General features: G+C 36.5%; 10 protein-coding genes and 3 long non-coding RNA genes across 18 annotated transcripts; 8 read left to right on the forward strand and 5 right to left on the reverse strand.

Moving 5' to 3' along the window:
- Positions 1-2280: 2280 nt before the first annotated feature.
- LOC121418185 (cell surface glycoprotein 1-like) lies at positions 2281-37880 on the forward strand. Of its 2 annotated transcripts, none has more exons than XM_041611912.1 (10): positions 2281-2483; positions 12014-12184; positions 22151-22228; positions 24204-24686; positions 24953-25147; positions 26998-27393; positions 27587-27800; positions 28236-28368; positions 32103-32199; positions 35031-37880. In XM_041611912.1, the coding sequence occupies exons 1-10, from the start codon at positions 2358-2360 to the stop codon at positions 35079-35081; spliced, it is 1944 nt and encodes a 647-aa protein (XP_041467846.1). In that variant the 5' UTR covers positions 2281-2357; the 3' UTR covers positions 35082-37880. The 2 variants fall into 2 exon arrangements, with proteins under 2 accessions (XP_041467846.1, XP_041467847.1); XM_041611913.1 differs by lacking the exon at positions 32103-32199 and adding an exon at positions 32870-32963 and having other exon boundaries at positions 2285-2483.
- A 9085-nt stretch (positions 37881-46965) lies between these two features.
- LOC121418187 (5'-AMP-activated protein kinase subunit beta-2-like) lies at positions 46966-86438 on the forward strand. 2 transcript variants are annotated; one of them, XM_041611914.1, is made up of 11 exons: positions 46966-47380; positions 49190-49271; positions 52096-52231; positions 57871-58047; positions 60199-60374; positions 75599-75692; positions 76688-76714; positions 78112-78217; positions 79065-79204; positions 81737-81805; positions 82960-86438. In XM_041611914.1, the coding sequence occupies exons 4-11, from the start codon at positions 57892-57894 to the stop codon at positions 83038-83040; spliced, it is 849 nt and encodes a 282-aa protein (XP_041467848.1). In that variant the 5' UTR covers positions 46966-47380; positions 49190-49271; positions 52096-52231; positions 57871-57891; the 3' UTR covers positions 83041-86438. The 2 variants fall into 2 exon arrangements, with proteins under 2 accessions (XP_041467848.1, XP_041467849.1); XM_041611915.1 differs by lacking the exon at positions 76688-76714 and having other exon boundaries at positions 46968-47380.
- LOC121418188 lies at positions 83840-88944 on the reverse strand. The gene is made up of 2 exons (XR_005970430.1): positions 87388-88944; positions 83840-87087 (listed from the first exon to the last, which is right to left on the reverse strand). It is a non-coding gene; the product is annotated as an uncharacterized LOC121418188 (long non-coding RNA).
- Positions 88945-90755: 1811 nt separating this feature from the next.
- LOC121418189 (peroxiredoxin-5, mitochondrial-like) lies at positions 90756-102087 on the reverse strand. 2 transcript variants are annotated; one of them, XM_041611916.1, is made up of 6 exons: positions 101959-102085; positions 100591-100725; positions 94570-94701; positions 93816-93854; positions 93172-93227; positions 90756-91995 (listed from the first exon to the last, which is right to left on the reverse strand). In XM_041611916.1, exons 1-6 carry the CDS (start codon positions 102037-102039, stop codon positions 91890-91892), a joined length of 549 nt encoding a protein of 182 aa, XP_041467850.1. In that variant the 5' UTR covers positions 102040-102085; the 3' UTR covers positions 90756-91889. The 2 variants fall into 2 exon arrangements, with proteins under 2 accessions (XP_041467850.1, XP_041467852.1); XM_041611918.1 differs by having other exon boundaries at positions 91952-91995; positions 93172-93297; positions 101959-102087.
- Positions 102088-104619: 2532 nt separating this feature from the next.
- On the forward strand, positions 104620-116906 carry LOC121418190. The gene is made up of 3 exons (XR_005970431.1): positions 104620-104721; positions 114639-114853; positions 116868-116906. It is a non-coding gene; the product is annotated as an uncharacterized LOC121418190 (long non-coding RNA).
- Positions 116907-116944: 38 nt separating this feature from the next.
- Positions 116945-125106, forward strand: LOC121418191. 2 transcript variants are annotated; one of them, XR_005970432.1, is made up of 4 exons: positions 116945-117771; positions 118362-118517; positions 119066-119239; positions 125031-125106. It is a non-coding gene; the product is annotated as an uncharacterized LOC121418191 (long non-coding RNA). The 2 variants fall into 2 exon arrangements; XR_005970433.1 differs by lacking the exon at positions 125031-125106 and adding an exon at positions 124298-124431.
- A 24476-nt stretch (positions 125107-149582) lies between these two features.
- LOC121418192 (gephyrin-like) lies at positions 149583-192740 on the reverse strand. Of its 2 annotated transcripts, XM_041611920.1 has the most exons (18): positions 192608-192740; positions 182416-182494; positions 181420-181477; positions 180718-180810; positions 178393-178487; positions 177849-177915; positions 176670-176798; positions 159359-159407; positions 158745-158876; positions 157735-157827; positions 157052-157227; positions 155970-156028; positions 154884-155037; positions 153272-153393; positions 151876-152037; positions 150861-150925; positions 150061-150164; positions 149583-149860 (listed from the first exon to the last, which is right to left on the reverse strand). In XM_041611920.1, the coding sequence occupies exons 1-18, from the start codon at positions 192651-192653 to the stop codon at positions 149630-149632; spliced, it is 1914 nt and encodes a 637-aa protein (XP_041467854.1). In that variant the 5' UTR covers positions 192654-192740; the 3' UTR covers positions 149583-149629. The 2 variants fall into 2 exon arrangements, with proteins under 2 accessions (XP_041467854.1, XP_041467853.1); XM_041611919.1 differs by lacking the exons at positions 149583-149860; positions 150061-150164; positions 150861-150925; ... (6 more) ...; positions 158745-158876; positions 159359-159407 and adding exons at positions 171610-172916; positions 173315-174635.
- A 1528-nt stretch (positions 192741-194268) lies between these two features.
- LOC121418042 lies at positions 194269-196212 on the reverse strand. The gene is made up of 2 exons (XM_041611743.1): positions 196153-196212; positions 194269-194992 (listed from the first exon to the last, which is right to left on the reverse strand). Exons 1-2 carry the CDS (start codon positions 196210-196212, stop codon positions 194576-194578), a joined length of 477 nt encoding a protein of 158 aa, XP_041467677.1. The 3' UTR covers positions 194269-194575.
- A 2314-nt stretch (positions 196213-198526) lies between these two features.
- Positions 198527-204034, forward strand: LOC121418193 (nucleic acid dioxygenase ALKBH1-like). The gene is made up of 5 exons (XM_041611921.1): positions 198527-198722; positions 200501-200618; positions 201544-201706; positions 202109-202390; positions 202858-204034. Exons 1-5 carry the CDS (start codon positions 198606-198608, stop codon positions 203711-203713), a joined length of 1536 nt encoding a protein of 511 aa, XP_041467855.1. The 5' UTR covers positions 198527-198605; the 3' UTR covers positions 203714-204034.
- Positions 204035-209866: 5832 nt separating this feature from the next.
- On the reverse strand, positions 209867-212554 carry LOC121418194 (fatty acid-binding protein, adipocyte-like). The gene has a single exon (XM_041611922.1). The coding sequence runs from the start codon at positions 211653-211655 to the stop codon at positions 211221-211223; it is 435 nt and encodes a 144-aa protein (XP_041467856.1). The 5' UTR covers positions 211656-212554; the 3' UTR covers positions 209867-211220.
- Positions 212555-222838: 10284 nt separating this feature from the next.
- LOC121418197 (carbohydrate sulfotransferase 3-like) lies at positions 222839-227689 on the forward strand. Its single transcript, XM_041611924.1, has one exon. The coding sequence runs from the start codon at positions 223467-223469 to the stop codon at positions 224895-224897; it is 1431 nt and encodes a 476-aa protein (XP_041467858.1). The 5' UTR covers positions 222839-223466; the 3' UTR covers positions 224898-227689.
- Positions 227690-228723: 1034 nt separating this feature from the next.
- LOC121418195 (carbohydrate sulfotransferase 1-like) lies at positions 228724-231219 on the forward strand. Its single transcript, XM_041611923.1, has one exon. The coding sequence runs from the start codon at positions 229564-229566 to the stop codon at positions 231001-231003; it is 1440 nt and encodes a 479-aa protein (XP_041467857.1). The 5' UTR covers positions 228724-229563; the 3' UTR covers positions 231004-231219.
- A 20079-nt stretch (positions 231220-251298) lies between these two features.
- On the forward strand, positions 251299-254276 carry LOC121418198 (fatty acid-binding protein 5-like). Its single transcript, XM_041611925.1, has one exon. The coding sequence runs from the start codon at positions 251838-251840 to the stop codon at positions 252255-252257; it is 420 nt and encodes a 139-aa protein (XP_041467859.1). The 5' UTR covers positions 251299-251837; the 3' UTR covers positions 252258-254276.
- Positions 254277-269127: the final 14851 nt, after the last annotated feature.

The following is a 269127-nucleotide window of genomic DNA, read 5'->3' on the forward strand; positions in this document are numbered from 1 at the left end:
GAGTATCAAGATCAATTGCTTTCAGCGTATACCCAACACTGTCATTTCTCCTTGACCAAGACACCAATCATCACTTCAATTGGGTATACATCCATTGAAATACTATCTATTATCTCATGTATGTAATAGATCTATCATTGTCTGGAAGTGTTTATCTTGGTTTTACCAGCTATGCGGTGCCTCTGCCCAATGCCCAGTAGACAGCCTGCTCCTCCATAAACACATCTACACTTCAATATAGGGCTGCCTGTAAAGGTCATTTCTAATTCTATGGACGTCTTCTCTTCATGCTTTGAAGGCAGAATGAGTGTTTAAAAACACACGTTGAATATGTAATTTGTAAAATACAGTTTGACACAGGACACCATGCATGCTATATTTTCTTGCTTTTCACTTTCTGTGTTTTTACGTGACTTTATGTGAAAAGCCAGATTTCTGGCCACATGCATGAATTGCCACTTGTCCAGCACTCACTTTCTACTTACCAGTTTGGTCTCTTCCCGCATGGTCTAATCCTAGTTAGAAAAGGGAGTATTAAAGGAAAATTGCCACTTGGTCTATTCATGCTTCGTCCACTTTCTGCATGGTCTCCTCCCACATGGTCTATTCTTGGTTTGTCTATGACCAGTTTGTCTACTATAAACATTTTGTTTGAATCCATTTGGACCATTCTCCATTTTGTTTGTCTTCCATTCTTGGCTATACCCACTTTGTCTATGAAATACCTTTTTAATCTAACACTATTTGTCATTTGACAAATTGAAAAATGATCATCAGATGAAGTGGAGATTAGACAATGTGGCCATTTAGACTAAATGAGAATTAGACGAGTGTGTATTAGACCAAGTGTAGTGTAGGACAAACAGTAATTAGACCAAAGTGATAGTAGACCAAATGGGTTTAGCCCATGTGGCATTAGACCATCTGAGAAGTATCCGAACAGCTTGTTTACCAAATGAATATAAACCCTGACCATTTGCTAAGGTCAGACTTTATTTGACCTGCTATCTACTGAAGATGGTAAAGTATTACAAAGTGACTGAAATACATCATCACCTATGGCAGATTGACCTTCATTGTGGTGTGTGTTGTAATTTTATTAATTTAATTCTTCATTTATATTTGAAGCAAAGTTGGAATTAGGCTATATTTTTTATGAAACACATCAGCAGATACATGTATGTTTCAGTGACTATGCCAAGTTTACAAATCTTCTATAGAGACAGTTTTGTTAAAGCTGTATATTATACTTATAGTCATATAGGATTAATGTGTTTCTTTCATGGAATAGGGACAGCTTGATAAGAGATTACGATTTCAAGCCAAATGAAAGTAAAATGGTTTAAAGAATTATTTGTGCACCAGTTTAAGCCCAGTTATGGTATTTGTAAGTTATTTCTTGGGTCAAAAATCATTTCACCTTAATGACCTTTATTATAGGAAGGTACTTGAAGGTTACTTGGGCTGCTAGTGTTAAGGGAGTACTATATTTGTCACTGATGTAGGTTGTAGATGATCTTAATAGTGTGCAATCATTTGAGATCATGTGCCAAGTATTTGACATTTAGAATGGGGACAGAAGAAAGACTCATGCCTAAGGTCATGGAGGAAGTTCTGAAGATCATGCATTATTTTTAAGCTTCAAATTTTCAAGAGAGTAGATTTTTAAGGAGCTTTATCCCTGTTTCTTTTAGTGATATCCACTGGAGATCTTGCTGTTGATCCGAACAAAGTGTTGGAGGATCATTCTCTGTCAAGAAAAGTTGTGGAATGTTGGAGTTACTTTTAGAAATTGAATTAAGAGTATGGATTGTATCCCCTTGAAGCGTAATCATACCTCAAGGAATCGAACCACACATTCTCATATTCACATGCTCCCCAAAGCCATGCTGCTTCCCACTGTTAGCTTCACAGTTTGGGCGAGAGTTTGAGCAATGACATCATCGTCACATGACCCCAATGGGACCCTCAACCTCGACTTGTAGCCATACGGCACTGCACCTCTCTCGGGATGTATAAGCACCCCCCCCCCCTTACAGAACTCATTTGTCAACTTCATGAAGAGAACAAGACAAGCCAATGAGAGAGTGAGTGAGAGTGGAGTTGAGAGAAAGAAAAATATTGTATGAAAAATAATTGGAGCTTCACCCGCTGCCTGCCGCTGCCTGTTAGTCTATCAAAGATAACCAGACCCTGGCACTCAGAGCGATTCACTTGGGCCTATCTTTACCGTTTGCCAATCACGAGCTGGTATCCTCTGCATTCTTTGCTCACTCAACCTGTGTACCTTGTTGAAAGCCGCCATCTCTCTGTTTTAAACTTGAGGCTTTTGTGGTGTTACATAAAAGGCAACAACCATGGCTGCCAATAGCCAGTATTCTTTACAAGATGCCCTGAATGCTATCTGGGCGGCCATCGCAGCGCTCAACAGGAGGCTCGATACGGTGGATACAAACTTGCAGGAAAAGATCAAAATCCTAGCAGTAAGTTTTGGTTTTGTTTGTTTTGGAAGAATGTTTTGAGACTTCACTGTGGAACCTTAATACCAAAACAAAAAAGAATTTGTATAGAGTGCCGGTGTTCATTAATGAGTTTGTAGATTGTTTCATTAGTAAGTTTAGACTTAAGGGTTAAAACATGAGAGTTCATATCTTTCTTGACATTCTAAAAATTTTAGCGTTCCTTTATGATGTTTTGTTTTGAAGCAAGAGAGAAAGAACAGTGTCTTGTTTGAATTTTTGTCTGTGTGTTGCATCCAATCCTTTACTGATTGACAGAGGGATTTAACTGCTCTCTATATGTGACAACATTCGTTTTAATCCTTGATGTACATGTATGATTTGTGTCAAGGTCATTTCTGCCATATTATTCCATAAGTTGGTATTAACTTTTAGATTGGTGGATCAATGATTATTAGGATTAGTTTTAATCTTAGTTCTTCTCAACTTACTGTTTTTGTACTTATTCAGTGTATAATTATTTTTGCATTTCATCATTTGTTAAAAGTTTTCAGTTTTGTTTTATGCACTGCATCTACATCTGCATCCATGGAGGTAGTTTTATGGTCACACCTTGTACTGTGAATGAACCTTCTATAGGAATTTTTTAACCTTGATTCAGATTCCTATTGCCCTTACCTAGACTTAACCCAAGCCCTAAACCTTTCTTTTATACTGCAGCTGAATGAAGTTTGAAGGGGGGTATCATAATTACTGTTAGTTTATACCCCTTTCATAAACCCAATTAAAATGAATTAGGCGGCTAATAGCAGCATAATTTGGTCGTAAAATTGGAGGAGGACAAGAGTTATCCGCATTACTCTGATGCTGCTATTATCCGCATAATAGCGGCATCGGGATAAGATTTTGAGTTTATGAACGCATTTCCAAATAATGCGGATAATTGCCATGGTGCGGTCACAAGGTCACCCTTTTCCAACACAACCGCATCGGAGGGGGCGTGTCCAGTTGTCATGGCAATTATCCGCCTTTTTCAGGACGGGCGCTCGTAAAAATAATGCGGCTTATTTTCGGAGTTTATGAACGCAATTTTTATTGAATTATCCGCATTACTCTTAGTCTTAGGCGGCTAATTGGAGGATAGGTTTATGAAAAGCGTATTAGTGGGTCTTGCAGTGATAGTCTTTTGCAAATCTTGCAAATCAAACTACTTCCTCAGTTTATAGCCCAGTGCTCATGATACAAGTTGGCAATCACATTGATCCTGGAGTAAAGGCAAGCTAGACACAGTTATGATTGTCTTGGGTACTTTGTTACAAATGGTTATGCCACTTTCACTTTTGTATGTTCTACACATAAGGCCATTTTTATCATAAAGGGCAGGTGGTATTACTCAACTTTAGTATTGATTTTTTTTCTCGTTTTCTATTAAACTTTAATACTAATACTAATACTATAAGCTCAATACATATTATGAATAGAACCATTATACATATAGTCTTCAATTCATAAAAATGCTCCACAAGCAGAGAAAACGGTGTATAATGGCGGTGTTGTTTCACTCCTTTGATAAATTGGCAGTCAGAGCAGATGGATGATCTTCAGTTGGCAGTGGCTCATTCGTCACTCTTGAGTGTGAAGAGGTTGTTTATCTGACTGACATCCATGAGAGTACCTTTGATAGAATACATGGACCCAGTCTTACAGTGGGGTTGCAATAGATCCAATCAATTACAACTATGCAAAGCCAACAACGCCATAAATGCATACATGTACATTCATTCAAAGTTCTTTTTAAGCATGTATGGTCTTAGATGCTTCATTACCTTAAATTAAAGTGTTTTTCTCTTTGCTTCTACAGTGACGTGTACATTTCCTGTATATCAAGAATTATGACATTGTTGGTTTTCCATATTTTAGATCGATGAAATCGATCCCAGCTCTTTGTGAGAGGGGACCCTGGTTCTTCGTCAGTCACCAATGTAGACCAATTACTAATGTGAGAAACAAATGTGTTACATGATGGTATGCCTCGTATGCTGTAGGTCTATCTATCGAGCATACAGAGCTCATTGTTTCGTCCACTCCACATGATTGCATCTGATTGCATCGCTAATACTTTGAAGATGGAATCTTCTTGGGATTTTTTTTTTAGATTAGTTGCTACTTTACCAGTTGAATTCTCACATACCTTGGAGAGAGGGAGAGAGAAGGGGGGGGGGGGGTGGTGGAGGTGGCAGAGCTGCTGGGTTCATTATTTTCTAGCATCCTGAATTTCAGAATTCAGGATGAAAGATAAAGATGTACCTGTTTATTATTTGAATTTATTGCTTAAAAAATAGGGAATTGGTTTACTGACCATCGTTTCATCCAAAATTAAGATTTTCCAGAATTTACTGGCATTTATTGAATATTTAGTATAAAATCACTTTTTTGAATTAATTTCTGAAAGAATTCCATTTTAACTTTGTATTCAAATTTTTCTATGAATTTAAATTTTGCACAAGGTTTCCAGCCAAGTTAGAAAAAATGATATAAATCATACTTAAAATTAAAAAAAAATATCACTAGTTTGCATGTTACCAATCAATAGTTTATTTGTTGTTTTCATTTTTTAGGGGGGGTAGGGGGCTAGGCCTGGGGGGGGGGCTTGATGAATGAATAAGTTCTTGCACCAGGAGGCTGGAATAAACAATAAACAATAATTAATGAAACATTAATGATGGTTACATAATACACAGTGGGGATGCATACCGGTAATTGGATTATGAGGGATTATAGAATTGTCTGGTCGATTGTAGAACGTATTTAACCTCTTATCAGGATTCATTTGCTACATGTTTGGGTCATGACCAGTTATGAATAAAATGTATTTGAATTTATAAGATGGGTTTGGGTGAAAAAGCGGGTTCTGAGTGGATGAAAAATTAATGAAAAACCTGTTAGGGGCTACTTTGTGTTTAATGTGTGTAGTGTACAATGGGTGATTTCAAGTATGGTGTTGACCTTTTGGTGTTGGTGTTAGGTAAATTTTTACATGATTATAATGCCAAACATAAAATGAAGATGGTCCTGAAATAAAGTAAGTCACTAGTTGTTGAGGTGTTAATAATGTGATCTGGATCAGTTTTTCAAACTATAAATAAGTTTTGGAGCCAGGGGAAGCAATCCAAATTTAAACACCAACACCAAGGCCAACACAGGACTTGAAATCACCCATTTAGTCCAAGAGTTCTGCTTTGACTTGTCAACATTAATAAGGTGTAACATGACTTTATTCCCAATAGCTGCCCTTTACATTTAATTTTTCCTCCAAAGGTTGATATTACAATTGTCAGAACCGCTGTATTAGGGATCCTTATTGCCCTCATGTGAGATGAAATTCTGAATCGTACATTTATGTCCACGCACTGACATGATGTTTGACAGTAATGGAAGATATTATGTGACTTCTGCTCATCGAGCGTAGACCCCTTACCGGTTAATGACAGCTACCTACGGTGTCAATGAACTCTGATCTTTAATGGATGAAGTTGATGAGAGGGATGGATGTCGGCTCAAGATTATGAATCCATCTAATCAAGCTATTCTTCGCTTCTATAGTGCTGTATTGTCATAGAAAGATGTTTTTTAATTGATTTTTTACGTCCTTGGAGCATAGAGCTATCCAAAATATAGTGACAGCAGGGAAATATGGGAATGTTTTTTAATTCGCAATATTTTGATTAGGCTTTCTTGATGTACGAGAAAAGATTTCAAATACTATAGATCTATAATAAAACTGCTAAACAAAAATTTGTGTAGCAGTCTGCCATAATAATATGTAGAGCAATATTTACAATGCAATACCTGGAAAATTATTCCCTGTTGCCTCTTTAACGATTTTGTGAGAACAAAAATCTTTTCTTATTCATGTGGATGTTGAATCAGTGCATTGATGCTTACTCCCTAATGTGTGTTACAACCAATAAGTGCATATATATATTTTACAAGCCTATACAGTACAGCTTGTAGTAGCAGTGGGCCACGGGTGGGGTTCACTGCCCCCTCCCCCCTCCCCCCATGGAGCAATTGGGATGTAAAAAGGAAAAAAAGAAGGGTGTGAATTTTGGGGGCCAATTATCTCTACAAATGACCCTATTATTCACCAGAGGTAAGAAAAGAAAATTGATATCACTTTGAGGTCAATGTGCCCCCCCCCCCCCACTTCCCTGGTACTGCTTCTGTTCACATATAACTTTTTTTAACTATACATACTAGTTACCACATGGAGTCAATCTTTCTTTATTCCATGGTTATTTTGATCTTATTTGGATTGTATATAAGTTACAAAACATTCAAATTTGATGTATTATATTCATGACTTTTTGCGAGTTGCAACAAACAGTTTACCCCACTTTCATTATGATTATCATCTCATTTTCATCTGTGCTATTACCCAGGTAGTGGAATTTATGAATGGCATAATCAAGTCTTGTCAGAACAAACAGATGAGACAGTTCATTACCTTGAGATCAATTCATGATCCATTGCATTTTGGTCTATATAGATCTATCCCCTTTCAATAATAAAGAATTTAACCATACTCCCTTCTATTCATGGGGCCAATTTATAAAGTCATGCCCAATTTTGCAAATGGCAGGTGATCCCTTCATGTACTAAATTAGATATTCTAACAGAATTTAAGTACATCATCTTTCACATGTACCTTCTATATCAAACTTGAAAATATTAGATATGTCCATTCAGATGATTTTTGAAATGGAGCATGATGAATCTGCAAAGCTTTTTTTTTTAAATATTTGATATGGGTTTTTCTGTTACCTTATGCTTCAACTTTTTCCCCCTTCTTTTTTTCGTATCAAACTTGAAAAGGGTTTTGCTGAAGGTATTACAATGACCTATATTCAGTTTGATAATCACCTTAGCATCACTTGTAATGAAGGTTATGTACTGTACCTTTTTGGAACAGGAAAAGGAAACAGGATTTTCCGATAATCAACAAAGAACCACCATCTTGTACCCTTGATAGAGGCATGAATCCTGCTCATGAAATTCAAGATCATACAGAAAGTATGGTCATATTTCCAACCTGCCAATTCTGCCATCAAGGTTACAGTGTAATAAGCTTGCTATTTAATCTAGAGCGAAGAACAATTTTTGAGAAAAGAAAAATATTCTTTTTCATCAGGGGAAGTTCACCCTGAAGAAAAGTTTGTTGTAAAAATAGCACAAAAAAAAATAATAAAAAATATTGGTGAAGGTTTGAGGAAAATCCGTCAATGATTAAGAAAGTTATTAGAATTCAAAGTTTTGAATTTGTGACGTCATATGCGAGCAGCATTCTTACAAAGCGAATGATAAAAAATCTATGAAATGTCATTTTCTCAGAAAATTGAAAATTGTTTTACTGTGCCTTATGTATATCAATAGACAAATCATTTCACACCCGATCATAAATAGAAAACAAAATAAAGTTATCAGGAACCATACAAAATTTGAAATTCATTGATTTTTTACCATTCCTTATGTAGGAATGCTGCTCGTACATGACGTCACAAATCCAAAACTTTGAATTCTGATAACTTTCTTAATCTTTAACGGATTTTCCTCAAACCTTCACCAATATATTTTATTATTTTTTCTGCTATTTTTACAACAAACTTTTCATTAGGGTGAACTTCCCCTTTAAATCTTGTTGTTGTAGGTATCTGAGTGTAGTACAGTGTGTGGAAATGTAAAGATAAAGTTTCATTTTGATATATGTATTTAGTATTTACACCTAATGTTGCTAACTGTGATTTTTTTTCTACAAGAAAGTATTTCCCTGGGAACTTCATTATCATGAAATTAGTTGTTTGAACATGTACATGTATATAGCAGATGGGGGCATTTGGTTTGCTGATAAAAGATGGCTTGACATTATTCCCACCTCTATTGAATTTGGTATTATTTGATTACTTCATTAAAATAAAAGATGGCTTGAAACTATTCTCACATTTGTTAACTTTTTTTTTATCCATGCTTACAGAGGCTTACAGTGTCAACGATTTTACATATTCAGGACCCTCAATAATAGTAAAAACACAAAATGAATACACCATTATGATAATGATAATTGAAAGATGTGTGAGAAAGATATTGAAAGAAATTGAAAGATAAAGTGTGAGATTTTAATACGTTGCACACAATGCACACAGACCCACTTAGGATTAAAAACCAGTAGGAAAAAAAAAAGATTATCAGTTGTAAGTTTATGTGAGTTTCCATGTGTCTAGAACCGGGACAAGCCAAATTGGACATGACTGCATCATATCTTTACCTTTTAATTAGTGTGTCAGGTTGATTATAACACATGACACTACTAATCATTAATGTGTTACCCATCGTTAACTGCAACTCATAAAGCCTTCATGAGTATTCATTGATGGGACTAGAGTGAAAGGCCGTGGTTTAGTGAAACCTTACACTCACAGCATGCTAATCAGTGGCAGCGGTGGGATTGGTTATTGGCTGAAATGCTGGTATGAATGGGTATCAAGTAACATCAGACCCTTTTCTCCTTTTACATTATTACATTCAGTATCGATAACATGACACTACAGTGGACTCTTTATTAAACCTATGATACAACAACATTTCCAATTTATTCAAGTGATCCATGGCTTAATAGCCTTTGTGCTATTTCTACTTATGCACAAAGTCAAATCAGATCAAGAACTCGTAACCCTGTTTGATTTCACCGTACGATCATTCGATTTGAGGCATTAGAATTCATATGCATGAAATACACTGTAAAAGCACCATTAAGAATTGTTAGCTTGTTGTTTATGCCTGTCAATCTAACAAGTGTTGTTGTCTACGTGGGGGTTCACAAACTTGTTAGCACCACGGATATATGCCTACATGTACAAATATGAACTTTAAAGGGTTTACCTTCTGACAGTGGTTAGAACATGGAGGTAGAAAAGGGAAGGACAGGGACAAATTTAACAAGAGATAACATATTCCTTGTCCATGTTAAAAGGTTTCCAGTGCTTGATACAAAGTTCAAGTGTTAGATGTTGAACTTGTTGTTTCATATCAGGTTTTTTTTCATAATCAATCCTATTAATGCAGTGATGTATAGATCAAATAGGATAAATGCAAATGAGGAAGCTGATTCAGGATAAAAATAAAAACCTGAAAGAGATAGTTCCCTGTCGGCTTAAATTAAATGATGACCAGGGCTGCGTAACACAAAGCATAACGATTGATCATACGTTTGATTTCAATGCAATCAATCGTGAAAATTTGGTTTATCTAGATTAGTGTGAACCTGTACATGATGTCTGGAATGGATGCTATAGTCACACCAAGGAAAGTGTTTTCACACCGACCGCCGGTGTATGTTATTTGAAATAATGTAATAAGCTTTTGTCTGTCTGAAGTCTGTTTGCTATGTGTCTGTGTTGTGAGGATGCCTTTACCATTTATTGAGATTGGTCTGATGAGAGATATGTCACCTTGTGCATTGTTGAGTAAAGATGGTTTACAGATTGGTACAAATGTTAACTTGTTGTCACTTGTCACAAATCTACTTAAGACCGTAATGATGATAATTCGATAGCAGATATAAGGGCTTTTTAAAACTTAAATAAAGCCTAGCATTGATTTTTAAGTGATTTTCTGATGCATGGTCTGGTAGCTGCAGCATTTATATTGCGTAAGATGTAGAAATGATGGTAATAGTAGTTCTATATCTACTCTAGACTATAGTGGTTTAAGTGCTCATATTATGTAGGTCAAATACACAACAAGGAAATTGGTATACATGTGTGTGAGTGTGTGTGTGTGTGTGAATGAATCATGTGTGACTGTTCTCAATTGCTACTCTGGATTCTCCCACCAACAATTTTTGTGAAGAATATACAATCAAATAATTCAAGATGTGGATTATAAAGCAAATAATCACCTAATCGTCTTGTCATTGGCATTTTGAATGTTCATGCTATTTTTAGCTCCACTTTAGCTTCTTGGAAAGATAAATAGATTATATCCACGTTGCTTTGGATTCCAGGACTCCGTCTTACAAAGGGTTATGATCAATCCAATCAATCGTATCTGGTATCTCTATGATTTATTCTACAGGAAATTTGAACAATGTCCTTTCTAAACAAAGAGAAGCTCAGTGAATTTTCAAGAAAATTGCAATGAATGCATGAATATACATCATAGTTAATAAATATTTTGAAAAAACCTGCACAATAGATGTTGACCTTACTGGCCGTCCATAGTTGTGAATGATCGGATCAATCACAACTCTTTGTAAGACAGGTCCCAGTTTATCCCATCAACTTAACACCAGTAATAATTATTACATACTTATTATTTGTTTTCTGCATACTTATATCTGATATATGGATCCGTCCGTATACATGGATCACCTTGATGCTTGGCTCTGTTCTGTAAAATCTTGGGGGGGGGGCAATGCATTTTTTCCCTCAAGAGGTTGCCAGTGAGCTGTGGACATTAATTCATAGTCTATTTGGTTTCTTGTTGAGCAGGGTGATGTAGCAAATTCACTGGGTTGTCTCCAGCAATCACTTGGGTCCATGTTCATCTCGGAGCTTGTTTATTAAAATTCTTTATAGTCATCATATTTAGCCCTAATCATTTTAAAAGATTTATACTTATCATGTCAATTAATTTTTGTAAATCTATAATTCCATGATGATTTATAATAACAGCATGCAGTGTAAATATGTAAGAATTTTTAATGATAGTATGCAACATTGATATAGAGGTTAATGAAATGTTTCTATGTGAAGCATACCATTATCCAAATGTAAGCATAGCTACTCTTAATTGGTATACCCATTTACTACACACCTGGGTGGAGAGTGGCAAATGTAGATAGACTTATTGCCAAAGGACGCGAGTTGCTATGGTGGGATACAAACCCTGGACCTTGTGGTTCTAAGGTTGTGTTTATGCTTCCACTTTTCAGGCCAGAATCAGCGTTTCCAAACGTGATTAGTCCAAAACACGGTTGCGTCCATGCTTACTTTCATTTAAACACTGTTTCAAAACGCCGATCGTAAACTCACAAAAAGGTGCGTTGTCAACATCGTTTGACCAGAATCAGGCTTTCTGGGGAAGTATAAACAGAACCACGATCGTAAACGTGTTTAAATGACGTCATTTGGTACATGCTTCCGGTGAGATGAAAATCCGCGGGCAAATACAGTCGTATTGCTCCATGTTATCTTCACGTAATAACAACAATTGGAAAAAAAAACTTTTTGAAAAAAGGTGCGCCCAATTTGACCTCGCTTTACGATGCGAAGCCAGCTGGAGATCATGATTTGCTCTGAAAAGTTAAGCATAAACAGCACTCTCAGAACCACGTTTACGATCGCGTTTTGAATTGATGTTTGAAATCGCTGATTCTGTCCTCGCAAAGGAAGCATAAACACACCCTAAGGCAGGGGATTTATCCTGTTAGTCAAAACGCCTCTCAGGTGATTATATATTTGATATAATTTTCATCCTTTTCATTGACATCTTTGCAGGGTGGAAAGGCAGAAGAAGGGCAAACCACGGCTGGAGAAGAAAGTAAACCGACAGAGAGCCCAGCTGAACCAGCAGCAGCAGCGGCGGCAAGCCCCGCTCCACAAGAAGCTGGGGGTGAGTCTAACACAGCAGCCCCTGAAGCAGCCAGCCAAGACACCAAACCTGCCCAGGTAAGTTCAAAGACCACGGGAGCAGCATTTCATGAAATGAATCTGTTCTTTACTGATAACTGTTACAAGCTACTGGAAATCCTTGAATCCGATTGGCTGAAGGAAAATTGGTTATTGAAAATCACTGTCAAAAACTTTTTTCATGAAACCCACCCCTGAAGTTTGCTGAATTTCTCTGTGAAGCAGATAGCCTGTGGTTTTCACAGAAAAACTGTTATAAGCTATTGCAAATCCTTGCATCTGATTGGCTGAAGGTAAATTCATAATTGAAAATCCCTGACATTAAAAAAAAGGCACAAAAATGTTCCACAGACATTTGCCTAATTCTTCCAAGTTCCTAGCAAAAAAATGATTTCTCTACAAAAAGTAGTCACAATGATTTGAGAGGATTTTGTTTCTTACGCTGAAAATTATATTTGAAGAGATAGAGTAAAATCAAACTTACAAAATTAATAATTATTATTATCAAATCACTGAATATTACATCAAAAACTGATCATGTATAAAAAAACATTTCATAGTTTTGCATTATTTTGGTTAAACGGTTTTCTGCATGTCTTCATGAATATGCAATTAGTAAGCTCACGATGTCATTATCCCAACTTATTTTTTTGTATTACCAAGGGGTGATAACTCCTTGATAAACATTAGAATTTTATTTGTCTTAAAGAATAGAAAAATGAAAAGTGGGGAGATGCCATTATAAAATCACTCAATGCTTTAATATTCCTGGGGCCCGTTGCAGAAAGAGTTGCAATCAATTGCAACTAAAAATCATGCACAACTTGATTTTCAACCAATCAACAGCGCACATTTGGGACTTGCGATTGATTTTTTTGGCTTGTGTTTAAACGCAACTCTTTATGCAACGGGCCCCTGATGACATTGAATAGAACTCCTAGCATGAAATAATGAAATATAAGTGAAAATGGTGTTGCTTTATAATCAATCATCTTTATTTAATACTGTACATTCAACCTGTTGTACCTTGGATACTTTTTTTAGTCCCGTCACTTGTCTCGAAATAGAGAAGAAGCTCCACCCCTCTCAGAAATATCAGGGAATTTTAGATAGCTGTTAGTATTTATCTTTCTAATTCCAATGACTGGAATATGAAATGCTTTGTGATCCCAGTTTGTTTTCCGACATATTATCACTGTGTTTCAAATGATTAGATTGGTATTTTGTTCAAACCATATATTTGCCAGGCTGCAAACAAGTGCCCCTAGACCTCTATTCAGATTATTTGCAATATCAGTTGTAGAGAGTCGCAAAGGTAGAATGTGGGTTTTGTGATGTACTTGTTCTCATTTAATGAATAAATTAGGATGTAGGAGGTGATGATGTTTGACAAATTTCTAATCGGCCCATGCAGAAATACAGGATGTAATTTGCGGCGGGACACAAGATCCAACATTTGATTCCTCTTAACTCTATCCACACAAGATGGCATGCTGAATCGCACGTAGATTCCATTTTGAGCAAACTTTGTAACAGCCTTCATGGGGAGTAGTAATCTGTAATTACATAGGCATGAAGTCCATGTGGCGAATATGGCTATACAGCTAATACCTTGTTGCGTCACGGCCTATGTAAGGATTACAAAGGTGATGTTGAACTTTGAGGTCTTAACATTGATATCGTCTGGGACGGGGTTGGGTTGACTCACGGAGCAATCACTCATTTCCGCTCGACTCCCTGCAAATTTGTGGCAGCATTGAATGTCATTAAAGCAACATTGTATTCTCCAAAATGTAAGATCATGGAGGTATGTTAATGTAAATTGATGTTGAAATTGGTGAGACATGGGAGAGACATTCTTGGTAATCTGACCATTCAGCAGCAGTCATCCTGGCAGAGAGGATGTTTTCCACATGATGACTGTCATTAAAGAAACATTGTATTCTTTAAAAATTTCAAAAAGTATGATCCTGGAGGTATGATAATTTGAATCGATGCAGATGTGGTTTTTTTTTATCTTTCAATAATTTGAATATATTGAATATATAAATCAACAGTTACAAAATAATAACAGATACAAAATTACAAATCATGGGAAAAAGAAAAAAAAGACAATATATACACAAGCAACCAAGAGTGAAACATTAATAAGATTAGCTTCTCAATTCAAATCTTGACTTCTTGAAATGGATAGTGAGATTATCTTTTTTCTTGGCAAGCTAATATTCTAAGTCCATGTTACATTTCAACAGAGCCTTGAAACCATCGACACTCAAGGGTTTATTTTGAAATTTACAGATGTAATATTTTAACAGGAGAAACATAAGTTAAAAATTTATCATTTAGTATACCAAACATTTTGTGGAAAGTGGTAGGTGCAATATTGGTGTTTTCTTTTCGATTAATAAGAGAAATGATTTCATCCCAAATTGGTTTCACTTAAGGGCATCTATGTCCATGTTGGTGAGACATGCGGGAGGTATTCTGGGTAATCTGACCATTCACTCAGCCGATGTCATCCGACCGAGATGATGTTTTTCCACACAATGGCCGTGATGACATTCATGATACACTTTACCAAGAAAAGAGAAATGACTCATGATGACAGTGCTGGAGGAGAATTTCTGGGTCCTGCTTACACAAAGTGTGGTGATTGATCATATCGTTGGTTTGTGCCATTGATTGCACACAATAATCAATGTAATTGATCATAAAAACAGAACCTCAATGAAACACTAAGCTATGTGTTACAGGGTTCTGAACAGCCTTGCTCCATCATGATGTTGTCATTCCCATACATTGTAATGAGGTTAACAGATTACATATTTAGGAGGCACATAGAAAATGATTAAGGAAATGTAAATGTATGGTATAGTCCATATTTCTGGAAGTATTAGATTTCTACATATCCATTCATTTGATCATATTTTTTTATAAGGAAATGAAAAGCGAAAGATGAGTGAGAAAAAAAACAAAACAAATGAACAGTTTCTTTACTAAGAAAACCATAATTCATATACACAAAACAGAGTCTATGATAGTGTGAAAGTATTTACAATTTTGAGGTCAAATCTATTCAACAGTCTCTATTTTGTACAATGGTGAGAAAAATCAATGATTAACCATTGCAATGGTCCCCGATTTAACAGAAATATTTTCTATACATGTTTTATGCCAGCCATGTATCAGATTGATTATTTACAATCATTATTATTGTGTAAGTCTTGTCAGAGTGCAATGCAAACTTACAGGTAAATGCTAGTTTTGGTAACGATATCAAAATGAGTTCGTACAGAATCCAATGAAATGACCACCAAAGTGTCTGTTTGTATAGATAAAACGCATGTGCCAAAGGATTCTGGAAGAGATTGTGTAATTGCTGAGAAATCAGCAAATAAGCACAGGATTCGAGTAGAGCGTCGGGCCGGACGCTTATCTGTGTGGGGATCTTCGGTGTGAACATTTTTCAGCATAGATTTCAAGATTTCACAAAGTTCAGTTAATGTAACTGCACCAGATCTAGATCCTCGATGATATACTGACAATTAAGCGTTGTTTTAGAGACTTTCTCATGAAATCAGTGTTTACTGCAACTACTGGAATTTCTCTTTAAGTATAGCATCTGTAGTTTGTAATGAGATAGATTATGAATATATTCAACAATATAAATGTTTTTAGCCTACTTGTAAAAAAAAATATGAATGTAGGTCTATATACCATAGGCATTGTTACAATTTCATTGGTCCATAAAGGAGACATGAAGACCATGTCCTATACCCTTTTTACACAGGCTAAAATTTCCTTAACCCGGTACTATAGGTGGGGCTAAATTGCTATTTAGCCCCACCTATAGTACGGGGTTAAGCTTAGCCCACTTTCTTTTTACACAGCACTTTTGCAAAGTAGGCTAACCCCACCTTTAGTACGGGATTATTTGGCCCTGCAAAAAAGCAGGGTTATCCCAGCAATTGCGGTGCTAAGAGCGATAGTACGGGGTTAAGATCGCTAGTGTAAAACAAAAGTGGGCAAAGCTTAACCCTGTACTATAGGTGGGGCTAAATGGCAATTTAGCCCCACCTATAGTACGGGGTTAAGGAAATTTCAGCGTGTGTAAAAAGTGTACGAGTGAAGTACTTGTACTACGAATGATCGACAAAAACCACTAGTTCGGGGTTAGCGAGTTTCGTGTGTGAAAAGCAAGCATTCCTTATCCGGGGTTAGCAATAACAATTTTGCATGTGTGAAAAGGAAAAAAAATAGTACGGGGTTAAGGATAGTACGGGGTTAGCGATAGTCCGGGGTTAAGAAAATCCTGTGTAAAAAGGGTACTAGTCACATTTTTATGGGGGGCATAAAAAACATAATTAGAAAAAAAATATGTAGAGGCCTTTATGATAAATAGCTTGAGATGCAATATTGAAGGTTTTATTTGGATAATAACGCAAGCAAGCTTTTGTATTGGATCAAATAATGTGAGGCAAATGAAGGCCTGATTTGTCCTGCCACTGAAATGCATAGTAGCGTATTGCATATACATGTATATGTCAACATTGTGAGTACCACAAGTACTTGTCACATAATATAGTGGGATTATGTTTGATAGCGAAAATGAAAGGAAATATTGACTGTTATTGGTACAAATTGACTCATTCACCCCAGCAGTAAGAAAGCATTCAAACCCTGTCTGTTTTCTAGCCTCCAGTCAAGATGCATAGGGAGCTCACAGCGGGAACTCATAACCATTTCCACAACAGGGGTCTGGCAGTTGTATTCTCTGACAAACCAAGTCATTTGGTAGGAATAACTGTAGTATGTGCTGTTAGGGTAGGGTCATGTTCACACATAGCCTCTTACACTCAGTGCTCCTTCCTCTTCCATTAATGAATGAATGAATGAATAAATAAATTAAGAAAGTTACAGATAAATGAATGAATAATGATGATATTAATTAGAGCATTTACATTGCACAGCTTCGATAATAATAGGCCTGTATTGTACTGTGCGTAACAAAATAAATTGTACATTTCAAAGAGTATTACTGAGAGAATCTATAGTTCGATAGATAGACTGATTGATAGATAGATAGAAATTGAAAATGTAAATGTTAAAAGATAAATGATTGTATGATGTGTGAATGAATGAAATAAGAAATAAATAAATGAATGAACAAACGAAAACATAAATAAATAACAAATAAATGGATGGATGAATGATAGAAAGAATAAACAAATTAATAAAATATAGGCATAAAGTTGAATGAATAGATGAATGATAAAAGTAATAACTAGATGAATTAATGCATTATATTAATTACTCAGGGTGTCTGATACAAGCCATGGTGACACAGCTCTTAGAACTTTCACTGGCACTGCAGATATGTTTTCAAAGATGTCATTATTGGAACAAATGTGAACAAGGCTCAGCAATTGGTCTTGTGACTACGTGGAAGTGACACAACAGAGAGATATTATACATTGGAATGTTTGGCATTCAGGAGTACTTATTTCTGTTCATATGAAATCTATTCAAAGCTTCATCGGGTCCTTCTAGACTCCTTGGTTGCCTAGCAACTGACTGATGTAGAGATATGCAGGTGAAAGTTGTTTTATTGCCATGACCATTCTCATACTTCTGTGGTATTATTTAATTAGCAACAACCAATTTTTTTCATAGTGTGTTTAATATCCATTTTAACTTGTCTTGGTATTAAGGAGGAGACAGGCAAATCACTTTTGTAGAGTTATTGGATTGGGACCAGGGTGGGGGGGGGGGGGCACTCAGTATATGATGCATGGTGGGTATGTGCCGCGGAGGGGACCCCACTTTTACACTCAAATTTCCATTCTGAGGCATAGCAATTTCATCTTATTGAGAAAAAGAACAAAGAAAGCCACTCCAAACCAGAGCATTTCTTGATCCACTAAAATCAGCTGCAAATTTGGTGAAAAGCGGCCGTAGAGCGCTGTCTGACCATCGCCTCTGCATGAGCCCGTGCTGCCGGGCGAGCTGTATGCACGTATGCCCATTCCATAGGGATGCCTACGCACTCGCATGCAGGCGACCCGTTCAAGGACCCCCGTTTTCACAAACATTTGTAGTTCCGAAGCCCGTTCCGAGGACCCTTCTTTTTACAATAAGCACACTCCACATTTTTTGGTCGAGTATCCCCCCCCCCCCCCCCCCGGATAGGGAAAGACCATAGGGTCTGTGTAAGTCATTTATCAAATTATGAAGATTGTAAACATGAAAGCATGTTTATGTTCATTTAAACTACTTTTTAGGTTTATGTTCAGGGATAAATCAAACATTTGAGGAAACATATGTCACATAATATCCTGTCATAACTCTATTAATTTCACACCCGATTGTAAATGAAATTTTCAGGTTTATGTCTCTTTGATTCTCTTTAGATCTATTTCAAATCAACATGTTGGGGATGGAGTTGGCCTTTAAGCAACATCCTTTGACCTACGGGGTGATGTAGTTGCCAAAATAAATGTGCACTTTCTGTGTCACACTGGATTTGTTTCTTGCGACAAACATGAACAACCAAGTCATTGCTCAATGTGCTTGGAGATATGTCATCATGCCTAGTTGTTTTTCTCTGACATTACTCGGCATGTCAAATCCTCTCAAACATGAAAGGCTGCATTTCATCTCGGCTGCCAGTTTGGAGAGGAAAGTTTCACTTTAACACAGCAGCTGGTAGAATGATCTGTCCTGGCCGTTTGCCACATCCTCGTTCTAATCAGATGAACTTTTACTACACCCGATATCAATCCAATCCAACGCTCGAGACAAACCCAGCTTTTGTCTGACGCACATGCGTGAGGTTTGTGTTGTTGCCGCTGCCGCCATGCCCTTGCCCGCGTCTGGCAACCCATTTCTCCTGCACAGAAGGTGTAGAGATAACATCTCGCATTGTAACCAGGGAAAAACAGGCTATCAGTCTTGAGTACCAACTCCCTTATGGTTTCCTTATATGGAGAAAGGAGCTTGGGAGTTGTAAACCTATAATTTGCTTTCTTCTGCTCTAGACAAGGCCACTATCATTGATAGATGGACTTTGTGAATAGCAATGACAGGGCAACTGCAGAGCCCATTGGATGTCTGATTATGCATGAATGTTACAAATTAGATAAAACAGTTAATGTGGTCAGAGCACAGTTTCCAACCTTAATACAACACAATGAGCCCATTCACTTTCAAAATTGATTTTCCAGATTTCTTTGTTCTGCATAAAGTTGAATACAAATTAAATCAAGCTGTCTGCATTTATTTTATTATTAGGCTTTTTAATGTGTAGTAGTATGCAAAACATCTGTTTAGGTGGCTCTATTGATTATATTGAATTTTGTGACTGTAGTTGACTGCCAGAGGAATGGAAATATGTTTCATGAAGATCATGATTTTTTTTCTTTTAGACCTCTACATAAATTCAACCAAATAGAAAAGTTTTCGATATGCTTAAAAAAAAAATCAGCTTCGTATATTTTTTTAAGGCCTATTGATCTCAAATAATGAAATATCTTTTAAATAGGAATTATAAATTATCAATGATGCTACAAGAACATAAACACATTAAAAACACAACAAAATAACAAATTGATATTACCAGATGTTCTACAGGGCCTACAATATGCAGGTCTCCTTTAATTCTAGAGCAATATTGCTTCATATTTGAATGTATGAAGTGCCAGTTGATAATGTATGCCATTTGCAGCACTTTTTTGTGGAATGTTATCGAGATTCAAAGGTTTAGTTTTCATCTGTGGTAATTCAAAGTTTTTATGGTTAACCTCTGGAATTTTGATATCAGTTTTTGTGGCAACATTCAATTCAACCCTATCACTTAAAACATAAATTTGTGTGAAGAATTGACATGAATCACCCCCCCCCCTTCCTCCACAAAGATCTTTGATAGTCATATGACGAGATCAGGTGTTACATTTCATAAAACACTAAAAAATTTGAAAAAGTTGGCAAAGTTAAAAAGTAAAAAGTCTAGTCCACCCCAGAAAATGTAGATTTGAATAATTTGAGAAAAATCAAACAAGTATAACTCTGGAAATTTCATCAAAATCCGATGTGAAATAGAATGTTATGACATTTTTAAAGTTTCACTTATTTTTCACAAAATGGTGATATGCACAACTCAGTGACATGCAAAGTGACATGCAAATGAGACAGATTGGTATCCCTCACTATTTCTTCTGTTTTTTATTGTTTGAATTTATATACAATACTTAATTCTTCTACAGATATGACATTAAAAACCAACTTGACTGAACGATGTACATGTAGTATAAAACAATGCTAATTCCACATTTTCAGGGGGGAATTAATCATTGTTTCACTTGACGATGAGAAAATATTTCAGACAATAAAATACAACAGAAATAGTGAGTGAATGACATTATCAGTCTCCTCATTTGCATACTGACCAGGATGTGCATAGAACTGTTTTGTGAAATTAAGCGAAACTTTAAAATGTCTTAACTTTCTTTTTTTACGTGCGATTTTGATGAAATTTTCAGTGTTATGCTTGTTGGATTTTTCTTTTTTTATTCAAATCAACTTTTTGTTGGGGTGGACTTGTCCTTTAATAAGACAACATACCTAGAAATTGTCAAAATCAGCTATCATGCAGCATTTAAGGAGAAGAAGGAGGAGGAGAAAGAGGAGAAGAAGAAGGAGGAGGAAATATCTCTTTGCGATTAAGACTAAGGAAAGAATCTTCTTCAGTCCATAATTATTATGTAATATGCACCACTGGTTTTTAAGTCCGCAAATCAAGCAATGACTTCATCATTTTGTCTGTTCTGGTTAGCTGCACTGTGCATACGTGACACAGGCTTCAGGTTTTCACCTTACTAGTAGAGATTTTTTGTTTCATTTTAGGCTGTGTTTATGCTTCCTCTTTTAAGGCCAGAATCAGCGTTTCCAAACGTGATTAGTCTAAAACACGGTTGCGTCCATGCTTGCTTTCATTTAAACGCTGTTTGAAAACGCTTATCGTAAACTCACAAAAAGGTACGTTTGTAAACGTCGTTTGACCAGAATCAGGCTTTCTGGGGAAGTATAAACAGAACCACGATCGTAAACGTGTTTAAATGAGGTAATTTGGTACATGCTTCCGGTGAGATGAAAATCCGCGGGCAAATACAGTCGCATAGCTCCATGTTATCTCCACGTAATAACAACACTCGAGGAAAAAAACTTTCGAAAAAAGGCACGCTTAATTTGACCTCGCTTTCCTGCTCAATGAAAATTACGATGTGAAGCCAGCTGGAGATGGTGATTTCGCCTCTGAAAAGTATAAGCATAAACAACACTCCCAGAACCACGTTTACGATCGGCGTTTTGAATTGACGTTTGAAAACGCTGATTCTGTCCTCGCAATGGAAGCATAAACACACCCTTACATGACTCTTAGATCAGTGTGGTTTTAGTGGTCTAAACCAATGTGATCTTTGTATAGATCTCTATCATTACTTGGAATGTATAAGACTATCCTGTTTTCTGTAAGCATCTGGTGTATTTCATAATTTGTCTTTGATGGCATAAGTGTCGACCCTTCTTTCCTTGGAAATAAAGTTAAAGTAATGGAGAGGGAGAATATTCTGCAAAGTTCTTATGAAATAACTGGCAACGTTTTCACTGTACATTGTACAAGCAGTTGCAGGTGTAAAAACTTCATGCCAATATGTTAATTAATTTGATTACAGAATTTCAGATATTGACCAATGTATCAAATTCAAGTCGTAAATTCAGGCAGCCAACATGTCTTCCATAGATAAAAACAATAAAAGTTCCATACGTAAGATAATGGATAAAAATTGACTCTTTGATCTGATCTGTACTATGCAGGGAAAATTAATCAGATTTATGAGTGCAATGGTGAATGATACCATGCACATATGTCACAATTACTTTTGATTGTATTGTCCATATGCAAGCTGTTTAATGACTTATCAAGGGTTGTTTGTCTATTTAATTGTCAAGGAACCAACTGAAGTGAAGCCAGCAGAAGAATCAACTACCAAAGAGGAAACCCCGGCTGCAGAGCCTCAGGCAGCAGCTGTAAGTATTCAGGAATAAAAAATAATTGCACCAAAAGAATAATTGCTCGAAAAATTAATGATGAACTGGAGGCATTACACAAGAAACAATTTAACCATTTAGAATTTGTGTTTGCATCAACCCTTTCCTCCCACCCCCCCCTCCCACAATAAGCAATTCTTCGAATTGGTTCCATATTATTTCTGATTAGAATTTCGGTGATATTTATGATAATACATCTCAGATAACAGTTACTATTCTATGAAGCAAAAATATTTGAAACTTCCGAATTGAAATCAATTCATATTGCATCATTATTTACTGAAGGACGTTCATTGTAAGCAGAATAAAAGAAATCTTGGTAATATGACAGCCCTCCGAAGGACTTAGCAGCTTTAAAGAGCATTCTTGTGGTGAAAAAAAACCCCACTATAATAAAGCCACTTCACATGAAATTCAAACTGTTAGTAGTCAACATATGAAAGGTATTGATCTTCTTACAGTAGCTACCTGTTTGGTTATAGCACAATCAAATAAATGTAAAAAAAAAGTCACCATGGAAACTTCCAGCAGAAGTATGAAATTCGTGACGTGAGGGAAATATATAATGGATGAGAAAACATAATGTATACAGTGAGGAATATCTGCACTACCGACTGGTCCATGCTTCATTTATGAAATTGAGAGGTGAAGAAATTTTATGATATTCTGGACTTTTAACAACTATTTGATGATTTCCAATTAGTGAATCGATTCCTGCGTCAAACTGTACCCAATGGAATGTGAGGCAGTTATTGACAAGTTTTTAGTATCTTTGATACTTACAGCTAAGAAATATTTTTGTGCCAGTGGAAGGACGGCCATAACACCACACTTTCGTGCACGCAAAAATGCCCTATGCAGCACGCATGTTAAAGGGCATTGTGTAAGGGCATTTCTGCATTGATGTGGTGCATGATATTTAGCTAACCGCATTCTTGCACCAACATGATATGTGATAGGTCTTTTTAAAATTATAATTTGAATTGATATGATTTTAACAAGATTGAGAATGAGGCAAAGGTATGATGGTGGTCCCCAAGTCTGCGCGCCTAAGGATTTGAGTTAAGATTTAACATGAATTTATTTTTATTTCACAAATCTTTCAGTGGATAATGTTCCTTACATCATTATGAGTTAGTGTGCTAAATATCTCATAAAAATTTGAAAGACATATATGATTTTCTTGGAAAAAAACCTCGCGCAGTCATTTTCAGATTGAACAAAAAAATGGTGCCCCATGTCTGTGCACCCATTCACTTTGCACGCAATTCAGGGATTTCGATGAGAAAGGCTGCAACTTGAGGCCGTCACAAGAAATGCTCAAATTTCATTATTTTTCCACCATTGTGAGTTGGATTTTGTAATTTTTATCTGTCTATGCATTAGATGTGTAAAATTTGTGTTTGTTGCGTATCTTCTTTTACTAGAATCGCGCAGATACGCATATGCGCAGACTTAGGGGAACTTGCCATAGCAGTTAAAATGGTGATGGTTATAAAAGTAGGTAACATTTACATGTATAGTAGTCCTTCATACAAAACACTGTGTTTTTATCAGCACACAATCATTCAAGGAATTGATCCTGCCTGGCATCAATCAACTCACCTGGGTGGAGGATAGCACAATATTGATAAATTATTTGCTGAAGGAAATTAATGCCCTGGCTGGGATTTGAACCTACAATCCTGTTTTGGAAGTGAGAGTCAGAGCTACCAGTCCATGGTACTTCCACTTTGTGTAGGGTAGGTCAGGGAGGGGGTTAGTATTAATCGATCTATGTTGGGATATATATATATATATATATATATTTATATATATATATATATGAATTATTTTTTAATAAAGTACTAGTAGGTAGCACCCTGATATGTCGGATAGGGTGAAAATGCAAGATTGAATGAGTTTTGGGCCATTTTCTCATTAACATTTTTTTGTTACCTGTATTTTTTTAAAGGTTGAAGAAAAATCATCAGAACCTGCATCAGAGGAGCCTAAAGCAGAATCAGCAGCATCACCAGAACCAGTATCAACGGAACCAGCAGCTGCTGAAGCTGTACCAACCGAACCATCGGAACCATCATCAGTACCATCAACTCAACCAGATGAGCCTGCTCCTGTATCAGCAGAACCCGAACCCGCCAAAGAACAAGCGCCTTCAGAACCATCCCAACCAGAGCAGGTACCGTCAGAACCTGAACCAACACCGGCTGCACCTGTTGTAGCTGCTGCTATTGCAGAACCTTCACCTGCACCCCCTGCACCAGTTGAAAGTGCACCCGAGGAACCGTCCCAACCAGAACCTGAACCAGCAGCATCAGAAGCCACTCCAGAGCCTGCACCAGAAACAACACCAGAACCAGTATCACCAGTAGTAGAACCTTCCCAAGAACCCACTCCAGAACCCACACCTGCACCTGCACAAACAGATTCAGTGGAGGTATACTGATGATGCAAAGATATCCACATGTTTTTCTCTTTTTTATCAAGTCAAAGTTAACTCACTCCTTTAGATGTATTTTTGTGCATGGTCTTTTTCTTTTGTCACACAAAATTTGCAATGCACTGCACAGAATTCTCTCAGTCATTTTTGTTTAGTATTCAAATTGCTCACCTCAACTGATATTTATAATATAAACTATTTTAAACATAGCTACAGCTGCTTCATTTGTATCCCAACTATTTTTTCTTCTTTTCTAATTTTAGGAACCAAAAGCAGAAGAGCCTTCAGAACCAACAGAAGTTACAACTCCTTCAGAGACACCGGTTGAAACACCATCGGAAGCACCGGTGGAAGCGCCATCAGAAGCACCTGTAGTAACACCATCAGAAGCACCAGTAGAAACACCTTCAGCTCCAGTGGAAACACCTGCTGAGGCACCAGTAGAGACACCTACAGAGGTAGGGAAGATGCAATATCCTCTGAAAATGTAATTTGTGAACAGATATCTCTTGGACAAATTCCCAGTTTCCACCCACACAGCTATAAAACATTGTTATTTTCCAAGAATAATCTTAAGCTGCTAGGAAGATAATCAGCTTAAAGGGCATCCATCAATTGATAGTTGTTATGAGGGTTACTTTTCCAAGCAGTGTTTTTCAGTGGTGAGCAGTTGCCTAAGAAGTGTTTGATTCAGTATTACTACAGTAAGATAGGGGTCAACCAGCTCCTGGGGTTCTTGGTCTCCAATCCCTTGGGGTGGGTTGTTTGGGGGATAGCCCTGTTACGGTAGATTTCTGAATATTTTTTTGTTGGGGGGGATGGGTGAGGGCAGGAGGTAATTAAGGTTTATCTTTTTTTTCATATAATAGAATTATGTTGCAATGTTTTTTTAGTATAATCCCTTTATATTCCTTCCGTCAAAGCTACATTGATCACTATTTGCACCCCCATACCTAAATGTAAAGTGAACATTAGACAAGGAGTAAAGACTCCCCTAATATGTCTTTCCTCCCTGTCTTATGCCTTCTATCTAGAATACTTGCACCTAGCATAGCTAGATAGCCTTTATTTCTCTGACACAATGCAGATAGCAGCTAGAAACCATTGAAATCATTCACAAAACATATATTGCTACTTTTATGAAGAGTGGCAATATTTGCGGTGAAAAATCTGTTAATCTGGTATTGACCCTCTTTAAGCTTGGCATAGACAAAAGGGATATTAGTAAACTCTCCTTCCCTGCGTTCTGTGCCAAATAGCCTACTTTCTTGTGATAGTTTAGTCAAGGTTCAATAATATATGGGTCACAAAGGAGAGCAAATCATCTTGGGTTTTAACAGCTGTTGATTTGTAACAGGTCCCCAAGACTTTGAAACTATACCCAAAGTGACACAAGTTATTTATAAATTGGTGACTGGACCTGACTAGACCTTTTGTTCCTTTGTATTATTTACATCCCTTGTATTTTCATTGGCATACTTAGTTTGTAACAATATCTGCTTTTAATCTCCACCAAATGTGAAATTAACATTTGTAAACTTTTGAAAAAGAGTAATGTGGAAAGTGAAGACAATAGTTTTAAAAGAGTAAAAGGAAATATATAAGTGTACTTAATAGTCTAGCCATAGTGTATTGTATGAACAAGTTTCATAACAGGACCGATCTGGTTTTAGATTATAAAATACTGTAAACTGAAACCTTTTTAATGCAATCTTCTATCATGCTCATGTTATTTGGCATATTCAACAAATTTGGTATTTATGAAACTGATACTTTTATGGAATAGAGAATTTCTATGTTGACTCGAATTCAATTGTTTTGTTACAGTCCTTTTGTCTATATGTACTGTGATTGGAAAATGAAATATGAATTTGTAATGTGATGTGTTTGAGCTACACAGAAGCTATTAAAGACTCATGAATTCTATAGCATCATATCAGTGAATGACATGATTGGTATGAAATAGTAATAATCGACTCTTCTGTGGTAAAAGTGAGGAGAAGTAGAATTAATGAGGTGCAAAGTGATTCCATTGCAACCATCTGATGTCAGGAAATGAAAACACAGTAGAAAATAGCTAATCAAGTACAATAGCACATTGAATAGAGGTACTGACTTAGAATGTACTGAAGAATGTAGAATTGTTATTCTTGATAGACGGCCGTTTTATTGCCATTAGTAGATGGAGTCTTCGTAGTTTTAGAAGAAGTAGTAGTGGCAGTGATAGCCTTTCTTTCAACATACAGTATTTAGTAGATTAAGGCTATTATTGTATTGTTCATATAATTACTGTGATATTCTACTACAGACACCGGTTGAAGTACCAGCTGAAAAACTGGCAGAAACACCAGCCGAAACACCAGCAGAAACATCTGCAGAAACACCGGCAGAAACACCAGCAGAAACACCAGCCGAAACACCAGCAGAAACACCGGCAGAAATACCAGCCGAAACACCAGCAGAAACACCAGCTGAAACGCCAGCAGAAACTCCAGCAGAAACACCAGCAGAAACACCAGCTGAAACACCAGCAGAAACACCAGCAGAAACACCAGCTGAAACACCGGCAGAAACACCTGCTCAAACACCGGCAGAAACACCGGCAGAAACACCAGCTGAAACACCAGCTGAAACACCAGCTGAAACACCGGCAGAAACACCAGCAGAAACACCAGCTGAAGCACCGGCAGAAACACCAGTTGAGGTTTGTTTCTAATATCCCAAGCTTTCTTTGATAATGTTTGATGTAATATCCATAATTGCAATGGCTTCTATGCCTGAGAATTTATTCCTATGGTATTCCCAGATATTGATCATTTCCTTTACTGTGGATAGCAAATAAATCCCTCACTATTTTTTCTTCATGTTGAATTTATCTTTTAATCTATTTATAACAGCCTGCTGCAGAACCTGAGCCAGCCAAACCCGAGACTGCTGCAGAAGAGCCATCAGCGACCTCAGAGAACACTGTACCAGAGGTAAACGGAGATGCTGCCCCTGAGGCCGATCAGCCAGCTGAGACACCAGCTCCAGAGGAACCATCCAAGGAGACCGCAGCGGTAGAAGCCAAAGAGGCAGATGAGAGTCCTGTATCAGAATCAGCAATTACAAGTAAGACAGGGACATTAACCAAAGTCTAAGTCAAAGATTTTGGGATCAGTAGATCAACACGTTTCCTGGTCTTTAACTACATTCAGGATCTCTTGCAGCTAATGATATAATCATAATTGCAAACATTTAGGTCAGACAGGAATCAGCTGAGATTTGTAAGCTATTTGGTCTTAGTGTCTGGAGATTTATGAGATATTGGTTTTTCATGCAAACTTAATGATACACTAAAAATTATTGCAGTTTTTAGGGATTTCTCTCTTGGGGGGGGCCTGAATCTTACAGGGGGGCATTTCATGAAGCAATCATATCCTACTGAAACCCTTGCATCCGATTGGCTCAGAGCAAATTTTTGGTAAGTATCACTGACGAGGTGTGTCATGAAGCACTCTTAACTGGTTCCTAATAATTTCACTACTCCTCTTTTTGACCATCTAGATGGACCATCGGGAGACCAACCCACAGAGGAGAAGAAGATGTCTGTTGAATTCCGCTGGGATGAGGGCGGACAGGAAGTCTTTGTCACTGGTAGCTTCAATGACTGGAAGGAAAGAGTGCAACTAACGCAAGTGTGAGTATTTTTCACCATTAACGCGTTCTTATCAGGGTTCTTGTGTAAAAAGCATTATATTTATCAAGACCAAGAGCCAGGATTCCCATGCTAGGATTTTGGGAAGAATAGATGCATTATTGTTCCCAATAATTGAGGTACCCTTTCATAAGTCTCTGCCTTGACTTTTAGCTGGAATTCCGCAATAAAGGCACTATGCTATCTTGTGGGATTCTCATGCAAAGAAGGGGCTCTGACTTTTGACAAGTATCTAATATGCTTTTCACGCTGCACATTTTTTCCTTAACCCTGGGATATTGGTGAGGCTAAGGGGGGGGTCTTAGCCCACCAAGCTTAGCGCACTTCGTTTTCACACTACGTTTCAGTGAAGCAGGCTAGCAAGGTATATAGTACGGTACTATCTGGCACTGCAAAAAAGCAGGGTCAGCAGTGCTAGCACCACAATTGCGGTGCTAAGAGATGCAGTGTGAAACGAAAGTGGGCTAAGGAAAAGTTGGGCTAAGCATTGGCCAATCACAAGGCGATATTTCATGTTAATTGCACTCTGTATGGTAAAATCATCAATATTCATGAGCTGTGGGATAGTCCAGGTTAAGACGCTAACCCCAGCAGAGCAAATAGTATGGGGTTAAGAAAGGCGAAAAAAAAGAAGATGGTTTAAGGTTCAAGATGTGAAAAGCATATTAATGAATAGTGACCAAATTCAGGGCGACCAAATCTCCATTTCCATTATGGACTACCTGCCAATTGGACTCATAGCATAAAAAAAAACTCATGATTTTTATGTGATTTTAGGATATATTTCCACCTTTTATTCTTGCTGAGAGGTTAATATCAGCAAGTTGGAAACTCAGTAAATTATCTATTTGTCTCTTCAATTCTTGACTAATATATCAATTCCAAACTTGAGAAAATTTATCCGTAGCTGTTGTGTAAGATAGTTAGTGTCAAGGATATCGGTATGTTTAATTTTACGTGTATCTTTAAGAAAGAATAATTTCTCAAAATTATTGGTCACATTTACTTAGATGCATGCTGATGCCTCTTGATTACAAATAGTTGCTCCATTCCCCTCATTACACGTTGAGACTGACATACTGTACATCTTCATAACTATTTCTAAGAAAGTATGCCCTTAGACCATGACCATGGACATCTCCAATTTGAAAAATAACCCCAGATTTCCCTGACAATTATTTTTTTTTTTTACCCTAACCTGGGCCCTGTTGCATAAAAGTTACGATTATTGTATTTTTGTCATCCAATGGTATCTTCCATGGAATTCTTGAATTTGATTGGCTGATGAGTATTGTTACCATAGTAGTTACTACTGGATGACCAATTTAATATAATAGTAAGTTTTATGCAATGGGATCCAGGACAATTCCCCACGTTGTTCTTTTCCTATGAACAACCCCTATATTTGCTAAAATGAATAGGTTTGCTACACCCAACTTCATGTGCAAGAATTTTGACAAATATAAAACAATTGTTGCAGATTTGAAATTGTGTTGAATAGAAATCCCTCTGCTGTCTGCACACTCTACAAAATCTCATTTTTCATTTTTTAAACCAAATTATCATTGCATTTGATATGAACAGTCAAATGTAGAAAATCCCATTGTCCAAATTTCTGAATAGTCTGCAAGCCTCTTCATGTAGTTATAAAAACGTAGTCAATATTGGTGATGCCATAACACTGAACTACAAATTTACTACCAATCAAAGGCATATAATAAACCAAATTTTTTTATTGAAGTTGATTTTACATTAATTCATCAGATAAAAAAAGATTTCACTTGATATTTAAAGCAAATACAGTCAGGCCATATGTCCCTTTGGTAATGAGCAAATTGGCCAGATTCATCCAAATCATCTTGTGGCTGAATCCTCCTCCATGCAAAATCTTGTGAATCATAAGATTTCTCTCTAAGAACTTAACCACTTTATCCTAAGGTCAAATTGAATATTATTGCACCATTTGATAGAGTAAATGTCAGACCTGAAGAGATGCCTCAAAAATTGAGTTTTTTCTGGGTTTTTTTTTTTCAAATTGTGCAAAAGTTTCTATTTTGAGCCTCAAAAATATTTAAATCATCACAAAGCTGAAAATATGTACTGTCTTACATTGTCACTCTTTTGATCGGGTCAAGATTACACTTTTCTCACCAAGGTAAAAGACAAGATTTCTAAAATTTCTGAGTTGCATGAAATCTGGCGTTCTGATTGGCTGGATAAGGTTTCAGAACAACAGGCAAGGTTAATTTGAAGAGATTTCCACATGGGGAGTGTGACCTTGGAAGGGCACCAGTATGGAAACAGTTTGAATTTGGCCGGGTGTGTAGTCTCTTTGACCACGCAGAGTACAGTATTCTTATTTTCAAACTGCTAAATGTACTTATGGAAAGTGTGATCTCGACCCAATTAAACCAATTCTTCTCTTGAAACCTATACCATTAATAAAGCATAGATATTCAGCTTTATAATGATCTGAAAATAAATTTGGCTTAAAAAAATATGAAGTGGAAGGTGAAAATATTTATTTTGAAGCATGTTTTAGATCAAAATTTTTACATACATTGCAAAATCCTTTAAATAAATTCAAACATATGACCAGAAACAATGTTTCTTCTTCTTTTCTCTGATACCAAAATAATGAAATTCAATAAATATTTAGCTCAGCAATGAATGAATTAAAAGAGGTATTTTGGTCTGCATCAAGTTTTAAATATGCTAGACCACTCTAATCATGAATATCAATCTGATGAAAGAAGCTACTTTTTATCGGGGCCTGCTTATTGACTGAATACTATATGTGACATACCATATTCAATATTGTCACAGATTGTGAAGTCAGAATGTCTTGAATACATAGAGGTGTACTGCATGCTGCATGCCTTTTTCATTTACCTCCCAAAACTTATTTATTTGGAATAAGATGTATTTGTGTCTCATTTGTTATTTGTTTTGTATTTTGTCTTTCCTCACATTCATTTTCTGTCTAACCTCTAATTGCTTCTTTCAATTTTCATTTTTGATCAAGCCTTTGATTTATTTTTTCATTTCAATTTTCATTAAAAATAACCCATTCCCCCTTTCTATCCATTATATTCCACGAACTTTTTTTTTTCATATTTGAAAATACTGCATGCTGTGGTTTGATCGGATTTAATTTTTTGCTCAATTTTATTGAATACAAATATTTGCACCTTTTTACAAACCTTTACTGCAATGATAAAATGGCATATTCTTTTTCAATCAAATGAATTCATGTCTGTGCAAAAACCAAACAAACAAACGACACCTTCCCCCTCGCAATTTCTTTGTGTACAATGTCATTCATTGGTGGTCACATCATGCATGTTTTTGAATTCATTCATTTTTGTAATGATTTTTCCTTTGAAATATATCAATCCTCTCTCACACGCACCTCATCTACCAACCAAAATAATATGCTCTTATTGTCACTTGTTAATTTATACTAAATTTGAAATGAAAAATGTCAAATGAATAAAAACTTTTTATACAACTAATGCATATCCCTTGTGCCTCACTATTAACCTATATGATAACTCCTACTACTATTTCATACCCTTTTACTACTACTACTACAACTACCACCACTACTAACTTCTTCATACCCTCCTACTGCTCTCCCTACCACTACTATCACTACTACCACTATCACTTCCACCACCACTACTACCACTCCATACCCTATTTTAATGAGGTAGTGAGGAAGGCACGTTTGCGCAAACGCTGTCCCTCGGCCCCGGGGAATGGACATACAAGTTTATCGTAGACGGCGAGTGGAAGACGAGTATGAAACAGGTAACGAGATGCAACAGTTTGTATATTTGTGTATTTAATGAAGGCTTGCCTGGAGGGGAGTTTGCTACATCGCTTCATGCTCATCTGTGTTTCGTTGGATGATTATCCTCTGAATCCCTGTAGACATTGATAAATAGGTACCACCGGCCTTGATCCGTATTTGGTGATGCTTGTAATGCTACAGTCACACCAATGAGGCCGACTACAGACCGGTGAAAGCTTTTGCATTATTTTCAATGGCACAGCATTAGTCGGTCTGGAGTTAGTTTTGCTGGTGCGTGTAACTGGGGCATAATAATGGTGATGAAATTCCTCTTGAAGAATATCAATTAAGGAATGAGCATGGAATGATGATATCAAACTTTGTGATGAGAAGAACGGATGATGTTTCCTGCATAGGAGGGGAGAGTTAGGAGGACTGTAAATTTTGAATAAAAGCTATTTATTTCCTTTGGTGAGATTTAAATCAGAATTTGCAAGGATCATCTCTTTTGATTAATCCAGTAAATCTATGCAATTGATATAATCAGCAAAGTATCCTCCTCGACCTTGGTATGCACTACGCAGGCAGCATTATTACATTCTCTCATCCCTTCCCTCAGCCTTGCCTCAAGTTTATTTTGATGAATATCTTATAACCCCATTCATTCCACTGCATACACACTTACAGTGATGGCTGCTTCAGTGTTAAAATGGACCTCCTTGCAGGAGACTACAGCTACAAGTTTGTAGTCGATGGTGAAGACAAGGTAGACTCCAAGCAGGTGAGAAGCATGGCAGGTGCCTGCCAGAAGGGGGCGCTGTTCACATTTTGACGTGCTGTTTCTTACCTGTTCATTCCATCAAGGGTTGTTTATTGCTGTGGTGTGTTGGTCAAGTGATGTTCCTTGTGACCAAATCCAGTGATAGAACTGTTAAGACCCTTTGTCTCAAAACTTAAGAAAAGGGAAGACAGCTTGGAATATATCTTAGAGTTGTAGCATAGGTGTAATCGTCTATTAGCTTGAAAGAGTTCCTGACAGGAATTGGTAGACTGTTCTCAGAAAGCAGGGGGAGGGGGGGGTGTTGCCATCACCCAAAATGCAACTTTCGCTGAGCTGTCCTCAAAAATAGTTGTCAGCGAATTGTTTTTGCCCCAATACACTGATGATAACCAGGTTTAAAATAGTCTTTTAATATAAAAATTGATAGTTTTGTAGCTTGCAGTTGTCTTCAAACTGCAGTATGAGATTTTGATATTGTATTTTTTTCTATTTGATGTGTATCATGCATATTTTATTTAGTAACATAATTTTAGAAAGTACTTTCATGAAATCATCTTTCTGTTATATATAGACATGAAAATTTTATGGTCAGCTGAATCATTGGCTTTCATTCTTTTTGTTTTCATTTTTATTTGGGTCCGTGATTGCAGTGGTGCTCTACTTTGTTCATTTTCTATTTAGAATTATATACTTCAAAGATTTTTGTCTTGTGTTATGCTTTGAGTTTCAACATTTTGTAACCAGAAACATGTTCTTGTTGTCTGCAGTGAAAATTGATTACATTTAAATCACAAAAGGAGAGAGGAAAAAAATCATGAAATATATAGGTCTAGGAAAATTTGAGGGAGGAGTTATGATGCATTAGAAAACCATCATATATGAATAGTTTGGATCTGGACATTATTTAATGAAGCTTGTCAGCTCTAGGTGGTTTCAAACCGCCTCGATCACAAGAATCCCTGTTAAATTACGAGAACTTTTTTAGGCTAAAAAATACCCATTAATTATTCCTGCATTCACACCGCCCCGAAACATAACCTTCGGGATAAGTTTCTAAAGTTACGAGCATGCGCAGTATGGTCTGATAAGCAGGCAAGGCGCGAGATTCAAAATCACTAGCCCAGCAGCCACCCAATGCTCTCGTGCCCAATGACACGCTGGGCTAAAAGTTCCCGTAAATTGCTTTCACATTGCCAAATTATATTTTGGCTGCCAAAATACCTGCAACCTTGGAAAAATCCCCGCGAAAGTTTTCGTAATTTCGCCAAGTACCTACTATTTAGCGGGTATTTTCTTTCAGGGAAATTACGCGTAGTTTGCTCTCACATTACCAAAATACCTGGTATTTTCTGATCGGGGTAAATTTCCCTATCAGAGAATACCTGGAACTGACGAACTTCGAGGCGGTCTGAAACCACCTTTTGACATATTGTCCTTTTCTGACAATCAGAACAGTCAGAAAACAAGGATTTCACTGATATTGTCAAAACTTACAATAAAGTTTGGGAGATGATTATTAGACCACTTTGATAATAATAATAATATACAAAATTCATTAAGTGCTTTATACAGAAGTTGCAAAGCACTATTAGCAAAGAAAATGAAAGAAATACGGATATACGAGATATCTATGGAAAAGAACACTAAAGAATATGAAAATGAAAATATCACGACAATAAATTGGGCATACAAATATAGAGACAATCAGAAAATTAGAATACAAAGAGTCATTATTTTGAATAAATTCAAGTAATTTATTTGCCTACTAAGCTCTCATTCGGTAAGGTCTAATAATGATTTCCAAAGCTGTATGTTATTATGAAATGCTCTGTACTGAGTTACTGTTGCTGTACAATGCTTTCCATCATGATGTAATATTTTCATTATCTATCATGACTTGGTGCCCGCTTCATATTTTTCAAAATTTTTACAATTGATCCTACACAATAATGAATGTAATTGATCATAGAAATCAGCCTAAAGGTTTGTGTTATGTGGTCTTCTCTTCATATATCATGACCAGTTATAACTTTTTTCAATCTTTATTCCCATAATTTTCTATTTCAGAGCACCGTAGAAGGCGAGCTCGGCCTGAACAATACCATAACTGTGGCATGAATGCAACACCATCGGTCGTAGAGTTTATAACGTCTGTAAATTTCTTTGCTGATCAGCTGCATGGAATCCTACAGCCGCTTCGTCGTGTACTGTAACTAATGCTAGAATTTTATGTTTAAAGAATGTGGGAACCAATTCGCCATTCATTTGGAATGGAGAGAGAGAAAAAAAAAAGTTGGATGCTATTTTCAGTCATTCCCTTGTATTTATGGCTGTGCAGTTAAAACATTCGTGAAATGATATGTGTTCATTTTGTAGATCGGAGGTTTAAAAAACATGCCTCCCCGAAGCCTATGCTACAGATACAGCATGAAAAAAAAAGAAAATCTTGTATTCTTTATATCTCCTCTTTTTATATATCCATTGTAAATCCAATTAATATTGATTAATCAATTGAATATTTGAAATGATTCCCACATGTACAGTTATTTTGCAACAAATATAATGTAATGTTATGTAAGAGTCATGACCTGTTGCTATTACTTCTATAGATATCTTGCTTTTATCCCAGTCTGGATAATAGTGATAGCATGAAGTTATGATAAGCTAAAATCCTGTCATGGCTTGTCGAAAGAAAGAAGCTTTGATGATCAATTATGTCCAAAAAATTATGTGCATAATGATTACAAATGTTGTAATATATCAGAATGTAATGTTATGTAAGCCTTGTACTGCATGTGCATAAGATAGGAATCTTTGCTTTAACTGGCCAGTGAAGAGTGTATATGCTTAGCTTGTGTAACATCGAAGCATTGGATATTCCAATGTGATCTATAGCTTCAAAATTTTTGAAAATTATTTATAAAGAACTCTTCAAAAACAATGTAAATTTGAGTTGGAGAGCTTCATACTTCATGGAGGTAGGTAGGGGGTTATGTTTTGATGATGTCGATTGTTACCGAGTCTATGATTTTTGAAAACTGCCTTCTGGGTAATTTAGTCGAAATGCTGGTATTTCACAATAGCAAGCTGGGTATTATTATGATTTTATTGTTCATGTGTGAGAAATGATTTTAGCCAGGAACAAATGGAACAAAAATGATGTATTTATGGTTTGAAGGTTTAACCCTCAATGTATCTCTGTTCACCTTAATTTGCATATACACATTTAAAGTGTTATATTTATAAATTGTTTTAATTGTACTGTTTGGTGTAATCATTTATTATGTATACATGCATTTTTTTTTTCTATTTAAATGATTATTTTTAGTAGCGTTTATGGTAGATGGTATTAGCTCGTATTGTATTTAGAGTAGGTGTAGTTCATTGAAAACAATTTGTAATTCAGTATTTTGACGACATTTGCAAAAGCACTGCAATTATTTTCAAACAGTAAGAATTTGCATACATCCAAGTGCCTGTGTGATGTATTTTGTATTTGTTAATGCATTGTAACTTTGTAATGAAATGAATTTCAACTCACATTCAGCATTAGTTCTTTAAGGATTTAAAAATATTTTCATCAAAGTGAAAAGTGTATTTTATATATTATTTCTGATGGCAGAATTGGTACAAAAAATATGCTTATGGAAACAAAATTCATGATTTAACAAAAGACTTATTTTAATAATCAAGTGATAATTCTAAAATTTAATTAATCTAAACAAAGTCTGATTGTACTCTGCAGTTTACATTAAATGTGCAGGGAATTAGTGGACATTCAAATGTCTTTCTTTAAATGATCTTATGTTTATGACCATCATTGTGGGAGGTTTTAATTCTATTGCAGCAGAAAATCATAAAAGAAAATAAAAAGATATAAGTTGAAAAATAGTCTGATTAATATCTAATCACCTATTTAGACAGAAAATGTAGTTATGAATTTTTTTGATCACCAAATGGTATTGGCAATAAACAACAAACCCAGGGTCACCATTTTTTAGTTCCATGTGCCTTGATCTACACGGCAGCCAGAAGCCAAGCATCAGAACGTGCTGTTTTTTTGTTTTTTGTATTGTGTTTTGTATCGTCCATGCTAATTTACATTACAAACCAAATCATCAACAATGTGTGCTATGTATAGTGCCTTGCCAAAGCCTACCTGGAAATGCCATTATACGTACAATTGATTTGATAGCAACTCAGAAATCATCATAAAATACTGATTGTATTTCTAGTTTAATGTAATATACTATATCCATACAATCAATTTGATTGCATCTTAGAAATCATCATACTGTTTAGGGTTGTTGTCTTTTTTAATGTCATCAGCTCAGCAGACATCAGATACAGTTTAGTTTTGTCTATTTTGATTCATAGATTCTTGCCTCAATTATTTTTCTTAGCCAAATTCGGACAACTCGTGATCACCATGTGCAAATATCTGATTTTCTTTTTATTGTTTGATACAGTGTAATGTACAATGTATTTGTATTATGTATTCCCCTCTATTAACCCCCCACCTCCCCCTCTACCTATCCCACCCACATATCACTCTTTCTCTCTTCCCCCCCCCCCCTCTCTCTCCCCAGTGTTCCTCATAAAAAAAACAATGATGTATGACTTGATTATTGCAAATAGATTCTGAGAATCAGCTATGCTATATATCAAATGAATCATCAGACAATTAATTTGATTTGTTTATTTTTATTAGTATATATTCCATCTTTCCTGCATATATCAGTGGTGTGTCTTTTGTATTAGTTTAATGCATTTCTTTTAATCTCTCTACAGAAAAATATATATGCAGAGAAGCAGGTAGAAATATCTACAGTCACAAGCAATCTACCACCATCCTCACACCTAAATTCAGGAAAGAAAATATATTGTCATTTTAATGGTTACCAGTAACTCTATGTTGTTGTTTTTTAATTTGCAAAAGAATTAGTTTCTTGTCTGAGAAATGGAAATGGAAGATGGATGATATTTATGTTGTATTTGTACATGACCAATCCATGCATGTATGTTTGGATAATTTTACTTTTCATGAGGACTGCTATCTACAAGGATTTCAATTTCTTACAATCAGTTCCAATTCTTGATATTCAAGTAAATTGAAAGGGGGTTGAGTGTATGCATACAGCATAAAGACATAAGAACCATCATATGAGTTTGTATGGATAGCAAGCAGACTTTGCTTGAAATTATAGTGCTTCTTTATTACTTCTTAAAAGATAGCCAACAATGTTCCTAGAAATCATGCGATTTTTTCCTAGAAATTATGCAATTTTTCGTGCTTTTTCCAGTCACATCCCAAACCTTCACTTGTATTGCTTTGCTTCATGTAGACTTATGATTTTTTTGTGTTCATATATAAGTTTAAGGTATCATAGCACTAACAGTTAAGTGCTATCATACCAGTATGTGTTGGTTGCTTTTGTCTGTAGCACGATGCACAGTGCATTTCTGTCTGTAAATTTGCAATAACACAGCAAATGAAAGTGTACTTGTAATGTTTACATGCCTTGGTCATTCTACATGCTTATATATTGAACAGTAAAACTTGCACAATCGAATGTAAAATATAATTGAAAATGATAAAAAAAATACTGAATTGATTTTGAGCTAATGAAGTACCTTGTATGTATACCCACAATAAAATGTTATTCAATGAGTTAGTGTTTTTGAATAAGTCTTTTTATTTCTTCTGAATTGTTTCATTTCCACATGTTTGCACAATTGCAGAGATGCCAACTGTTCCTTTTTGCAGTATTTTACCCCCTTTTAATGAAAATACTGTAGGTTTCATGAAAAAAGTTGTTTTTTTCAAAATCAAATTATGCAAATGCCCTGAAGAGAAAGTTTAAAATACTCTGTTTACACCCTAAATTATCTCTTTTTTTATAATCCCTCAAAATACTGCATTATTTTAAAAATGGGTTGACATCCCTGCAGTTGTAAGAATGTTTACTTAGTCAAACAAGTTCATTACTGTATTGTTTATTTGAAATATTGTATTGAAATTGCTTATATTCATAACCTATTTATTTAAACTCTTACTGAATTCCAGTGTCTTGGACCTGTTTTAGAAAGAGTTTTGTTCAAAGGCGCTTACAAAAATCAAGCTGAATTCCCCAATATCCGCTAATCATTGGTTGAAAATAAAGTTGTGTTTGATTATTTGAATTGCATTTGATCGCATCACTTTCTGCAATGCGTTCCTGGTAAGTGTTTTATAATGCAGGTTGTATAGTTAGCCCCTGGGGAGGGGGGGGGGCTACCATTTATAACATGATTCCTATGTGTCACACCAAAGTTGAAAATAGGGGGCTCTGGAACTAAATATCGGTCCTTAAAATGGGGGTCTCCGGAACGGCCCTTGATTGCTAAAAATGCATTGCTCTGAAGCTGACCACATCAAAAATGGGCGTCTCTGGAACATGTATGACTCCTCGTCGATTGAGTTTGCCGTCGCGACTGGCTGAGTTCATGATGGGCGTACACTGGAAAAAGAAACCACAAATTGAGGGTCTCTGTAACGGGGAAAAATAGGAATTTCTATGTCTTTCTAAAAGATGCTCTGGAATGGGAATTTAGGCTGAAAATGGGGGTCTCAACCGCGGCACATACGTATCATACATTTATGCTAAGTTGCCCCCCCCCCCCCCCCCCAGGAGTTGGCCCAACTTTGCATGACTGGAACATGTTCTTAGGTGCTCATTCACTTCCATTTAGGGATATATTATTAAGCACAAGAATGTGTCACCAGTCTATATGTTAAGTCATTCCTTATGAACATTGCTATGATACACCTACCTGACATACCATAGTTTATTCAAACTGATTCTGGTAGAGGTGTTTCATAAAGCTGCACAAACGACTGTACGGTTTACTGGTGACCATTTCTTATGTTAAATGGTATTGCTTTGTGATGACATTAGACATATCTCACATATTCATTAATATGTCGATACAACATCAATACTTGATGAATAGTTCTACAGGAAGTATAACAGGAAACCATTTGTTTACCGACTCCAACTTTCTTCAGAAAGTATTACTCCTTCGAGCTAAACCTCTGACGCGCACACATTTTACGGGGTTATTTATACATTCCTCCTTACCAACTGGTCCACTCCTCCCAATTCAGAGTAAAATTATGAAGTACAGTTATGGTAAACTACTCAAGGCTGAACCACAGCCGTCTGGCTGTAGAGAGAGTCTTGACCAAAAAAGGGGCATTTCTGAACTCGGTCAGTTTGGAAAAGATAGAATGGAGATAAGATTTAGAGCTACAAAAAATCATATCAGTTTGCAGAGTTTATTTACAGTCACCATTTGTCTTTATCAACTTATTCATTATACATTCAATTATATGAACTGTATATCTTGCTTTGCTTCATCTCATTTATGCTGGTTGAAAGTAAATGCAATAGATCCGACAGCTATACTATGTAGCTGACTTGGCAGTTGGCAGCGAAGAACATTCCAGTCATGCGTGAGATTCACTTTACAAAAAGCTTGAAGAAACGCTCTTGCACCTGAAACGTTAAACCCTATATCTGGTAGACTCCATAAAAGTAAAACATTTTGTGGTGATTCATTTAAAAGACCAGTTCGTAGTTACTTCATGGACAATTTTGGTCAAATGACCTTTCATTTCTTTCATTTTGATAGGCAGATTTCAAAGCAAGATATTACGTAAGCTTGCCTTACATAGCAGGATGAAGAAATTGAATAGACCAGGTGACTAGAATAGCATGCCAAAGAACACTTTATGAAGGTATTTGTTGCATTCCTACTTTGAATGCATATCATAAGATGTTGCACAATGTACTTGGCAAACTGTGAAATACCAGTCGTTCGTGGACACATTGTTGTTTTTTGTGGATGTAAATGAAAACCGCAATTCGAAAGAATATATGAATAATCAAGACATCAAAGTTGGTGCTTATCTCATTAGATTTTAAACCAACATGTCACTTTAGTACAAATGACCTTCCTCTGATCATGCGTAGAATCTTTTGATCATGCGCAGAAAGGAACTACGAACTGGCTTATTCCACTTCAAAATAATAACATTTCATAAATTATACAAATAACGATAAGGATGATGATATATCATAATGATAATAACAATGATAATAATGTAATAACAATATTGATGATAATATCCATTCTAGAAATATAATGATTATTAAATGATAATAATAGTAAATATATTCAGTTAATGAAACATAAGATACTTTAAAATGGAGCTTACGTAAAAAAATGTACATACCCCAAATAAAGTAAGAAAAAATAAGAAAATCGTATCGATCCATGGCCTTGGGAAGCGGGGTGCTGGATGTGCTGAAGCACCCCCCCCCCCCTCCTCCCCCCAAAAAAATCCTTGGAGGCGCTGCGTGTATTATTCTCCATAGGCAGCACCCCCAGGCATTCTGGAAGATGTGTAGAAATTGAAAAATGTTACTATAATGACCTTCATTTTGCAGGAACCCCCCCCCCCCTTTTCCCTCCTTTCTTTTCAAATTTGTCGGGGCTTATTTGACCTCCATTTCGTCGTGAAACTTTTTTTGTTTTTGTTTTGTTTTTAAGATTTCTCGGGACCAATTTGACCTCCATGTTTTGTAGTGAAAACCCTATTCTTTTTATTAATATTTTTTTTGCTTTTCAAATTTACATCAACACCCCCACTAAAAAAAATTGTTCCCATAGCCCTGTATCAATTATGACCTTTGATAAATAAGAATTTGAATTTATATAATTGTCTTGATTATTTTTTAGAAATAGAACCGAGCTTGTATAAAATATGGTATATTGTGTTATTATGGGGGCCTTAGACCCCATTCCACAGAGGGGAAACCTTTGAAGGACCTTTCATAGACCAAAAATTGGCAAAGTCTTACAATAGTCTCCAAGATCACTGAAATTTATCATCTCTGTGGAATGGCACAGAAAGACCCCTCAAAGAACTCCAAAAAGAAATTGGTACTGGATATCTTTCAATCAGAGATCTTTTCTGCAAAACAAGTGATCTTTCAGAATTCATTCCATGGACTTTGCCTGGTCTTTTAATGATGTTACAATAATCTCTCATGAGCCTTGCAGTGATCTCCGCAAAAATATTGAGAGACTGTCGAAAGATCATGGAAAGACGAATAAAAACTTTGAAAGTTCATCGAAAGACCACCAAAGACCCTTTTCAAGAAAGACCGCTGAAAGACTGTTTTGAACCGTTTAACGAGTACCACGAAGACCACAGAAAGATCGTGAAAAACCTCGGATATCTTTAAAAATTATCTGAAAGATCTTTGAAAGATCAAGCAAATTTCACGGTCTTCAGTCTTTCAGAGGTCTTGCTCTCTGTGGAATGGGGGTTTCGGTGGATACAATGAGGTATGGTAAATACCGGGGTAAATAAGTGCTAAAATATTCAGGAACAGGGGCGGGGGGGGGGCACGTGCCCCCTCCCATGAGAAGAAAAACCGAGGTGTGCCCCCCCCCTTTGATATTGAAGACTTTTTTCTTTTGCTAGTCAATTTTTTTTCGGGTACCCTTAATTTGTGGTTGAAAACCTTTTTTTCTGTTTTCTTTTTTTGCTTGTCAAAATTTTCCTCCAAAAAATTCCCCCCCCCTTTTGGAAAATCCTGGATCCGCCCCTGTTCAGAAATGTGCATGTAACTTGAAGGTAAACGGCGGTTTCCAGAGATATTAACTCATCGGGTAATACACATGTATTTGAGTTTAATAAAGGTTTACTAACAAAGATGAATACGAAGAGCGGGCAGGCCTGATCAATCAAATACAACTTTCTGTAACTGCTTTATTTTCTTTGCTGTGAAGCTGCAAACGGCGACCCCGGACGGCGACACGGTAGCTAATATGAGATTATATAAGCAGGGCGGGTTTGGAACGAGGTCCACCCCCCCCCACACACACACACCTTGAGCTCCCTAAAATACATTTTAAACAAGAGGGGATGTTACCTTTTAGTTTACAAACTAAGATAGTTTCATAAAGAGTGAATAAATGGTACAAGCGTAAAGCGTGATTTTATTTTTTCAAATAAAATAACCTGAAAAAGATGAATTTTAGTACGTTTATTTAGGAATTCATGAAAAGGATAATGCGAGCGAGAAAGGTCATCAATTTTTTGATGTTCAGACCTGAAAATTGAATATTTCAATCAATTTTTTTTTTCAAAATTGCAAACAAGATCTGTACCTCACTAAATATACTGTCATAAATTGAAGAATTAGAGGACAGTAAAAGAGAGGATACACGTGCAAACCATTTTTTTTTGCTGTGCCCCTCCAATGCTTTAAAGGAGTATTTAATCATTCGATTTCCCCCAAACCAGTGATACAAAGAATAAGAATTGTATTCAGACCCATTTTGTCATCAAGTCTATATAAAATACTAATTTCCACATCACAAAGAAGCAGTGAGTGTGTGACATATACCGTTGTATTGACCCACTCATTGGCATACAGGGTGTGAAATGTTTTTTTTTTTTCAGTCATATATTCACGTATTGGCCGCTTGTAGTTGTTGTCTTTGTTTTTTGTAGGGGTAGTCTAACAGTCACATCTTAGCTATTTAAAACAACATATATATAATTATACTAATCTCATAAGCCCTATTTGAATAGTGCAAGCGCAAAGCGCGATATTTTTTTTATTTCACGTATTTTGTCCTGAAAATTGAACTTTCTTGGCAATGTTGTGACCCTGAACAAGATGTGTACATATAGGCTAATTACTGCGAGCGCGAAGTGGAAGCAGAAATTTTTCATATTGGCCTACGTTCTGGTCTGATCGAAAAGGGACCTGTTACGGACTGTTTTCAGTTAGCCATGAATACGATACATATTCCAACAATCAAATAATGCGAGCACAAAGCTCGAGCTAAAAATTTATGACATCCCGACCTAAAAAAATGGACATTCTAAGCACTTTTTGAAATCATGAACAGGAAAGCGCAATCATAAACAATGCAAGCGCAAAGCGTGAGCGGAAAAGAGAGAGAGTTGGACCTAAAGGCGAGACACTATATTCATGTTTTGCAAATCATGAAAATGATGGGTAATTGTGTGTGTTCCTATATTGATAATACGAGCGCGAAGCGCGAGCAGAAATTTGTTGTTTTGATCTGAAATTGGGGGATTTAAGCATGTTTTTTAATAAAGAGCAAGTTGCGAATCGCGTGTTTTAGAGTTAAACTTAGAATCTGGGCATTATATTTAAATAATGAAAACCAATGATGAGAGCGCGAACCGCAAGCTGAAAATATTCCATATTCCGATTTGTTTTTTGAGTGTATATATATATATATATGACTCATGAGACACAGACACGTATCTCACCAACAAATTAATGCGAGCGCGAAGCGCGAGCTGATTTTTTTTTTTTAGTATACTGGCAGGAAAGGCGTGCCTGTTTAGAACTGTTTGTAGTAGCTCATGAGGAGGATACATATCTCATTACACAGATAGTACGAGTGCTGAGAGTGAGCTAAAATTTCTTTATATTCTAACCTGAAAGCCTGATATTCTAAGCATTTTTGGTACCAATGGTTAAGATTGGTATCTAAAAAAAAGAATAGATGCGAGCGCGAAGCGCGAGCTGAAAATTTTGATTTTTCGATCTGATAAAAAATGAGTTTATTGGACGTTTTCGATAAAGAACAAGATATATATCCAAGAAAAGATGAATGCAAATCGAAGCAGGAGTTCTTTTGACTCTTTAAAGTGAAAACGGGACATTTACATTCACCTATTTAATCATGAGAAGTATGGGTTTTTGCTAAAGAAATGATGCGAGCGCGAAGCGCGAGCTGAAAATTTTTATATTCCAATCAGAAAAGCAGGCATTTTGAGCATGATTTTAAATAAAGAACGAGTTGTGTATCTCATTCTCGCTTGCTGAACATTACAATCTTGTTTTTTTTTTTTGCCATATCTGGAATTATTGGGGGGGGGGGGGCAAAATGATATGTTTGCCCCCCAATATTTTCATTGGTGGGGCGATCGCCCCCCTGCCCCCCAGGATCGACGCCTCTGCCTGCCCCCCACTCCCACCCATCCCCACCCCAAGCACATTCTGACACCATAAATTTAAAAAAAATCTTAAGCGACAGAATTTAGTAAAAAATAACTTAAAAACATTTTTGTGCTTTTTACCATCTGCAAACTTGTAAACAAGTTGTAGACTTGTGTTCATGAATGAGCCAACTGCAGAGTTACCAGTTTTTAAAGTCTTGTGTTCTGTTCTTTTCAGATCTGAAACGGGGCAGTACTTGTACATCACATTGCTGACTGGTAGAGTGTATAGTGTTCTGCCCCTTTAATAGGCCCACTTTACAATTTGTCAACTATACTTTGGCTTTGATTATTCAACTTAAACCTTGGAAATTCATCCCACCACATATTTATTTACCTAGTCTTGCCTCTAATTTTACAAAACTAACTTGTTTGTTAAATCGTCAATAATTTGCAAACTCACAAGCTTGTATGGGGGAGGAACGGTGGCTTACTTTGTGTGTTATTATAGCTCCATCTGTTTTGTCCTTTGTATTTTGCCGACTATAGTAGGGCTCTATCGTGTCTATGAAGCCTGGCTACATGGACTTGCCAACTGGTTATCTTTACTCTATAAGTCGTAACCTTCTTCGAAGTTAGTACCCCTATTTTTCTTTCCTTTTATTTTCTTTCTTTCTTTTTTTCTCTCCCCCTCCCCCTCTCTCTCTTTCTTTCTTTTTTTTCTTTCTTTCTTTCGGCTTTCTTTCTTTCTTTTCTCTCTTTCTTTCTTTCTTTCTCTCCCCCTCTATCCTTCTTTGTTTCCCTCCTTTCTTTCCCTCTTTCTTTTTCTCCCCTATCCTCCATTTTGCCAACTGGTACATCATTTTGCCGACTGCCATGAATGTGGGGGGGGGGGGGTGTCACACCCCCATACCCCCTCTAGCTACGGCCCTGTTCCTGGATCCGCCTATGGCATACTGGTCGGGATGTGCATACCACTGATTTGTGAAGAGAAAAAGAAAAATGTTCTTAATTTCCTTCCTCATATCCGATTTTCTGCGTTCAATTTCTTCATGATTAGGGAAACAGATTCTTCACTGTTTGGCCCGGAGCTCGTTTCGTAAAGCTTACAACTGTTGTAAAGTTGCCATTACTACCGTGGAATACTTGATTGGGGGTAATGTTTATGACATGCTAGTAGTTGCCATATATATGCCACAGTTGCAATAGTCGTAGTATCTCTTTTAAACGGCCCAATATCTCTTCCAAGAATTTAGGCGCCCGTTTACGGAGGGGGTGTGTCCGTGGGCGTGGCAACAATTCGCATGTCGGACGTCGGCATGATGACGTAATCTTAACTTGCTTCGAGTCCCCGGGGTAACTCAGAACGGATCGAGCTGAAGGGCAGTCATGCAACCATACACACAAATATATTTTCAAGTTTATTTGGATTAGTTGTCCCTTTAATTAAATTGGGTTGTTCTTTAAAACAGCGTAGGTTATAGTGAAAATATCGACCACCCCCGTCAAGCAATCCATCTCTTCCCGCCTCCACCAGTGATAGCGACAGCGCCCACAAATTTCCCCCGCCTGAATTAGCCCACGTGCCCGAACGTATCGAATAACGCGGAAGATACGATCCCACGCAGCGGCCCCTCCCCAATTTTTGTTTGTAAATAAAACTGCTTTGTGTATGAATAATTCTTGTCCAGGGGTACTTTGACCTATTCTGGTATATAGGTCAGTAAACGGATTCTACCATTCGCTTAAAGGGTAAATTGTAATAGGGATATTCGAAAAATTCTCTTGAAAATTCCCAATAGATCTTATGATTTCGATAATAATAATCAATCACTATATTTTAAATAGACAATATTTATCAATTTGTATTGGCTAGTGTATAATTCATCAGATAAAAATAACGTGGGATCTTACACTCCTGCAACAAGTAGAAGAACCCATACGTTCCGCCATTTTTGTTGTCATCGGGTCACGAGCAAATAGCTAGCGCATGCTACGTGCAATATGGGCAAATTGGCACTAGGCTAAGGAATGCGGCTGAGTTTGATTCCTGATCTGTGAGGACCACGTTTCTTCATTTGTTTATTACCAACTATGGCGCCGTAAAATGAAATTCGACTTTGCAGTCATCCAGCTATAGTTTAGTATTTTAGAGGAATTCAGTTATTATACTATAGATCTAACTTTAAGGTGGAGTTATTTGAAACATTCTGCCACGAGTCGAGACTTGTCTGAGGCTGAGCTGAGTGAGTGACTGTGATAAGTGTGAGCTTCACTTTTTGTGTTGTTTTTCGAATATTTGGAAATCGACATTGATTAGTAAAAGCTGCAGATTACACTTCACAGGTACATCTAAATATCACAAAATTTGACAAAGGTGAGTCATTAGGTGTTTGTAAAGAATAAGAATAAAAATGGATAGATGTTTCTACCTTGTCAACGTGAAAGTTGATTGAACATGATAAACTGATCCTAGAAACTGGAGCAAAGGCAAAAATTAAATAAAAACCCTGAATGAAACAGAGTCAGACTAGAGAATTGGGCTGGTAAATATTAATATAGGTAGTCATGATTATCTCTGTTTATTTCTGTGATGTAGATTGGACCAAACATTTATTTAGGCCTAGAATAAAAGTAAAACAAAAGTAACCTGACTAGGCCTAGATCTATCGTGTCCCTCTTGAGTCTTGTCATCTTTGTCTTGATTCTAGTCTAGAATCTACTTTGTCTGTCTTCCTTTTGATGATGTCTTAATGATAATCCCTCTCTTTGTTTCACTTTCAAATCTATTCTCTCTCATGAAAAATGTTTTTTGTTTGATAATAAGAATTGTCTTTTTTTGTCGTGATGATACAACATCAGTATCAATCATCAGTCAGCATGCATCAGTCATCAAGTACCGTATTGACAATTGTCATCATCCATCAATCGTCATTATTGGTATCTTCATCATTATTTTCAATCTTCAACCAGCAACCTTCAAATTTCAACCATCAATCACCATTATCATCCATCATTAACATCAATCATCGTCATTAGTCTTCAATTGTCGTCATCTTCATCATCTTTTTAATCATCATCAAACATTACCAATTATCATGTATCATCAATCTTCATCATCATCATCTTCAACAATCATCGTGTATCATCAACAACTGGTAACACTCACAAAACAACTCTTTCCAGTCTCCTTTGCTTTCCTGTTCAAATACAAAATGCTCTCCTATCAACATAGATTAATTTAAACTGAAGAAGGGTGAACATATAAGCATGACTAAGGTGAAATGAATGAGTGAATGGAATGCAATGAACCTGGTGTAATGGTTGATGTTGCTATGTCAGAGATGTATAGGGATTGTTGAGATGAAGTATGAGATCAATACAATTGATGTTGATTGTGGAAGTATAAAAGGGAAAAAAATGTAAAGCAAGTATTAAATACTAGTACCTGTCCAGCAAATGTGACTCGCAAATAATATATTATTGTTAGTAGTATTTTTAATGTCAATGTTATAATCGTTGTCACTATTTAAACCAAACTTGTAATTATGTACGGTCTATAAGACATCATATAAAGCTCCATCAAGCGCACGGTACAATTTTTTTTTTTCATCCAATTTTGTTTAGTACTAAGAGGTACAATTTACTGAACACTTGCAAGAAGTGAAAATCTCAGCCTATGTTTAAAATTATTCCTTAAATAACTGTATATTCATTTAACGGCCATTATGAAATCCTCTCCTAAGTCCTGTAACACAAATGTTAGCAATTGTTTGTACGCTTGATCTTCATGATTGATTGTACATTGTGGTCAATGGAATTAATCATAAATAATCTTATCCAGTTATTGCTAAGCTTTGTTTTAAAGGCCCCTTGTGAGAGCATAATGCCAAAATATCTGCAGAGTTTATTGTGCTACAGCAGAGGTATAAAGAAAGTTGCAAACCATGATTTCGTATGGTATATTGCAGGAATTTTAGAAGCAATCAAGGTTTTACCAAAAATAATACATGTATGTGCTGGCACTTCATGCTACACCAATAATGTTCCCAATTATCTAGTGTAGTGTTGAGAACAAGTGTGTCATATTCATGATATTTCTTTATATGTTTTCTTTGTATTCATGTTTGATTTATTTATGACTGACTGAGTATTTATGTTTTATTCAGGATTGATTTGTTTCCAGATATTCTGGATCTTAATCCAAGCATTGGATTGATGTAAAGCTGAGCCTTTGATCGGCAGTTCCTGACAGCAAGAATCTCAAGGTTTGTTTGAAAAAAAAACAACACTATTATTAGCAAGCAGTGTATCATTTTTTTTAGTATATCATTTGAAAGCTCAAGTCTGGTTTGTGTTTTTTTTAAGACAGATCCTCGACTAAAAAGGTTTTTTTTGTAATCAAGATGAAAAATTAACACAAATTAGAGATCTTACATGGACGTGTTTTCAAACTGATTCTATCACCAGAATGCTCATCATTTTATAAGAACTTGTTCAGATCTAAAAGTATCTATTATAAGATGGCTAAGTAATTTGCAGCTTGCTGATTGGTCAAAGCGTACCACGTGATCATTCGCGAAAAGTGTCTATCCCTGCACGCCCGTGCAAATTTCGCGCACCCAAATTGTCTAACCCACGGTAAGTGCAATTTGAAAATTTTTGATATTTGATTTAGATCTATTTCATTATTTCTTTCTCATATAAGGTGCTTAAAATTGCGATCGGAATTACTTAGCCATCTTATAAAAGGAATAACGCATTTTACCCGTCGTTTTTCAGCGATATGCAGTGCACTCGAGGTTTCTTCTTCGCATCCACACTCGCCTCCGGCTCGTGTGGAGTGCGCATGCTCAGAAGAAACCTCTCGTGCACTGCATATTCGCTAAACAACTCCGCGGAATGCGTTATTCTTATAATATTTCTTTCATGATTGAGTGTCATATTATCTGAAAATTAATTTGTGCATTTGTAAAACCCAAACAAGACCATTTTAAGGGAAAGTTCTCGATATTGGAAAAAGTCCTTTTGAAAGTGCTCATAATTTTTGAAAATTCCTGTATTCTTTTTTGAATAATAAAAGTAATTTACAGTCACACTGGTAAAAATACTGGTATTTGGTTATTGGGTAGATCTGGGCAAATTCCCCAATCAGGGAATTCCAGAAATTTTTGTATGATTGTGAGTGTGTATGGAAGCACCAAATAATAGATCTTGATGTCCTTGTCGTAAATGTACATGTGTGAAGTTCATGAGAGTCACTTTGTTCGCAAATTGCAAAGATTGAATAGGACGACTTGGGGATCACACAGCATGACGTTGGGAATATGACATTGAAAGCTTGGGTCAGAACTGACCGATGGGGTCTTCTGTTGCACTCACTTCAAACAGAGTTTTTCTGGCATTGACGGGTGACATGTGTTCAGACTTCAGAACTTGAACACATTTCTTTCTACTCGAGTCTCAAGGCATATAATCTGACAGTGTGTTTGATCACTTTCAGATTCAGTATCTTCCCCCCATTTGCTTGAAAAGTAATTTTTGAGATGATGATATTGAGACTTATTTTCCACCAACCCCCCACCCCACACCCCTCCCAGTGCTAAACCTCCCTTTTTCTTTAAAATTTGATAAAATGATGCATGTATGTATTTAGTCATCTTCACATGGCAGAGCCAAACTTAAATTGAATTAAAAAAGATAATAATAAAAAAAATTAATGGATGATCATTAGAGCAGGCCGAAATTCAAACAACTATCAACTACTTTTATAAGGTCAGCTTGAGCAGGCCAAAATTCAAACAAATATCAACTACTTTTATAAGGTCAGCTTGATTCAAATAAACAAATAAAATAAAAATGATAATGATAAATTGGTCAAGTTGTAATTGTGGCTGACTGTAGTAATGCAGTTTGAACTTGAAATTTAATTCATTTGGTCTATTGATCATCCACATTTAGCAATGCCATTCAATAGGAATCTCATCTAAATGATGCAGACATCCCCAGCAATCATTAGGTTAAGATTGTCTGTACATGAACATGCAGGAAATGTAGCACCTTGTTTTAATATTTGTAATATGGAAGTGGAAGTAAACAAGGAAGTGAGATTGTATGATCATTTGAGATACAGATTCTGAACATGTAATAAATATGATTGCTACTTTTGCTAGTATGATTTTAGCCACTCATTAGTTCAAGGTTTGTTTACATTTTGGGAAGTTATGTTTTTATCAAGATGTAAATCATGATGAGACAGGTTTAGCCTGTTAAATGATGTCTGTAATGTGCGGAGGTTTTGTACAGGGACATTGGGTTCCAATAGGCAACATGTTTAATTTTTACAATTTTTCCTTGAAAACAGAGCTTGCCTTTAATAGCTAATACGCATGCATGATATTGCAACAGTTCAAATTTGATTAAAACTGTTGGGTTCATTAATTCACAAGCAGCTACATGTAATAAACTAGATCCCAAAGAATGAATGCACTACATTTACAATGTATTCCTCCATTTGAATAGGCTAGTCAAATTCATGAACTAAACATGGCATAAATGTATTAAAAACTCCATCACAAGCAATAGAATTATCAATACAGTATGTGCATTGATAAGTACTTTGGAAAAGATCTGAGCTTCTTGATTGTTTGGGTATTACTTGTTTTGAACAAAATTAACTTGTTTCTGGCATGATAATTACACATGTACATACATGTACATTCAATCACCAGCAGGTTTATTGGATTTTATAAGAATTCAATGTTCCATTTTAATATTGCAAATAAATTATTTTTGTCATCTGATTGCTATGTGTACATTTACTGCAATCAGATTTTATCATCTTTTTGAGAAAATTACTAAGTAATAATTTATTTACTTTCATGATGGATTTTTTTGTGAATTCTTTGAGTTCAAGTGCATATATTGTAAAAGGTCTCACAGGTCAATAATTGATTTTGTTAAAACTTTGATGATGGGCACATTATTATATTCTTGATCTGGCACTAAGGTTAAGAATCCCTCTAGTTCTCTTTCCAATGTTTTTAAGTGTTAATTTTAGATATGTTTCCTCTCTTAACTTACCCACCATAGCTGACAGTCACCACGACGGCGCATTGTAGCACAACGCTTTACCAGAAGTGGCCACCGGTCACTGTACCTACCTGTGAGTGGAAGACGGGAGGTGCTTCACCAAGAGCAACTCATTCCTGTAGCCTCATACCTACAGGTAAGAAGACTTCATAGTGCATGATGCATAATGCAAAGTCTTAAATAGTGAGACTAGATTCACTATGACACAGACGGAGCCTTTGGTGTCTATGTGTAGTCTTTACTCTAGACCTTTTCTTGATTAAAGTGTCAAATATGAGTCTGTGCTTGCAGACTACACATACGTGTAGGCCCTGAATATACATCGAAGAGGAAATGTCGGGATGAAATAATGTGAATGGGGCAAAAGGGAGTGAGTGATCAGGAGAGAGAGAGAGAGAGAGAGATAGAGAAAGCAACAATTAGAGAGAGAAAGGTGAAAGGAGAATTTGAGATGGTAAAGGGAAAGATAGAAAAAAAGGGAAACAAAAGTTGATGGTTGAAGTGCCGGCCGATTGGTCTACACCCACTTTGTTTACTTTTCATTTTGATCTCATCTCACATTGTTTTACAGTTCTTCTACTAACCATTTAGACTCATTGCCATTTAGCCTATTTACCCCTTTGTCTAATTTCCAGTTAATCCAGTAAGGCTATCATCTTCTTTGACAAACTGAAGAATAGTAAGTTGATGACATGTACATAAATAAGCTATGATACCTAGATCTTAAAATTACTGAAAATCAACTTTGATAATCCATGATATAACCAGTCATCATTTTATTGATTATTCCTGCTTGTCACTCCGTATTTGAATACACAATTGCCAAGTATCATTCTATTTCATGTCTGAAAAACGGCAATAAATATTGAACATGATTCAATTGGTACAAATGTCTCTGAGGATCTGCACAACAGATCAAGAATATTTACTAAGAGAAAAATATATTCATTCTCATTGTGTCCTACAAACTACTTCATGTACATGTATGTAGGTTTCTTTTGTTTTGAAGTATTTGTGAAAGATGTGAGGTAGAATACAATGTAATGCAATCATATGTATGCACAATGGATTCCACTTATTGTAGTCATTGAATACTGGATCAATTGAAAATTGTATAACTCTGTATAAAGCCCTCACATGTATAAAATAAAAGTCATTTCATTTCAAAGGACTTACACTGTAGCCTACATGTAGAACATTGTTTTGCATCACTTTATTGTGCGAAAAGCAATAAAGGAACAGTGTAAGAAAGACAATACATCAACATTTACATTACAAAAGATAGCCCAAGACATGGTCACATTACTGACACAAGCAGGGCAGATTAACATAATGTTACAGTTACATAGTTAAACTACCAAATAAGATGGAACATTCGGTGAAAGTATAATCTGTTAATCATCAAGTTAATTTGTAATTGAAGCAATTATAGGCCTATAGTCTATAGTCTATAGGTAAAATCTTTCAGATAAAAACCAAACATTGAAAAAATTAAGACCATGACGTATGTGTACTCATATTCATATTAGCATGATTATACACTTTAAATTGAATGGACCTCAAATTAATCCAGACCGGATGCAGCCATACAAGGGCTGGCTGAATTCCCGAACCAACTCGAATCCCAGAGACGGATTGCAATCCTTCGTCTCAGGTGACGGAAAAATTCGCCAGGACCCTAGTCACATCGAGAATCCGTCGGGCCCGAACATGACCACAGCCAATCCGGACTTGCCAGGGCGTATAATCTAGGTGGGGGCCGCAGCTACTGTCCCCCCTGCTATGCCAGACGCAAGCGACACGCCTGACATGGCGAGACCACGAATAGCTTCGCAATCCCGTCACAAATGACCCCGCTTGTGCCCAGCACAGCAGCAAAGACAACTGCAGTCACCGCCCAGATTGCAGGCTAGACCCAGCAAAAATCCATGCAATTTAGAGTGTACAACTTTACACTATGTACGCATAGGAATCTGATTTTCCCATTGGACGCTATTTTTTGAGTAGTATATTACAAAAGATGATGTCACTGCCAATTTAGAAAGGTTGTCTCTGAAAATTTTGTAAGGGGTTGGTTTGCCAAATTCATCTAAAAGCATTTTAAGTTGTATTTAAATTGAACTTGTGTACCTTAGTCTGTAAACAAATAGACTTCCACCCAAAGATGAACTTAGTTCAGTCATCTTTATTACAGTGTTATGAGGTGTTATTTATACAGGGCACAAATTAAGAATTTAAAGGGGTAAAAAGGGCACTAAAAGGAACAAGTCCAACTTAACAACAAAATGTTAATGTGAATATAAGGAGAAAAATATCTACATGTAACAAGCATACATGTAAGCACAACATCAGATGTAAATACATAAGAAAGTTTGGTATTTTAAGTTTTGCTTAATTTCATAAAACAGCTATCTGGGTTGGTATGCACATGAAGACACTGATGACATCACACACTGACTACATGTATTTCTTTTAGTATTTTTCTGGGGCGGACTTGACGTTGAAGGACAAGTCCACCTCAACAAAAAGTTGATTGGAATAAAAAAAGAAAAATCCAACAAGCATAACTAGGGCTGGGACTATAGCCCAGGTACCCGGGTCCCGCCCAAAGCCTTGGGTACCTGGGTAGAAAAATCAATACTCAATACCCAAAATTTCTATTTCTTTTTCTTTTGTATTTTATTACATGAAATATAAAATGAGTGTACATAAGGCCATCAAGACCAATTTTGAGGGCATGGGAGGCCATGGCCTTGTATTGATTTAGGTCGTGCTATTTGTACAGTATATCAGTACAAGCAGAAAAATACTTGTATAATGGCCCTAAAAAAAACAAGGGGCCCTATATATATTGCCAATTATCACCCGTATCAGACATCTGAGCTGGTCATTTACAAAACCGTATTGCCCTACATTTTCTGAATATCGGGAAGGGTAGGTATATTGTTTGTATTTTCCTCGGTCTCAATGCGCTTATTTACTTTGCATGCAGAGACGAAGCAAAATATACCTTTGTATTTTCCCTGGTCTCACATCCGGGCATTTGTGGATGCGTATAAAGAGATACGCTTCATAAGGATCCGCGCGCCAACAATATACGTCATAATAAAGACAACATTGGATCCGAGCGCTTGCAAGTACGTCATAATGGCAAAGTGCAGAGCCTAGACCGACATTAACATGACACAATAGAACTCTATTTTTAAAAGAAATATCCCCATTATCATGATTTTGCTCTAGATATCTGATTTAGATGATAATAAAAATATTGACTGGCTCTTCTTTCGGGGAACATCAAATATATTGCCCTTAAAAGACCCATATTGCCCTCGTCTAAAGACTCTGGCCAATATGATTCTTTTGCTGGCAATATATTTGATGTTCCCCTCAAGGCCAGTCAATATTATATAATGGTTCATCATCTTATGATGTATGATTTTTAATTCAACTAGATATTTGAGGTTTGTGGGGTTCAGTCAGGGGATTATGTCAACTCACAGCAGCTGCTGTTTTGGGATGTCTTAGGGTGTACTCAGACCAACCTGATCAAAATTTACAAGAACTTGTTCAGGTCCCAAAATACCCAATATTTCCTACATTCGTACCCAACGGAACCAGATCTACTGGGAAAGTTCTTGCAAATTGCTTTCACACTGCAAGAATGAATACCTGCAACCATGGAAAAAATCAATGCAATAGTTCTTGGCATTTTAAAAAGTACTCACTGATTAGTGGCTATGTTTATCTAAGAATATCACAAGAAATATGCTGATCATGATCACACTTGCAAAAATACCTGGTATTAATGTAGACCTAACCTATACAACCTGGTATTCTCCTTTTTTTTTAAATCGGTCTGAAAGCACCTTTTCTCAAATACCTACTGCTCCCCCTTTAGAGCCTTCTAAGTGCTCTCCAGAGTAGAGCTAGGCATAGACATAATGATGCCACTGTCTCTTTACCATTTCAAATTTTTCCTGCAAGGGCATTGCAAAGTGTTTTACATGTACCATATAGTCTGGTGTCCATGCACAATCTCTCTGCAGGTGCAAGTATGTTGATCAAGTGTTTCAGTTGGTGCATTGTCAGTCAATGATTTATGATCCCCGCATGTACAGTACATGTAATTATATTTGTATTGAATTATTTTATAATATTGACATCTTAAAATTTGGTCTGTCTGCAGTAAGTACATGTATGCCTATTTTTTGTTTGCTTCTGTTAAATTCTTGTTAGTTCCTTCAGATCAAATATTTTCAGATTAGCTGAAATTAGCAGCATTTACATGTAAATGTACATTTTGCTTGGCCTGATTGTGATTCATCTTTCTTTGATAATTTGAAAGGAACTCAGAGAATTGGATGAAAGGACCGTCCATCCCATACCAATTATATGTAAAACAATTAAATACACTATAAACATGTACTGGATTTGTCCAATTTGTTGATTTCATGGCAACCTGAGCTCAATATTGATACATGTATATTAAGATGCTCTAATTATTTTAAGTCTGGAAATGAACGTCTTGCTTTAATCTTTATTATCAATCAGTTATTGCATCTGGACAAATAACAGAAAAATTGATTATAGTGAAGATGGTAGTTTTCTATCATTCATTCAATTTTTGTCCTTTGATTATGTAACTTCAATTTACAGTCCGACCTCTCTTATCCGGACACGTTGGGACCAGCACCAATCCGGATAAGGGATTTATCCGGATCTGGGAGACCCAATATAAAATACACGCAGCTGCGCTGCCGGCTGCCTCCCCTAGGCTCCCCAGGCCACCAGCGGTAGCTACGCTATTGTAGTGGGTGTAGGGTACATATTCACTGCAGAGTCAGTGCAAATTATAGTCAGTGTTTTCATGGAAATGAAAGCAATCGATGTCCAAAACTCTTGGATAATTTACCTGCTAAAATGACTGAGGTATACATCGAGCATACCTCGAAAGAAAGAGAATGACTCGATGAAACCAAGTTTTAAAATTAGATCATCGCGGTGGGTATCGCAGCTTCGCAATGTCAGCCATTGTTACACTGACTGTAGGCTCAAACATGATAGATGGCGCTGTCCGTATTGAGGCCTAAAGTTAGCTAGCAAGATTCTCGCGAAGCAAAAAGAGAAACGTGATGAAATGTTTGCGCTGCACCCTGATTTACTGGAAATTATCATTCCTAAAGTTCTTTTGGTGATTTGGGTGAGATATTTTCATGAAATAAATATATGTTTGGTGTTGGGTGACTATGTTGGGAAATATATGTAATCAAAGTGAGTTTACGTATAGGATTGAGTTTAGATTGAAATCTCATTTCCTCACGTACCGGTACTACATTGAAAAAAAAATCTCGGCAAGTGTGCGTCCGGATAATAGAGAGATCCGGATAAGGGGAGGCCGGAAGAGAGAGGTCGGACTGTAATTAAATCTAGCATCAGATGCTACAAAATGAAAAAGATGACCTTTAAGATCAATTACTTTAAAACCATTTTAAAATTATCTTTTTCATATTAAATCAATATGAAAAAGATAATGCTGTTAAAAAACATGAAATGACAATCAAAACATCAAATCAAAACCTCCAAGTGTATTCAAGTTCCCTTCATACATGTACATGTAGGTGAGAGATAAGGGGAGTATCCAACAGTCCAACAGTAAATTTATCTGGCCTAAGGAACTTTGCATCTCAGCCATCAAGGAAAGTTGTCAGAATCGACAATTTGCCAGGTTATAACTGTTGATGAAATGCTCATTCTGTACTTTTTGCTTTGATGCAGGCTGAATAAATCTTCAAGAAGATGGGCAACGCAGCAGCGAAGAAGGACGGTAAGGATGGCTCGTCTCTGTCTCCTACCAAGGAATCTTCATCCTTTGATTTCAAGACAGGCAAGATACCCATCATCCAGCAGCAATCTCTGGATGACAGTATGGATATGCCTTCAGGTAGATTCAGGGTGAGTCTTTTCTATAACCACTATTGTACCTCTCAAGTTCTTGTTTAGATACGATTTTCCTATTTATGTCGATAGTTTTATTGTGTGTGTTCCACTGGTTAATTAAAGTTTTTTCCCATTTTTAAGCAAAATCCTTAGATTTAATAAGAAAGGTTGGAAGGTCTTTGCATCCAGTAGAGATCTCTAGGTGACACTATCGATCTGCCTCCAGGTAGATTTAGGGTAACCTTCCTTTAACCACTCCTGTACTGCTCAACCTCATGTTTAGCCAGGATTTTCCTATTTCTTATTGATAGTCTTATTTCCTTTTTTTTGGAAAAAATCCTTATTTTTCAAGCAGAAAGGTAGGGAGGTCTGGGCAAGATACCCATTATTCAACTCACCAGATGACAGTATAGATCTGCCTCTAGGTAGATTCAGGGCGAGTGTGAGTCTTGTGTAACCCAACGCAGCCTATTGATCCGTTCCCCTTTAGGGGTCCTCCGTTTGTGGTGCAAAGCACAGAAATACATTCCTGTGTATTATATGTGATTGATTCACAAACAGTTGTCCTGAAGCTTGTGTAGTGTGTCCAGAAGTAAGCATGTTACCAGCTGCATAAGTAAGTGCACATCAATCTCAACACCAAGAACATTCAATAGATGGATTAGAGTGTGCTGTACCACATGCCCCCCCCCCCCCCACTATGGAGAACTTGAGGGGGAAGGGTAGGTTCTTATTGCTCCCTTGTCAACCCACCGAGACATAGTAAATGAATAAGATTTGAATATGAGTTGTGGTCATTGCCATTCCCCTTTAAAATTGTTTTATACCTTCACTTATGTTGAATTTAGTGGATTCACTTAGTTTTTTTTTGTTACGGGGGGGATATTTTTTTCTTGTAATGCAAAGTTTCATATTATTTGTAGTGGATTTGAAATACATGTACATGACGTGTAGTTTGCTTTGAACTCACAAAGGCAGGTTTTTACAAAATACTAAAACCCTGGCAGTCAACCAAGTTGTCAGTCATAACGAAATGAAAATATTATAAACTCAAAATTTATGTATGCTCATAAACAACCATTGGCATCTGAGTTTTATGGCATGCCCTTGGTTCAATTTAAAGGGGAAGTTCACCCTGACAAAAAAATATTGGAATAATAGCAGAAAAATGATAAAAAATATTGCCGAAGGTTTCAGAAAAATTCATCAAATAATTAAAAAGTTATTAGAATTTCAATTATTTGATTTGTGACGTCATATGCGAGCAGCAATCCTACATAGCGAATGGTAAAAAATCAATGAAATGTCATTTTCTCAGAAAATTGAAAATGGTTCTCACTGTACCTTTTGTATATCAATAGACAAATCATTTCACACCCGATCATGAATAGAAAACAAAATTAAGTCATCAGGAACCATACAAAATTTGAAATTCATGCATTTTATATTACATAACCCATGGGGCAGCTGCTCGTTTATGACGTCACAAATCCAAAACTTTGAATTCTAATAACTTTCTTACTCTTTAACGGATTTTCATCAAACCTTCACCAATATTTTTTACTATTTTTTCTGCTATTTTTACAACAAAGTTTTCTTCAGGGTGAACTTCCCCTTTAAGGTAAGGATCAGGGTTTTTTTTACTTTTGAGAATGTGTGAGATGTTTCTTCCTGTTTACATCCATGAATGCCCTCAGCATACAATCACATGGACAATTTTTTGTGTTTGTTTGAAAAATTGAATGTGAATAATAAAAGCTATATGTAATCACTGATTCATCACAATGAATATTGTAAGACTCTTTATTTCTAAAGCTAGCATTTTTAGATTTTGCTTGATGTTTATGGACATTAAAAGTATATTTCCATGGAAGCAGGAAAATGCCCAAAGAAAAACCTATTGAAAAAAATGTGAAATCAATCAAAATTTTGAAATACATGAATGTTGATTTTGTTACTTATTTCATGCAGATTTTGACAAAATGTGTAGTTTTCCCACTAAATTTTCATGCAAGCATATTTAATATCAGTGTATTTGAAACAACATGCATCATAGTATTTCTCAGAATTAAGAGAAATGTCTGCATGGTCTAGAAATTCAAATCCCTTGATTTTGTTTTGTTTCTGAACATTTTGTTTATAAATCTCTCATCTTTCTATTTCTAGGAATTGATGCGTGATGATGGTCCTGACGGCCGGCCTCGCACAGCAACCCTGCTAGAGCAGCCTTACGTGGATCCCAATGCGCTGCCTGTGGTGTTTCGTTGGGAAGGAGGAGGCAAGTCCGTGGCTGTTGCTGGATCATTCAACAACTGGAACACCAAGATTCCTATGATCAAGAGGTGGGCTTTTACAAGTTTCGCTTATCAAAAATAAATGTTTTTTTTTTCAGTTGTTATTATTGTGAAGGTTTTTGTACTAGCTTTAATGGTAATGATAATAAAAACCACAATAGTTATTTTAAAAACAGCAACAATTATCAACAATAAGTAATATTTTCACTGTGCTCTCTCTGATCATTTATCACTCAGTGCACAACATAATATACAAGAAAGAAGGGATATATAATCATAGTAATTAAATATAACTTACAAGATAAGGATGAAATTAGGACTTCTAATATTCCTTCAAGAATATATGTTAATAGTGCTTCTAACTACTCATTCATCACTTTTGGTAAACATTCCTTTTTAGGGGTCTTGATTTTGATACCATTGAATTGAGGAATCAAGCAATATGAATGACTGATAGGAAAGTTTCTATGTAAGTCTACTGTACATCTACAGGTACATGTAGGTACATCTGCAACCATTCCCTGTGTATGGTGAAATCAAAAGCTTAATCCAAACAGTTCATATTTGAAATGTAAACACTGACCCGATGATGAGGCTGACACGTCTAGTTCAAACAAAGGCCCTCTATTCAGCTCAGACTGAATGTAATCTGTGGTGTGGATCATTTTCTCATTTATGATTATCTACCCTGCATTCACCAAAGGTCAAAGTTTCATTTGTACTAGCTATCTGCAGCAACAGTGCAGTGTGCATGCTTAGTGCGAGGAGTGGTGTATTAGCAGTAATGAGCGTCATTGAATCCGTATTAAAGCCTGTTTAATCGTCCGCACCGTTAGATACGTATATCTTAATGACAGAATGGGTCAATGAATGGAATATGCATGCATTTAGTAGCAGATGCTCTGTGGACATCATTTTAAGTCCTGTGATACAAAAAGGGCCTCAGAAATGTGTAATTGCTAGAATATTCAATATTGACAATTCTAGAGTATTTTTATAACATATGAAAAAAAGCTCTCTCTAAATGAAATATGCCACTTGTATACAGTTGGATATTGCTGCTTCATAGATTTGTAATAAGAGCATCAGTAGCTTTTGTGTGTGTGTGTGTGGGGGGGGGGTGATTCTTTTTTTTGTGTGTATGCAAATGGCAAATATGAGAATCCTTCCTGTTTACCAGAGTGTGCAGTATTTTTAATGTGTGATTAACTTGAAGCCTGTCCATGTTTGAGCTTAAAAGAGGAAGGAGGAACATTGCTGCCCCCCCCTGTCCCCAAGAACCCAATACTGTGGGGTGATTTTTTATTACACTATTCATATTGTGACGTTTAAGTCTCATTAATTTGTATGTCCATCGTTAGCAATTCACAAAATCAAACCGAGTTGCGATACCAATTGTTGAACTCTTGAATGCATGCTTCGACCTGCAGTTTAATGAAACAATAAACAATCATAAATTTAATGTCATGAACACTGTACAATTGTCGAATGTAGCGTTAATCCAATACCTAGATACATTCACAAAGCCTTTAATTGTACATGTGTCTAAGACATCAACTAACCAGATAATCTAACAACTGTCCTTATTTTACTTCTTATGTTGTTATCATAAAGCTTTCAATTATTCATCATTAGGCTGCATCCAAATGAAATTAACTACAATAACAAACCATTTTGTAACTATAACCTCAACTGAAACATCAAGGTATGATTGAATTATCACATTTGTTTCTCATATACAAAATTTTATATTAAAAAACACATTCAGCCTAAGGCTACATAAAATGTGCCCCTAGGCCTAGCAAGGCATCCCTACCTTGTGACCCTTGACCTACTTTCAGTCATACCACTTGTGCATAGCTATTATGACATAAATTACCACTATTATCATAAAGGCATAAATTATTGTCACTAACAAACGACTTCATGCAATTATGTACCAATTACTTTTCATATCTTGTAAATAAACGTTAACTAGTCTAAATCCACACACGTGAGTGCTGCGTGCCAAGTTTCGCGCACTACACACACAGTATCGTACTTATACATATGTACATAGACACACCGAAAACTTTCACTGAACATGAGCGATAATTCATACAACTTTTGGAACAAAATTTTCACCCAAATATTCATCATTTAAATTCTTTTCTCAATACAAACTATCAGTCAACTATTCTTTATCATATAAACATCAGTTTTTAGAATACTTACAACATTGGGCTTGGTCAGAAGGCAAAAATAACGATGACAACAAATTAGCAAGTGTTCCCAAACTAAGTAAAAACATGGGGGACAAAATACAACGCCCTCTATCGATTAGCAACAAAAACCTACGCTTCTGACGTCACCAAAACTTTGTGACCCGGAAACAATATGTAAATTTCACGCTATAACCACTTTATAAAATTTGCATCGTACACTTTACATTCCGGCCCCCTAAATGTGAAGCCTATACAGCTGAACATTTACAAAAGAATTAAATAATAGCACATCATCTTTACATGTGTTACACAATTTCTAAATAATCGCTGCACGCTTAGTATCTTACACACGACTTGTGCATTAAATATTTACACATTCTTTGATTAGAAATCAAAAGGCATAAATTTGCATCAACCAAGTCCTAAAATGAAGATAAAAGTCTTTCTTGTATACACTCATGCAAACATCCTTGATAATGAGAATTCTCATCCAAAAAACAATATTGCGGCATTTTTTTATTTTTTTTTTTTTACAAAAATATATATATACATGTACCAAATCATAAATTGGTTCATTCTTTATCTTGAACCTGAAATAAACTATAATGCATTCTTTCAAATTTTGAGTGAAATCTTACACTGCAATAATTTTCTCTGTAATGAAAGCAAATACTCCTTTTAAATATATACAAATTAACACAACATTCAGTTTGTACAAATTACCATCAAAAATGCAAAACATCATTCATGAAACTAACCTAAATGGCTTGATATGATGCTAGGAAGTCCAATTTTCTCAAACTGGACTAGTTATGAGACAATTCTGCTGCTTGCAAAGTTTTACCTCCTCTAAATGTTTTAGAAAAACCTCATATTAATAATTCTACCACAAACTCACATTTGTCAAACTATAAATTCACCTCTTAAACATTGTATTTTGATACCTGAATGTTTCCTGAATTCAGCTCTCATTACAACACACTATTGTGTAAAGGAATTTTCAGTCACAAATTTGCAAATAACGTGCACCTCTTTCTTGTGTAATCATACTGAGTAAATCTTTCACAAATAAATCAGAAAGTCCACATTTACAACATGTTTGAATAATTGCTCACTGTTTCTTCAAAGAGGGAGGGAAAAGTTCTGAGTTCAATGTTTAGCAGTGGGTCAAACTTGAAGCTCACAGATTGAAAGAGTTTAATAACATTTTAGAGTTCAGGTTAAAGTTCATTCTGACTCTGGAATTCTCTCTCTGAATAAAGTCTTCTGCAAATTTCTCCAATACAGTCACTTCTCTGTTGCAGAGTTCTCTGAGTGAAATGATTGAAATATTATAAATACTCTCAAATTCTTCTTTTCATAACAGTCTTGGCTGGATAACTTGTTCTCTTGGCTGAATAAATTGCTCAAAGAAAAGGAAAATTGTTCAATATCACAGATGAATGCTTCTTCATCTGGGTTGATCCACGTATACCGATTGCTCCAAATATATCGGCTCAAATATCAAATGCTGCAAATTTATCAATTTCAAATATATAAGAGGCAGCGCTTGGCTTGCACCTCATCACAACATATTTCATATTTCCTAGTTGTTGTGATAAAAATTCAATTCCACAAATTTTCACAGATCCCCTTCCAAAATTAGGCATAACTTGCTAACAGGTCTCAGCCGCACACCCATTTTGGTTTTGACCTCACATTGACGGATGAGACCCTTCCTATCAGGCCTCGTCTGTAGCACTCGTCCCAGTAGCCAGGAGTTTCTCGGTGCATTTTGGTCAACCAAAAGGACAACGTCGCCAACCTGGATGTTGCGTCTCGGGGAAACCCATCTCTGCCTGGCTTGCAGTTGAGGTAAGTATTCCTTTACCCATCTAGACCAGAATACATCCGACAGGTACTGCACTTGCCGCCATCTTCTCCTTGCATATACATCAGTATTGACAGTGATGGAAGGAGGTAGCTGTGGTTTAGTGTTCAGTAGAAGCACATGATTTGGAGTTAGCGCTTCCACATCATTGACATCATTTGTTACCATGGTGATTGGCCTGCTATTTATGATACTCTCTATTTCACAGAAAAGTGTTTGCAGGCCTTCATCAGTCAGTATCTGCTGTGCAGTGAGAGAAAATAGCACCTTTCTGACAGTCTTTATCATTCTCTCCCACACCCCTCCGTGATGCGAGGCACCTGGGGGGTTAAAGGTCCACTTTACTTCCTTCTGGAGGAGCTCATCATGGAGTTGTGACTGGTTCCACTTTCTGATTTCCATTCTTAGTTCCTTCTCAGCTCCGACTAAATTGGTACCATTGTCAGATCTAATCTCTTTAACATTTCCTCTCCTTGCCATAAATCGTCTGATTGCATTTATACATGAGTCAGTGTCTAAGGAATGTGCCATCTCTATATGAATTGCACGTATTGCCAGACATGTGAATACTACTCCATACCGTTTCTCTACGCAGCGTCCCCTTTTTACATCTATAGGCCCGAAATAGTCCATACCAACTCTCGTAAAGGGGGGCTCATCTGGTCTGATTCTGTCTTCAGGTAAATCGGACATCTGCTGTTCCATTACCTTTCCTCTCTGCCTTTTACACATGACACATTTGCCCACCATACTTCTAATCAATGAGCTGGCTCCTGTTATCCAGTACTTTTGATGAAGGATTGATATCATGTGATTCCTGCCACTGTGACCAGATACTTCATGGATTTTCCTCAGGATAAGCATAGTCACGTGACTGTCTTTAGGCAGTATCACTGGGTGCTTAGCTTCATATGGTAGAGAAGACCTACTCAATCTGCCGCCCACTCGAAGGAGGCCATCATCCATTTTAGGATCCAGCTTGTAGATCTTACTGTGTTTCTTTACTGTCCTCCACTTCTGATCAGCTCCACCATCGTCTGACTGTGTTGTGTTCAAGGCATTTATTTCCTCTGGAAATGCTCTCTTTTGCTCATATGAAAGGATTTTCTTCTCTGCTTCTCTCATTTCATCTAGTGTCAGTCTAGCTTTCAAAGTCTCTGGTGGATCAGATTTATGTTTGAGCCATACAAAGAACCTCCGAATCCAGCATGCTGCTCTTTTTAACCTGTACCAAGTGGAGTAGTGGCTCAGCAATTCCAAAGTATGGTCAGTCTCGTTTGTCTCCACCATGAATGACTTCCCTTCACTTTTGACCTCAAGATCACTGTCGTCTCCTGGTTTGACATCTGTCACATCTTCAGGCCATGTACTCTCATCATGATAGAGGAAGTCGGGTCCATGTAGCCATCTTTTGTTTTCCTTCATCTCATTGGCAGTCATACCCCTAGAGGCTTCGTCGGCAGGATTCAGGCTTGTCCTCACATGACGCCACTGGTTTGGGTCTGACTTATCTCTGATTGCTGCAACTCTATTAGCAACAAATGTTTTGAACCTCCTGTCCTCGTTCTTGATGTATCTCAAGACAATGGTACTGTCAGTCCAGAACGTCGACTTTGAGATGTTGACATCTAGCTCCTGTCTCAGAACTCCATCAAGTTTTGTTGCTAATGTTGCTGCCATAAGTTCAAGCCTCGGCACTGTTACTTTCTTTAAGGGTGTAAGTCTAGACTTGGCCAATATCAGACTACAATGCACTGTCCCTTCTGTGTTTACCATCACTAAGTAACTCACTGCTCCGTAGGCCTTCTCTGATGCATCAGAAAAATTGTGTAACTGGTAGTCCTTCACAGCCCCGAAGTCATGTGGCTTGATGCATCTATTTATTGACATATTAGACATCTCTGGCAGATCCTTCAGCCAGTCTTCCCATTCTTGTCGTTCACGATCAGGTACTGGTTCATCCCATTTCAACTTCAATCTGCATAGCTCTTGCAAAATGCTCTTTGCCTTCAGGATGTAAGGACTGATGAACCCAAGAGGATCATAAATGGATGAAACCACACTCAGCAAACCTCTCCTTGTTGGTGGCTTCTCCTTGGGCACAGCTTTGTACACAAAGCAGTCAGTTTCAATGTCCCAACTCATTCCGAGAGCCCTGTCTACTGGTAGTGCATCATGGTTTAAATCTAATCCCTTTGCCTGCTTCGCTCTCTCTGTTTCTGGGATTGATTCCAGCACATCAGGATGATTACTTAGCCATTTGGTGAGTCTGAACCCACCTTCCAAGAGCAAACTTCTCAGCTCAGCAGCAATCTTTACGGCTCTCTGTACATCATCCACGGACACCAGACAATCGTCCACGTAGAAATTGTGTTGCACCATCTTGACAACTTCCTCATCATACTCTGCCCGATGATCTGCAGCTGTCAGGCGAAGGGCATAAGTGCAGCAGCTGGGACTCCATGTCCCCCCAAACAAGTGGACACACATTCTATAGACCTCTGGCTGAGCTGTCATATCTCCTGAAGGCCACCACAGGAACCTAAGCACATCTCTATCAGCTTCTGGAATCCTCACCTGATGAAACATGGCCTCTATATCAGCCATTATTGCCACTGGTGCTTGTCTGAATCTGAGAAGAACTCCAATGAGTTTATTGGTTAAGTCTGGACCTTGGTAGACTACATCGTTCAAGGCAGTCCCATTACACTTTGAGGCACAATCGAAAACGATTCGCACCTTATCCGGCTTCATGGCATGCAGGACTGGGTGATGGGGAAGGTACCATTGTGCCTTGTCATCATGGAAGGAATCTTCTTTAGGCACCTTTTCACAGAAGCCCTTCTGTAACAGATAATTCATGCCATCTGTGTATTTTGAGCGCAACCTGTCATCCTTGCTCAGTTTTCTGCTAAGGCTCACCAGTCTCTGCTCTGCTACCCATCTGTTATTTGGAAGCTCTGGTGGTCGCTGTTTAAATGGTATGGGCAGCTGATAATGTCCATCTTCCATGGCCTTTCCTTTTGCCCATATCTCAGTTACCTTTCTGTCATTCACCGACAGGCCTCTTTCATCAGCAGTATCTGCTTCCAACCTCCAGAATCTTTCAAGCTGCGTCTCCAGTTGACAATCACCATCAATAAAGCTGCTTGAAGCCTTGACATGTCCTTGATTAGCCTCTCCAGATATTGGACCATGTAAGGACCATCCTAGAATTGTACGTACAGCATATGGTCCAGTCTCTGCCCTTCTCACCTCCAGAGGAATGAGGGCCTCGGGTGCATCTTGACCAATCAACAGACCGATCTCTTGCCCTCTTGCAATTGGCAAATTAATATCTTGTAGATGAGGCCAACCAGAAATCTCTCCTACTGATGCCATGTGATCACTCCTGATGTTTATCCTCTCCTTGGTGAATACATTTCCCATCCTAACTGCTTCAGTCATTGGGCCAGTGTCAACCACCAGATCCACTACCTTGGTTTCCAATGTCTGTTCATTGTCGATGGTGGTCAACGATAGACTCTGTGTCTGACCTTTGGCATTCAACTTCTCTGCAAGGATTTTGGTACAGAAGGAGTTTGTGGATCCTGTATCCAACAAAGCAAATGTTCTCAATGCTTTACCACCAGACGCTGCTTGGACTCGAACAGGCACAATGGGCAGGACACATCTTTTACCGGCCCCCGTGGCATTACCAAAGGTGCTGTTAGCAGTATCGACGAAACCACTCTGAGATGATGATGCTGTGGTCCCATTAGTCTCACTGGAACTGGATAACTGCTGTCTTGTATCCTTCACAACATCTGTCTTCTGTGATTCGTCCTTCCTCTTATGATGCAGAAACCTACTATGTTTCCTATTACATCCTTTCACAGAGCAGGTTCTATTCAGGAAACATTTACTTGAACTGTGTCCTGGCTTGAGACAATTAAAGCATAAATGCTTATCCTTCGCCATTTGCAGACGTTCTTCAGGTTTCATGTCCTTGAACAGGTTGCAAGAAAAGATGCCATGGTCCTTGTCACAAAGAGCACAGTCCACTTCCTTCTTCTTCTCTGATCCAGCAAAATTAACCCCAGCTGCTTGAGATGATCTTTTCCCAAGTGACTGTTTTGATCCTTGAGGCTGCTTCTTCTTGTCTCCAAACAGCTCTCCATAAACAGGATCATTGATTTCACAGGCTGCGTCAGTCACGAAGCGTACCACATCCTTCAACTTGGGAGATCTACCTTGGTGACGGACATCTTTGACGACCTTGAGCCACCTGGCTCTGAGATAGTAAGGCAGTCTTTCTACAATCTTTACAAGGTGTTGTTGCGAACTTATCTCTTCAACCATGTCCACCGCCTGTAGAGTCTCGCAGCAAACCTGCAGCTCATCTGCAAACTTCTGCAGTCCTTTCTTGTCACTTGGCTGCAGTGTTGGCCCATTAATGACTTTCTTTGTCCAAGCATCTCCTATCTTGAACTTGTTGCCATATCGTTCTTCCAGGATGCTTCTGGCTTTCTTGTAGGCTACTGCAGAGTCCATGACCATACACGACTGAATAATGGATCTTGTTTCACCTTGGCAACAACTGAATAACTTCAGAAGCTTGGAGCTGTCATCCAGGGACGTCCTTCCTACTAGACTGTCAAATGATGTGATAAATTCATGGTAGTGTAGAGGACTTCCATCAAATTTCATGAGTTCTACATTTTGCAGGCTGATTGCTTCCAAGAACTGCTGATTCTGGGCAGGCAACACTCCATGAGATCCCTGAAAGGATGTCTGCTTGTCATCTAGAGGATATAGAAGAGTTTCATCTTGAGTTTTCTGTTCCAACTGGATACTGTCCTGTAAGGAACCTTTCTTTTCCTGCTTACTAGCATGCGATGGATGACGACTCACTTTAGAAGACCTTTCCTCATCAAAGAGACTGAAGATCTGCTCTTCAGCTTGGGCGATTTCAATTTTAGTCTGCAAGTCCAATTCTCTCCTTTTCTGCTGCAACTTTAGCTGCTCGAGTTCCAACTCCTGCTGCTGCTTAAGACGTTCAGCTTCTGCCTTCAAGGCTGCTCTTTTGGCCATGGCTTTGGCCCGTAATCGAGAACCCGACATGGAGCTGACTGCAGATCCATTACACTGACTGGCCGAGTCTTCAGGTCTAACCGAGTCTTCCTCAAGTTCAACAGAGACTTCTTGGTTAACAGTTTCCTTAGGTTTAACACTCATCCTGATTCTGCTAGTTGAACAGATTCCACTAGTAAACCATGTTGTCGAACTTAATGTGACGTTTAAGTCTCATTAATTTGTATGTCCATCGTTAGCAATTCACAAAATCAAACCGAGTTGCGATACCAATTGTTGAACTCTTGAATGCATGCTTCGACCTGCAGTTTAATGAAACAATAAACAATCATAAATTTAATGTCATGAACACTGTACAATTGTCGAATGTAGCATTAATCCAATACCTAGATACATTCACAAAGCCTTTAATTGTACATGTGTCTAAGACATCAACTAACCAGATAATCTAACAACTGTCCTTATTTTACTTCTTATGTTGTTATCATAAAGCTTTCAATTATTCATCATTAGGCTGCATCCAAATGAAATTAACTACAATAACAAACCATTTTGTAACTATAACCTCAACTGAAACATCAAGGTATGATTGAATTATCACATTTGTTTCTCATATACAAAATTTTATATTAAAAAACACATTCAGCCTAAGGCTACATAAAATGTGCCCCTAGGCCTAGCAAGGCATCCCTACCTTGTGACCCTTGACCTACTTTCAGTCATACCACTTGTGCATAGCTATTATGACATAAATTACCACTATTATCATAAAGGCATAAATTATTGTCACTAACAAACGACTTCATGCAATTATGTACCAATTACTTTTCATATCTTGTAAATAAACGTTAACTAGTCTAAATCCACACACGTGAGTGCTGCGTGCCAAGTTTCGCGCACTACACACACAGTATCGTACTTATACATATGTACATAGACACACCGAAAACTTTCACTGAACATGAGCGATAATTCATACAACTTTTGGAACAAAATTTTCACCCAAATATTCATCATTTAAATTCTTTTCTCAATACAAACTATCAGTCAACTATTCTTTATCATATAAACATCAGTTTTTAGAATACTTACAACATTGGGCTTGGTCAGAAGGCAAAAATAACGATGACAACAAATTAGCAAGTGTTCCCAAACTAAGTAAAAACATGGGGGACAAAATACAACGCCCTCTATCGATTAGCAACAAAAACCTACGCTTCTGACGTCACCAAAACTTTGTGACCCGGAAACAATATGTAAATTTCACGCTATAACCACTTTATAAAATTTGCATCGTACACTTTACACATATCAATCTACCACACAACCTGTACTTTACTTTTATTTTTTCTAATCATTTCATTACTGAATATAATAACTTAAATTATGTATATTATTCATTTGTACCTAGTTTAATGTTTGTTTAAAATGTTATAGTATCCCTAAATTAGACCTCAAAATAGCCAATCTGGAATAAAATTATTGGAAATGGTTTTTCAACTGATTTGAGTAGGTATGGGTGTCAACATTTACCAAAAAAAGTTAGGAGGAATACGGGTTGGGGAAAGTGTTTTTTTTCAAGGTCAAAGGTCAATGACCTTTTTATATATACCGTATAATGATATCTATGAGATGGAAAGGCGCAGGTTGGTGATAATGGTGTCAAAATGCACAAATTTTTACCAGAATATCAAATAAAATAAAATTAAGTACCTAGCATGCATATTCACCGATGAAATTCAAGGTCAAAGCTTTCAAAAGGTCAATGACCTTTTTACATTATATATATCATACTGTATAATGGTATCTCTGAGATGAAAAGGCACAGCTTGGTGATCATGGTGTCAAAATGCACAGATTCTGATCAGAAGATCAAATAAAATAAAATTAAGGACATAGAATGCATATTCACCCATAAAATTTAAGGCCAAAGGTCAATGACCTTTTATGCATTATATACCATATTATATACTGGTATCTCGAAGATAAAACGGTGCAGGTTGGTGTTCTTGGTGTCAGAATACACAGATTCTTACAGGAAGATCAAATGAAATGAAATTAAGTATCGACAATGCACATTCACCCTTAAAATTCAAAGACAAAGGTCAATGTCCTTTTTGACATTAGATAATAATAATGGTATCTCTGAGATAAAACACCGCAGGTTAGTGATCTTGGTGCCAAAATGCAAAGATTTGTACAAGAATCTTCTGAAAATGGGTAGGATAGGTCTAACTCTCTTGTCACAGCTAGCATCATCTGAGAGCATTTCCAAACAGCAGAGGGATGATGATGAAGTGAAGGCCATCATTAGAGCTGCATGTATATCAACTTCAACAAAGATGAATTCCTGTATTATTATTAATATACCTCTCATTGCGAGCTGCCAGAATCTCTTGAGATGCTAATGTTGCAGGACAAACCTTCATATCTGCTCTCTGCCGTACGTCACCCATGATGCTATTTCTACTAGGTGTCAGTTTGTACAAGGATCATTATTTGGTCCAGAATAACTGAGTGTTATCATGCACAAATTAGGCATATGATATGATAATGAAATTCAAAAGGAGATAATAGCTTAAAAGTACACATCCATTGACCTAACAAAACTCCTACAGCACCACGTCCAGTTCTTGAGAATCAAGCTATGCAACATATCAGCAATAATATATACCCTGGTCTGATATCCCTTGACAGAACGTTATTAGGCTTTCATTGAATGGGCCAGATCAAAGTTCTGAAAATGTCAGAAGGTTTTCAAAAGTTTAATTACTCTTTGCTGAAGTTGAGACACTTAACTTCATTTACTATGACAAAAGCTGCAGCTCTAATGATTGCCTTATTTTAATTCTTCATCATTGCCCCTGGCTATATGAAAATGTTCTTAGATGATGCATGCCATTAGGGTTAGGCCTATCCTTTCCATTTACAGATTAAGTTATAGTTTCAGAGTTGCTAATTTTCCGGATTTTTTCCTTTGCTGAAAAATATTCCGGAAAAAAAAATCGATTGTCAAAGTGAAATCCGTAAAAATTTCCCCTCCAAATCTTGTCACGGAGTTCGCTACGGAGAGCGCAATTTCAATTTTGGATGGCCAATTTGCGCAGACGGAAAATTATTAGCGTTGTGCGCAGCATGAAGTTTAGCTGGTACTGTACTTGCACGGTACGCGCGAGCAATACATTGTAGCAGTTGCAAACGCCGCCCTATACCCTGCAGGGATACGGGTGTCAGCGCTATCCCAGTCGGGCGATTGCCCGGTAGAACCGCTCGAAGCACGGCCCGGTGTGGCTGCAATTGCCTGCTGCTGCGTGAGTGATTGGTTGTCTGCCGCGGGATTTCAGCTGAAAACCTATTTGCTACCATGAAATATGTGTTCTCTGGTGCGTATTCATCAATTCATATGTGTGAACTATCCATCATTTTGATAGAAATTGTGATTTATGGATTTTCAATAGTATAGGATTGTCTTGTTGATGAGTACAGTGAGTGAAAAAGGGCACCCCAGCTGCTACATACACCCGTCCCGAGTCGCACCCATTGGCCGCAGCAGGTTAACCCGTACCGTAATGAGTACGGGTTACATGATTTTTTTTTTTTTGAGCACCTTTCTTGCCTATGATATGAAGTTTATTATGTCATTAATTATTTGTTATGTACTACTGTAGATTAATGATTTCAGCCCTCTAAAGAATAAGAAAACGTTCCAGCTTCAGGGGGCTTCGCCCTTGACCCCGCCAGGGGCCCTGGGCGGGCCCCTGGACCCCCGGCCTGGGTTTTCAGGATTTTTTCGAGCTATCAGTTAGCATCTCTGTAGTTTATAGTATTGATTGTAGCAATTGAGGTTAGTGACCTATTGCTACAGAAAAATTAGTACCTTGATTTAGATTTATAAAATGCATATGTAAATGCTGCTACTTTAGACAACTTCACCATTTTAGATTATATCATACATGATTTTTTTTTTACACTTTTGGCAATGCATTACTACAATATATATTAAAAAGTGCTATTTGATATCGATTTCACCTCGAACTTGTATTTTGACGTCATCATTGGTCAAGGAATTAACTATTAAATTTGTGTTCATTTTCCATGCAGGTCAGTCTTTTTACCATCAGAATCACTATATACAATGAAGTTATCAAATTATTGACCTATTTACTTAAATTCCCTGACGTTATTGATATAGTTGATTGACTTCTAACCCTTAAATATATTTTCTTTGGCCATTATTTATCCTTTTTTCAGAGTGAAATATTATTATTAAACATCCAAGTTTTCATTACAAATAGGTTTCTTTCTTTCTATAATTCACAAAATGTGAATATAATAATTATGAATTACTATCTTTTTTTTTGGGGGGGATCATGCATGGATGTATAAATAATCATTAACTTTTGACCTTTGACTCTGGATATCAAAGATGAAGGTTAATTCTTTATGATTATTTTGTGCCTTTTCATCTTCTTGCAAAAACTGCTTTTTGACAACAAATCAACCTGCGACTTTTCATCTCGGAGATACCATTATACCGTATATAATGTAAAAAGGTCATTGACCTTTGCAAGGCTTTGACCTTGAATCTCATTGGTAAATGAGCATTGTAGGTACCTTTTTTATTTTATTTGATCTTCTTGTAAGAATCTGTGAATTTTTGACACCAAGATCACCAACTTGCGCCTTTTCATCTCAGAGATACCATTGTACCGTATATGGTATATAATGTAAAAGGGTCATTGACCTTTGAAAGGCTTTGGGCTTGAATTTCATTGGTGAATAAGCATTGTGGGTACTTGATTTGATCTTCGTGTAAAATCTGCGCATTTTGACACCAAGATCACCAACCTGTGCCTTTTCATCTCAGAGATACCACTATACCGTATATGGTATATATAGTGTAAAAAAGGTCATTGACCTTTGAAAGGCTTTGACCTTGAATTTCATCGGTGAATGAGCATTGTAGGTACTTAATTTGATTTTATTTGATCTTCTTGTAAGAATCTGTGCATTTTGACACCATGATCACCAACTTGTAGTATTTTATCTGGGAGATACCATGATACAGTATATTTAAAAAGGTCATTGACCTTTGACCTTGAAAAAAAGCACTTTCCCCAGCCCGTATTCTTCCTAACTTTTTTTTGGTAAATGTTGACACCCATACCTACTCAAATCAGTCAAAAAACCATTTCCAATAATTTTATTCCAGATGATTACTAATTATGGGATACTATTAGTAGTTTGTTTTCTTTTCCTTACTGCCTCTCTCTGTAAAAGCGCACACATGTATGGATTCATTTAGTAGCGAAATTCAATAGAAAAAGTCAGTTTTGTAATTGAATAAAAAAAAAGTACTATACATTTTTGGAATTAGAGCAACCTTAACCTAGTCTTTAGGCACAGACACTTGGTTTTCCCAATTTGCATAGTGCATAATGCCAAGTCTGAATTAGTCCAGGGAGCCGTTTCATAAAGCTGTTCGTAAGTTAAGAGTGACTTTAAGAACGACTGGTGATCCTTTCTTACGCGCTAAACCATCGCCTATGGTGTATACCATTTACCAAAAGAAAGGATCATCAGTCGTTCTTAAAGTCATTCTGATCTTACGAACAGCTTTATGAAACACCCACCAGATTCAATATGTACTATGGCTGGCTCTACTCTACACAGACAAGAGAGTTCTTTTCACTCTTGAGATTGTATAGATATAAGCATCAAAGTGGAAGCATCATGTGGCGGTTCTGACACTTGCCTTGTAATAAGAGGGTCGTGTGTTAGATTTTCACTATTGCCTATTAAACGCCTTTGGCAAGGTATCAATCCAGACTTTGCCACTCTCCACCCAGGTGCTAAATGGGTACCCGGTAGAGTGTGAAAGCATGTGTAGTATTCCTCGCAATGACTCAACTCTTGTTAGAATGCTACCCAGGGAGTAGAGAAAGTGTATCGTTGTACGAGGGCTTGTCGGGATCTGATGACTGGGGTAATATCTGGAAAGTGCTTTTAGATGTTGCTCTGATGTATTAAGCACTGTATAAAAGCGGATTATTATTGAATATGAGTCTGACAGTGTGTACTTGCAGACTAACTTTAACAGATCCTCTGTCTTCTCTTTATTTCAGTCATGGTGACTTCACAGCTATTGTTAATCTTCCTGAGGGTCAGCATGAATACAAGTTCTTTGTAGACGGTCAATGGATCCACAACCCACGCCAGGTAAGCCAGAAACTAATTGGTCAAGGTCATATATCATATAGTCACTGGGGCGGGCCGAGAGTATTGTTGCTATCACGCTTCAAGCTTATAGTCTTCAGGCACAGACTTGGTATAGATCCTTCATTCTACTCTTTATTTTTAAAGAATCTAGGAAGTCCTTGATCATCAAGGAATCTGTGGGCTGTCAAGTGTTGGCAGAAGCAAGTACAATGTAGTCTTGAAATCTTTCAACATATCCGACCCTGAGTTGTGCATCATCGTTGGGCTGTCAAAACATTGTTTTTCAAAATAAAACAATTTCTTGAAAGATCGTAAAAACTATATTTAAAAATATAGCATGGTTGCAAACTCATTTTGTTTGAAAACAGTCTTGAAATTCTTGTAAGAGCTCTTTCTATGCAAAATAAAGCTGCTACTTTTGTCATAAGTTCATAACAGAGCTCTACAACTGTCTCCAAACTTGATAAATTTTGAGACAAGGTTAAGGTATCTCCGACAATGCTCAAATCTTGACTAACAAAGGTCTGTGCCTTCAGACTTCTTCAGCTTCAGGTTCTGTATATACCCCCAGGCTCGATTGTTCATGGATGCAATTTTATTTATTTTCATTAGGCTGAATATGAAAATTTTCTTATGATTTTGCATACATGTCACTCCTGTAATCAATTTAATTGTATTATTTTGTTGTGTAAATAATGATGAATCTTCATTTCCTTATGTCTCTTGTAATTATGATGAACAAGTTTTGTAATGGGTGTAGAGGCGTATCCCTTTAGACACAATTTAGTTAGCATGGGCAAGTTATTACTAATAATTGTGCACTCTGGACAGTTTATACCACTTAAAAAGGTACGGTGGAATATTTTTTTTTAAGAAAGGGATATATTATGACCTTAATGATCCACAAACACCTCCAGCAAGCATTTTGAGTGCATTTTCCTTCACAAGGATCTTGCTTTTTATGATTCTCATGCACTCTTCTTCATTTCTGGAAGATGCGAACCTCACCCGAGTCCGAAGAAGTAAGTTGGCGATGTTCATCCAGAGTCTCAAAAAGTTTTTGTTTGTCCCATTTAGACATGAGACAGGAAACTGCTTCCCAAGAATCGCCAAGGCACGGCTTTAAAGAAAGACACTAAACTTTTCTGTGTGAAAAGGGGGCGGTGCCACAGGGGGGCAGGGGGTGACCACCGGGCAATTTTTCTTTCATTATTTTCTGGGGCTATTCTTCACAATCTAGTCCCAAAGTCCCCAACATTGGATAGCTTTAACAATGCAGTGATGGGGACCTGTTTTTCATTTTTCAGGCCTCTTTTGGAACCCCTGTATAATTTTTTCCCTGATTATGACTCGATTATGATTTTTTCAAGTAGTGAAAAAGAAAGAGGAGGAAATGAAGAAAAATTGAGAAAAAGGAAGGAAGAAGAGAAGAAAAACAAATTACCCTTGTTCTTCGACCGGGAAAAGAATGTGATGTCACTTTCAAGGTCGTCTTACCCCCCCCCCCCCCTCTATTAAAACATTAAACCGCCACCCTTGTTTGGGAGGATACACAGATCAGTATTACACAGGGCTATTGTTGCACATAACACCCCCCCCCTTCTCTACCACCTAATATTGGCTATGTTTTGTTAAGTTTCACCATCGCACATTTTTGTGAGGTAATTTCCGTATCATGTCTGAAATGGCTTTTGGCTGTAGAGTTCATTGTGTACTACTAGTTCATGTACTCGTCACACTTATCATACTAACTGCACAGGGCAAAGTGTCTTGTCATTGCTAATCCAAAGAAAAATAATTTGTGTAGTGGCTTTGATTACATATCATGATTTTATATACATTTATGTACTATGCGAATGCCTCATATTGCTTTCTGCGTTCTTTTTGACATACCTGTATAAAAATTTGTTCGATATTTTTAATTTGACTTGTGCGTGGTCAACATCACTTGAAATGGAAATCTCACTTCCTAAGTTAATGCTGCGTATCTGTCACTTTTCATATTTTTTTTTACACTTTAGGTGAAAGCACTTATCAACTATATATGGCATGAGATTTGCACAACATTTATGACTGCTTATTGTTATTTAAAAAAGTGTTTTTACAGCTTTTGGGCAGAATTTCGTTGTGGCATTGGTTAGATTATATTTCAGAGTTGTGTATTATTTTTGTGTCGAAAGAACCTTTAGCTTGGGAAGGATCTTTGTGTGTAGCAGTTTCTTGATAATATTCCAGTTATGATAGCCTTGTCTAGCATTGGAATCTAGTTATCCGTTTCTGCTTCTTGTCATACTAAGGATGTTGAAGATCTTGCTCTGCATAGCACATGTAGCTATTAGTTAAGTTCTTATTCAAACAATTGTATGTTACCTCTGTTCTGATTCATTTGTTTATTTATTTTTTGTGATTGTATAAACAGCCTCTACAGAGCAACACATTTGGTACAGTCAACAATTTCATCAATGTCTCCAAGTCTGACTTTGAGGTATTTGAGGCTCTTGCCATAGATTCATCGAGGGAAAAGGGTAAGTATTGATTATTTTAGTAAGCAACCAAAATAAAAATGCATGATGAATTACAAGTTGACAGTTGACTTTCAGATTTGAAATCCTATTTCTGTGGTAAATTGCTGATTTTACTTTCCATTTGTTCTTATCTATTAAACTTTGGTCTAATCTATTCTTTTTGCAACTATTTCATCTAGTAACAATTTGGATCAATTGATATCATTTATCCAATTCACCATTTTGTCTAATTTCTAGTTTGGTTGTACTCATTTCATCTAACATCTACATGATTAGATGAATTTTGTACGAATCAAGTTTTTATTTGACAAAGTAAAAAGAAAAGGAATGAGTATAAAATAAGTGGAAATTTGACCAACTGGGTATTAGACCAATTGAGATACAGACCGAGTGTAAAGTAGAACAAACAATAATAGAGCATATTAATAGTAGACTATATTTCCCGTATTCTTAACTCTGGTTTAACTTAAACTCGGGTCTAAATTTGTAGTTTAAGTATAGATAGCCAATTGTTACATAAATCACTTATGGTAGAGATATCATATTTCAGCTCATTTGGCTCTCAAATCATTCATAATTGTCTAGGAAGTATGAATAGATGATTGTCTTCACCATCAACGAATCAGGAAAGGGCACAGTAAAAATAAGAAACCGCCAACTCAATAAATATTTTGACACTAATTTTAGCACAGAGTTAGACCATGGTCTAAGTTAAACCTGACTTTGACCCATGTGGTAAAAACTATGTGAGAAGTAGACCAACTGAATGGAAACCAAGTGAATATAAACCATTACAGTGGCATCTTATCAGTTATTTGAATGAACGTTTTGATATTAAATCTTACAGGAGTGGATATGTCAGGGTCCCCTCCGGGTGACTACAACCAGGAGATCCCCAGTCAAGAACTACAGCAACGTACCACCGGTCCTCCTATCCTACCCCCTCAGCTCCTACAAGTCATACTTAACAAGGACATTGGACCCCAGGTAAGTGCCATCCCTGACCTAGCAGTGAGGATTCCTCATGTAAAGTTCAATTCTAGATCCAAGTTGAGTCTTTGGCTAGTGCCTTTCTGCCAGGCACATGATATTTTATATGACGTTTCATGAAATTAGATTTGAGAGTTTTCACTCAGCAATGTTTGGGTGAATCACGAACATAGAAAGCGTCTTGTCAAATGCCCATAATGATAAAGAACAGCAAGGAACTCTGTAGAAAATTGGTGAATCAAAATGGTAGCTTTGTCCTTGATTTCTGGCATACTATATATTTGTACTTTTTCATCAGCTCTGAAACTTAAAACGAAGCTGCTGTTCCCGATAACCAATTTTCTACATTTGTTCTTTGTCATTTGACAATCATTTTCAATAAATTTTGTCTGTTCTTTAAAGGACAAGTCCATCCCAACAAAAACTTGATTTGAATAAAAAGGGAAAAATTCAACAAGCATAACACTGAAAATTTCATCAAAATCGGATGTAAAATAAGAAAGTTATGGCATTTTAAAGTTTCGCTTCATTTCACAAAACAGTTATATGCACATCTCGGTCGATATGCAAATGAGGAACTGATGACATCACTCACTCACTATTTCTTTTGTATTTTATTATATGAAATATGAGATATTTTTATCTTCTCGTCATTGTCATGTGAACTGAAGTTTCATTCCTTCCTGAACACGTGGAATTCTATTATTTTAACACTTTGTGCTTCAGGCAAGGAGGTCCTAATCGTCAAATTCGTAAAAATTGAAATATTGTATAATTCAAACAATAAAAAACAAAAGAAATAGTGAGTGAGTGACATCATCGACTCTCTCATTTGGATGTAACTGGCTTGTTCATATAACTAATTTGTTAAAAATAAGCGAAACTTTGAAATGTCATAACTTTCTTATTTTACATCCGATTTTGATGAATTTTCAGCATTGTGCTTGTCTGATTTTTCTTGATTGATTCAAATCAACATTTTTCTGAGGTGGACTTGACCTTTTAACCTTAGTATGTTGCTGAGCAATCTTCAATCCCCACTTAGGAGGGAAGTTTTATAATCGATTTCACTGAATAGTAACTTTTCTAGACAATATCAATGTGAGAATTTTAGGGAAAATTGAGATGCTGTCTTGTGTAGAATGTAGGAATAGTTTAATTGTTTAGCCAACATAGGCTGCATTAAAATATTATCGCCACTTGTGATGGATAGCATCAGTTCATAACCAATAGTGATCAGTATTAAACAGCTGTGCACACCTTATCACTCCTTCCAAGAGATAGGAACAGGGGATCAATAACATATTTAGAACGTCAACACTTGTGATACCTCAAGGTAGCACCTTTTTTTACTCATTGAAAGCATTAATGCATAATACACTTCCATTGCACACATCACAAATTATAGTGCTCTGCATTTTGTGGCATGCACGCAATCTGAAATTTGCCTTTATCATCATTGATTGAACACTTATCCATTCAGACTTTAGCGTTACATGTTATCAATCACCATTCGCAGTAAATGAACAGTCAGACCTGCAATCCTTGATGGTAATTGATGTGCCATTAATTTTGAGTTGCTATATTGAGGGATGGGCAGGGTAGTAGCCTACTGATTGTTTATATTAATGATGCTGTATTATCTGACGTGAAGAAAGCAAGGCTTGACTTTTTGCAGTGCTGTACGTTGCAGACAAATCCAATTACGCTTGCTGTGAGAAAAAAATATTAGAAATATTGTTGTGAATTTTGTTCTTCCTTCTTTCGTCAAGTCCCATCATCATAAACATTCCATTTGATTCCCTGAAACTTCTGTTCAAATAAAGAATGAATGAATGAATATGTGATTTGATAAAATGAATATGTGAAAGTAGTGAATTCTGGGTTTTTTTCATACGCCCGTCTTAGACAGGACGTATTATGGTATCGCTCTCGGTGTCCGTCCATCCGTCTGTCTGTCCGTTAACTTTTCCTTGTAAACGTGATAACTTCAGTTTGACTTAACCTAGGCTCGTATTATTTGGTGTGTATATACTAGCATTGATCCCAGGAAGCCTATTGATTTTGAGGTCAAAAGGTCAAAGGTAGAGATCATAGTGACATGTTTTCGTCTCACCCTTCTGAAGTCCTTGTTAACGCGCTAACTTTAGTTCAACTTTACCAAGGCTCATATAATTTGGTGGGTATGATATTAGCAAAGATCCCAGGAATTCTCTTGATTTTGAGGTCAGAAGGTCAAAGATGATGTCACCACCTTCGACTTTTTTTGCTTGACCAATAACTCCATTTTCTGCGTTACAGGTGGGCGTATTATATGCTCGCCTTAACGACACTCTTGTTATTCATTTATTTATTTATTTGTATTATTTATATATTTATTCATTCATTTTATTTTGTTATTTTTGTCAGTGGGGTGGGGGTTGAACCATTTTAAGATCATGTACACAGTGGATTGCTTTGTTGATCTTTCTTGCATGTAGAATTTCATAATTTAATGCTAAAATAAACATATCTTTAATTGATTTTCAGTATGAGCCAGCGCTATTGCCCGAACCAAACCATGTTATGTTGAATCACCTGTATGCCTTGTCAATAAAAGTAAGTTCATATTAATTGAATAATGGGGTGTTGCAAGAAACTTGCAATTGATTGCAAGTCAATTTTAGGTCCTAAAATCAATTGGATGTCATGCATTTCATTGGACATTTGCAATTGATTGATAGTCTCCTTCTTGCATCAACAAGTATTAATTGATTTGCTTTGGTTAATATGGATCTATCACTTGTAAACTTGCACCGGAAATTTGCTATTGATCGCCAAAGTTTTCTTGCAACACCCCAATAATCTTCATTTGTAATTATTACTTTTCTTTTTTTTATTAAATAATTGATAGTTGATTATACAAACTAAGAAAAATATTGATAGTTTTGTTTTCAAAGAGCTTCTTGGAGGAATTGACTGTCGGGTTTAGTTTTCCATGTATTTACAAAAAATAAAAAGAAATAAAGTAAACGGGTATAATACCACTTCTTCATTCATTCTTGCAAACTTCCATGTTGGGCCAAGTTCTGTTTTATGTTAAATGTCACCTGTCACCTTTTAAAGCTGATCTAAAACTTTGGTACAGGGTCAGTAATGTGAATTGCACTCGAGTTTTCTGGAAAACTCCACTCTGAGTTGTTAAAGTGTAGTGGAGCTTTTTTTTTCACATCCATTATGATTCTTTGTTGAAATGATCTTTATTTTTTTTAAATTAAATATGAAATATGAATATGGATATTATTGATAAGGGCATTCACATTTATATAAGTTCTTTATGAATTGAAATGATTGGGGTAATTTATCAAAATTTGAAATATTCTTTGCAACATATTGCTGTAATAAGAATGAGTGCATCTTGCAAAAATAGAAACACTGTTCTTTCAGTGCTTCATCCTTCTGATAGATTTATTGCTCAAATGGGTTTTTTTTTTATTTGATTAATTTTTTATATCTCAATGGGTGATATTCTGAAAGCCATGATTTAGTTGAACCTGGGTTAACTTGATCAACACTTTTATGGAGTGACGGTTGTCAACTCATTCACCAGTTGAAATAATCATTGTTTAATTTGATAATCAGATTACTGCCCAGTGGAATATTATGATATGTTATATTATTGAGGCAAATGTTTTATGTTATATTGTCATGATGTTTATTAAGATATTGTGTCTTTTATAACCAGTTAATTTTGTATTTTATCCATTTTGCAGGATGGAGTAATGGTGCTTAGTGCGACACATCGCTATCGAAAGAAATATGTGACATCTCTTTTGTACAAGCCAATAAACTAGCTCTAATACTTACTATATTGTGTATTATAAAATGAATATAAATAAATATATATATATATCAGTGTGGATTTCTTGTGTACTGTATTTAGAAAGACTTTAAATGAGACGAAATCTCTCGTGGCGCAAATCTTCCATGCAAACAGAGTTTATCTTTGACAAAATTGTATCGTAAAAGTATTGTTTGTTGTTAAACTGTCTTGAAAAGATAGTTATTGTGTGACTGTTGTTACTTAATTGAAATGTGTTCTAACCTAAGTACATATATATCCCCCCCCCCAGTCTAAAAACTTGCTGAGTTCCCTATTGGGCATTTTCAGCCCCATTTTCGCTTCATATTGCTTTAGGTATTTAAATAACATGAATTAAAGGCATTATGTGCAAGTATTGCAAATAGAAATATTTCCGGGAGTGCATTTCATCAAAGGACTGATGTCATGTATGACATAGTCTGTTTCATTGGATAGTTACCATAGTAATGATCAAACACCAATGGTTCTCGGCCAATCAAAATCAAGGAAAGTTGTCAGATCTAACAACTCATCATGCCAGATGAAGAATGAGCTGAGATTGACAAATCAACTTCAACTATTTGGAAGTCCACCAGTGTCACAACTTTTCAACCCTTTTTTTTTTAAAGGAAGAGCTAACTGAAATGTCAAAAGATAAATGTTTGACTAATCATTATATTCAGAAAACATTAGCAAACATGCCTTTTATATGTTGATGTTCCTGGCTTTCCATAGTTGTTGATCGGATCAAATTGCAACTCTTTGTAAGTCAGGGCTCTGATAAAAAAAAATTCAAAAATTGTTTGTAGATCCTTGTAGAAAGCTCAATGGAATCCTGATTGGTCAACCACTTGTGTAGGATATTTTCAATGGTTCAATATGAATGTAAGAATGTTCTTATGTGATTATCCCCCCGTGAGGTATGATCCATCATGTTAGATAAATCCTTGAATGTTGTTCTGAAACTGCATTACAATATTGGTGTTGTTTATCTTTATTTTGGAAAAGTCTACAGTGAATGGTTATAATCCTTGTTTGTGGATACCCCTTGCTTTATTCATAATCTTTCCTGGTCATTATAAGAAAACTTAATCTTCTGTGATTGTTATTTGTGGTGTTTCGAGCATACTATAGTGATGCGCCTGTGTAGCCAAACCACTTTCAAGCCTACTGCGAAGAGATATTAGCATAAGCTGCAAACCTTTTCTGAAATACTGTACTTTGAGTATAAATGTATTATTATTCTTTGATAGCTAAAGGAATGTGAGGCCATTTTTTTTTCCTGGTCAAACATAGTCCACTTTGGGTGACAGTGACATGTATGTTCAAATCTTAACTATTGGTAGTAGTTACTGGATTTAATATTATGTGTCACTGATTTGACAATTTTTTTCAATTTCCTATCAAAATCAGGGACCATTCAGACCCTGTTGCCATTGTGTGAATTGATTGAGCAAACAGCTTCTTCTTTTTTTCAAGCTATTTGAAAATATTACTGGCATTTGGAATGTTGAAGGTGATAGCACAAATGTCTATGCACTGCACAAGGAGCACTTTATGCTGAATATAGACATGCAATACCACTCGTGCACTGCTAGACGCTCGTAATACCTCTACGATTTCATCAGATTGAAAGGTTTGGCCTGCCCAGGAACTATTCTTATCCCAACTTATCGATTGTCATGCTTTCAGAGATATACCTCACTTTATTGAACTAGTGATTAGCATCTGATGATGAGAAAAGAAAAGCATGGCAATTGAGATTGTCTGGTTAGAAAATATCACTTTCTTTATGTTATAGATATCTGTTTGATACATGCTTTCCCAAGGTGATGGCAAAACCTACCTGTTATGAATGCATTACCAGCTGAAGTAAATAAGCACAAACATTTGGTGAAGGGTTAGGTGATATGAGGCGAAGCAGGAAAAATCTTCTTGAGTTATATACACCAAGGATATGACTGCCTGGTTTCATTTCACATTCTTCTTTGTTGTAGGTCGTGCAGGCCAGTAGAGCTTTTCAAGATGGAAAGATAGAAATGCCAGCTGCATCTTTGTAATGTAAATAACTTGCATGGCATTGGGTGAAGAATTGTAGTGGGCCCAATATGAAATCATATGCAAAGATGAAATTGCTTTGTCTGTAAGTAAGTTTTCTTTAGAGATGTAGGATTGCTTGCATTTGTCAAGGAATTTTTGGGGCAATTTGATTTTGGTTTCCGCATCATCTTGTAAAGAATGTTTGCAGACATTATTCAGTACTACATTACATATAGATACCAGACCAAATTCTGTTGTGTTCCTGATTGAATGGTAGAACTTGTGAAGAGTTCTTACAATCCTATTTTATTGTTCTTATTTAGAGGAATTTCACATTGGGTATCCACTATTCAATCATGTAAGATTTGTTGAAATATGGGCCCGTATTCTGAAGTCAGGTTTACTTCAAAACTCTGGTCGAAATTTGTGGTTTAACTATGGATAGCCAATTGTGACATAAATATCTGATAGTAGAGACAATGAATCGGCTCATTTGACACTCAAATCATACTTAAGTGCATGGTAAGAATAAGATAGCTGTTTTACCAATAAAGAATTATGAAAGAGCAGTGAACTTAGTGCATACAATGTAAACAACATTTTGAAATGTTTGGCTTCTCATCATTTTGGCAGACTTCGACAATGGTCTAAGTTACTAGTAAACCCGACTTCAGTATACGGACCATAATCTTTAATACTTACTAAATTAAGAAAGAAAGGAACAAAAGGGCTCAAAGTTGCATTTATCTCTTAAAAAGCTTTGACATGTATTTCAACTGGCTTTCACCTATTTAAGTATCCTATACTCTGGGATGATACAATTGATTTTTTGTTACTTTTTTTTTTCTCGTTGTGCCAAGTTCACTGGCTGTTTATTTTTTTCTTGTGTGAATAGACAGCATGCTGAATGGAGATTCAGGATTAGACTTCACATACCTTTAGAAATAACATGTATCTGTAGCTTAGGAAAAACTTTACTTTGGATTTATTTTCCTTTCATTATTAATGACAGTATAAATTTCTTTTAGTGCAATCATTTTTTTAACAGTGCATTATGTTGTGTCTTAGACTATAAATCAATAAAAAAAATAATTCCAATGCACAAAAAATAAGATTTTCAAGAATTATAGTAATTTCTTAATATAATTTAAAGGTCAATTTAGCGGAGGGCAGGAAAGGCGAAAAAAGGTTTAGTTTTCCACACACACTTTTTCAACCCTTGTATAAAAGACACCATGTCACAAAGATAAAGATAATCAAATACATTTCTTTAGGTCATATTTCATTTCTTCTAAAAAATCGTATTTTTGCAGCTCGTGGATTTCACATTGCATGGAATCCTGTAATCAACCCCTTAGGAAAATAAGTTTTGAGCAATATTTGATCGTGAAAATACTCCAAACAAGGACAGGATTAAATTTTTACAAGTACAAGTATGCAGACAGCCACCATGATCTCAAAACACTTTTTTTCTTTCTCTTCCTATTATGTATAGAATCATTGTAGCGAGCATGTAATGCCAATACAATGCAATGATTATATCATGTGTCAAAATCTGAAATTATCTTAATTTTGTATATATGTGATTATAGAAGTCTGTATTTTGCAAGTGTTGAATAGCTTAGAGTTATTGAATGGATGATTTAGTGTTCTGAAATGTTGATAGATGGGATGGGAAAGGATGTTTACTGCCATAGCTTGAACACATCTTGTAGCATGTTTAATTGGAGAAGACATCTTGTCTGGAAATTATGGATATCCATTTTGGTGATTTTTTTTTCTAATTTCGATCATTTTGGCCTGGAGAACCATGAATATTGAATACACTGTATAAGAAGAGTAACAAATGAGTATGAGAGTTTGTAAGATGGTATCAACATTGCTTGGTAAAAGCATAGCATACTCCCGTACTAGTCTTGAGCCACTTTTGTTTTCGCATAGTGCATTATTCCAAGATGTAGGTAGTGAGACTAGATTCACTTTGTTACACTTCGTAATTCTGAAGGGTCTTTATTCCGAAGGTTCGTAATTCCAAAACACGTAAAATGCCTATACCTCGATGTTCGTTAATCCGAAAACGTAAAAGGGTTCGTTACCGGGGTAATCCGAATATTTGTGGCATTATTCCGAAGGTTCGATAATCCGAAAACGAAATAAGGTTCGTTGTTCCGAAAGATCAGTTCGACAACGAAATAGCGTTAGTTAATCATTTCGTTTTTGGACTAACGAACCTTCGGAATTACGAACCTCATTTCGTTTTCGGAATTACGAACCTTATTTTGTTTTCGCATTAACGAACCTTCGGAATAACCGAACCTTTGGAATAACGAAGCTTCGGAATTACGAATGTATGCAGATTCATTCTATACCGTGTCTGCCTCTACAGATAGGCCTGTATTCATGACAGAGGTTTTGATTATATCGTGGTACAAAACCATGGTTCATGCAGATTTCTCTTATTTTTGTGCTTCCCAATAGCATCCTTTGCCATAAGTGTGCATTTAATTGGATTTACATTAGTGTACGGGATGAAATAGGCATGATTCTGTACAAAATTCTGGACCATCCATGGTTTAGTATCATGATTGAAACCTCTTTGGTGATACTGGTCACGGGATTTGGAGTCTAAATCTCGGCTCTAGACATGGTATTATTTGTGTCAAATTTGAGTTCTCGCTTACAAACTATAAAAAAAAATCATACCTTGATAAATGTCATAGTTATAGCTATGAAGATACGTTGAATATTATTCAGTCGTACTCTGTTGGCCTACCAGCATTTTACTTGGGTTTGGTGTATGTCGAAATGCCGTTATCAGTTCCAACATTACCTTCAGAATATTTTTTTAGAGCTACGCAAAGTTAATAGTTTGAAAACTAATTTGATTAGTTGACATTTTGAAGATAAAATTATGGATACGAAAAATAGTTCTATCATCATTGATTAATATTGATTCAGGTTTTGTCATTTTGTGTGGTGAAAATTTGAGTACTAGATTTACAATTTTGAGCATAAGTTGAAATGAATGACCACACGATTGTTAGATAATGCATACCCTAATGCATTATAAAATCAGTACTCTTTAATATGTGTTCTTTTGTTAGGCTCATCATTGGTGTTTTCTAACTAGAAGTAATTTCAATGGAAAAAACTTGATACATTCAGCCCTATGCATGAAATATCTGGGCTAGAGTTTATGGAAAATGTGTTATATAGTTATTAAAATCAAATTGTGTTCAAATGGTTTAGTTTCAATGGGCCTACAAATAATGATAGGATGTTGTTACTTGGTTGATTAGGGAAAGTAAGTGAAGATGTTGTCACAGTGTAGGTGTTACAAGATGCAGGCACTAGCAGGATTTATAATGAAAACATTGCAAGCAGTAGATGAGTTTGCTTGTTATTTTGATTTGCCTTGATAATGTTTTTGTGGCATAAGCAAAGACCAAGGCTGGAATAGGAATTGTACATAATACGTTCAAGCCATAATTAATGTTGAGAATTCTTGATAAATCAGTGTTTGAATAAAAAAAACTGTGAGCCTATGCATGTATCAATGTTACAGTTTCACGTTTGTGCCACTATTATTTTCCCAGGAAATATATCAAATTATGATGAATGAAGTTGGTGTACTGTTTCGTTATTTTCTGAGGAATATCAATTTTTGATTGGTATATATTGATTGGTCAACTTCATAAGTAGTCATACTACATGGTCTGCTATCAATTTGTTTTCGGTCAAATGCTCAGATGATCTCATTTCTACTTTGTCTACCAATTACTTTTGCTCTTTGTCAAAAAAAAGAAGATTGATAAAGGACAAGTCCACACCCAACAAAAAGTCGATTCGAATAAAAAGAGAAAAATCCAACAAGCATAACAGTAACACTGAAAATTTTATCAAAATCGGATGTAAAATAAGTAAGTTATGACATTTTAAAGTTTTGCTTAATTTCACAAAACAGTTATATTCACATCCTTGTCGATATAAAAATGAGACTGATGATATCACTCACTATTTCTTTTGTATGTTATTGTATGAAATATTCTAACTTTCTCCCTGTTATCATGTGAAACAACGATTAATTCCGTCCTGAACATGTGCAATTAGCATATGGTTCAATCAAGTTGGTCCATATTGTCAAATCTGTAAAAAATAAAATATTGCATAATTCAAACAATAAAAAACAAAAATAGTGCGCACTGAGGGACATCATCGACTGTCTCATTTGCATGTCAAATTTTAAAATGTCATAACTTTCTTATTTTACATCCGATTTTGATGAAATTTTCAGCATAATGCTTGTCTGATTTTTCTCTATTCAAATCAACATTTTTCTGGGGTGGACTTGTCCTTTAAATAGTATCATGTACCGGTAACCTACAGACTGGATGGTGTTAGACCATGTGGATATTGGTAGTCTGACTGGAAATAAGACCATGTGGGATGAGACCAAAAGGAAAGTAGATGAAACAAGGGTAGACTAGTCTGAAGGCACAGACCTATGGGCCCGAATTCACAAAGGTTGTTTAGAAAACCCATGGTTGAGTCCATGGTTTATGCAGATATCCTGTTTAAATTACGCTTATTTTACCCCGTATATTAAAAAAATCCAATGCTGGTTAGATATGCTATTTTATTCAGGAGTCCACAGGTTGAAGAGTGGACTCCTGAATGAAAAGCATGGATAACCACGGCAACAGGCGTCAATTTGGCACACTGACAAAAGCGCGCATCAGCATTGGATTTTTTAATATACGCGGTAAACTAAGCGTAATTTATACAGGAAATCTGCATAGACCATTGACTCAACTGTGCTATTTCAGAACTACCTTCGTGAATTCGGGCCTTGGTGTTTGCATAGTGCATAATACAGTCTGAAGTTGTGAGACTAGATTCACTCATGTACTGTGGCTACTTCTACCAAAGTTTTGAGTCTAGTCTTGGAATAAACTTGAGTCTGCTTGCAGACTAGGGGCCCCCATTTCATAAAACTTGTTATAATAACAAATTTGCAAAAACAGTTAAAAGCTACTGAAATCCTTGTATCTGATTGGCTGATGGTAAATTTGTTATCGAAATTGTGCATTTGTTGTTAAAACAAGTCTTTATGAAAAGGACCCAGTTATAGACCAATCCTTGATTTACTCTAGCTTTCATTTACCAGGGCTTGACATTAGTAGTGCCCCAGTCAGGCTACCAAAGTTTGGATAAAATGTAATGTTTTCTACTGCCTTAATAGGGCCACCAAGAAAAAAATTTTATGTGGAGCCTTGCATTATTATGGGCAGAAGTGAGAAAAGCATGAACTTGTTATCTCTTGAGACTGTCAGATGTGGGTATACCAAAAAACTGAGGACATGTTCATATTAGACAAAGACTTGGTTGTGAGGATGAACAAACTTTGTATCTGGAGACGTTCTCAATGAATGGGACAGTGTGTCTGTTCCATTTGGCAATATTCAAATTCCAATTTACCAGGTTTAATTTGTGCAGCTGTACAACTTTAAACTTGAGGGAAGATCAAATTCTTACACATTTATAGTGAACATTTACATAGGTCGAGATAAGGTAGCTGCTCATTTTTATCAAACCAATGGCGTTCATGCTTTTCTCATTTGGTATTGATTCTATCAAAAGGGAGTTCAAATTCAAACACAGAAAATAAATGACTTAAAGATTTTATTATTTTATCAATACATTCATAGCCTATTTCATAGACCATTTGTCATCCAATTATTCACATACAGAATATTTATTAGGTATGGACATATTTTACTCTGCATAGTGAATTTTTTCTTGTTCTGCTAGTTCAAGAGCACTGAAATTTCCACCTGGGTATATTGTTGGAAATAAAAAATGAAATTAAAATTGATGTACCGCATAAACCAGAAAAAAGTATGAAATATCTATTTACTACAATGTGAAAGTAAATGTATCATTACATAGAAATACCCTTATCTTTCCCTATGCAGACAGCATTGACAAATAGGCTTTAATATTCCACAGTATTGTATGTTGCACCATGGTTATACAGGGCAAGGCATATATGATCTAGACCTTCTTTAGCCATATCTAAAATACTACATTCAATAAAATATTTTCTATTCTCCAACAGACTTCCACAACTTAATACAAACTTAGTACATATAAACGTCTTTCACTAGTGTAGGCCTTAGGCAGCTTACTACAACACTTTTGTGCGTTTAAAAATATATTCCAGATATAAAGCTAATGCAAAATTTGACTTCTAAGAAGTGAATAAGACAAATGTTTCAAATGATCTGGTAAGAAAATTGCTATTTGACTAATAAAATGTTGAATTACAAGTATGGAAATGCCTCATTTATGAGAACTATTGATTCTGTTTGGAATTGCAAAGATTGGAGAATGAGTTTATAGGCAGGCTACATCTCATTTAAGAGCCTTTGAATCTGGAATTGATAATGAATATGAGCAAATAGTAGCAATGTGATTATTGAAATCAAAACAAGTTTGTACTCTGGGTATGAAACTTGTGTCTTATGCGCTATTTAGATCTCAATATTACCTTTAAAATCATTCTTACATTCATGGCAATTCCAGACAGAAAATTCTTTGAGAGGATGATCCGTTACAGGATTGAAATACTCTAATACATTGAACAAACTTCAGTTAAAATCTAGGAACATGATTGTCTTATAATTTTGGTGGTAAATAAAATGCTAAATGTGATAGGAATGAATGACATTAATTCTCATTTGGCTTACACTGATATACTCTCATTGACTTATAAAAAAGACCTTTCATTCATTTCATTCACTACAGTTGATTGAGCACTGTGTCAGCCAGACTGCAGGTCAAACCGGTTCCATCTGGTTCTTCATTGACTGCTGTCACCTTACCATCCTTGATTACCAGGGAATATCTGGTAAAGAAAAAAATATGAAAATATTTAAATAAACGGCTTCATTGCCAAAAAAAAAATAAAAGTAAAATAAAAATAAAACTTTTAACCAAGTGATTCAAGATCACAAACTCAATCTGAAAAGAAATTTATATATTTTCATTATTTTTTCTTTTAGGTCTTGCACACTGAACATGTGATGCTTATTCAACAGCTTAACGGTCTTTTCAAAATTAAAAATACCCTGGCCAGCAAATAAAAAGCATTGCAATCTCATAACTTGCTTTAATAAAAATAAAAAAAAAACCTTCCAAGGAAAAATATTATTAAGTGACTACCATTTTGGATTACTCAAGCAAATACGACCAAGCAACCTTGTTTAGCGCCATCTAAAGTCCTGAACTAATCAAATCCGGCCAGGTTCCTAACCAATAATGCATCATTCTCAGCAGTGTAGTCTTGTAATATAGGCTCACTTGAGTGTTAACACACTAATTCATGACTCGATACTATCATACCACAATAATTATGTTACCAGCTAGCAAAACAAGTACTTTTCCTCTACAAACGTGTTTACTTTCTCCAAACAAATAAAATGTTAGGCTCATCCATTCTCTGTAATATTTAAAGCTATCTCAATCGGTATTATGCCAGGACTACCTATTTATAACAAGGCCAATGAGAGAAAACACAAAGTGTCAGTCAGTTTGTTTTCCCTTTAAAGGTAAAGTTTATCCCGACACCTCATTTATGTCAAATTTGGCTATACATATCGAGCATTGATTTAACTGATACCCCTTTCATAAACCCAATTACTATTAATTAGGCGGCTAATAGCAGCATAATTTGGTCGTAAAATTGGACAAGAGTTATCCGCATTACTCTGATGCTGCTATTAACCGCATAATAGCAGCATCGGGATAAGATTTTGAGTTTATGAACGCATTTCCAAATAATGCGGATAATTGCCATGGTGCGGTCACAAGGTCACCCTTTTCCAACACAACCGCAACGGAGGGGGCATGTCCAGTTGTCATGGCGATTATCCGCCTTTTTCAGGACGGGCGCTCGTAAAAATAATGCGGCTTATTTTCGGAGTTTATGAACGCAATTTTTATTGAATTATCTGCATTACTCTTAGGCGGCTAATTGGAGGATAGGTTTATGAAAAGGGTATGAGTTTCTTTTGATACCCACCTCTTTGAGCGTTGGTTTCCAAGGAATGGAGTAGCATCAAGGACCATATCAACCGCCTGTATCAAGGTAGAATTGAAATACAAAATATATGGTGAATGGAGTAGCATCAAGGACCATATCAACCGCCTGCATCAAGGCAGAATTGAAATATAAAATATATGGTGATTTATCTTTAATATGAAATGAATGAAAAAAAAATGCACTAATGTACATCAGCGAAAACGTTACACAGGGCTTGGTGCAATTTCACACTGCAATGTTAAAGCTTTTCCAATAAGAAGCCATTGAAAATAATAGTATATAAAAAATTGTCCAATAAACATGATCAAAGTAGAAAAGGAGAAATAGAACTTCAAATGGTGGCTTGAGGAACAAGTGATATCATTTTTTTTCTATTAAAAAATCACCGGGTTGCTATGGTGTTGCATATTGTTTACTGATTTGTTTGAATATTTATCTCTCTTTTTTCTTCACTACTTGAAAAATCATAAGTAGGGAATGCTCCCCCCCCCCTTTATTGTTGATAAGGGTTAAAGAATAAAGACCATTGAAAATGTACAGAAAAAAAAAGCTTGTGCTTTTGTGTGAATATGGAAACATTCTCGCTCACCCCCCCAAAAAAAAAAGAATGTTATTTTGTTTACCTTTGTAAACTCTCCATGAAGATCAGCTAGCATTCTGACCTGTGAGGATAAACAATGGAATAACTGTCACTTAACCACATGGCTATACACATCCATAAGGTTGACTTGACTTGTAGGATTTACAGATTATTCAATTCATAATCACTTTCTTTTGAGCAAGTGTCACTTTGTTCTATCAGCTTACTTGCCACTTGGTCTACTATCAGTTGGTCCACTTCTCGGATATTCATAAAGTTGACTAAACCCATATGGTCTACTTCAAATGGAGTAATTGCCATTTGGTCTAATGCTCATGTAGTTTAATGCCAAGTTGGTGTAATTTCCACTTTGTATACTTACTATCTTTTTATGTGTCATAAGAAATTTTGTTCAGTAACACTTAATTTAACCCAGTAGATAAATTGGCATCAGACCAAGTTGGTGGATATTTTTCAAAATACTGGAAATAAAACAAAATGAACTAAATGGCAATTAGACCAAATGATTGACAGACTGGCCTTAGACAAAGTAAGATTAGACCACGTGGGTTGTGAGATGAGACCGAACAGAACATTCCTGATTTTGGTCACTAGAACCCAAATTAGACCTGCTGTATTGTTTTGTCCATTTTTTCTTTCAAAATCAGACTTGGAAGATTCTAGGAAATTCAGGAAATTTTGGATTCAGTTTCGGGAAATTTGTTTTTGAGCTGTGGAAACACCCAAGTCTGTAACACAAACTTGAAGCTTCATTTGGCAATACTTGATAGAATTACCTTGCCTTCAGCTTTATGTGCTTCCCCCCATGCAGCCATTACAAAGGGGTCATTGACAGACACACAGGCGATAACTTCTGCACCTTTAGCTGTGAGTTTATCAAAGTCACCAACGTAGCCTGGCAGATGAGTCTGTGAAAAAAATTACAAGTAGAATATCGAATTGCTCAGAATTAGTCCCATAGCTGGTGCTGTATCATAGTGTTCAGTTTTCATAAAAGCACCTATTTATTTACTATTATTTATATACTAGTATTTTTCATATATTTAGAGGTGCCACAGTGTCACTGATGCAATATTGATTTTATAATAATGGCACCAGGAAGCATTAAAAGACACAGGAAGGCATATACAGTTTCAACAATTTGTGGAAGTGCTTTGAGATGAAAAAAACAACAACTTCTACCACCCTACCAGTATAACTTAAGCTTTTTGAAAGATCATGGTACAATTTTATTAGTTTCATTATTCATACACCCACTCGATCAAAGGATTTTTTTTTTATTAAAATGTGAACTGTGATAACCAAAGCCATAAACTGTATGGTTTGAAATTAACCACAGAATTGAAAACTCATATCTTCTTTAAATATTGATTTTTTTTTATTTATTCAACGTAAATACACATGTAATTTCTTTTCAATGTGAACTCTTCTCTCACAATAGCGAGTGTAATTCTAAAGCCAGGATATATACTTCTGGTACAGAGTAAACTCTTATAGTTTGCTGATATTATAATGCTGTCTCCACCCCCATTTCCATGCTTGTGAAGCCGTTCTACAAAGATACTAAGCATTACCCAAGACTCACCCCCCCAAGTTCCCAGTTCAAATTTCATGGTAATTTACAAATTCCACATTACTTTTTTTTCGAGAAAATCATTCTTTGCATATTAGTGAGTATCTAGAGTCAGTGAGTATGGCACGCATATAAGGAATCAATTAAATATATATTTCACTTAAAAAATATATCTTTCTCCTACACTAAACCATTTCACTTAAAGAAATTTATATTTCACTTTTAAAAATATATTTCACTTTATCAAAAAAATATATTTCACTTTAAAAAATATGTTTCACTTTTCAAAAAAAAAAGTATTTCACTTTTCCCAAAAAAATATGTTTCACTTTTCAAAAAAAATATATTTCACTTTTCAAAAAAAAGATATTTCACTTTTCAAAGAAATATATTTCACTCTTCTAAAAGATATATTTCACTTTTCAAAAAGAAAATATTTCACTTTTCTAAAAAAAATATATTTCACTTTTCAAAGAAATATATTTCACTCTTCAAAGAAATATATTTCACTCTTCTAAAAGATATACTTCACTTTCCAAAAAAATATATTTCACTTTTCCAAAAAAATATATTTCACTTTTGAAAAAAAAAATGTTTCACTTTAAAAAAAAAAATCATTTCACTTGATACATTTTAATTTTGAGAGAAAACAAATCCTTTCACTTTTGTTGGATAACACATGCGGCTGCCGTATTAGACCGTAACTATCCTCACGGAAATATCCATTCCTCTCGCTACGAAAAACATTTCACTCGTGTTGCAAATTCATTTCACTCAATTGCAAAAAAATACGTTCCTCTTTTTTCTCGGCCTGTAGGCGGCGCGCACCATTGTTGGCGGGATGAGGAGAAGATACATGATATATCTATCTATCTCTCTCTCTCTCTCTCTGCCTAACATATATCCATCTGTTTAAATATGTCTATCCTTCTATCTATCTATCTATCTATCTAATATCTATTTATTTCGTTTAATATGTCTGTATATCTGTGTATTTATCATTCAATCTTTATATCTATCTATCTATCTATTTATCTATCTTATGTCTATCTGTTCAGAATACATATGTCTACTTTTTATCTTTAAATCTAATAACTATTGATCTGTCTAAATAGTTATGTCTGTTTATTTGTTTGTTTATCTATTTAATATCTATCTATCAAATTTGTTTAATATGTTATTCTATCTGTCTACCTATCAATAAATATATCGATCTATTTTCTCTCTCTCTCTCTCTATCTATCTTTCTATCTATCTGTCTGTCTATCTGGGTATGTACCTATGTATCTACCTGTCTCTGAATCTATGTGTATATCAAATGTGATATCATTATCACCGCTGGGAATCATCGTATTTTTTTCAGCAATCATCAGTATCAGCCTCCTCATCGTATTTTTTTATCGTCAATGTCTATCTGTCCGATACCTATCTATCTGTTTATATCTATCTACCTATCCATCTGTCTATCTATCTATTAATCAGGGGCCGCGGAACGGTTTTCAAAGCGGGGGGGGGGGGGCTGACCATGCAAAAAATCACAATCATACGGCCTTTTTACGGTTTTGGAAAAAAGTAAAGGGGGCTGCCCCCCAGCTTCCACGGCCCCTGTTAATATATATCTATCTATCTTCTATTATCTATCCACCTATCATTTATCTCTCCATCTATCTATCTATCTATCTTTCTTATATGTATCTGTTTGAATATGTATGTCTGTTTGTCTATTTATCTTTCATACTTATATCCACTCATTTGTTTAAATAATTATGTATGTTTATCTCTGTATCTACGACAGACCAATTAATTCGTCCGCACGACGAATTAAAATCTAATTTCACTTGTTACATTTTAAATCTGAGATCAAACAAATCCTTTCACTTTTGTTGGATAACACATACGGCTGCAGTATTAGACCGTAAGTAAATTTCGCTCTTCACGTAAATATCCATTCCTCTCGCTACGAAAAACATTTCACTCATGTTGCAAATTCATTTCACTCAATTGCAAAAAATACGTTCCTCTTTTTTCTCGGCCTGTAGGCGGCGCACACCATTGTTGGTGGGACGAGGACAATGCACCACGAGGTGGGCCCATAAACACAAATCGTAAAGTTTGAATTTATCGCTGATTATACACAGCTGCCAGGGCAATCAGCTGTTGCATTCGGCCCTACGATCAATCGCTAACCTTAGCACGGCCGGTCTGGCTATAACGTTTTGTAGGCATGAGGCATGAATGCTTTTTACATACACTATCTACGGAGCTGAATGGTCAAGGTATAAGTGTTGAAATTTCCCTTTTCTCCATTCTGTCTGTCTTTTACTTCATTGACATACGATGGTCATAATGATTGATGAAATGAAGCTTACAAAAAGCTACATTTCACTGGTCAACTCACTTGTACCTGCACTGCAAAACCAAATTCTCTCCATTTTTTCCGAGACGTGATGAGGGGGGGGGGTCACCATCTTTAGAACAGACATAAAAAGTGAGTATTCGGGACTGAAGATGGATGATGACGTCATCGCTCAGCTCGAAAAGGTTGGTGTTAGCCATAGAGATACTTATATAACGCGCAATTAGTATACATCTCTGTGGTGTTAGCCGAGAATGTCCATGATGTCATTACCCAACTTCAGTCCCGTATACTCACTTTTTATGTCTGTTCTAAGGATGGTGACCCCCCATTCATGTCTCATACAAAATGGAGAGAATTTGGTTTTGCAGTGCAGGTACAAGCGAGTTGACCGGTGAAATGTAGCTTTTTGTAAGCTTCATTTCATCAATCATTATGACCATCGTATGTCAATGAAGTAAAAGACAGACGGAAGGGAAAAAGGAAATTTCAACACTTCTACCTTGACCATTCAGCTCCGTAGATAGTGTATGTATGAAGTATTCATGCCTCATGCCTACAAAACGTATAGCCAGACCGTGCTAAGGTTAAAGATTGATCGTAGGGCCGAATGCAACAGCTGATTGCCCTGGCTATTGTGCATAATCAGCGATAAATTCAAACTTTACAATTCGTGTTTATGGGCCCACCTCGTGGTGCATTGTCCTCGTCCCACCAACAATGGTGTGCGCCGCCTACAGGCCGAGAAAAAAGAGGAACGTATTTTTTGCAATTGAGTGAAATGAATTTGCAACATGAGTGAAATGTTTTTCGTAGCGAGAGGAATGGATATTTACGTGAAGAACGAAATTTACTCACGGTCTATACGGCAGCCGTATGTGTTATCCAACAAAAGTGAAAGGATTTGTTTTATCTCAGATTTAAAATGTAACAAGTGAAATTAGATTTTAATTCGTCGTACGGACGAATTAGGTGGTCTGTCGTAGATGCAGAGATAAACAAACATAATTATTTAAACAAATGAGTGGATATAAGTATGAAAGATAAATAGACAAACAGACATACAAACAGATACATATAAGAAAGATAGATAAATAGATAGATTGATGGAGAGATAAATGATAGGTGGATAGATAATAGAAGATAGATATATATTAACAGGGGCCGCGGAAGCTGGGGGGGGCAGCCCCCTTTACTTTTTTCCAAAACCGTAAAAATGACCGTATGATTGTGATTTTTTGCATGGTCAGCCCCCCCCCCCCCGCTTTGAAAAGCGGCCCCTGATTAATAGATAGATAGATAGATAGACAGATGGATAGGTAGATAGATATAAACAGATAGATAGGTATCGGACAGATAAACATTGACGATAAAAAGATACGATGAGGAGGCTGATACTGATAATGATTGATGAAAAAATACGATGATTCCCAGCGGTGATAATGATATCATATTTGATATACACATAGATTCAGAGACAGGTAGATACATAGGTACATACACAGATAGACAGACAGATAGATAAATAGATAGATAGATAGATAGATAGATAGAGAGAGAGAGAGAGAAAATAGATCAATATATTTATTGATAGGTAGATAGATAGAATAACATATTAAACAAATTTGATAGATAGATATTAAATAGTTAAACAAATAAACAGACATAACTATTTAGACAGATCAATAGTTATTAGATTGAAAGATAAAAAGTAGACATACGGATAGACATATGTATTCTGAACAGATAGACATAAGATAGATAGGTAGATAAATAGATAGATAGATAGATATAAAGATTGAATGATAAATACACAGATATACAGACATATTATATAGATATTAGATAGATAGATAGAAGGATAGACATATTTAAACAGATAGATATATATTAGGCAGAGAGAGAGATAGATAGATATATCATGTACCTTCTCCTCGTCCCGCCAACAATGGTGCGCGCCGCCTACAGGCCGAGAAAAAAGAGGAACGTATTTTTTTGCAATTGAGTGAAATGAATTTGCAACACGAGTGAAATGTTTTTCGTAGCGAGAGGAATGGATATTTCCGTGAGGATAGTTACGGTCTAATACGGCAGCCGCATGTGTTATCCAACAAAAGTGAAAGGATTTGTTTTCTCTCAAAATTAAAATGTATCAAGTGAAATGATTTTTTTTTTGAAAAGTGAAACATTTTTTTTTCAAAAGTGAAATATATTTTTTTGGAAAAGTGAAATATATTTTTTTGGAAAGTGAAATATATCTTGTAGAAGAGTGAAATATATTTCTTTGAAGAGTGAAATATATTTCTTTGGAAAGTGAAATATATTTTTTTGGAAAGTGAAATATATTTTTTGGGAAAAGTGAAATATATTTTTTTTAGAAAAGTGAAATATTTTCTTTTTGAAAAGTGAAATATATCTTTTAGAAGAGTGAAATATATTTCTTTGAAAAGTGAAATATCTTTTTTTTGAAAAGTGAAATATATTTTTTGGAAAGTGAAACATATTTTTGGGGGAAAAGTGAAATACTTTTTTTTTAAAATGAAACATATTTTTTAAAGTGAAATATATTTTTTTGATAAAGTGGAATATATTTTTGAAAGTGAAATATAAATTTCTTTAAGTGAAATGGTTTAGTGGAAGAGAAAGATATATTTTTTAAGTGAAATATATATTTAATTGATTCCTTATATGCGTGCCATAAGTGAGTAGAGTTATCGAAATTAGCAAATTTCTAAACCCTGTAACCTAAAACTGACCAATTTCTATAAGAGATTGCATTGATTATATCAGCCTTACTAAAAATCATTAAGCTTCATGTAACAGGACCCCAATGGACATTGATTCCGGTTGAAACAACCCTTTTCTCACCTTTGAACATCCTGGAGTGAACGCTCCAGGAACAGCAAACAATACTCCAGTCTTTCCCTTGAAAAGTTCTGCTACATTCACTTTACCACCTGGTGTGTTCTCACACACTTCTACACTAGGCACAGCATCACCAACCTAAAAATGATGAATAAATATTATCAAGCAATATAACAGTTAATAGTGATAGTATGTTCATAATGATTCCAGATATACACAACTTGCATAGTATAATAAAGAACAAGGACGAAAAACACAAGAGAGATATATAACCAAAAAACATGGGACAGAAATAAAATAAAGACAAAACCACAATTTACATGGAGATCTAAATTAAGTAATCGTCAACTTGACTCAGCTTTTTCTCTCACTCTCGGACTCAGTCTTACACTCTTAATAATAATCTTCCCACATTGAACTTTTACACTGAACTACGTTGTCAGCAACAAAGCATGGACATTTTCAGGTATTTCTTTTCTTTATGGAAATTTTACCCACGAGCACCCGTGTTCAATTGATTATCCGGGCCAGGGGAGCACTTCATGAAAGGACTTGTCGGACGTTTTATCCGACAAGTCCCCTTTATCCGACAGTTACCATATAGTATAACAGCTAGTCCTTCTATTTCTAATCTAAGCAAAAAAAAGATGTCAGGGGAGCGTTTCATGAAAGGACTTGTCAGACGTTTTATCCCACAGTTACCATAGTAACAATGCTTCTCAGCCAATCAAAATCAAAGAAAAGTTGTCAGGTCTCACAACTTGTTGGACAAAAATGTTGATGAAACGGCAGAAACGCTCCCCAGGGGCCCGTAACACAAAGCTAAGCAATGACGGTAGAACACTTTTCTATGATTGATTCCATTGACCAATCGTAAAAATCAAGCGTAAGATTAATCGCCTACCTTTGTGTTACGGGACCCAAGTCTAACAGTCTAAACTCTAAATTCTAGCCCTACTACAAAGTAGGATGGGGGTCGGGTGTCCGGACACTTTATCTTTTTTGAAGCCTTCTTTTTTGTCTGTGAATTACGCTAAAAATATGAATCCATTACTTTTAATCATTTTCTATTTTGTTCTTTATAATATTTCCTAACATTTTGTACTAAAAATTGATGAAACTTCGCTGGTAAATTTTTCCAAATGACATTCTCAAATTGATCGTCCGGACACACAACCCGTCCGGATACACAACAACTGGGTATACTAGCATGGCCTGGCTAGGGTCTTGACTCGAGTTTCGTCGTCGACGGCCGACATATATCCCGACTAAATATAAATCATGATAATATGATAAATGAGTACGAATATGTTCTGATATTTGTTCGTATGGTGTAGCACACCTTACTTTAATGATCTAGTTAATATTTACCTTGATTGGCATGTTTCTTGGTGAACCAGATGAAAAACTCCGTAAGCAATTGAAAAGGACGGCTCTTCGGAGGCTTAACATTCTCGCGCAATAGGGGCAATACTATGTGCTGTACATATGCCCAGGCCTAAGAGCATGCATACAGTTAAGTTCGAAAGCCTAGCCAAGCTCGTCCAGCGCCAGCGCGGCTCGTCGCTGCGCGGCCGCATGTCGAGCTGAGCTCCAGATAACGGCATGCATGCAGGCTAGGGCTTGCCATGAACCTCTTAGCCCATCGACTGTACATATGGATGCCTCCATAATTCTCATGGCGCGTATTTATGTAATTTCGGGGAATTCCCTATTTTCAGGACACCGCCCACTTTCCCATTTTGATGATGTGCTATAGTAAATCACGTAATGAACGCAAATCCAAGGGTTGATTTTTGTATGTTTTTTTGAAGGCTATTCTTATAAATAAACATAAATATATAATAATCTCATTAGCCTTATTTAAATAGTGCGAGAGCGAAGCACAAGCTTATATTTCATGACTATATTTTGTCCTAAAATTCAACATTATGCAATGTTTGGGATTCCAAAAGTTTAAAGTGTTCATAAAATGAAGCAATGTCAACCATGCAAAGAAGTATCTTTTCTATTAAATTATCATTAAAGAACAAGTCCATTTGAATAAATAGAGAAAAGTCAAACAAGCATAACACTGAAAATTTCATCAAAATCGGATGTAAAATATACATTTTAAAATTTCGCTTATTTTTCCCAAAACAGTCATTATGCACAACTCAGTGACATGCAAATGAGCCAGACGATGATGTCCCTCTCTCACTATTTATTTTGTTCTTTATTGTTTGAAATATACAATATTTCATTTTTTACAGATTTGAAAGTGAGGACCAACTTGACTGAACCATGCCGTATTAACCGTCGTATTAAGCAATGCTATATATAATTCCACGCGTTCAGGGAGGAATTAATCGTTGTTTCACTTGACAATGAGGAGAAGATTAGATTATTTCATTTGACAAAATACAAAAGAAATAGTTAGTGGATGATGTCATCAGTCTCCTCATTTGCATACCGACCAGGATATTGTGCCGTTTTGTGAATTAAATGAAGTGAAACTTTGAAATGTCATAATACTTTCTTACTTTACATCCGATTGTGATGAAATTTTCAGTGTTATGTTTGTTTTTTCTTTTTATTCAAATCTACTTTCTGTCGGGGTGGACTTGTCCTTCAATAATAATTTAATTATAGTAAAGATACTTCTTCGGTTGATATTGCTTCATTCTTATGAACACTTTAAACTTTTAAATGACAAACAAAATTCTGCAGAGCAAGGAAATCGATACGCTTACTGTACTATAAGGGCCTGTTTAAACACTAGTATAAGATCAACCTATACTTTTAGAGCTGAATATCCCCACTTTTTTTGCTGGAATCAACTATAACCGTAATTTATTTTGTTTTGTTCCAAGCCTTTTTTTAAAGTCTGTCTAATCCACCCCGACCAAAAGTTTTTTTTGAATAAAAAGAGAAAAATCCAAAAACATAACACTGAAAAAAATCATTAAAATCAGATGTAAAATAAGCCAAGCTATAATGAATTGCTTAAAAAAGTCACAAAACAGCTATTGTGCATATCCTGGTCGGTATGCAAATGAGGATACTCATGACGTCATCCCCTCTATTTCTTTTGTATTTTATGATATATATAGGAGATATTCTAATTTTCTCCTATATGTCAAGTGAAACAACGTTTATACTGAGCATGCATGTGAAATTAGCATGTCAAGTTGATCCTTATTGCCAAATCTGTAAAAAATGATATATTGCATAATTCAAACAATAAAAAAAAACAACTGAAAGAAACAGTGAGTGAAGGACGTCATTTACTCTCTCATAATTATGCATGTCCCTGAGTTTTGCATATCACTGTTTTATGAAAAATAAGCGAAAATTTAAAATTTCATAACTTTCTCATTTGACATCCGTTTTTGATGAAATTTTCAGCGCCTATGCTGGAGTTTTCTCTATTAAGGCCTATTCAATTCAACAATTTTCTGGAGTAGGCTTGACATTTAAACGGGATTACTTACAAGCATTTGTGGAGCTGTGACCAAGTGGATTAGTATCCGGACTTTGAAACAGAGGGTCGTGGGTTCAAATCCCAGCCAGGGCCTTCAGCAAGTAATTCATCCACTGTATGCTGCACTCGACCCTGGTGATGTTGGTACCTGGCTATGGGAAGTAGAAGTAATTTCTCAAAAAGCAGTGTGCGCCTTAATCAGTCAGTTGCCTAAGCTCAGCCAGGGTAATATTTTAATAAAAAGCAGGGCCTTTTTTTTTAAAGCGCCATTATTATCATTATTATTATAATTATTATTGTTATTATATTATTAATATTATTATTATTATGAATTGTACCTTTTGTATACCATTTCGTCTTAGTCTTCATTGAGTTTCATTAAACTTCTGTATCTAACCAAAACCTCTATTATTTCTTTCGATGTGTACTAAGTAATCAACTACACTTCCTACATGCATGCTCAAATTCTGATTTTTGTTTTAATAGATTTTTTTTTTCATTTTACAATTGGACGTTTCGGCGACATTGCACTGCACTGAATGCAGAGATATATATACCTTTATGTATATGTGCATGCTGTAATACTGCATGCGCGCCATATTTAATTTTCAAAGGCGCGAGGCCTGGAATTGGACAGCAGTTTTCTTTCTGTATTACAAGGGTAATTGAGAGTAAGTGTACCTAATTTATTGATAAAAATAATAATGTCATCTTTTATTGCGTGTTATTGAACTATTTATAATGTAGAATCACGAGAATTCCCATACTGAGACTGAGTCATATGGCAGTGTATCCTATTGCCGGACACCTTTATTTCAGTGCTTTAAAGACAATTAGAGGAAATACAATCAAGAAAAATTATCACTTGCTATTCCAAATATTCTGAAAATTATGAATATGATGAAATTATTTTATATTTTCCAACCATTTTCTTTGCACCGCACTTGCCGCATACCCCTCCGCGAAAAACAATGATTTTCGTGCGTGACAAATTATATTGTAATTCCGGACGCCCGCCGGACGGGTATTTATTGGTAAAAATATTCTTGATTATAATGATTTAAGAAAATAAGAAAGAATTGGTGTGATTTTTTCGAGATTAATCATCTCATGAGTAAATTCTAAGTTTTTGTTTGCTTTCTTATAACGATTCTGATCAGATCTTTGTTATAAATTTGCGTTGGCTAACTAATTTCCTTTTTTTTAATTGCGCGTTCGATATTGCACTCGTTCATATCGTAAGACTCAGTCATCAAGTTAAGTTCCATCGATGCGCTGTCGATCATTGACGGCTCTCCATCAGGGTACCGGGAACATTGAGAACTAGCCGTCGATGATTTAATCGATGGAGCGTACGAGATTGAAATTCGGCGAATCAGGTCCGTATTTCAATCAGAAAATAGATCAATTGGGATCAATTGTTAATGCCAAAACTGTGTTATATGTTATTTCAAGCATTTTCTGTCATTTTTAGAGAAAAATAAGGTAAAAGTTATATTTTCGCCTTGTTTTTGCAATCTCGTTCTTTGAATTGATCTGTGATATTGAACTGCGGAAGTCTTACGGTACGAAATTGATTTCCTACGCAGTTATATGTGCGTCCGGAAATATGATAGTGTCCGGTAATACAATACGTCACTACATCATAATTCCGGACGCGCCACGGACGGGTAAAAATATTCTTAATTATAATGGTGTAAGAAAAAGTTGGTGTGATTTTTTCATGATATATCATCTCATGAGTAAATTCTAAGTTTTGGTTTGCTTTCTTATATCGATTTTGAGCAGATCTTTGTAATAAATTGGTGTTTGCTAACTAATTTCATTTTTTTAAAAATTTTTTTGATTGCGTGTTCGATATGGCACTTTCCAGTATTTATGCTCGTTCATATCGTGACCCCTCAGTCAAGTTCTATCGATGCGCAGACGATCGTTGACGGCTCTCTACCTCGCGCACGGACGGCCGGGATATATACCTTGAGAACTAGCCGCCGTCGACGATCTGATCGATGGAGCGGACGAGATTAAAATTCGGCGAATCAGGCCCGAAATTAGGTCCGTATTGCCATCAGAAAATAGATCAATTGGGATCAATTGTTAATGCAAAACTATGTTATATGATATTTTAAGCATTTTCTGTCATTTTAGAGAAAAATAAGGTAAAAGTTGGATTTTTTCGCCTTGTTTTTGCAAACTTGTTCTTTTAATTGATCTGTGAAATTGAACTGCGGAAGTCTTACGGTACGAAATTGATTTCGTACGCAGTACTATGCGCGTCCGGAAATATGATAGTGTCCGGTAATACAATACGTGACTATACTCGTAGTATAATAATGTACGGACTACAAGCTAGGCCTAGCCACTCGCACTCCTAGTAGGCAATGAGGTCCAAACAATGATTAAGTCCAACTTCTAATTCGCGTGCACTCACTTTTTCTACACAGGAATTAATAGGCACGGTGCCTAGAGTGGCCTAGGGCTAGGCTTTGCCCCGGGACCCCGACACATCTTCAGACTAGTCTGCAGGCACAGACCCTCATTGGAACTTTGATCAACAAGTGTGCCTCCACGCAAAGACTAGCACATAGAAAACTTGCTGTTCCTGAGCGAGAGAGCCTTCAGTACACAAGGCATGAGTAGGCTGCACATTCAGACCCTTATTTCGAGTGAAGGGTTTGCCCAGCAGACTATCTTCAGACAGTGTCGGGGTCCTGAAGGCTACCCTTCAATTCATTATCACCGGAGCACAAAACTTCGTAGACAGGAATAACCGTCGTTTCTGGGGATTTATTCAACAATTTCTGACATTTTACTACAATCCCCATTTACCGACGTCAATGTGTCAGTACGAGCCTTCATGTGTAATCTGGTCCGACAATTCGGCGGACGGGTTTTGTCCAGATTTGTTACTTCTTTTAGATTCTAAATGACATTATCTTGGACGAAGGTCCACTATTTTCGTTAGACTCTATTCTTTCTATTGATATCATATACATTTTATAATATTTTGAAAATATACGTTACCGATGACTTATTCCCCGGGTTATTCCTTATTTTTTGACTTTCTGCCGGAGAGGAAATATGGCAGCCGTCAACGAGTTGTGCTTTTATCAAGGCTTTCGGATTAAATTTTCGATATCTTGGCCAATCAATGCGAGCGACAAGTTCCGAACGCACGCACATCAATATGTCCAAGCGCAGCGCAAAGCAGCGGCACAAATCGCGATAGGTAGCGACTGGTAAATACGTCTGTAATGATGATGACGTCATCCAAGATGGCAACTTACCTTGACCAACGAAAGGATCGAAGATGACGATGTTTCGATCATCATTTCAAAAGAATTAGCGGTAACTGAGGTCTAAGGTACGATATTTCTGAATTTTAAACATTTTTTCGTAAATATGGATGTGATTTCTTTTTCATAATATGACATTTTATGTACAAAAAAAACGATCGGAAAATCGGGTTCCCGCTGTTCGATCTAACGTTACTGCTAAAATACGTTGTCTGTACGTACGGGCCTCCAAGCTTTTCAGTCTATGTATTGGTGAGTGAGCCAACGCAGTTCAGCGGAACAACCAAAATACAGAGACTGAAGCTTTTGGTCTAAAAACTTCGCGATGTTTTGCATTAAAAAAACGGTGATAATAATGAATTAAAAATCTAACGATTAACAGTAGAGGCGCTGGTCCAAAAATTGGGATTGTCCCAGAAAACAAGGATATCCTCATAAACCAAGACAAATCATGTCTTGATAAATTGAGACTGTCCTTGTTTATGGGGACGTTTTTTTTTCACTTCCCCCTACGGGACAAAGACAGCAATTACGGAAATTGAGAGTGCTAAAAATAGATTCAGTGACCTCAATTCCCCCAGTTCACCGTCTATTTTTCATGACTTACCGTCGTCCAATAATCTTGTTATGAAACCTGATATGTTTACATTGACTAGCACACTTGATTGGTGTCGGCACTTGACAGGTGAATGAACATTCCTAGATTTCTTGTGTGAAGAAATCCTTATAAACTGAGACAGTCCCTGTAAACTGGGACGATCCCAATTTTCTGACCAGCGCCTCTACTGATTAATGTCAATCTTACCTAAACAAACTGTTCCTAAAACACAGTACGTGTTCGGCTGCCGCAGTAAGGCCCTAACATAGCTTAACCCAGGCCAGGGAGCCCAGGGGCCGATTGCACGAAAGGGTCTTTGCTAGGACCACCTTTCGTGTCGCCCATCTTTTAGGATGCGCCATGTGAAACACATGATTTTAAATAAATCATCTGCAAACATATTTCATTCGTCCATTGAATTAAACAACATATTTGTTTATAAAATGATGTGATATATCATGAAATTGTATAAAATTTGATTTAAAAGCAAACTAATAAATCTTATTCTTTATCATAAATTTCAGAAACCACCCGCCTATAGCGTGTCATAAAAGATGGGCGACACGAAAGACGGTCCTTGGAAAGACCCTTTCGTGCAATCGGCCCCTGGACCTTACGTGTAATTGACCATACTCACCTGACTAGCGTGAAGTATGGTCAAAATAATTCTCCGAATAAATAGTTAAAACAGAAATCAAGCACTTACCACGATTATATGGATGAAGGTCTAACGAGTGGCAGTTTCCTGACATCTGGGCACAAACTGGAACCTCAAAAAAACGAAAGTTCTCTCCTTCTACCCCAGTCTCGATCGGCCATTTTGTTACGATTCATAACAAAAATTGACCATACTCACCTGACTAGCGTGAAGTATGGTCAAAATTATTCTCCGAATAAATAGTTAAAACAGAAATCAAGCACTTACCACGATTATATGGATGAAGGTCTAACGAGTGGCAGTTTCCTGACATCTGGGCACAAACCGGAACCTCAAAAAAACGAAAAGTTCTCTCCTACCCCAGTCTCGATCGGCCATTTTGTTACGATTCATAACAAAAATTGACCATACTCACCTGACTAGCGTGAAGTATGGTCAAAATAATTCTCCAAATAAATAGTTAAAACAGAAATCAAGCACGTACCCGATTATATGGATGAAGGTCTAACGAGTGGCAGTTTCCTGACATCTGGGCACAAACTGGAACCTCAAAAAAATGAAAAGTTCTCTCCTACCCCAGTCTCGATCGGCCATTTTGTTACGATTCATAACAAAAATTGACCATACTCACCTGACTAGCGTGAAGTATGGTCAAAATAATTCTCCAAATAAATAGTTAAAACAGAAATCAAGCACGTACCCGATTATATGGATGAAGGTCTAACGAGTGGCAGTTTCCTGACATCTGGGCACAAACTGGAACCTCAAAAAAATGAAAAGTTCTCTCCTACCCCAGTCTCGATCGGCCATTTTGTTACTATTCATAACAAAAATTGACCATACTCACCTGACTAGCGTGAAGTATAGTCAAAATAATTCTCCAAATAAATAGTTAAAACAGAAATCAAGCACTTACCACGATTATATGGATGAAGGTCTAACGAGTGGCAGTTTCCTGACATCTGGGCACAAACTGGAACCTCAAAAAAAACAAAAAGTTCTCTCCTTCTACCCCAGTCTTGATTGGCCATTTTGTTACGATTCATAACAAAAATGGCCGATCGAGACTGGGGTAGAAGGAGAGAACTTTTTGTTTTTTTGAGGTTCCAGTTTGCAAAGTCTGCAAAGCCCTGGAATCCAAGGTTCATCTGGAAGAAGTCACCTAACAGAAAGCATGCAACAGGGTGCTAGAGTAGGAAGACTTTGGTGTCATAAGCACTGAAGGCTTTGGTAAGTTATACAGACTTTTGATTATTGTCTCACCTGCGTGGCCCAATTCATAAAGGACTTACAACTGTTGTAACTTTGCCATTATGGCATTTACAATGGCAGCAGGGCTCAGCAGCCAATCCAAATCAAGGTTAGGCCTCCCATACATTGCCATAATGGTTACAACAGTTGTAACTCTTCATGAAACGGGCCCCAGAAGTGAGATATGAGCCTAAATTTTCCAACGAAGGCTGTGACATCAACATTGTAATCAGGACTAAGGTTTTTGTTTTGAAAATTACACCACAGCTTTGAAAGAATAAAAACCTATCAGTTGAATACTTTGCATGAGTTTCAGTTAGGCCTGAGTCATGACGTTTGTTTTGAAAAACATTTAAACGCAGGCCTACCAAGTAGTGCGGATTTTCTGTATTTTGTACAAAAATCAAAATTAAAATATGGGAGTACACTCTTACACGGTAAAAAACGGAAATATAAACATTCAATTTTGCGAATTGTGTTACGTGCGTGTTAGTCATTTATTTTGATTGTTTTTGTGAGTCTTAGTTGTAATCCTTGATCATGTATTATTGTTACCCCCCTAATTTATATCATTTGGGAAATAATTCATTATTCCAAAAGTCTGTTTTATTTCTTGTCTCTATCTCTGTTGAAGACAAGACAGGAATGTGGCCTCACCGCCTGCGCTAATGAAATAGGTTTTTTTTTTTGCCACGTCAAAAAACATGGATTTTGTTGCCAAAATACTGATTTTTAGGGGGAAGAATACTGAAATTGTAAAATAAAACTTGGCAGCTCTGTAAATGCTATGAATACAACCTTGGGCGTTTACGGTCAACCGTAATGTCCACCATTCAAATCTGCCAGTTTCATGGGGAAATCTGAGGAGTTATTTTTTTCAAATATTCATTTGTATCAATATTCCATCTTTTATATCTACAAACTGAAATGTGAACACATGACAAAACATCAATGACATGTACTTTCTGCTGGTGGCTTTGAACGGTGTTCAAACATTGTTCAAAGGGATTTTGTTAGCCATCTCCTCGATCTGAACCAAGCTTAGGTACTGATTTGGAAGCAGCCGGCCTCTTAAATGACACACAACTTTATTTATACGTTCTCACACACAACACATATGGCTCTCTCCGACGTGGGTCTTACGATAGGTGAATTTCATATACCAGATTTTTATTTCAGGATGTTTCACTTTGAATTGTTGGTAAGCAACAATGTAAGAGCATTCAAAATGTTGTGTCGTGATTCTTAGAGGACAAGGTGGAGATACTTCGGGTGATCACCAGAAGATGTGAGTGGTGAGGACATCCTCATTCTGATATCCTACATGTAGATCTTGCCTTCTTCTTGGTCTCCATCGATGAGCATGTAGGCATGTATGATCCATATAGCTACAAACAAGGTGCCTTTGTACATTACATGTGCATTTATTTTTATCTCACAAAAATCCAGAAAATAAGCACCCTTTGCTTGGAAAGCACTGTGGAGCCTGATAATGGCCAGATGTCATTCAGTTGAGTTGAATTACGAACATGAGGATTTCTGACAATGACAGGACAGAAATTGGTTATTTTTCCAAGCATGAGATAGAGTAAGTTGACTGTCTGTTGGGCAGTCTTGCTCACCTCAGAAGGTACATCTGTAGGTATTATCATCCACGAAACCTTTTGTGGGATTAGATATGTTACAGACTCAGAGAAAGAGCAAAATTTTGGTTTAAATTCAAGGTGTAAAAGAGATTTTGTCTCCATCCCTCGAAGGATGTGATTGATTCAACTTTGCCTAAGCACCACTGTTGGTGCTATAGGCATACTACACGCCATTGTAAGGCTGTGGGCCGATACAAATGTTTTATTCTCTTTGGTTTGAGCAAGCATTCATATTTAATGGCTCATGATCCTTGGTACGTTGCTTGCAGAACAGCGTATGAGGCTTTCCTGTCGTTAATCTTTACTGGAGCAACTCAATCTTTTTATACATGTACACTTCTTCACATATTGTACATATATGTTGCTATAATTTCTGCTTTCGGGGTGATGTTGATACCTTGCATTTTCAATTGTTTGCTTCTTTCTTGGTGTTACAGGTGAACCAAAGGTAAGCGATCCCACCAGCTTGACATATGAGCTTGGAGCCTTGGACTCTCTGTCATTGCTGACATTTTCTATATAAATTAGAAGGTTGCCTTGCTGCTACCTTCTCCAGATTACTGTTTTGCTTTGCTTCTAACTTGGTTTGGCTTTTTGCTGTAATTGTTGTATTGCTGGCTTGTCAAGTTGTTGTGAAGTACTCTTGATCACTTCCTGACACATTGTTGTACATGTGGTATTGTCTGTGACCCCTTCTGTCTTTGTTTTTTTACCTTTTTTACAAGGGTTTTCTCTTGTTTTACAATATTTACCTGTGATTCTTTCACCTTAGTTCTAGTTCTTTGTTGCTGTATTGCAAGCTTCTTCGTTGGGTTGTTTTGCCACATTCTTGACCTTATCCTCAGCACATGTTGCTGCTTTTTTCCTCCTGTCTTTTTGCTGCATTGAGGTTTTCTTTTGTTTTGTCATCTTTGCTCTTGATGCCTTCATCTTCAGCTTAAAATATTCCTTCTTCTCTTCTGGTGACAAATCTTTGAAACGCTTTTTTACATTGTTTCTTTGACTCCTCTTTTCACCCTTGTCGCGTTGTACTTGCTTATAGCTTGACCATTTCTGCCTTTGTTCCTTCTTGTGTTTCTCAGTCTTATCCTGTATACTTATATATGCCTTTCTCTTTCGGGCAGCATCTTTTTCCAGGTGTTGCTTAAATCGAGTAGGTTGCGTTGCCTTCATTTTTCTGACGTACCTTGCATTTCTGCTATTTCCATCAGCTTCTTCACAGTCATTTCTTTCTGCTTTTTCATTTGTATTTTCTTGTGATCTCAGTCTACAAGTCCAGTTGAATTTTACTTTAAAAAATCTTTTCTCTGCCATGGTGTTAGGTTTATATCAGCACACTATTTCAAAATATTTCAGTTCATATTAAACTTAAGGTTCATGTACTTTATTGTATATGCCTTTCACCTTCCCAACCATCCACATGCCATGGCCACACACATTGATGTAAATATCACTGTTGCAATGCGGCATACATACATGTACCGGTATATACAATGATCCAATAATGACATGAAATGGATATGTGAGATCATACACTCAGTGAGTAGGTGTGTGTATGTGTACATTGTAGACTCTTGGTCTTGTGTTTGTCTCAGATTGGTCAATGGTTGTTGAACAACTCACTGTACACTGTGCTTGAGGTTTTTGGAATGAAAGAGGAAGAAAACTTAGTTTTCTTCTTGATTGACTGGGTGCTATGTACATATATTTGTAGAACCTATGTAATAAGAACTTTAATGCTAATTAGCCATCCAACAACTGAATAAATTAATCAGATCAGAAGTTAGCTGTAGATATACAAGTGACCAAATATAAAATGCAACCATGAGTATGTCCTCTCCAGAACAACATGAAAGTGAAGCAATATACATTTAGTTTGCTGCTTATCAGGGTAGTAAATACTTGTCATGGGCTGCAGATTTTGTCATTTACAATTACACAGAATTTACGAATAAAATCACATTAAATTTTGTATTGAATATCTAAACATTGTCTGATCCCCATTTATTGCACAGTTATATTGGATTATTGATGGTGTAAAAATGAATAAACCTGGAATGGAATTCTCATAAAATGATATTTTGGGGTCATATCCATGTGTGTAACAGCAGGTCATTATTTTCTGACATAAAAGAAGATATCTTTCTGTTAAAATCATTGTTTACACATTGCTAACAGATGAAGTACCTTTGTTCTGGAGAGGACTTTCCTTTTTAACGTGTAGCATAAGCATGAATTACTGACCATCTATATATAAATTAAGAGAGAAAATTGAATCTCATAATGTTGAACTGAAGTATACAATATTATTTCTACATAATAACAATAGAAATCAAATACATTTATACTGCTTCCAAAAAAAGAGAAACACCATGCACTCTGGAGAGAACACAGTTCCAACAGAAAATTAATACATCAAAATAACCAAGCAATAACAAATATCCAGCATAATATAATCAATGCTTTGAATATACAAATATGTCTTAGATGTAGAAACATTGTTAATATTACCCCTAAAAGGACTGGGTTATACATGTATGTACCATTAACCATTCTCAATTATCAAGTCCTATTATCAACATTTATTTTTGTTACCACAAATCTAATGTTCTAAACTTAGTTGAAAAATGTAGACATATTGTGTAGAGGAAAATTTACTCTATGACTGATCTTAAATGAATAAGGAATAAGAATATTGAGCGATTGAACCACTTTTGTCTCTGATGCCTTTTATTGACGTTTTGACCTTGTCTTCTCCCTCCTATTGTACCTTAAAGATAATGAAATTTTGGGGGAAGTTTTTGTAATTATTGCAAGGTATTTTGTGATTATTTTTGAAGAATATCATGAAAATAATCCATTGCAAAGGATTGCTTTTCAAACTCTCCCTCATTATAAGTGCAACCTATCACAACCAAAACCGCTTGGGCTGACATTTTGAATATGGTCCCATACATGCTCTTCTGTGTGTAATGGATGTGATCCTGGAACTGTTTGTTATAACTTTGATAATTCATGCTTCACAACAAACACCACATCTAAGGCATATTTCACAATCACTTGGAGACACTTTCTTCCACTTTTCAAATGCATTACTGAGAACTGAATTCATATCTTGAATTTGTATTTCTCTCTGCAGAAAGCACAGAGTACCATCCAAGAGAGCCAGGCCCTGAAATTGAAGCTTCATCTGGCAGAAGTCACCAAACAGGAAGCACAGAGAATGGAGCTAGTGTTATGTAGTATGAATATAACTTCCTGTTATCCTTTCAGTCATTCACCCTCACTTGTTTACAAACTCCCCCAATGTTATCTAAGAATTCCCAAAACCCCCAATACCATTTAACTGTTAAAGTAGAAATATATTGAAAATCGTAAAACTGGAGAATCATATATCACAATAAAGGAGAAAATAAGGAGAACACGATGGTGTACATCATTTATCATAGAGACGGATGAAACTCAGTTAATTGATAGTTTAAAGTTCTCTCTCTGAATGCTTCAAACACGCAGAATTACGTCCGCGAAATTGGGGATTTTTTATGACGTCACTGTCTGTACGAGAGGCGTGATTGGCTCTCCCACGTGAAGCTCCACTTGCATGCAAAACCTGTTGCAAGGGTACATTTTCTCCACATTGTCACTGAATACTTCGATCCCGAAATGATCGAAAGAAAACCCAGAATTTTATCTAGATTTGGATTTTCAAATTGATGATTTTGAGATGAAGAGATGATGAAGTGAAACAACACAGTGACGTAGCTGGAGGTAAATTGGGGGAATTACGCCGATGATGATGATGATGAAAATTCAACTTGCAACACAATCACAAGTCATGTACATACCGATTCGCTACCAATTCATGCTGCTGGAAGTGCTAGCTACACCGCGCGGGCCAAATTGAATTCATGCTGAACATGAATAACCACATCCAGACAGTCTATCATAAGAAGGAAAATGATGTAACTGTACTTACAAACATGTGAATAATCCGAACCTGAAGGCAAATCAACTCAACGAATAGTACCAGACGATATGGCATATACACTGACGATAAACTTCATGTGACTGGATAGATTGTCACTCGTTCTGTTAGATGTAACTTTTATCTCATTAATTTGACAAAATTACGAAACTCGGGGAATTATTATTCTATATAAAAATATAGTAACATCTCTTATCATTTTTTGAATTATGATAAAACCTGTTTGGAAGGAAAACGTTGGGGTAAATTAAAATTAGATGTAAAAGATCATCCCATCATGCGTAGCATTATGTGATCGTAAACAAACCATCACAACAACACATGCCGTATTGTTTGCTCGCCTTGGCTGAGACTGAGAGAATAGATCTATGTACGTGTTGCACAGCTCTCAATCAGCAAGGAAGGAATACGTGCATGTTTGCGATGGTTTGTTTGCAATGACATACAAGCTACGCATGTTGGGGGGGATTTAAAAGTAATTTTAGTTTATCTCAACGTTTTCCTTCAAAAGAGGTTTTATCGTAATACAAAAAATAATAAGAGATGTTACTATATTTTTATATATATAAATAATTCCCCGAGTTTCGTAATTTTGTCAAATTAATGAGTTACAAATTACATCTAACAGAACGAGTGACAATCTATCCCAGCCACATGAAGTTTATGGTCGGTGCATATCGTCTGCTGCTATTCGTTGAGTTGATTTGCTTTCAGGTTAATTCGGATTATTCACTTGTTTGTAAGTACAGTTACATCATTATTTTCCTTGTTATGATAGACTCTCTCTGATGTGGTTATTCATTTTCATGGATTTAATTTGGCCCGCGCGGTGTACGTATAGCTACCACTTGTAGCAGCAGCTGCATGAGTTGGTAGCGAATCGGCATGTACATGACTTTACTTGTGATCGTCAGGCAAGTTGAATTTTCATCATAATCATCGGCATTGTTCCCCCATTATTTACCTCCAACTACCTCACTGTGTTGTTCACTTCATCATCATTCTCTTCATCTTTAAAATCATCAATTTGAAAATCCAAATCTAGATAAAATTCTGGTTTTCTTTCATTTCGTGATAGAAGTATTCAGTGACAGTGTGGAGAAAACGTACCCACGCAACAGGTTTTGCATGCAAGTGGAGCTTCACGTGGGAGAGCCAATCACGCCTCTCGTACAGACAGTGACGTCATCAAATTCCAGTCAATTCAGAGACCGATGCGAGGCATATTTCGGAGGGGCATTTTAGCGTTTTTTAATCGGCGATTTTCACCTTTTTGTATTATTTTCGGTATTTTTGAATGACCCACTGATGATCCCCACATCATTACCTTTCCATTGATATATAATAAGACCACATTCATAATCAATATATTTCTCCTTTAAGCCTTGACCATAAAAAGACCAACCCTCAGTGACGTCAGCTAACTTCATGGAAGAAGTATGACTCACACTTCCAGCCCCAGTCACTTGCACAGAGCATCACCACACCCCTTATACCAGAGAAAGTTTGATAGACAGTTGCCTGTAGACCAATCAGATCAAGTTTAGATCACTCCCACCTTTAATAGTTACCCCCCAAAAACAAATGATATAAATAAGACTTCTTGATTATTAGAGACAGGAGAATACCAACGATAGAATACTAGACCCTCACTGATCCTGACTGACTGACTTCAAGACTCAGACGTCCATCGAATATTATATTAACTTCACTCCTAATCTTAATCTTATACTTCGAAACTATTATATTCATCGTCTCCTGTTATATCTGAATCTTCATGTACTTCAAATTGTGAACTGTCAACTGCAACTGATGATTAAATACCTAGTGATTTGAACTGTATAACTTTCTGCAAAGTTTCTTCATTACGCTTCCCTTCAATAATCACCGATCCCATCCCCCAACACAACATGGTGGAGAACCGGCTTTAATAAAATACTTCAAGAGTGCAGGATTAACAAATTGCAGAGCAAAAAAAGCTTACGACTTTGCCAACCAGCTACAAAATTTGCAAAAATGAACTGGACACTTCATATTTTAAGATTGAATCTGTGAGCAGACTTCTTCAATCTACAGCAACATAAACTCGAGTCGAAAAAAAAAAAAGAAAAGAAGAAATTTAACCATACAGACGGATAGATCAGACGGACAGAACAGACGGATAGAGCAGACGGAAGACTCAGACGGAGAAGAATTTGGTGTTGTGCTGGAGGAATGCGGATGAATTCAGGTCGAATGGCAAGAAGATGCCCTGTGCAGCCCAGAAAAAATGCCATCAGACCTAGTGGTAAGTTTTTAAGATGTGAATTGTTCATAGGTTTGAAAGTGCATGTATAAAGATGTATTGCTCATTTGGCATAAGTTTCGGGTGACATGATCAAGGTCAATTGTCATTTAGGGTCAATGAATCTTGACATTGTTTTTGTATCCACATCAAAATCTTAACCAAGGTTAAGATTTCATTGTACTTGGGTGTTCATATATATTATAGTTTCAGATTTGGAATAAAAAAAGAAACAATCATTGATTTTCAGATGAATGGATGAATTGTAGCATCCTCAGCAAGCAGGATGTACAAGCAATCTTTTTGAAGCTTCTCTTTTGTTAGATAGCTACATCCAGCTCACCTAAATGGTAGCTTGCCCATCTCCTTCACCATGCATACTATAACAAGACTATAGGCACAGTGGGGGCAGTGTCAACATAAAAATCCTTGTTGATGTTAAAACACTTGTTCCATAATATCTGAACTATTTCTTTCCAATGGGTTTTTTTTTATTCATAATATTGTGCTACACACCTGTTTAATTCAGGGAATTGACCATTCTGGTTTATCAACATGTAACTTTTTTTATGTATTTTTTTTACAACATCAAGGCCCTGAAATCCAAGGTTCATCTGGAAGAGTTTGCCCAACAGGAAACACGCAACATGGAGCTAGATTGGGAAGAATTCTTTGCTGAAGGATGACCTCAACAAACTTGGGTCAAATGTCTGGAAGATTCCTAGAAATATGCCACCTCAACCAGTTGTGTAAGTCGTATTTATGATTATTGTTTCGCCTGCATAGCAGAAGCGAGGCATAGGCTTAACTTTTCTGATGGAGGCAATACTGGCATTGACATTTTAATGAAGGTTAAGTTTTTGAAATGCCATCATAGCTTTGAAAGTATAGACTTACTGGTCATTTTGCTCGAGCTTCAAGTCACATGATCAAGGTCATATGAGGGTCAATGAACTTTGACTATTTTTTGGTATTAAATCTTAACCTACATGTAGGTTAAGATTTCATTATGGATGGTTCCCTTATCTACCGAGTGATTCATTAAAACTAATGATCACCATTTTAGTGGAAAAAAAACTTCTTGAATGCAAAATGTTTACATGTTCTGAATTAGTATCTTCTCACAAAATTAATTGATACAATTTTTGTCTCGCATGCATATAGGAGAGATAATTCATGCTTAACACCAAACACCAGATCTGAGACATATTTCAAGCATCATTTTGAGAAAATTTCAGTTTTAAAGTTTAAACTGAGAACAAGATTTTATCTTGAATTTTCATTTCTCTCTAAGCAGAGTACCATTCATGAGAGTTAAGCCCCCAAATCCAAGGTTCATCTGGAAGAAGTTGCCCTATAGGAAGCATGCAACCTGGAGCTAGATTGGGAAGAATTCATTATCTGCTGAAGGATGAACTCAACAAATCCAGGTCAAGATGCCTTGAAATATGCTACCATATCCTGAAGTACAGTAAGTAGTGCAATGTTTATGATTATTGTCTTGCCTGCATAGCTTAAGTGAGACATAAGTGCCACTTTTCCAATGGTCACAGGTCTCTGTCTGTTTAAAAAAAAAACCCAAGAAATCAGTACCAGAGATGCCAACCCTCCTGATTTCATCGGGAGGCTCCCGAAAATTCATCCCAACTCCTGCCCTTACGATTACCATCCTTATCCTCCCGAAATTACGATTTTTTTTGCATTGATCAAATTGGATTGAAAGTACATGTATCGTCTGCTAACTTTAGCATGTAGTAACTCCATTACGTTCGCTGCTACTAAATTCTGTGTGAAAGGCAGACAAATAAGGAGCAGCGAAAAGCTGGTGCATGTGATATGCCCAACGGGAATCCACTGTGCACCAGGCCGGTAGGCCCGGCTAGCTTCGTGAGGCGTGTCCACTCGCGGCCGCTGGATTTGTCGAGTCGTGCGGTGGAATATCGGTGCAAGATTTCGGCATATTGATGGGTGATATCGACACGAAATGGCGGAAAATCAACAAAAGAAGACCAAGAAATGGTCTCAGAAGTATAAGACTGAATACAGTCTCCAGAACCCGTGTATTCGGAAAGAGGAATTTACCATGCATTTTGCACAGTTTGCAGCTTGGACATTTCAGAAAATACGGACATTGTGAAGACGAGATCTTCTACATGTAGCTCATGAGTCATGTTGACTTATTTCACCAAGCAAGGGACTAGTGAGGAGGAAGACGTTATCTGCGCTGAGCTTTTCTCTACTGGATTATTATAATTCCTCCTTATTATTATTTTTGAACAGGTACTTTTCTTCTATTGTCCCATCATTTTTTTTACATGTAAAAATTAATATTTTTCTTTAATTTTTATGCTAAAAAGGTGGGAACAATGTTTTTTAAAAAACAAGTGAAATGCTTCAAAATAATGGTCAGATTGCACCAGAGAGCATCTAGAAACCCAGAGCTTCCAGGGACCCCGGCGGCAAGGGTCGAGCGCTCCGCGCTCAAGATGTGCGCTATGCGCACATAATTTGGTGTCGGTTGCAAATCCTCCCTAATTCTGATTTCCAAAAGTTGGCATCTGCAGTACTATAAAATGTGATTTTGACAGCATCAGAGTACCTAGAAGAACCTACTCTTACAATTATCCGATCAAAACTAAGAGTTGGAAAAATAAAAAAAGGAAGGAATGAGGTGGCTTTGAAAGACAAGTCTTTTGCTGTGTCTTTGTACCATGCAAGTGCCAAAAAGTATAAATGAATGCGAAAGGTAATTGCACTTTCATCTGTGATATGTATCAAAAGAATGCTTGGTGACAGACAGGTCCAGCCTGGTTTCTCTGCTGCCAATTTGGAAGCATTAAAACAAAAAGGCTCAAACATTGTCAGAAAGAGACCAGTACTGTTCTGTTGCTATAGATGAGATGAGTGTAAAGAACATCTGCACTTTAATGAGAAAAATGATGTTTCTGGACTGGAAAACTTTGGAAAATTCGGGGGACCCCTCAGGTTGCTAATCATGCTCTGGTTGTCATGATATGTGGTGTGGGAATCCCAATAGAAACAGCCTTTGGGATACTTCTTTTCAGCCAATGGAGAGGATTGCTTATCAAATATCATAACTGTTGGGTTACATCCTGTTTGTCTTGTTTGCGATCAAGGACCCAATATATAGGTCCCTGTTAAAAGATTTAGGTGTGACAAAAGAGAACACGTCTTTCAACCTTGACAGTCGTGAAATATTTTGTTAGTATGATGTGCCACACCTAACGAAAATCATGCGTAACAACCTGGTGAAATATGACATTGTGTTTAAAGGTGAGAAGAAGGCAAAGAGGTCACATATCAAGACCAAACCCTTAATATTAGATATGCTCCAAAGTTGACATAGCATCACTTTGAGATTTCATCATTCAGTAAACTGAGAGCCTGTTTTGCAGTGCAGATACTTAGCAGGACTGTTGCTACAGGCATTCTAACTCTTTGCTCATTTGGTAGTATGCCACGGTTGCCACCAGGGGAGCGTTTCATGAAAGGACTTGTCGGACGTTTCATCCGACATGTCCCACAGGGATTAGATTTTAAGGCGCGCGAGAGCGATCGCGCGCTACATGCGCGCCTTAATCCATTTTTGGTAGCGCGATTAATAGCGCGCCTCGCGATCGTTGACCTGCGCGGAAATGCCTAAAGTCGCCCTCGAAATCACCCAAAATCATGCTTATTGCCGAGTGAATAACAACTCAATATGCTCGAGCTCCGCTTACCATTTAAAAATCATCCAAAATCCAACACTCAAAGTCATGAATAATCCTTAAAAATAGCAAGTAGCGCAGTTTCAAATTCCGACGTTGCGTTATTTTTTCTGTACCACGTATTTCCATACACATGGTACCAAGTACGGAAAAAAAATCAATGCAACGGTCGGGAAACAGTTGCATGTATAGGGGTCCATTATGACTACCACCATGTGCAATTTCAAATGCACATGTTTCCCCTACAGATATCACGATTCTGTGATTAAATAATTCGAATTACACAGGAAATAAATCCCTGAGACTTGTAACCTAGCATTGGTGAGTTGTCATTCGGCTTTGCTTTTCAAAACGGCTTATTAACTTCCAAAATATGTTACCTTATTTATTAATTATAACTAAAAAATCATTTATTTTCTTTTTCTAGGGGATGAGGTATTATATCAGACAATAAATCATCAAACAAAGCTCCATCTATTGCGGCAGGCTCACGCATTGGCGCTTTTACTAGCTAGCCAGTTAGAGCTCTGTCTCTGCCAGAGCTCTGGGGACAATTCACTCAGTAAAGGCCTCAATGATGGTGATTTTCTGTTTCAGACAGAGTTTACATTTCATGAATATTATTCAAAACTGCCAATAAAGTTTGATGATTTCTTCATTGTCATGTATATTTAAGTTCTTAATGAATACATTCTCACCGAATTTAGACTCCCCAATAGAGAAATGAAATTTTCATGGAGATCTGCGTTTTCAAAGAACTTCAGGAAAAGTTAGGGGATGTGGGCCTTTATTACATGTACATGGCTGAGTACAGGGTATTGTACTGGAATAGATGGAGTAGAAATTAGATATTGAATTCATTTATATCCAAGTCCAACTCACAGTCACACACACACACGCACTCACCCACACACACATCCAAGATTCTAAGCATGAAAAATAACTTTAAAAATCATACAATATTGAACAAAAAGTAATAATTCATTAATAAGTGAACAGGTATATCCAAGTCCAACTCACAGTCACACACACACGCACTCACCCACACACATCCACCCACACACACCCACATCCAAGATTCTAAGCATGAAAAATAACTTTAAAAATCATACAATATTAAACAAAAAGTAATAATTCATTAATAAGTGAACAGGTATTCCTCAAAATACACAAAAGTAGCATTTAAAAAGAGCCCCCGAAATGCAAAAAGTAGCCCCCAAAATTTGCCCAAAAAAAATTTTTAATGGAGCCCCTGAAAAAAAAAATTGTTAGTGACTTAACTTTAAGCCAAAGTCAAAACCTAACTCAAACAGGTTTTGATAACACACAATCTAATTACAAAACATTGTAAAACAATTACAAATACTTCCTTTGGTTGTTGATTGTAACTTTATAGTACATACATTTCCTCCATCTGTTTTGTTAATTGGACAAAAAGCTCCCCTTGTATGTTGAAGAAGAGCTTTTTGCAGTGCTCCTCTACTGCTCTCCTTAAAAGATCCAGGAGAGCTATTTATTGCTCCCCTCATAATTATAAAACTGAGTCCCTGGTCCCATTTTATCTGACAGTTACCATAGGAACAGTGCCTCTCAGCCAATCAAAATCATGGAAAGATGTCAGATCTGACAACTTGTCGGATGAAAATATTGATGAAACGCTCCCCAGAAGCTGTGTACACAGCAGAATTTTGTGAGAAGAGTTATTTGACTCTTGAATTCTAGATCATCGAGGGCAAGTAGAGATTGTAGAAGACCACTTAAAGAAGGTTCATGCCACTTAAAGTTGTGGGAGGAAGTAATTGCCTGGTTTTGAAGCTGGAAATGGAAGAAAAGTGTGGTTTTGGGATGGCTGGATCGCAACCCTTGCATCTGTCATTTATCTTTGGCAGATTTTGAAAGAAGAGGCTGGATTTCAATATCTGTTTTTGAACAGATTGAATCAAGACTGTTTAGAGAGTTATTTCTCACAGTTTCGAGTCAAAGGTGGGATAGGGATAATCCGTCACCCTCTCATTTTCAAGCAGCCATAAAATGTGTAATGATTGACATAATTATGATTCCTGAAGATGGTCAGAATTGCTTGCCTGCCCTGCACACATTTTTATTAGATGTAGATGATTTGTCACTCTTACGTTTTGTTTCACAGCTCTGTAAAAATAATGCTGGGTTTTAGGTTAGGCAAACATTTGTTGCCCCATTTGCAATTGCTGACATTGATCACTCCATTGTCCATTCTAACCTACGTTGCAGGATCATTAATAAGGAAAATATGCATCAAACATCCATGTGATTACTGTTACTTTAGGATAGCTTCTGAAAGGAAGTTTGTGGAGCATCCACAGGATCTTTTTGTTGATTTTAAACCATTTAACATTGATTTGTGCGACTACCGAGAGCTCTCCGTCCAAACGGATGACTTTATGTTCAGATTTAGAATAAAACAGGAAGTGATTTCAGATTGTACACTAACTATCACATCCTCAGCAAGCTGGGTATGCAAGCAATCGTTTCTAAGCTTCTCTTTTGAAAGATAGTTACATCCAGCTCACCCTGAATAGTAATTTGCCCGTCTCTTTCACCACTCATGATTTTTGTATAACCTGCATACCACAACGAAACTATAGCTGCAGCTATTCCATCGGTGATGGCACCAGTGTCAACATTAAATTCTTAAACACTTGTTGCATACCATCTGAACAAGTTCACTCCAATGTTTTTGTATTCATAATATTGTGGTGCACAACCTAATTCAGGAATTTTACCATTCTAGATTATTAATATATTTATGTTTCTCTCTGCAGAGTGCTATTCACAAGAGCAAGGCCCTGAAATCCAAGGTTCATCTGGAAGAAGTCACCAAACAAGAAGCACAGAGAATGGAGCTAGATTAGGAAGAATTAGATGTCATGCTGGAGGATGATCTCACAAACTCAGGTCATATGTCAGGTCAAGATGCCTAGAAATATACTACCATATCCAGTGTAAGTTGTAAAGTTGTGAAGTATTCATTGCTTAGAGAGTATAAAAAGACCTATTGATTATATGACATGAGTTTAAGGTCACATGATCAAGGTCAAATGTGATTAAGGTTAAATAAATTTTGACAATATTTTGGTATGATGGTATCAACATTTAAATCTTAACCAAGATTAGGATTTCAGATTTGGAATTAAAAAAAAAAAAATTATTGATTTTTAACCGAATAGACGAACCATCATATCCTCGGCAAGATGGATGAATCTTTTCTAAGCTTCTCTTTGGAAAGATATCTACTTCCTTCCAGCTGGCCTTAAAAATGATAGTTTGTCCATCGCCTTGTATTGCCTGCATACCGTAACAAGACTATAGGGGCAGCTTTTCCGACAGCGGTGGCAATTATGGCAGTGTCAACATTAAAATCTTAAACACTTTTTGCATATTATCATCTGAACTAATTTATTCCTATAATGTTCTTGTAATATTGTGCTACACATCCTTCTAATTCAGGAATTTTACCATATTAGATTATTGATATTGTTATGTTTTTCTCTGCAGCAAGCACAGAGTGCCATTCATGAGAGTTAAGCTCCCAAATCCAAGGTTCATCTGGAAGAAGTTGCCCTACTGGAAACATAAAAATGGTGCTAGATTAGGAAGAATTTGGTGTCATACTGGAGAATGAACTCAACAAACTCAGGACACAGGTCAAGGAAATGGCCAGAATCATACCACGAGATCCAGTGGTAAGTTGTGCAGAGTTAATATTTATTGTCTTGCCTTCATAGCAGAAGCCAGATAGAGGCACTGTTTTTCTGATGGTCACAAGTCTGTTGCTATGTATTTCAAATAACGAAGCAATGGGATTCATTAATGGCATCGGCACAAACTTCCTACTGAATGTGTTAACCCTATCTAGGCCGGGGCAAAATTGGTCTCAAAAGTTGCGCAAGACTTGAAAGTAAAAAGTCAGCGAGTGGCGGGGTCAAAAAAATTTGCGCTGTGAAAATATCGCGCGATTTGTTGAGGGGGGCCTTCGAGGCCCCCCCGGCCCAGATAGGGTTAACAGACAAGGCAATGTGATTTAATTTGTGACTCGGTGTACATCTACATCAAGTAGGCTCACATCAGAAGGAAACACTTTGAGGAAATTGGTTTTGAAATTGGAAATTTCTACCTGTGTAAGCAAACATGATAACTTATATTGCATTATTTAAATATGCTAATTTGAAATCTAGGTATCACAGTTATTGAGTGAGTTTGTGAGATGTTTTTGAAGATATATTTTTGGTATTAATCTCTGCTAAGGTGTAGTAAATGGGTACCGGGTAGGAAGAGATTCCTTAAATTCTTAGCCATGCTTAGCCGGGGCATTTGTATGCAGTGCTTCCTAGAGATATTGTATGAAGCATTAGATAAAGTTGCATATTATTAGCACTGGTGCCAGATTATCAGTACTGGTGCAGATAATAATAACAATAATAATAAGTATTTCTAATGCGCACTTTCTAATAGATCATACTCAAGGCGCTACAATCAGATCCACCAAGTTAAAGGGGAAGTTCACCCTGAGAAAAGTTTGTTGTAAAAATAGCAGAAAAGTATTTAAAAATATTGGTGAAGGTTTGAGGAAAATCCACTAAACATTAAGAAAGTTATTAGAATTAAAAATTTGAATTTGTGACATCATGAACAAGCAACTGCCCCATATGTTATGTAAAATAAAATGCATGAATGTCAATTTTTAATGGTTCGTGATGACTTATGTTTGTTTTCTCTTTGAAAACGGGTATGAAATGATTTTTCTATTGATATACGGAAGGTAGAGTAAAAACCATTTTCAATTTTCTGAGAAAATTATATTTCATTGATTTTTGTAGTAAAGACACTCGCATATGATGTCACAAAAATTGTTCCAATTCTAATGAATTTTTTATTCTTTGATGGATTTTACTCAAAGCCTCGACATAAGTTTGTTGTTGTTGCTAATTTTACAATAAACTTTTTATCAGGGTTAACTTCCCCTTTAAGTTCACTGGAAAGTGTTTTGTTGTAGTCTACCTGCAGAATATTTGTTCTAAAGGAAAATTTAAATTTCTTTCCTTCTAATGTATGTGTTCCAGTATAATGAATGTTTTTGAAAAGCAATGATGTTAGAATGTTTTGTTCTTTCACTTTAATACATTTTCAGTCTCGTCATTACCAGTGTACCAGTGTACACCATGGATACATTCCTATCTGGTGTTAACCATCCTCCAAGCATTAATGAGAGATGCTAATGCTAAGCTACTGGAGACAATGGATCTTCATCTACATGGAATGTCTGGTATGAACAGTAATTGGTAACAGTAATTGGTATTTACCTGAGATATGATACGAAAGAGACATTGAATTTGACACCATCTTTTAAACTGAACACCATCTACACAAAATTACTTGACACGAACTGTCTGGTGATAGGGGCATCCAAAACTTTGGCCCTTCACGGCATTGGATTATTATTTTTATAAAGGGTAATTAAATTTTGATGCCCCCGCAGACGAAGTCCAGAGGGGGCCATAATGTGGGAGAGATTGCCATTAGTAGGGGTGTTAGAGTTCAGATTTTTAGCTGATTTCAGATTTTTTTGTTTTGATTTTCAGCTTAATTTCAGCTTTTTTTGGCTTTCCTCTGTACAAAAAGTATGGGTGCTCGTTATATTTCAAACTTTTTTAAATACTCAGCTTTTTTCAGATCTTTTTATTTGTGAACACTCACACCCCTGCATTTGTGTTCTCCTTGGGCAATTCCATAAAATATTTACCTCTAACCTCATGTATGTGAGACCTTTCTGTCTCTGATTTCTGGTTCTTTTGACAGTCTGCAATGCTCTCAAATGACCATGACCTGGTCAGTTTATGAAGTGAAGTAAAACTTGAAGAGTGGGGGTCAGACATACAAACAGGTTGATTATTTTACGGAATTGCCCCCTTGTCTATTTACGGGAGATTTCCGTCATGTAAAACAAATTGAATGAACCAAATGCCAGTTTAAACTTGATGTCAGATTATCCAAAACGTTGTTTTTATTATAATATATGTGACTTTGTATGCACATGTGTTTCTCATGAATTCATATTGCTAGGTATTTCACAATGACTTTTGTGTAGCTCCAAGCAGCAGGTCAAGCTATCATCTCTTTGCTGACAATTCAGACTATCTGAATTTAACCGTTATTACATTAATGCTTGCAGACTATCAGAGGTTCCAACTATTACATTTTTGCTGTAATCATAGGCAACCAAATTATGGCATTGGTTTGTTTGTGTTTTTTTTTGCAAAATGGTATCCTGCTGAAAAAAATTGCCTCTATATGTCTATATTTCATAAGTTTAGGTTATTGGATGAATGTAATTTCAGATTACTAGACCAAAAGTCAATTGTCTATTGTGAGCAGGTCTGATTTTTAGGGTCATGTTGAGAAATTCATTTTTTTTCCTTGAAAATTCTTCTCCTTTTTTGCCTTCACGATTCCTTTTTTTTTTGGGGGGGAGGGGTATGCACATTGTTGGCAGCTCTGATGTATGCAGGGATGGAGTCAAAATAATAAGGGTGGAAGTAATTTCCTATTATCGTGATGTTTAGAATGAAGATATTCTGGTAATTAGGTATAGTAGATTTTTGTGACCATCCACCCCAAAGCCAATTATAAATCGCCAGGCTAGGTTCACTGTGAGTACTATCAGAACGGATATATGGTCTCCAAAAAGCAAGAATTAGAAAATAAGCTATTCTGTGTTAATTAGAAGTTGTAAATTTGAATAGAAGGCCCGGGGAGGGATGCTTGCTGAATTTTAACTTTCAAGTCTTGCATCAAATTTGCGATGCCTGGGTACATGTACGTCATCAAGTACTTGCGAAGGTCATTGTTGATAAATTTGACAGGTTATATGTCATTTTAAAAGCTTTGAATATGCTTTTCCAAGCTCAAGGAAAATCACAAAATTCATTATTAGCGACTTATTGTTGGTTTTGGGTGGCTGGTTACATTTTTGGATTTAATTAGGTTTGTAACTTTCTCTTGTGTCAATATTGTGTTGACTATTCTGCAAAAGTGGATCAGAAGGTTTTCCAGAGTTTTACGCCTCTTGTGTTTTACCCTGTTCTTTTACCCTGGATCTACTTGTAGAATTGTTTAACACAAATGTCTCCCCCCTTGACTTTGTGCATAATGACAGATTACCTACTTCCTTCCAATAAATCAATTATGTTTTTTTAGGTCACAAGGCCGGGGTCAATATTGGTAAATACATTTGGGATCACAAAATAAGTTTCTCATTCGTTGTGCCAAAGCCTGTTAAGTAGTTTACTGTGGTCAGGTGAAACAAAAGTTAGAGCTATCCCTGGACACTTCAATTATAATGTAAACTGGCCTAGAATATACTATTTCATTATAAAGAAGCAAACATATTGAAAAAAATTTACTTAAAAACACAAAGTTACTTCAATAATTATATTTATCGAACCATTATATTGTAAGGTGCAGATCAATGTAAAATATGTTTGTGCTTATTTAAATGATACCAGAATTATGAAGTAAATGCTTGTTTTATAGGTCAAAATAATATGTACATTCATACATCTATGATGTTTATGCCTCCACTGAACATCGGTGGTTGCTGTAGCCGTGTGGCTTTTGGGGTTATCCGTCCATTCATCTTGTTTTTGTTTTCATGATAGCTAATGAGCTGGTATATATCTTGTTCTTGTGAAAGAACTGTTTGAGGGTTCTTTTTCAATCTTTGGTAATTGTTTATCAGAAAATTTAACTTACTCGTATGATAAACTGGATTTTTTGAGGGATCATTAGCAAACTTAAGTCATAGATGAGCAAGGATCTGATTAGATTCTTTTGGTACAAGGTCATAGTCGTTTTAGTAGCAAAACACTAAGTAAAACAGTTCTGGGAAGTGTTTCACAAAAGATAAAGAAATCAAAGCTAAAGTCATTGTGCTTATTAAGTGTTTACACGCACATGATATTTCATGCACAGTTTCGTCAATTCATTGTACATATAGAGCACAGCCTCTGAGCATGATCAATCAATACAGTGATCTTTTCCATACGCAAGTAGAAATTTAAGAGCATTTTTCTCACCCTTAAATCTTTGTGAAATACCTCTTTGAATTGTCTCTTTCATCACATTTAATGTTAGATATAGCTTAGACCTGCCCTACCGTGTACAATTGTATGTGTTACATGTATGTACTTGCTTTGTATTAATGACTTTTTGTAAAAAAAAATTGTAAGACCAGCAGCTCAGAAGATTCATTCAAGTTGCAGGACCATAGCAGTTGACCTCTTTGATCGATGGTGGTAGGCCCTGAACCTCACAAACATGGCTTCCTGTCTGGTTTGAGCTGGGATCTTCTCGACAGAATTACTCAATTAGTGACATCACTACCAAGAGACCTACATTCAGTGTGCAGAGAAGGGCAGCGGACACTGTTTTGGATGATATGCAACTGAACGCAATGTAAGTGCTTTATTGATTTCAATGATATTTTGTGTAGCCTAGAGTATGTGAGACAATGCAGTTGGTTTTCAAGCTATTATTAGTTTACTCCTAGGGAAAAAAAAATATTGTGGAAAATTCGGGCAGCAAGTTCCCCCACACCAGGATCTACTTCAGTTGCACTTTTTACACTTATGACATTTTCTTTCATCTTTGGAATGAAAGTCTTAAATGAAAATCTATAAAAACAATACTACTCCTGAAGGCAATTTTAATCATTTTTTTATGGGCATTCCCTGTCTCATTACTCCACCCTCCTCCCCTCATGTTTGACTTTCTCCTCTTCTCTCACCTTGACAATAATTATCTGTCCATCCACTGATTGCATTCTTTCTTTGGAAACCTCCCTGTACTATCTGTTGCTCTAAATTCAACTTATTTCACATTGTTTTAACATAATATTAGATATGACTGATTTAATAATGCACGAAGAAGATAAATCTTTTTTACAAGGAAATTTTAATATATTTGCGGCCTTTGATGTTGCTTAGCCATGACAGAGCAGAGTGAATTATTTTGCAATATATTCCCTTTTTCTGTACATGTTCATTTTTGGACAGACTGATTTAGATTAATATTTCAAGCTTTATTTGGGTCACTTCACCATGAACATACATGAATCTTATGTTTGTGCTAATGCCAATGGCACCACCAGAAGCATAGTTTGTGTGAGTGCCGAATGTGTATCCATCATGAAATCACAGAATGTGAAGAGATATTGTGGACTGCACGAATGTTAAGATATGTGATGATAAGGTAGATTCTCAATATAGGTTTGTCTGCCCAAATCTTCAGCTTCGGATATAATTTTTCACTCATTTTTATGAGGGTTGTGCACTTCAATGGTTTTTCTACAATGTGTGAAAAAAAAATGCCCCTTCAATCAGAGCAATATATGTAAGTCTGGAATCCTGTTTCCGAAGTGCAATGTCAAATTGTAATTTCTACAGCCTTGCCAGTGTAGTGTTTCAAGTTGACCCATATTTATATTTGAAGTATTGATGGATTGGTTTAGTGAACGTGGCTTTGACGCTCAGTGGCATTGATCAAGATCGATCAAAAACAGGTTTGCACTCCAAATCGACGCAGGTAACCATTTGTTCTGCACAAAGAGAAGGGAGAGGAACTGGTGACGTATGTTTGAAGAGAGCGCTGTTGACTTCCAGAAGTTTTAGTTGCATTTGACATGTGTTTGGTTATCTGGTAATATTGCGATAATAAGTACTGTCTGACCACAAGGAATCCAGAGCTCTTCAAAACCTCGTGTAAGTTAAACACTTCTTGGACTCAAATGCTGATATCTTGTGAGAGTGTTGGCCTCTTTGTGGTGGCATTAGAGGAATTCTCAGTGGATCTAGTTCCAGTTGGTCATTTTGTCTTTTCTAGCCATTTGATGTTTTCCTTTGTTTATTGGGGTTTTCCCAGATTTATTTGACTCTGATGAAAGAAAGGCAATGTGAAGTCTTGGTTTTATCAAGTCAAAGTCAATAAAGCCTTTTTTTTGCTCCTCGTGCATGCCAATATTGTCACCAAAAGGAAGCTACATACATCCGCCTTATTGGGATTGATTGCAACTCTAAAAATCATGCGCAACTTGATTTTCAACCAATCAACAGCGCGCATTTGGGACTTGCGATTGATTTTTTGACTTGCGTTTAAACGCAACTCTTTCTGCAACGGGCCCCTGATACCTTTTCTGGCTTAGTCTGTAAACCAAAATGCACTTGTTTGAATCCCAATAAGGCAGGTTCTTGAAGTCTTTTTCAACGTTCATTTTCTGTGTCTAGGTTGAAACGTTCTTTCCTTGGAAAGATAGATTTCCTGTGTGGAGGAAACTTCATCAAGTGTAGGTATTCAGAAATGTAATCCCTTAAAGTGAGGGAAAGTTACTTGTTTAACCCTATATTAGCCAGGGCTATTTTGAAATTGCATAGCCGGGGCGGGGGGGGGGGGATGGGATGGGTGTAAGGCTTTTTAGCCACCCCCCCCCCAGATCTTGGTCATTGATCTTGACACTCTAAGATTCTCATCATTCTTTTTCCTTTGTATTTTCTTGTCTTTCATCTTTGTTTTTTTTTTCAAAGAAAAATGTTATTGCCACTATTTCAGTTGTAAATACATGAGATTTGTTGCTTGTAATCAGTAAAGGTCAAAATAATGATACATTGATGAATTTTGGCTACATAAAGAATTTGCAATGAATTTGTCAAATGAAAGCAATTTTTTTTTGCAAAATTGGGTCTGACATGCTCTTACAAAACTTTGTAAGTGCATACCATTGCGTTGTGAATTTGGTCTTAAAAGTTGTGTGAGAAAAATTTCATGAAACTTTGTGGCCTCATCTTTACAGATTCATTGCAAAAAAATGTCAAGGGATGAAAAAGACACACCCCCCCTGGGCTAGATAGGGTTAAGTATTCATGTACCTGCTAGTTATATTTGGAGAAAGGCCTCCACTCAATGATTCAATTTACTTTAATATCCTTTGATCTTGTGCCATCTAAAATTCTTTCTTGGGAACTTTCGAGTCTTTCACTTGCTTTGCAATCATCATACGATGCATAATTTGCAGACCATCATAGAATTATTCCTTCTTATTGCTTACAGTTCCTTTGATCATGTCAGAGAAGTTTCTAAACCGGGTCCTGAAGCTTGACATGAAGTGATGCTAGGCTGTTCATTCATCCATCTTCTGGTCTGTGTGTAGGGCAGTGATTGGTTGATTTTTCCAACAGTGTCCCTTTGGCTAAAGAAATGGTTTCCTATATCCAGCGTGGAACAAGTTTGGGAATTTTTGTTGGTTGCTGTCTGTCAGATCTGACATTTCATGTTTTGGTAGACTGTTCCAACTCTCCGTGACCCTTTGGCTAAAGAAGTGGTTTCCTCCGTCCAGTCTGGAACAAGTTTGGAAAATTTTATTGGGTGCTGTCTGTGAGAGTTTTCATTGGTTCTTGATGACCTTTCGGCTGAAGAATGGTTTCTTATATCCATGGAAAGATTTTTTTTCTTTTGAAATTTTATTGCGTGCTGTCTATGAAATTTGACATTTCGCTTCACTACTATGGTTCATGCATCGTATTGTAATGATTGATGGAGGATTATAAATCATTGTGGAATATGAAGTGTACTCCCTCAGGACAAGCCTATGTTGAGGTCCTAACCCATTAGATCTATCTTTCATTGTCGGTGCCTCGCCTGATCTCTCAGAGTTCATGGTTGCATGATGGGATACACTATGCAAACATTTGGTTCTTGTATGATGGTGAATAAATTGGCTTGACAGGGTGAAAAAATTCTTTTCCCTGTTGGTTTCTATTTTGATCAAAATTCAGTGTTCATGGAAATAAAAATGCAATTGCATCATGTACAGAAAAAGGTATATTTATTTGCAAAATCATAATGTATTCCATTTGCTCTTTTGAACCCCCCCCAAAAAAAAAATAGTTGATATTAATTGAATTGTTTGATAAGAATATGAAATGTGGAAATGATAACTTGTAATAATACCCCAAAATATTGTAATAGAAAATTAGAACACTGTAGTGTCAGTCATGGATAGTTAATGTTGAAAGGATGTGAAATGATGAAAAATGGGCAGATACAGGGAGCATTTCATGACAAGGTTTGCTCTAAGCCAATCAGATACAGGGAGCATTTCATGACAAGGTTTGCTCTAAGCCAATCAGATTGAAGGATTTGTTGGTGAAAATCACTGATAAAAATCTTCATGAAAAGCCCCCCTGGATGGATAGTACAGGGAGGTATACAAAGAGAGCACAATCAGTGGATTAACTGGTAATCTTGTAGGAGATAAGGGGGAGAGGGGAGGGGGATATGGTAGTGAGGAACAGAGCAGATTAAAGAAGATTAGCAGATTGAAGAGTGGGATGAAAAGTAATTACATAAATGTACATTGTGGGTAAAGTTGCCTCTACCCCCCCCCCCCACAAAAAATAAAAAAGTTTCCCCAGCACATGATTGCTGGGGCAATTAATTGATGCATTGTCTCACATATGTTTGGCTACACAAAATATTATGAATATTAATAAAGCACTTATTTTGTGGTAAGTTGTATATCATGTAAAACAGCGTCCGGTGCCCTTCAATGCACACTGAAAAATAGGTCTCTTGGTAGTGATGTCACATATTGGGTGATTTTGTTAAGGAGGCCCCAGATCATATCAGGCTGCTGGTCATTTTGTGAGGGGTGGGGTTTGCCCCATTGAATCAAAAGGTCAGCTGCTGTGGTATCCTGTATACTTGAATGAATCTTCTGGGCTGCTGGTCATTTTTTTTTATTTGTTCAATTTTCTTTGAAAAAATTCAATAAATCCATTTGTAAATGATAAATTTCTTTCCTGTTATCCTCATTTGTGCACATGGTGTATCTGTCCAGTCTCCAGAAATGGACTGGAATGCCCCCCTGCATTATCCATTCTGACCCCCCCCCCCCCTCCCATTTTGTATGTCAAAGTTGGCATCGTTCCCACCCCCCTGTTGCATGAAATTTGCCAATATAATATTGCTATCCAATGTAGCGATAGTAATGACCACTGGATGGCAAAGTTACTTTAATGTGTATTGTAAGATAGTGATATGGATCCTTGTTATGTAATAAAAATCAAACCATCTCAAACACCATGACCAGTCAACAGAAATAGTCATTAGTACCAGCTTTTATTGGCAGAGATATATGACTGGTCATGTGATCGATTTTAGCCAATCATTTGATAAGGATCCATATCACTATGTTTATCGTTTATGCAACAGGGCCCAGAGGAGCTATTCTGAATATCATGTTATCTTTAAAACCCTGTTATCTTTTCTGTATGCCAGTGGCTCACAAAGTGTGGTTTTGGGGGTTGTTTATGCATTATAAAATGACCATAAATATGATTTTTAAATTTGTTATGGCAGGTAACACAAACAAGGCAATACAGAAGATAACGTGATTTTTCAGAATACTGGTCATTTTTCAAGGTTGCCATTGGTACTGTACAATATCCAGAAGGTAAACCAAATTTTAGAAGGCCAATGTTTAAAGTATTGTAAAAATTCCGTTTTGCAAACATTTTTAAATCGGACTACAATTCTGACCCTTTATTACAATTTCCATCATCTCCCACAATTTAAGAAGAAAAAGCAAAGATAATTTAATTTTAGTGATTTGTCGCTGAAAATGAATGATACAAGTTAGTAGCTGGGGATTTCTTTTTTTTAATTGGCTTTCATGATTTTCGATTACCTGTTGCCACAATGTTGCCAGAAATATTTATATCTGCGGACGATTCCATGTTTTTTTTCTCTTTATTCTTTTGTTGTGTCCCGTAAAAAAACAGCACTATTTTTCACTTCAATTATAAAGAATATGTAATAGATTAAAGTCTTGGTTCTTGTTCCCCTTCACTACTTGATCACCAATTCCCCACCCCCCCCCAAAGAAGATTTATCCCCCACCCACAAAAAAAAGAAATCTTTGATTTTGATGTCAAAAGTAAAATGTTGTCAGAGTCCAGTAAAAAACATGGAATTGCCCCAGATATTTTTAAGGTGGTGGCCAACTTTGCAGGTGCTCAACTTGTAAAAGTGCAATCTATTTTGGCTTGAAGCAGACTAACCCTATGGTTATGTACAACCTTCCAATCAGTTCCGCCCTCACCCCCATCCAGATTTTAGACTTGGTACAATGTTGTAAAATGATTGAAATTGATGGCAAAGTTTACCTCCTTTCAAAAAAAAAAAGATAGTTTATACTAAAATGATGGAAAGTCTTCGTTGTCCTGTTATTTTTATATCCACTCAAATGAAAGTTTGTCAACCCACAAGTTTTTCCATAATCCAAAATAAATATTTAATGCATCAATAGCAATAAACTTTGCAACATGCCGGGTATATTTACATTTGAAAATATGGGATATGACAACTTGTTTTGCAAGAGTGAACTTCATAAAATGAAAATAATTTTGTTTCAAATATTTTTATAACAGTTTAGGTTGTTTGAATAGTAATTTCAAAATTGTACAGTATATTTTGTCACACATTTGATTTGTATTCTGTCATAATAATGATTACATTGACACAATAGATTTATATTGAATTAAAAAACAATAGTACTAGTATTTAAAATTGCCAATGCTAAAGGTTAAACTTCTTCATTGAGATAAAGAAAAGTTTTCAAATGTTTATTACAATCTATCAAAAGGTTTTTAATCTAAGGATAATTGGAAGTTTTTTTTCTATCATTGATAATTTGCTCAGGTTTATTAATATGAACATGCTTTTCATGAAGTTCACTCTCATTGTCAAATGTTTTTGTTCAAATAGGGGGGGGTGTACATAACAAAGGGGTCTTCATAATTGGTTGCTCGACTGTGAACATTGCTATCTCGTGAAAAATATATTGTAACAAATGTGCGCATAACCAAGTGTGAAAGTCCCTTTCCTTATATCTAAAGAAGAACCACAAAGAGAGAAGGTAAAAGAGAGGAAAAGAGACAAATGAAGGAAGAAAGGGAGGGTAGGAGAGGGAGAGAGACAAATGAAGAAAGAAAGGGAGGGAAGGAGAGAGACAAATGAAAGAAAGGGAGGGAAGGAAGGAGAGGGAGAGAGACAAATGAAGAAAGAAAGGGAGGGAAGGAGAGAGACAAATGAAAGAAAGGGAGGGAAGGAAGGAGAGGGAGAGAGACAAATGAAGAAAGAAAGGGAGGGAAGGAGAGAGACAAATGAAAGAAAGGGAGGGAAGGAAGGAGAGGGAGAGAGACAAATGAAGAAAGAAAGGGAGGGAAGGAGAGAGACAAATGAAAGAAAGGGAGGGAAGGAAGGAGAGGGAGAGAGACAAATGAAGAAAGAAAGGGAGGGAAGGAGAGAGACAAATGAAAGAAAGGGAGGGAAGGAGAGAGACAAATGAAAGAAAGGGAGGGAAGGAGAGAGACAAATGAAAGAAAGGGAGGGACGGAGAGAGACAAATGAAAGAAAGGGAGGGAAGGAGAGAGACAAATGAAAGAAAGGGAGGGAAGGAGAGAGACAAATGAAAGAAAGGGAGGGAAGGAAGGAGAGGGAGAGAGACAAATGAAGAAAGGGAGGGAAGGAGAGAGACAAATGAAAGAAAGGGAGGGAAGGAGAGAGACAAATGAAATAAAGGGAGGGAAGGAAGTAGAGGGAGAGAGACAAATGAAGAAAGAAAGGGAGGGAAGGAGAGAGACAAATGAAAGAAAGGGAGGGAAGGAAGGAGAGGGAGAGAGACAAATGAAGAAAGAAAGGGAGGGAAGGAGAGAGACAAATGAAAGAAAGGGAGGGAAGGAAGGAGAGGGAGAGAGACAAATGAAGAAAGAAAGGGAGGGAAGGAGAGAGACAAATGAAAGAAAGGGAGGGAAGGAGAGAGACAAATGAAAGAAAGGGAGGGAAGGAGAGAGACAAATGAAAGAAAGGGAGGGAAGGAATGAGAGGGAGAGAGACAAATGAAGAAAGGAGGGAAGGAGAGAGACAAATGAAAGAAAGGGAGGGAAGGAGAGAGACAAATGAAATAAAGGGAGGGAAGGAAGTAGAGGGAGAGAGACAAATGAAGAAAGAAAGGGAGGGAAGGAGAGAGACAAATGAAAGAAAGGGAGGGAAGGAAGGAGAGGGAGAGAGACGAATGAAGAAAGAGAGAGGGGGGGGGCTATGAAACTGGTACAAGAATGAATACAAGTAGCCAAAAGGTGTAACACGATTATTTAATGATCAATCGGCCAAACACGCAAGCATACATCACAACATAAATGAGTGAATGAATTAGTACGGTAATTCGTCCATTCATTTATCCATCCATCCATTCCTTCATTAATTAATTCATTCATTCATTCGTTTCCAGCAAGGATCAACAAACTACACAGTATATTCATAACATAAGCTAAAGCGATTACCCCTATATTGTTACGATGATTTAATGAGGGGAGGGTGGATGGGGATGGGGCAGTCGCCCTCATATAAAATGGGGACACAAATGCATTTTGCCCCCCCCCCCCAAAAAAAAAAAAGAGGGGAGGGGGGATGAAGTAAATAAAAGGTGGTGTCACCCTAATGGTCGTAGACAGCATTTGGTATGGCCAGTTCTTTGCTATTCAACAAACTGTGAACAAAAAATCCTTCAATTTAACTATTGAAAATGCAAAAGTGTCATGATTAGCTCGGTTGCTTTGGTTCCTTGCTTCATAGTTTTGTTCATTTTTTTAAACATCTCTCTACTCTGCATACGGCTTTAGGTGCAGCCAAAAATTTGACATGAAAAATAATTTTATGAGATCCTGAAAGAAGAAACTTTGTGCGAGAGAACCAAGTAACCAGCGACAGAATCCCTGTTTTTCTTGTGTTTTACGTTTTAGATCTGCGCCATTTCCCATTGTGCCCTCATGAAATATTTCTTTTTAAAATGACATTAAACCTAGCTTTGAAGATTATGCTGCAAACACTGAGTAATAAAAGTACGATTATGAGAGAACTCGCGCAAGAAAGTAAAGCAGATCCACCGAACTGTACATACAATTGCAAGTTTTTAGATTTGATGCATTTATATCTTCAACGAATATTCATTAGGGGATCACTTTGGACTACATGTGATGTATCTACTCAATTTTAAGGAAGTTTTAAGAGAAGTAAACCCCCCAAAATTGTGCTTTGAATAGAAATCAAAAGAGCATAATGCGGAAAATTTAACCAAGATCGAGTGTTATAAAGAAAGTTATGACATCTTTACAAACATTATATGCAAGTAAAGGGACCGATGACGCCACACATTGACTATTTCTGTCGTATTTTATTTTAAGAGGTATGAGAATATTTAAATTCTTTCGTCGTTATTATGTGAAATAAGGTTTTATTCTTCCTTGGACATATTATAATTGCCATTGTTTTCAACGAATAGTTCCATTGTTGTCAAATTTTCAGAAATTGAAATACAGCACAATTCATGAGTGACATCATCGCCTCTTGATGACCGAATACCGCTTTCTCCTTTAGACTACTGAAATCCAACAAGAATAACACTAAAAATTTCATCCCAATCGGATGTAAAATAAGAAAGTTATGACATTCTAAAATTTCGCTTAATTTCACTCACAACACTAATAATATGCACAGCCTGGTCGTTATATAAGAGACTGATGACGTGATCCACTCACTATTTTTTTTCTGTATTTGAAATAGAAATATTCAAATTTTCTCCTCATTGTCCAGTGAAACAATTAACGATGAATTCCTCCCTGAAATGTGGAATAAGCATTGTTCTTTATGGCTCTGTAAACTTGGACCTTAATTAATATCAAATTTGTATAAAACGAAATATTGTATAATTCAAACAATAAAAAACAAAAGGAATAGTAAGTGAAGGACATCATCGTCTGTCTCATTTGAATGTCACTGAGTTGTGCATATCACTATTTCGTGAAAAATAAGCGAAATTTTAAAATGTCATAATTTTCTTATTTTACATCCGATTTTGATGAAATTTCAGTGTTACGCTAGTTTGATTGACTCCATTTATTTAAAACATCATTCTTAAAATTAAGCCAGGGGCCGTTTCATAAAGCTGTTCGTAAGATAAGAGCAACTTTAAGAATGATTACGCGCTAAACCATCGCCAATAAATATACCGTTTACCACAAGAAAGGATCATCAGTCGTTCTTAAAGTCGCTCTTAACTTACAAACAGCTTTATGAAACACCCACCCGATAGTTTAAACAAATATTTAAAACGATTGTTTAAACAACATCCTTGATATTCATTAAAAATTTTAAACAACTTGTTTTAAAACTTTAAACAATAGGTGTTAGAGCGACGACCATAAAAATATGCTTAATTTTTTTTTCAAACCCATTTTTATACAGTGAATACATGTAGTTGTATGGAACGTGCACCAGGAGAGCAAATTTGGGTAACAGTCTTCATGTTCTTCATCACCGAGGATCTATGGGAACGTCAATGCTCTCGACCTCGATCACCATCATCATTGTGAACAATATTGTCCATGTTATCCCGAACGTCTTCCTCCAAGTTGTGAGAGCTTGTCTTAATCCTGTTAAGGTTGATAAAATTGATGAAAATACTTCAGTTATTGCCCATCACAAAAAGAAGATTTTAAAATAAAATCAAATTTGATTTTCCAACCCCAATCAGATATCAACAGAATCAATGATAGTGTATGCTGACTGATTATATTAAAAAATAATGTATTTAAATATAGCTCCTTGTAAAAAAAATGTGACTGTCATTTATAAACCACAAAATTAGCATCCTCTTTGGCTACATGTTATCCAAAATCATTTGTCATTTCTGCGTGGAATATATTTTATACAATCCAGGTACATGCCAAAATACAGGCAGGGGGGGGGGTGGTCATCAAAATAAAGAGTGTTCCAAATTCCCAAATTAATCCTTTTTAACTTTGAAATGCAAACAAAATTAAGTAAAATACCTTCATTGCAAAATCTGTCACTTTACTCTCTCGTTTTTTTTATTAGCATTTAATATATATCACAACCATTTTTTTTGTGAACAATAATTTCCAAGAGTGATTTTTTTTTACAGAAACTGATATCAAATGTTTTTATATTAAAACACTCTTTCATAAGATGTATAGGCCCTAACAATTAAACGGAAATGGGACATTTTAAAGACAATCGTCGGTTTTCATTGTTCTTTCCAATTTATAACCACTTTTAGATTCCAATTCTCACTTCTTTTTGTGTTTTATCCTCTTCATATACCACATTGCAAATACAAAAAATATGAATTGATATTTATTAGTTCAACAATGCGAGCGTGAATTGTGAGCTTGAATTTTTATATGACATGAAAAATTTGCCATTTCATTTTGTTTTGTCCGTTATAACCACTTTTAAAATTCAGTTATAATTTCTTTTGTATCTTCTCGACTTACCTTATATCTTAACCTGAATTAAGAATATTTACAACAATAAGTGATATTAAAAAGGGTGGCAAAATAAATGGGGGGGGGGGCACCCCGTGCGCTTGATTGCAAGAATAGGGGTAACTTTTTTTTAAATAAATATAACGTCTTGTAAATTCAAAGACATGATTAATTCATTCTATTTCATCATATACTTTTTCTTTCCCCATACATCTGTTTCTGAAAAGAATTGTTTAATTCATTCAGTAAATACGGGGGTCATACAAGACAAGCTAAAATGAGTCATCGTGCTTAGACCTATATACGATACTCATTACTACGTATGGTAATCATGATCATCTTATACTCCATCATCATGACTATATACTTATTATATGATTCATTTACAATGTTCTACTATACATATTAGGGTTACTATTCAGCCCCCCCCCCTATACACACATCAGGCAAACCTGAAATATATTGGCGAGGATCGAGACCCATATATCACAGCCGAAAAATCCTCATCTACGATGATTCATCATCTTCATATAAAAAAACCTTATTCAACGAAAAGTCATAATCATAATCTTGCCCTTGTTAGGTAGGACAACAATAACAAAAAAAAAACAGCATTTCTTCTAAAAAACATTACCTTAATATTTTCTTTATCAGCATTAGTATCACAGACATTGCTCAACCTGCTCAAAACTTACCTCAAAATTTCCTAAATATTAAACAAAAATAAGGCTTAAATACTTCATTAAAATCACGTATGCATATTGGTCCATCTCTACTTTACTATACACAACAAAAAAAGTAAGTCCCCCCTTAAAAAAAACATCTACAATTTCCTTAACACTGGGAGATTTGAATACAGCATATTTTTACATGAGCGTGTAGGTAATTTTATAACCTACACTTTGAGTAAAATGATGTAACGGACGCATTTTATGTCATGCTTCAGTGAGCACCGTCAAAAGGCAAAATTGTCACTTTTTTAAAGGACAAGTCCACCCCAACAAAAAGTTAATTTGAATAAAAAGAGAAAAATCCAACAAGCATAACATTCAAAATTTCATAAAATTCGGATGTAAAATAAGAAAGTTATGACATTTTAAAGTTTTGCTTAATTTCACAAAATATGCACATCCTGGTCGGTATGCAAATGAGGAAACTGATGACGTCACCCACTCACTATTTCTTTTGTATTGTATTATATGAAATATTATAATTTTCTCCTCACTGCCAAGTGAAACAACGATTAATTCGTCCCTGAACATGTGGAATTAGCAATGTTTAATACTATATGGTTCAGTCAAGTTGGTCCTTATTGTCAAATCTGTAAAAATTGAAATATTATATAATTCAAACAATAGAAAACAAAAGAAATTGTGAGTGATGGAAATCATCGACTGACTCACCTAGTTGTACATATCACTTTTTTGTGAAAAATAAGCTTAACTTTAAAATGCCATAACTTTCTTATTTTACATCTGATTTTGATGAAATTTTTAGCGTTTTGCTTGTTTGACTTTTCTTTAAATACTCAAATAAACATTTTTCTGGGGCGGACTTGGCCTGTAAAGTCACAAGACCAATATCATGACTTTGATTTCATTTTGTTGGAACGAATTCCATATTCTCAAGAAAAAAAACGACAGAAGGTTTGTGAAAGCTGCTTTCTAAAAGACCATACAACTTTTTTGGATTAATTTCACGGTTGAATAAACACAAGTCAAAATTTGCTATAATTGGAATTTTTTAAACAATTTTTTTTTTAATAAAATGATTGAATATGATGACATTTATTTTTTGGAATAGTATTTTCAATAAAATTTATCATTTCACGGTTCAATGAACAATTAATGAAAACAAAAAATACAATTTTCAAATATCATAGGCAAAGTAGGCCTATTGTTTCATTTTGGGATCTAAAATTATCTTACCAACTTTTTTCGTTATATTCATGACCAGGTAACGTGCTTCAATTATGATTCAAAAGCATTCAAGTAAACATTCACGCTTGAATGAGCATGTGGAATGTGAATAGCTCTTTTTTTTAGTTATCGGAAAAATGCAATTGCTATAACTATGGATATCTGTCACAAACCTCCTTGCATAGTCATTTGATTTGATTTTTGTAAAAATCCCGATGTCTAATGCTTCAGTCAGCACACAATCTTCGAAAATGGTGCAAATAAGCAGAAAGTTCAAGGCCTTGGCCCCACTTTGCATGTGCAGTATCAAGTTATTATTATGGTGTGCGCACCTTTTGGATAGTGAAGCCATGACCCATGTGCTAAGTTTCATGAAAAAAAATGAAGAAAAAAAATCCTCTCCCATAGACATCGTGTACACTATGGGGGCACGTGTTTAAGAATAAGAAACCCCTTATTCAAAATTGGTGGAACTGTTCTGGCAGTAATGTTGATCTAGTTAAATTGCCTAGCCTTGTAAGTTTGCTTAACCTAATATATGATACATACTTTAAATTAATCTTGGCAAATTAACACGAACGCTTTTTATCATGGACCTCATTAGACAGTATTACGCGTTGGCAAACACATTTTTCTTTGAGAAATGTTCAAAAACATAAAAAATTGTTCATGTAGATAATTATTTCACTTACCTGGTTAACCAAACGAATGTTCAAAATCAGTTCCTGAAGTTTCCATCTTTTCATCTCATACTGTAGGAAATCTCTAGGATGCATGTCTTCCGTTTTTCCACTGTTCAAAAATCTCGGGTCGTTGTAGCCAGACATCCTTCCTTCTCTCGGTATTTGTGCCATTGCTTGTTTTTTATTAACTTATGCTCAACTAGCATTCCTGTCGGCAAAATTCATTCACCCTCGCCTGCACACCTATTCAAATTTCCCGCCATTGTGCGCTCTTTTTTTATTCGCCCCCAAATTACAATGGACCTATTAGGCGTCGTTTTTTTATAGTTGTTAATGGATTCACAGTGGAAGACTCCGTCAATAAGGGCGTACAGTGGGTCACGGCATGGAAGGGGGGGGGGGGGGGTACGTAACAGTGTAAGTCCCTTGAGCGCGCGAAGCGAACTCGATAGTTATGTAATCATGAATATCATATTGTATTTCAATAAATAATATGATGCAATTGCAATCAACAAATATGATCACATGCAGTGTGTTCAAATATAATTATAGTGGACTATGAATATTATTCACTCTGTTAAAATGCTCAAATTCAACAGTGTGAAGATATGTTTACACTGTGGACACCTCGACAGTGTGACGGTTCCCCGGTTCACGGCGTGTTCACACGGTCAACCATCATAAGTGATTCACATTATGTTCCACACTGTGTCATACACAGTGGGACTCATTTCCATCATAGGGTTTACTAACCCTATTTTTTTTAGTATAAACTGACCTGATGACAGGGGCGGTGGAGCGAAGTTAAAAGTGGGGGTACCAGGAAAAAGGGCACTTTTTCTTTCAAAAAGGGCACTCAGTTCTAAGACAAAAAAATTACTTATCTACCCCACTCGAACATGACTCACGAATCTTGAGGCACTTAGGATAATTCTTACAAGTTTTTTCCTTTATAAGGGCCTAATGAACCGAACATTTTTTTTGAGGGGGCTAAAAAGGTAGTATCGGGTAAAGATTGATTTAAAAGTTGCGAGCGAGCAAAATTTTAGACATTTCCATTTTTAAAAAATCCACTTTTGAATTAATGAGGATGGTATCTCATCACAAAAATACGAGCACGAAGCGCGAATTTGATTTTTAAAAATTAACTTACTTGTGACATTTTAAACACTTTTTGTAATTATGATAATAGCATATAGAAAATATTCTGATGAATTAAAAAGAATAATCAGGATGAAAAAGTATATACATGTATTTAAGATAAGAGGACAGGTCTCTAACCAGCTAGGTAAGAATTTTTTTTTAAAGATTCAAAGTGGGATTAATGAATTGGTTAAACATGAGACTGATTTTTTTAGTCGTGATAATAATGTACTAAACTAAAATAAGTCCATGCAGAAGCAAACTGAATAGCCTTCAAAATGGGCTTATATGTAATAAGATGAACTGAGAATTTGTTTCGAAATGGTTCCAAAGATCAACGAATTTAAAAGACAGAGGAATGGGCACATAGATAAGGATGGTAAGTTGCAAGGGATTAGTTCAAAAGTTTTATACAAATTATCAAATTTTCGTTCGGAGAGAGGATTGTACCACCATTACTAATGTATAGGGGGGGGGGGCTACTAGAGGCAGTTTTTACTTTTTAGAAATAAAATCCAGAATATGATATTTTTTCGTCTGTATTATGTGTCCTCATGTCGGAAAGCAAATTATTACACAGACTAACTAATCAGAAGGGGCTTAATTGGGGCAGGGTTTTTTTGTAAGATCCAATTTGTAGAGAAAATGGGAAGGGGTTATGATCTTTATCAAAAATATCAAATTTCTCGTTCTTCATTTTTTTTATCAAATACACTCTCATCCAAGAAATGACATTTTCAACCCGGCAAATTAATTAGAGGGGGTCTTGGGGCAGTTAGGAAAAAATATATAGATGAATATGGTTCAAGATCTTGATTAAAAATATCAATTTGTTTGTTCCTTTTCATTCTTTGTCCATCAATTCTCCCTCACTCCAGAAAAACCATTATCATCCAAAATATTGTTCAGAAGGGGTTGAGAAAACTTTGAGAACAAATCCCCAAATCGTCACTTTTTAGAGAAAATAGCAATGAGTTTGTACAAACTCTAGTCATCATTTGCTTATTAATTATTACTTCGACTAGTTGCTTGACGAGGTTATTATAAAAATTCTAAAATCATAACTTTTAAGAAAGAAAGGGTTTAGTTCATGGTTCTTATAAAACAGTATACCGCCTCCTGAAGACGGTTAGTTTGCCCGTAACGTCGAGCCTTCTTTTCCGCTCTACTCGCCGACACAAGCCAGCCTTCTCTCAAATTACTCAAGCCTCTCATCTTTCTGGATTACTCCTTTGAAAAGACTATACTCATCTCAGAAAAGAACAATCTTTCTAGCCTCTTAATTTCAACTCAACCTACCGGTATATCCATTTTTCTTAGTCCATCAAGGATGGAATGGACCGTAAACCTCTACCGCGATACTTTTTTTTGGTTCCTCTTAACTTTTTGTCAATTGATGCTCCCTTGCCGTAGAAAGTCAATAATTGGAACCCAACTTATTGTCTCGGGTGTGTGTGTGTGGGGGGGGGGTGAAATTTTACCATTCATTCTTTTAATGTTTAATGAAACGACTCCTATGCCGAAATCATAAAATGCCAACCCTTCCCATTAGCCTACGACATGTACCCTTAAGTGACAACTAAAAGACTAAAAGAAACAAGCAACTACCTCAATATAATTTTTGAAATTTATTCGTCTTTCTGCAACTGAAAATGCAGAAACCAAAAAAATCTTATATTTTCAAAAGCAAATGGTAGAAACTGAATACATTTTTCATCAAAATAAAATTCATATATGATTGCATGCTGATATCATTTACATTCACATGTAGCTGGAATCGTCATATACTCATGATAAAAACAATTATAGAAATGTTCAAAATCTAAACTATCAATCTTCATCAATACTTATATCAAAATATTTTCAAACTAGACAAGTCTTCTTTTCATATATCTATAAGATATAGGCATATATGTGGCTACATCGCATAACACTGTAATCCTATTTTATAAAATACACTTTATAACACTATGAGGCTATGGTATAAACATTACCGGTATACCACACACAATATCACTCATGCACACACACATGCTAAATATATTGCATGAGATAATTTGTTGAAGTCTCCTACAAATTGGTAACATTGTTTCAATTTCTGTGGTATACTCATTTTGGAGCATAATACTTAGACACTCAGGCCCAAATTCTGAACTCAGGTTTAAATAACACACTGGTCTAAAGTTGGGGTTTGACTATAGATAGCCAATTGTGGCAGGTATATCTCTGACAGTACAAGTTCAATCGTCAACTCATTTGATACTCAAATGATTCATAACCGACTGGGAATAATAATTGAAATATTTCTTTTATCATTAAAACATGATGAAAGATCCAAGTACTCACGGGAAACATTATAATGTAAATGCATCTTTTTTTAATTTATGGCTTCCCATAATTGTTACAGTTAGATGTTAAACCAGACTTCACAATATGGGTCAGAGTGTTAAAAATAATGTGAAACAAAAATAATCATATTCATATTTTTTGAGGTTCAAAATATTATGATAAACACAAATTGATTAATGCCCCTCGCCACGCCCCTCCTCCCAGTAGCGAGCCCATGTGTGTATCGAAATGGCAGTAAAAGGGGCATTGTATTCACTATGCGGTAGCAGTTTGGGGTAAGAGTCAAAGAATGGGACACAATATCATAATTCATAACACAGACGTATATCAAAGGAATAAGCAGTTCTTGAATACAGGAGTCCGAAATCAAACAACTGAAATTAAAGACACAATATTTAAACTCATCATGACTCTATTCAGAAGTTTTAAGAAAACGGGTTTAAGTTTTCAATTCAATTCAATTATTTAATGCCCCCTCCCCCTGTGTTCTATATTCACCAGTGCTTGACTCTTATTATAGAAAAACTTTTTAAAATGAACATAACTTGGCAACATAACATGGATAGGTCCATTGATACGTAGAGGTTGAAACATCTGAAAAATCATGCTAATTCATCAAATGTATATCCACTTCTCATCATACTAACAAGGCACTTCAACTTACAAAACATTTGAAAACTCATGACATCTGCAAGTTAATCAATGAACAACTTTGTTGCCTCTTGAGTAAACAAAAAAATAATTCCACATAACAAAGAAATCTGATCTATTTACATTTTAAATGGACAAAGAATATGGAAGAAAAATGGTAACTATATTTTGATCTTTAAATTACAATTTTTACTTACTTATTTTTAAATCAATTCTAGAACTTTTACAGGTTATATTAAGGAATTTACTATAATTTCAATTTTTAATTTGTTCACAATCTTAACTCATAATCAATATGGTAGTTTCTCTCCAAGGATTTTTTATCTATTTATTTCTAATTACTTTTATGTTTGTTATTCACGATACATTTTGTTGTGGATTTTGATGTTTCATGACCATACTTGTATCTTTTTAAAAATGTAAATTGTGTACAATTCAGTCAGAGGCTGTGAGATACAACTGAATTAAACCATGAATAATAACAACTGAAAAAACATTCCATATAGTAAAAAAAGGAGCTCAAATATGATTATTTCCTTCACTATGAATTTTTTCAAGGTCAATAATTTTCAGTACTATCTTAATAACAATTTGGAAAGAATAATTCATTTTAATGATTACCCACTCCAAAGAGTACTGCTATGATCTGAACATTACTGTTGTATAAAAATAGTTTTCTCATTAATAGGAATCTATTTAAGGGGAAAAATTTTCCCAGTAGGCCTATACAGCAATATGATAAAAATAATAAAAATATTTACCCAGGGTAGCACTTCAGTTTTGTTCTCCAAGTGGTCCCTGCTTAACATGATGATGTTATAATTACCCCAGCTTTAGATGGGCTGCCTAGGTGCTCAGGCATTCAAGGAATTCCTTCCTTCCGGGTACCCATTTTCTACACCTGGGTGGAGAGTGGCAATGTAGATGAATGCCTTGCCAAAGGACGCGAGTGCTGCTGTAAGATTTGAACCCCGGACCTAGTGGTTCATAGTCTGGAGACTTATCCACTGGTCCATATTACCTCTACATTAATTTTTTTCAACTGTACAATGACACACTGCATTACATATATCAGATATTGAAATGCCAATCATATAGACGATAAAATTACCATGTTCCCTGAAAAAATGTAATAGATCTTTGCAGCAGGCATACAAAAAAAACAATAAATGACATTTTTGATATCCAAGAAAAACTGACTAATTATGGTTTACCTACATTTCATCCATAAGCATTCATTCTTAAACCAGAATTCCATAAATATTTTGAAATAATCATGTATGGCTAGTGAATGAACTCTCCAAATTACCAGGAACTGTCATCCAATCCATTTCTTGGGAATACACTGTTCAATATGTCTTTTTCAAATACATATTGCACAGAATTTGTTTTTCTCTATTAGACACCCTCAAATGCATGAGAGAAAATTTCTAAAATAGTAACAAATTGTCATAATACTGTTACATGTGACACATATTCTTGATATCACTGAACTGAAATTAATATCTAAATCTCTAAACCACTTCTTAAACTAAAGATACAGCTTCCAAGCTCAATCCAACGACTTTCCATCAATCTCCTGACTTAATTGCCTGAACTTTGAAACTCTCAATCAATTACTTCTTTTTCTGTCAGTTGTTCTTAAATTATTCAATCTAATCTAAAATTATGGCAGACTTCCAAAGTCATTCAAGACATATTATAACACACAAATATTTTCTGTTCATCTCTGATGAAATGACATCCAATGCTTAAGGCATTGCATTGACAAGAATATTGACCTTGACAATACACAGGATTTTTTCGAGGGTGAGGGGAACAAGTATAGGTGTGATAAAGCATGGTGGTGTTCGATCCGATTTTCATCCTGATTTTTCATCAATAATTAAAAAATTATCATTCAGCAAAAATCGGATGTAGGGCTTGCAGGTCAATGTGCTTTAATTATCTATTGCTCATAGTCTAAGCACCACAGCTTCAACTAGAGATCCTTTAGGGATAGTCGGCTGCTCATCACTCCTCGGAGGCAGCGCTAACAGGGCGTTGGCTTGCCGCATGCTGATCAGACGGCTGCTGATCTGGTTGCCGGTCGTCGAAGCCAGAGGCACGCCGTCCTCAGGGGACTGCCAGTCCAACAGCGCCCTCTGGAACTCGGGTCGAGGGTCAAGCTTGAGGTCTTGCTGGACCTGAAAGAGCAAGAAGAGGAAGATATGGGCGAGTTAATAAAATACCTTTGATAAACTCTCATACTATCCTGACTCAAAAGCGAATTACAGCCCTAAAGACTTCATTAAGACCCATATTTATTTCTTAAAATAAACAACAAAGTTGCTTATTTCAGACAAAAAAAAAGGTTTTCTCTCTTACATGATACTCAGCAACTTACCCGAACTTTGATTCTCTTGAGATGAAGGTTCGCATATCCCATCATCCTCCTCAGACAAGGTAAGACAAAGTGGTTGAATGTCACGATGCCTGATACAGGATTACCTATAAGAAACAGATGATGGTGGAAAAGGTAACAACTATACTTGCTTTTATAGCACCTAATACCCCTTTATCAGAAGTTCCAAAGCACTCTACAATAAGTGCAACATAATAACACTGGCTGGAGCTGAGCTACTGTCACATGCTCACATGTGTCAAAGAATAATTTCTTGCCAGATTCCTCACCTGGGTGGAGTGCAGCGCAATGTGGATCGATTACTCGCTGAAGAAATTTACGCCATGACTGGAATTCGAACCCATGACCCTCTGTTTAGAAGTCCTGAGACTAATCCACTTGGCCACAACGCTCTATGATACGCCTACAATGGATCTGATGAGCGTTACATTAAGAATTTTGCCATTATCATTATGAGGGTACTGCACTGACCACAGACTCTTCATACTGCATGCACTTCACATTTATGTATCGAAATTCAAAGGACATCTTGGTGTTTAAGCATGCAGCTGCAATCCACGCTAACTGGGAGAAGTTAAGAGCTGATGCAGTTTCAAATGTTGGTCACACCTTTCGGATTGTGATATTCAATTCAAGTATGGGCAGTCGCATGCTGATTGGTATTTGAATATCTCTGGTACCAATTAGAAAGGCCCTGAGGCCAATCAATGAGGCTTTCAATACCATAAGATTGGGACCCTTGGTTTAATCTTGGTCCTGTTAATGCTAATGTAGAATCTTACCTGGCAGTGAGAAGAAGAGCTTCTTTGCACCCTCGTGTTCAAATGTGCAGAAAGTTGTTGGTTTCCTGTAGAGAGAGAAAGAAAAAAGAGGGGGAGAGAGGGACTGAGATAATCCATACTCTAATGTTGCAAATCAAAGATGCAGCTTTGATTGTATGTGGAGACAGAAAAGGAAAAACAGAATTAAAGAAAAGTGGGGAGGGGACAAATGTAGATACACCCAATTATCTTGTAAATCATTAAGCATTTTCTATAGCTGTCAAATGTATCAATAAAGTATGGCAGAAACCTCAAAGGAAGAGAAGGGGGACACTGTCATTTCAATGTCATTACTTTCAATTCTCACGCAATTTTTTAGACCCAAATTGTGACCCCTTGGGTACGCGGTTCCAAAATTACGCAACATTTTGTAAGTGCATGCAGACCCAAAATAGCTCAAAAGCGTGAATTAGTGTACAAATCCAATGCAAATAGTATTTTTTGCGAAAATTCATAAATGTATGATTACTTTTCTTTTTACTGACAATTAATTTCATCTTCTTATGGCCAAAATAAAGTCCCAAACAATTTCCATTGAAAAAAAACCCCAATGAACTACAAAAGTTGAAAAACAAAGAAATACATTAAAAATTTAGAAAACAATAAAACAAATAAGAAAATAAATAAGATGTTGAAATTTTTCAAAAGTGCATTTGATTAGATTCTTATAAAGAATCTGTGAACCAAAAATAAGCATTTAAGGGGATATTATTTATGTAATTAGAGCAAACTTTTGATTTTATGCATAAATTAGCATAATTTATTTTCAATGAGCTTTTTCGCAGAATTTGATCTAATAATTTTGCAGATTATGCCCTGGGTAACACGCGTGCCAATTTTTGTCGCAATCAACGGCCGAGATCATAAGGACTTCTAAGGCATCGAAATAGCCCAGTTAAAAGGTTAAAAGGTGCGTTGTTGCTCCATCCATTTTTTTTTATATCGATGAGCCTATAAACATTCTTGTGGTTCTTACCCTGGCTTGATGAATATACGTCCAAAGTGAAGCGTAGCCTTGAGTTCTTCTGAGAGGACATACTTGAGTAGATCTTTCTCCCCCATGGACACTCCACCGGTAGTAACGATCACATCAGATTGAGAGGCAGCCTTCAAGAGAACCTCCTTGGTTGCTTGGACCCTGCAACAGATGACACAGGCAGGAATTGAGCATTTGAAGGATGATTTAAAAATTTGAACAGTAAGATGTTTCAAGTCTTAAAATCTTAAAGTCGCATTAAATTCTACTATATTTTAAAAAATAGGGTCGGTTGCCTTAAGGCCACCGCTCACCATACGACTGTTCGCGATCCGATTTTGGAACAAATCGCATTTTGCAAATTTTCTGAAAATAATAATATAATCATTTTTAAAGATTGCAAGCCTTTATTTTGGAGTAAAGGCCAAATTAGTTTCAATTCGTTGCTAATCGTATGACTGCTATGACATCATTACGACTAGATATCAAATTTGCTTTTATTCTAAGAAGGATGATAGCATAGTCACAGATTTGAACATAGGTATTCTTATGATGACTGAGAAGATTACACAGTAAGATATTCCTTGTCTCAATATTAGCATCAAATTCTTACGTTTCTTTACGTTCTATTCCAAAATTGGGGCCCAGACAAATCGTAAGGTGTGTGGTCGCCTTTAAGGACCAGGGGCGATACCATCTCCACATGCAACTTAAAGTAAGCATATATCATCAAAAGAGTGTAATTCAAGGCCTGATATTAAATTGAAAAGAATTGAAAACCCATACAAGGTTGGGGTTTCATAAAGCTGTCTGCAAAATTACACATAACTTTATGCACACCTAGAACAAGTTCTTAAGTGCTAAGTCAGCAACACAAGGACATATGTTCTTGAAGATTCCTTTCCTTGGAGGTGTGGAAATTGGCGGAAAGAATGAAATTGTGAAGCTTCTGAGAATAGTTTAGGGTACCTATCCAGTCATTTAGCATAACCAAGTATGACCAGTTGTGACTTCACTCATGCATCACAATATACGAACAGTAATATGAAGCTGCCCCCCAGTAAATTTTTAAAATTCAGTTGTACGTCAGCTTTCATAAGAGAATGAATTATTGGATTATTGTTTGGTGACCCCTGGCTTTGTGCAAGAAATTCTTCAGTCAGGCCTGATCAGCATTGGGCAATTGTCAGACCGGGTTAGTGAGATGATGACTTTACCCTAACGCATTTTCCAGTGGTATTGCGTAACGTCTGCTAGTCAATAAATCTCGATCTACCATGGTTCAACCATGTGTGAATTATACCAGAATGGTGTCAAATTTTCTCATGAATACAGACAACAATCAAGTTTTAATTCTACTCAATTCAAAATCCATAAGATCGAATGGAAGACTCACGTATCAGGTGCGATGCCTACATCTACTGTAGGAACATTCATCTCTAGGAGTGTAGCCAGCATGGTAATCCTATTACTATCATAGATGTGACCCGGAGGAAGCTTCTCAGAGGGTTCCGTCAACTGTAAGAACAAGAAGAGATAACAAGAATGGATACAGGTTTTCTCTTTCTGTTACGGTAACTACCAAAGGAACTCTGCAGAAATCTGCTCACTGTAGGAACAAAAGATGTAGCGGTATGACAAAAATACATTCTAGGGGGGTTTTATAAAGCTGTTTGTAACTTACATGCAACTTTGTGGATGACTGGTAACCCTTTCTGAGAAACTAAATCAACAGTAATGGAAATTTGGACCCCATATCAAACGGGTTGGTGATTTATCGCTAGATGAAACGGTGAATTAACTCTTCATGCGTTAACCTGTAAACCCCCTGTGTGTTGCATTATTTTAGCAGTGATCCCCTCTACGCAGTATAATACACTCTGTTATTTACAGTGCCATAACTTTTTATCTGATCATTTTGAAAGAAAATGTTGTGTAGCAAACTTTTAGAGTGTTTCCTGGGCTTTCTTATCATATATAAATTTATTGGATAAATTACAATTTCTAAATGCTTTCTCCTAATACTTCCAACAAAATTTAGCCCCCCTTTTACATTGGTTCTTGTGTTAGTGGCATGATTTTTATTTATCCACTTGGACTGTTCATTACATAAGCTTTGTATTGATACCAAAATCATTAATCTGATAAAAATAGCCCATATATAGTGGAAAATAAAAGAGTAAATTTTTGCCTTGTCAAGGTACTGTACTCCATTGAAAGGGTCTCATTCACATTCGTGCCATGAGTCACAGACTCCTAACAATAAACCTGGCCATGGTATTGTTTGTGAGGAGGGTTTTATTGATTTTCTCCTCTCCTTTTTCAATGAACTTCCTGGCTGTGATCAGGATGTATTGATTTTTTGGGAAAACTCAACGATTCTGTAATTTGTAAACTGAGATAATCCGTCGAACGCTAAACTAATGTCGCACGTGCGATCGATCGATCGGTACACATGTACGGTATACAAAAACGCTAGGCTATACATTGTAGCTAGGCACGCTCCGGGGCATGCAATTGCTCGAAAAACAATGGGACAGGGGACGTCTATGGGAAATGTGTGGTTGTGCGAATGCGAACGAAACACGCCTACGGATGTGCAATAATGCGAACGTAACGCATGAAGAGTTAAGGTCATCATTGCAATTTTGGTCAGTAGACTGATGAGGAAACAATCAGAATTGTTCTTTCAAATTAATGATTAATTGATGACCATTGTTATGGGGCCCTGGTCTTTATCATTCACAAGATAGGACCTTCAGTCGATACAGCTGTTCATATCTTATGAACAGCTGTATGGAACACCCCCCTCCCCCCGGTATTATACCACAGGTCACTCACCTAATTGCCTGTTGAACGAACACCTTCTATGGGTCGACAGTAACGCTTGACCTTCGTGACTTATTGTTATAAGCTACTGAAATTCTTGCATCTGATTAGCTGAAGGCAAGTTAGTCGGTAAAGCTCGATCTTCGTGAAACGCTCCCCTTGTACACAATTGTACTCACCTCATTGCCTGTTGAACAGACACCTACTATGGGTCGACGGTGACACTTGACCTTCGTGATTCCCACTGACGCAAGGAGACCAAGCTCCGGAGGACAAAGCTTGGTTCCAGGAACCACCAGCATGGTCCCTTCTTGCAGGTCGCTTCCGATAGGTCTAGAATAATAGAAACAAATAATGGTAAATTGATGAACGGCCTTCACCTGTTTTCATCTAATTGACTATAGATTTCCATTTTAAAGCACAAAATGGTTGTTTGAATACAGAGTTGCAAGGCCCAAGCGATTCCCATTCAGGCAAAGAGACCAAGCTCAAAGGGCAGAGATTGGTTCCAGGAACCACCAACATGGTCCCATCTTGCAGGTTGCTTCCGATAGGTCTAGAATGATAGAAGCCAATAATGGTAAATTGAAAATTGGTTTACAACTGCTTTATCTACGTGACTATATTTTTCCATTTTACAGCACAAAATGGTCAATTAAACAGAGAGGGGCATGACACTGGTAATTCCTATTGAGGACACCAAGCTCAGGAGCACAGGTCGGTTATTGACCTATCTCTCTCAGGGTTAGCTCCATGGAATGACGTCACACAAGGGCACAAAGAGCTTGTATGTATTATCACATGCACAAATCACTTCTAGTGTGTGGAAATATCCTAGTACACCCATTTAAAAGGGATATAAATCAAATAGAGAACATTGGCTATAGAAGAGGTATCTAGATGTAAGTATGTGGACCTGCTCCATGCCAGAACATCTACAGAAAAGGATATGAAATCAAATAATAATAATAACAGCTGTATTTTTAAAGTCCTTTTTGCCTGAGGATACAAAGCGCTGCTATTTTTTAACCCTGCATTAGCTACGCTGTCCATATAGGCACCCAAGCATTGAAGGAACTTCTTCCTACTGGGTACCCATTCACCTCACCTGGGTTGAGTGCAGCACAAAGTGGGTAAATTTCTTGCTGAAGGAAAACATGCCATGGTTTGGAACTGAACCCACGTCCCTCAGATAGAAAGACAAGAGTCATAACCACTAGACCAAGACGCCCCCACTATTTGCAATAGTAGAGAAATCTACCCACCTGATATCCTGGCCAGCTGTAGGTGTTGATAGAATTCTAACAGATACCTCTCTTTTACCCTGAGAAAGGTGGAGAACAAAATAGAATGGATGAGATAAATAAATTAACAATCCAGTATTCCATTAAACACCAATTTGTTTTTCACACATGTTTTATACCCCCACGACTGTATCTGTTTTTGTTTGTGGTGAACTTTCATTTTATGTATATGTGTGTTAAAAAGTTCTGCATTTATGAGTATGCCTATACATTCAATTCAATCAGTGGCGTAATTAGCAAAACAATGGGGAGGGAGGGGGCAGATATGGTAAATTAAGCAATATTTATGAAAAGTTGCGAAAAAAGCGAGCAAGCAAAAATTTGACATTATTATTACAAAAATCAAATTTTATGATAGATTTTGACATAATATTCAGAAAAAACATATTTCACCCTTTACTCTTTCTTTATTCTTCTTAGTCGAGAACAATTTCTTTGGGGACAAGTGCCTCCTAGCCCCCACCCCCCCATCTGTATGCCACTGAATGTAATTCAATACTAAAGGACTTAAACAGATCAGGTATGGCCAAACCCACAAAAAGTTGCAATGTGTGATTTTTAGTAGCTGAATGACAGCAGCGTCTGCAGCATGGTTTGGTCAGAATTAACAAATCAGTTTTTGCGTATTTTGCTCTGTGCACTGCATTAAAACAAATGGATGTACCATACAAACCTAAAATATTGTTTAGTTTTAATTAGACCCATATCATTGTTTCACACATAAAGTGTTTTATCAGAGCTGCCAATGTAAACAAGAGTATTCCAGTATTTTAAGAGCTGAAATCAATATTTTGCTGAGGAAATCAGTATTTAGCATGAAAACCATCCAAATTCTTCTCGTATTTCAGTACTAACTACTAGAAATCAGTACTAGTTGACAGGTGTTTCCTGTAGTTGTACTACTTTTTTTTCAATGAAAAAATAAATGTGCATATAGTGAAACTGAAAAAAATTGATAATTTGAATTATCTGTTTTAAAGAAAAAAAGATTGAAAAACCACAGCCTCACTGCCTTCAATATCTGCTTTTCCAGTCATACTTACATCATCGGCTTCTTCTACTAGTTCGGTATCCTCCACCTGCACCACAGCGTCAGCACCCTTAGGGATTGGAGCACCGGTGGTGATCCTGATCACATGACCTGGGAGGAGCTCAAGGTCAGGTGCATCTCCAGCGGTGGCATCGTTCATCACCTGACGTACCCCGGGACCATCAGAAGCTGAAACGGTTGATTGATACAGATAAGTATACAAAACGGGACCTAGGTCTTGGTGCATGAAAGTTTCAATTTGCTATCCATGGTAATAATGCCAATTCGTCCAATTACCAACTCATCTACTCTCATTTGGTGTCTACCATCAATTTGTTCACTCTTCAAATGGTTCAATAGCCATTAAGTCCATAAATCACTTGGACTAAGTGTTAATTTGGTGAAATAACTGAAAATTAAATGGAAATTAGACCAAAGATTTAAGAGACGAAATGATCGCAGACGAACTGGTGATTATACGAAAGTGATGATTTATCATGAAAAAAGTCGAGGGGGGGGCCTGATTCAACCCCCCCCCCGTCTTACTAGGGTTAAGTCTTAGACCATATTATTTCAAGATTTTGTGAGCCACACCATTATAATTCAAGCGACCCAGAGGGTTATTCTTATCATAGCCCTCCATGATGTTTAGTTGTATGCTATCACGTCAACTCCATGTAATTTCACTATTCTTACCTAGTACTGCATAACCGTCCTTGATTGAGTTCCTAAATGGAGGCAGTGAAATTGGGGCTTTGACCTCCTCAGCTACAACTCTAGCCAAAGCATCTATGGACAGAGATATCAATTAATTAATTAATTTATTCATTTATTTATCAAATCATTAATTTTTACTACAGTACAAGTACAGGAAAGAAACATAAAATGTGAAAAGAATATACTAATAGTATATGAAAATAATGTAGGAAAACTAAAGTACAGGAACAAGATAAAGAAGAAAATGTAAGTACAGTTTATGACAATAATGTAGGACTATTTTGTAAAACCATGTGAGATTTCTCCACTAATCTTTATCTATCACATTAAAATTAGATTTCCTCCTCACAAAAAATAGCTTATTTTCTACTTCACTCTCTAACTTTTACCAATCTTTAATGAGCTAAATATGTTATCAGTATTCCAGTCCTTTCCTCCAGTTTCCATCCTAATGCCCCCCTGCCACTTCCTAGGTCCCATATTCATCTGCATACATTAATAAGATTTATGTGTAAAAAACTCATTCCCTCTCCCACTACCCCTTCTCAGCCTGTCCCTTGCTCCATCCCCTTCTCCCTCTTTTCCTTCCCCCTTCTTTTTTTATGGTTGTTCTTTGGGCCAGATGTTACCACGATCATAAAATGATGAAAGTGGCCCATAACTGCCACATAATAAACCATAATTAAATCAAATAGTAGGGAGTTTTACATCAATACCCTTAACCTTTTATCTCCCTCCCATCTATCTGTCGGTCTCTTCCTTCCCTCCGCCCCACCTCCTTCTAGCCTTTGCTCTCCAACTTACCCTTAATATCCACAAACTCTGGTGGTAGTCCATGGCAATCTTGAGGGCATCTTTGACTGGGATGACAGGATAGATTGAATCTCTTGGATGCCTGGCAACGTTCTCTCTTTCAATTCCCCTCCTTTCCTTCTTCCCCCTTCCCATCCCCTTCTCCACTCTCTTCCCCCCCCTCCACTCCAACTTACCCTTAATATCCACAACCTCTGGTGGTAGTACTGGGGTGTTATCCATGACGATCTTAAGGGCATCTTTGAAAGGGATGACGGGATAGATCGAGTCTCTTGGACGCCTGGCCACCTTCTCAACGTCATGGTGACCTGATGGAATAGAAGATTTACAAGTGCTTTCTGTTAATAAACATCAATCACTTTCCCAACATACATGATTGACATAACAGAAGTAAGAGTCCTCTTTCGAACAATAATGTTTTCAATCAATAAAAGCAGTAGAAAATACTTATTACAGAGCAAATGCATTGCAATGATATAGCACTAGTCAAAGAATATATCACAATTCCAAAGATTTCATCCTCTGACATTAAAAGTAATATTGCTTTAAAAGCAAAATGAATGAAATATTCTGCTTCTGCTACTTAATAGTATTATGATTCTGTTAATTCCGGCTTCCAGCCATTAACAAATCAACCCATTATATTTATATTACCATTTGACGATAAGCCCTTCCATAAAACAAATAAAATTACAAATGAATATGTGAATGATAATCAAATAAATAATCATGTCTTCAGTTCAGTGGCTAAAAAGTCTGCTTTCTAAAAATTGAAAAATCTTCAACTTACGGATCTTCTGACAGTTGTGATGCCCATGTGGACTGACAGTTGGTAGATTCTGAGAAAATTAGAAAATATGTTAATCTGGTGATTTGATGTCAAATATTCATCATCATCTCCATCATTTCCATCATCATTTTCATCATCATCATGTTTCAAGATGATGATCACCCTAATTATCATGATCATCATCACCAACATTATCATCAACATCCTCATCATTATCATCATCATCACCACCACCACCATGATTATGATGATAAACATCATCATCGATGACAGTAATAGTCATAATCATCATCCTTATCATCATCATCATCATCATCATCATCATCACCACCACCACCATCTTCATCATAATTACCACTATTATGATCATGATCATCATCATCATATCACAATCTTTATCATCATCATTGATTGCCACCATCATCATCATCACCACCACCACCATCTTCATCATAATTACCATCATTATGATCATCATCATCATCATCATATCACAATCTTTATCATCATCATTGATCACCATCATCATCATCATCATCATCAACATCATCATCATTGATATTGTTCAGGCATGATATTCTCCTCTGAAAAAAAATCTGAAAAATAAACAAGGGACAATGTTCTTGGGCAAAGGATTTCACGTAAAAAAAAATCAGAATTCCGATTTTAGTCAGGAGAATATCATTCCTAATCATCATCATCATCATCATTTCTCTCATGATGATCATCTTCTTCTAGCCAGGCAAATAAACATTCATAAAGTACATTAGGGTAAATACTTGGCTCTAATTAAACTTCTCTACTTGGTGTAGCAGATATTTCAGTTAGCAGTTTAAAACTTATAATTCAATACATCATTGCTCAAATGAATGAAATATAGCCAGGCCTGCTATAGAAATATTGACTCTATGAATCATACACAGTATGAACCCTTCAAAGTGGCCGCTAGATGACCAACTGTTTTTGTGACCTTTAACATGTCATAGATTTTGTACATGGTCAAACAGGTTGACACAGCATTAATTTTGTAGGTTAATTTTTTGAGGGGTTTTATCATACATGGCATCACAAATACACACATAACACACTTTTATGTTTGGGTTTAGTCATGTTTTATTCACCTCCTCATGCATTTTAAACATAGTTTGTCTTTGCATAATTTCCTAGTTAATCCCCATATACATGACTTATTTATCTTTCCATCCCTTTTCTTCACCCTTACTTTTGTCATTTATCTGCTTTGATAATTTTATATTTAAGTAGCCTCCAAACAAATACTTCTTAATTGGGGATACTTTCCAGCACAAGGCCAATATTTGCTTTATTTTTAAGTTTCCTAATAATTTCTAATATTATACAGGCCTAATTATACTACAAAATTAATTTGTATCTATCTTGTGTTTTTGTATCTTTTTTATTGATGATTGATCTACATATTTGATGTCTACGTTTGATTTTATATGACACCCAGATAGATCCTTGTGATTTGATTAGTTGTTTGATATCGTTCATTCATTTTGCAATGATGTCATCAACCGTGCAATTTTGGATCCATGCGATTTTGTCCATTGCACGCGCAACGATACTGTAGCTGCAGGCACCAACAGTGCGCATGTTGTAATGACATAACAATCAACAGACCGCACTGCATGAGCATGTTTTGCATTGAAAATCATAAATTTCATAAGAAAAAAAATCAATTTTTAGGTGACATATAAACCAAATAGTAAAACATGAAATAATGATCCATTCAATGGATCAATTCATTTCATCTTTCACCTCATGAAGTATTATGTCCATTGCACTCATTAACATTCATAATTTGTATGATATATTTATTGTTTTTAGTGATGCAATGAAAATACATTAACTGAACGGATGGTTGACAGCATTGGAATTCTAAATCATAAACTTATCAATTAACTGGACCAATGCATAAATCATTTTGAAATATTATCAATAAAAAGTATTGTGACGTTGGTAACATCGACGTTTAAAACCATGGGAAAAAAGGAGTTAGGCCCTATTCTATTATATGTAGATCTATAGGCATATGGAAAATGAATCACCACTGGGGATTGGAGTCAGCTGACTCAAGCTGCTTAGTATTCACAACACGTGCTGGCTTGTAAACAAATATGTACTGCATATATATATTTTTTATGAGTTATAGCTGAAATGTCTTTACCAAATGTAATCTAAGGAGATTGCTTGCCATGAATGTGGAGAGTGGAAGCTGAGCTTTCCAGTGATAGTATGCTTGTGTAGGTTCCGTGTTTAGAAGTGGGGTCAACAGGGCTGCAAATAATGTTGTTTTTAGAGAAACTTTCACTAGTTTGAGGGCATTTAAATGAATTTAAAAGGGCAATGCCTCAGATTTGTACTTTTTTTCTGCCATTTAGGCCCATTTTTGCAACCAACCTTGCATCTATTATTTTAATGGATAATAAATAAAAAAAATCACAGAAACTAAATTTCTGTTTTGTTTGCCAATTTTCATTAAAAAAAATCCTATTCCCCCTTAAACTTTACAACTTTAGATTTGACAATGAGAAGAATCACTCTTTCAGATCATGGACCTACTAGGTCCATGTTCAAATAAGCTAATTTTATACTGGTCAATAGTAATCTATCCCTGAATGTGCCCTTATAGGTAGAATATTCTGTAATTATTATAGAGCATATCTTTTATCGCATGGACGTAGAAGCTAATTCCATCTAAAAGATTATTTCTTCATTGGTCAAGGCCTTCTTTCCAGTACTGCCTGATAAGTGTAGAGAACCAGCGAGGTCTAGAGTTGAGATGAAACGTTTCGGTCTCGCGAAGTTTGGACCTACATGCAAACACAAAGCAAAAGTTTCAGTCTCTGCCATCGTCAATTTTCGCTGGGACTTTGTATGGATCCATTCATTGGCGGAAATCCCAGGGGGGACAGGGGGGTCGTGTCCCCTCTACTCAAAATAGTAGGGGGGACACAATATCAAATGTCCCCCCTACTATTTTGGGTCTTTGGTGTGATGCTAAGAAATATATCACTGAAAATGGGAATAAAACGTGCGTTTTGGGACGAGATGACCTTTTTTGGTTTTTTTTGCTTGTCAAATATATTTTCGTCGAAATTTTAGGTAATACCCTTTTTTTTTTTGGCTTGTCAAATTTTCCAGACCCTTGTCCCCCCTACCTTTTGGGAGAGATTTCCGCCCCTGGATCCATTTGACAACTACACAACTATTATGCACTTTGTGCCCATCGACATGGTTTCAGGACTCAACCTCCATGGGCTCAGTAGGGTTATGTCTTGTTATAATCAAGACATAGCAGGCTCCTAGCCTATGTGTGTTGAGAAATGGGCAGAAGGTCAATGCAGTTTTGTTTTCTTCTTATCACAGGGGCGAGGATGTGGTAGAAATTACCAAGGAAATTATTCCTGTAATTTTGATTCTATCAATTTAAATCAATTTACTTTCATACACAGGTCTAACAAAAATATCTCCTCATTCTTCATGAATCAATTGACATAAAAAAATTATTTTATTATTTATTTATTTATTTTTTTTTTTGGGGGGGGGGGAGAATTATGATACTGAGCATAAAACAGCTGCTCACAAGTTATGTCACAATACAGGCCAAATTACTTGGAGCACATTGGGATTTCTGTGTACTTTTTGAAGTCTTTACTTAATGGTGATCGAGAGTGACAGGTATAATGTATATTTAGTGGAGCAAATATTGAAGCACTTGGTACTCACAAGGAAACTATACTTAATTGATGGGAGAATAAGAATTAAACCTTTGTTAAAACCATAACCGAGCACTATCCTCTTTACACATTTGAAACCAGTTTGATTGATATGTTTTTCTTAGGTTTCTAATTATCTTGAAGCCATCTGGACATCAGGGTCAACTTCCCCACTTTAAAGATAAACGCCAGTTGTGGTAACGATCTCAAAATGACTTTTTACAGAATCTAATATATAGACCACGCAAGTTTCTGTTTATATGAATAAAAAATATGTGCCAAACGATTCTGAAAGAAATTGTGTATTTGCTGAGAAATAAGCAAAATAAGCGCAGATTCGGTCACTTCCACCGGGTCTTTATTCCAGCAATGATAATACACTGTCCCACGTGTGCCTATCTGTGTTGGCGATCTTCAGTGTGATCGTTTTTCAGCTTAGATTTTATGATTTCACAAAGTTCAGTTTATGTAACTGTACCAGATCTAGATCCAACTTCCCCTTTATGGTTTGGAGGATTTACTGTTACAATCTTGTCCACACTAGAATACATTTTGGCATTCTTTCTCATTTAGGACATGTGTTTCGAAGTCTGTTGATACTTAATCATCTGATATTAGTTGGATCCTCATTTTTCAAAATCCTCATTTTTTAAAAAAATCCTACACAATATCTAAAATGCATATATTTCAACCCTACTTTTTCTCTGAAATGATAACAATACATCAAATTACAAAAGAGTATGATTTATTAGAATATTTCATGCACAATAAATAAATCAGAATATTTCATTCAAAATCAAGAATTAAAATTCATGCAAAATTACACGTCAGTCGTATATTAGAGAAAAAGGTATGCGCCTGACTTCACAGAGGGGGAAAAAGAGCAATAGTTTAATAAAATCTCATGAACTAAAAAAGTTGGAAGAGAATGATTTCTAAGCATGACACTCAATATGCCAATGTTGATAACAAAAGATCTGTACCTCAAGCCTACTTCACACTATGCAATTCCCTTCAATCAAATTTGGTTTTCAACTGTGATTATACTACCATCAAATCTAATCTCATCATTTATCAAATATCCCTGTTTCAGTTTCAAACAATGAAACACTCCATAGTACAAGGTAAGCATTACCTCTGGAAAAAAGGCCAAATCGGTTTCAAATTGCTGATGGTTGCACAATTTGGAACCAATATGACCTTTCAAACAGCTTGTCATTGCTGTTTATTCATCTTTGTATTGTTATTTTTTCTTTCAGAACATAAAAATAAATCGGTTAGGGTCTGTGTGCATTTAATTGAAGATCTATTGCCACTCCCCAAACAAAAATCATTGCAGCAGATAGCATGGTGCAATGTAGGGCCCAAGTATTGTTTTATTTTCTTTATCAAACTTGGAAGTAGAGTTATTTCACAATTTAATTTTTTGTTTTTCATTTTCAACTAGTAGTGGATTATTCATCATTATGACCCATCAAGACCTATGACTTAAGCAATGTAAGGTCTTGTAAACAAAATGTCTGCTTTAGATTATCTCAACTGGAAAGGAAATGCAATTGCTAACTGAAGTTCATTTTCACTAAATTGGCCATCATTCAGTCATGATCTGTGATAACATCTTAATTTCAGTATTTCTATTCATACAAATATATTACGATATCGAAAATTTTATCATGATTATTATCAATAGATATGCTTTGTGTCACAATGTTTCCAGTTCATAAATCTAGTCAAAGAGGAAGGATGGCCAGCATCACAATGTTTTATCTATAAAGGCTCATTGCATAAAACTTTCAATAGTTGCAAACTGGGCCCCATCTTACAAAGAGATACTATTGATCCAATCAATTGTAACTCTATGGAAATCCAGCAGTGTCATAATCTTTTCTACAGGAAATTTGCACAATGTCCTTTGTAAACATAGAGAAGCACAGTGAATTAAAAAAATAAAAAAGAAGTGGAGCACCTCTGGCAGTCTCACCTGCATCAAGCGATTCAATAGAGCAGCAGTGCTGACTTTGAAAACTGCTATAAAATATTTCACAAAAAACACCATTAATATAATGATACAATACTACTTTCAGTGACAATAAATGACATTTGACCTTGATCATGCAACCTAAGACATGTCAATGATACTAAATTACCCCTATATCCAAATTGTATAAACTATATCTATAAATTTTAAAAGTTATGACAGAAATCTAATAATTACCTCCAAAATGGTCAAAGTTCAATGACCTTCAATGACCTTTGACTTTGGTCATGTGAGCTGAAACTCACATAAGATGTTCAGTGATACATGGTTACTCTTATGTCCAAGTTCTATACACTAGATCCACACACTTTCAGAGTTATGATGGTTGTTTCGCAGAGCAAAGAGATTTAGTTTCAATTTTGATAACGGACATGCGCAGTCAGTGAAAGTTTTGTTTACCGTTTTCGCTTTTTCGCCATGTTTTAGTCCTTGAGAACGTTACCTGAGCAGGCTACGGAAGATTGCGGAGCAGAAATATGGACGCTAATTCGTCTGTTTTGCTACAAACAAGAATTTTTCTGAATGAAGACTTTTAGATCTGCCACAGAAATCGAATAATATAGCTTGGTGGCTTTGTATCTTAATTACAGTGGAGCTAAATTTCTTGAATCGATGTCCCTTTCATCAACAAATCATCAATTTGATTTCTTTGACTGACCTGGGTTTGGAGATAGAAGGTGTAGATCTCATTATGACGTCAGAAGCGAGACTTTGGATTCGTTAGGAATTTATGTCGTAGAGGGCAGCATGGAAATCTGCGAAGCTACAAACTAACGTGAAATTTGTCATGTTTTGATATGGAATCCCGATTGCTAATTTGTTATTTCTGAGACAGCCCAATGTTTTAAGTAGAAAATCAATACATACGATAAAATCTTGATAATCACTCTTTTGTTTGATGATGATGATGATAACGTAGCTAAAGGGATTGCATGTATACAAAGGGATTTTTGAAGGATTATTATCCATGCTTACAATGTGGAAGAACCCACATATATATGTTTTGGTGTTATGTGTTAGAATCGTTATGAAAACGAGTTGGTGATTGATGCTGATAACATGACAGAGAAGGTCATGAATATTTATTTTGGGAAGGATATCAATCAGATAGGAATGGATATTAGTATCAAGATAGTTTGATTTAATCGTAGAAAGTGAACATTTAGAGCAAAATGAGAGGGGTTTGTCAGGTATTTCATGTCAAGTTCTAGAGAGAAGTGAATCCATTCATAATGCTCAGTAGAAGTATACCTTTCTGTAGAAGGACATTTGGCTACAGATGTCAAGGATCCTCATGGGGCTCAAGCTAAGGTTGATGATGTTCTGCCTCACCTAGTTGCTACCACAAACTCCAAGGTGAGGGAAGATGTCCAGGCTCCTCTAGGGGCTCACGCAAAGCCTGATGATTTCCTGCCTTGTCCAGATGATGGTAATAACTCCAAGATGAGGGAAGAAGTTACCCGTTCTTATGAGCGACCAAGGGCAGTGGATACTCAGGACTTACTGCTTCAGATAATTGACAACAGCCAGAAGCAACAGAGAGATTTGCTGGAAGGACTATTTGTCCCTCAGACACAGATTATGACATTTGATGGAAGTCCTCTCAAGTTTTGGGAATTTGGGAGGGCATTTGAGAGCACTGTTGACTGCACCAGCATACCTGATAGTGCCAAGCTAACTCGGCTATTACACTATTGTGAAGGAGAAGCCCGCAAGATCTTGCAGTCATGCAGTATCATGCCACCATCAGAAGGATACAGGAGAGCAAAAGCACTTCTTCATGGCCGATTCGGAACTCCCTTCATGATTGCTGATGCCTGGATCATGTAGGTGACTGGAGGGCCAAAGATAACCGGACGAGATAAGAGAATGCTGCAAGAGCTAGCTGATGAGTTACAGGTTTGTCTCCAGACTTTGGACGCTATGGGGTATACTAGTGATTTATCGCCAAAACCTGTTCTCTTGCAGATCGTTCAGAGGCTGCCACTCTACCTGCGGAGCAAATGGGTGTCGGTGGTAGGCGGAATTCGTCGCGATGCTAGACTTCCGAATATATTTGATCTGGTTTTCTTCATCCAGGCAAGGGCAGATGACGAGAACGACCCTGTCTTTGGAAAGCTGCTTGTCAAGGAGCAGAGCGCTAGAACCAGCCCACCAATCAACAAAGCACCACGATCAAGGAGGAGTACCTTTTCTACCAGGGCGTCGGGTGAAGAGATGGCACCGTTGGTTTGTGTGAAATGTAAGGAGTCACACACTCTGTTTGCTTGTAACGCATTCAAGCAAATGCAGCCTGAAGAAAGTTTCAAGCTCGTTGTGGAGAACAAGCTGTGCTTCAGTTGTTTGGAGAAGGGGCACACATCAAGAAACTGCCCGGTGAAAAGGGTGTGCTCCGTGCCAGGATGCAAGAGGAAGCACACTAAGTTCCTCCATCGGGACAAGATGGAACAGCCTCGACAAGCCCAGGAGGGGGTCGGTGAACCTGCAAAGAGAAGGTTGAGAGTTATGCCACAGGGGCGGTGGAAATATGAGGATCCTACTACCCATAGTTCCGGTCAGAGTTTACGCATCGGCCATGGATGACGGCGTGGAGGCCCTGGCACTTTTGGACTCTGGTTCCACTAGCACATTCTGCACGGAGGAATTAGCGGAGAGGGTAAAGGCCCATGGATCAGCTAGCACGGTGTCTGTGTCAACTCTGGACAGGGCTAACAGTGAACTCCACACCACTGTCGTTAGTTTGAGGATTGAGCCAAGGTCTTCGCCAAGAGTAGTGACTCTCCCTGGAGTGTACACCAAGGCCGACATCAACATAAGTGTAGACCACTTACTTTATAGACGAGATGTCGATCAGCATGCACATCTTTCGGATATCCACTTTCCAAGCTCGAATAAAGTCAAGGTGGATATGCTGATTGGTCAAGACTATCCTGAGCTACTGTGTCCTCTGGAGACAAGACGAGGTGAACCAGGAGAACCTTATGCAGTAAGGACAGTACTAGGCTGGACGTTCAATGGACCTGTCTAGGGAGATGGTAAGAGGATGCCATTAAGTTCGCACTTCATCTCAGAGGAAATGTCACTCGACAATCATTGCAAGATGTTTTGGTCTCTTGAGACCAGTGATATGTGTAACATAAACACAGCTTCCAAGGGAATGTCAGTTCAGGACCAGGAAGTGTTGAAGTTATGGGAGGATAACGTGGTAAGGAGTGGAGGACATTACCAGCTGCCCATACCATTCAAGGAACAACCGCCACCCTTGAGTGACAACAGATGGATGGCTCAGCAGAGGCTTGAATCCTTGAGAATACGACTAAGCAAAGATGAATTGATGCATGCCAAGTATTCACAAGGCATGGCTGACCTTCTCGAAGCCCAATGTTGTAAGTAGAAAATCAATACATACGATAAAAGCTTGATAATCACTCGTTTGTTTGATGATGATGATGATAACGTAGCTAAAGGGATTGCATGTATATAAAGGGATTTTTGAAGGATTATTATCCATGCTTACAATGTGGAAGAACCCACATATATGTTTTGGTGTTATGTGTTAGAATCGTTATGAAAACGAGTTGGTGATTGATGCTGATAACATGACAGAGAAGGTCATGAATGTTTATTTTGGGAAGGATATCAATCAGATATGAATGGATATTAGTATCAAGATAAAGGAAGTTTGATTTAATCGTAGAAAGTGAACATTTAGAGCAAAATGAGAGGGGTTTGTCAGGTATTTCATGTCAAGTTCTAGAGAGAAGTGAATCCATTGATAATGCTCATCACCATGACAACATTTGGAATTTACAAATTGGTTAATTGCTTTAGTAACCATAGACATGTTGGTAGCTCATGATAATAATAATAACATGTCCATTTATATAGCGCAGTTACTATGTGCATATACTCAACTGCGCTTTGATACTTGGTATCATATTATTACCCCGGCTGTAGCTGAGCCGCCATATTAATAGGCGCTAAAGCGTTCAAGGAAAAATCCTACCGGGTACCCATTCACCTCACCTGGGTCGAGTGCAGCACAATGTGGATAAATTTCTTGCTGAAGGAAATTACGCCATGGCTGGGATTCGAACCCACGACCCTCTGTTTCAAAGTCCGGAGACTAATCCACTGGGCCACAACGCTCCACTGATCATACAAATGTACAAAGTAATGGTGATGGTGATGGGATGGCTTGATCTTGCAACTAGAATATTCAAATGAGGTTGTCATAAATTACTATTCATATGCAAATGAGAGTCATTAATTCACCATGAATGTGTTTGCCATTCTGGCAAGTAGTTTATTGTTAACAATGTTACAAGTAAGTTTTCTTTGCATGTTTGAGAAATGCAAATGTATGTCAGCAATGCTGATTATGGTTTTTATTTGTTTTATCTTTATAAAGGTTGAACGGTCTTCAGTTACACCGGTATCACAAAAGGGTGCACTAGATGTCATTTGTCACTTTGTCGGCAGTCGGGGTTCGCAGTTTAAGATAACCGTCACCACAGAAGGGATCCGGAAGTAATGGGTACTGAACAAGCAGTAAAGGATCTGAAGATCAAACAGAGGACAGAGAAAGCTAAGCTGACTCGGTTGTCAAATGGTTTGACAAACTTGCTGGATGGACAAGGAGATTTCGATGAGGTCACTCAGATGTTACAGGACTTGAGTCTTGCATATAAGGATCTGGAGGCTAAGCACGAGCAATACTGTGAGAAGACTGCCGATGACAAAGAATTCATGAAAGAGGATTCCTGGTTGGAAGACTATCTTCCTCAGTATGCGGAAAAAGGTCAAGGATTATGGTAAGATGAAGACTGGGAATTCAGATTCACATAGCAATGCTACCCCTGAAAGGAATAACGATAGAGCGGAAAGGGCTTCATCATGTAAGGTGCAGATAGAGAGGCCGAAGCTGCCACAGTTCAGCAGTGATGTCAGAGACTATACAACTTTCAAGTCTGACTTTTAAACATTTGATTGTACCTAGGTTTAAAAATAGATATGCTATTACTATCCTTAGAACCTCCCTCACGGGAAAGGCTCATGACCTTCTTCGCGGCTTGGGGAATGATTATGAAGCAGCTTGGACTCATCTTGATAATATTTATGGAGATCCAAGACTGGTTGCAGATGCTATTGTGTATGATCTTGGGAAATTCCACCCACTCAAGGAAGGAGAAGATGGTCGCTTTTGCGATCTAGTCCATCTAATCAGAAGGAGTTATAATACGCTACAGGAAGTAGGCAGAACCAATGATATGGATAATAACCATATGATTTCTCTTATAGAGAAAAAGATGAGCAATGAAGACAGGAAGCTCTGGCTGAGGTTTGTCGAGCGAGAAAGGACAGATGCTTCATTCCATGCCTTATTATACTGGATAAAGATGGAACTTAATACACGGATCAGAGCTTCTGCTCCAGTGAGACAGACGCTCTTCGGCACAACAGAGAGATAGACAGTCTTCAGCTTCAGTCAGCAATGTTGTAAAGGATGACAAGGAAAAGAAGAATCCTGACTTTAGATGCTGGCTGTGCAAGTCATCCGAACACTGGGTTGACCAATATAAGAAGGTATTGGAGAAGAGTCAACAAGAAAGATTCCAATTGATGAAAGAGAATCATGCTTGTTTCAGTTGTTTAAAATGGCAGGCAAGGACCACAACATGAAAACCTGCAAGAGACGTAAAAGATGCACAGCAATGATCAATGGAGAGCAGTGCTCTGCTTTTCTAGTGGAACAGGTAATTCTGGACTACTACCTGTAGTAGAACAGCTTTGTATCTCAATTAGGGTGGAACTAAATTTCTTGAATCGATGTCCCTTTCGTCAACAAATCAATGGTTATTCAACAAATATCCCCAACATGGCCAAAGTTCACTGACCTTTGACCTTGGTCATGTTACCTGAAATTCGCACAGGATGTTCAGTGATACTTGATTACTCTATGTCCAAGTTTCATGAATCGGATCCAAAAACTTTCAAAGTTATGATGGTAATTCAACAAATACCTCCAACTTGGTCAAAGTTCATTGACACTAAATGACCTTTGACCTTGGTCATATGACCTGAAACTCAGGCAGGATATTCAGTAATACTTGATTAACCCTATGGCCAAGTTTCATGAACTAGGTCCATATACTTTCTAAGTTATGCTGTCATTTCAAAGACTTAACCTTCTGTTAAGATTTGGTGTTGACGCCGCCGCCGTCGTCGGAAAAGCGGCGCCTATAGTCTCACTCTGCTTTGCAGGTGAGACTAAAACAATGAATGCATGACAATACATCATAGTTCGAAAATATTAACCAAATCTTAACCTTCTGTTAAGATTTGGTGTTGACACCGCCGCCGTCGTAGGAAAAGCGGCGCCTATAGTCTCACTCTGCTTTGCAGGTGAGACTAAAACAATGAATGCATGACAATACATCATATTTCGAAAATATTTTGAACAAACATGCATAATAGATGTTGACATTGCTGGCCGTCCATAGTTGTGATTGATCGGATTAATCACAACTCTTTGTAAGACGGGGCCCTGCAGATATCTCTTTTGTAAAAGATGGTAATGTGTGATATACCATGTATCAAATTGTGGTACATTGTCATAGAAATTATGCTCAAATTCAAATGAGTACATCAACAGCATTGGAGCAATACATGAGGCCAGTTTATTGTTACATGAGAGTGATGTAGAGTGAGGCAAGGTCAAAGAAGTCTGCAGCCATAGACCCCATAGCAGGGGCCGCGGAAGCAGGGGGGGGGGGATTCAGCCCCAACTTTTTTCCAAAACCACGTACAAAAACATAAAAATGACGATACGATTGTGATATTTTGCATGATCAGTCCCCCCCTCTTACGTTTGGCTCAGCTCCCCCCCCCACTTCCGCTGCCCCTGCATAGGACAATTTACATGTAATTCTCAAGCAAGTCTTGAGTGAAGTCAAATACAAGCACTAAATTTATTTGTCCTCTATGGGTTGGAGAGGCTGCAATTCAGAATTCCAATTCTTCTCTTCTAGTCTCCAAACTCAGACCACTTTAACATGAAACTGAGGAATTGTGTTTGGAAAATAAGGTTAGGCCATGATATCGAAATGCATGTGTACAGATACATCACACGTTGAATTTTGTCCTAGCGCATAAGAGTCATTAACATGAGACCATGAGCTTTCAAGGAGGCTCATGTCATGATCGGACCCCATCTGCATAGGGGAATCTCTTTCCTAAAAAGCAGTAACAATGTGACCCATGATATTTCCAATCGTAGCATACTTTTATACAGAATGAGCCCATTATGCTTGAGAGTACACGAGTTGATCAACAATATTGGAGCAACAAAAGTCATTAAAATAGGAGACAGGGGGTTTATGAGAAGGCTCATGTCATGATTCAGACACATCATCCATCTCCTCGTCCTGCTGAACTTGGCTTCTTCGCTTCGTCTTCAGATGCCTGCTATTATACAACAAATGAGTCAATCTCCTCTTGGTGGGAGCTATCCCTTTAAGTTCTGGATCCTCCATCAGTTTGCGATGGATCTCTTCCAAGGTGTCCCCCTTCTGGCAGTGAGACACGATCAGATCCGTGACATCCACACCGTGGCGCAGCTTGTCCTTAGGCGGTGGGGTCCATACGACCGAGTCCTTGGGGTCAACGTGCTGTCCAGTGATGGTCACAACCCAGGAGTCAAGGTCACCTAGGAAGAGTTTGAGATTGACCAGGACGGAGCAGTTGTGGCGGTCTTGCTTGTGGGACACTCCGGAACAACCTGGAAGCAAGCAAGGCCAAAGCAGAAATGAATTTGCAAGGTGGATGTGAACTGGAAGGGAAAATGGTTCCTTATCCATCAAAGTACACAAGATATATTTTACATTTATGGAAACATCAAATACACAAGGGAGAGGTCTTTCTACACCTAAAAAAAACAGTCAAAATACAGCAAATCATAATCTTTTCCAACAAGGAAAAATGAAGTTCTGACTTCTGACACAATGTAGTCATGAAGATATCACATATTTAGATTCAATAAAAGAAATTAAACTTTATATTAAAAGAAATTTTCTAGAAAGTAAAATAGCTCCTTATTCATAAACAATTTAGCAATCTGAGAGCTGTTCAGTATTTAGGAATTAATTTTCTTGTAGGATATATATATAGTTTTCTCACCTTCGATGCATTCACCATATCCGCCACATTTCCTCAGGCACTTCCCATGTCCAGGACACCAGAGGTACCATGCAACCACATACTCGTCCCTCCTCTTATTCTTCTTAATGAGTTCTTGCAGCTTCCTCCCATCATCAGTGGGGGCAAACAAATCATCCACCCGGTTCCTCTCCTGAACCTGCTCTCCTCGCTTCCAAATCCCGGTATCCACCTCCTGGTCCCCTCTTTTCCTCGTCACAAGGTGGCGCTTCACGTTCCGCTTACCACGCGAAAGGGTGACGTCTTTCAACAACGCGAACGTCCTTAAGAAAGTATTCAAGGGCTTTCCTGCTTGGATTTTGTGAACCACTGCTTCAGGCTTTATCCTCTTGGTCGTAACCTTCTTAACTGCCTTTTTCTGCTTTGGGGCTTTGCCAAAGGGGCGTGGGAAAGAGATCACCCTAGGATGTTTCTTTGGTGATTCAACGGTATCCTCAGGGTCGAACTGAAAGACTCCAAGATCAGGTGAGCGTGTCTTAGGACCATACAATGGTTTACGCACAACTTCTCCTCTAATGGCACTCATATCAATTGTGGTGATGGGAGACAAGTGACTAGTTCTTGGAAAAGACCTGTCCTTTTCATTTCTTTTGTTCTCCTCATCACTACAATCGTCTGTATCCTCCATCAAGGTCCATTCCCCTTTTTCGTTACCCCCATTGCTGTCATCATCGCTTTCGATTGTCCTCTTGATAGGTGACCCAGACGTTCCTCTGATGATCATCACTCTGGGTTTTGCTTGCAGTGACCGGGGTTTCCCTTGCACACTGTTGATATTCTCCTCACTTTCAGAGTTACTCTCATTATCAGCAGGGCTTTCAACATCCTCAACATTATCATCATCATCAATGTCATCATCGACCTCTTCTTCATTGTCATCAATGTGCTTCAGCCTGCTCATGATATCATCCATGTTCACAGGATTTGTCATGCTCGACGGGGACACAGCTTCCATGTCACTATCCTCCACCTCTACTTCGTTCCCATCCCCTTTACTCTCTTCAATCGCTTCTTCCACCTCTTTATCCATCTCTTGTCCTTCTAAACCCAGCCGATCTCTGACAGGACTCGATTCCACCCTCAGGCTTGCATCACTCTGTTGGGCATCTGCTCGAGATGTACCTCTATCCAGCGATGCATGATGACGATCCTCATAGTTCTCATCGTGCCAAGTGGATGCTGACACCACAGCCTCACTCCCATCACTGGGTACAGGGCTGCTGGATCTTGTCCGTTTGCGTTTCTTCTTTTTCTTCTTCCTCTTTTTCAGTCTTTGAGCATCCTGAACACACACACATAAAGAGAGTTTTCTTGAAAGTTCTTTGTTGCAAAAGGGGCTCCCGCGCTTCTTCCACATGACTACTTTAGCCACTTCTAGCGTGATGAGTATCCACAGTTTGTCTACAAGCAGGGGCAATTTTGATGTACCGCAATAGATGAGAATAGTATGATGCTTAGTATGGAAATATGTTTATGAAACTTGAGTATGAATGAATGACTGTCTAGATGTAAATAAACGTACTATGCAGTCTGAGATTTTTCAGTTGTTTTATAGTGTTTCAGGACTTAATTAACAAAACAATATAGATATTTACACAATGTTTGGGGAGTGTTTCATGAAACCAAAAGTGATTTTCATCAACAACTGTCAAAAGCTACTGAAATCCTGCATCTGATTAGTTCAGAACAAATAAATCAGTGAAATGCTCCCTCGATGTCCTAACCTCTCACTAACAGCAAACAAAAAAGGGGAAAAAATGTATTCTACTTCTCATTAAAGTGATAAGCTTATGTATGCAACAGCCATTGGTCAATTTGCTGAAATGTTATCACAATTATTATTATTATCGTGTGAGTAAATCAACCACTCCAAAGGACAGAGTTATTAACTGTGAAAAATCAAATCATGCTAGAAGAAGCTTAATCACTGGGCAAATGGAACTCACAAATGTGGTTTCAATTCAGACCTTGGATTAATGCAGGTTTAGGCAAAATTAATTTCCCAAAACCGGCATTTGTCCATAGTCTATTACCATGACAACAAATGCAAATCCAGCTTATTTTACCAAACACACACATTCTGTATCCAGAATCATAATATTAAAACCACCTTTAACAATTCTACCCAATATTTCAAGTGCCCTCGGTCACCAAACTTCCTTTCACTTTTGGGGTTTATAAGCTACTGATAAAAGCTTCTGAAATGGTTCTTTGAAATTGTCAAGAACAAAATTTGCAATAAAATTGTCACAAATATGAGTCCATGCATTCCTCTTCAAAACCATAGTTACCACTGACCACTAGCACATGCTTTTAACACCAAAGTATTCTAAATTTATAAATCAGTGTGAATCCATGCATTGCACATTTCAAAAGCTAAATTTCTCTTTATATGAAGGAGCGGGTGGCTTTAGGAAGAAAAAATAAAGGCACAATGAATGTAAAACAAAATGATAATACTGATCCTTCAGCTACCTTTAACACTAGTTATTTCAATTGGGATTTTCAGACCAGACCCCCTTCATATTTCAGCCATGACTACAAAAAGCACAATGTTAACTTCAAACAAACACTAATGTATGTGTAAAGAGTGTTGCTATGTATTTTTTTTTGCCAGCTAAGAGTCCTGTATTCTTTATGCAAACAAAATGCATGTATGTCTATTTTTTGCTATCATTTCCTTAAAATTAGGTGTACCAATACCAAATTATTTGCAAAACCTTTGCAAAATTTTAGTTTACAAAGGTTAGTAGGGGCACAGGTCAAGGATAGATAATATAGTACTATATTAAATTCTTAAGCAAGGTGTCACGATAAATGTCTGTTGCACATTAATTACAACTGCGGTGCAGGGGAGGGGTCAAATGATCCCCCAGTTGGATTAAGGTTGAAAACCGATAGTTTTAAATACACTTTCTCTATAATGATGGAAAGAGAAAAAAAAAACACTTGAAAAGTAATTGTCTAATTGTAGGTTGTTTAAGGGTGAAAATAGGAACACAAACCTGTTTCATTTGCACTGCTTTTTATTGTGTATATATAAATGGTTGCTACAGACAAAATTTTGGATCATAAATGCAAATCCCTTTCTATTGGAATTATTTCCCTCAAATACTGAAATCGCGTTGATAGGCTGTGGTCCTGATGCAGCAAGTTCTTTAGGAGTAGCTTTCTTAGGGTGCAAATATGAACTCTCATTTGTTCAATTCCACCTGCTACTGTTATATAATGATTTTTGTGTTAGCTATATTAAACCGATTCAGTGTTCCATCCCAATTCTGTGCCCAATGTATAGTATTTCTATAAAGATACTCACTGAAACCATGTTGATCGTCTGTGGTCCTGTATCGGCAAGTTCTTTGTGAGTAGCTTTGACACAAGCTCGTTCTCCTTTCAACAGCTGGATAGCATGGCTAAGAGAAGGCTGGACAAAGCCAAAACACTCCTGAAATAAACACAAATTGAAATATATAAATCACCATACAGGAGATTGAAAGAATATAAATGCTCAGGTGAATCTGATTAATTGATTTAAAACTTCATGCTCCCCAAACCATCATAATACAAGTGTGAACTCTCATCTTAGATACAGTGAATGAACATGTTGGACTAACTCTTCAATATTTGGTAGCCAACTAAAATTCAATGGGATTTAATTATAACTTATATGGCACTAAAATCATAAATTGTTTATGTTAATGGGACATGAATAGAGTCACAAATTGGCCCCCTAATTTATGGAATTATCCTTCATTTCCATCATTATATTAATAAAGTGTCTGTTTTCACTCAGTCTTCCTCTTCTTAAGACAGTAGGCAGGTCCTCAAGAAGAAGTATCTTTCATCCAAGTGATATTCATGACTGGAGAGGTTCTGCATATTTAATGAGCTGGGTGAAAACCAAAACAACTCTTTTTATTCTGCCATTGCTGCTCTAAATTTATATCAAATTTCTTGATTCTGGTATCATTGTGAAGAAGAATCATTCTTTCGGGTCATGTGTTTGAATTGATTTAAAAATTCTCTTTTGATACTATATTTCATTTTACTTGAAGGTAAAGGGGTTAATTAGTTGAGAAAGAAAATCTCACGAATCACCAGATTTTGCAGGGAGGATTCAGCCACGACAGGATTTGGATGAATCTTGCCAATTTGCTCATGAGTAAAGGGAACTGCAGACTGTCAGCTCTGTGTCTATGTCCCTCTGTTGTCCCCACCAAATTATCCCCTTCTTATTTTCACTCTTCTTTCCAAGTCTATCAATGACTCCATCATGCCTCCCATCACTCCATCTTCTTGTTTCTTCTCTTCACTCCTTCAAACTCTTTATCCCTCTCTTTCTCTCTCGTCTAACCTCTCTCTATTCCTTTTCTTCATCCTTTTGTAGATTGAAAATCAGTGTCTTTTTCCTGATTCAATATTCCCAGCCCCCCCCCCTCTTTTTCTCTTGTCTAGCTTCTCTCTATTCCTTTCCTTCATCTTTTAATGTTCCTACCTGTGAACCTTTAAGACTGCCTGGTAGATTGACAATCAGTGTCTTCTTCCTGATTCCACAAACAGACCTAAAGTTCAACACAAAATAATTTAGCACTATTTTTCAATCTGACAAAACTATTTTCAATTTTATTTAATCAAGAGCAAATTGATATCATTATTTGAAGAACTGTAAAATTCATATTTCTTAATATGACAGAAATGTCTTTCTATTGATGAAAAATCTGAAGTCTTCTCTATCAGATGGTATGAGCTTCAAGCTGATTTACATAATCACATTAAATATAGTAACTTTGAAATAATTGAACTGTTAATGAATCCTTCCTTGTTTACTTGTCTACTACCAACAAGCTCATGCTTCTTCAAGGTCCCTACCCACTTCTATAATGCATTACTGTAGTATAATGTACCTTTGAATACTGCAAGTTTGTTTTTTGAATACAATTGATTAATCCCTTGTATTCATAAACTACGAGATACAAAAAAGCAAATACTATCAGTTAATAGATTGACTAAGTCATGAAATATTGGCAGAGTTTTGGTACCTTGATAAGACAGCTAGCGGTGTTATCTTCAGAGATCCCATAAGCATGACCATAGCTAGGCCAGGTGCTTCTTTCTCCAACACAGATTTAGTGGCCTGCAGAGGAGTACCATTGATGAGGAAACATAGATAAAGTAATTACCAGTGTGAGCATACAAAAATCAAACAAAATATATATATATATATATACATATATATATATATTTTTACATTGTTCTTTGGACCTGATATTGCCATCATAAAATGAGGAAAAATGGCCAATGAGTGCCAGGTAATAAACCATAATTAAATCAAAAGTACATGGTTTTACATCAAGCTAAATAAATATGTTTTGACACTAATTTTTAATAATCTGTCCATGTTGGGAACTAAAGGGAATGTGTTGGAGGGGAGTGAGTTCCACAGCCGAGCCGTCCTTGGAATATATGAAGATTGGTGAAGAAAAGTTCGGACAGTGACTCTTTAGGGGTGGGCAGCTGCAGTAGAGCACGTCAAACGGACATTGGGGTCAAGGTGAGCAAGAAGAGACTGAAAGACAAACTTTGTGTTACACTAAGAGTGTTGGCAGTTATTAACAAACGTCAGGCAGGCTGCTAGTCCTGAGAAAGAAGTTTATGTTGCTGAACTAATCACCAACAGGCTATTTCGAATTATTTCTGCAAATTGAATTATTTGACACTACCTGCATCAATCACTACGTCTTATCACTATCGATGTCTACAGCAATGCAGTTCCAACTAACACAAAATACAAACATAGTGTGTGCTAGATACAAAATACATGTGATGTAATTGCAAGTGTATTAAATATACCAGTTGTGGTAATAATCTCAAACTTCGAACAGAATCCAATGACATTACCAAAGTGTTTGTATGTATAAATAAAAAAAAATATGTGCCTAATATCTCTAGAAGAATAAGCATAATGTTGCTGAGATATAAGCAAAACAAACACGGAATGCCATCAAACATTCGGTATTTTTTGAAGCAATATAAATACACTGTCCTACATTTGCTTTGCTGTGTTATTGATCATCAGAATTATTGATTTTGAGCTAAGATTTCATGATTTTACAAGGATACGTTAACATTAATCTACAGATCTAGATGTATGATAATATTTTGAAAATTAACCTTGATTTAAAAGACTTTCTCATGAAACATATTTGTTTGCTGCAACTACTCTCTTTTACCTTTAATTCTAGATCAACGCTACCTCTATGGAAAGCCTTCCTTGACAATTTGCGGATAAAATGCAGACAAATGGAATAAGCATGTAAACAGCATACATCTGTTCACAGTAAATTATTGTCAAGCTTGGCTTTCCATAGAGATGGGGTCATCAAGCTGGAGTTATGCTTTCATCAAACAGGCCCCTGATCTAAATTGCAGAAATATCATTCCCATAATATATTACAATTTTCAAAAGTATGTTATAATTGTACTCATCATTATCCGTAGAATAATGTTATAGAGTATCTGTATCATGCACATATCCAGAGCTGCCAAGTTGTATTTTGCATTTTCAGTATTCTTATCCCCCAAAATCAGTATTTTGACAAAAAAAATCAGTATTTTTACCGTGTGAGATAAATATGCATACGTAATGGCTAGGTTCGATCACTTTTTACATTTGCGCCCCACACAAGACCAAAAGCTTCAGTCTCTGTATTTTGGTTGTTCCGCTGAACTGCATTGGCTCACCTACCAATACATAGACTGAAGAACTTGGAGGCCCGTACATACAGACAACGTACTAAATTAGCAGTAACGTTAGATCTAACATTCAGTGGAAACCTGATTTTCCGATCATTTTTTGGTACATAAAATGTCACATCATGAAAAAGAAATTGCATCCATATTTACGGGAAAATGTATGAAATTCAGAAATATTGTCAAGGTACTCAAATATTAACGTAGCTAAGCTAGGCTACCAATTACTGGGCTCACAGATTTTGAGGAATTACTTCATGCTGGTACCCATTTACCTCACCTGGGTTGAGTGCAGCAAATTTTAGATCAATTTCTTGCTGAATGAAATTGCTCTATGGATGGGATTTGAACCGACAACGATCTGTTTCAAAAAGTCCAGAGACTGATCCAATGGGTCACTACACTCAACAGTATCATGATTATCAATATTTCTGATACTATCATTATCATTAATTTGATTACCTTTTTCATTACTTTCCTAAATATAATCATAAGATGATTGAATTGCAAATCAATACATTTATTTCTTGTTATACCCCTATGTTGTTCATATATTCTACATGTATGTACTGTACATATAATCAATTGTAATTTGATTATACTCCGAATCTTACCTCTGGTGTGACATCTCTATCAGCAAAGCCAGTTCCGCCTGTAGTGAGGATAAGATCTAGCTCCTTCACATCACTCCATTCTAGTAGAGTCTCCTGTCGAGTTTTTAAAATATGTGTAGTAGAAACATATAAGACAACAACAAATATTTTGTTTCAATCCTTTATAGTATGAACCAAATAATAGCTATGTTGCTGAGCATTTTACTAGAGATCACAGAAAATTGATTGATGAGTCAATTATCAAATTAAAAGAAAACCTCTGAAACAAAGAATTATCAATATTATAACAATGTTCATGTGAATAAATGACATGGCTCTCTCTAATCATTATCAGACCATCCAATCAAATTGTAATAATTAGGATTAAGAAAGACAAATGAATAACATTTTCTACTTTTGCAAACTGACCAATAGTTTGCAGGACCATCAAATGAAAAATGCATTGGGGGTGAGAGTGATTTAGCCCTAGTAACATAACAATTTAAAAGAATAGCTTTAATAAGTTGCAATTTAGTCCCTGTAAATCTCTGTAAGGTTTCATATAAATGGTTAGTTAGATTAAATATAAGTTGAAAATACACCAAATAAGTTTCCTGCCCCACTTTGAAACTAATAGTTTCTTTTTGTTGTTTTGAGGATTGTGATAACTAATATTTACACTCCTTTCACCTCTGTTCTTACTTCAACATATGCCATTCTTACCTTGATACTTGAAATTTCATCTGGAACTATTCCTGTAGCTACAACTACACCATCAAGTCTGTAAGAGAGAGACAGGAACAAAGCAGAATAATAATAATAGAATCATATTTTACCCAGGGTAGCCACTTCAGTTGATTGGGCGCTCAAGCATTTGAGGAATTTCTTCCTACCAGACACCCATTCACCTCACCTGGGTCGAGTGCAGCAGTGTGGATAAATTTCTTGCTGTAGGAAAACACACCATGGCTAGGATTCGAACCAGCATCCCTCAGTTTGAAAGGCAAGAGTCAGAACCACTAGACCAAGACGCATCCACAAGACAATAGAGTAAGAATGATCACCATATGCAGACATTTGAGTCAGTGGTGCTTCACAAATAAGACGAAACACTTCAGTATTGTATTTTGTTGAAAGTCTAGGTTTAATTTAGCTGTGCTATACTAATTAATCTGTATGATTCTCATATTTATTATTCAATGCAAGGAATACTTCACAGATTGATAATGTTACACTGCAAATTTTTATCGAAGAGAAAAAATAATAGTATAAATTTATATGTATGACAGCAAATTTGTGTATTTTTCATACATGTTAATATATTTGGAATATTAAATGGGATTTTAGTGCCTTGTTGATATTCCGGAATATATATTTGCATGATATGAATGTAGAGTTTAATAATCATTATTATGAAATATGGATTCTTATGTTGCAATTAGTTGGCATGAAATTACCTGATTACCTGTAATAAAAAATTAAATTCCCAATGCAGTTTCCAAAACAAATTTAACCAACTGTCTCTCAAATCACTCATCATTAAACATTTTACACAACTAAATTCTAACTACCAGCATATGGCATTAAAAAATACACAATATCGTAACACTTCAAGAAATTTTAAGATCATTTTCATAAGTTCTACCTACTCCGCAAAAACTAGTTATGATTTGTAGCACAATTTGAACATTGAAATTTATAATACACACAATCACTTACCCACTAGTATCTTCAGCTAACTTCTTTAAATTTGGACCACTTTTATCAACAGCTTCCTTTCTTGAGCATGTATCGCTTACTGAAACAAGACCATAAAAATAAAAATAAAAATTTACTACCCTAATTTCACTACCCTAAGGAAAATTTACATTGTAATCAACTGAAAAAGATGAAAATGGGACAGCACACACACACACACAGCAGAACAATCTTCTACAGCAAATTATTCAAGGTAGGCAAGGTTTTGTTCCTATTCTTTTTTTATTCCTTCCTTCATTTTCTTTTCCCTTCTTTTGTGCCACCAAAAGAGGTCCGCAGCAGCTTCAATCCCATGGATCTGCCCATACCTCTCCATTTTTCTCTCTAATCTATTTAGTTAGTACGCCAGGAGGCAAGGGCTTAGTTTTAGGCTCATAAATACAAAAAAATGGAAAAAAAACTGACATTCCTTCCCTGCTTTTCTTCTTCTTTTTCAGCCAATTATTTCACCCTGTCTCTTTTATAACAAGTCTTTTCCCTTGCCCTTCTCTTAAATCCTTCTTTCTCTTTTTGCTTGGGGGTGGGGGATGCAATCCCCCCCGTATCTGTGTCTACCAAGGCTTCCATTTTTATCTCCTTTTTTTATCTTCCATTCTTTAGTGGAAAAATATATAATCTACCTTCCTTCCTTCACTCTCTCCCGACCCTTTTCTGTTTTCCCCATTCGTTCCCATTCCCCCCCCCCCCATGGTAGGCACGGCCGTAGTCACTAGATGGCGCTGTCGCGGAAGTGCTCAAAATTTGTACGTAAGTTTCGTCCGCTTGTCAATGGGTGAAATCGCATAGCGATGCGATATCGTCAAAATTAAGCCCCTGTCAGCGCGGATGAATATGATATTTTCTCTTTGTGATTGTCCTCCCGTGCGATGAAAAATATGTCATCGTAATGCATAGGACTTTCGCGAGCTACCGAAGTCATTTTCGTGCCCCAAATTCCATGAAATCTTCCAAAAATAACCATGAAAGTGTCGGTAAGTCAAAAGTGTCGTGAGTTGCTCTCAATTCTTACCTTATTTAGTTGTATTTCTTGCAAAATGGGTCTCGAAGGGTTCTGGATTTTCCGTTGATAGTGAAACTTGAATTGATTTCCTTTCTGTGTCTTGCAGTTAAATTGCAGCGCGGGGAATCGCAAGGGCTGTGGAAGCCCTTCTCAGTGAGGTTTACAAGCTGAGCTGCCCTTGAATTTGGTCGAATTTCGAGCCATTTTGATCGCGCGCACGGGATGATTAATTAACATAACAATTAGCAGATTAGAGATCAAGATTACGTCACGTACGTGCGTACGTGTGATACACAGAAATGAAATAGAACTTGAATCACACGGAATCACAGTCAAGAAATGCTTTGTTTTCTTTGTTTGCTAAATGATTTCCTGAATTTAAAATCATGAATAAACACCAGAGTAATGACATGAAGGAGATAATCATGGTCATATGAGGAATAACTAAATATTTTCTGAAAACGAGTGAATATGATGGGGCAATAATGTGCATGCACTGGAAAATGAACATTCACCTCACTGTCGGTGCCGTGGTGTCAGTCACTCAGACACAGTGCTTTACTGCCTTTTACTGGCCTTTTCTTTGCACTGCCGCCGCCACTGGTTTTTCTTTTGCCAACTAGATTAAAACTCATTTATTAATATGTTTATTGCAATTTTTGAATAAATGGTAATACAAAGTGGAAAAAAATGAAGATAAAAATAATTTCAAGGACTAAAAACTTGTCATGCCATCACCCCCCCCCCCCCCCTCTAAAAAATACACACTATCTTGAATGACTCGTTAATTTAATTTGCATTGAAAAAATAAATAATTGTATTTATGCACTTTTTTATTTCTCATTCTTTCTGCCAGAATATCAGATGCCATCATGAATAACCTCACCACCAGATTGAACTCCTAAACATCTTGACAATGACTATCTACTGAGATATCTTGCCTTCTTGAGATTGGAAGTTTTAAGTTCAAGTCAGAGTGACCTAAGGCCCTACTAACAAGAAGAATCCAGATTTACATAAAAACAAATCCCACGAAAGATACAAACTGATTTTACTCTTAATGTGTAGTGTGTATGTGAGACACTGTGTTTGTGTTTATTTTGAGGAGGACCTCCTGTCTCTGTTTTTATTATTTTATTGACTGAATGAATGATCAATACCTCAAAGTGAGAACTGATTTTTGAGGAGAGTACATTAGTGTATGGTTTTGAGTGAATTTGATTTGAGTAACTGTTTTTCTTTATTATTTTTCTCATAATTATTATTTTGCCTTTTATTATATATTTTCAGTTATATATTGTCAGTTTATTTAAAGGGGAATGAAACCTTTGGAACAAATAGGCTTGTGTAGAAACAGAAAAATCAAAGAATAAGAATAAAGAAAGTTTGAGAAAAATCAGACAAATAATGAGAAAGATATGAGCATTTGAATATTGCAATCACTAATGCTATGGATATCCTCCCATTGGCAATGCGACAAGGATGTGTGATGTCACTGATGAACAACTTTCCCTTTGGTGGACTATAAAATACCCTCAAAATATCTCTTTTTGCTTTTTCTTATGATGATACAAACTCTTATCTATCCATCTTAAACTATCCATGATGTATTCTTAAAAAATATGTATTACATGCCCTCGTGTAGAAAGAACACATGATCTATGGATAGATGTAATAAAAGAGGCAATTCAAGTAAAATATATACTAAAGTAATGGGGAGAGTTGTTCACAAGTGACATCACACATCTTTGTCGCTTTGCCAATTTGCTATCTCCATAGCAATAGTGATCGCAATATTCAAATGCTCATAACTTTCTCATTATTTGTCCGATTTTTCTCAAACTTTTGTTGATCTCTTTCTTTGATTTTTCTGTTTTCACACAAGCTATCTTGTTCCAATGGTTTCATTCTCCTTTAACATTAAGTTGAACTTCCAAATTTGATCAAAGTGTTCAATTCTTGGGATAGAATTTTATCAGGTAATAAAACTGAGTTTGATAAATCTAAAAAAGGACACTGAAAAAAATATGAACACTTGGAGATGCTCACTAAGAAGAGGAAAAAACATGAAAGGAAATGGAATTTAAGTGGATGTTATAGCATGCCTTTCACAGATCTCCAAGCACCAGGAATCATAGGCGGCGGAAGTGGGGGGGGGGGAAAGTATCCCCCTAAATTTGAGGTGGGGAGGGGGACGATTCCATCCCCCTCAATTTTTTGTTGATAACCTTATTTTTTAATTTTTTTTGGCTTGTCAATTTTCAATTTTGTTTCCTGTGTCCCCCCCCCAAGATATTATATGGTCACTATCTTTTTTTTTGGGGGGGGGTCAAAAGATTTTGGCGGTTCCCCCCTAAAATTTTTGGCTTCCCCCACCAATGCCAGGAATGTTGATATTCAACTGAGAGTTGCTGAAGTGGAATCTCCGTTTGTCTGTGAACTTGTTATAGAGAATGATTATTCCAGGACAAGTTAGATGATATTACCCAGCCCATAGCATACATCCCAACAATGGAATGGAGGCAATATACCCCTGTAATACATGAAGTATCATATTATCTTTAGGTTGGTTTGGAAAGTAAGTCCTCTAGTCAATATTAATGTCTGCCCAACAAAATGGTACTATCTGGCAATTTGGTGGTTCAATCACAAGCAGAAAAAGTTTAGTAAATTGACACTAGTAAGACAAACAAATATAATACAGCCAAACTGTCTGACCCCTTACTTGACTACTGACTTAACTAATTATTGAAAAATGACAAGGGATGCTTAGGCCCTTTGTAACCATTTCATTGGGCAGACTGAAGCAGATGACTAGAATTCATACTTTCATGAAGATGAAGGAACATCAAAATGATTATTACAATTTAGCAAATATGAATTTATAACACTGTCATGGTTATAAAAAGTAATGAATTTCTATCAAGTAAAATGACAATACAATGTAAGACATAACTGCAATAAAGTAATTTCATTTCCAAAAGATATCTTCCATAACTTAATAACCAAATTTCTCAAGATAATATTTCTTCTGCACAAAGTGTATGAAATGCTCAGTGTAAATCATGCTGTTTATAAATCTCTATGATTTTTTTTTTCAAAATGAAAATACATGTAAACTTAATCAAAACCAGGGGTGGTGGATCCAGGATTTATCCTGGGGGGGGGCACATTTTCAGGATGAAAATTTGTCAAGCAAAAAAGGGCCTTACGGGGGGGGGGGGGCATTCTTTGATGAAAATTGCATATTTTCATTACATCTTGACAGTAGCTCTCAAAGGGGGGGGGGTTGAGCTAGATGTGCCCTCCCCCAGATCCACCAGTGATAAAAATCAACATTTATGAAAGATTGCATACCTTATATTCTGAATTGGTAAATTCAATGCATATGTCTACAAAATGAAACTGACATGTTTGGATAAATTGCTTATTTTTGTTTCAAGAAAGAATTCATCAATAACAGCTTAGAGTTATTGAGAAAACATCAAGAAAAAATAATATTCTGATATGCAATAACTATATCTATTTTATACATGCTTTTTTTTTCCAAAAATTTAATCCTTGACATGGGGGGGCTGGTTTAGTAGTCAAATTCACCCCCCCCCCCCCCCGTTAAGTAAAATGCTTTATCAAAATAAGATTATGCTATCATTTATAAATTACTGCATTTTGGAGCCCATTAAAATTCAAAATGAATCAAAGAGGGCAGTGCCACACCTTATTCACTGAAATTAAGGAGGGGCATGCACAGCTGAAAAACTATCAGCAGGGGCAATAATTTTCACTGCAATGTTAGATATCCTAAAAAAAAATCCTGAAAACACATAATTAAAATGAAATTAAACTCCCAGGAAGTGCCCCTGTATACTATTACAGCCCTTGACCTGTATATTCTCAAGGGGTTCAATAATTCCTTCTCTTCCCTTGTAGAGTCGGTTCGGGTGCGAATGTGTCTGAAAAAAAATAAGTAAAAAAAGGATCATTAGTAAAAATTGTAGAGAGAACAGAACATATCATTTTTTAAAAATTTAGCAAGCAAAAACAAAGATTGATCTGGCATTGGAAAATAAAAGGAAATTAATTAACACCGCCCCCCCCCCCCCCCCCCCCCCCCCCGCTTCAACATATTTTTGTTGTTTGCTTCTGCTTACAACTTTATAAATTTACCCGATACACCTTTCAAAACTTTTGGCTCCATTATCATGATTATGCCACTGTTCAAGTATTATTTATTTGGAAACCACTGCTAAAACTATAAGGTGAAATGAAATTATATAAAGAAAAAAATATATATTTCACAAAGTATAAAATCATAATGATGTAGGTCATGTTGAAATTAGACCCTGGACTGGACTTAAAAATAGATCAAGTGTAGTGTAGACCAAATGTAAATTAGACAAAGTGTAGACCAAATGGCAATTAGAATTTTTTTTAAACCAAATGGGTAAAGCCCATTTGGTATATATATAAAGACTAAAATATATGTATATAAGTTAAAAAAATATAATTAAGTAGCCTAGGTTGTGCTGAAATTAGACCAACTGGACATTTCACAAAATGAGAATTAGACCAAGTGTAGACCAAATGGGTTAAGCCCATTCGGCATTAGACTAAATGAGAAGTGGGCAAATTGCATGTGAACCAAATGAATATACATATTTACAATGTGGAACTGCATGATATAAAGCCAATTTTATGTACCAGTATTTGACAAAGTAAAAAAATCTACAATTATGTAGGTTATGCTGAAATTAGACCAACTGGACATTTCACTAAATGAGAATTAGACCAAGTGTAGACCAAATGGCAATTTAGTAGACCAAATGGGTTTAGCCCATTTGGCATTAGACCAAATGACAAGTGGGCAAATTGCATGTAGACCAAATGAAAATACACCAGAAAACACATTTCACAAGTTGGGACTGATATAGAGAGCCGTAGCAGACGACGGAGATGGGTACATGATTTGCGTCCGCAAAAAACGCGCACGCATCTATGTACTAACATGAAAAACAGCATATGGGACGATCTGACTAAAAATCGCACATGCGGGGCTAATTGAGAGTCACAGCAGAGGACGGCTAGCAGACGCCGACGGGCGCGCGCATTTAGCGAGCACATCGTGATCGTTTAAACTATCGATAGTAAGGACAGTGCATTAACAGGGACCCGCGATGTCTATGACTTTTTCGACCCATGTTGGTGCTATGAAATTGCTGTTTTTTGCAGTTTAAATGAATTTTACGTAAGTTTTAAGTGGTTTCACATGACAAATTAGATATTAAGAAATTTTTTGATATCATTCTTGGGGACAACAAACACATTTTGAAATTCTTGTTGTCCTGCCTACCCATGGCTAGCGATGCCACATCATTTTAAAATATCTACTGTATACATATGTTGTGACCATTCATTTTGAAGCTTGTGACCTGCTCTTCACAATAAGACTACGGTTTTTTCTTAATATATGCAAATTAGGCAAATATCTAATTAAATATGCACGCATATCATTAAAAATGTCTGCCGCTCATGCGGAATGTGTATTTGCCTTTGTAGTTTCACCCATGCTAGTGATTTTGAGATAATTAACCACCAAAATATGTCAATTGGCCCATTCTTTGATTAAACCAATATATAATATTAAAAAAAGAGTGTTTCATATAATTAAATATGCAAATTTAAAATACCATAAATATTTATGTAAATGAGGTTATGATGCAATGCCAATGATACCCATATTGTAAACATGTATGTTAAAAATATTTTTTTTCAAACTACATGTATGAAGAAATTAACCACCAACAATATGTCAAGTGGCCTATTCCTTGATTAAACTATTATAATATATTAATATTCAAACAGAATACATGTATTTAAATATGCATATGCAAATGAGATTATGATGCAATATAGTACAATATATGTTACAATGATGTTTGTTCTTGCGTATGGCATTTCATTACAAATAAATTGGATAATAGTATCATCATCAGTGATATGATGTTCAATTGCACAAGAACAAATTCATTGAATATCTTCTACATGTACAAAAAGTGGTAAATATGCAAATGAGACGAATATGTAATGAACAATTTAAGTGCAGAAGTACTTGTCCAGCTGCATTCATTACCAAATTTATGCTTCTCCATGCTTTGTATACATGTATATTTGTATAATACAACTTGATATTATTTTTTATTAAGTACTAAAATGCAGTTTACATTTTCTTTTGTTTACATGTAAAAGCTCTGTACAATTCAGTTTATGCTTCTAACATTCTTGAAATGAAATACCATTATACTGATTATTATCATTATGCAAGAAACTTGCCTGATCCCTGATCAATGAATTGGTCAGTGGTAAAGTATTCGACACACGTATCATCTGCATTTCAAAGACGATCGAATGTTCACTTGTGAAAAGATGTATTCTGTTATATAGTGAGTGGTTGTATTACCGACCGGCCTTGTATTACCGAACGTGCGCATCGTACGCGTCAGAAAATAATTTCATACGCTCCATTCTTTGCAACATCCTTCCAAAGAGAACTTGAATAGAAAGATGATGAAAAATGGTCAAAACACATTTTCAAAGTCTTAATATTCTAAAAATAATAAAATATGGTCAAAATAGCTCATCAGTGATTTTGTTGATTTCTCAACTTTTCCCATTGAAAACACACGTTCGGTAATACGACACCTTTTTCAGGTGACCAAAATATTCACATCCGAAGAGGGGTCTGATTGGAAGCTAATATCATCAAAAGAAAAAACGATTTCGGCAAATTTTTTACATATTTATATTTTGTAGGTAATTGTGTATTTATGGTGAAAGTTTGGTGAATTTTATGAGAATATTTTTGAAATGATTGAATTCATGAAAAGTGTTCGGTAATACGATCCACTACCATACTTGATATTTTTCCCCCAAACAAGTATATTCAACATCGAGAATATTACAAGATCGCCTTTCTGGCCTTCCAAAGTGATTTGGTAAGGTTGGACAAGTTAGAGAAGGCTAAAAAAAAAAAATTGGGTCGGGGGCCACGGGCCGGAATGGGGGGAGGGGGGCCAGGGGCCGGTAAGGTTGGACAAGTTAAAGAAAGCTATAAAAAAAAAATTGGGTCAGGGGCCATGGACCGGTATGGGGGCCAGGGACCAGTAAGGTTGGACAAGTTAAAGAAAGCTAAAAAAAAAAATTGGGTCGGGCCACTGGCCGGGATGGGGGAGGGGGGCCAGGGACCAGTTAGGTTGGACAAGTTAAAGAAAAAAAAAAAAAAAAAAAAAAATTGGGTCAGGGGCCATGGGCCGTGATGGGGGGAGGGGGGCCAGGGGCCGGTAAGGTTGGACAAATTAAAGAAAACTAAAAAAAAAAAAAAAAAAAAATTGGTCAGGGGCCACGGGCCGTGATGGGGGGGGGAGGGGGGCCAGGGGCCGGTAAGGTTGGACAAATTAAAGAAAACTAAAAAAAAAAAAAAAAAAAATTGGTCAGGGGCCACGGGCCGTGATGGGGGGGGGGGGGGGGGGGGCCAGGGGCCGGTAAGGTTGGACAAATTAAAGAAAGCTAAAAATAAAAAAATAAAAAAATTGGGTCGGGGCCAAGGGGCCGGGATGGGGTGCCAGGGGCCTGTAAGGTTGGACAAGTTAAAGAAAGCTAAAAAAATTGGGCTGGTGGGGGGGGGCAGGGGCGGGGGCCAGTAACATTTGACGGCTTAAAGGTAGCTAAAAAAAATGGGTCGGGATAGGTAGGGGCCGCCGGGCCGGTGACGTTGGACAAGTACCGATAATGGGTAGCCCCCCCCAAAAAAAAAAATGGGGTCAGGGGGCAAGGGCCAATAAAGTTTGGGGTCCGTGTTACAGGCCCCCCCCCCAAAAAAAAAAAAAAGAAATAGGGTTGGGACGAGTAATAATGGCAATTATGGGTGAGGGGCGGGTTGCAAACATATAGGCCACGCAGGGGCCTGGGGCAAATTATGGAAGGGGTAAACATAGATCTAGACATAATAAATCAGGCAAAAAACAAAAAAATGGGGCCTTGGACCATAATCAGGGTTTAAAAGGGCAAGAAAGGTACATCACCATCTGTTACATAATCACCAAAAACCAAACAACCCTACTCAACAGACTATACAGTCTCTGTATTGACCCTGAATTTTCCAGATTGGGGACAGTGCAAGCCCTTATCTTTCCCGCTGGCGGTAATTCGCGGTTTGCTAATTGGTAACAAGTTTGGTATCATTACAAAGCTTAGAATTCAAAGAATCTCATGATGCTGGGAGTTTTTTGGTTTTTTTATGTGTAGGGGTACGATAAAGGGGTCAAAACATTCATGTCATCATCAAATCACCATATCAACAAAATCTCAACAAATCATGATATCAAAATGCAAAAAAAATCGGATTTTTTAGACATAATTTCAGAGCAAAAGTACTAAACTAACATTTCAAATTGCCACAAACACTGGTGGAAGTCAAAATCTTGTGTGTCACATGATTATGACATGAGCAGTACTTTCCACTTTTGGCTTCTGAGATTCAAAATGGCCGCGCGCATCGTACGATCAGGCAGGTTTCAAGACACATTTCAAGTGCAAAATATCTGGCGATTCTAACCTCAAATCAGAATGTAAAGTGAAAATTTCCTATTTTAATTTAATAATCTTCGGATTTTTGTGGGTCAGAGTGTTACTGAATTAATATTTAAAGACTGGAAAAGAGTTTTCTGAGACCATGTTTTACACAGGGGCAGAGCATACCGATGCGAACGCGCGGCTGGTTTGGCATCGCTACCATGGCTCCATGCCCTCTCTTGTCATTCCTCAAGTCAAGAGTTGTGGTAACCCCCCCCCCCCGCCCTCTCCAATATATCAATAATTCCTTTAATTTTGCTTAAGGGAGACCCATCTTATTTGTAGATCTCATTGAAATCAAGGAAAATAATTCCTCAATCAACCAAAACAAATCTGTAAAATTCCAACGTTAATGGAGTAGGCCTAGGCCTAGCGCCAGTTTACAAGCGCTGCTCGACAATTTACAAACACATTTTTAATCATGTGGGACTGAGGTCTTAATAGGCAGACAATTGACCAGGAAAACAGGAAATTGTATCAAAACCAAATCATAAAAAGTGATTAAATAATTAAAATTCAACTCACCTGTTAAAATGCCAACTCTGACTGCATTTCTCTTAGCTGACGCCATTCCTCTAAATTAATACTTCTGGAAAATATGCAACATGCATACCACAGCGATATACCTTTTATGGTGAGCAGACCCGTTCGACGGTCGATTGTCATTTCCAACACTATCTTGTGGACAGGCCGGGGGGGGGGGGCAGACATATACAAACAGTTTGACGACATGGACATTGAATCTGTTCGAGAGACATACCCCGGCCTTCATCATGATCTTCATGTTCTAATTTAAATGACGAAATGATAACCTTATCGTCTGCATGTATACCAATTACCCCTAATTTGTAGATCTCCTGTCCTTGATTCATATGTGCAAGTAAGATTCAGATCGAGTCATGATCATAATCGACCAATCTCTCTAATATATGTTTTCCAATATCCAGGAGAAAACCCAAAGTGTTTGTACTATCACTCCCACCTGAACAGAAAGTTGATTTTAATAAATTTAGAAAAAGAGCAGTCACTGACGATTTCATCAAAATCTGAAATAAAATCAATATGAAATGTCATTTTGATTGATTTCCCCAAACTTAGTGCGAATCGTAGTTGATCACGATGCAAATAAGTCGATGATACCATAACTTTTACAGTATGAAATAGAACCCAAATGATGATGACTATTTTGATTACACGAGGCTCTCAATCAATTCATCTTACATATGCAATAAATTCACTTGTTTATGGGCAGTTTTGTAAGGAGAAGATTTAAGCCATATGAAAGGAATGAATAATATAATCTGAAATAACACTTTTGGGGAAAAATGACGCTTTAACCACTTTATGCAATGGAGTAAAAGGAAGAGAAGTCCTTGCCTTACACCATTATGATATCACTAATGCAACCAATTTGAAGTCTCCACCCTGATAGCAGACACAGTCGTAATGACGTCATTACATGTTTACATGAAGTTTTATAACTTTTGAATTTCCATAACTTTCTGATTTTCTTCAAACCTTTACCTATCTACTTGGCTGATTGTTCCTCTTCCGTTACCCCATCCCCCCTCTCTCTCTTTCTTTTCCTTCTCATTCTCGATCACCCTCCTCTCTTTGCAATACATTTCTATTCTCTTCCATCCATCCCGCTCCCTCTTTTAAAGTTCAAAATTTGCCTACTCATGCATGAATCGACAGATCAATTTGATCTCTTTATTTCAGTGATATTCTTCTTACATTTATATATCAATTCATACTTTGATTTCTAACCGTTTTACATATTTCCTACTCCGGTTATAGGATCCATCACTGTCCCACACATAAAGTGCACCATCTCCACTCCCTGGGGTATCAGGGCTGGGCAACCGATTATCTGTGCACACAATCATGCCAATCTAATCACATTGACTTTCATATCCTAACGGGTATCCATCCATCCATAACTGACACCTGGGAGGAGAGTGGCAAACGTGGATAAGTCCCTTGCCAAAATGACATCAGCGCCGGGTGGGATTCAAACCCTCGACCCTTGGTTTAGAAGTCAAGTGACTGAACCACTACACCACGACACCTTCATGTAAACTATTTTAAAATTAAAGTACATGTACTTCTAAGTTTTCTACTGCTCTAAACGGTTTTTATTTCTAAAGTATATGCAAAAACAGAGGAATCTTACTTCTTTGTATTCTGTTTTTAACCTGTAAAAGATAACAGAATAAATATTTTCAAAAAAATCATGCGAAAACCTTTTAAGATGATTTATTTTCAATGTTAATTTTGCATGGTCAAATGGGAATTGGGTCAGTAAGATAAAGTGAGATTTAATGTGAAGGGGAGGGGATAGGGAGGGACCAGCACATTTACAAAGAGAGCTGAGGAGAGGACGGATATTTATCAAAACTCACTATCGTACTAAACAAACAGATATGACTTGCAATAAAAACTAAAGTGTTTATTTTTTATTATCAATACATTTCCATATAGTATTGTCAGTTATTCATAGTCTTTAAAAACCACTTGTCTAATCATTTGCAGCAGAATGATTTCAGCGATTGTCTGATTGTCATTAATAAATCCTCTTTCAATCTCACTCATTGACAAGTCTAAAGATGACATATCGATTGTCGTACTGCTGCACATGGTGCCATCATCATCACAGCGATCGCGTACGAAGTCGTCATAGTCTTCGTTCTCGAAGAGTGAAGCCAATTCACTGACGGAACCAGATACCAAACTGGAATGCCAACTCAACCAGTCATTATAGTAGTCAGTGGCGTTGTTCGTAGAAAGGTTTGTAGGAAAGAGAGCGATGTCGCTGTCAAGACCCTGGCTAGCTACGTCAGCTTGGCAGAGATCAGGAAGACTGTGAGCTGAGGAGTCTGAGATAGATTCGCAAGATGTGCCGTGAACCTGGAAAGCAGGCATTTGAGAAGCAAGGACTAGTATAATAAACCCTATTACATATATTTTTTTATACACATTTACTCATCATTTTTGTTATGCGATACTGCCTTAAAGGACAAGTCCACCCCAACAAAAACTTGATTTGAATAAAAAGAGAAAAATTCAACAAGCATAACACTGAAAATTTCATCAAAATCGGATGTAAAATAAGAAAGTTATGGCATTTTAAATTTTCACTTATTTTCAACAAAATAGTTATATAAACGAGCCAGTTACATCCAAATGAGAGAGTTGATGACATCACTCACTCACTATTTCTTTTGTATTTTATTATATGAAATATGAAATATTTTTATTTTCTCGTCATTGTCATGTGAAATGAAGTTTCATTCCTCCCTGAACACGTGGAATTCCATTTTTTTTTATATTTTGTGCTTCAGGCAACGAGGTCCTTTTCATCAAATTCGTAAAATTGAAATATTGTATAATTCAAACAATAAAAAACAAAAGAAACAGTGAGTGAGTGACGTCATCGACTCTCTCATTTGGATGTAACTGGCTCGTTCATATAACATATTTTGTTGAAAATAAGCGAAACTTTGAAATGTCATAACTTTCTTATTTTACATCCGATTTTGATGAAATTTTCAGCATTGTGCTTGTCTGATTTTTCTCTATTGATTTAAATCAACATATTTCGAGGTGGACTGGACCTTTAAGCGACAAAAGGACTACCGAAGTGAAGAGGTAATCATGGAAACATAATTTAAAAAATAATGATTTGTTATATAATTAGCCTAAAAGATATATTGAGGGGGGGGTAATGTAATTATAAAAAGATGATCCCTATACAGGGTGGGGGCAAACAAAAACAAAGAAACATTTTTAAATCCCGATATTAGCCAACACAATCCTAAATTTACCTCAAAAAGCCTTTTGACCAACACATTTGCACGTTAACCTGAATACATTTCCACAGGAAGCTCCAACACTGAAGTCAGAGATATATTCTTGAAATAAAAATATATTATATTCAAATGAAAGAAATAAATAGACAATAACTAATTATTCGACTATCCGGTAGTGAGAAAGTAATATTTATAATGATATAAGTTTTTAACTGAAACGATTATCACAAATTTAATTATAATACTTTATTATCTTACCAGTCTGATATCATCGGCAGTCAGTCTGCGGTGATGGGACTCATCAGGAGACGCTGCCATGGAAGAACGGATGAAATAATTTAAGAAATTTATGAAAATTTTTTGTATTTTTTAAATCTAGATTTTTGCTGCATTAATAAAGTGAATTGAGCTACAAAACGAAAACCTAAACATTTGAAATACGCAATAGCCCAAATAATAATTTTGTCGCAAAAATAAAAGGGATATACTAAAACATGGGGAACTGTATAGATCAAATCATTACCCAGTAAACAGCAGAATAATTTCCGAAAAGCGCTGGTGACTGTTTTTCTAAATCGCCCTAAAGATCGACGTTTTCTCGAAGACCTGTTAGGCATTTTGAAGCAAGCAAGATGCAAAGACATCCGAATGCTAGGGGAATTCAATAAGAATGAAGCATATAGCAACTTGCTAAAATACATAAACATTGCAACTGTGCGTGGCTCTAAAAACGATTGTGACGTCACGGATATCTCCGGTGGGCTGATTCCTGCAATATGATTGGCTTAAAGTTTCTTTACGTTGCTCGCTCATTATTGTGACGTAACGAAAGCAATTCAAGAACTGCGATTGCGCGTCAGAAAGACGGTGAAGAGCGTTCTGTGCATGCCGACCCCAACCTCCCCCCCCCCCTCCGATCCCCCATGCATGCCTACACACCGCATTCGTTTATAACCAGATAGATGTATTATACATCTATACAATTTTGAGAACAATCCAACATGTTTGTGATTATAATCAATAAATTTTGAATTGAATTGAATTTGAATTGAATTATACAAACCCGTAGCCAGGGGGTCGGGGGTCGATCGAACCCCTAAATTTTCAAAAGAAAGAACAAATAGGGGAGAAAAGCAATTTTTTTTAAGGAGGGGGGGGGGGTAGGAAATGGCCAACAATTTTGACTGATGACCTTTTTTTTTTAATAATATTTTTCGGAAACAAAATGGCACAAAATTTTTAATTTGACTAATGACTTTTTTTATAAGATATTTCTTTTTAACCATGGCTACGATAAAGAGGACAATAATTAGTAAAAATAACATGGAGAAGGAGAAGAAGAAGATGATAAAAAAAATAAAATGAAGAAGATGAACAAGGTTAAGATGAAGGAGGAAAATAATATTTACAATGATGATGATGATGATAATAACAATAATGATAATAATAACAATAATATTATTAATAAAAATGATGATGATGATGATAATGATAATAATAAGAAGAATTAGAAGAAGAAGAAGAAGAAGAAGAAGAAGAAAAAGAAGAAGAAGAAGAAGAAGAGAAAGAAGAAGAAGAAAAAGAAGAAATAGAAGTGTCTTGAAGGTCAGTCATGTAAAGTACCAGTGTACCTCACACGACTGACCTGTTCCAGACACTCGGTAGTTTGCCCTCTTTCAGTGATACATTGTACATCAAGGCAAGGGGCTTTGCGATAAAAGCAGCAGTTGCCTTCAGAACACATGGGTGGATGCCATCTGGTCCCGCACTCTTATATTTTGACAAACTCACTAGTTTCTTATAGATATCATTTTCTGAGATGGAGATGGAAGTTAATGGCGTTACTGGGTACTTTAAAGCAAGTGACGGAATGGATGCCTTACTCTTATCCTCATCAGTCAAGGTGGTTGCAAGGAACTCATTCAAAGCATCTGCATCTCCTGATAGAGGGGGATTCCGTCTGGCCCTCTAATTTTCCCAAATCGACAGGATGTATTGAGCTTGATATGGGCATACTGCCGAAAGGCTTTGGGGTTGGACTTCACATCATGATTGAGAGCTATTTCTCTTTCATAGTTTCTGAATAATTTCTTGGTGGTGATTCTCAATTTTTTTAATCATTATTAAATAATATAGTATTTTTCAATTATTATTTATTTATTTATATTTGTATTTGTTTATTTATTAATTAATTAATATATTTATTCATTCATTCATTCATTTTTTGGAAGGGGGAGGTCATGGCCCCCCAGCCCCCACCCCATCTATACGTCATTCGTATATTTCAATGCCCCCCTCCCTCTTTCTTTCTCTCTCTCCCATCCCTGCGTTTCTTCAATTCCTCAGTTTCTGACATTCATTTTTGTTTTGCGGCACCGCTTACCTTAATTTTCACGGTGATGTTGACTTTTTGTGAATATTTTTGTTTTTCTTCATTTTTGAATACTGTTTCGCTACTACACAATCATTCTTTAACTTTTATTACAATGATTACTTAACTGTTGTCTTATGTATCAAGGATATCTAATTAAAAGAAAATGATGAGAACAAAACTAAGTAAGAGAAAAGAAATAAAAATTGATGATGTATTTTGTTGGACACTTTGTACTGTTGAAATAAAAACCTCATCGTCGATAATATATTCAAAATGGCAGCCCCTATGGATCCTTAGTAAGCATGGATCGGCCAAATAAGAGAGGGGAAAAATAGACATGGAAGGTGCTTCTGGTGATAATTTCCGACCAGAATTCAAGCGTTACAAGAAAAAATCTCCTCCTCCTTGTTTTAAGGAAGTACTTGACACAGACAGTGATGGACATGAGAAAATGGTAAGTCCGCGGAGAATGAGTCCAGTCCCATCTGTTCATTAAAATGTAATAACCTAAAAAGGGACTGGTCCTTCAAAAATGTGTGTGGAGCCCATCGACAATTATCAGTGCGTGCGATTTTGATGATACGCAAGTGAATTGGCTCTATCACATTTTTGTGTTGGTAGTGTAGAAATTTCACATTGGCCAAATCACCAATTAGAAATAGAATATGTACCACTGCATTTTTTTTTCAACTTTGCAATCAACATAACAGTGACACAAACACTTTGATTATGGGCAACAACAGAAAGATAAGACCAGTGATGGATCCATGGGGGGGGGGGCACATTCTGCCTGTGCACCCTAGTATTTAAGAGCCATTGTCATTATTGTTTAATAGATCATCTAGGCCGTTTTTACCCAGAACAGCTAACAGTGTGCCCCCCCCCCTCTTGAAAGTGATAACTTTCTTTTTTTGGCTTGCCAAATTTTCATCTTTGATATGTGCCCCCCCCCCCCCCTACCCCTATTGAAAAATCTTGAATCTGCCCCTGGACAAGACGAAACGATACCATTGTGTGCTAAATCTTATTTTCTGCTCTAAAAAATTATTCACACTTTCACAGCAATTTTGGGGGCTGTACTCATAGTTTGTTGCTTTAATTTTGTTATTGTTGATTTTGCTGCTTTTGTTTGTTCTTGTATATGCTTTCCCCATTGATTTCTCACTTGTCTTGTACTTGCTTTTCATAATTTTTTCTTGATTTGTTCTGTTCTTTCCCCCTTAACTTTTGTTATTTTCCTATTTCAATAATTCACCCCTTGATTTTCCATTCCTTTAATTTTACCAGAGTGTACTACTAGTATTCTACTTTTATCTATTTTTTGTTGTTCATTTTTACAATTTTTATATTCTAGTTCTTTTCCCCTTTAATACCCTAAAAACACCTTGTTTTATTATCATTATTTATTTCTCCCATTCTCTTCTCAGTATTCTTTCTTTTTTTCTGTTCATTAAATTATGTTTTATCATCATCGTCATCATCATCATCATTTCCTCATTTATCCTTTCCCTCTCTCCCTCAACTCCCTATTTTTTTTTTTGCTTTCATGGCAATATTTTATTTATTCACTTATTCATTTGTCTATTTGTCTGTCTGACTAGTGAATTCCTATACATGTATATATCTCTTTATTCATTCATTCATTTGTTTATGTGTGTATTTATTTATTAATGTATTCATTAATTTATCTATTCATTTATTTTTTTAATCATTTTTGCCTTGTGAACTTATTTAAAGAATAGAATTATAATCAAAAGACAAGGAAAATATATATCCACTCTTATTTTGATTAGTCTTAAATTCAATTTGTGCCTTATAATGAAGAATCAATAACATCTACCTAGTTTAGGTATGTAAACTCTCCATCAAATTAATTGGGACTCAAAAGTTTATGGACACTTCCATTCCATACTCATCCCTTTTGACAAGATTCTTATAGATTTTTTACGATTCTTAATAGATTCCAACTACTAAAACTATGATAATGGTGTTGTTTGTGATAAGGGAATGATGGTGTAGCCTGGTTACACCATTTCATGTTTTTAAATTTGATTGAAAATAAAGAGATCGATGATTACTATCTTATGTGAAATCTTGTGGTTTAGTCACCTAATTATGCTTTCCAATATACTATGCTGCAATTATGACATAATTATCAGTATATTTGATATAGTTGTGTAAGTTGAGTTGTTAGCATACTAAAGCAATTTTAAATATCCTATTCCATTCAAGCTCTATAGATTCCAGATTCCCCAAGAGGATGACACCAAGCAGACAAGATCAGAAGCAGCAAGCTTTGGCCTGAAAAATCCCAGTGAATGGCAGTGTTATGGGACTCATGAATTCCCAGGTATATCATTTTGTTGTTCAGGTGGTTTAGCCTTGTATTTTTTTTCCCATGAAATTGTGATATTTTCTAACCACCTGTATAATAATATTTGCATTTTTATTTGCATTGGTTATTAATCCATTGATATGTATTTATGTTCATAATTACTCTTTTAAGTTAATCATATTTTCTCATAATCTACCCATATTATGGCCTTTTCCATAGGCTTAGCCATACCCTATACCATGGTCCTGTTACATGAAGACCCCTTATGATAACAATTTCTGTTACAGCTTTACTATCAGCCAATCAAATTGAAGGATTTCAGTAGCTTTTAACTGTTATTGCAGTTTTTTTTAATGATATGAAGTTTTTAAAATTGGGCCCCAGTACGACCCATCATTGACCAAAACATGCATGCTTCGTGTTTTTATTCATGTTTATCTCTTTGTGCGCTGGGCCATGAACCCCTCTGTGCTGGATTATTTTCAGGCAGCGAAACAGTGCATTAATTGTTTGAGCATGAAATGCGAAGTTCGCGCGGCACCAAGTGTGCCTTGGTGTGAAGTATGGGTGGAAAGGATTATACTAATCTCCAAGGTTACGTTCATGTATACATGGATGTGCATATACGCACAGTGGCAGAACTTAGCCTGCTTTCCAAACCCTTCTCTCGAGTTAAGGGTCATGCCTGTGAAGGCCCTCTCTTGTATGTGATAGTCTTTGCATGGAGACACAGTTGTTAATCAAAATTTGAATCAGGGTCTGTGCCTGCAGACTAGGCAGAACTAGGCAGGTTCCATTTCATGCTCCATATTGTTTGCGCACAGTGGTGGGCCCTTTCAATGTACTGCGCGAGTGTGTTCAATCCACCTCGTTCCACAATCTTTCATGGTCTCGCTATCATTCTCATTCCTCCTGAATTTATCCCTTTGTTTTTTCTCAGGATTTCAATTCATCAGGAATCCCTTCCTGCCAGGAGCTCAAAGATACTGGGTGAAACGCTGCCTAGCTGACTACCCATGTAAACCCAACGTTACCAACTTAGACACGCACCATCACCCTGATCAGCTTTGTAATCCGTGGCAGACCAGGAGAAAGAAGGACAGGTATGCTCCTTGTTGATTGATGCTCTCAAGGCCCTGTAACATGAAGTTTAGCAATTGATCATTGGGTTGGTTTCTGCAATTGATTGCAATGATTATTTTGTATGTTCAGTTGTAAAAAACAGCCAAAAAAATCAGTTGTGAAGATATGTGTTACTGGCTCCCAAATATGTTCCTTTTGCAAGGCATTCATTTAAAAAAAAATCTTTAAAAGACTCGCCTATAATAGTCGGATAGTGCATTTGAATGTACCAATCTGGCATTTTCATGAAACCTTATCCTGTTAATCAGGGTCCACTGGTAGAACATTTTTTGAAACTAAAGTGGCTACCCCGATTAAATATGATATTATTGACTGTTGTTGAACATACAGACACTAAATAGTGTACTTCTTCCCTTTTGCAGTTCCCAAAGTCAGAAGACCAGAGACAAGACTGTCATGGACCAGCTGCGATGGGTGACCCTGGGCTACCACTATGACTGGGACAACAAGGTCTACAACGAGGACCAGTACTCCCCGTTCCCAGAGGACCTGGGTCTTATGACAGCCCTGATTGCCGAGGTACTTGGCTACCCTCGATTCCAGGCTCAGGCAGGCATCGTGAATTTTTACCACATGGATTCGACACTTGGAGGTCATACCGATCATTCAGAATTTGACCTCACTGCTCCGCTCATTTCATACAGGTAAAGTGCCAGGGGCTGTTTTATAAAGCTGTTTGTAAGTTATGCATGACTGTATGGACGACTGGTGATCCTTTCTTGTGGTAATGATAATCGCCAAATTTCTATTGTTGTTGATTTAACTCACAGGAAAGGGTCACCGGTCGTGCATCAAGTTGTTTGTAACTTTATGAAACCCCATATTTGTCTCTTATTCAGTGTCAGACATATTTCAAGTAAGATCTTTGTATTGTCCTTGCAAGTTATTCTCCAGAATTTTAGATCTTGAACAATAACAAAATGGAATATTATTTGTTATGGAAGCCTCTATATTAGCAATCCTAAATTATGTTTTGCAGGAGGTAATTCATATCAATTTCTATCTGTACTTTAAGCTACAAAAGAGTATTTGGTACTGCCCCAGAGGCTCAGACTAGAGGGCTTATATGAGATATTAATTAATTTTTTACCATTGTAATTTTTCTAATTAGCCTTGGACAGTCAGCTATCTTCTTGGTGGGAGGCACTACCAAAGCTACCAAGCCAATGGCTTTGCACTTAAGGAGTGGTGATGTCATTGTCCTGGGAGGTGCATCAAGGCTTGCCTATCATGCTGTACCAAGGATCATGTATGCCTATAAGGAAGGTCAGCTTCCACGGTGCTTTGACCTAACTGATGATCTGCACCAACAAGAGAGTGAAGAAGAAGAATATGTCACTGGAAGCACTCTGAATGTTGGAGATCACACAGCACAGGAGAATATAGAGGATCTGTGTGACGAGACATGTAAAGCAGCAGTTGATGCGGATATTAAAGATATTGGAAAGCTTTCAGATTCTGTTGCATCAAGTGCCACAGGGAATCAAAGACCAAACAACAACCTTGCTCTGAGAGGTTCGCAACATGGCATGAATGATCAGTGTAACGAAACATGCAATGCAGCAATTGATGCCGATTTTGAACATAGACCAAAGAACGCCCTTGAACATTGTCCGTACAATTCTTCTCCAGATGAGCCATGTGAACGTCTAGGTAGCTGCATCAAGAGAACATCTGTCACAGATACTGTCTCTGCATCTAGGACTAACCCTTCAAACTCAGCAGACCCCTGCATTACTGACATTTCTGAGGTATCCAAAAACATACCAAGTGCAATTAGAAGTCTATCTAGAGAGGATCTGTGGAAAGAATTTGAGGAATACCTGAAACATGGCAGGATAAATATCAGTGTGAGGCAAGTGACTGGGCCAGGTAAGGGATTTCCTGAAAAGGAAAGGAGAGGAGAGAGTGATGGAGATTTGGTGCATAGTAGTGATGCAAAGAGGACTAAAGTAAACTCTAAATAACTCAGAATCTTTGTTTTAACTCTGTTTGATGGAATTATAATTCCTGGAATTTCATAAATACTTGTTCTTTACCATTATTATGTACATGATTTAAACACTTTGATGGGGAAATGACAAAAAAAATCCTTTAAAAACTGAAAAGAACCTGTGAGGGCATTAAAGGGAAATTCAACATGACCTAAAATTATTGCAAGAATAGCAGAATGATTAATGAAAAGTACTGGTAAAGGATTGGGGAAAATTGATCACAGATTAAAAATGTATTAGTTTTTTTGTGAATTGTGACATTATTTGGGAGCAGCTTCCCCATATAATGTGAAGTAGAAAGAAATTTTGTGAAGTAAAAATCAATGAGACCTTATTTAAAAAAAAAAAATTGTCATAACTTTAAAAGTTTATGGATCTAGTTCATGAAACTTGGACATGAGTAATCAAGTCTACAAGTTACCCCCATTGAGATTTATCAGTATGGGTGTATTATGAAGTTATTTCTGCTGAACTCATTAAAAGGCTGTTGAATAAGTATACAATGATCATATTTAGATAAGAGATTGTATCTTCTAATCTATTCATCACTTATAAATGTAGGTCATAAGTTAGATGACAATGAAAGATGAAATTAAAAATTTTATAATGATTTTCCGATCAGAAACCACTCTGATCAAATACTTTTGCTATACAGCTACATTCATAAAATCAACCTCTTGGAAGACAGTTTCATTTGCTTACCAAGCAATAGTGATTAGTTTGAATCTGATTATATACCTGATCAAATATTGATCAAGTTTTTAAGAGATTAATAGCATCCATAAAATTTGATATATGGATTCTGTGAGACATCATTTAATAATAGACTTTAAAGACCACTTCCTCTCCTGTGGCTTAGAGGTGTACTGAAATATTCATTTTGGATATATCGGGCAAATCATTTTCTTGATAATTCAATGGAAATTGTTTCATATTCCCAATATTTAATGAAAATGAGAATCTTCAAAATGTCTAGTTATATCATTGCCAGCACTGTAAGAATGTATTACAAATAATAAAATCATACGTATTTTTCATTAACTACAACTCTGAGTTCACTTTGACTTGATTATGCATTGAGCTTGCAATTTTCCTTTAAACTCAAGCAATTTGGGGGCATAAATTAAGATAAAAGTCTATGTTAACAAGACATTCACTTACCAAAATCATAGAATGCACAGTATCTTCAGAAATAAACTATCAACAATGAATTTGTTTAGATCAACAGAGATGAGCTTATGGCGTGGCGTCTGTCCACAGTTTCAAAATGCTTCTACTTCGCCATTTTAAGTCTGGTTTCAATTCTGTTTGCTTTATATGATAGCACTATGTGGGGGATTCAAAATTTCTACATTGAATTATGAAACTCATTCAATATGCTAATTAATGCGCATTTTTCAAAATTCACATAAAATGCTTGTTCATCTTTATTTGTTGACCGTTTTTTTTTTTGCTTCCATCTGGTAGAGCTTTATGCGGTTTACCAAACTTCTATACAGAACTTTTAATTTTGAAATTTGATTAGAAATTTTTTTATGCTTTTTGTGCAAAATTAATTTATGCATATTTTTAAAAATTCACATAAATGCAAAATTTATTCATAAATCACACAAAAATACCTTTTCTCCTTCATTTGGTGATCAGTTTCAATTTTGTTTGCTTTGTATGATAGCTGTAAGTGGGGATACTAAATTTCTACACATAATTTTGAAACTCATTGAATTTGCTAATTTATGCATATTTTTCAAAACTCACAAAACAATGCTTCTTATTTATTTGATTTGATTTTGATTTTATTTTGTTCCATTTGAGAGCCTCATGAAGGTTCACCAAATTTAATTCTGTTTCCCAAATGTATGTCACCAATATAAATGTAATTCACTGCAGTGTCAACTGGGCTGAAATTAAATATTGTGTTAAATTTTGTTGTGAGATGCCCGATGAGTTCAACATTATTGAAGTGCTATTTCTTTTTATTTGACTCATATCTCATACAGGTTGAAAGTAAATTTTCTTCTGCAAGATTGATGCTTAGGAAAAAAGTAGTACTCATTGAAATACCGTATAAAGTAGTGACATTTTGGTTTTGTTTATATATTGAATTGTTGTATAAATTTTATACGAATATATTTTGAAGAAGCACTCAATAAATAAGATGAGCCTGAAAATTTATTGGTTAATGTTCCATGATATTACTGAAGTTATGGAATTGTTTTTACAAAGAAAACATGTGCAATGGGCCTTATGTTTGCTATCTTTGTAAGGGCCATTAAAGTCAGTTCTCCTGATATAGAGTCATTTAGAAGTGTTATTTATTGGTCTTATATGACAATGACACTAATAAAATATCCTGCAATGGAAGATTTATTGTGTACCTTATGTTTTTATAAACCAAGGAAGCGGTGGTATAATGAGCCAGAAATTTCATTCGAGGGTGCCATGCATGGCTTATTTGGGCAATATGTCTAAGAAGCTGTGAGAAAGCAAAGTGAGTGAATTAAAAAGAATCCTTTATTATTATTTTGTGATAGATTTTGATATAGTAGTTAAGAAATAATGTCATTTTCACCCTTTTCCCTCCCCTTTTCTCACTGACTTCACCTTTTATCTCGACCTTGAAATCTTTAGGGGGTCCATAGCCCTTAAGCCCCTCCCCTCCTCCAATCTGTACACCATTGGTAGGAAGTAAATAATAGTATCTCGTAAAACATGGTAGTTTGCACTTCTTTATATTATATTCATATTCTCTATTATCATATCGTTACAATACTCTGCATTACATACATACTTGTATGTAATGATATACAAGCAAGAACTATACTATATACCTATATTTCAAGAGTCACCTAGAGGGTTGTGAGTTATTCCAATGGTCTTATGGTGATGAAAATTATGATTATGATAGTGGTGGTGATGATGATGAAAATGATGAGGATGAGGATGGTGATTATGATGAGGAGGTTTGCAATGATAATTGTCATGATGATGATGATGATGATGGTAATGTTGATGGCGATGATGATGGTAATGATGAAAATAATGATGGTGATGGTGATGATGATTATGATGATGATGAATGAATGATGAATCATTGTAATGGTAGTGATATTAGCACACTGAAAAAGAATGTATGGCATAAATTAATAGAACTGTGTACCAATTCATACGTAGAGAAAGAAAGAAAAAAAAAGAGAGCGAAAGAATATAAAGAAAGAAAGGGAGAGGGAAAGAACAGGAAGAAAGAAAAAGAAGAAAGAAAGAGAGAGCGAAAGAATAGAAAGAAAGAAAGGGAGAGATAGATGACATGGAATAACTGTTATGAGATTAAAGATTGATGATAATAAAACCCACTCAATGGAGTCGATGATTCCCGATTCTCAAGTTTCTGGATTCACCAAATTCACACATTCAATATTTGCATATACCAATCTATCCCTTGCAACAAGTTCACCACTTTTTACTAGTTCATAATTATGCGAAAAAGCTATTATTCCGAGTAGCATATTTCTTATTAGGAGGGGCGCTGGGGGCTTAACACCCCCCCCCCCCCCTCTAAAAGGAAAGGGGAGGGTGAGTAAATCGACATGAAAAAGACGAAGCCATATCCGCTGGAATTGTTCTGAACTCTTTTACTTGTGTGTGTGTGTGGGGGGGGGGTTGATCATAATGATAATAATAATAAAGGTATATTTATCCAGGGAAGCCACTTCAGTTCTGAAGACCGTTCTCCCAGTGGGTCCTGCTATTATTATCACCCCCGGCTTTAGCTGGGCTGCCTAGGCACTCAAAGCATTCAAGGGATTTATTCCTACTGGGTACCCATTCACCTCACCTGCATGGGTTGAGTGCAGCACAGTTTGGATAAATTTCTTGTTGAAGGAAATTACGCCATGACTGGGATTCGAACCCACGACCCTCTGTTTCAAAGTCAGAAGACTAATCCACGGGGCCACAACGGCTGATTATTCTAACACTTAAAATAAGGGTAAGCTTGTGGTGTTAGACCTTGTTTCATGCTTATGTGAGGTCATCTCCATGGCCGTACCCAGCATCGGTTGGTGGATATGGCAGTTATCCTTGCCTTGCCCAATGTGAAAAATCTATTTTATTTGAAAAATATCTTTTAAAAAATCACCAAAGTTGTACATCATGTCGTTCAATTTCACCAATGAAAGTTCAAAAGTGTCCTTATAACAACCTTAGACGCTTTACCCCGTCAAATGCCATTCTTCATATCCCCCACCCCATTGGAAAATTCTGCTTACAGCCCTTAAATGCACCATTGAAAATGTGTAACATTAGGAACTCCCCTAAAATATAGGTGAGCCCCAGGGATATTCGCCCACCCCATACAATGTTGTTTTTGGCACGCCTGCTCATAGCCTAATATATTTTATGCTACGTGATAAATGACATTTTATTTTGCGTCTGATTGATGACATGCAAGACACGGCGTTTAATCATATTTTCATTTATAACACATTTCCATTAATTAGTGAGATGTTTTATCTCCAAATAATAATTGATAGAAACTGATATATTGAGATCAAATCTTTGTTTGCACAATTGCAGAATCAGAATAGGGAAATGATGACATCAAATGGAGGTAGGACCTGAATGTAGACCTAGTTAGTTTTTATTCCCTATTTGTATGAGTAATCAAATACGAATGAAGGGGGTTTCACTGTTGTGTAAACAAAGGGAATAAACAAACTATATTGTTCAGATCTTGCCTCCCATGTTCGACATTGAGTTTCTGTTTGATCACGTTTCGCGTGGACAAGCATTTTGCAGGTATGATGAATGTTTTCGTGTAGCAAATTATTTGCATTATAAAACAGCCGCCAGGTCTAATGATCTACTACCTAAGGGATGTATATGCATCTTCTATTTTGTATTTTAAGGCGTCTTAGGCATTCATGAAGGCATCCATTGGCGATAAATCGTACTCTTCAGACATAATTATTAGCAATATATTTCATATCTTAAAATTTAATTAAAAATATTTGGTTCTATAATGTAACGGTTATATAGCACTCGAGATTCTGATCCGAGTGTGAATCTCGACCGGATACATCCAAATTGTCACGTGAGTGAAAGATATCCAATGAGAGATGGTGTAAATTATGTAATAACACAATAAAAAATCTAATTGAAAGTGTAAAAATACCCTTATATCATTGAAAGAAGCAACAATCAATTTCTGAAATTGTCTGTTTTCAAACATTTATTATTTTCTTACGAAGACACGCAGGTTGTTGGCAAACTTAGTTGACATGGTTGATAGATAGCAAAACACAATTACCGTTCAAAATGGATTATTTTGCCATTTGGAAATGAATTAATCAGATATTTTTGTTTTTATTGCACTTGAAAGTTAAATCATTGTCAATCGATTTGCAGCCTCTTAGTACATGGACATGTCACAATCTCATCTAAAGGACAAGTCCATCCAAACATACACGTGATTTGAACAACAAGAGGAAACTCCAACAAGCATAACACTAAAAAATTCATTAAAATCGGATGTAAAATAAGTTATGATATTTGGAAGCTTCGCTTAATTTCACGAAACATATATGCACATCCTGCCTTCCCGTGGTTGTCAAGTGACTAGTGACGACACCCGGTCACTAATTTCTTTTGTATTTCATTATATATATGAAATATGATATACTAGTGTTCTAATTTCTCTTCATTGTCCTGTGAAATAAAGTTTTTCTTCTCTGAACATTTGAAATTACCATTGTTTTAACATTTTATGGTTCAGTCAAGTTGGTCCTTATTGTCACATCGGTAAAATTTAAAAAGTATTGTATAATTCAAATAATAAAAAATAAATAAATAGTGAGTGAGGGAGGGACATCATTGAGTCTCTAATTTGCATAATCACTGAGTTGTGCAGATAACTGTTTTGTAAAAAAATATAAGCGATAACTGTGAAATGTCATAATAACTTTTTTAATTTACATCTGATTTTGATGAGATTTTCAATGTTGTGCTAGTTTGATTTTTCTCTGTTGATTCGAATCAACATTTCTCTGGGGTGGAGACCTTTAAGATAATTCTACAAATATTTCCGTTTTCTATAATTAAAATAAACAAAACAAAGAACCTGCCTTACTGCCTATGAAATGACAGTTTCGATTTCCATTTGAGTATACACTTGGAATCGCAAAGATGATATATACACGTACTTCCAAACAATAGACACGAGTTCTTCATATTTGCAAATGATGGCAATATGTAACATGCACAGCACTTCCTTGATATCGTCTTAATACAAATGGTTTGTTGCTTCATATATCGTAATTTTATTCAAAGAAGATCATGGCTTTGTACACGTACATGTATATGTGTATCGCATATCAATTACTTTCACACAGACCTACGATAGACATTATTCATAATCGTAATTGATCAGTTATGATGATAAGGATGTTTTCAAAGAACAGTAAAATGATTCCAATGATTGCAATATAAGAATATTTATAAAAGTAAAGAAAAAAAATATCGACCATGGCAATCAAGATATAATAATAGCATTAAAAATAACAATAATAAAACCAGTGATAATGATAACAGTATTAATAGTAATAATATTGATTATCACAATATTAGTAAACTGACACATTCAGACACAGTGTACTGCCGTGGTCAATTATTACATTTCAAATTACCAAAATTAATTCTTACAGCCTTGAAAGAAAAGCATTGAAGGGGGATTTTCTCCTGAAATAAATAACCAATTACTTATTGCAACGATATGAATTTTTATTTCAAATTTTGTTACATATCATAATTTTGATTGCTGTTTTAGATACAGGGGCACTTCAGCCTAGTCCTTTTGATTGCATACTACAGTGGCGGCGTAAACAATCATGGCAAATGATATTAAAATTATCATTGTGCAATATATACAGATGCATAGCTTTGATATACATATAAGATTACAAATTCAAATTGCATAATAAGCACATATTATTGCAATATAAAATACTTTCAGCGATTAAAGTGAATATCAGCCTTAGTGTATAATTATGTTATCGCATAGAATTAAAAAAGACGGATGTTATTTCCAGTCACTCTCTTTAGTTTGGGATATCATCTGTAAAATATCGCTTGGAGTTCACACCTTTCTTGCTCTAAGCTAGTACAAGATGTTCCCAAAATTATGTTCTTTTAGTCATTCTCTTTAGTTGGTAATATCCTCCGAAAATACCGCTTGGATTCCACCCCTTTCTTGCGCTAAGCAAGTACGAGACGTTCCAAAAAAGAATGTTCTTTTGATCATCATCTTTAGTTTGTCGTACCGCTTGGATTCCACCCCTTTCTTGTGCTAAGCTAGTACGAGACGTTCCCAAAATGAATGTTCTTTTGGTCACTATCTTTAGTTTGTAGTATCCTCTGAAAATACCTCTTGGATTCCACCTAATTTGCTCTGAGATAGCACGAGATGTTCCCCCAATGATGTCTTTTTTTAGTCATTCTCTTTAGTTTGTAATATCTTCTGAAAATACCGCTTGGATTCCACTCCTTTCTTGCTCTGAGCCAAGACGAGCTGTTCCCCGTCGAGATAACGGGAAAACACAGGTCCGCTACCATCTTTGTCATCCACCATCCTGATGACGAGCTTCTCATCTTCCCAAGATGCCTTCATCTCCCTGTCCGATTTCTCCCAGGGTATGTTCCCCTTGAAGACCTCGTCGACCCTGAAGCACATCTCCTGCTTGTTCAGGGTGGTCTTGGTGGCGATCTCGAAGTTGTCCATCCCATCCTGTTTGATGACCACCGTAGGACACACTTTACATGCCATCGTCCGGTGGACCATCCCGACGCCACACTCCTTCAAGAACTTGTCCAAGTTCTCACTGCTCACCAACTTCCAAGAGCCACTGAGATTCACCGATACCATGTTTGTAAGGTTCCTTGGAGGAAAGTTTTCCTGAAGGTCCTGTTATTTGCCAGAGTTCCTTATCAAATATAATGGTGTATCCTTGCACAAACCAACGTGTTCTTATGGTGAAGGTTAACTTCGAAAGCTAGTAAACACTGAGTGTTCACATTTCAACTTCTAGACTCTCACAGTGTAGTATTGCTTGACTGTTTTTGACAGACCAGGAGATAGATAATTTAAAAAGAAACCCCTGACAACATTATCATACAAATGCGTTACAGCGGATTCACCTACATGGACAGTTAAATATACCTTGGCTTTGTAGTAACTCGCCGAGGTGTACACTCGATGTTTGTTCCGGTGAAACACAGGGGTTTGCTTGCCCATTCAAAAAAAAACAGTGAATCAATAATCAACCCAAATCAACAACAGAAGTTCGACACACCGTGCACTTTTCCTGCCATCGGCCTGTATATTACGAGGTTCACATGTATATATAGTCGGTCGTCGGCAAAGTGGGAAACGTGTACGTAGGAAATTCCTTTCCAATCATAACGAGCAAGTGCGCATAATGAGTATTGTCAGCCTTACAGTAATATAGCCGGCGGATCAACCGGGGTTAATTTGCACCCGATGCGATGAGTATACGTCCTACATCATCTGATAGTGATGCACCCTAATGGTCCCACAGACGAGAGTCGTGCTGCTCGTGCAGTGGCTTATGTCCTCACAATCGCAAAGGCAATCAATATAAGCAAACTATAGATCACAAATGATAATGATCGAATTGTCTGTGGAGTCATCTCAAGTATATTAATGGGATTATCCGGCCATTCGCCGGGACACGCACTTCCTCTTGCATGTGTTTCCTGCTTAAGTGGGACACTAGATGCGCTGCATGCCTATGATATATACATGATACAGTTAAGTTGCATTTTTGCGTTCATGATCGATTTCGCACAATAATGGGTATAACCTTGGTATAATAATTATCTGGCGTGACGAAATTGTCATAATGTCCTATAACAAAACATTGAACAAAATGGTGTATGCGAAGTAATTTCGTACGCACCCACCCCTCCCTAGGGGGCCTCCGGGGTACCTCTTAAGTCACGAGAATGATTGAGGCTCCAGTGGTAGCTTTACCTATATGGGCCTACGTGATATATTTTTTCACTTACTTAAATTTTCAATTAAACAAATAAAGCTCCTATATGTTCCTAGAGTATGCATCTCAACATCTTATTGAAGCGCATGTTCTTATATGTCAGCATTCATGCACCCTAGATAAGATGGCTTGCTCAATTGAGAATCGGTTTGAGGGCCCCTAATACTGCGACCCTGGATCGAGTGCTTCCATTACACACCCCCACACACTAATTATGTCTCTCTCTCTCTCTCTTTCTCCCCATCTCTCTATCTCTCCCACCACCCTCCAAAATAAGAAGCTCGTATTGAATGTTATTCCTCTCTGTGAAATGAAGGGCGCCATCATAAAACTTGTGTGCGATTTTGGAAACTTTTTTTACTGAATTGTCGTGCTGAAATATTTCGTATAAAATTGGTGATGATGATAATGAGGATGGTGATGATGTTGATGATGTTGATGAAGATGATGATGAAGATGAGGATGACAATGATGTTGATGATGGTGATGATGATGGTGATGATGATGGTGATGATGATGGTGATGATGATGATGATGATGGTGATGATGATGGTGATGATGATGTTGATGTTGGTGCTTCTGATGATGATGATGTTAATGATGATGATGATTGTGATGATGTTGATGATGATGATGTTGATGTTGCTGCTACTGATGATGATGATGATGTTGATGATGGTGATGAAGATGATGAGGATGATGATGTTGATGGTGGTGATGATGATCCTAATTATGATCCTGGTGATTATTGTGGTGATTCATTTTAGTAGTTATGATTGTAATTTTTTCATACATACAAAGTTGTCGATATTAATTGTTGCTGTATAAAATTACATTCTTTTTATTTTGATAAATAATTCTAGATGATACTTTAAAAGATGGCAATTAAAGTGCATATCACTACCTCATTTCTGTCAAAAACCAAATACGAACCTGGAGCCTTTAATAGCCTTAAATCCTCCTCTACTCAAATCTGGTCAGGTTCCTAGCACACAAAACATCATTCTGAGCGATGTAGTCTTGTAATATAGGCCCACCTAAATGACAACAATAAGTTTACTTTTCAATACATACATACATACATACATACATACATACATACATACATACATACATACATACATACATACATACATACATACATACATACATACATACATACACCAAGTAGCAAAAATCACTCTAATTTAATTCACGGAAGGAAGCCATACATTCGTATATAAGTTGTGAATCCATAACCTTCAAAATATAGGCATACAATTATTACATTATTCATAGATATAATGACTATTATGTCATGATTAGGTTGGTTAGTGATGATGATGATAATAATAATAATAATGATAATAAAATAACAGTTATTATGATAAATATGATCATGATGATATAACAAGTGTTGTGCAGCATGAAGCAAATCGTGCTCTACAATACATGCATAAAATCATAATTAAGAAAGAATGTCTATTTCTATTTAAAAAAAATATCACCGCATTAATTACTTCATTTTAGGCAATTAATTTACATTAATTACCACAAAAACAGGGTGTGATAGAAATTAAATAAAAAACCATTTGTGTTCCTTTTCTCCTCACACAATTATCAAAGTCTTCAAACTTTGGTTATTACAAAATTTGATAGCTTTTGTTTAATGGGCTGCACACGATTTCTTCTCGAGTACCGTTTGACAACGTATCAAATCTCCAATAAATTTATGAAACATATATATTTTGTCCTCGTTACTGTGAAGCCGGTGATGCATATTTGGTCGCTGAACCCGAACCCCTAAGCTATCATTTCGTCTCTGAATAAGACATGATACTGATTTAGTACTCAGATTTGTTGAGATGGCGGTAAAAACTCATCCCCGTCTGTAATCCAACGCATAAATTGAAAATTCATGATTGCTTCAATATTGATTCTTTATTATTTTCTCCCATCTCTGAGTTACAACATTAAGAGAATTAGATTTCGTAATCCTCTCTTCTGGGGCGGTGATCAGGGGAAGGCACAGTGCCCCCCATATTTTTTTTTGGAAGAACTGAAAAAGTGCCCTTTTAAGCAAGAAAAATGCCCCCACGAACGTGTACTGTGCCACTTTCATCTGAGAAGTACCCGTTTTATGTGTGAGCAAGTGCCCCATTGCTTTCTCGTTAGTGTCCTTTCTCAAATCAGTGCCCCCTTTTACCCAAGAAAAGTGCCCCTCACGAACGTGTTCTGTGCCCCTTTCACCTGAGAAGGACCCATTTTATGTGTATATATATATTACTACAAAAATTGTAAGGATGATCCTACGTGCCTTAAGCTTTATGGGTCATGTGAGTGGGGTAGATAAGCAGAGGTGTACAGATAGATGGGGGGGGGGGCTTTGGGGCTTTTTCCCCTCTCCAAATTTTTCACGACCAAGAAAAGAAAAGAGAAAGGAAAGATAGGATGGTGAAATATGATATTATTTTCTGAATATTTTTTGTAGTTGTTGACAAAATCTATCACAATATTTGATTTTCGCTCGCTCACAACTTCTCATAAATTTACGTGATACGACATATCTAGCCCCCTCAAAATTTTGGCCCATTACGCCACTGAACAGACATTTTTTCTTTGTTTTTAGAAAGTGCCCATTACGAAAGAAAATGTGCCTTTTCCCCCTATGCGCCCCCACTTTCAACTTCGCTTCTCCGCCCCTTCCTCTATATGTGCTTTTCCTCCTCCTACCATGCCTACCATCATCTCTGCATATAACTTTTTTCTCCCTCTATTCAGTCTGTTGTCTTCCATCTTCCCTTCTGCATTTCTTCTTTTCTTCCCCTACCCTCTTCTCTTTCTCCCCCCTCTCCCTCTCTCTCTCTCTCTTATATCTTTCTGTTTTAATCTCTCCCTTGGCTATATATTAAACATGCTCATCCATGTCTATCCCTCTTTCCGCCTCAATCATTCTATCTTATCTCTTTTCATCTCCTGTTATCTATTACCATGTCCCGACCTATGTTTACATCTTTCCCTTCTCCATTTCGTTTCTTCCTCACATTCATGCACAGCCATACTATGAAGCGACACCAAATCGAACAACGGTATGCCGTTGGAAATAACGTATTAGATTTGATCGGACTAAAATCGGTTTTGTAGGTGTTACCGGTCCCATCTATCGCAATCAAGCTGCCGTGAGGCCCCAAGCACACGTCATTTATTCATCTAGCTTTCTCTGCCTTTCTCAATCATCAATATTTCTTTCCCAAACGATATCATGTTTGATAAGATACGGTACTGGTGTGTTTTTGACAATATAATCTCTGCAATACACGGGCATGATGGATGAGGGCCCGCTCCGGCATTAATGACCTTTCGGATGTCATGAAAATTCATGAAGTAATTTCATGTTTTCATGTTAACTCTGTAACCGCTACAATACATTTCTTTAATCGCGCGGGAGAGATGTTATTACATGAATTGTTGATGGGAGGAGATGGGGGGGGGGGAGGGCGAAGATTATGAGGGGAGAGCGTCTGAGCTGGCAATACGGTGAATATCTCCAATCGTATATTATGATCCTGTTGCGTTATGATGTTGATGGTTTCAAGCAACAATGTACTTATGTACTTCATGAAAAAAGAATTGAATTTGCGTCCACTTCTGAAAATAATTTGCTTCTTTGGTTTTGTTGAAATGTTGCAGATGGCTATATATTCAATTACTTACGAACATTAATAAACTCTCATGATTAACACAGTATACTCAAGTTTATCACAAGAGATAGATGAAAGTAAAATTAATGCATAGAACACAAACAAGCATTTTTATACGCTTAAGATTTTCGTCAAAATCGGATGTAGAATAAAAGTTATGGCAATTTCGCCTGGGAAGCGGAGGTGCTGTGGGTATTATTCTGAATAGGCAGAATTTTGCTTGTCAAATTTCTTTTTACCTAAACGGCCTTCACTTTTTAGTGAAATCCTTTTTTTTTAACTTGTCAAATTTACTTCAGCACCCCCAGCCAAGAAATCGTTCCAAGGGCCCTCCAATTTCGCTTATTCTAACAAAACAGTTATATGATTATCATCTGATCATGTACATAATTGGTCCAATTTCGCAAAGACTTGTTATAAAAACAAATGCAAGATTTTTATAACAAGTTTACTATCAGCCAAATTCAATGATTTTCAGTAATTTTTTACTGTTATTGTAAATTTGTATTAGTTTTATTAAACGAACCCCTTGTCGGTATATACAAGAATGAAAATAACATTCTAGGTTCTTGCAATAGTTTCACACCATTTTCACTTAGGAGTTCAATATTGCACCCCTACAGGTGCCGTCAATGTTGCATTTGGGGTGAACCTTTTTTTTAATGAGTATGTGAAGCGCTGTCATGTGACGATCGACACAAATCCAAACTTTAAAAATCCACTACTTTGCTAATTTTGATGGATGTTTTGCAAAGCAAACTTCCATATTTTTTTTGTTTTTTTGGGTGGGGGGTTAAAATACAACAACAGGGTGAACTCCCCCTTTAAGTAAGTTACAGTGCCGAAATGACACAGACAGTAGTAACATGCTGGTAATATAACTATTCAAGCACTCATCCATGAATGTTTCCAGACGAATGTGACATGTTCAGAGAATCTGCTCAGTCACCAGTGACCGGGATTTCTTCCATTTATACTATGATTCATTTATTTTTAAATCACCTGCAATTTAAGGAAGACGGTAACAAATCAATATAGCGGTATCAATTGAATATACAATTTACCTCCACCACTGCCGCCACCTCCATCACCACCACCACCGTCAAATGAGGCAACAATTTCTAAGGATCTGACGGTTATACTGTGCAGTATTCAAAAGAAAAAACAACAACGTGCCGATGAATCAGAGTACCGATCGTTTTAGACGACTGAATAATTTTGTCATAAATTTGAATTAGAACTAAATCAAGCGAACAAGATATTAACGTGAAGTAGCCAAATATGTATGGTGTTGAAGAACACACAAATACCAAATTATCAAAATAGAGGGCAGAATCCTCATCCATGAAAAAAAACCCTACCCCACCCCACCCATGCAACCAGTAGCTCTACTAATAAGGAGTATTCGCACTATGACGCAGAAAGGATTCAGGTACACAGTAAATATTATAAAATGCCCGTAAAATGACAATGGACAGCCGGAATGGTGAACCGGAACATGGTAGTTTCGTCCTAAGTTTCAGAGATGACGAAAACTTTCAAATATGTGGTTTGTCCAGAGTCCAGGAAAGGAATAGAGAGGGAAAGGGAAAACGAAGCCCAGACAGGGAAAACGAAAATAAGGACAAAATGCATGTAAACATAGTATATGTTTACTTGCGGAATCAAGCATAAAACAATACATTGAGTAACTATGTCATACCAATCTGTCTGCCTCTGAGATTCAATTCTCTCTTTTTTCTTTATTTTGAGTCTTGGTGGGAGTTTCATAAAGCTGTTCATGACAGTCGCTCTTAAAGTTGCTCTTAACTTACGAACAGCTTTATGAAACGCCCCCTCCGGGGGGGGGGTTTACAAAGAGTTACGATTGATCCGATCGATCTCAACTATAGAAAGCGTGCGACCCATCAGCCAGGAATGTCAGTTAATTCAGACAGTTTTCAAGAAATGATGTATACGCGGGCCGGGGGGGGGGGCGGTGAGCACTTGGAATTTTTGAAACCTGCATGGATAAAAGTGTGCGGGCCCAAAATCTGAAACCATACCCTTATGAACTGAAGTTGCTATGAAATGGGAGGCCAAATATCTAGATGGCTCTCTTCAAATGTGGGTGCTTTGGAACTGGAATTTAAGCGGAAGTTAGGGTCTTCGAGAACTGACACCTTGATAGAACAGTGAATGTGCTACACTACTTGTTTCCAAAGATACGTCGCTTACATATTGTGTGTATAAAAATGACATTGACGGATTTTCATAGTTGTGGTTGATCGAATCAATCACAAGTCCTTGTAAAACGTTACCCGAGAGGTTCCAGCTTCCCTGTACGAAAGACAAATCGCATTTTTAAGCCTATATCATGGCTTAAAGGACAAGTCCACCCCAACAAAAACTTGATTTGAATAAAAAGAGAAAAATTCAACAAGCATAACACTGAAAATCTCATCAAAATCGGATGTAAAATAAGGAAGTTATGACATTCTAAAGTTTCGCTTCATTTCACAAAATATGTCGGTCGGTATGCAAATAAGGGAACTGATGACATCACTCACTCACTATTTCTTTTGTATTTTATTATATGAAATATTTTGTATTTTCTCGTCATTGTCATGTGAAATGATGTTTCATTCCTCCCCGAACACGTGGAATTCCATTATTTTAACATTTTGTGCTTCAGGTAAGGCAGTCCTAATCATCAAATTCGTAAAAATTGAAATATTGTATAATTCAAACAATAAAAAACAAAAGAAATAGTGAGTGAGTGACATCATCGACTCTCTTATTTGGATGTAACTGGCTCGTTCATATAACTATTTTACATCCGATTTTGATGAAATTTTCAGCATTGTGCTTGTCTGATTTTTCTCTATTGATTCAAATTAACATTTCTCTGAGGTGGACTTGACCTCTAAGGGACATTCATGTTAATGCCAGTCACACCAAAGATTTTGTTTGTGTGACCATCTCTAGTAGGTCCATGGTGTGACTGTATCATTAACGAGGCTGGCCCCATATTCATTAACCCAAGAATGGTCTTCAGCCAAAGATCAGGGGCTCCAGGTAATGAAGCTCCATGTGCTTCCTGCAAATACATTAACTTACTATGAACTCATTAATGAACTGAGACAAAGCGGGGTTGTGTGTTATATAAGTCAATTTTGTACAATTAGTTTCTGTCTGCCGTAAGAAGGGATGTTAATAAAAACAGGGTCTTGGAAAATTCGTGATACAGCTCGGGAAAATGTCCGGAGAGGCGCCAGACGCCTTTGGATTTAACTTCACAAAAAAGTGTTATAAAGGACCCTTGTCTGAAACTCATATAAAATATAAGTATGTCTAACTTCAGAGTTAACCTTACTCCAGTCCCGGAAAAACGATATCTTCTCAAGGTACAAAAATGTGAAAACCTATACATAAAGTTTAATGATCGTCATGATATTTTACGCTACAAAAACGATAAATTGGGGATAATTCATCTAGAGCGTTACTTGCGTTACCAACAGCCACTTTTAAAAACACACCGTGAACTGAAATCGCAGACAAATATTTTTACACAACAAATTCTGGAAATTGCACGATTGAGAAACAATTAGTTTGCTGTAAACATGGGTAGAAGTGGCATGTGGGTGATCTGAATTTATAACTGAGAACATAGAAAATGGAACAAAATTAACAATAAAGGAGCCTTTTACAAGCTTAATGTATCTTGCCATAATTATGCCTTCGGTTTTTCACTCCATATTTATAAATGTTTACTCTCCTATTTATCTGCTCCGCGCAATAGAAAGAATTGCTTTAATTGATGGCCGGCTTCTCGTGAGAGAAAAAAAAGTGAAATTATAATCATGGTGATTGAAAGAGTGGTAGGCTAAAGTCTTTCTAGGACATCGTGACATTTCTTTGGCGTGCCTGGATCTTGATGAAAGTTGAGGTATAGGTTTCACTGACGAATCATGCCATGGCAATTACATTCATGTGGTGGAACAACCCATCCTATCCCGCCACCCCATGGGTATCGCGATCGAATCGCGATACTCCTCTTTAAAAAAGTGTCGTCTGCGACGGAAATGCGCGGGAGTCTTGGCCGAAACGGCGAGGAAGCCCGATGGGGGATTGCTTCCGACCGGCGAGCAATTTGGCTGACGGAGAACGCCCAAGATGCCGCCGCCTACCACGAGCAACCCTTCCCTCGAACACGAAGACAGGGATTCAACCATGCCAATGAACTATTTCTTGCAAATTGGGGTAGGAGGCGACACCGAGTTCATCGTCCGGGCATATCTATGAGCAATATGCATTAATGAACTTATGAACCGTCACATTGCTCGCAGCCATTTGGACCCTATGACTATGGATGGTGGAAAGGATCGATATAGGCCTAAGTGTGATAGCCAATGTTAGTCTTATAAGGTGTCGCCATGGTCAATCTTCATCCTCCTTTTGACAATTGCGAACTGAAACAAACAATTTAAACGTCCGAACACGTGGAATGTATTTTTCTATTTATTCGTTTTATTAAAAATATAGTAAAATTTTACAGTGTATACAGGACCAAACACTGTATCAACGTCTGAACACGTCGGGCCGATCTATCTTTTTTATTCGTTTTATGAAAAAAAACATACTAAGTAAATGGGATTTACGATGTGAATAAGATAAACTATATCCATATATATTTTACTAGCGGCGTCAAAAGCTTATACTTTTTATGTTGTATTTTGGTATATCAAATCATTTGCAGTTTCATACACTAGCGTACCTAGAAGGGGGCAGGGGGACAGACTGCCCCCCTGACGAGTCACAACCTATGCAAGGAACGTATCCTTGCCCCCCTGAAGAATCACAATTGATCCCTGACGAGCTACAAGTGCCCCCTTCATTTGAACTTGAAAACCTTTTTTTTTTTGCTTGTCAATTTTTTTCTGATGCGAAATGTCCCTTACTTCCGGTCGAAGACCTTTTTTTTTGCTTGTCAATTTTTTCATCTGGTGCAGAATGGCCTTTACTTTTGCTTGAAGACCTTTTTTTTTTGCTTGTCAAATTTTTGGGTGGACGAATTTGTCCCCCCCCCCCTCTTGAAAATCCTAGGTACGCCACTGTTTTCATATTGATGTGTATCAAAATGAAATGTATCCCGTTTTATATCCTTGATAATGGGTGTGTCATCAACGAATTTATTCTTGTAACTAAAATGTCTCATCACCATTTAAGTGCCAATAAGTGACCACCTTTTAAAGTTTATATTACAATTTTGGTGGGGTGAAATCAACTGATATCACGTTAAATGCAACCATTATCTTGTGGAATGAATATGTTTTAATGTATTTATCGAACACTTTGAAAACATGGTCACTACTCGGCACTTTTCAATGGTGATTTAGCATTTCAGTTTTAAGGTGTAATACCGGTAAATACTAAACTGTTAACAGACTAATTGCGATTCTTTTTATGATCCAATATTTGCAATGTTATTGTTATTGACGAATATATTCCTATCTGCTGATAATTGTGATACAGCTATGAGTCACCGCTTCGACGTGCTTTCCAAGTGATTTCTCTCTACAAAGACTCTTTATCTTCATTATTCTATTTTGCACAGTCTCCTATTCACCTTTGAATATACAGCTCTTTCATATTTTACCTCCCAAGCAAACAAAAGAAAAGAAAATAACATGGTTGAGTGTACTGTTGATCCATAAAGAGTATTGTTAGACCTTGAATCACAAACCGACCGCAAATAAAGCGAAATTGCTTTGCATAATTTCAGATGACTTGTGCAATAATGATTTCAGTTGAGAGTGTAGCATAATATACACCTTATATCCAGAAATGTTGAATTGCTACATTCATTCAAAAATCAAGTATTATTCTCAATATAACGTTCGGAGGTAGCAATCTAATGTATATAGTTTGGTAACTTTATCTGTGACTATTCCATTGGTTTGGCTTAAGCAGTTTTGAATACACAGTAGATAATGTAACAGCATTACTTTTCAGTCCCATTGGTATTTGGAGTGCTTTATTTTCTTCACGGCCTTTACTATAAACACCCCCTTTTCGACATCTACGATGTAAGGGGGGGGGGGGGCACAACATTTGCTCCGGGATATAGAGTTAGGGTTGCAATATGGTTTTTTAAGATTTAGGATAGGGTAGGCCTATAGCGTTAAATCCAGGGTTGAAGTTGATTATTCCGTTAGTGAGTGGAATTTGCAGTGGGGCAATTATTGCAATTGCCATGGTAACCGTTAAAGGACCCCATGAAAAACAGGTAAAAAAAAATTGAGAGTGGGCAAAGCACATTTCAATTTCACGATTAAAAAAAGCAAAAGCGAAAAAATTCTGAATTGTCGGCGAAATTTGTAAAATAAACCCACCCACCTCCAAAATGGTGATCCCCTTGGGATTCTTTCCTCCCCTCCTAAATCCGGGAATGCTTCGGCACGCTTGATTTGTTTACAATAAGAGGGTCGTTATATTTCGAACACGCTATAATAATTGAATTATTCAGGCTGTACTATTACATTCTGTATTCAGCTAACTGCAAAAACTGGTTGGTCGTTCTGGCTATGCAAAGCTAAATATGCGTTAGTTTTTTCCCTCGCAATCACGTTGGAATTCAAATTTTCATTTGAATTTCCGTCAGATGAATTCCCTTAGGATATGTTTTCCATTTTCCCGAAATATGCAAATCCTAGTATTCCAGAAAAGAAAGGTTGCCAGCGGTCAAATGGAAAACAAATCATACTCATATATTTTTACAAAGAGAACCCTTGGAAATGTGCGTTCGCGTTCGAATGAATTTTTACAATTGAAGGGTAAGATATATTGTTCAAAATCGTTAGACCTAGCGATGAAATGATCGCAACCGTCTAACACATCTTTGTTGTTCCGTTCTCGGTCGAGGAGAATTTCTATTTGCTTAAAAAGCCCCGTTAAAAAGGCATTTTTCATTGTAGCATAATTCATTCGGATATCAACAAAATGGCGTTTCGCCGATGTGTGCATGCATGTGCAGTAATATTTGCGTTAAGCCAAATGGTTGTCCTCTCCATATTGTTCATTAAACACGAGAACGTTCGTATTATCAAGCATCGTCGTGTGAAATTAGTTAGCTCACACAGGTCCAGACTTTTAAATGCACCGGTTATCAGGAACATAGAAGAGCAGGAGGCTGTTAATTCATATACGAACATGCGTTCATCGTCTGATGTATTTGGGAGAGACAAAAACAAGCAGTATCTTGACAAGGGATTAATGGAAGATCTGCACATGACAGAAGAAGGTGTACGTAAAAGTAGAAAATATGGTGGCAGTAGTTTGTTTGATCACCGTAGATCTTCACTGATGGAGTTCAGTGACGATACCGTTGAGGAAGAGGACAACACTATTAACCTTCCTCGGTTACTTTTTAGGAACGTACCACCGGTAACCTCTCCAAAGCTCACTATCCTTCTGGCCCAGTGGCGGTTTGGTTCAAGCATAGTTGGCGAACTCTTCAATCAGAATTTGGATGCATTCTATTTATTTGAACCACTGTGGACTCTCAATAGGTTAAAGTCTGTGTGGAGACAACCTGGAAGATATACAAGGCCATCGACAAGGGACGTGTCCCGTCAGATCCTTCGCGAATTAGCCCATTGTAAATTCAATAGCGACTTTGTCTGGACGTATAGCGAATGGCACCCTTTCCAAAACAGAGCCATATGTAACCTTAGCCCAGAGTGTCTGTTATCCGGTGAACAGTGGTTTGAAAACTTCTGCAGGACTTCCAGAGAAAATATAGCAACAAAAATTATTCGTGTTGATCTCGAGGATTTAAGACCTCTCGTTGAAATGGACAACATTGATCTGAGGATAATCCATCTGGTGCGGGATCCTAGAGGAGCAGCTGCGTCTAGGATTGATTATATCACTGACAGGTATCAACCACATCAGCAATATTTCAGAGACATTGGTAGACTGAAACCGCTTGGTCTCCTGGACACAGTCCCCGATGAGCTCATGTACATTCAGGAGATGAGAGAAAACAATCCTACTGCTCGTGGAATGTGCAAATGGATTGAAAGAAACGCAAAGACCTCGAAAAATCATTTGCCAAAATGGTTGCAAGGACACTACAAACTTATCAGGTATGAAGACTTTGCCGTGAAACCTGTAAATATCTCGAAAGAGATCTACGAGTTTATAGGATTGCCATTTCCAAACTACCTTAAACATTGGATTGAGGCGAACACCAAAGCTATTTACAGGGATGATGATATCTTTTCAAATCGAAGAAATTCTCTTGAAGCAGCCACTCGTTGGATTGTTGATCTTTCTGAATTAGAAATAAGACAGATTGAAAAGGAGTGCAGAGATGCCTTAAAAATGCTTGACTATAAGCTATACGATGAACTTAAATACACATTATAACATGTAGCTTGCCAGGTGTGTAGTTGGATAATGGATGTTCTTACAAGGATGATGTTGAGAATCGTGTACTGCCCTCCTGTACAATGTGTACTTGGTAAATACTGAGAAAACAAAAATCTATTTATTATTCATGGTTTGAACGATACATACCAATTGTGGTAATGGTTTCGAAAGATGTGTATTACGGAATCCAATAAAATGACCTGGGCACCTGGCAGGTGTCTCTTTGTGCCAATGGATTCTGGAAAAAACTTGTCTAATTACCGACAAAATTAGCAAAATTAAATGGGATCCAAGCAAAGTGTCTGTTATTTTTCCAAGCAATATTAATACACTGCTCCCACGCGTGTTTATCTGTTTTTACAATCTACAGTGCAATCGTTTTATATTCCATGGTTTGACAAAGTTCAACTTATGTATAACTCTACCAAATGTAGATATACAATGTTAAAGTGGAAACTGATCTTGGTTTCACAGACTTTCTCTCGAAATTAGTGTTTACTCCAACTACTTTCATTTATCTGTATTTCTTGTTGAGTATGTATTTCTTGACCAAAAGTTATTTTGAATGAGATTCATGTTTCTCTTCAACCCCCTTTTTCCTTTTTATTCTAAATGATGTCCTAATTACCGACGTTAAACATTGTCAAACAGAAATTAATCAGTATTGTGTGTATGCCTGAGGCTGTGTGTGCCGTTATGTTGTGTGTGTAGTGGAAAGTGTCGAGCTTCAATTGGATATATAATTTTCATACATGACAACAAGAGATAACCAGTAAATATAATGCCATTGAGCTATTATATTAAAAAGTATTAGATTACCTTGCGTGTGAAAGAAAACATTGCTACGATTAGATTTCTGTGTATTATGCAAACGAAAAGAGGTAAAAACTTTATCACCACGATAATGTATTTTTACATAGAAAATCTGAAAATTTATATGAAAGTACCATTTTGTATACATTATTGTTCTAATGTCTAATGTATGACTACTTTAAATTCTATGTGGCACGTTGAACCATATCGTATGGGAAAAACAATTTGTACTTTTTTATGTACCTTTTTAATGCAAATAGTGAAAAATTGGATGATACAGGCCCACTCTCATCGGGGTTTTTGTGACAAAGCTTAGGAAAAGCTTATGTTTTATATTATCGAATTTCATATTTTTATTTATTTCTGGACTATGCATATCACTTTATAACCTTTGATCAAATGCGTTTATCTTTTCCAGAAAAAAAACCTTTGCTCGAACTTTAAAGTTCACTTTTCTTCATATTAGAATTCATGCCCTATAGACGGGTCAATATGTGGTTTGACCCGTAACAAATAGCAACAAATGATTTTTCAACTGTTTTGGGCAGTATTTGACCTCAGTAATAACATACTAAAAATCTATCAAAATCCGCATAAGGAAAAGTAGTTATTTTCAAGATGGCCGCCATTCACTGTAAATGGATATAATTCATTATCCACCCTAGATACTCCGTTTCATATTCCATGGTCCAATGGGTAAACAAATTTATTGATACAAGTTAGAGTGAATATTAGTACTCCAGGGTACCAGGAAAATCCAAGATGGTGCCCAAAATGGCTGCCGTAGGCTGAAAATCCACAATCTAAGTGGCTTTACTTTTGATTTTATTCAATGGTTTTAAAGGTGAAGTCGTACATTGATCCAAGATGTTGTCAAAAAATCCAAGATGGTTTAAAAAAATTGAGTTTAAAATGACTGTTAACACTTAAAATGGACATAACTCATATCATATCCACCTGGGAGATATGATTTTGTTGTCTAGACCATGGTTTCAATGGTCAAATAATACATTATGACAAGTTACAAAGACAGTCAGTGGTCCGGTATGTTCACAAATCCAAGATGTCTTCAAAAAATGGAGTAAAAAGGCTGTTGCTAATTGAAAAAAATGTCAGGGAATATGATTTTTGTGCCTTTACCATGGTTAAATGGGTCAAATAATACATTGGGATAAATTACAAGGACGATGGGTGGTCAAGTATGTCCAAAAGTTCACGGTGGCTTAAGAAATAGTATGAATAGCCGCTGATATTTACAAATGAACATAGTTCATGTAATATCCGTCAAGGGCATATGATTTTTATGTCTCTACTATGGTTGTAAAAGTCAGAAAATTATTAACAAGGACAGTCAGTGGTCCAGTATGTTGAAAATCCAAGATGGCTTCCAAAAATCGGAGTCTAAAATGATTGCTGTTTAAAAATGGACATAGTTCATAATAAAATCCACCAAGGAATTGTGATTTCGATGTCCATACTATTTCATGGTAAAAATAATACATTTGGACTGGTTACATTGATTTGCAGTTGTCCAATTTGCCTAAAAATCAAAGAGGGGTCTAAAAAGGTGATCTTAAACGACTCGTATCACTCAATAATGATCAGCGTTCTGCAATAGTTATTTTTTGACCATTTAAACCAGTGGTTTAGACAAGATTGTCTTGGTGCCATTCGTTCCTGGATGACTGTGAACTATCGACTCCTTAACGATAACAAAATGGAAGTCCTGCATATCTCATCCCATCGTAGACATACCCCTGAGCTACCTCCAATTCAAATTACAAATGTTTATATACATCACTCTAAAACGGTTACTAACTTTGGTGTTTTGTTTGATAAAAAAGTTTCAATGCGTCCCTATGCATGTCAACAGCATCTGTCGTAAAGCATCCGTCGCCCTAAGAAAAATGTGTAAAATTAAAAAATATCTCTCAAAGTCATCTACTGAAGTCCTCATTCATGCATTTATTAGTTCACTTCTTGACCGCAATAGCCTGCTCCATGGAATTCCAGAAAAGGATATTTCTAAGCTGCAGAGAATTCAAAACTCTGCAGCCCGTCTAGTTTCCCTCACTAAAAAACATGACCATGTAACACTCTTAAACAATTGCACTGGCTCCCCATTAAAATTCGTATACAATTCAAAATTCTACTCCTAACATTCAAATCTCTACATGGACATGCTCCAAAATATCTCTCCGAATTACTCCAGGCATATACTGCCAGTAGGTCCCTTCGTTCTGCAAATCAAAATTTCTTAACAGTCAATAAAACAAAAACTAAACTTTTTGGTGATAGATCCTTTTCAAGCTCTGCCCCACGTCTTTGGAACACTTGGACCAGCTTCCCTCCGTTGTATCCCAAATATCACTTCGTTTCGATCTAATTTAAAGACGTACCTCAAGAAGAAAGCATATTCAACATAGCCCCTTTTACAGTGTACTTGATTCTTTAAAGATTTTTTTAGTTATATGATTTCTAATTTCACTTTAATTTGTATATTTTGTATGTTCTACATTGTAAAGAGCTTTGATATGATTTAATTTAAAGCGCTATATAAGACCTATTATTATTATATCAAAGTCACATCTCCAGGCCAAAATGAATGAGCTATGTCCGCATTAAGTATTAGCAGCCATTTCAGAATCAATTTTTGGAATTCAACTTTGTCGGGTTTTTTTAAGTAGCAACAACAAATTTAGACTCCATGTTTGGAAGCCATCTTGGATTTTGAACATACTAGACCACTGACTGTCCTTGTGACTTGTCCCAATGTCTTGTTTGACCATTGAAAACATGGTCTACACACCCAAATCATTATGTCCCAGGAGGATATGAAATGAACTATGTCCATTTTAATTATCAACAGCCATTTTAAACTCCACTTTTTTTTACAAACCAGACCACTGGCTGTCCTTGTAACCTGTTCCAGTCTACTACTTCACCCTTAAAACCATTGAATAAAAACCAGCGTAAAGCCACTGAGATGATTGGCGGATTTTCAGCCTACGGCAGCCATTTTGGGCGTCATCTTGAACTTGTCAGGTACACTGGAGGGCTTATAATTCACTCTAGCCTTTGTCAACAGTTTCTGCTTCCTAGACCATGGAATATGAATCGAAATAGGATTCTAGGGTGGATAATGAGGCAGTTGTATCCATTCTTCAGTGAAAAGCTGTTAAAAATAATTTGTTGCAATTTTTTCCGGGTGAGGGTATTTTTGGTCGTTTCTTGGCCCGTCTACTACCAAATTTCTGTCTATTTTTTCACAGATGTTCAGTATTTACCATTTTTTCGAGAAAGAGTGGGGCTTTATATTTTTACAATCGGGCATATTGGTGCTTTCTCCCTTACAAATATCAACTGTGATCCTGATATTATTGCAACACCATTCTTCCTATTCAAGAGGAAAGTAAGTATCTTCACAAATTACAGATAGAAAAACCATGCCAGTGTTCATAACCCGGTTGGGAGTCATTACTATTCATACTGTTTTACGTCACGATTTTTCAGAATTTAAGAGAAATTCGATCTTAAAACTGCACACGTTGTGTATTATATGATAATAATTGAACTCCAAAATCGATGAATTCAACACCTTTGCCATCTGTTATTTTCAAGAAGTCATTGGGATGGACATTTAACGTTAAATGGTTATTGTTCGTTAATATTAATTAATATAAATATTGAATGTAAGATTAAAAAATTGTGGCGCTAGTCGAATCGTAAGACATAGCGATGAAACAATCGCAACTGTGTAATGCATCGTTGTTGCTTAGTTCTCGAGTAGAGTACCATTTTGCTCAAAAGGCATTTTCCATGTAGCATAATTCATTCGGATACCAACAAAATGGTGTTTCGCCGGTGTGTTCAGGTATATTCAATGTTGTTTCTTCTAATCTTTGCACTAAGCCAAATGATTGTTCTCTGCATATTGTTCAATAAACACGATAATTTGAGCATTATTAAGCACCGTCATCAGAAATCAGTCGGCACATACACACCCAGGCTTTTTAATTCATCATTTATCAGGAACATGGGCTCAGAAAAACAAGAGACAGTGGAGGAACATACAACATTTACAAGCAATCGGTCATCGTATGCTGTATTTGAAAGAGATAAAACTCAGGAATATCCTGATAACCCATTTAGTGAGGACCTGTTTAAATCAGCACACAACTTTAGTAATGAGATGGAGTGTAGTTGCAACGGTGTCCACAATATGCATTCTCTTGACGAGACCGTTGTGCAAAAGAATACCACTTTTTATTTTCCTTGGTTTGTGTTTGGAAACTTCCCACCAATAACATCTCCCAAACTCACTATCATTCTGGCCCAGTGGCGGTTTGGTTCAAGTATAGTCGGTGAACTCTTCAATCAGAATTTGGATGCATTCTATTTATTTGAACCAATGTGGACTCTCAATAGATTAAAGGCCATATGGAGACAGCCTGAAAGACATGCATCGCCAACCACGAGGGAAATCTCTCGTCAGATCCTACGCGAATTGGCTCATTGTAAGTTCAACAATGACTTTGTCTGGACGTACAGCCAATGGCATCCTTTCCAGAATAGAGCCATATGTAATCTTAGTCCACGGTGTCTGTTATCCGGTGAACAGTGGTTTGAAAACTTCTGCAAGACTTCCAGAGAACACATAGCAACAAAACTTATTCGTCTTGATCTCGAGGATTTAAGACCTCTCATTGAAATGGACAACATTGACCTGAGGATCATCCATCTCGTGCGGGATCCTCGAGGAGCAGCTGCCTCTAGGGTTCATTACATTACCAAGAGGTACCAACCACATCAGCAATATTTCAGAGACACTGGGAGACTGAAACCGCTTGGTCTCCTGGACACAGTCCCTGATGAGCTCATGTACATTCAGGAGATGAGAGAAAACAACCCCACTGTTCGTCAAATGTGCAAGTGGATTGAAAGAAATGCAAAGACCTCGAGATATCATTTGCCAAAATGGTTGCAAGGACACTACAAACTCGTCAAATATGAAGACTTTGCACTGGAACCTGTCAAGATCTCAAAAGAGATCTATGAGTTTATCGGTTTACCGTTTCCGAAATATCTTGAATATTGGATCAAGATGAACACCAATGCCATTAATAGGGATGATGATGTCTTTTCGAATCGAAAAAATTCCATCGAAACAGCTTCGCGTTGGATTGTTGATCTGTCTGAGTTAGAAATAAGGCAAATTGAAAAAGAGTGCAAAGATGTCCTTGAACTTCTTGACTATAAGTTATATGATGAACTTAAATCCGCGGCATAATGTAGCTTGCCAGCTATTCATTTGATTCACCAAGGTTCTCAGGGGCGGCGATCCTAATGAAGCACTGAAGAAGTGCCCTTTTTGACGCAAGAGAATTGCCCCCTCACGAACGTGTACTGTGCCCCTTTCACCTGAGATGGACCGGTTTATGTGTGCCCCCTCTCCATTTTTTTTTCCACCAAAAAAAAGAGAAAAGGAAAGTGAGAAGGATGAAATATATTATTTACTGAATGTTAATTGTCAAAATCTATCACATCATAAAAATGTAAAAAATTTTGCTCACAACTTATAAATTTACGTGATACGACATATCTAGCTCCCTCAAGATTGTTGGCTCATTACGCCACTGTAGGTAAGCATTTTTTCTTTGTTTCAAGTGTCCTTTTAGAAGGAAAAGGTGCTCTTTTTCCCCTGTGCCCCCTCCCGCTTTCAACTTCGCTCCACCGTCCCTGGAGGTTCTTGCTCGTGTGAAGTTTGGGTGATCGTTTGCTCCCCCTCACAACTTGCCTAAATGATAAGATCAGATAAAAGATTGAATAGTGTTATCCTAGTAAATAAATTCAATCTTTCAGTATTTGTTTTCGACCACAGTTGTTTTGAATAAGAGGCATTTTTCTCTTAAATTCACCTTTTCTTAATGTACACGATCTCTACATTCGAAGCTCTTCAACCTCACCGATACCAAACACGAATCAATGAATCTATAGTGTGTTTACATATGAAGTTTCTTTTTACGATTGGATAATCAGGTTATACATGCACTTTGATATTGTTTAATATCGTATATTCAAAAATTAAAAAGAAATTGATCCTAACACTGCGCTATATGCTACTACATGAAGTTAATACCTTAACCTTACAATGGGTAAATACAAATTCTTTGAAATTGAAACCTCTACCATCAATTCTTACAAAGTACTGTTTGTGCACCTGTACAAACTCCAATTTCCATTCTAAAGGCAGGTGGTGATTTAACCCCGATCAAAATCGCAATTACTATACTTTGTAAGATACCACCAGCGTTTCCTCTTTCTTCCAAACCTATAATCCTAAGTATTGTACTCATAACAGTAATGATATACGATTTATTTCTTGTAAACAGTACGTGCAATAATTGATTACGCAAAGCTTACATCATCTCGTTATTCTTTACCACTTTCCATGACAAAACTAAATTTACTTGCTACCGATGTATATAAAAAAATAACTGAATATTTGTCTTGATTGCTCTTTCGTGTCATATGGGGACTTATGTTTTATGTATGTTAAAACATTTGTTTGGTGACATATTAGCTGAAGACGTGTCGGTCTTCAGCTGTTTTTATTTATACTCTGTATTTCTTTATTTGTAAGTAAATTTTCACTCTACCAAACATAATCGTAGAAGAGTATGTATATACTTTGTTTTTTAGACGTCTTATAGAAATGACCATCAAAATGTACTCACCAAAAATTGATGATGGTGTAGCCTTATAACAAAACGTTGTCTTTTGCGACAGATTCCACTTTCAGCTTATGTGTCTGTTCATTGGATGCATTATATGTTTGGGACCAATTTGTAAGTTACAAATGCCGTTTAGGTTTTCAATTAGTTGTTTTATTTTCTAATCGTCTATGATACTGATGATAGCCCTGTGAAGTCGTTTAAACATGTCATGTATTGAGAATAACGTACCTTGCCTTCTATATATATCCAGTTTGTATTAATTAAATTAATATGATGCATTCATGCTAAGCTATAAAGTCGAGAAAATTACCGGGTTTGATGTCCATGTGTTATTTTTAAGTTATGTGACGTTCGACAGCGTTGTCTTTTTTTGGCAAGTACCTTGTAGGATCGATTTTTATATCCAGGCAGTTTTTCCCAATTCCGAATCTCTTTATTCTTCCATGTATAAAAACAGTTTAAACATGGAAATTAAAACAACAGGTGCTTACAGAAAACATAAGAACAGTTATAATACTTTATTGATTCAGAAAACAGTATTTTTTGTTTTTAACATCGAAAGGGGAACAGTGCCCTAAGAGTGGAGACAACACGACAAAAAGAGAGTTATGCCTGTTTAAGTATTAATGATATTGGAGATTAGTAAAGTGTAGAATACTTCAAAAAGTCCATGTCTCTCGGGAGATCGTGATATCTTCTTCATTCATTTTCCTTCGGTTCAGTTGAAAAAGTGCAAACATAATGTCTTGTCGCCGAAACCAACCCCAGACAGACCGATCTTTTATGTTATTTCTAATGACAGGCCATCGGTCGGTTTGGAATCGTTTTCGTTAGGTGTGCCTGTAGCATAATATCGAAGATTCTATGGCCTGTTTCGTGAAGAGTTATTGCAACTATTGCAACTTTGTCAATATGACAACTGGCATGGTAACCTTTATTGTGACTGAATGCAAAGCTATGTTTAATGTTACCATGATAGTTGTCATAGTTGCAAAGTAAAGGCGAAGTCACATTCCGCCTACGATGGCCGTACGGTGAGTCGAAAACAGCTGTTTTTTTTTTATATATTTTGTACCAGCTTCATGTGTGTAGTTTGTATAGAAATCTTTAAAAAGGCTGTTTTCGACTCTCTGTGTGGACATGGTAGGTGAAATGGGACTGCAGCATTTTATGATGATGATTTAGTGCCAATGATCTTTAAAAAAAAAAAACTTTCAAAGGCGGGGCCCATAGTGAATATATTATTTTATTCTGTTTACTGATGTTAAAGCTTCCATTGTATAGGGTCAAAGATCCAATGAAAAGTGCCATTTGGTTAAGGATGTAAGATAAAGTGATGATCACTCATGGCAATCGACGTCGCCAAATCCGCTAACATGAACGACCTTATCATGAAGATAAGAAAAGTGGCAAAGAGAGGAATACAGGGACATAAATAGAGCATGGAGAAAGAGACAGTGTAAGATAAAAGAGGCCCCACCAAAGCTTTTAAGAGATAGCTGTGGGGAACTTTCATTTAAGCTACGCAAACCAGTATTCTCTTATCCCATTAAATTCACAACATTTAAACCATAAGACCCACATACATACGTAAATTGAGTTTCGCACCAGCATGACCAGGGGGCCGTTTCATGAAGCTATTCGTAAGTTAAGATCGACTTGAAGAACGACTGGTGATCCTTTCTTAAGCGCTAAACAATCGCCTATGGTGTATACCATTTATCAAAAGAAAGGATCACCAGTCGTTTTTAAGTCGTTTTTTTTCTTACGAACACCTTTATGAAACACCCACCAGGACGCAGAACGCCTTCTAGAACATAGAAAATGTATTGTCTAATTCACGTCATGATAGTGAGCTACCATGAAGTCTTTGTCAGAAGTAGGTGAATTAAAACAGCAGTTCCGGCTTGGACTCTCGACAATATTTCCAATATTTTATCTGTTCCGAAACTTAAACAAACTGCTGTTTACCAATTTTCGACAAAGACCTCCCAGCTGCTGTAATTTATTTCAATGTGTTCTTGAATTGAATTCGCTCTGCATGTTAGTGCGAAAACTATCTAGTGATGCTCAAGGGGAAACCCCAAAGTGATACATTAATGCTGGTGTCCCCACCGTCCAGTTAGTCCAGTGACTATATCTTACAACATAACAGTGTACAACTTTTTAGGGAATTGTGAAATACGAGATAGGGAGGAGAGAGAGGAAGAGAAAATGTGTCTGCGTGTGTGAGTGTGGGTATCAAAGAAACACAAGTATGGCATGGGATGGTTTGGTGAAATCACGAGGCATTGACGGAAGAGTAAGAGAAATGTGTATGTAGGTGAGTGAATTAGTAAAACACGAGAAATGGAGGAGAAAGTAAGAGAAACGTGTGTACGTGTATGGGTGGGAGAGATATTGAGGGGAGAGTAAGAAAAATTTGTATGGGATAGAGTTAGTGATACGCGATGTGTGAGGGTGTGTGTGTTTACGTTAGTGAAGCACGATATATGGAGGGAAGAGTGAGAAAAAAATGTGTGTGGATGGGAGAGTTAGTGAAACTCGATGTGTGTGGGTGTGTGTGTTAGTGAAACACGATTTATGGAGGGAAGAGTGAGAAAAAAATGTGTGTGGATGGGAGAGTTAGTGAAACTCGATGTGTGTGGGTGTGTGTGTTAGTGAAACACGATTTATGGAGGGAAGAGTGAGAAAAAAATGTGTGTGGATGGGAGAGTTAGTGAAACTCGATGATTGTGTATGTTTAAGTTTGTGAAACACGATTTATGGAGGGAAGAGTGAAAAAAAAATGGTGTGGGTGGGAGAGTAAGTGAAACTCGATGTGTGTTGGTGTATGTGCTTAAGTTAGTGAAACACGATGTATAGAGGGAAGAGTGAGAAAAAAATGTATGTGGGTGGGAGAGTTAGTGATACGCTATGTGTGTGGGGACGAGTGATTAATCAAACACAATATAGAAGGGAAAGTAAGAAAAATATATGTGTGGGTGGGTGTGGAAGGCCTGGGGTGTGTGTGTTTAAGTTAGTGAAACACGATATATGGAGTGGAGAAAAGAAAAAAATGTGTGTGTGTCTGAGACTCTTCGTTATTGAAAAGAAAAGACAGGAACAGAATAATGTGTGAGTTATTGAAAACAGGAAACATAGGGAAAGTAAAAAAAGGTGGGTTTGGGTATGGGCGTGTATGACAGTCAAAGTATAAAAAATTAATCAACCAACACCAGGTAGAGTTCCGTAACTCACCATCACCTAGCAACCATGGTAAAAAAAATATGTAGGTCTAAATGAAAGATGGCGCCCTGTTATCAAACCTGAACTTCCATTTCCCAAACAAAAATACATCAGGTTCGAGATGATCCTGACACAAGCAGAAAGTTACGTCGTCTCTTCTGTGGTTATCATGATCAATGCCGCTTCTGCCGGGCTTTCAGAAACCATCAGGCGATTCATTAAACGCAGATTGGCTATCAGACGATCGAATTTGTCTTGTAGACTTCAAAGGATTCGGATTGTGCGCCAGCTCGACAGGTGAGGATACTCCCGATGGTGGAAAGTGTTTTCAAATGGTTATCAAACTAGTCTTGATGACGCCAAATAGTCAAATTTGCGGAACTTATATAAGCACTTAAAAAGTGTTCACAGCAATCATAAATTTTACTCACATTAATTAACAATGTATTTACAATACAGATTGCAATATTTTGTTAAACACAGACAAACAGACGCAAAACCAATCAGATTAGTAAGTATCCAAAACGGGGGAACCTTTTTTCTCTGTTGACTTCACATAATGTATTAGAGATTCGTTAAAAAAAAGATAACAAATAAAAGCATTATTATACTGTATAATGTAACATTATTATCATTATTCAGCTCTGCTTTCATTTGACATCCTGCGAGAATATCAAATATGAATTGGATTTACCACCAAAACATCTTTAGTAAACGATATCACCTACCCTGAATTTCAAGTGCTCTAGTTTCCATGCATAAATCGCGTAATTTAAATGTTTAAAGCTCAAAGATCTCTAAAAAAATCATACATGCATGTCTTATATGGGAACACATTATCATCTATTGGAAAAAGTTGAGATGAACATTTGGGTAGAACAGGGTATTAAAATAACGAAACATAGTAAACCTTGAACTTAATGACTGAGCGCTACGAGGAATAAAAGAAAAATAAAGACTTAAAAAAATAATAAGAAAACAAAACCCTACATAAATCATTTAACATTATTATTTTAAATTCTTCATTGAGATTATCACCTTCACATTCAAAGTTACATAATGAACATGAATACATTATTGGTTAAATTCCACATGGATTCATCGAGTATTTCACTCACATCGATCCATAATTCAGACAAACCTTAAGAATTGATGCCATATTTTGATGAATTCTTTTTTTAAAAGACTGCTCAATCGCGCATTGTAGCACCATTAGGAGTCGGGGTCACGGAGGCCAGCTTTTAAAGGGATGGTCCGCGCTGAAAACATTTATATTTAAATACATAGAGTAAAATTCACCGAGCAAAATGCTGAAAATATCAACAAAATTGGACCATAAAAATAAAAGTGATTGGATTTTAAAGTTTATCATTGTTTTGTGAAAACAGTTACATGCACATTATCATGAATATTCATCAGATGGGCTGATGATGTCATATCCCACTTTCCTTTTTCTTATGTTATTACATGAAATCATAATTGATTCATTTTTCATACATGTGTAAATGGTGTGTCTCCATTATGGTGAAATAAGTTGCGGAAATAAATAACTAATGCACTTATTCGTTTTAGTCCTAGTTTCATATAGTAAAATATAAAAGAACAATACATCATTAGCACACCTAATGAATATTCATGAGACAATGCAAATCTTTAAAATTCAATATCTTTGTTATTTGTTATCCGATTTTGATCACATTTTCAGCATTTTGCTCCGTGAATTTCCATCTATGAATTGAGATATAAATATCTTCAGCCTGGACCATTCCATCAAAAAGCGTAAAATTGCATTCAGTTGGTCTGTGTCTCCCCCCCCCCCCTCTCTCTCTCTCCCCTCCCCCCCCCCCCCCCCCCTCTTTCTCTATCACTTTACACTTCACTCCAGTAATATTCTGCTGCTTTCTATTTCGGTACTCTCTTTCTCTCTAGTATACGTAGATGGACCCCAGTTTACGTTTGAGGCTATTGGCAGGGTAAATGTCCCAACTATTCTTGATTTGGGGTAATAAGACTGGATTCGACAATTCCAAGCTCTTGTTTCAACATGATTTTCATATCTTTGTGATAATTTCACCAAACCCTTTGGAAATGCTGTTTCTTTCCTGTATTTTGGACCAAACCAACCCTATTTTTAAGTTAAGGAAAGGTCGGCTGTCGGATGTTTATTAGTACAGACGCCTAAAGCTCGACAATGATCGAGTGATCGAATTACATCAAATATCTTCACGATGAAACCTCCCAGTACCCGAATCCTCTCCACCGCAACCGATCACGTAATTAAATAGTCCAAACAATCGTCAAAATAATGATCGTCACACACAAAATGTCACTAAATCCCTTTGTAAGTGGTGGGATTTTGAGGAGGGATTTGGTAAAGCTTATTTGGATATGATTTTCCACGGTGACGAGTGTTCCCATCCAGTGCCAAATTCAGGGTGGTAATAAAGGGTGCCTTATCACCCATTTCCCTCCTAAAATGGCGTCCTTAACATCCGCGCTATGTTTTAGTGTGTCCATGTTCCCGCCAAATTAGTTAGGAGATAGTACGTATGAACATGGGCCCTTCCACGGCAATATCCCTCGATCCACCATTCGTTCCGGTAAAATTAATAAACTGCATGGATTACTCCATTTGACAAGCGCACTGAACTTGAGCTCCTACAAATTATCAATTCAAACAAACAAACATCAGAAGTAGGTTACATTTGGGGGTTACATTCTCTGTCTTTCCGAACGCTCATGTAAGGTCAGAGGAAGTCGAAAAGTGCTCTTACTCTTGTAACGTTCTTCTTAGCCAAGTTCTGGGCCCCTTAACACAAAACCTACTGACTGATTTTGGGTCTGATTTTTACGATTATCTATATATAAAACGCAATGCAATCAATCGTACAAAACAGCAACCTGATCACTTGCAAAGTTTTATGTTACGAGGCCCTGAGTTCCCTTGTTGATGGGATTCGGGTTGATTTAACGATCATCTCTAGCTTGCTCTGTCTTGCATTGGAAGACAAAATTAAGGTACTTCTCTGCATGATTTGTTTTTGCTGCTCCTTCCAATAAGCAACATGAATCTCTTGGAGCATGCATGCACTTTCTTTCTTCCCTTGTTGTTCTTGGCGCCCTTTTACAAGACAAACATGTAAAGTACGTCACTTGATTCAGATTAATCTCGGACAACACTCTTCTCATGCGTCTTCAGGTTTAGACACTGTACGGATTAAAACAAAATGTAATAATTTATTTAAAAAAATTCTTTCAATGAACTTCAATAAAATCATGACAAGATATGTCAATTACTGGCTAAAAAATATGGCAGTATTTGATATGAAAACATAATCGAACCAGACTTAAAAGATGTTGTGTAAAACAATCCCATAATGCGTCAGCTTATACTCTGTCATTGTAATGACTTTAAAAAGGATAAATCTGTATAAAGTCAGTATCATTGATATAATGTTCTACTCGCGTACATACTTTATATCATTTTCATTATCATCCATTATACATAGAGTACGTGCCTTTTTGTAGAAGACTACGTATTAATCAGCGAAGCAAAATTTACAAATTGCCCAACGCCTCCACATAATCAGCAAGCGTAGCATCTCTTACGCATGACAGGAGCATCAATTTCAATGTGCGATGCAGTCGACTTTCTCACCTCATATACACATGGTACAATGGATATTGTTTTGTTTGCTTACTTACTAAGAAAGTTTTTTTTAAGAAGGCAAGCAGTTCAGTCAAAGGGCCTGTACGAATTGGATTCGAACCCTGGTCCATATATAGCGAGCCCACTGTTCTAAAATTGTATAATCATAAGAATGGTCAGCAGAAGAACCATGATCACGTGACTGGATGAAATGTTATGATCTCATGGCAAGACGACCATGATGACAGGAGGGCTATGTTGTATGGAAGCAGGAGACCGTCAAAAACACGGATATACGTCGTGTAGTAATTCGAATTACTACACTACGTAATTATTTACGTCATGTAGTAATTCGAATTACTACACGACGTAAATAATTACGTAGTGTAGTAATTCGAATTACTACACGAGGCAATTCCGAATTACTGCCCAACGATTTAATGTCATGACGTTAAATGAATTAGTGTCGCTACATCAAATAATTAAGGTCGTGTAGTAATTCGAATTACTACACGACGTAAATAATTACGTAGTGTAGTAATTCCAATTACTACACTACCTAAATAATTACGTCGTGTAGTAAATAATTACTACACGACGTAATTCCGAATTACTGCTCAACGATTTAACGTCATGACGTTAAATGAATTAGTGTAGTGACGTTAAATCAACCAATGAGACCGTTCGTTATATGAGCGCAATGCGAAGAGCTGAGACTACAGAGTATTGTACAGGAACGTACCGGCAGGAAGTTAGATGGATGTTTCAGGTTCGATATTCAAACGCCTGCTGTGAAGCTGGATATTCGAGTCCGTCATTGCCACGGACCCGATCCGCATAGTACTGCCCCCCCCCCAAAAAAAAAATGTTCTACAACCGAGAACAATAGTTAATACTCTCTCTTCGGATAAAAGGAAAGAAAGGAAAGAAAGATGAAAGATACGTTATTTTATGCATACCATGTCAAAATCAATCTCAAAGTTAAAGGTGTTTTTTTCTCGCTGGCTCGAGACTTATTACGAAGCAAATTTTTGCTGCATGCGCCATTGTGTGCCCCCTCTTTTTGTTCTTATCACGCATTGAGCTTCGCCCTAATGCTCGGGGCACAATCATAAAACATCCTGTTCATACAATGATATGACCCCTCCGTTCTCCCTTCTCTTTCTCTCCGTTCCCCCTCCTTTTCTTTCCAATCTCCCCCTTTCGCTTCTCTCTCTTCTATTATGTATTCTCTCTTTCTTGTTTTTTTCTACTCTATCCACTGGCGGCACCAAGAGATTAGTCAGGAACGTGGTTCCCCATGCTTGAAATATTCCGTTTTGTTAATTTTAGCCCCCCGTTAATGTGCATGCGCCGGGTAACCGAGTCAAGTTCTACAAGTTAGGGTAGGTGGTTACCCCGGATAGGCCGTCGGGATATTCCTGGGGGCCCCTTGGAAAAAAAATAAACAATATGCGATAAATAGCCCTTTATTCCTTTAATTTTGTTAATTTGAGCCCCCTAAATGTGCATGCACCGGGTCAAACTAGTGTTTAAATGGTTGCCCGAGTCGAGTTCTACAAGTTAGGATACGTGTTACCCCGGCTAGGCCGTCGGGATATCCCTGGGGGCCCCTCGAAAAAAAAATGAAAAAAAAAAATTCTTGCCCTTTTATTCACTGACGTTTGTCCCCTCGTACTTGGGCAAGCCAGTGTTGTTATGGTTGCCCGAGACGTGCTGCACCTGTAAAACCCCTTAGCTTTCTAAACCCCTGAATATTTGAATATCGAATATTGGTCCAGCTTCACAGGCGTTTGAATATCGAACCTGAATATCGAACATCCAACTAACTTCCTGCCGGTACGTTCCTGTACAATACTCTGTAGTCTCAGCTCTTCGCATTGCGCTCATATAACGAACGGTCTCATTGGTTGATTTAACGTCACTACACTAATTCATTTAATGTCATGACGTTAAATCGTTGAGCAGTAATTCGGAATTACGTCGTGTAGTAATTATTTACTACACGACGTAATTCTTTAGGTAGTGTAGTAATTTGAATTACTACACTACGTAATTATTTACGTAGTGTAGTAATTCGAATTACTACACGACCTTAATTATTTGATGTAGCGACACTAATTCATTTAACGTCATGACATTAAATCGTTGGGCAGTAATTCAGAATTGCGTCGTGTAGTAACTATTTACTACACGACGTAATTCTTTAGGTAGTGTAGTAATTTGAATTACTACACTACGTAATTATTTACATAGTGTAGTAATTCGAATTACTACACGACCTTAGTTATTTGATGTAGCGACACTAATTCATTTAACGTCATGACATTTAATCGTTGGGCAGTAATTCAGAATTGCGTCGTGTAGTAATTCGAATTACTACACTACGTAATTATTTACGTCGTGTAGTAATTCGAATTGCTACACTACGTAATTATTTACGTCGTGTAGTAAATTGAATTACGACACGACGTATATCCGTGTTTTTGACGGTCTCCTGCTTCCATAATGTTGCTGAGATGACCTTGCCATTGAGTGGAGAAAGAAAATAGATAGCACTCCAGTAGTCGCATCATCGAAACCAATTCATGTCGATCGAATGGTTTTGGTAATGGTAGCCGCAGCAATAAGTAATAGACTGAGGCCCGGGTCATTGTCATGACTCCGGACACAAACCCTTTCAAGACAATGGGACAAAAAATGAAAATTCATTTTGAAGTTGTAGCTTAAGAGTATATTGACTGTAAAAAAATGATGATAGCTTTCTGCTTAAATATGGACAATGCAATTTAGGGCCTATTAGGCATAAAATAACAGTGATAAATGATAATTCGTTTCTCCCTTTTTTTAAAATGATTTAAACCAATGTTGAACAAAACAAATTGATATTTTTTCAATAAAATTAGATTGTATACGATGTCAATAGTTTTTCCCCTTGATTTTAGACATTTCTGCGATAAATCTATATTTAAAAAAATGGGAATTCGAACAAATATGTTACAAAGGTATTTTCTCACCATGAAGTTTTATCGTGATCAACTTGATGGTCGCACGTAAATTGAAGACATATTGCACATGAAATTACATATGTCCTAAACATTTTTTTCAAACAATCGTAAAATACACAAGCGAGGCATTTTCTCGTCGCTACACTGTGCCTATACGTCAAACAATTATTGTTCATTTTTGGCGCCGGTTTTTTTTTTTAAGTAAAAGGGCATTTCTATTCATCATCCTGGATGAATCTCTCAAGACATACGCGTCGTTTCATTATGGATTAAAAATTCATCTATCACCAACGGGCATTGCTATATAGAAGGGAAGCAACAGCTCTGGTGAATTATTGATGGAGATGGTAACCGGATATACCGATGGAAGTCACGAGTAGACCTACTAATGAAGTTTTTAATGAGTCATGGATAAGCAGTCTATGAAGATATCAATAAATTGTCTTATAAAGTCCGGATATAATGGCACGAGAACCGTCTTGCCGATTCATCTAAACGATGTATTATATCGTTTAACTGGTTTGTTTATACCAGACATTCATTCTACTTTCTTATCGCATTGAGTACCCCCCCCCCCCAAAAAAATACGAACAAACAAACAAAACAAAAACAAAACTACGAACAAAACAGATAGAACGAAGTAATAAAATCAAACAAAAACACCAAAAGCAATGAATGGAGCATCATAACGGTAGATCATTGTTTATGCCGATGTATTTTGATAATGTCCTTAACCTTTTACTGCTCTCAACGTCCTTCGTGTTGATTAAAAAAGCCAGTTTGTTGCAAGTATTGTATGAACAGTAATTCGCTGGAGAAAAGCAATATTCACTCTATTAATAATGCTTACAAAAACAATCACCATCGAAAGCCTTGAGATATTATATTGAAAGAGACTCTTTTTGCAAGGGAATCAGTAAGATAATTGGACGCTTGGAGACACAAAACGATGAGTAATCAAAGCTGATCACTTTTTGTAGTTGGGTGAATGGTCATTATCAAATCATCACTCTAGAGCTGACGTTTAAATTCATATTTCTAGGTCGGGTGCACACTAATATCATAACTGTAGGCTTATACACACGCGTTTGTATTAGCGGATCCGTGCCATGGTGCCAGTGGCTAAAACACTGGGTTTGAAAGTAGTGAATATTTTTGTTCTAGGGTGATTTTAGAAGCACACAATCGCGAGCTTCCTCTCCTTCCCCATCTTCCTCACCCCCCCGATACTTCTAAAATCCATACGCATACTCAGACGCACACTCACCCGGACACTCACCCACCGCACCCTCCCATATACCCATACACACCCGGCGCATCCCTCTCCCTAATTACGCACAAACACAACACCCTAACATAAACCTGCAAAGACACCCTCACGCAAGCTCTCTCTCACCCATACACATATTCTCTGAGTGTTTTCTCTTATTCTCACTCAATTTATGCATTAAAAAAATTATAATCGGTGTATTGCAATGAAGCTTAAATAAATGAATGAATAAATAAATGCATATATATATATATATATATATAATGCATACACTGAATACAAAATTAACGAAATCAAACATTTTATAATCATAATCATTATTCAAAATTCAGACTTGTATTAGCCACAGCCAAACATATATCATTCTCATCCTCAACTTTAATAAGGCCTAATACATAATTTGTAAATCATGAGTATCGCACTTTCATGACAGTAACTTACATTATTTAGATATAAATCAGTAGCCTATCAAACAGTATATAGATCCCCAAACTAGACAAACAAGCATAAGATCACATTCTCATCCCATAAGGAAAGATCCCCTGTTATATACTTATGATTTTATCAATGTTTAGTTGTTTTATCTATGATGCCTGATAATTTCCTTATGACCTAAAAGGATTTTTTAGCGTTTTTAAAAAGATGATACACATCTTGAATTTGGATTGAATTATGATTCTCATAACGACAATAGTCCGAATTTGATGTTGGATATAATTAAAAATATAACATGGAAATATATTTTCTTTTACCATAAACAGTGTATCGTGATATAATTTTACAAGTAAATGAAATGAACAATTATTCATCTATAGAGTGGACAAAAAAGAGAACAATACATTCTTCTATATTCATTCTGGAAGCTTATCAGAAGTAGATATGAAGTAATTCTTCATCATGAAATTATTTTTTTGCATTATTGAAATATAAACAAATTAACTAAATGAATTTCCAAGTTGATAAATTTCTAAACTAAAATGGTTCAACGGAAAATGAAGATTACACAAGGTTCGCGCTATAAAATAGAATATTTTAATTGTTTATTTTGTTAGCAATCCGGAATGCACTAATCCTTTGTAATCTTTTATCATGCCATAAAGACTTTAAAGAATTTATTTCAGTTTTTACTGTATATCTCAGTATTCACTTTCTCGCCTTATTTTCTCCCTCTCTTACTATCTCTCCCTTACGCCTCTGTCTCTCTCTGTCTCCCCTCTCTCTCTTTCTCTTCATTCTTTTCTGTCTCTCTGTCGAGGTCTTGAGCATCATCGTGTGACGTCTAGTCAATCCCAATTCCCAATCTTTCTGTTCCGCTCGTAAAACTTTTCTTGTTCGAACTTTTCGTCGCAAAAAGTTTCCATGCTCATTGCCACATGGCTTCTTATCCTCCCGGATTTTGACTGTCTACCAATCTAGTTCATAAGGTCAGAGTCCCTCCCACAGTTTGATTTTCATTTTCATTTCTGCATCACCATTAAAATTGTGACGCCATCCTTCGCGACATCGACGCACGTGGCGGTAACCGAGACGGGCCCTTCGCGGGTCGACCACCCTCCCGTCGCGACATCACCGTGATCGTCTTACAGCCAAAAGGTCGACAACCACCGATAACCCAAGAAATGAAATTAGAACGACCTCCTCCAGCCACCACTTCGCTTTGATATCCGTGTTCCCATTGAGAAGAAATGATATTGTAGTAAACATGTTTTGACACATGTGCCCGACATCGGGCTTCTATTCGAGAACCACGACACGGAATGTTAATTGAAACCGTCATTGAGCTTTTGAGTAACAATGTGCTGCCGGTATTCATGGCGTCTGGCAGTGGAGTTTGAGACATTATTTGTAGACATTTCTATACTTCTTTTTTTTAAATAATAACATTCGCTAGCGGGGAAAATATGGACGCGAGACTGTTGGCCGGAACATGATGCTTTCCTCCGTGAAAAGTTAGAATCCCTTTTTCGTTATTTTTGTCAACATTTTGGGCGGTAAAAACTAGGTTACAGTGTCAGACTCAGAACGTTCACATGGCAAAGATGGCAAAACGAGTTGGAGCATTATTCGTCTAAGAACACTGGCGGCCTAAAATGTTTTCCATTCTATTTTATAAAAGTTGTCTTAGAAGTATTGATCCGACTCTCGGAAGATAATAAAGTTCATGAAATAGAATTTCTGTTTTAAAGTAAATTATTATTGAATCAGAAATGCAATTTTAATCCTTAAGTCATTGAGACAAAATGTACTCTAGTCTATTTACTTATCTATTTGGGATAAATACTGGCATGAACGGTGAATCAATAACCTATGATGTGTTAGGTCCAATATATTACAGTTTATTTGTAATAATTATGTGACCTTTATATTTTCATTTGAATTTGGAATGAAATTGAATGTAATGTTATAAAAGTAACGAGAAGAGTTCTTATTACCCTAAATATAAACAGATAAAATCATTGTGTCTACAAGCCAACAACTAAGTGATGTGTTATAGGTTGAGAACATTTATAGGTATAGCTACTCTCATTCTATTTGTAATGAACTGTGACAAAAGAGAGATAAGAAGTACTTTTAATTTCATGAATTACCCTCGTAATGTACAAATGTTAGCTAAAATCCTACTTTGAAAAACAAAAGTCGGTAGATACTCCCCCTCCCACCCACTCTCTCTCTCCTTATTTTCTCACTCCCTTACATGATTAAGAATGAGTATGAATTTCAAAGAAAGCACACGATGACAAATTGCCTCACACCCAAGCTAACCTAAAAACCTAAACCAACTCTAACAACAACCACAGAAATCCCCGGACGCAGATGCTTACATAATTCAAGTAAACGGTAAAGGAGTTCCCTTGGTATCCAAATTACTCCATGTTTCCATGTTCACGAACATTATTTTCTTTTCTTCTTAACCACTTTGAGGGTTGGTAAGACAAGCTAGCCGACCGATTAATGTCTTTCCCAGGAGTGGAAGTTTATTAACTGCCACAGTTTTTTTTTCTCAGGTTGCCATCAGCATGATCATCGGGATCATCGTCACACTCGGAGCGCAGGCCGGGTATCGCAGCGCCTGCAGCCTCAGTTTATCGGTGCGTTCACATCTCTCATACCATCGACTTGTCTTCACTGTATTTAGTTGGTTTCAGTAACGTAATGCCCTTTTCTCACTTTTATCAATATCCTTAACCTCACAATTCCAATTCTCAAACACATTTCCCCCTAAAACGTAATGGTAATGCCACTTTCTTCCTACTATCAATATACATAATCTCACAAATTCCGATTCTCAAACATATTTCCTCCTAAAATATAATTACAAAAATTTAAGCACTATGATCTTTAAGAGTTTGTAATTATAACAATCCACTACGATTTTTATTTGAATAGCTATAGCTATTGTAAAATTCATATAGAATGCCTACATGATAGATGATTGGTGGCTCGCATCTTGGTAGTTCTTATTTTTAGACAACGCCACTGGAGCCTCCCCCTTAACAGATTAATAACATGGTCTTATGAATACATGCATTATCATGCTTTTAATGAAGTAAACTTAACTACTAGTATCTAAAATATTTATAAAATCGCACTAAATATGAACAAATTAATAAATTATGAATTACAAGTTGGTGATAAAAGAACAAAATCTACTCGTGATATACTGAAAGAATAGTTTTACCAACTGGAACTTTCAATGTATATAAATATAAATGCATCCAAGAAAGACATAAAATAATGTTCATCTTGTTTTTAATCTATAGTGATTTAACTCGGCCTACAATTACTCAAAAAATTATGTATTGAAAGAAATGCCCGTCATGGCCGTGGATTTGGTGAATGACACAATTAAAAACATTGGCGGGAAATATTATTTGTTTAATACGTTGCTATCCCAGGCACATGTAGTGGAATCTAGTTTCACGGTGACTTTAAACCTTAATTCTCTGCCTTTGTGTGAGTTTATCAAGTTATAACTAAACTACAGTCACACAAGCGAGAGCGAGTCCAAATCGATTGATGGTATAAGTCATTGAATAATAAGGTAATCGTTTTGATCGGACTCGAGTAGACTTGGTCGATGGGACTGTATGAGCTTGGAGTGATGCCACACATAATGAGTGCGACCCTTTGTTGTGAGCCTAAACACGGCTTTCAATCCGTCGGTTGAGAAGAAATTATCAGTCAGCGTAAAAGAAACTTTGTCATGTTTCTTTCCCGGGAGATTTACGCCATATACCAACAATGTTCTGTCGTGCGGGCTAAAAGAATGATGCACTTTAAACCATGGCCTGACCTACTTTCTAAGAACTGGAACACCCCAATTTCACTTGTAATGGTTTCATGTCTTGTATGTGGGTGTTATTAGTGTTTTTTATAGTCTGGGACCTCTTCCTTGCTAGTTAGTTTTCTGATTCCCGGAAGGACAAGAAAGCAGACAACGTACTCGGCTGATGATAAAGATCAATGACTATTAGGTACACTCACTTCGACTGAGGACTATTATCGCAACAATTACGCCTCGAAACACTGCAAAGTTACTCTCTAATTGGTCTAAACCTACACGGGAATTGCTCGATAACCCTGTGTTAATTTCAGTGTTGCAATAAAGACGTAACAAAAGTGTGTCAGATGGTTTTTCTTAAAGGAGACACCTAATTGTGAAAGGTCATGTAACATAAATTTCGGAGGTTTTTGTTCTTTGTTTTTTTTTACAATATATTCGTGCCTCACTGAAGCTTTTCCGTGTCTGCATTGACTCATTTAATTTTCATAACGCAAATGCGTCAGCAGTCTGTAAAACTCGTGAGCGACAATGACTCCACTCTTATGTTTATCGATTGTGTTGTTTTTACGACGAAATAAAAGTAACCCTGCAAATAGTGCTTACAAGTATTTTAATAGCACTTTCTGTCTCCTTGGCTGTCTGTCTGTCTGCCTGACCTATTTTCTTTTATGTTAAAATCAAGATCTTAACCTGATAAAGCGATACCAGTGTCTACAAGTTATTTTTAATTACCTTACTAAAAAAAAGAAAGTTCTAGCTCTGTATTTATGTCATTTCTTCAGAATTGAAAGAATTTTTTTTTCCTTAACTATATTCACCGATTCCTTTGTTTTCTTTGATTCCTCTGTTATCACGTAAAGGATAGTACAATTATTAGATGTGATGAGCATATTGATGGTGCTCACATTGTTGGTGCAGGTTGACCTATTTGTTCTTTATACACTTTTGGTTGGATTAAGAATATCCCCACCCACTCCAGAATATGCATTTTTTTTTATTCGTCTTTAATGTGTTTTCAATGCAAATATTCATCTGCATATTATCTTCTTTTTGCAGAGGTGCATGAAAGTATTTTAAAAAGATTGATATAATTGAAAAAAGAATTACATTACAGAAAGCTAAGAAAATGATTCTTAAAACATATTTTCAAGCATATTTTTAAAGGAATCATATGCATCGTATATATTCCATTTAAAATGTGGACCGATTCTGCATTTGAAATAGGTTAAAACAAAACAATACAAAACGTAGCAAAACGCCATCCATAATCTCGATTTAGATGACCTCAACCTCCTTTTCTGTCTCACCCCTCGTCTACCACCGATCGAAAGTTGGGAATTTTCCCTTCCCGGCATCCCTAGCGGCACAACTTCCCTTCTTCCTCTCCCTATCCTCCTCTTATCACGAATGTACCGTAAAGTCGGTCAGTCGACCGGGGTTCCAGGGGCCAAACTTTTTATCCATGTTCAACACCCCATGTCCATAGCCGGGGGGCAATATTCCTATCTGGGAGATATTATTAATTCTAATGCGGTTCAAGCATCCCCTTCTTCTGCGATTTATATGAATAATTTATATGGATCATCCCCCGGCACCAACTTTAGGAAGGGGGAAGAAAAGAGTTGTGCCAAGAAAAAGAGAGATTGGGGAGAAAGAGTGACAGGGAGAGAGAGAGAGAGAATGACAGGAAGGTAAAGAGATGACCGCCATGTTTGAATGTTCTAATCAAAGGTCAAGTCCACCCCAGAATACCGTTGATTTGAAGAAAGCACAACGCTGAAAATTTCATCAAAATCGGATGTAAAATAAGAAAGTTATGACATTTTAAAATTTCGCTTATTTTTCAAAAAACAGTGACATGTACAGCTCAGTGACATGCAAATGAGTCATTTGACGATTTCCCTCACTAATTATTTTGTTATATTATATTATATTGTTTGATTTAAAAATATTTCATTTTTTTTACAGATTTGACAATAAGGGCCAACTTGACTGAACCATGTAGTATTAAACAATGCTGATTTTACAGGTTCAGAGAAGAATTAATCGTTGTTTCACTTGATAATGTGGAGAAAATTAGAATATTTCATATTTCACATAATAACATACACAAGAAATAGTGAGTGTATGACATCATCGGGTTCTTCATTTACATACCGACCAGGATGTGCATATAACTGTTTTCTGAAATTAAGCGAAACTTCAAAATGTCATAACTTTCGTATTTTACAACCAATTTTGATAAAATTCTCAGTGTTATGCTCTCTTTTCATTCAAATAAACTTTTTGTGGAGTGGACTTGTCCTTTAATACTCGAATCGATGAATCGTGAGTGTTGATCACGATAGGTTACAGAGATTCATTCACTTAATATAGCCTAGTAACCTCAAGCGCTGATGATCGTCATTGTAGTGTAACCTGAGGTCAACGAAAACAAAAAAGTGACTAGAAATAGACGAAGGGGTTTTCTTGTTGGATTGCGGAGACGTAATAACCCTACTTGTAACGCTTTAAGATCTTCAATCGCAAATGTAAAATATAATAGTATGCATCACTATCTGAATTTAGAATAAGACTAGAAGACGTATTCATTTTCAAACGCACAGGTATTTGACAACTCGTCATCTCTCAACAGTAACTGTGATTTTCAGTGATGACGGCAATACCCTCGTAAATCATGACTGAGTCAAACTGATTTTCTCAATGACTCAACTCATAGTAATAGAGATCCAAAAATCCTTTTTTTTCTATCTTAAACCAAAAATATATTCAGCTTATTATAATTGACAGGATTGAACATGACTTTCATATCATTTTGGCTGTAAATAGGGTAAAGGGAGTAATACCATGATTAAAGATATAATTAATTCGTTCAAGAGAAAGAAGTATACATTATGTTCATTATTGAAAATGTTCAAAGCGTTTTGGCATTTCAGGATGTCATGAAGACTTTGCACTGACCCCCCCCCCCCAAAAAAAAAAAAAAAAAAAAAAACGATTGTTTAAATGTTTCTCCATATATGACAGTAACTGAAACATAAAAAGGTTACATATCAGATCAGAATTAGATGTAAGTAGCTTTTTTAACCACTTTGTAAGTTAGATTTCTTTTTGATCTTCACACAAGAATAATTTTTGTAGATCACGGGGAGCAAGTTCGCGTGGGTAAACATGGTAAATTCATACTTTTGATGGGTTTTGCCGACAAAGAAAAGAAATGGTGGCAAAAATAAATGATGACCGATGTACGAAGGAAAACTAAATGAGCGACTTGCAGAAGAAGAGGAGAAATGGAATGAGATTGGTATGCATCTGCAAGTAACCACGGAATCAGTGGCTCGTTTGGACGTTTATTGCTCCACTCACAGAAGTTGACGTGGCGGAATCTATCCAGTATTTTCGACCAATCAGAGAGGAGGGTTGTCATAACAGTGAAAGTAGTGCGCCAAATTCACCGGAGAGCCAACCGCCGTGAGATGGCAGCTCTCCCAATCGACTCCATCGTCTGTTCCATATAAATCGCCCTGAACAGCGTGCACAGATCAACAGACTGCCTGATAATCCTCGCACCAGACGAAACCGTATCATATTTTTCTACTTTGCATCAATCGGCAGACAGGAGATGCGTTAACACCAGCTCCCGGTCATCATCGCTGAGTTATGCCAGTCGGGTTGACGAGGGATAGCCCGACGTTCACTCCCAAGAATTTCGGTCTCAATCCAGCTTAATTCTTGCAGAACATTCATGTCACTGTTTAGTCTGTCGTCGTATGTCACTTTGAGCTATAACTGGGGTGCAATACTCTTTCAGACTTCAAAGCATTAATCATCGTTCTCTTCAAAACAAAACTCTAAACTTGCATTATCAACTCGTAAATCATTACTTGCAGCTGAATATCTGTTCTCTATATTTTCTAAATCATCGAACAAGATAAATATTTGTAACAATGTCTCTTCTGATTGGCAATTGGAAGCTTGTCCGTAGCGAGAACTTCGAAGAGTATCTGAAAGAAATGGGTGTAAATGCACCGATGCGGAAGCTGGCGATTCACATGCACCCTTCTTGTGACATCACGCGAGACGGGGATACCTTTAACATCAAAATGAACGTTCCTGTCATCACTATACACGAGCAGGAGTTCACCATTGGTGTCCCGTTTGAGGACCTTCTCCCCAACGGCCTGAAGCAGATGACCATCGCCAGACTGGAAGACGACAACAAGATTAGGTTTCTGGAGCAGGAAGAGTCCGGTGAACCACACGTGGTCGTTCGGGAAGTCATTGATGGTGAGATGATCATGACCTGTTCCAAAGGCACTGTAAAGTGTACCCGAGTCTTCAAGCGATCTGAGGACATCGAAAACTGAGCCGGACAAGGGGATTGATCACCGCAGTCAGCTCCCGTAGCACACACCGACGCAAGGTCCAGACAAGTTGCAGCATCGCAGACATCCTTTGGTAACACATACATAAAAGTTTTAACTGTTATAGTCCTGTTTATAGTCTGATAAGTATATTGTAGCTTCACTAATATTAACAGTGTTCGCTTGTACCACTATCAGTAGGCCTAATATATTTCATTTATAATAGTAATGAAAGAATTCTCAAATCAGTTTTGTTCTCGTTGGAAACCACATTAACCCCCTATCATCTGTGTGCCTAGTGATTAAAAAATAAACTGCCATAATTGCCGTCTATCCAGATGTCCTTTGCACACGAAAAATGATTCTGTTGACGCAGGACTGTGCGGAAGTTGACGCGGTCTTTGGTTATCTGACGCACATGGGTTTAAAGGAGACAGAGCAATCTTTGGTGGTTTAAAAGCTACATTGTGCAATGGTTTGAATAGGACAGTCACTTCGTGTGCAATGGACAACAGAGAAATGACATTAGATGCAGCACCTTTACCGTCAACGAAGTCTTTGAAAGGCCACGTAGTTTGTGAATATGGAGAACATGTTGAATTCATGTTAAAACCTAAGAAACGCAGCTGCTATTCACAATGTGTGTACTATCACTCTAATCTATATATATTTGTATATTTAGAACATCATTTTTGTGCAGTACTGTCCTATAATTAGAAAGACCAAGTTAAAAATCTTTTTTCATTATGCCTTTTAACCTTATCTGTAAATACGAGTTAACGTTGAAAGAGTTTCACTCATTTTTGTCTGAGTGAGTACGATGTGTGTAACTTAAAACATTAATAGCATTGTGATAGAGATAATGACGTAATGAATTAGGTGTACGTTGTCAATTACATATCGGAAGAACCTTACGAAAGGTTCGAATAGAACAATTACTCAATTTTTAATTAAAGAAAAATATAGAGACATTCAATCGGAGAAATTAATTTGATATATTTATCACAAGAAAAATATTAAATCCAGGAAGCAAAAATTAAACATACTTCATTTTTTGCATTAATCTACAATAAGCAGTAATTTTTTATGGATACTGTAAGTAATGTAATTGAAATGAAATCAAAATAATTCATTATTCTTAACACATTTTTAAAGATACTTTGGCGATTTGGCGTGTAAAATGACATTTGATTTTGCAATATTGGTGTATTCTTCCTTCGCATATATATGATGGGGGTGATCTCAAGGCTTCAAGTCAATGCCAGACTTGTAAAAGATAACGGCATCTATTAATATCTAGATATTATCTGTATATAAGGATGTTCCTTTGCGTTAAAACGTTCATTTAGGAAATAATTTAATGGATGTACATGTATCTTGAATGCTTCGTTTAACGAGTTCATCAGCAACTGAAGTTATTTATTCTTAAAAAAATGTTTGATATGCTGCATAAAATTGTTGTGCATTTTAGCTTCATATGATGGAAGATTTAATTGCTCACTTCTGTGAAATGACACAAAACCCTTTGAATTATAATTTATCAATTTTTATATGTTAATAATCACATACTCAAATCAAATTGTCAGTCTTGCACCATTCAATGTCTAATTTGCACAACTCTCAAACGTAAATCTACAATTTTGTTAATGGGATATTTTGTCTAAAATGTGAATCTTAAACGGCAAACAGGATTGGTGAACATAGGGTATACATTTTGTTACTATGAATCTTAACAATTCCTACAGGAAAGAACACAGCTTTCCAGAGTGTGTGTAACAATGTATTCACAGTGTGGAACAATGTGAAATCACCCTCACACAGTTACATTTCAACAGTGTGAATCACATATTCACAACCATGTGAATACGTTGTGTCACACTGTCAAGGTGTCCACAGTGTGAAAAATATCTCAAAAGTGTTGAATTTGAGCATTTTAACAGTGTGAATAATATTCATATTCCACTATGTGAACACACTGTGCGAAACTCTGTTCTTTCCAACAAGGTATGGATTCAATATTTTCAAAATGTTGGATAAAAAGTATGGGGAATATAGATATTGAGAGGTTTTATTTAAAGCTAAAATCTACAAACTAAGCCATCGATTTCTGTGACCAATCAAATCATATGCTACAGTCATGCCAACGAAACCGATTCTAAACCGACCGATTGTCTGTCATCGGAAATCGTTCAGGAGTCAGTCTCGCCAGTATGACTGTGGCGTTATAGTGATTATCATTCCCAGTGTTTTATGATATATTTAGGAGGAAGGAAAGAAACAGTCATCACTACTCATGTTGTTTGGGTTGTAAAATGTGAAACGTCGTTCTATGGTACCTTTTCCCTAAACATGTGATATGAAATTATGAATGTATTAATTGTGATTTATATATGCCATGTACTTCATCTGAAATTGACCCAAAAGGCTCGGTTTTAGCTCATGATTCAATTTACTTTAAAAGTAAATTGCGCTGCTCTGTGTTTTCAGAAAATGTTAGTGGTGTTGTTTTTTTTTCCAAGAAAGAAATGTTCAATCAATTTATTTCATTTGAATATTTTCTATTAGTGAACTGTGTATTGAGGTATACTGGTTACTTAATGAAAGAAAAGTACACTTTATTCTCAAAAATAATTGTCTACACCGTAGCCGTATAGATTTTCAAACAATCGTCATACTGTTTCAAATATACAAAGTATTAAAACAGCTAAACCATAATAAAAAAAAACATGGCGTTGCATTCGCTTTTTTGTTGTTTATGCAAAAGTACACTGCAGTTTTATTAATTGTATTCTAATGGTTTTCAAAAGCGTCACTGGCCTTGGTCGCCTCGGGAATATTATTTTTAGCAGATGAGTCTTAATTGACTTGAAAAAAGAAAAGAGATGGGATGAGTGAGTAAACTTCGTTCTGTATGTAATTATACTAATATGCCTACTGACAGAAGACCTTCACATTTTGGTTATCCCAGATTCGAAAAAAAAAACCATCAAAAAAACTCACCCGTCCCTTTGCCGGATAGTACTACAGTTCTAACTCTCTTTCTTATTTTCATCTTTCTCTTCTGTTCTTTTCTCTCGCTCTCTCTCTCTATCTTTCTTTGTATATCTTTTTCTTCATTAATTTTCGTAGGAAGGGGCAAAAATAGGAATAAACAGAATTAAATCAATATAGTACCGTATAGCAGAGTTGAAGGTCAGAGACATTCTTCCGTCAAAGGCTTATAATAACGAGGGGAAAATACAATTTCATGGAAAGTAGATGTGTACGCATGCGCGTGTGGTGCTCGTGGATCGTATGTGGAACGGTCAAGTTGGCATGCTTCTTTTGAAATATTCCAGCTAATTTTTTCATAAACATGTTAAAGTTGATGTATGATTGCCGTTATTAATTGTGATTTTACCGATAAATTGAATATTGCATGCCGTTGTATGCGATCATTTTATTTCAGATTGATGCCATCAACACAGTTCACAGGAAATATCTTTCATGGCTATCAGCCAATGAGGATATAAAAAATCAGAATCAGTCATATTTTGGCAAGAAATTAGGGCTACAATTTTGTACACTTCATAATTTTCATATTCTCATATTTTAAAAAAAAAATCTTGTACAACTTTGCCTAAAGAGTTATAATACACAGTGGGACCTGTTTCTCGGCTTAGGAGCAACCATTTAGCTCATTCACAACCTCACCCTTACAAACTAAAACACACACTCACTCGCATGTCCCACACGTGTAAGTTTGGTTTATTAAAAAAAAAAATCGAAATTATGAGGCTTATCCATATTCAAAATGCTTCCAGAATAAAAAGGGGGTGATAACATTTCTGGGAAAGGCACTGTAAAGTTTATAAACCAGTAATGATATCAACACGAACAATACTACTGATTAAAGAACAACTGATCATAACAAATCTGGAATAAAATTAATCTCTACCGAGAAATCAGTGACAAAATAAATAAATTTCTTTCTTGAGGGTCTCATAACTCGATCGTGATCACAGGCATGAATCGATGTGTGGACGGTCTCATTAAATTCAATGTTATCTGTGAAAACTTAATTTCCAGTGCTGGCATGTGTGTGTGTGTGTGTGCGCGCGCGCATGAGAGTCTGAGAGGGGTCATGAGTGTATGAATTAAGTGTGGAGAGTTGAGATATTGGGTGATTTCAAGTTCGGCGTTGGCCTTGGTGTTGGTGTTAGTGTTGAAATTTCGATTGCTACCCCTAGCTCCAAAACTTATTCAGCGTTTGTAAGACTGATCCAGATCACATTATTGACATCTCAACAACCAGTGAGTGACTTTTCAGGACCATCCTCATTTTATGTTTGGTGTTATAATCGTGTAAAAATTGACCCAACACCAACACCAAAAGGTCAACACTGAACTTGAAATCACCCATTGTGCTTGTGCGTGTATGTGGGGTATGCGTGTGTTGGATGGCATGTGAGGGTGTGTGTGTGTGGGGGTGTGTTTGTTACGGTATATGTTTGGGGGTATGTTGAGCGTGCGCGCGCGCGTGTGTGTGCGTGTATGTGTGAGCTGGCATAAGTCATTCAAGTAAGATAATCCAACTTACAATGCATAAGTACTAGGCAGTGTGTAATAATAATAATACATGTATAATATAGGGTATTTATATTGCGCACATATCCACCTTGTTAGGTGCTTAAGGCGCTCCTATATTACCCGGCTAAGCTTGGCGTTCATAGCGCACACAGCTTTTCAAGGAATTACTTCCTACCGGTACCCATTTACCTCACCTGGGTTGAGTGCAGCACACTGTGGATCAGTTTCTTGCTGAAGGAAATTACGCCATGGCTGGGATTCGAACCCACGACCCTCTGTTTCAAAGTCCGAAGACTAATCCACTGGGCCACAACGCTCCACATATATACATGTGAGTGTGGGGTGTGGATGGTGTGTGTATACAGTATGATGTTTTTTTCTTCGAAATTACACATCCTTTCCCCACGATTTTCACTTTTTTTCTCCAAATTCTGACGTGTGGATAATTTAAATTGTTACTTTCTAAATCGGACTTACAACTTAAACGTTCATTGCACACGGTAGAATGAGACGCATCCGACGAATATTATTCCACATTGCTCCAACACATGCATGAGGTTATAGATTTGATCCAGATATTTAATACTTGTGTATGACGTATTTAATGCGATTACTGCAGTTGCCAGGATAAAAAAGGGGATGTTCAGATACATGTATTGCCAAAATTAAATTAAACAACTAGCTTCCGAAACGAGATCAACGGTTATACGATCTTATTATTATCTAGGGTCTTCGGTGACAACATGTCAGTTCATGAATTAGGATTTAATAATGCGATGAACATGCATGTTACACGATGTTGCTTTACTTGTTTACCATCCAAATGTATACAAATATGCCCAAGGCGTATTACGTCAACCGTAGATATAGTAATACATCAAAAATACCATGCATCTTCTATGTCCTATTTCTGACCCGCGCTTCGCCTCTCAGTGGCGTGAAAGAAAATAAACATTTCAATGTTGCTATTGCATTGGCGATAACATGTTGTTAAAAATACCTCAATAAAAATATCTCGACAGATTTGCTTAAAGTTTAAATTCCGAATGGGTGATCTAAGGGGGGGCACTGGGAGATTTCCTTTTTATTTATTTATACAGACTGACTGGGACTTAGAAATAAAATTCCAGTTTTTCAACTGTCAATTTTTATTGAACAAAATTTGGATATGTCTTTGTTGTTTATTGACCATTTGTTTTTTTTTCTGATTTATTTATTAATACATAAATTCTTTTTTAGTTCATTTCTTTTTGAAAATTGTAATTTTTGTGCATCTGGTCTCAATTTTATTGTTGAAGGGCCTTGGAAGGATCCATAGCAATATTTCTAGGAATTAACTTTTCTTCTTATTGTTTATTATTTATTTTACTGTTTAACTCTCAGAATAATTTCAATTCTTTATTTCATTTCCATTCAAAACATAATACAAGGTAATATAAAGTAATACAATCAAGTACAATTTCACAGACGAGCATTCTTACTTTGTATAACCAAAACAGTATAACATTGAGCAAAAATGGAAATGAGGGGGTCCACTAAAAAAAGAAAAGCTTGTAAAGTGTGGATCCCTCTTGGAAATTAAGAAAATATAGTCGACTTATTCATTTACGCGTATATATACAGGAAAGAAAAAAGAGAAGAAACAAAATGGTCGAAATCATAGTGATGTACACATAATTACTGAATAAATGCAAATCTATTCACACAAAGAGGTCTTCGCTGTGAAGGATATGTTGCACAATGGACAGAAGAAAAAGCAGAAAGAGCGAGGGAATGACAAGACATAGAAGACAAGACGAAATAAGAGATGGGACAGTACATAACAAGATAATAACATAATATATAATTTTTTTAAAAAGGAGGAAAAGTAAGAATGGGGAAGGGCTGACCACAAACCAGCTTGATCTGGTGAAATAAAAGGTGAAAAAAATAAAACAATAAAAATGAAAAATGTAAGGATAATAATCAAGATAATGAAGTGTTAGTTTTGATGCGAAGAATTATAGAAATGAAGCAGGATAAGTTTGAGTTTCCGTTTGAATGACTTTAAAGAGACACTGTCTTTAACATTATTAGATAGGGAGTTCCAGAATTTAGGACCGTTGAATAGGAATGTATTTTTGGCCAGTGAAGTTCTGTAAAGTGGTATATGAAGTTCGTCAGAGTGTCTCGTGGGGTAGTTATGATAAAATTGATTTATAGGGAACATGGCATCAATAATATGGGGAAGTGCATTAATATACATGAAGTGTCCTAACTGTAGTAAATACAGGTTTTGACTTTCAACAGTTTACTTTCTAGAAAAAGTGGGTCCGTATGAGAACGGAAAGCTGTACTATAAATAATAAGAAGTGCTTTCATTTGCAAAAGTAATAATTAAGCTAATAAATATTGATGGGTATTACCCCAAATAAGAATTTCGTAGTTTAAATAAGGCAAGATTAAGGACGAGTAAAGCATGATTAATGATGTGGAGGGAATGCAACATTTTAGCCCATGAATAATACCTATATTTCGTGAAATTATTTTGGATATATTTTCAATATGATTTTCCAAGAAAGATTACTGTCAACTGTTATTCCAAGAAATTTGGTGTACGGTATCGTTTCTAATGGGGTATTATCAAACACAATATTCATCGGTAACTTATCTACGGAATTACTAAATAACATGTATTTTGTCTTGTTAAGGTTCAAAGATAATCGAATGGCTCTTATCCATTAAGTAACATTAATACGTTCAGAATTGATAACATCAACACTTAATTTTGTGGATTCTGATGAGAAAAAAATAAGGTCGAATCATCTGCAAACAAGATAAGGGACAAATGTTCAGTCAGAAACACTTATGGATCGCCATAAAGAAAGAAATAAAAAAATCTTTCCTTTGGGGGCTTGTAAAAAAAGATAATTGACGGACAAACTTGACCATTTTTTTACCCCTTCAAATAGATGATAAGCCTGATCAGACACTGTACTGAACGACGAGATAAAAAAAAAGGGAAACCGGAGACACATTTTGTAAGAACAGAATAATCAATGAAAAGACTTCAATTTTTAATGTTCGAACTTCCTAAAGAACCAAACATAGGGAACCCCATTAGGAATGAGATTTATTTTTTTCATTTTAGGATTATTTGATTATTATTGACTGCCCCAAAGTTACACACAACTTAACTTGGCAAGCTAAGTCTGCTAGTAGCGATATATTACTCAGCTCAAGAAAATGCCACCAATAGTTTGTAAAGAATAACTTACGGACAACTTCATGAAACACCCCTGGATATATTTTACAACCAAGGCTCTTCAAAGTGCATGTTGGTTCTGCTGAACACAGTGCTATGTAGAAAAAAAGCGATGTAAGATATTCACCAATCGAAATTTGCAGAGTAAAAGTTCAATGTTAACGACGCAATAGAAAGTAACATGATGTCTCGAGATGCTGTTGATGAACCAATCACGTGGTTTGTAACCGCGTCTGCTTGGCATTCTAAGCCGCAGGCTTACGATCAATCGCTCAGTCAATGACTGCACACTTTCAAACAATAGTATGGGGTGCGAATGTCAACAGGATAATGGACATTTAAATACATCTGTCTACTGTAGACTACTAATCTACGCATCAGTCGAGAGATAAACTTGCGGTGACGGAAAAACGAAACCAAAATAGACACCAAAGAGAGACCTGGAGAACGCGGAAACCATAGCAGACATTAAGACAAACTTGAAAGTGGAAATCAACTCTACGATTGAACTGTCTGGCGGTTTATCGTGTCATTCACCACGAGAAAGGACGATTTTTATCAATGGGTTGAGTGAGGGGACATCGAAATTTCTTATTTAGATAGACGAGAGAAGAAAGCTTGCTCATATACTTTAATGATTACAACATAATCTCGTAGTTCTATGCAGTGGCGTACCTTGGATTTTCAAGGGGGGGCAAAGTTTTTGGAGGATATTTCGTCCTCGAAAAAAAAATGACAAAAAGGTCTTTAACCAAAAATAAAGGATTTCTTACCCGAAGACAATTTGACAAGCAAAAAAAAAGGTCTCAAGGTTCAAAAAGCACGTCTGTTTTCATTGCATTTTTACATTACAAATAGATCAGTTGTGACTCGTCAGGGGGGGGCAGGCTGTCCCCCCCCCCTTAGGTACGCTAGTGGTTCTATGGAAATTCTTCTGTCTCTGTTTCCTTTAAATACACATAAACACTCCTACGCAAACACAATCAACCTCACGTGCGTACACACACGCGCTCGCACTTCTTTATTTGCACACACCATTCCACCCCCTCTCTCTTTCTTTTTCTAACTCAAACTCCTTCACGTCTATGACCCAATCTCTTTTAACTCGCACTATCTTCTCTGCCCTTAGTATGGCTTTCAATTTCTATTTCCATTTCAATTTCAATTTATTTCAACCATAAAAATAATGAAAATATGATGCAATACAAAAGAGCAAAATTGTTGCAACTCCTTAAAAGCGAAGGCTTATGATAGGGGCTGAAAACGTAATATACTGTGTATATATTCATTCAAATACAAGCTTTGACAAGTGAAAGAAAAAGTTTTTCCTCCATTGCAAATTGAAAAAAGTATTACATTTATGACAGCCTCAGTATCGAGACTGAAATGATGTTATTGCACTCTCCGAAGCAATAAACTGTACTTTTCACCATATTATAGTTGAGTTCTCCTACGAAGATAGCTATATATTATAGGCACTATATATTCAACAATAGTTTTAACATTACACTCTTAAATATGTTGGGCAGCATACTGTTTACACAATAATCGGTTAAAACTTTATCCAACTCTGGGTAGATTTAAACCGATGTGTGCTTTGGGTGAAAACTACATAGTGTTGGTTGAAAACTACCCAGGGTTGGATAATATTTTAACCAATGTTGTGTGGACAGTATGTTGCCCAAAATTTTAAAAGTGTATCATTTAATATTATTAGTCGAAATCAGTTGATTCCCAATTCGTCTTTATTTATTTCCAACAGAAAAATAATACAAAACCATAACATAATTTACAATTATCTGTTGAAGCTGATAATAGCTTATCATACTCATAATGATCATTATTATCATCATGATCATTATCATCTTTATCACTATCGTTATCAGTGTTGTTACAATTCGTTCATGATTTTAGAAAGCTTATTAAAAGTGGCTGCTGAGTAAGATCAGAAAATTAGTAAGATAGGTAAACAAGCATACTTTAAGACAAAATAAATGAACATAATGAATCAGAAAAAAATGTACAGTCTTAGGGGGTGTTGCAATAAAATATTTCCAATTAATTGCAAATTCTGTCGCAATTCTACAATTTTAACCGGGCATGGTGGCTTAGTGGTAGAGCGTCCACCTCATGAACGGGAGGTCTTGGGTTCGATCCTCGGTCGAGTCATACCAAAGATTTATAAAAATGGGACCTTCTGCCTTCTTGTTAGGCGCTCAGCATTTAGATTGTAGAAGGGTAATAATAAAAATTTATGTTACGCAGGGCCCGCTGGTAGAGCAGTTTCCTAACTGAATTGGCTACCCTGGGTAAATGAAACGTTATTATTATTATTGATATATCAAATTTAGCTGTAGCAAACAAGATTGCATGTACTTTTACAAGAAGTGGAACAACAATCAATTGCAAATTTGTAATCGATTGAAGAACATATGATTGATACCTATAGAACAGAATAGAAATGCCAATTGATAGCAAGTTTCTTGTAGCAACCCAATAGTGTCTGGTGCATGTGAAATAGAATCTACCTCTGTGACCTTGGGAATCACTATGACGTCCAGTTACTCCACCATGGATGGATGAACAATCTCTGCTCGCTACAGTATACTACTTTACTTTACATTAAACTGGGAAGTTGTATATAGGCTAATCCCAGTCAAGATCGCTGGGTATATGATTAAGCATGTGTCATTGTATGGGTATGGAATTATGCGTCAGTATTATGATAATATAGTTTGGCAGAAGACACGTGTTGGCTGCACTTTAGTTTGTTGCTTTTGATTGCTGGACTGATATGAATGGTTATAAACCTACAGAATATTGAAAAGGCGTTTCATTTTTATCAAACTTAACTTTCATTTTGGATAAAATGCTTAAGGGGCCCTAAAACTATTAATAAATGGAAATAAAACAAATCTTATGTAGTCCTACAAATATCGGTGTAAGGAATAACTATGCCCATCATCTAAAACATGCCATTTTAAATAGATATAATTTCGGGTAAGCTTTAAAAAATTAAAGTCTACAGTAGATTGCGAAACACCTTTCAAAACAAACCGCAACATATAACACCAATAACAGAATATACACCAACCACTCGTAACCATAATCTATAGTAGATGTTGAAACACCTGTACATTATATACTGCAATTTACAGAATACAATCATTCATTTACTAATACCACCAATAGCCAAAGAGATGCCACAATAACAAAAAACATAAATTCAGAACATGAAACCTATAGTACACTACTACAGTATCTACTATAGAAATCTATAGTAGATATTGAAACACTTTCGGGATAAGGTGTACACCACTTATTGATAACAATGAGATGACAATGATATTTACAATAAAATAATGGCGATTATGATGATAATATTAATGATGATGAAAATAATAAAATCGAAGTAATAATAATGATGATAGTAATAATGATTCAGAACTTGACGCCTTCAATCCATAGTAGATATTGAAACATTTTGGGGATAAGGTATATACCACATTTATATCAATGGTAATACTACTACTACTAATTATAATGATAATAATAATAGTAGTAGTAGTAGTAGAAGCAGCAGCGGCAGTAGTAGTACTACTACTACTACTACTAATAATAATAATATTAATCGTAATCATAATAGTGATGATAATAATAGCAACGAGAGTACTAACAACAACGACATGTGTAACTAGTTATTAAGGAATAATAAAATGGTTAGAAGAATAATAACGAAAAATACTATAACTATTGACAAATAAGGTAATCATATTAACTAATTTACTTTATAACCCTTTTTTAGCGTACTTTGGAACTTTTCTAGTGTCTTTTAATTGGGATTAATTCATTATTTGAATTTATTGTCAGTAGATTAACTAATACGTAAGTTGCCTCACTTATACATGACCGTTGCGTGAAAATAAATAAAGACAAAAAAAAAAAGAATTATGATTACAGAAATATACAAAAAAAAATATCAGTTCTCATTGCGATGATTAGTTCATGGGAGCAGGCTATATTTTTCTTTCCATAATATTGTGCAGTGAATGCGCATTTTGATAATTTTCTGCTCTTCAGTGTATAGATATATAAAGAGTATATATATATATATATAGAGAGAGAGAGAGAGTGAGAGAGAGAGTGTGTGTGTGTGTATATATATATATATACACAACAAAAAAAGTAAGTCCCCCCTAAATCAAATTGCTGTAACTTTTGAACCGAATTATTTTGAGATATGATATTTCATGGGTGGATTTATACACTCATTAAATAACCCCTGGGGAAAAAAGAGATTGATCGGTTGAGTCATGCATGAGTAATTAAAGATTGAATTAAAAATGACCATTTTTGAAAGTCACAATAGTCGTTTTTCAGATTGTGCAAATATACAAAGTTTGGCAAAAATTATTTTTTAGGTGAATTTTATGGTGTTATGCTGTTTTACTATCCACCATTTAACCATTTCAGACCAAATTTTGATATCGTATGTTCATGGTTGAGTGAGCACGATGTATTGCAGGGGCCGCGGAAGCGGGGGGCTGGAGCCCCCACTTTTTTCCTTAAGCAAGTACAAAAATGTAATACGATTGTGATTTTTGGCATGGTCAGCCCCCCCCCCCCCGCTTTGAAAGCTGCTCAGCGGCCCCTGTATTGTGACGTGTCATCATAGGGTTTTTTATCTTCTACAACTTGTTAGATCATGTTAAAATTTGAAAATGTTGATGGCTCCCCCGATTATAGGCCCCTCCCCCATTTAAAATTCTGGATCCACCACTGATCTGTTCAACTGATCCTGAGAAATTGTTAGGAAAAGAATACATTTATGCAGTATAATGAGTATTCATTCCTAAATTTTCGAATGTGCTCGCTGAACCATGAAATGGCTAAAGTTCGGAAAGTGTTTGGTGATAGAAATGATGGATGATAAAAATAACAGCAATTAAAGACACATTTGAAACCAAATTTGCCCCCAATATTCACTTTATTACCCTTTAAAATGAGTCTGTGACATTGAAAATATAAATTTTCCCACTTTGTTGCGTGCTCACTCATCCATAAATAAACAAATCGATTTCATTTTTGCACAGAATTCTGCCCATAGGTTGATGAACATTACTGCCAAACGACATTGCTAAAGACAGCCTTGAAAAAAAGTTCCACCATATTGAATAAGGGGTTACGTATGCTGAAACATATGTACCCATAATGTACACAAGTCTATGAGAGAGGGAGTCAAAATTTTAACAAATATGAAATGAGGGTTTGTTTCATGGACGGTTTTTGTTACTTCTGCCAACAGTTATTTCATGAAACTTCGCACATGGCTTCAGAGTAACACTATCCAAAAGGTGCGCACACCAAAATAACCATTCGATACGGTACAGAGTGGGGCCAAGGCCTTGAAATTTCTTCTCATTTGCATAATTTTCGAATATTGTGTGCTCACTGATGCATTAAACATGGGGATTTTCATAAAAATCAAATCAAATGAACTGTGCGAGGAGTTGTTTGACAGATATCCATAGTTACAAATTGCATTTTTTCCAATAACGTAAAAAAGAGCTAATCACATTCCACATGTTCATTCAAGCGTAAATGTTTAACTTGACACCTTTGAATCATTGAAGCATGTTAATTGGTCATGAACATAACAAAAAAGTTGAGAAAAGATAATTTTCAGTGAGAAAAATGAAGCAATACTTGCCTACGATATTTGAAAATCGCATTTTTTGTTTCCAATAAATTTTCATTGAACCGTGAAACGGTGAATATTGTTGGAGATAGTCTTCCCCAAAATAACTGTCATCATATTCTAGCATTTTTTATTGAAAGAAATGTGTAAAAATCCAATTATAGCAAATTTGGACTTGAGTTTATTCAACCGTGAAATTTAGCTTAAAAAGTTATATCGTCTTTTAGAAAGTACCTTTTACAAGCCTTCTGACTATTTTTCATGATGAGAATGTGGAATAAGTTCGAATAAAATGGAATCAAAGTCGTGATATTTTGCTTGTGACTTTTGAAAAGTGACATTTTTGCCTTCTGACGGTGCTCACTGAAGCATGACGTAAGATTCGTCCACAACATTTACTCAGAGGGTAGCTTATAAAATTACCTACACGCTCATGTAAAAATATATCAAAAACTCGCATTGGTTCGGAAATTATTGATGTTTGTTTAGGGGGGGACTTACTTTTTTTGTTGTGTATATATATATATATATATATAAATATAGCTCTTGGGAACCTTGATTTAAGCTACGGCTACCATTGTTCTCTTCATCCATTTCTTTACAATATATATATATATATATCAATAAACATACGCATAAGCTTTACACTCATTATTTGTGTGAATGCTTTTGTCTCTGTTTCAGCGGGTACAGGTATTCACCTGACTTGGCGCAAATTGGTTTCGACACCTTATCAAACAATGGCCCGATGTGCACTCAACCATAACAACAACACTGAAACAAACTTTACCAAGTGACAGAGGAATATTTTCTCCATCCATGCATGCTAGAAATTCTCTCTGAATCCCTCATTTTCTTTAAAAAAAATATTTAATTTAAAACATGTAACATTTTTTCTGACTCGCACTGTATTTCATAGAGTGGGTTAACAAGAGGGTTTGTTCAAATTTTTGTTGACATCTCCCACCACCTTCACCGTCATCCCTTTTCCTCTTTGCCCTAAATGTCCTTCAGTCTAGCGCGCTTCACCACTCATTATTAATGGTAATTAGCAAAAGTCTCGTTCACACGAGGAACCTTAACTTCAAAGTTAAATTAACAACGAGTGGGTTCACACGATATTCTGACTTCGAAGTTATCGAGTCGTTGTTGTCGGTACGTGTAAGATATACCGGAAGCTTTTGTATAAGGGGTCATCATTAAACTCCAACGGTAGTGGTTAAAGGGGTTTCCCGGGCTGAAAATATTATATCTGAATAAATAGAGTGAAATTAACAAAGCTAAATGCTGAAAATTTCATCAAGATCTAATAACAAATAACTAAGTTGTTGAATTTAAAAGTTAAGCTATATCTTTTGAAAACAGATATGCACGTTGTCATGAATATTCATTAGGTGGGATGATGATGTAACATCTCCACTATCTATTTTATTAATGCTGTTACATGATATCATAATTGTTTCATTATTCCAAACATGTGTGAAAGATGTGTCTCCTTTATAATGAAATAAAATAAGTTGCAGCAATGAATATCTAATGCACTAAATCAGTTGTCAATCCATTTTTGGTTATTTATTGGAGGAAAAGAATGTATTAAACATAATTTCATATAATAAAATACAAAAGAACAAAAGGGGATATGATGTCATTTTGTTAATCGAATATTCATGAAGACATGCCTAGAACTGTTTCTCCGGAATAATGCAAAACTTAAAAATGTCATAACTTTGATAATCCTTGTCCGATTTTGATCAGATTTTCAGTGCCTTTTTTCTGATTTTTCTTTATTTGTTCAAATCATTTTATCTTCAGCCTGGAGTACATCTTTGATATACCTGCAGTGTTTGTCTCCACGAGTCGTAGTTAGGTACCTCGTTGGGTGATCTTTGCTCAACAACAAAATAACCACAGGGAATTTTATAGTTATCTCGTGGTTTCAAAACCTAAAGGTTACTACGATGCAGTCTAGGTCACTTCAATGTTAAGGACCCTCGTGTGAACCTACACTAATAATTAGCAATATAATCTGTAAATGAGCTCTGAGAGATAGTGAAAGGTTAATCAGAGGGGACGATCTTTTGATGTAAGTGGCATCTGCCAAGCCTATTATCCATGCTACCTATTGCTATGTAAGTACTCAATATATTCTGAGAATGGCTTTGGTAGCACTAAAGTTATTTGCATTTAGACAGGCAATGATTGCCATTGGTTTGAAATTCGGTTACATCGGATTGTCGGATGATTGTAAAACCACGTGTTTGATTAGAAGCTATCACGTCGTTATCATCTATGATATATCATGTAAAAAAATCAAAGTCACATAAAGAATTACCAATCAGTTAAGCGTTGTGTTTCTTCTTCAGATTTTTTATGTATGCGTTTTACATACTTTCCTTTTAATCAGAAAATGCAACAAACTGCACAATCTCCCAACAAATTCTATTTGAGTTTCACAGACAAAATAATGGAATGTTCTGCTCGAAGATTTTCTTATCTGTAAACCATGGCTCCATCTCACAACGAGTTGCGATTGAGCCGATCAACCACAACTTTGGAAAGCTAGCATCGTCAGCATATAAAATGCATGTTTGGTCAAAATACTTTCTAGATACACTGTTAAAAAAACCTGATTTTACAGAAAAAAGATATATTTTGCAAAATGCAATAACAGAATCTTTCTGTAAATTCGTAAAACAGGAATTTTTCTGCAATTTAACAGAACAGGTCTGTATAAAAAGGGGAAAAGGGTGTTCTATTAAAGGAAATTTGTAAGGTTCCATAACCAAATACCAATTTCCTGTAAGATTACAGGTGTTCTCGAGACTCTGCTGCAGGAACTTCTTTTATTTTAAGGATAAATTTTTCTAACAGTGTATGATGTATATTCATGCATTCATTGTTTTCATGAAAATTCATTGTGCTTTTTTTTTTTACAAAGGAATTGGCACAAAGAAAAAAATATGACATTGATGGATTTCCCTATATAGTTGAGGCTGATAATAACTCTTTCCTTGAAATCAGGAATGATTTTATTTAGCTCTTGAGCAATAAGGATTTATAAAAATGAAAGTTTTTGCCCTCCTTTTGCTTCTAATACATTTGGCATGTGGAGAATGTTCTTATCAAACGACACAAAAATCCTGGTATCGCCAGTCAAAATGACCTTGGCTGAGAAGTGCGTTTGAAATTTAATCAGATTTACTGTTCTATTTTCAGAAAAGAATGGCCTCTTCACATTCAATTGAAAATTGCAATGTTGAAATTAAAAAAAAAAAAACAATAACAATGGGAATAGATATAGTGGATATAATATTAAATATGTTATTTCCGACTGGAAAATGAATGGTATTTCGGGGATAAAA

Source organism: Lytechinus variegatus, chromosome 7, assembly GCF_018143015.1.
Source record: "Lytechinus variegatus isolate NC3 chromosome 7, Lvar_3.0, whole genome shotgun sequence".
In the NCBI taxonomy this organism is placed as follows: domain Eukaryota; kingdom Metazoa; phylum Echinodermata; class Echinoidea; order Temnopleuroida; family Toxopneustidae; genus Lytechinus; species Lytechinus variegatus.

Bases quoted from the DNA above. Each gene is read 5' to 3' on its own strand.
- LOC121418189 (XM_041611916.1), bottom strand. From the start codon at position 102,039: ATGTTAAGCCTCCGAAGAGCCGTCCTTTTCAATTGCTTACGGAGTTTT. The intron at 93,228-93,815 runs GTAAACAAAATA...ACCTTGATACAG, and splicing joins TTCATGGAGAGTTTACAAAG to GCGGTTGATATGGTCCTTGA. The intron at 91,996-93,171 runs GTGGGTATCAAA...TTTCTTTACCAG, and splicing joins GGAAACCAACGCTCAAAGAG to ATATTCCCTGGTAATCAAGG.
- LOC121418042 (XM_041611743.1), bottom strand. From the start codon at position 196,212: ATGGCAGCGTCTCCTGATGAGTCCCATCACCGCAGACTGACTGCCGAT. The intron at 194,993-196,152 runs GTAAGATAATAA...CCTGCTTTCCAG, and splicing joins CTGCCGATGATATCAGACTG to GTTCACGGCACATCTTGCGA.
- LOC121418187 (XM_041611914.1), top strand. From the start codon at position 57,892: ATGGGCAACGCAGCAGCGAAGAAGGACGGTAAGGATGGCTCGTCTCTG. The intron at 60,375-75,598 runs GTGGGCTTTTAC...TCTTTATTTCAG, and splicing joins AAGATTCCTATGATCAAGAG to TCATGGTGACTTCACAGCTA. The intron at 78,218-79,064 runs GTAAGTATTGAT...TAAATCTTACAG, and splicing joins AGATTCATCGAGGGAAAAGG to GAGTGGATATGTCAGGGTCC.
- LOC121418185 (XM_041611912.1), top strand. From the start codon at position 2,358: ATGGCTGCCAATAGCCAGTATTCTTTACAAGATGCCCTGAATGCTATC. The intron at 22,229-24,203 runs GTAAGTATTCAG...ATTTTTTTAAAG, and splicing joins CAGAGCCTCAGGCAGCAGCT to GTTGAAGAAAAATCATCAGA. The intron at 27,394-27,586 runs GTTTGTTTCTAA...TATTTATAACAG, and splicing joins CGGCAGAAACACCAGTTGAG to CCTGCTGCAGAACCTGAGCC.
- LOC121418198 (XM_041611925.1), top strand. From the start codon at position 251,838: ATGTCTCTTCTGATTGGCAATTGGAAGCTTGTCCGTAGCGAGAACTTC.
- LOC121418195 (XM_041611923.1), top strand. From the start codon at position 229,564: ATGGTGTTTCGCCGGTGTGTTCAGGTATATTCAATGTTGTTTCTTCTA.
- LOC121418194 (XM_041611922.1), bottom strand. From the start codon at position 211,655: ATGGTATCGGTGAATCTCAGTGGCTCTTGGAAGTTGGTGAGCAGTGAG.
- LOC121418192 (XM_041611919.1), bottom strand. From the start codon at position 192,653: ATGGCGTCAGCTAAGAGAAATGCAGTCAGAGTTGGCATTTTAACAG. The intron at 181,478-182,415 runs GTAAGTGATTGT...TCTCTCTTACAG, and splicing joins TTAGCTGAAGATACTAGTGG to ACTTGATGGTGTAGTTGTAG. The intron at 174,636-176,669 runs GTGAGTATCTTT...GTGTGTGTTCAG, and splicing joins AGACGATCAACATGGTTTCA to GATGCTCAAAGACTGAAAAA.
- LOC121418193 (XM_041611921.1), top strand. From the start codon at position 198,606: ATGGAAGGTGCTTCTGGTGATAATTTCCGACCAGAATTCAAGCGTTAC. The intron at 198,723-200,500 runs GTAAGTCCGCGG...ATTCCATTCAAG, and splicing joins GTGATGGACATGAGAAAATG to CTCTATAGATTCCAGATTCC. The intron at 201,707-202,108 runs GTATGCTCCTTG...TCCCTTTTGCAG, and splicing joins ACCAGGAGAAAGAAGGACAG to TTCCCAAAGTCAGAAGACCA.
- LOC121418197 (XM_041611924.1), top strand. From the start codon at position 223,467: ATGGCGTTTCGCCGATGTGTGCATGCATGTGCAGTAATATTTGCGTTA.